We start from the raw sequence: 251,241 nt of genomic DNA on the forward strand, positions 1-251,241 counted from the left end.
ATTACTTGACCTCAGTCCTTGGGTAGGGTTATGATATCTACTAGGTCATAACTCTGTGCTAGAATATGGATCATGGTATCAAATTTTTAAAAATATGTTTTCTTGGATTGATCAATTTGTTGGTCTAGATCTTCGATAGATCTTTACTTTAAATGGGTTTTAACTCATAAGATGTTGGAGCATATCTAATATAGATGTGCATCTGTTAACTCTAGATTACTCATTGATTGATCGAGCTTGTCTACCTTCTTCACTTTGCTAGCTTCCTCTTGGTTGAGGTTATGGTAGATGTAGTAATAGTAATCAATGCATACGGGCATCAAACAAGGTAACCGGAGTAGAGTATAAGCATCAAATGCCAATGCCAAGTGTGGCTGCCCTGTTTCCAACACTGTATAACAGTAAATGACAGTCCCAAATCAGAGAATGTCAGCCCCAAAGCTTCAATGCCAAGCACAAGGCCTAAAGAGGTTTTCAAAGTAGCTCAAATGCCTTCTAGAAACCATTGTTTAAGTGCTCATTTAGGAGCTAAGGCATATAGGCTAAAAACTTGATGAGTAGGTAGGTAGAAATCTAGCGCAAATTCAGCGCAGGCTGTCCTGGGAAGTGGCTGCTCCATGTGGCAATGTTGGTGTGGATGGCAGGCTCAAAGAGGCCCCAAAGAGGGCATACAACAAAGCCATGAATGCCCAAAGCAAAGGGGAAGGGAGATATGGAGCTTTGAAGCTTCAAATGATGGCTGCCCCTCTTCTTCCACTTGTTTAAAACTGAGAACTGAAGTAAAACCCTTCAAACTCTGATGCAATACCTCAAGGGCAAGGCCCTGAAGAAGCCCAACAATGCCGGGAGGGAGCTCGGGAAGCCGGGGAGTGTCGGAAGCTCGGGAGATCGGCTATGGCTACCGGGATGGAGACCCAATGCATGAAGGGAGTCGATGCGAAGGTAGAGATGGGACTCTGAATGAGTCATGGGATGTATTCCGCACTGCCCTATGTGCCTCTAGTGCTACTCTGAAACTAAATGATGTTGAGAGTGCTCTTCTGCAGGAAGAGGTTAATCGCAAAAACTTGGATGCCTCTCGTGTTTCACATGCTTTGACAGTTAGAGGCAGGAATGACAGTAATGATCTTGGTCATGGTTGTGGCCGTGACTCGCAGAAGGGCCGGTCTAAATCTCGTGGAAAGTCGCGTAGTAAGTCGCGTGGGCGCAACGCTAATGTCACTTGTCATCATTGTGGGAAAAATGACCATATCAGACCATAGTGTCATGAGTTGCGCAATGAGAAGCGCAAGGATAAGGGGAAAGAGAAAGTGCAGGAGAAGTCCTCTGATCGCAGCATAGTACCTGCGAAGTCCAGCATCAAGATTGAGGAAATTAATGTCATGCAGACCGAGGATTCCGATGGTGGTGATGAGTTCATATTTGTAGCTAGTTCTTCTGATGCCTCACACTTGACTGAGACACCTAGTATGTATGCACAGTGCTGGTTATTGGATTCAGGTGCGTCTTTCCATGTGACGCCTTACCGTGAGTGGTTTCACTCTTACCGTACTATATCTCGATTAGTCAGACTTGCAGATGACAGGTCTCTTGATATTGTAGGCTGGGGAGATCTTCAGTTGCAGTTTTCCACTGGCAGTTCCTTTTTGCTCAGGGATGTACATCATGTACATGTGCTTACGCGCAGTCTTATGTCTGCAGGACAGTTGGATGATGCAGGGTTTCATGTCTGTTTTGGAGATTCTGCCTAGAAGATTATCAGAGGCAGACTTGTGCTTGCTAGAGGCGCCAAGGCTGGCAGCCTCTATCCTCTTGTTGTATATGGATCTTCTGTAGACCATGTTTTGGCAGTGGGCTCTATCCCACATGTATCACTTTGGCATGCCCGTTTGGGGCATATGTCTTTGAAGGGAATGAAAATGTTATCTGGTTTGCAATATCTTCCGCCTTTGGACTATGCACGTTTTGACTCGTGTGATCATTGTCTTTATGGTAAGCAGAATAGGTCTACGCATAAGAAATCAGGTAGGCCATGCATGAGTGAGCCCTTGGCTTTGGTGCATTCAGATGTTTGTGGGTCTATGCCGTGTATGTCTATGGGTGGCGTGAAGTACTTTGTTACCTTCATTGATGATTTTTCTAGGAAAGTGTGGGCTTATCCCATAAAGCAAAAGTCCGATGTCTTGGCAGTCTTTCAGCGTTGGCTTGCTCTTGTCGAGAACTGGACTGGGTATAGGCTGAAATGCCTTAGGATGGGGGAGAATATGTCTCACATGCTTTTGAGCAGTTTTGTGATGACAGGGGTATTAAGCGTCAGTTGACCGCCCCTTACACCCCACCCCAGAATCGTTTGGCTGAGCGCATGAACAGGTCTATTCAGGAGCGTGTCCACTCTATGCTTAGCCATGCAGGCCTACCACAGAGCTTTTGGGCTGAGGCAGTTAGTACGGCAGTGCATGTCATAAACCGATCGCCTTCAAGTGGATTAAATTTCCAGGTTGCAGAGGAAGTTTGGGCTAGTAAGCCACCCTCTTATGCGCATCTCCGTATCTTTGGATGTGAGGCATTCTGCCACGTGCCCAAGGACAAGAGGAGTAAGTTGGATCCAAAGAGCATTAAATGCATCTTTCTTGGTTATGGTGATTCAGGAGAGATGGGCTATCACCTATGGGATCCGCAGGCACGGAAAATAGTACGCAGCCATGATGTATTCTTCCATGAAGACAAGATGCACAGGCAACCTGAGAAGGTGGTTGAGATCCGCAGAGTGATCTTTCAGGAGGAGCCTAGAGCTCCTGCACAGCCAGTTGGACAGCCTACAGCTGCAGCAGATACTCATGGTCAAGGTGTTGGCCAGGCAACTGGGCAGGCAGCAGAGCCTGCAGTGAGACGATCTGCTAGAGACAGACGTCCACCTGATAGATTTCAGCCCTCTATGCATTATGTTTTGGTTACAGATGCAGGAGAGCCTTTCACTTATGATGAGGCTATGCGCAGGGGTGACAGTCACTTCTGGGAGAGGGCTATGCAGTCTGAGATCGACTCCTTGCATAAGAATGAGACTTGGGATTTGGTTGCCTTGCCTAAGGGCAAGAAGGCTTTGCCATGCAAGTGGGTGTACAAGCTGAAAAGTACCCCTGGACACCCCAAGCCGACATACAAGGCTAGACTGGTAGCAAAGGGTTTTAAGCAGGAGCATGGTGTAGACTTTGATGAAATCTTTTCTCCTGTGGTTAAGATGACCACCCTGTGCTTGCTCTTGGCTTTGGTTGCTCAGCTTGACTTAGATCTATATGAGATGGATGTCAAGACGGCTTTCTTACATGGGGACTTGCATGATGAGATCTATATGGAGCAGCCTAAGGGCTTTGTAGAATCTGGCAGGGAGCACCTAGTGTGCAAGTTGAAGAAAAGTCTTTATGGCTTGAAGCAGGCACCTAGGGAATGGTATCATAAGTTTGATGCCTTTATGCAGTCACAGGGCTACAGCATGAGTGCTATGGATCTGTGTCTTTACACGAAGAAAGCCCGTGATGGTTCATTGCTTATTTTGGTACTCTATGTGGATGATATGTTGATAGCAGGGAAAGCTCATGATGAGCTAGATGCTCTTAAATCTCAGCTGAAGAAGAGCTTTGAGATGAAGGATTTGGGACAGGTCTCTCACATCCTTGGTATGCGCATTAGACGCGACAGGCATCAGGGACTCCTCTACTTGTCACAGAGGGAGTATATTCATAAAGTCCTTGAGCGCTTCCGCATGCAGGACGTAAAGCCTATTGGCTGTCCATTGCCTTCTTATGTGAAGATATCATAGGCCGATTGTCCGCAGATAGATGAGCAGAGGGCCGAGATGGCCCAGATCCCTTATGCTTCAGCCATGGGCAGTTTGATGTATGCTATGATAGCCACTCGTCCAGATATTGCCTTTGCAGTTGGTGTTGTGGCACGCTATATGGCTACACCTGGCAGGAAACATTGGGATGCCGTGAAGGGTATCATAAGGTACCTGAAGGGCACAACAGATATGTGTATTTGCTATGGCAGCCAGGATACACGGGTCGTGGGGTACACTGACTTCGATTATGCAGGACATGCAGATAGTAGGAAGTCCACTTCTGGCTATGTATTCACCTATGCTGGAGGTGATGTCTCTTGGATGTCCCGGGTTCAGAAGTGTACGGCTTTGTCTACCACTGAGGCCGAGTATGTTGCAGCCACTAAGGCTTGCAAGGAAGCCATATGGCTAGGCCGTCTAGTTGCTGACCTTGGGATTGATGCTATACCTACACTGCATTCGGATTCTATGAGTGTCATTCAGTTGGCTAAGAATTCGGTCTTCCATGCGAAGACGAAACACATTGAGGTGAGGTATCACTTCATACGTGATGTCGTGGAGGACGAGTCTGTTGACCTTGTCAAGATCTCCACTGACGAGAATCCTGCACATCTGCTCACGAAAAGCCTCACTACTGAGCGCTTTGCCTTCCTCAGGCGATTGATGGGCGTTGGATGAGATGTTGCCTTTTCTCATCCCTTGTACCTATGTACAGTTGTACTGTCTTTTTTTCTTTCCTTTTCTCTCTCATTGGGGCAGATTCGCCTTTAAGTGGGAGGTTGTTGGGGTAAAGGCGCCTCCGCCATGCCGCCTCGTGTATTACTACACTGACAGTACCTGCCACTGTACACTGCAGGTGGCGGGCACCCGTCACGTCACTTTATTCTTTACATTCATTTTAGTAACTAGTAAATAAAGGAAGGCCCGGTCACACATTGTGACTGTTGGAGTTCCCATTTCTTGTCTCTCTCTTTCTTGCTCTTGCTCTCCCGCCATAGCTCGCATGCAAGCTTTGATCCTTCTCAACTTTCAGCGAGAGAGAGAGAGAGAGAGAGAGAGAGAGAGAGAGAGAGAGAGAGAGAGAGAGAGAGAGAGAGAGAGAGAGAGAGAGAGAGAGAGAGAGAGAGAGAGAGAGAGAGAGAGAGAGAGAGAGAGAGAGAGAGAGAATGTGGGAACTCCAACAGCCACATTGTGTGATTGGCCTTCCCTTTCTTCAAATGTCATTGAAAGGATAAAGAATGAAGCGATAGTGATGGGCAGCTGCCACCTACAATGTACATGCATGTAGCTACTTTCAGTATTATAATATATTGGTGGCTCGATGTAGGTGCCTTTATCCCCAACAACTTGACCAATACATTAATGTGCACATGGAATTCCTTCGTCCAATTAGAGGGTTGTAGTATGCATGCTTTAGTAAGGACATACTTCAAGATGTTGAAAGCTCCTTCACAATCATCCATTCAAATGAACTCTTCCTCTTTTCTCAAGAGCTTCTACCAGGGGGATTGCCTTTGTTATTGCAAAATGTGCAATAAACCTCTTGTAGTAGCATGGCTAAGAAAACCCTCCTAATTGCTTAACATTGGTTGGTGCTATCAGAGTGACTATCTTTTTAATCTTGTTAGATCTATTGTTATCCCCTATGCAGAGATAATGTGGTCCAATAGATCTCTTGAAGAAACCCCAAAGATGCATTTGTTGAAGTTGAGGGAGATTTTATACTCCTGACATCAATCAAAGCACTGCTACAAGTGTCTCATATGTGCAAAGTAGGCTAAAGATACAAAAATCATCTAGGTAAACCTCAACAAAATCATGGATATCATTTTGGAAGGGGGCCATCATCATTCGCTAAAAGGTGGTTGGGGTGTTGCAAAGCCTAAATGACATCACTCTGTAGACATAAGTTTCAAATTTGGTGACAAAGGTCATCTTAGATTGGTCTTCTTCTACAATCTACACTTGATTGTATCCACTAAATCCATCCAGTAGAGAGTACAACTGAATGTCTTGCCATGGTGTCTAAGAAGTAGTGTGTGAAAGGAATAGGAAAATAATCCTTCTTTGTCTTGAAATTTAGCTTTTAGAAGTAAACATATATTTGTAGCTTCCCATTCTTCTTGGGTATGACTATGATAGAGAAAACCCATTAGAAACATGAACTTGACTTTTAAAAGCTCCAATAACTCTCTTTTGACCAAGCCAAAATAGTTAGGATTCATGCACCTCTAATATTGTTATACAATCTTAGCATCCAATGTGGTGCTGACACACTGTCCCCTTCAGATCCTTATGGGACTAAGCAAACACATCCAGGTTCTCTTTTACTAGGTCATGAAGAATCGATAACTCCTCATTTAGGAAGACTACTACTCACTTTGAGATTACATTCAATCCCATATTCATCACTATAAATCAACTACTTTTCACCTTCCGGTCCCATAGACAAGTTCTAGGTATAGATCACACTCCTTTAATGGAGTTGCCTCTCCTTTGGATGCTCCATGGGGACTAGCTTCTTCTTCTTTCAATTGTAACTCCTTTGATGATGGTGGATGTTGAAATAGTATAAGCATTGTTTCTATTATGATTTTGTTTCAGGGATAACCACTTGTTGATTTGAGGTTTCATCTTTTGAGGATACGTTGAAGAATGTCACATAAAAAGGACCATTTGAGTTGCTTTTCTTATGCGGCACTAGTACTTATTAATGTGGCACATCATCATCATCTTTTCGTAAGAAAGGTAGATTAGGATGACAAGAGCCAATGGTGAAGGAAATCTTTGTTTGCTTGATCCATTTCTTATACAACCTCTACATGGTTTGAGGACCATTAATCATCTCTCGAAAGGGACCGTTGTCATTCCATCTAGTAGCAAGGGGTCTCAATCTTTGAACTCTCTATGACTACATTATTATTTGTAGTCTCTCCTCATTGAATCTATTCTTTTTTTTCACTTACATAAGCTTGCTCATCACTTGTATCATCTTCCTCTTTAGACCTTGTTTCTGCTCTTGGAGAGGCTTTATAGAAGAAGAACAAGCTCTCTACTTCTAAGTTCTCTTTTGTTTATGGGTCAAAAGTGGCCATGTAATAGGGAGAGTAGTAGAATGCTTCCATTTTAGTGTCAAAACTAATTTTAGAGGTTACTTATGGCTCAAGTAAGAGTTATTCACCCATTGACAAAGACTTTACTTTCTTAGGGAGTAGACTCACCATACCTACTACTGTGGACTATGCCTATGTCTTCTTTAGAAAGTTTTATTTTATGGCTTCTTCTTCAATGGATGTTCCTTTTGCAACTTTGTTGGAGATGTCGAAATGCCAAATTAGGACAAAATATATCTAGGGGATCCACCGAACCATACTCTTTCATGGGATCTATTGGTTTCTCCAATCGATTAGAAAATGGGGCAACACCCACTTTAATTTTTCCTCTTTCTTCAAGAGGCAGCTACACTCCTACTTTCTCTACCACTGGAAATACACTGTCATTAGGGTGCTTTGCATTACACTATCATTAGGGTGCTTTGCACTACACTGTCATGTACTATACTACACGATGGATCTGTTGGGAGCTTAAATTTTACAATTCTAATAGGGGGATTATTTTCCATTGGAAATGATGGTTCTCTTTTCTTGCCCCATGACATTGCACCAACATCAAATTTCACTAAATTAGATATAGGTTCTCGAGCATTCAACTCAATACTAGTGACATTAGCATTCACATGTGTCAGATTAGGAAAGTCTTCAGAAGTGTGGCCTTTGCCTTTGCCTCTACTACATAGGGGATTGTAATCCATGGACCTTCTAGTGTTTGGATAGTCTGGAAAAATATGACCCTTCTCTCCACCTCTGTAATGTTTCACTTCTAATATTTGACCACCTCGCCACTATCTTTCTCTATAGCTTTGAAATAAAATCTCCTTAAACCAAAATTAGGTCAAAACTCTCTAAGCTTTGGTTGTCATCTTCGAATCCAGTAGATTGAATCTTTATTCCTTCTTTTATGCATCTCCTTCAAGGAGCAAATATCCTCAATGTGATTCTCCCTTAGACAATATGAATAGTGGGTATTCAAGTATATTCAATGGTTGAATATCAGGTGATATTTTTTGCATAAAGTATCAGACTTTATGGTATCTTGGGCCACTCCTATGGGATTAGAGACACTAGAGTATTCACTTTCAAAGTCTATACTTGCTCTGTTATGACGTCCATTAATTCCTATTTGATATTGCTACTGAATTGGACATGTAGACTTTCAAACTTTCTCCTTTAGATACACTTGCAATGGGATTTTGAGGTGTCTCTGTTATCATGGCATAAACTAGCTAGGTCATATAGAGGAGCTTCTATTTTGATTTTGATTCAAAGATCCTAGATGTGGATTATTGATTGTTGATTCTAGCTGGTAGGATTCCACTATTATGCTAATTTGCCATTGGGAAAACTATCGTTGGAGACATTGTTTGCAACAATTATTGGGATGTACCACCATATTGAGGTACTGTAGGCACCTATGGGTAGGGGTACAATATAGTCACAAGAACTAGGTTAGGTTGGTTGACTACTCCTGGCATTGAGAAAGATAGAACCCCTTGTCCTTGATTCATGGTCAATCTTACCACTACTTGATCCTACAATCTAGCACCTTCCACTACTATTTGCAGATTTATTGGCCTTCTCAATTCTATGAACTTTCAAACTTCTGGTTGTGGCCCTCTAATGAAGACTTCCTTCTGTATTCCATTGTTCAAATTATGGTTGAACCATCTCTTCAGTATAGACTCCAGCCTTGAGACATGCTTCAATCTATTCTCTAGGAAACTGAATTAGATTCATGAATTCTTCCCACATCTTCTCTTTGAAGCCTTCACACCTAAACGTGGTGAGGAAAGTCCACTTTAGGTCATTCCATATGCCAAAAGTACCTATTGCTTATCTTTCATTCTACTAAAGTGTCGTGCCCTTGAAAGTGGTAGGATATATCACCATCCAATGCTCTGGGGTCTTGGCATTATTAGCTATACATGCTACCACAAACTCTATTACGAGTTTTCTCCCTTAAAAATTTGTAATGGGACTAGATTTACTAGTCTTTCATCAAGATTCTTCTCCTAGTTGTTGATTCTCTGCTCTTTCCTTCACGTTGTTCTATCTATCCTTTGGATCCTGGTGATCTCCTTTCTTATTCTCTTATGGCGTATCGTTTCCCTTTTTATATTTCCCTTCTTTCCTCAAGTCCTGATACCATTCCGCTTTTATCTTTTACCCCTTCTGGATTTCCTTATATCCCTGTTTTTACTACATGTCCTTTTCTTCCTGATCCTACATCATCACCTACCCCTTCTGAACCTTCACCTTCTGTTCCTCCTATTCCTTCTGTTTTCTCAGTGGATTCCCTTTGTACCTTTTTGTTGAATTCTCCACCTTTGCCATCTTCCTTATCCCTTAATTTGCCTTCCTTTTATGATTTATCTTATCCTCCGTTACAATGTTCTCCTCTTATTCCATTGCCCCCTTCATCTGATTATATCAATCTTCCTCCCGAGTCAGTGTTAGATACTCCAGGATATGATAGTGACATACTCCGTCGAAGACAATGGACGCTACATGATTGTGTGACAGGACCAGTATTTAACTGGCCTTTCATTCCAGGGTCTTGGGATACATCTGCAGCATGTTCGAACTCTTACCTTCATTTTGCCAAAGTGCATGCTACTTCTGAGGATACCACTGCTTGCCTTGCAGCTCATTTTTGTTGGTATCTTGCTTTCATGCATCAGCAGTCAAAGTTGAATACTCGAAAGAGTATCCCTCAGTTGCTCATCAATCCAAATGTAGATGTGACTGTTGCTTAGATGGATATTCTGTACTATTTTGCACAGGCCTTCCCTACCAAGTTCCTCATCTTATTGGAAAGGATGTGTTGCTTACAGTTCCTCCAGAATGTGCCTCAGCATTTTGTTGATGAGAGTAAAGCTTTGGAGCGTTTAAAGCTTAGTATGCAGTTTAAGAAGAAATACCTTCATCCTACTTAGCAATGGAGCTTTTTCCTCATTATATCATTCCTCCTTTATTAATGGAAAATTTCTTTTTGCTCTCCAATTTTTGGGGATCCATGCCATTCAGACTATATTTATATATGGGTATTTTTTGTATTGGGTGATGTTTATTTTTCAATTGTGTGGAGCTGATGAAGATGAAGCTGTGAAGATTGATGTAGTTGGTTATCACATGGTTGCAGTTGTAGATTTGGATGCAGAACTCTTATATCCTTTAATAGTTTGAGTTATTTTGGTTTTTATAATATTGGAATGTTTTTTTTTGTGTTATTGGTTTTCCTTTCATATGTCTTTCAGATCCAGGTTATGAAGCTGATATGTTGGGGTTGTGATCAAAGTGGGTGATTTATGCTGAATTGAAGATTCTTTTTAGCAGATCATAGAGCTTTTATTCTTCCATTTTCTTAGGTCGCGAGGACGCTTCCTTATTAAGTGTGGGGATATGTTGAGTGTGGAAATGATTGGTTTTTGGGCTGATTTTTTGTTGATTTTGATTTGCTGAATGGTTGTTTTTTGTGGTTGATTGTTTTAGTTTGAAGATGTTTTGAAGTGTTTGGAGTGGTTTGAGTATGTTTAAAAGGGTTTATGTTGGTTTTTGATAAAATATGTTGTTCTGAGGAGTTTTGTAATTCTCTCTGTATGGTTCTGTAAGGTCTGATTTTCTTCTGTTTTGTTCTGTTTTTGGTTCTATTTTGGTAGTAAAGATGGTTGAATGGATGTTTTGAGATATGATTGAGGATGTGTGAAAAGGTTTATGAGAGATTAAATTGGTTTTGTTTTGGTTTTTATGATTTTTATGGGTTCTGTTGATCTTCTGTAAAGTTCTGTAGCTTCTGTGCTTCTGTAGCTCTGTAGTCCTGTTGCTCTGTTGTTCTGTGGTCTGTTCTGTTTGTTTCTGTTGAGTGTTATGATGGATGTATGGATGTTTTGGGAAGTGTTTTTGTCTTAGGAAAAGGATGAATGGAAGCTCTATTCAAGCTAATTGAAGTGAAGAAGTAATTGTGCTGAAGATTTACAGAAGATTCATAGAAGGTTACAGAGGACAGTGACAGAAGACAGATCTCACAGGACACTATGAAGTCTCTGGTGACCTTTCATATCTGACATACCTTTTGGGAGGTGTATCCATGACCTAATGAGGATTATTTTGAGTGATTATTGAGTGATTGTAGTGAGGATATGATGTAGTATTGAGAGCATACTATTATGAGAGAGATCATATGGAAGTGATAGTCGATTCTATGTGAAACATTGTATCTTTCTATGAGGGAGAAAACTATGAAGACAATGAAGATGAATACTATGTGATTTATTTCCATCAAAATTTGTGTTCTCTTTGTCTATTAATGAAGAACATGAAGAATATGATCAAGTTTGTAAAAGATAAATCCGTGGGAGATTGTTTCTATGATGATGCGCGAAGATTTCTTGCCTTTGGTGTTCTTTTCTTTGTGATGGTCATATAAAAGAATGAAATAAAAGCTTGTTGATGTTACAAGATAGATTTTCTTGCAAGAGAATTCCCTTTTCCCTTGGTGTTCCTCTTGGGGCTCCATGTTTTTGGTGCGCAGCCGGGGAATCTTGCCATCAACAAGCACCAGAAGAGGCTGAAAATGAAGGAAATGGCATTGCCAAGAAGAGAAGAATTCAATGGATGTTTGTAAAGTTCCTTCTTCCATTGAAGAGTTAGAATTTCTCATAATCAAATCCACTTTCCACAAGAAGGTCATCCCACAATGGCAGAAACATATCACCATCATGATGCATGCTCTATGTGGTGGACAGTTTCCTCTTTCTGTTGAAGCAGCATAAACTTGCATCTTGGTGGCAAACTGTTTGGGAACAAACTGAAGAGCAGAAACAGAGAGAATGACCATCCATGGAAGATTTGTCATTCATTGAGAAGTTTCCAGACATCATCAAGTGGGAGATTGTGAAGAAGCTTCAGGAGTCTTGGTCTGTGGAGATTCACAAAAATAAGAATGAAAAGAGTTGGAATTTGTTCGTGGATGCTCAACAGCAAGATACGTGGGATGCTTGGTGTTCTGACAGTCTTCTGTTTGTTCAATTGGCAACCCACTGGAAGTTGGTAGATAGAGTGTTTTTCACAACATACACTATTAAAACCCTCAAAAGTTGGCATTATTATAATGACGCAAAAATGATCTTAAGAAGAATGAGTTTTGATACTTTTAGAATCGAATACCTTCCTTTGTGCAGTGGCATGAAAGCAGAATTCAGAGACGTTGAAAAGGAGGAAGTAGAAGAAATGTTGGCAAGAGAGTCCTCTAGAGACTGAAGCCTTCTGTTATCCCTCTGTGGAGCACTAACAACATAGTGGAGCCAACCCCCTGATGAATGAGGCAATAAAGAGGCAAGCGTTAGAATGAGTCCAGAGGTACGTGAGAAGAGAGAATGCAAAAATCAAAGTTGAGAACGAGCTTGCAACAGATGTCGCCTTTGACGCCCTTGCGAAACTCTTTACAGAAGTCCCAATGGCACATCAAGCCCTTCCTCCTCCTGCTGGAAAGAGGAGTTACTTCCTCTCCAAAGGTGATATCCTGTGAAGTGAGGTTCTTCAGTAGAGCATGGAACTGGCTTAAGTGAGCAGACATAGTCGCATTACCCTTCATGCGCAGATCCATAAGCTGCTTCAACCAGTACATCTGACTCACCGAACTTTTCTTATCATAAAAATTCTTGATCTTATTCCATAGATCCCATGCACTCTGTGCTCCCTCAAATACATTATAATGTACCTGTTCAATGAGAGACAATACAATCGTGGACTTGCATAGCTCATCAAGTTCAAGCCAGTCGTCATTGTCCATAGTTTCAGGCTGCTCCCCGCTCAACCAAAGTGGCTTTATCTTAGATTTCTGCACCAAGACCTGCCAAATTTGACTCTTCCAATAAGAGTAGTTGGTACCATCCAACTTTGTGTTGTTAAATATGGCATTATCAGTCGAAGAGGACGCCGTAATGCAAGCTGGAAATGCACAGACAATGTAAAACTGCTAGCTGTTTTACTGCAAAAAATGCCAAAAATCCACTGAAATGAGCTCCAAATGGCGAGAAAAGTGTGCCAAAAGATGCTGCCCACTTAGTACTAGGTGCGATACACCAAATCAGGATATTTCAGCATAAAAAATACTGCTCAGTCCACCAATAAATGCTTGCTGTAATAAATTTCAGAATTGCAATAATGAGAGCAAACTGTCCCAAAACTGGATCTAATGTCAACTAAACAATGGTAGGTCCAAAGCCGGCATAGAGAGGACAAAGCAAAGCCAAATGATAGTGAAAATACACGAGCATAACACCGAGAGATGTCAAATAGCATCTGCCAGTAAGAGGCACACCCCAGACAATCTAGGCAAAATGTATCTGCAACTGCCAAAACCTGACACAAATAGGTGTCTGCTCAAAAGAAAGCGGATCCAAAACTGAGACTCAGCTCATAAGCATCCTGTGAACCAAGACATATACTCAATGCAACATCCAATTGTCGGAGTATAATCCCAAAGTCTCAATACATCTATAACTACTCAATGACATAGACTGCTCCAATACATATAACTAGGCATACAAACGAGCTCAAGGGCTCAAGCAACCCAAGACAAAGTACCAGTGACAAGTGACCAAGTCAATGCATCATACGCATCCCAAGAGCATGACATACATGAAGCAACTGATGGAAGCAACCAACGAGCAATACATAATTCCAAAATAAGATCTCTGTCAACTCAATGATATCCGATAGCAACCAAGTAAATGATCAAACTGAGTCGAAAATGCTCAAATACATCCAAGGCAAAGCTCCCAATGTCAGTAAAGCATAGACGAACCAAGCGGCATATATCATAAACCAAAGCATGTAATGTATGAAGACTAACTGTCAAGCATAGACATGAGGCATAAGCGGTCCAAGAGCATGCCAAGTCGGTCCCCAAGTCGGTCCAAATGCCAGTGAATACCAACCAAGACGGAGCTTATGTGTAGCTCAAATACATTCCATAGATTCAAACATGAGCTCAAAGTCGTCCCCAAATGTCAGATACATGATGGCAAATCCCAAAGCATACATCTGGTACCAATAGGAAAGTGACAAAGCATCCAAAGTACCTTCAGCCCACTATTATTACAGCCAAGTTTGACTGCCAAAACTGAGAAATTTCAGCCAATATTTCAGGCCAAAATCATGGCATAATCATGTGCATACATTCCCAAGGCAGTAGGCATCATGTAGGCCGCATACGGGCATCAAACAAGGTAACCGGAGTAGAGTATAAGCATCAAATGCCAATGCCAAGTGTGGCTGCCCTGTTTCCAGCACTGTATAACAGTAAATGACAGTCCCAAATCAGCCAATATTTCAGGCCAAAATCATGGCATAATCATGTGCATACATTCCCAAGGCACTAGGCATCATGTAGGCCATATTGATGACAGGCCAACGAATGTAGTCCCGTTGCCAATTTTTAAGGGAGAGTACAATGAAGACCCTGATCTTCATATAGCAGAGTTTATGGTAGCATGTGTGGCTAACAATGCCAGAACCCCTGAGCATTGGTTAGCAATATTCCCCACCACTTTCAAGGGCGCGGCGTTTTAGTGGTATGAGAGACAAGCAGCAGGAACTTTTGGCACATGGGACGACGTGAAGTTGGCCTTCCTCACTAAATTCAGGCGTGGAGGTTTTGAAGAGCGGATGCGAGAGGAATTTGTGAATTTAAGTCAGTCCTCTGGAGAAAGAGTAGAAGCTTATGTCTCACGAATGGAATCCATCTTGAAGAGATGGACTAACCATAATCTAGATGATGGCATTCAGAAGGGAGTGTTTCTTAGAGGATTACAACCAGAAGTCCGTAAGTTTGTGGAGCTGCAAAGACTAGCCACACTGCAAGCTGCAACAGAAGGTGCAAGACTGTACGATGAAGTGGAAGCTAGATTGGCGATGAATCTAGGAAGAGGAGTCCTATCTCCTCAGATGCCAGGAATGATGTACCCACCAAATGCAATCCCAGGGGCCGTCCCCTACCCCTACCAACAGATGCCCCCAGTATCACAGTACAGTGCACCAAATCCACAGTGGCCACAATCAATGCCTCAAATGATGGTTCAACCACAACAACAATGGTCCCAACTAATTTTCCCAATGCCAAAAGCAACAGTGGAACCCTACCAACTAGAGCCAACAGCCAATAGTTCAAACAGGGGCTCTGAATCAGAATCAGAACAGAGACCCTTCTGCACCATCCCAACTTGTTTATGCAATGATTACAGAGACTCCTCAAAACCCTACTACTAGTGCCTCAGGAGGAGAAAGCTTGAAGGATTATTTATCCAACTCAGTTTCAAATATCAAGAATGAGTTGATGGATGTGATTACAGAGCAGCTACAGACGCTGAAAGTGAATACCGCTAGCATATCCAACGTTGCAGGAGCAGGAAGAGATGTGATGTGGTCAAATACTTGGTGTGGTAAGTGTCATCAAGCAGGCCATTTAGCCACTGAATGTACACGAAAACCAACCATTCCTGGAGCCTTCTGTTCCTACTATTTGCGGAAGAACCATACAGTGGATATTTGCTCTCTGAAGGAGATGCATGATAGGAGAAGGAAGGAAGACGACGCAAGATTCAACTTGCTGGAATCCAAAATGACAACACAGGATATTGGACCCAAGCCTAGAGAGTTTGGTCCTAATTTCGGTCCAAGGAGGTTTCCCTCTCAAAGTTACAGAGGAAGACAGTCTGGCGGTGGTCAGAGATCAGAAGTGGAGTGTTACAGATGCGGAGAAAAGGGACACATTTCACCAAATTGTCCAAATCCCAGAAGGTTAGTGGATTATAAGCCCTTATGCAGTTGATGCAAAGGAGAAGGCCGCACTGCAAAAGACTGTCCAAGCCCAGCCCCAGTGAAAAACAGTGCTACTGATAGTCCGGCCAAGGCCCAAGAGCCTACCTCCAATTTAGTGGAATTGGAAGTTGCTGCCATCACGCGTGCAAAGAAGAAGGAACCACCTATCCAAAAAGAAAATAATCCTCTTGCCAGAAGAGTGAAGTTCAATCTTCCACCAGAACAACAGAACAGAATAGAGCCTGACAGTGCCATACTGAGCACTACAGTGCCACAGAGAGTCACAGAGACAGTACTAGAGACATGACAAGAGGTCCAGGAGATAGAAGAGGAGGAAGTGCCACAAGTGTTAGAAGAAGGCCCCATGATGCCCCTATTGGAAGGAAAAGGGAAAATGAAAATGGGTGTTGCTTTTTTAGATATGTACAAGGTTGAGGTCATAGACCTTTAATATTTTGGTACCAAAGTATATTTTTTCACAAAGATAAATATCATAAATATTTACAATGGTAATTGTTAAAAACTATGTCACATGAAAGAACAAATGAGCTACAAATAATGTCATTTAACAACTAAATGGCTTGATAAGTGTTGATGTAGTCCACTCATTTTGCATTGTTTTTTGCATGGATTGAGAATTATTAGCCACACAATTGACTGATGGTTAGTCGTCATTCTCTCATTGTTGGTTACTTGATTCAAGGGCTTTCTTTCATGTGACCCACATCGTAGTTGGTTTTATATGTGCCATACATTTCAGGTTTTGTACGACTGGGAGATGATCATGTATGTGGTATCATTAGCATTGGTGATGTTCATTTGTAGTTTTCTACATGTAGTTGTTTTATTTTTCATGATGTATGCCATTTTTCAACTTTAATGAAAAGCCTTATCTCTATTGGATAGTTAGATGATGCTAGTTGTCATATCTCTTTTGGTGATTCTGCTTGGAGGATTACTCGTGGCAACCTCATTTTTGCTAGAGGTGTCAACGCTGGTAGTCTTCATCCTTTGCTTGTTTCCAACTCTAATGATCATGTATTGGCCATCATTGATCTTCTTGATGTATCTTTGTAGTATCATCGTTTAGGCACATGTCGCTTAAATGAATGAAAGTTTTGCCTCATATATAGTATCTCCCACCCACCCTTGGACTATTATTGTGTTGATTCTTGTGATCATTGCTTATATGTGAAGTAGACTCATAATGATCATAAGAAGTTTGGCTCTACACATAGAGGTAATCCATTGGCTCATTTATTCAGATGTTTGTGGTCCCATCCCCTATCAATCTTTACATAGTGCTAACTATTTTGTTATGTTCATTGATGATTTATCACATAAATTCTGCGCCTATCCTATCAAACAGAAATCAAATGTTCTAGTTACTTTTTAGCTCTTTGTTGCTTTGGTTTAGGAACTAGTGTGGGCATAGGCTAAAATGCCTAAAATCAGATAATGGAGGAGAGTATGTCTAAATGCTTTGGTTTAGGAACTAGTGTGGGTAGAGGCTAAAATGCCTAAAATCAGATAATTGAGGAGAGTATGTCTCATGTGCTTCTGAGCAGTTTTGTGATGATTGAAGCATTAAGCATCGGTTGAATACTTCTTATACCCCACTGAATGGTGTTACCAAATGCATAAATATGACCATTCAAGAGAGGGTCCATAGTAAGCTAGTCATGCAAACTTAACCTACATGTTTTGGGTTAAGGCTATTACTATTATAGTTCATTTGATAAGTAGATCCCCATGCATTGCTTTTAGTGGTAGAGTTGCAGAGAGGAGGTATGGTCTAGTAAACCTCCTTAATATGCACACTTGAGAATCTTTGGATGTGAGGCATTCTACCATATTGCCAAAGATAAGCATAACAAGTTGGATTTAAAGTCTATCAAATGCAACTTTCTTGGATACATTGATGCAAGTGAGATGGGATATTGTCTTTGGGATCTATAAGCTAGGAAAGCCATCCGCAGGTATGATGTTGTGTTTCATGAGGATAAGATGCATAAGAAATGTAAGCAACTGATTGAGGTATACAGGGTGATTTTTTAAGAGAAACCTCTCATTACTATACAACGAGCCCCCATTAGATAGCCTGCACTTATTATTAATGTTCCAATGGCCTAGGATTCGCTTGTTGTATAGGATCATATTAATGTTAGTTAAAGAGAACATGATATAAAAGGCTCCACAACCATTTTGTGACACCCTACTAGAACCTTGCATCCTCCTGATGTTATGAGCCCTTTATGGATTATATCATGGTGATAGATTTTAGTGAGCCCTTATGACAAGGCTATGCACAAAGGTAATAAATCTTATTGGTACGAGAGAGCTATTCAATTTGAGTTTGAATCATTACAAAAAAATCATATGTGGGATTTGGTTCTTTTGCCTAGTGGAAAACATGCATTGCTATGCAATTGGATGTATAAGCTAAAGAGTACCCTGATCATCCTAAGCTAATATACAAGACATGTTTGGTTACAGAGGATTTTAAATAGGAAAAGGAAGTTGAGTTTGATGAGATCTTCTCTATTGTGGTCCACATGACTATTCTTCACTTAATTCTGGCATTAGTTATAGATATATTTGGACTTGTATTAAATGGATGTTAAGACGGCTTTTCTACATGGAGATCTGCATGAGGACATTTATGTATAGTAGTCTAAGGGCTTTGTAAAAATGGATAGGGAATACCTAGTATGCAAGTTGAGAAAGAGTCCCTATGGGACTTCTAGGGAATGATATCATAAGTTTCATGCCTTTATGCATTCATAATCTTACTCTCATAGTGCTCTAGATTGGTGTCTCTACACTAAGAAGACATGAGATGGTAGCCTTATTATTTTGGTATTATATATTGATGACATATTGATTGCTAAGAGTGCTCATGATGAGCTTGATGCTTTAAATACTTAGCTCAAGAGGAGATTTGAGATGAAAGACATGGTAAAAGGGAAGTGGAACCTAGGAGGAAGAAGCTTGGCGGTGAGAACTATGGCGGATGGAGAGCAAGAGCCAAGAGAGAGAGAGAGTCAAAAAGTGGGAACTCCAATAACCACAATGTATGGCTGGGCCTTCCTTTATTCAAACTATCACTAAAAGAATAAAGAATAAGTGACTATGGCGGGCACCTGCCATCTGCAGTGTGTAGTGGCGGGTACTGTCAGTGTAGTAATACATGGTCGGCTAGGCGGAGGCGCCTTTATCCCCAACAACCTCCCACTTAAAGGCGAATATACTCAGCCTCTGTAGTAGAAAGGGCCATACACTTCTGCGCCTTGGACATCCAAGAGATGGCCCCTCCAACATAAGTGAACACATAGCCAGAAGTAGACTTCCTACTATCTGCATGTCCTGCATAATCAAAATCAGTGTACCCCACGACTTCTGTATCCTGGCTACCATAACAAAGAAACATATCTGCTACGCCCTTCAGGTACCTCATGATACCCTTCACGGCATCCCAATGTTTCTTGCCAAGTGTAGCCATATAACATGCCACAACCCCAACTGCAAAAGCAATATCTAGATGGGTGGCTATCATGGCATACATAAGACTGCCCACAACGTATGCATAGGGAATCTTGGCCATGTCAGCCCTCTGCTCATTTGTCTGCGGACAATCGGTCCTGTAAAACCTTCACATGAGAAGGTAATGGACAGCCAATAAGCTTAATATCTTGCATGCGGAAGCGCTCAAGGACTTTATGAATGTACTCCCTCTGTTGACAGATAGAGTAGTCCCTGAGATTGACTGCGCGTAATGTGCATACCAACTATATGAGAGGCTTGTCCCAGATCTTTTATCTCAAAGCTCTTCTTGAGCTGAGCCTTAAGCATATCTACCTCCTCATAAGCTGTCCTTGCTAAAAGCATGTCATCCACATAAAGTACCAAAATCAATAAAGAACGGGCTTTCTTCGTGCACAAGCACGAATCCATAGCACTGCGGCTCTAGCACTGTGACTGCATGAATGCATCAAACTTATGGTACCATTCCCTAGGTGCCTGCTTCAAGACATATAGACTCTTCTTTAGCTTGCACACTAGGTGTTCCCTACCAGGGTCTGCAAAGCCCTTAGGCTACTCCATGTAAATCTCATCATGCAAGTCCCCATGTAAAAAAGCCATCTTGACATCCATCTAGTACAAGTCCAGGTCAAGTTGTGCAACCAAGGCCAAGACTAAGGGTAGGGTGGTCATCTTGACTACAAGAGAAAAGACTTCATCAAAGTCAACACCATGCTCCTGCTTAAAAACCTTAGCAACAAATCGAGCCTTGTATGCCGGCTTGGGGTGTCCAGGGGTACTTTTTAGCTTGTATACCCACTTGCATGGCAAAGCCTTCTTACCTTGAGGCAAGGAAACCAAATCCCAAGTTTGATTCTTATGCAATGAGTCAAGCTCAGACTGCATAGCCCTCTCCCAAGGGTGACAATCACCCCTACGTATAGTCTCATCATAAGTGAGAGGCTCTCCTGCATCTGTAACTAGTACATAATCCATAGAGGGCACAAAACGGTCAGGAGGTTATCTATCTCTAGTAGAACGTCTCAATCAAGGCTCTGCTACCTGACCGACATCCTATCTAACATCAACATGTCTAGCATCTGGGCCATGAGCATCAGGTGATGCTACGCGCGGTCTAGCTGGCTATGGAGCGGGCTGAACGGAAGCAGGTGGCTTCTCCTAAAAGATAACTCTGTGTACCTCAACCACTTTCTCAGGCTACATATGCATTTTGTCCTCATGAAAGATGACATCATGGCTAGGGATCACTTTCTGCGCATGCGGATCCCATAGATGGTAATCCATCTCTCCTACATCTCCATAGCCAATGAAAATACATTTGATACTTTTAGGATCCAACTTATTGCGTTTGTCCTTGGGCATAGGCAGAATGCTTCACATCCAAAGACACACAAATGATCATAAGAGGGGGGCTTGCCTGCCCATACCTCCTTTGCAACCTGAAAGTCAATGTCACTGCTAGGCGACCTGTTAATGAGATGCACTGCAGTAGTAACTACCTCATCCCAAAAGTGTTGCAGTAAGCCAGCCTGGCTAAGCATGCTATGGACCCTGTCCTGAATGGTCCTATTCATGTGTTCAGTCATACCATTCTAGGGTGGGGTGTAAGGGGTGGTCAATTGACGCTTAATACTCCGCTGATCACAAAACTACTCAAAAGCAAGTGATACATACTCACCCCCATTATCTGACCTTAGGCATTTGAGCCTTTTCCCATATTAGTTCTCTACCAATGCAAGCCAATGCTGAAATGTGTCTAAGACATCGGATTTTCTCTTTATGGGATAAGCCCAAACCTTACATGAGTAATCATCTATGAAAGTAACAAAGTACTTTGCCCCACCAAGTGACTGATAGGGCATGGGCCCACATACATCTGAGTGCACAAGAGCCAAGGGCTCACCTATGCATTTCCTACCAGACTTTTTATGTGTATTTCTGGTCTGCCTACCATAAAAACAATGATCATAAGAATCAAAATGCGAAGAGTCAAAAGGTGGAAGATACTGCAAAGTACGAAGCATTTTCATTCCTTTAAGAGACATATACCCTAAATGAGCATGCTAAAGGAATACATGGGGAATACAATCACAGACAAAACATGATCCAATGTAGCTCGAGATACAAGTAAGGGATAGAGGCTGCCAGACTTGGCACCTCTTGCAAGTACAAGCCTGCAACGAGTAATCTTCCATGCAGAGTCTCCAAAGGACACAAAATACCTTGCATCGTCAAGCTGGCCAGCTGACAAAAGGCTGTGAGTCAACGTAGGTACATGGCGTACATCATGCAAAACAAAAGAACTGCTAGAAGGAAACTGCAGCCTAACATCTCCAATGTCCACAATGTCAAGAGACCTGTCATCACCAAGACGCACAGAACCACACATGGTACGATAGGTATGAAACCAATGTCTACAGGGTGTCATATGAAAGGACATACCTGAATCCAAGAGACAGCACTGCGCATACATAGAATGTATCTTAGAATTCTATAAGGCATCGCATGAAGAAGCTGCAAGTATGTAATCATCATCAAAACCAGTGGCCTGCATGACATTAACCTCTTCTATCTTCACACTGGACTTTGCAAGTACAATACTCCGCTCAAAAGACTTTTCCTGCACTTTTTCTTTTCCCTTTTCCTTGCGCTTATCATCGCGCATTTTATGGCACTGTGGCCTAATATGTCCTGCTTTCCCACAATAATGATAGGTAAGATCAGACTTCCATCCACGAGACTTACTGCGACCACGTGATTTGGACCTGGACTTCTGAGAGTCCCTGCCCTTATGATCATTATCATGCCTACCATTTCTGCCACCTCTAATGGCCAATGCATGTGAAGAGCGGAAAGCATCATTGTTTCTCCTGTTGATTTCCTCAGTCAATAAAGCACTCTCAACATCTTTGATTTTCAGCCCATCAAGCTTGTTCGTGCATATGGCAGTATGGAATACATCCCATGATTCAGGCAAGGTGCCAAGCAGAAACAACGGGTGCAAGTTGTCTTTGAACTCAATACCCTGTGACAACACACTCTTCATGATAGCATGAAACTAACTAAAATGAGATGAAAGGGAGGTCCCCTCCTTCATGCGAAGATCCATTAGCTGCTTTAGCCAATATATCTATGACGCATGATTCTGCTGCCTATAGAGCTCCTAAATCTTCTCCCATAAATCCCATGCACTTTGATTCTCATCTTCAACAATATTATGATGGACCCCTTCTGAGAGTGACAAAATAATGGTAGACTTGCATAGCTCATCAACTTCCATCCAAACATCATCATCCATATCCTCAAGTTTAATACCCTTAAAACGCAAGGGTTTAATCTGCAACTTCTGCACCAAAACCTGCCATATTCGGGACTTCCAATACCCATAGTTGGTACCATCCAACTTGGCAATGTTAAAGAGAGCTGTATCTTTCAAATAACCATCCATATTGTCCCAAATCAAAGCAAAAAAGTAAAATTGCAAGTTATTGTAATTAACAGAAAATGCATTAAAACCACTGCTAAAACTGGCTGAAAGGGTGGATTTCACCAAGAGAAGCACCTGTCCACCAAATATGACCAAGATAACATCAAATAGTAAGCAATACCCTCATAGAAGTGCTCAAAATCTGTAGATTTCAGCTTGTTGTAATAAATAACAGCAGTATGTAAAACTGTCCCAAAATGAAGCAATCACTGATACATATGTCACTGCAACTGCTGCTGGGTAGCAAGATACATCTAACAATGAGTTTCCATGGGCAAGAAGGTACCAAGAACTGTCAAACCAATCACCTATTAGGTAAGAGACATCTCATAGGTCCAGAAGTCATGCATGTAATGGGTCTCGGGGTAAGGGAAGAGACCAAGCACAAGCATAACTGATAGAGCCAGAAGCTCAATACATAACCATCCAAGATGCATACAAAACTAACAAACCTGTGATAGAGATAGGTGCCTACCCCAATAGGCGTATCAAATCAGCCCACTACACAAACAAACTGCAGACATAAAGCTCTCAAGAGAGCAAATGCATGTAACTGTCCCACAAACTCAAGCTCATCTGTAAATAAGACTCTATGTACATCCGAATATACCAAGAGGCTCCCACTGGAAGTGAAGTCAGATGCAAAGAGAGAAAGCAATGCTAGATCAAATACATAGCATCAGACATGCCAAATCCCAGTAGGGTACATTCGAAGCATAAATCCCAATCTATCTCAGACCCGTAAAGCATAAGCTTGAAAGCATCCAAAGAGCATGTAACTGACAACCAAATGTAATACCCAATAGATCCAAAATGCCCAAATATATCTGAAGATGAAGCTCCAAGTAACTGTCAAGCATGGGCAAACCAAGTGGCATCCGTATCTGACTAAAGCATAAATGCAAGAAGCCTAAATGTCAAGCAGTGACAATAGGCATAGACCGGTCTAAAGCATGCCAATTGAATCCAAATGCCAGTGAAGAACAACCAAGTCGGAGCTTAATACAAGCTCAAAACCATTCCAGAACCAAGAAGAAGCATTTGAAAACCTCCAGATACATTGGTATGATCATTCAAACGTCCAAGAAGCACCCCATATCCATGAACCAATGCATACACCAAGTAAATGAGCTTCAACCCACTGTATTACAGCAAGCAATTTAGTGGTATACGAAGCTCAAACGGTGCTCAAATCTGCTCCAAATCAATCCCAAAGTATAGACATAGCATCCCATAACATCCGGGCATCACCGGCATCAATAGGCATCAAACGGGCAATGCCAAGAAGCATTAAACAGTAAATGTCAAGTGCTGCCCTGTTTTGACAGTCCTAGGACTATGTATACAGCAAAGGGCTGAAGGGAAAAGCACTCGAATCGATCACTGGGAGTCAAGTACCAATGCTGGGAAGTTAAGCAATGCTCGAGGAAGTTGCCAAGAGTGCCAGGAGAGCCGAGGAGAAGCAAGGAAATGCCGGGAAGCAGATCAGCCCATCCCCCTAAAAATGTGTCGAAATTTGCATTGGCTATTCCTAGGGGTTGGGGGATCTGCAAAAGCCCTTGAGGCCACTTGGCAAGGTCAAGGGGGCTTCAATGCAGCCCAAGAAGAAGCCGATGAAGGTCCAGAAGCTCGAGGAGGAGGCGAGAGATCAAAACGTACCTGCAAATGAAGGTGCCATGGCTGCCATTGAAGCTCGGGTTGAAGCTCTTCAAATTCGGGCTGAAGAGAATCTCGGGTAAGCTCCAATGCCTTTGCTCTGATACCAATTGAAAGGGAAGTGAAACCCAGGAGGAAGAAGCTTAGCAGTGAGAGCTATGGCAGATGGAGAGCAAGAGCCAAGAGAGAGAGAGAGACTCGAAAAGTGGGAACTCCAACAACCACAATGTGTGGTCGAGCCTTCCTTTATTCAAATTGTCACTAAAAGAATAAAGAATAAGTGACTGTGATGAGCACCCACCACCTACAGTGTGTAGTGGCGGGTACTGTCAGTGTAGTAATACACGGGCAGCTAGGTGGAGGCGCCTTTACCCCCAACACATGGGGGATACTTGGCATATACTTGGTACATGCATTACAAGCAATCACTCTAAGGAACTCCTCTACTTGTCTCACAAAAGGCCCTATATTCATAAGATACTTGAGTAGTTCCATATGTAGGGTTGTAAACCCATTGGTATCCCTGTATCTTCTTATGTGAAAACCAACCAAGTAGATTTTCCCTACTCAAATGATGAGAATGTTGAGAAGGCCAAGATTCCATATGCACTCGTAGTAGGCAGCTTATGTATGCCATGATAGCCACTAGACTTGACATAGTATTTGCAGTGGGGGAGTTATGGGTTGTTACATAACAATACCTAGTTGGTGATATTAGGATGTTGTGAAGGATATTATTATGAGATACCTTAAGGACATTGCCTACTTGTATGTTTGCTATGGCAACTAGGATACTAAAGTTGTGGGTTATGCTAACTCAAATTATGTAGGACATATAGACAATAGGAAGTCCATCTCTAGCTATATCTTCAACTTTGTTGGTGGTGTCATTTCTTGGATGTCTAGGGTGAAAAAATACACTACCTTATCTACTATTGAGGTTAAGTACATTGCAACCATTGAGGCTTGCAAGGAAGTCCTATGGTTAGTCATTTGGATGCAAACCTTGGTATTCCTTCTATGACTCCTACCCTGAATTCGCATTCTACGAGTGCCATCCAATTAGTATGTAATCTAGTCTTTTATGCAAATCCCAAGAACATTGAGATACATTATCACTTTATTAGAGAGACGATTGAGGAGAAGCACATAGAACTTCTCAAGATCTCTATAAACAAGATTTCTACTTATCTAGTCACTAAAAGTTTCCCAATGGAATGATATGCCTTCCTTAGGAAAATGATGGGTGTAGAATGAGATGATGTCTTTCCTCATCCAATTATGCTCAAATATACATATTGTGCTTTTCTCCTTACTCCAAGCACATTTGCCTTTAAGTGGAAGGTTTTTAGGTATTAAAGTTTTCCTATGCCTAGCCATTTATATTTACCTTATACTCAGTGCCCACACATTGTACATTGCAGGTGGCCGCCACCCATCACTGCCATCTTTATTCATTATTCTTTACTATAATAGAATAATAAAGGAAAGACATGTCACACATTGTGACTATCCCATACATCAGTCTTGTTTGCTTGAGTTCAAACCTCCATAGCTCTTACTTTTGCTTCCCCTTGTGCTCTTCTCTTTTACTCTTACTCACCCTTTCAAAGTGCATATCGTATATGGAAAAAGCTTGATGACAAGTATGAAAAAGAAGTATTGCCTCCTAGATTTATGGGCTTAAAATTTTCATTGGTCTCCGCATAGAGGAGGGGACTTCAATGTCTAATATCCTTAATGAGTTTAATACCATTTTTAGCAACAACTGACATCTCAAAAGATTGTCTTTCATGATTCAATGAAGGTAATGTTCTTGTTAGTCACCTTGCCTCAGAGTTGGGATACTTTGACTACTACTACTAACCCCACACCCACATGTGGTTTTACAAGTGCTAATATTGAGGTATGTCTCAAAATTGGATTATGGATTTTTAGAGCATCATTTCATATTACTCCACATAGGAAGTGGTTCTCTACTTATGATTCTAGAAAGAGAGATGTGTCCGATCTTGGTAATAAATATACATGTAGTATTGTTGGCATTCGGAATATACACTTGTTATTGCCAAATGGTTTTTCTTTTGTCTTGTGGAATATATGGCATATTTCAACTTTAACCAAAATTTTGATCAGTATAGGACAACTTAACGATTGTGGTTATAGAGTGATCTTTGATGATCATGTGTAGAAGATTTGGAAGGGATCTCTTATTGTGATTTTGGCCAAAGGGCCAAAATCTAGTACTTTGTATCCTTTTCATGTTTTAGGTGATAAAAACCATTTTTTCTTTATGGCATGACTGTTTGGGGTATATACCAGTGATTGGAATGAAAGCTTTGTGCTATTTGAACTTTCTTTCTTATCTAAGTTTTCCTAATCTTGGTTTTTGTGAGCATTGTCTCTTTTGAAAGCAAACAAAAGTATCACATAAGAGAGACAATGGGAGACGAATATCAAAATATATTGATTTGGTTCATATTGATTTGTGTGGGCCAATCCCCACAATTTCATTAGGCAGAGCATTGTACTTTGTTACTTTTATGGATGATGCCACAAGGAAGGTTTGGGCTTATCCTCTTCAAAAGAAGAGTGATGTGTTGTGGATGAATTTCAAAAGTTATTGGCATTTGCAAAAAATCAATCAGGCAAGAAGCTTAACTGCTTGAAGATTGATAATGATGGAGAGTACACTTTGCATGCCTTTACAAACTTTTGTGTAAGTGGTGGTATTAAGAGAGAATTGATAGCTCTTGAGAATCTTGATCCAAATTGTGTGACTAAGAAGATGACCATGACCATTTAAGAAAGGGTATATTGGTCTCACAAATGTATTTTGGACTGAAGTTGTAAAAACAATAGTGCATTTAATCAACAAGTCTCCTAGCAAGCCATTGGATAGCAAGATACCAAAGATGTTATGGTCAAGAGACCTAGCTATGATCACTTGTGTGTTTTTATTTGTGAGGCATTTATGCATATACATAGGGAGAAATGGAGTAAGCTTGATCCTAATTCCAAAAAGTAGCCCATTAAAACGATTGAGATCTATAGAGTAGTGTTTCAAGACGATGGAAACCAATGCACGAGTAGCTTGTACAACCTATTCCACATGTTGTAGGGCATGGAGCAACTAGCAAATGCTGAGATAGGAGTGCCACAAGATGGTGGATAGCCTCACGTTTTACAAGATTAAAAAATGGAAAAGTTAAAGGCTCATATTGCATCAATTTTATGCAAGTCTACAAGTGTTTCTAGACCACCAAATAGATGTATTTCGTCTCTAGACTATGTTATGGTCACAAATTGTAGTGAGCCTTCTTGTTATGCACATGTTATAACTAGGGATAAAAGACATAACTGGAAGAGGGCCATGCAATTAGATATGGATTCTTTGGAAAAGAATGCTACCTTGGAGTTAGTTCCTTTATATAAGGGCAAACATGCATTGCCATGTAAGTGGGTCTGCAAGTTGAAGGTATATTCATCTAATGCATTGCCTAAATACAATGCAAGATGAGTGGCCAAAATATTTAAGCAATACAAGGTGATTGACTTTGATGAGATATTTTCACCAATAGTCAAGATGACCATCCTCCATATAGTTCTTGCTTTGGTTTCTAGGGAGGATATGAACTCGATTCATATGGATGTAAAGACTACTTTCTTGCATGGGGACTTGCATGAGGATATTTACATGCAATAGCTTGAGGGGTTTATTATGCAAGGTAAGAAACAGTTGGTATGTAAGCTACATAAGAGCTTGTATGGCTTTAAATAGGCTCCCAAGGAATAATATTATGAGTTTCATGCCTTATGTAGTCTCAGGGTACACCATGACTGAGACTGATTACTGCCTATATATGAGGAAGGCTAGGGATAGTGGCCTTATGATCTTGATTCTATATATGGATGACATCGTAATTGTTGGGAAGTCCATTATGGATGTGGATGCTTTAAAGAAAATCTTACATGAAGCCTTTGACATAAAGTACTTGGGGAATGCTAGTTACGTCATTGATATGTGCATTATCCAAGATCAAGACAAAAAGATACTTAGGGAATGCTAGTCGCATTCTTGATATATGCATTATCCGAGATCAAGACAAAAAGATACTTAGGGAATGCTAGTTTCATTCTTGATATGTGTATTATCTGAGATCAAGACAAAAAGATACTCTATTCGTCTCAAAAGGAATACACTGGCAAGGTATTGGTGGAGTGTTTCAATATGGAGAGGGGGAAGGCTATACATATACGATGGTTGCTACACATCCAAACATTGCCTATGTAGTGGGAGTAGTTAGCAAGTATATGGAAAACCCTAGCAGGAAGCATTGGGAGATAGTAAAGAGTATCATGAGATACTTGAATGGCACCAAATTTATATGCATATGCTTCAAGAGGAATGATGCATTTGTTCTTGGATATGTAGATACAAATTTTGTAGGGAGTGTAGACTCTAGGACATTCACTATAGGTTTTTTTTTCACTAGCATATGTGGTACAGTCTCTTGAATCTCTCAATTATAGCCATGTTTAGTGTTACCTACCACAATGCTTACACAAGGAAGCTATATGGTTTACTCATCCATTGAAGGAGAGGTTCTTAAATAGGACTCTAATAGTCAAAGTGCCAATTTTGTTGGCATGGAACATTCTCTTTCATGCAAAGACAAAGGACATTGAGATTAAGTATCACTTCATTAGAAAGGTGCTTGAGGACAAGTGCATTGAGCTTGTCAAGCTCCATATAAATGATAATCATGCAAATCTTCTCACAAAAAGTTTACCTTCTGAGTGCTTTGCATACTGTAGAGTGCTAATGGGAATTGAATCGTATTTTCACTTTCTTCTTATACTCCCAGAAAGGCACATTGGCCTTTAAGTGGGATGCTATTGATATAAAGGCTAATGGCCAATAGCCGAGCAAGCACCCCTTGTATATGTGCACACTATACATTCATATATAAGTAAAGATGACAAAGAATAAGGATACTACTCATTTTGTACCCATATAACTCTATTGTATTCTTCTCTCTCTCACACCCCTCTTGCGGTCCATAGCTTCTACCTTTCATCCCTCCATTGTTTCCCTCTCAAGTATAGCACATGCAAGCTCTTGTCGAGGCTCTTTCCTCCTATCCACCTAGCACCATCATCTCTTGAGCTACTATCCTTAAGTTTCTCATGAGATGCTAGTATTTTTATGCTACTTGCTTGTCAATGAATAAATGAGTGCTAGCTAGACATGTAAGGGTATCTATTAGACATAGCTCAATCTTGACCTACCTAGTTGCACATATTAAACTCTAATGAGCTCTCTCCTCCCATTGCTCATATGCTACACACTAAGTGGATGGTTAAGAAGAGTAGTAGACAAAGTGAAGAAAAAATATGAATTATGAGGGGGGAAAAAGGATGCGCATCCATATTATCACCTTTCTAAATCCATTGCTCTCTCGACTATGCCAACATGTCATTTTTTGTCTAATAAAAGGATGCAATTGTATCATCACAAAACAATCTTCATGGTCTTAAATGATATGATTGCAAGGTTTATGGACAATGAAACAAGTGCATATGCTTGACCATCCCTACCACCCAACCAATGCAACTACTCTAAAGTGGGAGATGATATGATCGCAAGGTTTATGGACAAGAAAATAGGTGCATGTGCTTGAACCACCCAACACAACTACTCTATAGTGGGAGATGGCTATGAATGAATATGTTGTAACATTTGATGAGCTAGAAGAAGAAAGTACTTGCATCATTATTGCACCATGGCATAAAGAACAACTTTTTTTCAATTATGTAATTGCCATCAATGGCTTTGATGTTTGTTTGTAGTCAATGATAATAGTAATGGACACGCATGATGTTGATACTATTGTTAGCATTCACATATTATGTAGAGGATCATAAAATTTGATGTCTTTGAGTGATAGCCTCATCTTGTTGCATCCATTATTGCATTGTGGCAAGCATGATCTAGCCACTTGAAACTTGGAAGCTTGACTTTAGTGCAAGATCCTCCACAAATGCACGTGCTATAAAGGCACATGTAGAGGGAGAGAGTTTCTTCTATAGAGGAGAAATGAGTTAGAGAGAGCTAAGTAACCTATAAATTGACCTTAGAATTGTGGTTCTAAGATAGTAAAAAGCCTTGCTCTTGAAAATTAAGTTTCCATCTAATCAAACATTGAGCTACCAACTTCAAATACAATAGGTCTCCTTCTTATCATCTCCAATGGTTGCCCTTCTTCTTTCAACACAATGATCCATTGCAACTATGGCTCCTTGTCAAAACTTGCTAGCAGGTGGGCCCAAACTTGCCACCCTTTGTCAATACATCTACGTCACTAGTAACAATGTATCATCTTCAATCAACATGATATGCCCATCTCACATTAACATAATGGCTGCTAGCTTCTAGACAGTTAAGCGATAATATGGCAATTGTATAATACTTCATAGTGTCTTACACATCCATTTTGTTTGAAATGCTTTCACATAGTTGGTTGAGATTGACAAAGTGTTGAAAGATTAGAAGGTTGGAAAAGGGAAGAGAGAGAGAGGAGAGGAGAGAGAGAGAGAAAGAAAGGAAGAAACATATATTAACTTCTACAAAAGGCCATAGTGGCCCATGAGATAAAACCAAAGTACATCTCTATCCAATGCCATCTCATCAGAAAAGTGAAAGAAAAATGCATCCTAGGATAATGCTAACATCTAAAGATCTCTATGTCTAAAAAACTAAATGTATAAAGTGTCTTACTATAGTAGCTCCTCTTTAAATCTTAAGATCAACACATGATCCCAACCAGGATGTGATCTAGGGCCGGCCCTACTAATGTATCAAAGGGTGAGTCTCCTGTATCTCATAATGATGGCTCTAATATGACTATAGTATGGAGCCCTCAATCTCATCGATTGCATGGTCGAGGTCGCTGTGCCTCGACAAAGTGCAATGGCCTTATCTAGTGTGACTCTATGGCATGGAGGACAAGTAGTCTAGCAAGATGGATCTATGTTTTTGCTGAGCTAGTAGTGCATGTGATCTATGAAAGAAATATGTCACTACTCTCTACTCGGGTCCTCCGGGCAAGCTAGTCTCTTGTCTTGTAGTAGTGTTATGCGATGTCTTGAAAGCTCCAAGAGGAAAATCCCTAGACATCTTTGCTCCTCATACTCCATGACACAACAAAGAGGTCCAAAAGCCATGAGAAAAAGGAAATGATACCTTCCTCATATGTCATAATACACAGTACATCTGCATATGTAGTACTCCTCCATCTCACACTCTTTGCCAACAAACCTGGCATACCTTATCAATCACTAGAATATATATTCATTTATATGTCTCTATCCTCAACTGATGGGAGGAGATTTGCATCTGTCCAATAACAACCCACATATTGTGGGAGAGGTGTGTGTCCATATATTGTGTGGTTGAACAATAAATCCATACTTAGAGAGATGTAGGAAGTGTCTCTAGTAAAACTCCATCTTCGGTCCTAGAGGGAACGGTGGCTAGATCCAAGTCCGCCCTATCTCACCTGTCAGGACATCATCCCTATAGCTCAAATCACCTAAGAGTTCTCTAAAGGAGATGGCCATCTCTTCTATTGAGTTACAATTGAAAGCTATTGTGGTGTGATGATCGATGTGAGGAAGGAGATAAGCATAATTAGGAGTAAAACCCTCCTACTGCTACTGCTGTTGCCAGAGATTCTCATTCTCTTATCTTTTATTGTCTCTCAATGTTGTAATTCCATGCCTGGGCTTTGAGCTATGCTCTTCTTTCAAGAAGTTTCATGCTCCTGATCAACATCTCAGCATGGAGCATGCTATCTTCATCTTTGAGGAGATGGTGGAGCTTCTATCAGCGTTCAAAGAGTGTTTGCTCTTGTCATGCTCAGATGGCCTCCAATTTCTTAGTGAGGGAGCGATGGTTAGTTCGGGTTTCATTTAACCTCTTAAATTGGGAATAGTGCATGAGGCTCTCATATTTGTGGATGAAATTGATCTTATCTTACATGGAATTCTCATATTGGTGTTGCTTGAAGATGAGGTCTTCATTTGCAGCAACCTTCTTGGGATGATAATACATGGTGACAAAGAACTAAGAATAATTTTCTTCTTCAAAAAAAAAAACGTGCCTCCTCCACCTCCAAAAAACTAAAATCATTTTCTTCTTCTTCCATCAAATCTGCTGAGAAATAGCCAGTTATGGTAGGAGGATGCAAACGTTCCTCCTCTTCTTCTTTTTCTTATTTCCACACAACATTTAATCTCGTGGATTCTATCCAAGATCTAGAATGTGCGTGCAAACCTTCCTTTTGTTTATAATGGAAAAACCCTAGCCATCTTGCCTTGTACATTTGACAAGATATCTCTTGCCCTCTTATGAGTTTCTCTCTCCAACACTCGAACCATCGCCTCCCTTCATAAACAATCTTTGATCTGCAAGGCTTTAGATTGATTCTTGCACTATGATCTATAGAGGGATATTCCTCCTTTTTCGTCTACTTTCTTCTCCACCGACTTCTCATTCCAAGGCTGCATTAGTATTGCTTGTTAATGTATAATCTCAATCAAATAGTTGTTGAGATCAGCTTCTTCCTCGACTGTGCACCAAAATGAAAGCAACCCTCCCATGATAGAAACAACCACAAAATCAAGGACAAAGCACATAAAATCTATCTGTATGGCTCTAATATTGATCTCAAAACTAAAAAGAAACCATAAATCTCTCTCTTAATAATGAACAAATTCGTTATCTTCATCATCTTCATCCATAGCTTCAACCATTATGCACAAAAGAAATAGCAAAAGGAAAAAGAGGAGTTTCTGCACAAAAGACAAAGGAGAGAGGAGAGAGAAAGATTGGCACCATCCAAAAAGGAGAATATGTGAATCTTGGAAGAAAGCAGAGAAAGAGGCACATAATCAACCATGTACTCCACCCCACCTTTTTCCCAAAAGGCACACAACAACAACATTTGCAGTAGTTGTAGGCATCTTTGTGTAATGTAGGCCACCAGTATTAAGCTTTTCTGATTGTTGCTTCTCTTGCAAAGTATCCTCCACAAGGCTCATCATGGGATGCTTTAGCACTATCCCAATCTCATCTCTTGCAATACATCTCTCCAGCATTTCATCTTTGCCTTTCTTATATAAAGCACTTCCTAATAGGGTGTAGGGGGTTGATTCCAACAAAAGCTTCTTCTTCTCATTGCTAGAGATGTGAGGAGGATACTATTGAGTTGCCAAGAGGTTGGCTATGTCTTCATACTAGGGAGTTACAGTTTCAACTAAAAATAAGGAAGCATCACTAGATCATCCTGCACCTCTTCATTGCTCTGAGGGATACATGACATATGATCAGTCACTAAGATATGGGAGTGACCAGGTTTGGTAACCACTTCAAAATCAAACTCCTAGAATAGAAGGAGCCACCTCATCATTTAGCCTTTTACATCTGCCTTATTTATCAAGAAGGACAGTGCCTCATGGTTCACATTAAACTTGAAATGCATCAATAGCAGGTAGTATCAGAATTTCTCCAAGGCAAACACCATTGCTAGGCACTCTAACTCCATCCCACTATGTAGTTTCTTTATCTGTCAGTGATGACTTTTCGGCTTGCATAGTAGATAGGTTGATCTAACTTCGAGGAGCCTTTTTAGCACAAGATTGCACTTAACCCTTCTACAGATGCATCAAGGACTCATCTTCTGAGGAGACCTCAAGGAATGTCACATGACAAGAATCATCTATATTTTGTTTGGGTTACAGGACTGGTGTTTGTTGGCTAGGGAAATCATCATTATTCTTTCTTGAGACTGGGAAATTAGGGCGACAAGAGACACTGCTAAAAGTTGTGACTCATTAACCAATCTAAAGGGTACTAGAGTAATTTTGTCTAACATCATGGAATCTTCAGCTTCAATTGCTTCTAGAACCTCATCCTCATTATTAGTATTCTCCTTTGATTGTATAGCTTCTTCCATGTTGCTTTCATTATCTTCATCCTGACCTTCATCCTTGTCTTCGAAAGACTCTGTCTCGGCCTCTATAGGGGCATTGTATAAGAAAAATAAACTCTCTATTGTATCCTTTACTTTTGCTTTTGCCTTTGGCTCTACTTCTATGTTTGTCTCTATCTCTACTTCTGTCTCTAGCTCTGCTATGGTCATGTAACATGGAGAACAGTACATGTATGCCTCTATCTTGCTCTCAAAGGTAATTTTCGAAGTCATTCCTGGTGTAGGTAGTAGGTATTCATCCCATCGACAAGGACTTTGCTTATTTTTTAAGATGGCTTACAATGCCCACTATCAAGGACTATGCCTCTATTTTTTGTGGGAAATACTTGTTTGACAGCTTCTTCATTTGTTGATGTACCATTTGTTACTTCGTTGGAGGAGTCGATTAAGACTTCAATAGAGGTGGATCCATTACCTTTTTGCAAGACATACAACTTTATTGCCACCTTGTTGGGTCCTTTGCCTAGGGTTAGGATTCCCTTGAACCAATCTATTCATGCTCTTACTTCAAAAAGCCATGGTCTTCCTAGCAATAGAGGATATGAAGTTCCATAGAAATTTGGTTTCACCACCAGATAGGTTAGCCAATAGTCTCATCTTGTGAGAGTTGTCTTCGCATATGGGAGAATGCCCAAAGGCTTAATTCTGTTGTGGTTTGCTAGTCTAATAAGCCATTGTGTAGGCTACATGCCTTGCAGGCCTGGATCCTTCATTGTCACATCCATCATTATGTTCATTGATGAGCCTCCATCAATCAATGCATCCACTATAAAGCATCCTTCAATCCAAATGCCAATCTCTGGGGTATCAAGATCCAGGAAGCTGTTAGCCACATCCACTTCTTTCACAAGCTCTATGGCTTTATTGGACTCAATGGCAATTCTGGAAGCAATTCTTACGCCGCTATTCTTGTCAGTATGCTTTTAGATCTCTTTCGACAACTGGGGGACAGTATCAACAAAATCATTGGAATGCTACATTTGATTTGAAGATGTCTAGGTCTTTAACTAAGTCGTAATCTTTGATCGGATCCATGGGCTTCCCTATTTACCTTGAAGCATTTCCATTTTATCCCTTCTAAGTTCCTCACATAACATTTATAGGGCTTCTAGGTTCCCTACTACACCTAGTATCATGGCATGTTCTTGTGAACCTGAGGTGGACTTTGCCTAACATAGCATGTCAGCTTACAAAGTAGGTGTGGCTTCTTCAGTAGTTTTGATCTTCTCCAAATTGGTGATTTTATTCTGCAAGCCCTATATCTTATATACTAGTGCTAAAGCACTTTTGGGTCAAGGCTTTGCAAGCTCTCAACAACCTTATATTTTTCCTATCTTGGCCTACCTTTCGCCTTCTCTACCAAAATTACTCAAAGTTGTTGAATACATGTGTGGTCGATTTCCTGTCTTTGCTCAGCAAATGGCTATAAAATGGTCATTTGAATATTCTAAGTGTCTTCATCTTTGCCTCTATATAATTTTTATTATTTCTTACTCTTTTCTTGGCAGCATGGGATGTTGCTCATTCCTTGGGGGGTCTTCATCATCAAAGCTCAAGGTAAGTGAACTTTTCTCACTCTCCTCTCTATTCCTCTTTTCCCTATGTTGGTTGCTTTGTTCTTTGCTAAAAGTTTGACTTCTTCGTTCTTACTCTTCTTGCTCTCTTTTCCTATTTTCAACTTGTCCCCCTCTCTCTCTTTCTCTCTCTCTCTCTCTCTCTCTCTCTCTCTCTCTCTCTCTCTCTCTCTCTCTCTCTCTCTCTCTCTCTCTCTCTCTCTCTCTCTCTCTCTCTCTCTCTCTCTCTCTCTCTCTCTCTCTCTCTCTCTCTCTCTCTCTCTCTCTCTCTCTCTCTCTCTCTCTCTCTCTCTCTCTCTCTCTCTCTCTCTCTCTCTCTCTCTCTCTCTGCCTATGACCCTTGCACTGAGCATGCGGACTCAGTTCCCACTGCCCAGCCCACGCCATTGACAGCCCAGGGATACGTCTCAAGATGTCTCTCTCTCTTTCTCTCTCTCTCTCTCTCTCTCTCTCTCTCTCTCTCTCTCTCTCTCTCTCTCTCTCTCTCTCTCTCTCTCTCTCTCTCTCTCTCTCTCTCTCTCTCTCTCTCTCTCTCTCTCTCTCTCTCTCTCTCTCTTTGCCTATGACCCTTGCCCCCCTGCGCCTGCTCTGCTCGCAACCCCCCACAGACCCACTGCCACAGTCCCCCTAATCCCGCAAAATCTCCACGATCCTCGAACCAGGAGGGGGCTTTTTCCCCATGAGGCGACATGCCACTCGAGCTCCATAATGTGGAGCTCCTAATCAGCCAGGCTATCAAGGAGGCGAAGAAAGATTTCAAGAAGGATGCGGATAATGCCTTGAACCAAGAAACCCGCCGGCTCCATGAGAGGATCTGGCGACTGGAGGAGATGGTGAAGACACTCACGGAAGAGAAGAGGGATCTCAAAACCGACCTGGACAAGCTACAAACGGAAGTGTCACATCTACGGGAGGCAAGAGAGGACGCAGATTTCAAAGCGGACCTCCGAGAGGCTATCACGAAGGAATGCCGAGAGGACCTCCAGGTATGCATTAAAACCGAAGTTGAGGCTTCAAGAGAGGGATGGGAGGAAAAAATCAAAGCAAACATGAAGGAAGAATTAGAAGGGAATAAGGAGGGGTGGATTGAGGTAGTGAAGAAGAACATTAAGAAGGAGGTACAGGAAGAAAATAAAAAGGAGAAGGTAGTCCGGGTTCAGGAGACCTTAGAGGAGGAGAGGCTCAGGAATGCACGTAGATTGAACGTGCGTATTACCGGGCTCCCCGAAGGGGCCTCTCCGGAGGAGGATGCACGCGGGCTATGCACCCGACTAGGGTGCACGAGCATGCCCTTTACTCAAGCATGGCGTGCAGGACGAGATACTACCAGGGTCAGAGCTCTGATATTACATATGAGCACACCGGAGGACAGAGCCGCTTTCTTTTGGAAGCGGATTTCGCTCCGAGGGATGACTGGGGCTCCCATCTTCATGGATGAGGACCTGACTCAGATGCAGATTGCACACAGACGAGCATGCATGCCACAGATACTCCAAGCACGTAGAGAAGGCCGTAAGGCCTTCTATCGAGATGGCCGGATTTTTATAGATGGACACCCCACCAAATAGGGGGGCGTGGCCTATGAGACGGGGCAGAGGACTGTACAGGAGACCCCGATACGTGTGGCAGTTTGGAACTGCAACGGCTCCCTATGGTCACGACCGGACAGACTTGAGGAGATTTTACCCGACCATGATGTTATATGCCTCACAGAGACACATGAGAGCCCAGAGAGAGGGCTTCCATGCATTACAGGATTTGAGTGGGTATCTCACATGAGCCCCACAATTAGTGTTGGGAAGACTAAAGCCCTTGTAGCCCAAGATCCCTATTTATAATAGAGTTGAGGAGGTTAAGGGGGGGAAGCTTTTAGATGATGACATAAGCATTGTTGATATAAGGAATGGCATAAGAAATGTTGATATAAGCATTGATGCAAGTACCCTTTTAGAACCTTCAAAAAATTTATCTAGAATGTTCTTGGAATCTTCTCAAATTTCAAGATGATACTAGGTCTCTTGGGTCCATGACATTATCTCCTCCTTTTAACAACAATTTTCGTGATAAGGTTCACAAAATAAAAATTTAAATTGTGCAATAATAGAGAGATGTAGAACATTACATTGTAATAATATGTACATCTCTAAAGATGCAGTCGACTTAACATGCATATAATTTTTCGACTTTAAAGGTGGAGGCTTTTCTACCCAATAAACCAAAGATAACCATTATTTATGAGTACAAATGCTCTTTAATAAAACCTAAGACACCAATTTAATTGTTGGTTATACCAAAAAGTTTTGCATTTTTTCACAACCAATTTGATGTAATGAGAATTGCTATGATAATAACCCACATTTGATAAGAGGAATCATTGAAGCTGCCTTTATCTCCAAATAACGCTTGCTTCCAGTTGTTTCTTTTGTGCAATCCAGCTTTATCCATGAAAATCATAACATAATTCCAACACTTATTCATTGATTAGCAATCCCAAAACAAGTGCTTGATTTTTTCATCTTCTTCACCAAAAAAGGCACAACGGTGCAACTTGCATGAATTGAATAAGATATTTCATCAGAACCCTCCTAGTACTAAGAACTCTCTAGAGCATTAGGTTCAAATTGAAGGACATAATTGATGCTGGTAAGATTTCCATGTCTCCTTATTCTTCTCAATCGGTATTATTGGTCTCAAAGAGATCTATCTCTATGTCTTTTAAATGCACTAGCTCCATTGCTTCATGTGGCACAAAAGTGCTAAAGTATCTCATCACCTTTAGAATGCAATGCAATAGTTCATTCCTCTTTTTTTTTCTTAATAAATATTTTAGTGAGCCATTGCTTCTTCTCATTCACGCCATGCCATTGTGCTAAATTATCAATACTGTATAGTTGGAGCTTTGGCGAGTCCCAAACATCCCTCCACCTTTGAAGACCCTTGTCAAAAATCTTCTTTGACTTAATTAACTCCATCATGATAGGTCAAAAGCCACAATAGAAATTCTTGGCATTGAGCCAAATAAGTTGGTCTAGTGAGGCATTAAAACATCAATTTGGGTCACCACTCCATTTAAGCATGTCAGTGATCACTCTCCAATAGTCCACAAGTTTTGGGGCTACCTAGAATGCTTTAGTGCTTATCTTGTCGTTGCATAGTAGTGTGTCCCAATTGTCAAACCCAATCCCTCTCTCACCTACTAAGACAAAATTCCTGATCCGATGCTTTATTATTGATGTGTACCATGACTGTGGCTCATCAATCCATTTCAATAGTTTGTAAATGAGTTTGGCCACCTTCAACTAAAGCAACACTAGTCCTAATCCACCAACGTTCTTTGGTTGAATCATTTGGTCCCAAGTAATGATATGGAAGCCACCTTTTCCCTTAAAAGGCGAGTTGAACTTTTTGAACATTTTCGAAGCTTTAGTTGGAACCTTTCCATGAGCCAATCAAATTGATCCCTCATTGTAATCCCAATGCCTAAGGGCTCCCACAAGAGGCAAAAATCTATGATCTTTGCTCATGATTTTGAGTACTAGAGAGGCAATCTCTCCTATGTCATCATTCCAATCCAACAAGATGATCTCAATCTTATCCTTGCTAATAATTGGAGATGATAAAGCACTAACTCATTATAAATAGACAATAATTCATGTAAAGAGGCTTGCTCTATTGCAGTGTTATTTGGATTATGATAAGCAAACATCTGAGTGGTGAACATCTTCCCATTGGGTAGGGGAAGACTTTGAATAAGATTGTGTTGAGAACTTTAAAATATAAGTGATCAAGTACATGTTGAGTTGTAAGAGAAAATAAAAGTGGGACTAAAGCTTAGCCCCATCTAATGGACCATTTTAAAGTAAAGGAATGGGTATGATATCCATTGATGCAAATTGCTGCATATGCCTTACTAAACATGGCACTAACCATCTTGTAAAATGCACTACCAAATCCACACCATTTAAGCACGCTTGTTACAAAGTGCCAGCTAACTCTATCGTAGACCTTATCAAGGTAGGAGCCATTAGCTTTCCTAAAGCTCCATAGTGTGATAAATGCAAACCAATAAATTGAGGATATCTTCATGAGTTTTCCATGTGTAGAATACCATATTGAGTTGAATATAACCTTCTGGGTAGAATGTACTTTATTCTCATTGCCATTTCTTTGGAATAGATTTTATATGCCATATTCAACATAGTGAGAGCTCTATAGTGACTTGGAGATTCACGTGTCTCACCTTTAGGGATTAGTTTAATTAAACCCTCTAGTACGCATAACTCCCTTGGCCATGATACTTCTAAGCATATGATATAAATTAGAATTGCAAACATCCCAAAGAGCTTCTATTTCCTCGAAGGCAATCTTGCCCACATCAGGGGGACTTTGATTTTTTTATCCTCCCTTAGACACAATGTAACTCTACTTTACTAAAGGGCCTTCAAATAGCGAGAGAAATCTCCCAAGTCACATAAGCCTTCATGAGGCCCAATAATGTAGTGAGCCTAGCTTCATATCCTTCCATCATCTTTGATTGAATACCAACCATGTGCTCGTTCTTTAGTTGTATACCGTTTTCACCTTCAATAAGAACAATAGTGTCTCTCCTTTTCCTAGCTTTTTGGGCTTGAAAGAAGATTCGGTGCAAGGATTCATCAATCATCATATTTTTAGCTTTCAATTGTATGTTTGCAACTAAAACTCTATACTATAATTTTTAGTGTTTTGCAATAGGCAAAGAAGATAAGTATCCTCAAGACTCAGAAGAAGAGAGTCAACAATACAACTTCTAAATTGTTGAACTGCACCACTACCCATTGCCACCCATGCTTCTTGTTGGGATCTATGATGGCTTAAATGCCAACTTCCCACTTTTTAGGGGGCCCTAGTTGGGGGAAGAAGTTTCTTTATAAACAAAAACAGGCTTTTTGACAAATTTCTTATCTTGCAAAAAGGATGTATGAAACTTAAAATTGTGTGTGTGGTCTCTCTTAGACATACCATCCTAAAGTATATAAAATAGGAACATCATTTGATACTTGATATTCTCCAAGTATTAAGTACTAGAGATAATGTGATATCCACTTTGCATTTGCACGTGTACGCCATGTTCAACATTGTGACTCTCCATGCATCTCCATAGTGTTTATTATGCCATGTAAATTGATGATTATCTTGTCCAATCAAAGTAATTAGATCATTGAGGGCACTCCTAATGGTGAATGTTTGCCCCATACGTTCCTCTTGTCTTCAATCAATCCACTAGACCCATGTGATTTGTCTCTTGGATCAAACATCATATTCTCTAGTCACCACACACAAAATAACCACTAGGTGTTGCAACTTGCTTGTTATCCATTGCCAACATTCCACTTAGCCACTCAAAGAATTCAAGGTATATACAAAAATTACATGCAGCTCCTTACCATGCACTTATCCATATGGCTATTACATTGTTGAATTCTTCTTGGAAGATCAACTTCGACTATAATGCAAGTTTTGCTTAGGTAAGTGTACCCTCTTTCCCTCATGTGTGCACTAACATCCATTGTATGATAATTGGAAGCTAGCACTCATCATGATTTCCTAAAAAGCATTACAAAGTTTTCTACATTTGATTAATTGCTGGGATGCTTGGTGTTTCTCTTTGGAAGAATAACCTCTAATGTTCCAGCTAACTAGCATTAGTCTTCTAGTACTTCTATTAAGCAAGAACTGTATACCATTGAGTCCAAATCTCCTAGCGAGCCGCATAGATTGATAACTTCTTAATTAAAAAAATTTCATGTGGAGGCTTGGGCTTCTTATTTTCTCTATCTCCAAGAGACTAACCATCCTCCCTTTCATGCCCTTCTTGATTTTATAATTTCTTGCCTTCAACTTTAAGACTTGCTTACTTGGCTTTGTTGTCCAATAAATTAGCTTTGCTACTTTCAACATTACCTATTGATTCTTGAAAAACCATTTGGTACTTCCAAATGGAGTCCTCAAGACCATTTTGCTTCTTCTCAAGAACTTCTTAAGAGAAGTTTTTTCCTCTAGATACTTGGGCTTCTTATTTTCTCTATCTCCAAGAGACTAACCATCCTTCCTTTCATGCCCTTCTTGATTTTATAATTTCTTGCATTCAACTATAAGACTTGCTTACTTGGCTTTGTTGTCCAATAAATTTGCTTTGCTACCTTCAGGATTACCTATTGATTCTTGAGAAACCATTTGCTACTTCCAAATGGAGTCTTCAATACTATTTTGCTTCTTCAAGACCTCAATTTCACCATTTATAGATTTTTGAGGGGTGCTTCCCTCATGCTTTTCCTCCTTTGAAACCTTCTTCAAGCAGGCTCTTGTGAAATGGTTTGTTTCATGCCAATGATAGCATGTGTTATGAAATTGTGAGACTTCAACTTCATTGACCACCTCAAATCCCCTAGTGTCTTGTAGCTTCAATGCCTCTAGAGGCTTAATTCATCAATCCCAAAGGACACATGCACATCACTCACCTTTGGGATTAGAAGGCAAAGGAGGAACATAGAGCGCCTTCCCCAAGGTTGAAGCAATACTCTTATCTTTATCTCTAGAATAGGATGCAGGTTTGGAAAGGTGATTCAAACATTTTGATAACAAAATCTCATTAGGTGAAAAGTTGGCTCACCTCTTGTTGAGCGCCCACCAAAAGTTGGTAAAACTGTTCAGCAGTGAGCAATGTGCTTGGTACGTCGAGATGAATCACCGGCTAGACTCTTCATCTGAGGGGACACTCTCCATAAGATAGGGAAAGAAGCCCGTAGATAGATTCCAAAGAAACTGTAATATTTGCCTTACGAACCTTCTTGCCCACAACCGCCATAGCCTGCTTCTTAGCATTGTTGATTTTCTACATATCTGCAAAAAAGACTTTTGCCACAGCCTTGACATCCACTGCTTTCTCTTTTGCCTGCCCCTCATCAGTCTCTTGAGCCTTGGGCTCAGCATCCTGCATCGGCTGCTGCTCTTCACCTACCCTTTGCCCTTGCATGCAGGCATGAACGGGGTCAGCAGGCCAACAAGGGTCAGTGCTTGCCTGATCAGGCAGCACTTGCTTTCCTGCTGAATTCCCTGCATTCGCACCCAGTTCGCTTCGACTTGCTATATTTTGACTAGCAAAGCTTCTTGTTGCTGTAGCCAATTGCAGGCTTTCATGTAGCCATGTTGGATAGTGGCATGCACCATCCTCCTACTTTAACCTTGTCAGATGTCATACATGTGCTCGAGGACAGTGGACAGCAATAGCAAGTCAAGCCCACCATTCAATACAGCTTCTTCACTTCCGCTCGATCACTTCCATCATCACCCCCTCAACGCTGAGCTAGCCCCATCTATATAAGGGGTGAGGTGCTTTCTGGAGGCTACACCAAAAAGGAAGTGATCGCCCAAGAGAACATGGTGATTGGAGTTGATGCTATCACCATAATTGTTCTTGAAGTGATCCTACTGTGTGGGCCACCAATACCTGTAATCCTCCTAGTCAAAGAAAAGTCAATCAGCTGTTTAGAGAAGTAGTGATATGTTGAGAGGACTTTGATGCCTAGGAATGATTTGCTGATGGATTTGGATTCTCTATGCTGATGTTAGACCTCTTGAAAGGGGAACCAACCTACTCAGATAGATCGCTCCTAGCCTTGAACATTTGTACCCAAGAAGGACTCTCATCACTTGATTCGCGCCAGCAATATTCGCATTTATGAAAGACGAGTTTCGGTAAATAAGGCTAGCACAATTTCTTCGTCTTCCATAAGCATGGCTTGCCATCTCTTCAGAGCTTGTTTGCAAAGGCTTACTCGGATTAATTAAAAGATCTCAGAAACCTCGCTTGCAATGTTTGAAGGCATTGACAGTCGCCTTTCTGAATTGAGCCTCATTACGATCTTATGGTCCATTGATGGTGTAGTCATCCATGTGTTTGTGTTTTACGATGTTTGGCGAACCAAGTATGCCATTGCGTAATGCAGGAACAGAAATTTGGCTCATAGAATTGACTTACACTTCTCTCTATCGGTGAAAAGGTTGGTTGGAGCGTTGTCACAACCTCTGGGGAGATAGTCACGCACGGTTTACCACTCACCAATCGACGGAAGACATGCGATGTCACTATTTCTTGATAAGATTAAACGTTGTCTGGATGGTGTGAAAGCCGCACTTTTGGGAGACGGTTCACTCGTTCGTATACTTTTGGGAGGCAGTCCAAGAGCACCGCCCGTCCCCTATTAAAGGATTTGCTACAGTTCGTAACACATCAAGCCTCGAAAGGAGAAAGCATTTTCTGTTTTGAAATACGTGGTTGGATGCAAGAAGAGGGTCGATTCAATGTGCGTTACACTATAGCCACATGATCCTAGCAAGAGGTTTAATCAATGGAATGTTGCACTCATAATAAACTTGTGTACAACAATACCTCAAATCACAAGGGAAGATTGTAAAAGATCCAATGGGTAGAGGATCTATATCATGGCTTTCAGAATCTACTAAATCAATGGTAGTTGTTAAGAAACTCCTAGTATTTGACAATACATCTAGGAATTCCAAGTTCTTTGGGAGAGCTTGCCTTGGGGATGGAGAAAAGGTAAATCTTTTTTAAAAGCAAATCCTCTCGATGCTTTTGAGACTGTTAAAGTCAACTAGGTGAGACTAATGAGAAGCACTCGAAAGCTATTGGTTTCTTTCATGAAGTGTGGTTGGGTTTGAAGCTAAGATAGATGGTTTATCTTCAACATCTTCCAAATCCCATTTATATTTGTTGTACTTGTGGGACCCCAAGCTTGGTTACATTGATGCTAAAACACTTTTCACAAATTTTTTGGGTTCTAGGAAATAAAAGTGCTGACAGAGAGAGTTCTATGGATCAGCAGATGTTTGCAATGATAGAATCAATATTTCTCCTCTCTCTCTCTCTCTCTCTCTCTCTCTCTCTCTCTCTCTATGCTTGCATGCTTGTATTGATCAACACACCCTATAAAAATAATGATTATGATGGTGTCTACCATCTATGTATGGTATTACAACACATAGCAAAAAGCTCTCATTGAATAGATTCCCTCGACAAGAGTAATAAAAACATTGCTACTTGTAGGGTCCAACTATGCTTATTAGTTGGTGGGTAGATTCTCTAGCAACATTGTTATTTATGAAGTTTGCACAAAGATGCATGGATGAACGTTTGTGAAGAGGTGAATATGGCATAAGGTGCCTAAACAAACTTATTATTGGGTTTAGAGGGCATTGCTGTGTATGAAGTTTGCACAAAGATGCATGGATGAACATTTGTGAAGGGGCTAAATGGAATGAAAATAAACAAACTTATTCTTGGGCTTCATAAAACACACCACTCTTATTCCCTTCTTGTGCAAAAGAAATTTACATCTATAGAAGAGATTTGAACTCATGTTTATCCCTCTATTTGGCAATTGGTTCATACACATGATGGAAACTTTTTGTGGTTTGAAATTATAACTAACAGAAGGATTCACTAAGCAGTTCCTTTCAAACACATATTGCTATTTTTGGTCTTTGTTGAGCCACTTTTCATTTTTATTTTAAATGGAACCAGTATATGGTTCGCATATCTTCAAAATCTTCCTTTGAAGGTTTTGTCTTAAGTCCTCTCTCTCTCTCTTTCCCCTTCCCCGCAAGGATAAGGTGTTAGGCTACTTCTACTTTTGGCAGGCCCTTGCAATTACGTTGCCCTTGTATTTTTTCTGGTGGGATATGATAAGCGTAGGTAAATGTCTTATTACATTTTTATCTAAACTTTTGAAGCTGATGGACATGCTTTTGAGGGAGAGTATTACGTGAGCTGCTGCACCATCTTTCTGAGATATAAAAAGGACCTGAAGAGAGAGAGAGAGAGAGAGAGACAGAGAGACAGAGAGAGAGAGAGAGAGAGAGAGTGTGTGTGTGTGTGTGTGTGTTCTCTTGAGATTGCGACAATTTTGACATCTTGAATATCTCAACGTTGCAGTTGGCTCGGCCCATCATTCGCCGTGTGAATATGGTGTACAACTTACTTACAGAAGCGTGAAGGCCCCGTTTAATGGATTTATGTTACAAATGAAGCATTGCTTCCACTTTTAACTAACCAGTCGGTTTATGTCTCTCACAAAAGCCCTCAATTCTATCCCATGCTTCCTCCAGTAAAGGAGAGGGTGCAGCAAAAATGAGGCGCATCCAGTTGGGTGTTCCGAAAGCAGTTCCTGGCACGCGCAAGTGACACACATCCCAATACTCTACCATTTAGATCCAAGCGTGAAACCACCTTCCAGTAAAAAAACAAGCTTTTCCCCTGAATTTGCTTGTAACGTACCTGGAAGCAGAATCACCGATTCTTCCTTTGCGAGTGCTGCTGCAAACTCCACATCATTCCGGAAACTTGGGAACATTGCCATGTTGATCCTCACCTGTTCACGTGATAGTCATATTTCTAGACGTTTTGAATAAACATAATGACAGATGGCCTGATTCAACTGGCAAGAAAGACGACAGAAACGTACCACTACAGACCCATAGAAGCCTAAAACATCTACACATTGGAATCGTCATACATTTTATGCAGGCCTTAAAAAGCTCTATCACTATTAAGCCAGGAGGAGTCCTATAAAACACTCGGCAGTGTCACAGAAATACATTCCACACTCAGCCACTCACTAAGTTTCCCAGACAGCCCAAATTGGCCAGAGGTAAATTTTGGGTGAGTGCTAAGGGTTTTTAGACTTGGTACCTACTGTGACGGAATAGATCAAAAGTCCTGAGCCAGCTTTTCTGAAACTACAATCCTACTACTTAAATCTTGAGTAAGTTGCGAGATATCAACAGACAGTTCCACAGCAGATGCAGCATGTCTTCCCTGCTTGTCACACATCTACAATATGAGGTTGATTGCTCCCTCCTGATGAGGCATCTCTGAAGGGGGAGTCTTAGTTTGAGACAGAGTTGGCTTTTACCTAACGAGAGTAAATGAATCAACAGAAGAGCCCCAAAATCCCACACCGTTTTGACACTTTCGAGTACTCCAAAGCACCCAAAAACTGGCAAATTGTGAAGATCTCCTCAAAGCAAGGGGCAGGATTCTGAAAATCCAGAAGTTTTTGTTGAAACTGTGAAAAGGGAATTGAGCTCTGAAATATGCCCTTCACTCTATCCAAAGGGCTATGAGCTGAAAGGCAAAACTACAGGAACCTTACTTTTCCATATGCTCTTTAGAATATTCCTTCACCACTTTAGGGGCTTTGCTAGATGCAACTGAATATTCTAGCAATGAGCAAATCATGCTATAGGCTCCAATCTGCCAGTTTGAACTTCATATCAAGGGGAGGAACGAGTTCCGTCTCCATGAATTCTTTGATTTTCCTCCAAATGGCCTACAATACATGCCCAATCAATAATGACTAGAGGAAGTATTAAACGAGATTACATAACATTGGCCATCCACCACATCCAGTTTACTAGCAATTTCTTTCTTGCAATCAAATAAGCTCTCCTTGGTTCTGGCGGGGTTTCCAATAACACCCTAATGAATACTTTCAAGGCACATAGGATATGCTTCCCGAGCTTCCATGGGCATCCATTTTAGATCTACTAGGATCTGTTTCAAATTTATAATTAGCTGGAGTGGCAAACGTATAGCCATCTATTTTGCCTTCAAAGCAACCCAAATTTTCCTCCCAATGAGACACGGTCCAAAAGTCAAATATCCAGAGGTCATAGAAGACATATCTGTGCACATTATGCCTGCCTCCATGTCATTTTCAAAAAAAATCTCAATGACCATGGTCATAAAAGCATCTATATCTACTTTCCTCTGTAAGATAAACAAAAGAAAGAACAGGGCATTGGCCAGTTTAGTGAAAGGTCTATTCTAACGTGAAACATGCAACAGCCATGTGCAGTACCCGCCCATTCAGTCATTCGCTTCAGTGGCATGTCCCAACCCAAAGAATAACCCAAACTATGTGATCAAGTGGAGGAATTTCACCAAGCCAAAGCATATACTACTAGTGTTGTTCAGACATTGAAAGCAATTTGAGTTTACAAATTTTGGCTTTCAACTTAGCCACCAATCCAATGTCATGTCATGAGAGTGATCAAGTCTCACTCATCAAATTTGTCCATTAAAAAAGAATGAATTTGCATATGCTTGTGCCAAAAGATGCAAGTCATTCCAAACCGTGGAATTCCCATTAGCTGCACAAATTCCAAGCATGTCAAGATGTCATGGTAGCCACTGGACACAACACACACTGAAAGGTAAGAATCGCATCCTAAAAATAGCAGTCCTTGCTACCAAAACACCTAGTCCCAATAAGCAACTTAAGTCCTATACTCATCCAAGCAACTGTAAAACTTGAAACTCCAATGTGACATCATGAACCCAATGGCAAAAAGATGCCTTTGAACCACAAACTAGAAAGGACCAATTGGAATGAATTTGCATATGCTTGTGCCAAAAGATGCAAGTCATTCCAACCCATGTAATTCCCATTAGCTGCACAAATTCCAAACATGTCAAGATGTCATGGTAGCCACTGCACAACACACTGAAAGGTAAGAATCGCATCCTAAAAATAGCAGTCCTTGCTACCAAAACACCTAGTCCCAATAAGCAACTCAAGTCCTATACTCATCCAAGCAATTGTAAAACTTGAAACTCCAATGTGACATCATGTTACCCAATGGCGAAAAGATGCCTTTGAACCACGAACTAGAAAGGACCAATTGGCAAACCACCCCCCCAACTGGGATTAGGGAATCCCAATTCCCACCCCCAAGAACACCAAATCCTCGTCTCTCCCAAACTAGGGCTAACTACACACTTTACAAGCCATCAACCACTTGTATACCTACAAAAGATAGAAATTCCACATGTATACCTCACAAATATCAAATTGCTTCTGATCCCTACTCACAGATGCGCTATACGAATCTAGAAGTTGCTTGATATGATTTCACCCGAGGTACAGTGGGTTGCCAGTACATCTGCTATTCGAACTTCTATGAAAGGATTCTAGGTGCATTAGTCTTTTGTATTGTTGAATAGGTTCATAGTTGGTATCCCTTCTTGAACTAGATAACAATTGAGATAGTTTTAGCAATTGTTATGTTGTGGGCAGGGCTGCCCACCTCTGACCAATAAGACAGCTCATTAGGTCCTCCCATGAGAGTAGACACCCTTGACCATGGTCATAAAAGCATCTATATCTACTTTCCTCCATAGGATAAACTGTTGCATGGGTCAAAATTACCTCCATCCTCTGGCTCTCTCTCTTCATAATAGATAGTTGTATTAATTGCGAAAAAAATACAAGATTACATGATTGAAAAATGCAAGATGGCTCTAGGCCATCGTGCATAAACTCAATTCTCTTTTACAGGCAGCATATGAAAGGTGTCTAGGTTGATTAAAGAAAGCACCCAATGCCAAGGTACCAAATCCTTTGCAAACAAAGCATCAGCATGCTGAATAAGAACAAACTGCCACCAAAGAAGAATTGATTTAAGCTTGGCCACATAATTCTATATGCCCAAGGCAGCATAAAAAAAGGAATGCATTGCACGTGACCCAAATATGCCAGCTTCCGCAAAATCAAGGAAAGTGAAATAGAATCTTCATGTGAGGTTGCAATGGATCGTGATGCTTAGGCTTACCAAAACCCCAATCAAAAGGACTCATCCTACGCCCACCACAACATGCCAAATGTCAGAAAGAGGAAGCCAAATTTTCTGGGCAAAAGGACGAGATAAATCAGTGACAAGAAGACTCCATAGCAGTAGTACAAAAGAAGCATTTGCCATTGGAAATACCCCAACAGTGAAGGGCCAAAGCAAGGGCAAGGCCACCCACCAACATGCGCCAAATAAGCACCTTGCATTTGAATAGTGTCTTGTTATGCCATCCTTCCATCATTGGAACTGTCCCCCAAAACTTGGATTTGTGTAGTCCCCAAAGCACATTAGCTTTAATGGTCAACCATGAACGATCTTTGATCATGAGATGGTAAATCTGATCAACAGAAGAAGATTGGAGATTCAAGTAGCATGCAAGGTTCAAATCCTGCTAGGGGCAGGCAAAGTGTAGGAGAGGAAAAGGTTGGCCATCCTGTAAAAGTTTGGAGACCTTGCCCCAAAGGACACGGTAACCATGGGGGACTTGAAAAACCCACCTAATTGTGCAAAAAGACATGAGGGCCATGCAATTAAACTTGGGTCTATCCATTGCTTTGTCCTCCAATGAGAGTAGATGAGAAACTACAAGAATTCCCATTTGAAAGGAATTGGCCGCTAGTGTATCCTCAACCAGTTGCCATTGCACCTCGGAAAGCACCAGTTTCCACGAATGTACCAAGTGAGTGAGGAGTATTGGAGCTGATGTAGAGAACTCAACATCCGTATTAAGGACATGCCACCAAGAACCCTGAATCTTCATATTACCATGCCATGCCAAAGACCACAATCTTCAAGAAAATAATAGGCAATAACCTTGGAAAGCACTAGTTTCCACAAATGTACCACAAATGTACCAAGTGCTTATCTCATTGCTCAATGATTGCCTCAAGGATTTACTAAATGATACCTTCTTCTTCTATGGGGAGAGGTTATTCCACATAGTCCACTAAGGTGCCAATGAAGGGCTTTAGCTGGCTGACATGAAACACATTGTGAATCTTGGTGGTAGAGGGAAGCTCTAATCGGTAGGCCATGTCACCAACTCCGATAGGGGCCATAGAAGCGGTGGGCCAGCTTGTTACTACTGCCCTCTTTGAGAGTGGAGTTAAGGGACTTAGGCACTTTCAAGATGACAAATTCCCCTTGTTGAAATTCCAAATGCCTTCTTTTCTCATCAACATAGAGTCTCATGTGAGTTTGTGCCTTTTAAAGATTCACTTTACATTTCAATCTAGCCACCTGCCTGGGGGTGGTATGCAATGGATGGAGCAAGCTTGGTGCCCATAGATGTGAAAACTGTATGACAAAAGTTACTCATAAACTTAGCATCCCGATCATGCACTATAACTTGTGGTAAGCCACACAACTTGAAGACATATTCCATAAACTGAGTGGCCACCTAAGAGGCAATGTATTGTGTCTTAGTGGGGATAAAGTAAGCAGCTTTGGTGAGGCGATCAACTACCACATATATACCATTCCATCCTTTCTTGGTAACAGGGAGGCCCATGAAGAAGTCCATTGTGATATGTGTCCATTTCCCTTCAAGAATAGGGAGGGGCTATAAGAGGCCAACAGGCCTAACTGTGCTGTCCTTGTTCTGTTGGTATGCAATACATTTGGTTACAAAATCCTTAACATCCCTCCATAAGCCTTTCCAATGAAATCTCTTGGTAATCCTATCATATGTTTTGAAAACACCCAAGTGACCAACAGTGGGGCAAGAGTACATCTCTTCCATGATCTTGTGCATGAAAGGAGAAGTGTGTGGGATGACAATCTTACCATGGGACCAAATAAGGCCATGCTTGAGCTGATATTAGGAGTTTTCAGCCATTAACCCATGATGTAATTTCTAGAAGATGTGGCTGAAGTCCTTATCCAACAAATAAGCTTCTTGAAGGTCTTCAATCCAATCACTATGCAATTCTAAAATGGAGGATACTCTGCATGCCCACATTCCAAAAAGCGAATCAACCACTATATTATCTTTACCTCGAGTGTGAGAAATGCCAAAATCATAGTTTTGCAATGTCACCACCCATCTCCTTTGCTTAGGAGTCAAAGTAGACCGAGTCAGGAAGTACTGGAGGACTCCATGGTCACTCTTTACTTGAAAGCGGCTGCTATACAAATAGTGGCATCATTTCTTGATAGCATGGAGGATGGCCGATATCTCCTGGTCATACACATTCATTTACATCTCCTTATCACAAGCTTGTGGCTCTCAAAGGCAATGACACCATGCTCTTGCAGCAAAACCGCACAAATACCCCAGCCACTGGCATCACACTGAATGGTAAACATCTTGAAGAAATCAAGGCATACGAGATTGGGGGACTGAAGTAAGCATTTCCTTCAATTGTTTAAGGCTATGATCAACAGTAGCATCCCAAAAGAAAGATTCCTTTTTTAGTCAATCAATCAAAGGTGTTGCAATGGTGGCATAATGCTTAATGAAGCGTCTATAAAATGAGGCGAGACCAAGGAAACCACGCAATGAAGTAGTGGTGGATGGAGTGGGTCAGTCTTAACCACCCCATCCAAGGGTAAAGGAAGAAGGTAAAATGCCTCTGCCAGGGTGTGCGAAGGATTGAACGGTGGGTAGGGACCTCCTTTGAAATTGGAGGAAAAGGAGTCCCCCTCTGAAGGCGCAGTAGATGTAGATGCCCCCTCGGAGGGTAAAGAAAGATCATCCCCTTCTGAATCCCCCTCTGAGGTAGATAGAGAATCCAAAAACTTATGGCGGACTCCAAAATGTCTGAGGATGAAGGAAGTGCCGTTGATCGTACCGAAAAAGATATCTGGGGTGGTGAAGAACTCCCAGAGGTGGTCTCTCGAACTTGAGTAGGCGAGGGTGAAGAGTGGGGCGCAGATTGAGCAATGAGTAGGCAACAGTCGTTGCTTCTCAATGGAGTGGACCGAGAAGCCGAAGAAGAGAAAGGAGTCGAGCAGCCCGCCTCAAGGGGTGGGAGGGTAGTGGAAGGGCAAAAAGTGAGGATGCTACCAGCAGTAAGAGGTTGCAACCAGTAGAAAAACGCAGGTGAGGAGAGAGAAAGACTAAAAGCGCAGGTGAGAAGAGAAAAAGACTAAAACCGCAGGTTATAAGAGAGAGAAAATAGCAAACGTAAACTACAAGAGAGAAAGGCTAAAAACGCAGGAAAAACCAGTAGTAGCAATCAACATGCTAAAATTAGCTCCGAATAGTGTGTGATAGATTGAAAACAAGCACCAAACTGTTATAAACAAAAATGGCCAGCTTGGACCGCGATGTCCTCTGCATCCGGGGTATGGGTAATAAGCTGAAATACCTAAAATCTACAAAAACGAGATTATTTTCTGAATGGAGAGTGATCAGCAGCAGTCTCTTTGCTATATAAACAGCTGCAAACTGTGGGTGGAAGGCTGGAAACAAGCGCCAAACTATAGATGGCAGCAAGGGACAGCTGAGACTGAATGTCCTCCGTGAAGGGGTGTGAGCAACAAGCTGAAAACACCTGAAACCTACAAAAACGAGATTTTGATGCGACAGAAAAAGAAGAGAAGTGGATGCCGAAGCCACCACTGGTCTTTGCCGTCACTGGAGTGGAGGATCTTTGCCGCTGTTTGAGCAGATCCAGCTCTAATGCCATGTTAAAAGATGACGTACCTGCGAGATGATAGGGTTTGTCAAAAGATGACGTACCAGCGAGACAGTAGGGTTTGCAGGGAGGAACATGGAGTGAACTCAGCAAACATGGAGAAGAGAAGAGAAGACAGAAGAAACTCTGATGAATGAAATGATAAAGATTTGAATTATGAAGTGAATGTGATACAAGGGAACAAGGGTGCCGTAGCACAAGGAAGATAATGAAAACAACCATGAACCATGAACCGCAATGTCCTCCTAGAGGGGTGTGAGGCCAATGGAGAGGCTGGAGAGAAGAGGTAACAAACTGAATGAATGAGAGAGTGGCCTATAAATAGACACAGTCAGTCTAGGATGGTGCCCCTTTTTGGGGCTGCAAACCCTAAACGCAAAACGCAGAAACACAAAAATGCAAACTGCAGATGAAGGGTTTCTTAACACCCCCTCTCAGGCCCAAAAAGGGGAACAAGAGAAGAGTGACGTGGAGATGCAATGCTAGATGCTGAAGAATGCTCATGCAATAGGTGCCACTTGGATAGTGTCCCTCGTGGAGAAATTGTTCACTTGCCCAAGCGCCCTAGTACAAAGATGATGAAAGCATGCAATGCATAGGAGGAATGTCGGACTTTGTGTAGTACTGAGAACCATAAGGATATGCCCATACTCAATCTCGAGACTTGGCTCCATATTGACCAACGGACGAAGAAGATCCACCCTATAATCTAAGAATACCACTTGAAAGGAGACCTTTGAAGATAGTCCGGAGACTGGATGAGCTATAGAACCCGAAACTCAACCTCGTGAGAGAAGCCACTAGCTCCGTGACTCCATGCTGAAAGGAATACGAAGGCCTAGCCACCAAGTTGCTACTAAAGATCCAAGGGCTCCGATCTAGATAGGTCAGATCCTGGGTATGAGTAGAGAAAATGACTGCTCAAAGGAAAGCCACTCCTTGAAAGTGAAAGGTGGTGGTGTGTGAAGAACTTCATGCAACATAGGGTCCCTCTCTGAATCGGAAGGAGTAGAAGTAGGATCCCCCTCCGAAGCCGAAGAACTAGAAGCCCCCTCTGAGGGCGAAGTAAAAAAATCCCCCTCTGAATCCCAATTTGAGAGAGAAAGGGAATCGAACCACTCATGGCTCACGGATTGCGAAGCATCTGATGACGAAGGAAGTGTCATCGATTGTGCCGAAGAAGGTATCTAGGGTGGTGAAGAACGCCCAGAGGTGGCCTCTCGAACCTGAGTAGGCAAGGGTGAAGGGTGGGGCTTAGACTGACGACATAGCCACTGCTTCTCAATGGAGCGGACTGAGAAGCCAAAGAAGAGGAAAGAGTCGAGCAGCCACTATCTCTCGAAGAAGCAGACTAACGAGGAGACGATATCAAACAATCACTGGCTCTCAATGGAGCGGACTGCAGAACTGCAAGCCTAGTAGCCATTATACCTGAAAATAGGTGGGAGAAGACTGACGCTAGCATTGCAACGATCTCCAGGAGGTCGTAGCGCCAATCGATCGTTCATGTGCTCGAAAGGACTTAGTGCGCATCCGATGCGTCTTATTGCCTTGAGCATAGTACTCTGATAGCCAATGTAGAATGATCTTTGTGGCCCAAAAAGAAGAGGTGGCACAAGGAGTGCCTTGTGGAAGACGCATATACTCCGGATGGGTGGGGAGCAATGGTCGAAGTCGACAGTCTTTGGTGGGATGACCGTTCGTGCCACAGTAGAAGCACCCAGTAGAAGGGAAATCTATCGCAGGAGACGCCATGGTATGGATAAGGGAGCGTGGGAGGGAGAAAAAGGATATCTCCCAATGCACAGCAATAAAATGCAATAATAAAATGTTGCAGTAAAACACAGTAGAAGAAGAAGAGAAGTGGATGCCGAACTTGCCACCGGTCTTTGCCTTCACTGGAGTGAAAGATCTTTGCCACTGTTTGAGCAGATCCAACTCTGATACCATGTCAAAAGATGACGTACCAGCAAGACAGTAGGGTTTTCAAGAAGGAACACAGAGTGAACTCGGCAAACATAGAGAAGAGAAGAGGAGAGAAGAAACTCTGATGAATGGAATGATGAAGATTTGAATCATGGAGTGAATGTGATACAAGGGAACAAGGATGTTGTAGCACAAGGAAGATAATGAAAACCACCACGAATCATGAAATGCAATGTCCTCCTGAAGGGATGTAAGGGCAGTGGAGAGGCTGGAGAGAAGAGGTGACGGACTGAATGAATCAACCATGAGGAATGAACGAGAGAGTGGCCTTTAAATAGACACAATCAATCTAGGATGGTGCCCCTTTTTGGGGCTGCAAACCCTATGCAAAACGCAGAAACACAAAAACGCAAACTGCAAGTGAAGGGTGAAGGGTTTCTCAACAGGATTTGCAGGGAGAAACACGGAGTGAACTCGGCAAACATGGAGAAGAGAAGAGAAGAGAGAAGAAACTCTGATGAATGGAATGAATGTGATACAAGGGAACAAGGGTGCCATAGCACAAGGAAGATGATGAAGACAGCCATGAACCACGAACCGCAATGTCCTCTTGAAGGGGTGTGAGGGCAGTGGAGAGGCTGGAAAGAAGAGGTGACAAACTGAATGAATCAGCAGTAAGTAATGAATGAGAGAGTGGTCTATAAATAGGCACAGTCAGTCGAGGATGGCACCCCTTTTTGGGGCTGCAAACCCTAAACGCAAAAACACAAATTGCAGGCGAAGGGTTTCTCAACACTAAACACATTGCACCTTCTTAGGGTCAGCCTCTATGCCCTTTTCGCTAACAATGTGTCCCAAGTACTCCACAAATGTCTGCATGAAAATACATTTACTTTCCTTAGCAAAGAGTCAATGATCTCTCAATGTATAAAGCACCCTTCTTACATGTGTCAAGTGCTCCTCTTGTGACTTGCTGTAAATGCGAATGTCATCAAAGAAAACGAGCACAAACTTGAAAAAGAAGGGATGAAGAATCTTATTCATGAGGCTCTAAAATGTGGCGGGGACGTTAGTCAACCCAAAAGGCATCACTAGAAAATAATAAAACCCACAATCAGTTCTAAAAGCTGTTTTAATTTCATCACCCTCCCTTATATGGATCTTATGCTAACCAAAGCACAGATCGATCTTAGTGAAAAAGCATGCTCCTTTCAACTCATCCAACAAGTCATCAATCCGTGGGATGGGAGAGCGATCCTTCATTGTGATTTTGTTTAAGTCTCTGTAGTCAATGCACATGCGAAAAGAGCCATCTTTCTTTTTGACTAACAAGACAGGGAATGCATAAGGGGAAGAACTCAGTTCAATGAAACCCAAGCAACTCCTTGACTTGCTTTGTAACCTCTTCATGTTCACACTTGGAGAGTCTATAAGGTCGCTTACTGTACTCCTCAAGGCCTACAAGGCTGAATCCTTAGATGCTTTGGAGGGCTTATCCGAATTTTCCTTATTCAATTGCGAGGCAAAGATCTCTGAGCATTTATTAAACTCTTGTTTCAGTTGCTATGTTGTAATGAGCTGAAAATCGGCATTATCTTGAATTCCCTCTAAGCAGATGAGTTGTCCATGCATCATAAACTCCACGTAGAGCTGAGAGAAGTCCATAGCAATTTTCCCCAATTGTTTCAGTCAATCACAACCCAAGTCAACATCAATGGGGCCCATATCTAAGGCAATTAGATAAACCAATGCCACATAATTTTCAGCCAAGCATAGGGGACTGCAAGATATACATGTGTGCTGAATTCTTCCTCTCCATTTGCTACTGGAACTTTCCAGGGGTGTTGTGATTTCGTAGGGGTGCATTTCAACGAGTCAATAGTTGATCTATTAACAAAATTGTTAGTACTACCATTGTCCACAAAGATAAAGGTATGCTTCCCATGAATACTGCCTTGAATGCGCAGGGTGCTGGGGCTTCGAGAACTCGTCCAAGCATCCAAGGAGATGGAGCAAAGGGAGATGGTAGTCAAGTGGGATGTCAAATCAAGTGCCTGGGATGATGGATAACTGCCCAGGTCAAAAGGGAACCCATCCTCCGGGTCATAGAACTACTCGTGATCCACATCCTCAACATGCTCATCATTGTCAACAGGTAAGTCATCCTCATCATTGTGCCAATCTTCCATGACATACATGCTATGAACCTTGACCTTGGATGTCATGTAAGGGCTGGAGGTATGGTCGACAATATACTTATCCCCACATTTAAAACATAGGCCTTTTTCCTTCCGTTCCTTCACAACTTCCGGTGAGATGAAGCATTGGCCACTCGAGCCATTGGAGGGTGATGCAATAGAGTGTCTATTTTCAGCATACTTACTCTCAGTCTTAGAGCCAAATGTTGTCCCAAGAGTACCCTATTTTCCTTCAACATGGAAGAAGGGGTAAGTGGGTATTTTGGGGTTGTTATTTGGCGTGGAATTGCCTCCAAAACCACCTCCATATGGGGCTAATCTCAAAGGAATATGGGGCTATTCATAACCTTGCTGAAAATTTTCATTCTTACGGTACTTCCTTGCATATCTTTCAACTAATTCAATTGCATAAAATAGTGCGGTAGGCTTTTGAGCCATGACATCTGCCGATAGGCTCAGTTTCAACCCATAGATATACTTATGCAATTTGGTATAATTGCTAATGCTCTCCACATACATAGTCAAGTTCATAAAATGATTTGTGTACTCTTGCACAGTGAGATTACGTTGGTCAAGAGTGTACCATCGTCTTGCCAGCTACTCTTTTTCCACGGAGAATACAAATACTTGAACCATATGCATTTTAAAGTCTTCCCAATCAATGAACTGATGATTCTCTTGATTAATATACCGCCACCATGTGTGTGTTGGACCAAGAGGGGGCACAGCAAAGAGAGAGAGAGGGAGGTCGAGCTAGAGTGAGAGTGAGAGTGTGACAGCTAAAGAGAGTGTGAACAGAGTGAAAGTACGAGTCGATTAGAGTGTACCAACAATGTGTTGGTACACAAAGAATAAAATGTATTTATACTTAGGGCACGCAAAAGGTGTGTTCACATATACAATGTGCGTGTAGTATACACGAAGATTACCGGGCCTTTATCCCAACAACCTCCCACTTAAAGGTCTGATATGAACCTCTAGCTATCCAACTCCTACTAGTCGAATGCAATACTTGTGCTGAGCTTTGCTTAGAATTTTAGTGAAAACATCTACAGCGTTATCTTGTGTTTTAATTTTGGTCAATGTAATTTGACCATCTTCCAGAATCTGTTTGATGAAGTGATATCGCACATCTATATGCTTTGTGCATGAATGATACATGGCATTCTTAGCCATATACACAGCACTCTGGCTATCACATCCCAAAACTTCAGTACTCATAGACATGCCGAGATCATCTACAAGTTTGCTCAACCATATAGCTTCCTTAGAAGCTTTAGTAGCTAATATGTATTCAGCTTCAGTGGTACTTAGTGCAACAATGTTCTGCAACCTGGAACACCAAGAAACAGCCCCACCAGCAACTGTAAAGACATACCCGCTAGTGGACCTACAAGTGTCCAAGTCACCTACCATGTCTACATCACAATAACCCTGCAAACTAAGTGCACCCTGCCCATAGCAAATACTTTTTCTTTGTGTACCCTTAAGGTATCGAAGAATACACTTGACAGCCTCCCAATGTGCTTTGCCAAGATTTGACATAAACTTGCTAACAACTCCCACTGCATGAGCAATGTCTGGACAAGTAGCAACCATAGCATACATAAGAGAGCCACAAGCTGATGCATAAGGAACTCCCTTCATAGCATTTGCTTCCACGTCATCTTTCGGGTTGTTGGCTTTGCTAAGCTTGAGATAAGAAGGTAAGGGTATCCCAAAAGGCTTAGCTTCAGCCATGTTAAATCTGTCCAATGTACTTTTCTTGAGATAAAAACAGCAATTTGTGCATTCTATCTCTACGAATCCTTATGTCCAAAATATGCCCTGCATTCCCCAAATCTTTCCTGGAGAAAGCTGATTTCAGCTGATTTTGAGAGCATCCAAGCTAGTCTTTCTTTTCCCAACTAGTAACATATCATCCACATACAAAACAAGTATGATGGGGTTGCCATCTGTATTCATTTTCATGTACAAGCAATGATCTGCATGGCTGCGTGTAAACTCATGAGATAGCATAAAAGTGTCAAACTTTTTGTACCACTGCCGTGGTGCTTGCTTCAGCCCATATAGGCTGCGTTTTAGTTTACACACCATTTGATCTTTTCCAGGAACTACAAAGCCCTTGGGCTGTTTCATGTAGATTTCCTTATCAATGTCACCATGCAAGAAAGCTGTTTTTACATCCATTTGATACAGCTCTAAATCCAAAACAGCAGTAAGAGCAAAAAGCACACGTAAAGTGGTCATCTTCACAACAGGTGAGAAGATCTCTTGGAAGTCTATCCCTTCCTTTTGTGCATACCCTTTGGCAACTAGCCTTGCCTTGTACTTCAGTTTCCCATCAACTGTCTTGACTTTGTACACCCATTTGTTTGGAAGTGGCTTCCTTCCCTTGGGCAATGACACAAGATCCCAAGTATCATTTGCATATAGAGATTTAATCTCTTCCTGCATAGCTAGCTCCCACTTACTGCTGAACTCACATGACTTGGCCTCTTTGTATGTAAGAGGCTCACCCTCATCTGTAAGCATCACATAATGCAAGGAGGGGTCAAACCTATGTGGTTGCCTTCTTACGTGTATAGACCTACATACCCAATGATCAACATTTTCAGGAATCGGGTATACATCTGGAGGTATATTATTTCAGCATTTATTGGCTGTTGTAAACCATTTTCAGCATGCTGTTCAGGCTGTACAGCACCTTCATTTTCATTTCCAGCACCTGCATTTTCATAATCAGCAAGCCTATCTTGTTGTCCATCATCATCTAGCTCAAAAATAACCGGCTGATCATCAATTTCAGCCTGTGGTACAACACCTTGAGGCTCATTTTCTGAAGTAATGGGTGGCTGCAAACTTTGAAATTTCACCTTTTTCAGATCTTCATTAGAGGCTAAAGTGCCTTTCAGCAATTTTGCCTCATTAAACACAACATTACGGCTGTGAATAATTTTCTTGAACTGAGGTAACCACACTCTATAGCCAAATTCACCCTCGTCACCATAGCCCATGAAAATGCCTTTGGTGGATTTTGAGTCAAGTTTGTTCCTCAGCTCATTCCTAACATGTACAAAAGCATCACAGCCAAATATGCGTAAATGGTCATATGAGGCCGATTTGCCAAACCAAACCTCCTCAGGGATGCCATTATTTAAGGACCTGTTTGGTGAGCGGTTGCAAATGTGAACCCCGGTTTTGAGTGCCTCTCCCCAAAATGCATGAGGAATATTAGTAGTAGAGGAAGATTAGTAGTGGACAGCATGCACCGCACTCTTTCACATAAAGTCTTGTTATATCTTTCAGCCACCCCATTTGAAGAAGGGTTGTAAGGGGATGTAAGCTCCCTCTTAATACCATGCAAGTCACAAAAGGACTTGAATTACGTCGATGTGAACTCACCCTCATTATCAATTCTCAAGCATTTCAGCTTTCTACTTGTCTGAGTGGTCACAAATGCATGAAAAGTTTTAAAAACAGCAAACGCTTCGCATTTCTTTTTCAGCTAGTACACCCAAATCTTCTTAGAGCAATCATCCATAAAGGAGATAAAATATGCAGCACCACCCAATGATTTCACAGGCATACTACATACATCAGAATACACTAAGTCCAAGACATTGGACTTATGAGAGACACCAGAGTAAAAGGAAATTTTTATTTGCTTTCCAAAACTGACACTCGTTACAAAAATCAAGTTTAGAGCCTTTTCCATCAACCCTCTTCAGAGAGGTAAGGACATCAAGTCCTTTTTGGCTCATGTGGCCTAATCTCTTATGCCATAACTCCAAGTGGCTACAAATTTCAGCAACTGCAAGAAACTAGCCATTCAAGGCTTTACAGTGCAAACAATACAAAGTGCCCTTCTTGGTTCCTTTTGCAATCAGCATGAAACCCTTTTTCACTTTCCACAAACCACCACCAAACAGTGTGGTGTAGCCATGCAAGTCAAGCTGACCAACAGATAGTAAACTCTTTTTAATGCCAGGCACAGATCTGACATCTTTCAACACAAGCTCTTAACCATTGTCTAAAGACAAGTGTATTGTGCCAATTCCATCAATGCTACAAGCATGGTTATTTCCAAGATACACCTTTCCATAACTGCCTGCATTGAACATAGCAAAACACTCCAAGCAAGGAGGCACATGAAAAGAGGCACCAGAGTCTACAATCCAAGTCTAAGTGACACCATCACCAACTGACAAGAGTGCATCAATCACATCAGCCTTGGTAATCTGCATATCCTATATGTGACATACAAGGGCATCATAATTAACTGCACATAATACATCAGCCTTTGTATCTGAAAGCTCTTCTATGACCATGCTAGAGGCCACATTGGCCTTCTCTTTGCCTTTGGTTGTCTCCGATGCATCTGTCTTTTCTTCCTCCTTTTTATTTCCTACATTATTCTTTCTCTCTTGTTCCTTCTTGTAATACTTGCAATTAGGTTTCTTGTGGCCCTTCCGACCACAGTGATAACAAGTAATGTCACTCTTTTTCTTTCCTTTGCTCTTTCTCCTGTTTCTCTGCCCTATGTTTGAATTTTTCTTTTCAGCCTTGCCTCTTACATTATAAGCTGAGTTACTGCCTTCTCCACTAGACATACGTCTAATTTCTTCATTGAAGATAGAACCCCTCACCCCATCATATGAGAGATTGGGGTTATTGCTGAGTGAAACCACCAAGGTTTCCCAAGAGTTAGGCAGTGTCATGATCAAAAAGCTCGAATTTCTGGTTTAAAAAAAGGGGGAAAGGGGTCTGTTGACCCGTCAAACGGATCGCATGGCAGCGCCTACCTGTTGCATGATGTCGTCGTCCGCCTGTCGCCCGTCGTCGCCCAACACGCTTCAGCTTGCGTTGTCCCTGTCATCGTGCCCACGTGCGTCCTGCAAGTCGTCGCGACTCCTGCCAGGTCCCAGCGTTGCGTATCACCCGCTACCCGCAAAGGTCGCTGCCTATCACCTGCTTGCTGAAGGTTGCTTGCCTATCGCCCGCTTACAAAAAGTCGCCTGTTGGTCCACGACACGAATGCTCAGTCACCTGCTTGCTGATTCACGACACGAATGCTCAGTTGCTCTCCTACTGGTCGTATTCGACTGGTAAGACGTTGAGAAGTATGCACAAAACCTACAGCCCTGATACCAGTTTTGTTGGACCAAGAGGGGGCACAGTAGAGAGAGAGAGAGGGAGGTCGAGCTAGAGTGAACGTGAGAGTGTGATAGTTGAAGAGAGTGTAAACAGAGTGAAAGTACGAGTCGATTAGAGCGTACCAACAATGTGTTGATACACAAAGAATAAAATGTATTTATACTTGGGGCACACGAAAGGTGTGTTCACATGTACAATGTGTGTGTACTATATACGGAGGTTACCGAGCCTTTATCCCAACAATGTGGGCAAATCCTTCCAAGTGGAGAGAAGCAAAGATAATTTTTTGATCATCAGTGCGGGGGTAGATATCGAAGCAGGACCCTAATTTGGATGTCAATTCATCCAAGTCTAATGGTGTTCTGGAGATTGCCCATTGTACTTAGTGAGAAGAATCTTGTCACATAGATCATGAGGGCCTTGCTGCCCATAAAATCCTTGCTATCCATACATACCATGATGGCCATACATACCTTGCTGCCCATACATATCATGTGGTGCATTTATCCCATGCTGCCCATTATAGCCATGCTGCCCATTATTGCCATGTTGCCCATGATTGCCATGCTGGCTATTAATACCATACTGTCCATGATGGGGCTGATTCAAATAAGATCCATTGGTGCTCCGAGAGAGAGTGGGGCAGCTTCTAAAAATGGTGGGAGAGGGCCTCAGTGGGGGGTTGGCTACATGGTTAATGGGGAAGCTCAATAGGGGTCATGAGCACAAGAGGGTTCACCAACCTCATAGGTAGAAGGGGGAATACCCTTAGATCCAAGAATGCCCTACGGACCATGCAGTGGCTCCATTGGTGGAGGGCACCAAGATTCGCGCTTGGATTCATTTGCCTTCTCTTGGGATGAAGTTGTAGCTAGCTAAGCTACAAGAGTAGTGAGTTGCTCCAAGGTTTGCTGAGTCCTAGAGTTCGAGAGGGCCATTTGCTTCATCAAACTTGGACATCATTTGGCAGTGGTTGGTGACCATGTCATTATGCCTCTCCGTGTGACGAAGCTCATGCTGACATAAGGCGTGGTTGAGCAAGTTATAGGGATCCATATCGGACACTTCCTCATGCATATCACCATGGTAATCTTGTGTCAAACTAGGTTCATTATTCATGGAGGTCTTGGGGTCTCTAATCTCCCTCCGGAGTTATTCATAGGCCTTACTTTTGGCTTTCCCGCCAGCCATCTGGAAGCAGTTCACAGGACCCACTGTCAGTAAATGGGGTGTAACTTTTGGTAGGAAACTCTGATTGTTGGGATTTTTTATTCAAATTGGAGGGGAGGAAGCCCTCTTCAAGATAAGCTTATAAGCTTTGTGACAGAAAATTATCAGAATTTTCTGCAATTGGATTTTTGTGTGTCTTGGAGTGATCTGCACCCTGTCCACAGTGACCTCAATGCACAAAGATGGCCATAACTATAGCTCCAATTGGGAAAAAAATTTATTCAAACCGGAGGGGACGAAGCCCTCTTCAAGACGAGCTATAAGGTTACTCCCAATTGTAATACAGAATTTTCTATAATTGAATCTTTATGATTGTCCTAATTGACTGCGACCAAAAACATTGTCTGTCCCTTAATGCAAAGGCACTATATGAATGGCTCATAGACTGAGGGGCTTGAGCAACATTATAAATAACATCATGAGCATATTGATCACCATCCCAAGCACATTTACATGTCCATCTACTCTGTCATCACTACATAAGTGGAGCTTAATGCCATACATCTCTTTTGACTACATACACTTCAAGTGTCATACATAGGTACCATAAGCACTGAAAAGGTGTCCAAGGGGGATCATTTCATTGGGAGAGGCGGTAACCATAGGAGAGTACCTGCACCTGCATACAAGTATCGAGCTCCGGATCACATCGGGAGGTGGGCAAAGTTCCCCCCGGGCCGGGTTGTGCACCCCTTCAGGGTCTTAAGGGGTAAGGAAGGATCACCTCTCTTTTAGCTTACTATCTCGCCTGGCATCGGCCTTTTTCCTCAACCGGAGTATACATGGTAGAAATTTTTATTAAACAATCAGCATGAGATGCATTGGAAAAGAAACATTGGGTCATTTCATGAAATGCAAGGATGAACAAGAGCTTGGATGGGCATTACCTTGGCAATCTAGTGACTCATTGGCTGCTACTTACCTGTTTACAAAGGCTTATTACTCACTAGGGATTTATCCAAGCACACAAGAGCAAGAAGGGGTTAATGTCAACAAATGCAATTAAGCTAGGATTGATTTCAGTAGGCACATGCATACAACGAAGGAGTGAACTAATAAAACATTTGCAACCTTAATCTCTCCAACAAAAGGAATTAAGCTCAAGAAGTTGATTAAGATGAGAGATTAAGATCAGATTGGCATACCTCTTCAATGTTTGGGGAAGATAGTTGGAGCATGATCCACCATGATGCCAATTGCTCCATTAAGTAAGCACGGTTGGTTGGAGCACTCCGATGGATGAAGACTTCAAGCATTCAAATGCTTCCACTGATGATGGGGCTCCCGTGTTTGCTCCCGAGCTTGAATCTCAAAGATGGAAAGCTTCAAATGAAGCTTTCATGGTCGCCCACAAAAATTCTCTGCATGCTGAGCTCCGTGTCTTCAATTCGAATAGAAGAGGTAAAAGGGGCTGAAGAAGCTTCTGGGGGGTGAGCTCTCAAAGGTGGGAGGGCTTGGGCTGAGCTTCAATAGTTGAGATAGCTTCAGGTGAAGAATCCATGGCTGCCCAAACTGTCCAGCTACTATCCATCTTCCAAGGTTTGTTCTAGGGCCAAGAGTGCCAAAAAGGAAAGGGGGAGAGTACTGAAGGAGTGCCCTGGGGTGGCCAAGAGTGCAAGAGAGCAACAGAAGGGTAGCAGAAGAGTTGGGTTAGGCAGGGGCAGCCACTGCAAAATGCGCCGAAAATTGCAAGGGCTACTCTACAGGCCTCTAGGGGCAGCAACCCCCCACTCCACTACTTGATCTCAAGCTGAGGGTGCCAGGGAAGAGGTTCTAGTGCTAGATGGTGGTTTGGGGCAAGCTGGAGCAAGTTCTTGGAGATTTTAGGAGCTGGCAGCTGTGGCAGCTTTTGTAGGACAAGAGAGAGGAGGAGGGCTGAAGCAAAAAGTAACTAAGATTTTTGCCCTCTTCTAACTCTGGAGTCTCTAAACTTGGAGTGGGACTTCTAAAATTTGCATAAAAAGGAGTGACAACCTGCTAAGTAGGCCATTTTACCTCCAAACATTAGTGGCCAATAAATTGGTCTAGGCCCAAATCTAACACTAGGTATCACCTAGTACCTGTCAAGCATAACTTATTACAACTTTTTCCTTTGGCACCAACTAATATCTCAAAGTCCTAGGTCCCACATTGTGAAATAATTAACTTGCACCTCACATATACAAGTCACATTTACACACTTGATTAACTTTTAATCAAATGCTAAGCAAAACAATAAAATTTCACATCCTCGTGATACACAGGGTGATGATCTTACCTATGCGATCAAAGGCAAGACATGTCAGCGGGTCCTTGTGGCTTTCAATAGATACAATAGCACATCCCACTCTACTTGGAGCAAGGGAAGAAATATCAGAAGGAGCATTATTAGAAGAGGATATATCCTTCCTTCGTGCATAAGTGCGCAAGGAGTCAAGGGCATTGAAGTGTTGAACTTAGGATGGTCAGATCTCCACACTTTTGGTCTTTTCTGAGCTGACCTCTATCAAAGCAACTGTGTACTATGTAGCCACCTGTCTCGCCTCCAAAAGGCCCTGTGCAATGGATCCATCTGCTCCTTCTAGAGTGTGTTGGCCTTGTGGTGCAAAAAAAAAATCTATGTTAACCTTGTCACCAAACTGAGTCCAGAATGAAGCTCTCACATGAAATTTGTACTCTGATCTGGCTTCCTTGATAGCATCAATCTCTGCTCTGGCGATATGCATCCTCTCAGCTATCCATCTACACCCTGGCTGTCTCTCCTCTCCCCTCTATAAGGTAGCCAATGATGCTTTGGCAGAGCTCTCCTCTAAAAGGCCCTCTCCCCTCCTTGTGGCCTCCTCTTTGAAGAAGAAACTAATCTCCTGTAAGTTCTCATCCAAGTCACTGGGTGCTCGTCCGACTAAGAAGGGTCTAGATCTCCATATCTATGACATCCATACCTTCTATTTCATATGAGTATGCGTTTGTGGCTTCGCATTCTCAATTCCCACCCTTCCCTCCCAATTATTTCCCTCATCTAGGTTCCTTCCACATTAAGATTCAAAGCCTTGCTTTAGACCCACAGTACAATATCAGTATTGGCACATGTCATTTTAGATCCTCACATAGGCTTTAGGACTTCCTTAGCTCCCATGACCTATCCCCAGGTGTGTATCACCTTGCACTCTGGTGCTTCATTGCTAAGAATGCCACCAATGCACTATGCACTGCCCACTTATTCGCAAGTGCACCACCACATTCTATCCATTGGTATTTTTGTGTGGGGAATCCCACTCCTGCACATTGTACCACCCTCCCTAGTTGATCAAACACAAGGACCCCCCTCTTGTGCTGATGATCTGCCAACCTTATTGGAGAAAAAAGGGAGTGATAAGGAACCATCTAAGCCACGACCTGACTGGCAGCATGTGCCTAAAAAGAATAGGTACTGTACGTTTTGACAAAATCCATCCATCTTGATGACAATTGTCGTTGAGAGGCTATAGGCTACAATAGATTAAAGCAGGCTAAGCCTTCTTTATCCCTTTTCATGCTTCCTTCACTGCACACGCTCTCTCTTAGCTTTAGCTAAATACTAAAAGCATCTCATATGAAGCACTGGTATGCAGGTTCTAATTTCTACTCTATTGATTAGATGCTGGGTTTTATATTTCAGTTAAGGACTAACATTCCAAGAATCTATCGGTATTGATTGGCTAAGCCCTTCTTTAGCCCTTGTCATCCTTTGCTGCACACACACACTCTTAGAATCACTTAGCTTTAGATAAGAACTAAAAGCGTCTCAATATGAAGGATTGGTATGCACGTTTTGATTTCTCTTCTAGTACTTACATGCTTGGTTTTCGTTTCAGTTAATGATTGATATTGCAGGAATCCATCAATCCTAACTGGGCTGAAGGAAAATATTTTCGGTCTTTCCTTGGTGGGCATGTCTTTCACATCCTTGATCAGCATGGAGACGTTTTTTCTCTTCCAAGACCAAGTTTTTTGCATCATCCTATTTACCATGGCAGCTATCTTTCTGCACTACTCTTCCTTCTGAGGCGCTTTCTCCTTCTACTCTAGTCACCTCTCCATTAAGTTCTTCCTATATCAGTGGACTATGTGTGCCTATGACATGTGGCTAGCTCACGATCCCTCTCAAGATCAAGGATAGGCATATCTCAACTACCTGGGTGGTTGATTCCCCTCCCAGCTCTTCTAGTTGAGGGGTATTAGGTTTTGTCCCTTTTTTTCATTAGGCTATTCTAGGACCTTCTTCATTAGGTTCTCAGCATCATGCACTGACATTAGCTCCTCCCCAATCTTCAGGATCGACGTCCATTGTTTGAGATGTGGTTAATTTTCCAACATGGTCCATTCAGGTTTCGGCTTGTCTTCTTTGTCTTCAATATGAACAATTTCCCTACGAAGGCACTGTTCCAGTGGCACCCTGCTGCATGAGCATGCCCCTCTTGCATTAACGCTTTGCATTACACTGTCAGTATATGTTGGGCATTTGGAATGGATGAGAACCCACAAATGAAAACCGATACATTGTATAGCATGATTTACTTTTACATCATCAAGCGAAGCATTATTCAGCACTCTTAGCTCATCCAGGATCCTGAATACATACCACATGTAGCAGTTATTCTCATCCACCCCTTTCCCTCTCCATACCTCTACACTGGCACCCATTGCCACATGACTGTTCTTTATGGGAGATCCTACTAGTAAATTCTTGCCTTAAAAGAAAACAAAAACAATGACACATTCACTTGGGCTACTCAAAAGAAGATATCCACTGCCTCTTCAATCCTTGAAGACCTTGGGCAGTGCATCATGACACCCTTGGTCCAATGCCTTGACCTCTTCGGTGGCAAGACCTTTTGGGTAAAAGAGGGTGGATTTAGACTTCCTCTACCCTTTTGGTGCCCCTTTTTGCGCTTGAGAGAGTGTGCCAAGCCACTAAAATTAAAAATCTACATTAACACAAAATTATCATGCACTTCTTTCTAATTCAACTCCGCAAAAACAGCCCCAACAAGAATTAATCATTAAAAAGGCATTCTATTTTAGGCACTAGGGCAAATGCCCAAAGATCCACTACATGAGGACATGTTTTGGACATCCATCCTTATCCCTTACCCACACTGTGCCAAGCTTTCTATCATCATAATCATCTCCATCATTTTCCATCTCCACCAGCTGCTGCCCTCAACCCAGCAAGCTGCTGCTACCATCTCCAAGCTGCCACCTATCTGCTGGTAGTTCCAACCCTGCTCCCAGTGCTGCCACCCTGCTGCTGTCACCAGCCTCCAGGTGGTTCCACAACCACTAGAGAAGACCGTTCGCCAGGAATTGAGAAAACTTCATTGGAAAGATTTATCATAGTATAAACCCATGGTCTATACAGGTCAATGACGCACCTTGCCAATAAGTTCAAATTGTATTCTGTGAGTGAGGCCCTAAAGTTCATCCATGCCAACAAGGGGAAATCTCCAAAAGTGTCAAGAAACAAGCTAATGCACCTATTGCATGGCTAGTGGTTTGACTAAAATCATGGTTTCTGCACTAAAATCCTTTCCTTTCTCATAGAACTCCAGGCTATAGAGACAATCAGGTAAACAGCCCATGCCCACAGGAGGTGGGGCAGGAGGTGGGGCCTCAAGATGTCTTCTTGTCCAAAATAGAATTTCTCGATTAGTGAAGTTTCCACCAACTTAAGAGTCAAAAATTGGAGGAATTAGAGGCTGGCAGCAGCAATGAGCAGAATATATTTTCTTCACCTTTTCTATACACGCTTGCATTTTAAACAGGTCAATATACAAAAGGGTGCATGTATCAACCTGGATACACATGCCAACTAATTGCCCGCCCTATTTGCTATGCAAATCTAGCAATTTAAAAATTGCAGTTTGCAACTTACAAGCACACTGTAGAGTTAAATCATTGCATCCAACTGACAACAAGGCTGAGATTACAGAGGCCTATGTCAGGCCAAAGTTCACTGAACCAGATAGAAGGGGCCTTTGTCATGCCATGACTCCTGCAGGCTGCCACTTCCAACTCTCTTGTCCATCAGTGATCCCACTACTGTGAGTGCTGATCCACTTCTCCAATCAGTATGAATGACAGCACTGCCAATTGCAACTACCTAGAGGTCTGATCTAACACATTATTCTATGTTGCACTTCCCAATCACTCTTACTGAGGACTTGAGTATATTCTTCACAGTGACATGGGACAGGATTTGGAATGGGGATCCAGACCACAATTGCTGTTCCTTGTCATCACGAGAGGGGGCGCTAACATGGGGATCGGAAGGGGATAGTATGGCTGCAACACAGGACCAGGGTGAGAAGCTAGAAAATGGCTGTCCCATGTGACTACGATATTGTTGTCATCAAAAGCTAGTCAAGCACATTCATACTGTCGAATCAAACAACTTTCAAGCCCCATTTTACATTTCAGTGTTACATAGAATGTTATTCAGGTTTCACAGATTGGCACCATCATCATAAACTCTTTTGTGGCAGATATGATTGACTACAAAGAGAGAGAAATGTTTTATTATTGACATGCAAAGCCAATTACAAAGAATTGACAGCTCCTCTCACCTGACATCCTAAGAGCACAGTTGAGTCCTAAGAAACAATCCACATGGGAGTCACGGTAGGGACATGTTAAGCCTCCTGGATCCAAATTGACTCACCACCAGCCCCAACCAACAGTCTTAATATAAAGCAGAGTTATCCATACACAAAGGTAACAAGCTAAACTGTTAGAGGAATAAAGAAAAAGAAGGGCAAGCGAACAAAAACAAGGGGATCAGTTAACCACTCATCAATCAGTCACATCCAGTATGTGAAGAAGAAAAGAAAGTACATAGCCAAAAGATAGAGAGACAACAGCTCACCATAATGAACATTGCCCCCTGTGGTTTTGATGGGCATTCAAGACCAGCAATTCCTTGGATACGCTTATAGCAAAGATCACGACCACGCTGTAACTGCAGTAGTGTCTTTTCAAAGAACTCGCATGGTGTGTTTTTTAGAATGCTTGGAACTGCTGCCTGTTACACAGTCTAAACAGGATAAGGAGAATGCAGGCATAGGTCCCAATCATATCTGCCAGTTATCCAACACCCTTCTTGGAAGAATTGCTGTGTAAATGTTCTACCAGCTCTTACTTGTACTATTGTTGAAGGATTAACAGTCATTTGCGCAAGCTTAAATAGAGCATCCACAACCTTTCAGCACAGAAGAAAAGCAAATGAGTTGCAACAGCAATAAATTGGAAACTCAAAAAAACATGTGATTTCTGATGCCATCATAACTCTTTAGGAGGTAAAGGAAAGATAGTCTGAAATTATTTGCTACTGTGCCTGCTCTAGAAATTAGTTGACAACTGCAGAAATTGAAACTAACCCTTCCTTTTGCTAAGATACTATAAGGGTCACATATAAGGATCCACCCTAGTCGCCAACCAGGTACCAGCCATCTCTTGGAAAGCCCACCAAGTGTGAGTACAGGAACTCTCTTTGAAAAAGTTGCCATTGGCACAAATGGATGCTTATCAAAAACCATGTATCCATAAACCTCATCTGCGATAATGGGCAATCTCAATCCCTCTGCTATATCAGCCACCTGTTACCACATCAAGGATACACGTCAATAAAATGCAATGATTCTCACAAATGGATACACCTCTCAATGCATTATTCCTTTTGCCATAAGTAACTATTCCAACTGTTTAATAATCTTTCAAGCCTACAGACATGTCTTTTTGTTATAGGTAGCTGTTCTAACAGTTACTTGACTTGCTGGTGTTCAGTTATAGATATGTTATATAAAAGCTCCCATGATATTGATTCTCAGACATTCTTAAAACAAACAACACATTGATGCTAAAAGAGACAAATATTCATATGTTATGCTCATCAACCTAAACCTTAAAACAGGCTGCTTGAATGCTTAGCCATGCAAACCAACACTATTTATAAATTCATTTTATGCATTAAATACTTGACTCTACTGAGTTGCTAGAAAAAACATAATCAAGATCTAGCATGTCATAACATCACACACCAGGCACTGCAACATTTCATCAGGGGTGAGATACTTGGAAAATGAATATTCTGACACACTTTATTTCAAGTGCACACTGTGATGAACAAGGAGAACACACACTTGTCTTTTTTTATTTAAAAATATTGTATTAACAATAAATGTACAAAGTGTCTGAACACTACAGCAGACTGCAACCTACAAAGGCAAACTTCAAAAGCACTCATGATAAAAAGATCCCACTGAGAATGACTAGGCTCTCAGAAAGAGATTAAGTGTATCTATAAAAAACAGTGGTCTACAGGTAGCCAAAGGAAAACAGACACGTGAAGGCACTCTCTTTGGTGAAGATCTGTGAATAAATCGTATCAATATACAACAGGTGTTGTGTTCAGTGAGGACATAATACACATCAAAAAAACTTGGAAAAGAGCACAGAGTGTTGCTATTGCCAGCCTGCCTGCAAGCATCACTCAGTCCCCCCAACTCACTCTCTATAATGGAGATCCCATATCCAATTGCAGTGCTAGGTCACATGGATAGCAGCTGGTCACTACATGAGGCTGCTTGCTGCAGTTCAGGATCCATTCAGAGTACGACACAGTCTCTGGTTCATCTCTGCCCCGGTCCACTCTAAGACATGGAGGTTTGAGGTTTTGTATTCACTCTTCTGTAGTGTGTTTACTGCATTGATTCATTCTTCATTACATCTTAGCTACTATTCACCTTTGAGTTCTATTGTCTCATCTTCTGTGCTGGAGTATTTCTTTACACCTAGGAGGGCACAACCTCCAAGTAGAGGAGATGCATGCATGATCTACCCAAGCTAGCATATAGAACATGAGAATGGAGTTCTCCTTCTAAGCTGCTATACTTTCTACGCTCAAAAAAGAGACACCGGTGTAGAGAGTTTTTCTAGGATCAAATTCGCATCCTTCAGGACCGATAAGGGAGAGTGCAAACCTGCCCAAAGCAACGTCTATCATTTTGCAAGAGAGATCCATTGGTGGGGGCAGCATCTACTATGCTCTATGAGGTGGAGATGTATGGCAATCTTCATCGTAGGGGTTGGTTCTTGTACTATGGTGGGATTGGATACCTTGCCAAGTTGGCATCCAAAGTGTAGCTCCTTATTGGCCTCATATGGTGGCACATTTTGAGGTTCACTGCTAGCTAATCTTCAACAAGAGAGCCCTCAAGTGTATGTCACCTTGGTGGAGCTTTGGTCCTCCATTATTCACTCCCTTCATGGGCATTGGGAGCAGCTTCAATGTGATTCTCGGCATCGACAGGAGCACACTTGGAGATACAATAACCTGTTCTTCACACTATTAGAATGCCAACCCCAATGGTGTTACATCCCCCACCTTGGCTTCTTTCCCCCATTACCCCTAGACTACCTGAGAGACAATGTATTCCTGTGATTTTTTAATAGCTCCAGCTAGGTTATAGAGCACTCATATTGTTTGAGTTTCATCTAAGTAATATAATTGGCCACCATTTATTTTGCAAAATGCAGATTCTCCAAATGCTTTTTTGCTGAGTTGCAATGCCGAACAGCAGAAACCATACATGGGCTGAGCTTTAGACTCAGTGTGCATGACAAATCTTGCATGGATAGACACCCCAAGCTTCCCGTAGTGGTGGCCAACCACTCCATCAACTACTTTAAGGTAGCTCATGCCATTTGCTGCCACATGGTCCAGTTACACTATGATCAATTGTGAAGAAGTGCCTGTACAGAGAGAGACAGAACTCAGAGTGTACAACAAACACAACATGGACAATAGAACTCCAAATGAAGATAATTCAAACGATGAATGAATGAATAAACCAAATTATGTTTTAAGTGTGATATAATGGGCCATAAACCTTCATGTTTCGAGGACCGACGATGAGGTAAGCTCAAGGAGTCAAAGACACTGATGTCAGCTCTGAGAGTGTGTCGTAGTCTAATCGGATCCTCAAACGCAGCAGGAGCAGTTTGAAAGTGTCTGAAGGTGTCTAATGATTCGGCAACAGTGTAGTCAGGTGTCGAGCTGCAAAAACACAGGCCTACTGAGATTATGATGATGTCAGCAGTCAAAAAACACTCTAGATGGTAGGCAGCCAGTATGTAGGCAAAATGCAAGTGCAGATGAAGAAATAGGCCTGCTGCCAGCAACACCAGACCAGCAGCTGATGATATGGATGTTGCATGATAATTTCTAGATGCTGGGCAGTCTGAGAAGGCTGAAAAAGCAGGAGTAGACCTGTCAAAAATGAAGCAGATCAACTGGCAGCCAGGTGAATGAAGAAACACAGCAGTACTGCGTGCTGAATCAGGGCACCAGGATGATGACAAGCTGTAGAAGGCCGGGTGAATTGGTGGTTTGTGCAATTCCCATGAAAATCAAGGAGCAATTGGCCCAAATTGCTTGCTGATTGTATGTACAACATGGGGCTTTTGGATCAGCAAAGGAGATTATGGAATCTCAACTTGTACTCAATCCATTAGCAAGTTAAAGTTAAAGAAATACCGAAAGAGGCGCCACTTTTGGGGCCAACGGGGTGTCTATTGTCCAAGATTATTAAGGTAAATTGTGCATTTCAATCTATGTTTATTTGTTGATTGCTGTAACTCAGGGAATTACCACCCTCTCCAAGAAGGAAGGCTGGTTTCAAGGTTCCATTGTGCACCTGATTGAAGGTCAAAAGCTTTGCTCTAATACTCAATTTGTATTCAATTGAGCATTAAAGCAAGAATGTCTTCAAATAGTGAGATGGGATCAAGCAAGGATGATACCTCTCAATCTGAAAATTCACAAAGTGTTAGGAAAAATGCAATGCTTGATCTTCGACAAGGCACGAAGCATATGTAGCAAGCTGAGAATCAGGGAATTGGACAAGAACTAAGCCCTTCTAGGTCTCTTGAAGCTGATGGCCAACAAGAGGAAGAGGAATTTGATGACCAATGTAAAGATCAGCTAATGACAATGGTTGAAATGTTAATGCAATTGGCAAATAATGCTTAGTGCATGCGTTTTTTGAATCCCTTCAAGGAGGGTAGTAACAGCAAGAAGAGCAGATCGTCTTCAAGAGATTCGTGATAACAAGATGCACTAAAGAAAGAGCCAATACAACAACATGATGTTCCAAACATGGGTAGTGAGCAAAAGAAAATGATACCACTAGGGCAATCGATGCATATACAAGGCCAACTTGGAACTGCCAATCCAATGCTTTTTGGACAATACGACATGCATGCAATGATAGGGCAGCCATTTTCTTGGTGGCACTAGTTTCCATACTATAGTGGGCTTGGGCTTGGGCTTGGGACCACATACGGGAATGTATGGCACAACTCCTTATGGTATGCAACAACCAATGCATGGTGTGCAAGGCCTAGTATATCCAGATATGGCTGGTAATATGCATAACCCCATGTATAGCAATATTGGCATGGTTGGTAATATGCATAATCCCATGTATCCAGGTATAGCTGGTAATATGCATAGCCCCATATATAGCAATATTAGCATGATGCTAGGGCACAAAGTAGCAAGTTTGGCAATGCAGATATGCAACCCACTGTGTTTGGGACTCACGGTATTAATGATGGTCATGCAAATGTTCCCAATAGTGTTGGTCATAAGGAAAAATATCGTTGGTAATGCATGCAATGTATGGGAAAATGTATCCTGATATGGCTAGTAGTATGCAGATTCCCATGCACAGTCACATTGCAATAGTCCAAAGTATGCAAACAACAATGGTTCCTAATGCATCTAGTGCTATTACCATGTCAAGTATACATGAGGGGCTAGTCAATTGGATGCAATGTGAAAGTGGGTTGGGGTCAGAGAACAGCAATTTGTTGTAGAAGGCAGCCATCTTGGGGCCTTGGCAAGCACGGGACAGCAAGGAGTCACCTTCTAGAGACTGGCAATAGCATTGCTAATCAAGTGACAACATTTTGGAGGTGTCTAGTAGAGAGGCCTAAAACCTGCTGGAGGTTTCGAGGCAAGTAAAGTTAGAGGTAAAGTTTCCATATCCTTCTTGATGAAGCTTCAACATTGTTTCACCAATAGATGCAAAGTGGATGGAAGAGGATAACTTGGTAGACCATCCCCAATTGTTGCAGCTTTATCTAGATGCCTTTCAGTTAGAACCGACTTTAGTTCAAGATCAGTCAGGTTCACCAAAGCAAAGATCCAAAGTATTACTTGATGCTCAAGGAGGAGGTAGCACTTCCACTCCGCCAATTGTGAATAGCTCTCGTATATAGTGGATCTCAAATATATTTAGCATGCATCCAAGGTACGGTACTGACAATATGTTTGCCATGAGATCACTACTTAGTCTACTATTCACTATGAGATATATGCAAATGAGTATGAGTTTCACCCACGCACTAGAACTATACTTTTGCATCAGCTTATGATCAGTTTGTCATGAATTTCACCTCAATTTTGAGACAAAAATTCTCATCAATTTTCGCTCAGTTTTTTATTAGTTTGAGAGTCGTTTATAGTCACTTTTGGGATCAATTTTAGCCTTGATTGCTGGTCAATTTTTTCAATGAGTTTGTGATCAGTTTGGGGTCACGTTTGCAACAGTTTGTGATCAGTTCTCAAATCAGCAAGTGATCAGTTCATGCTCAGTTTTCAATTTTTTACAATTTATGCTTCGTTTTCAATGGTTTACAGCAGCTGGTTCCATGGACAACAGCATGTTAGTAAATGCCATTTATAGTTTCAGCCATGATTTATACTGAATTAATGCTTCTCTATGGTTGATAGTCAGAACAATTGAGAAACATGAGCTATAGAAATATCCAATGTGTTTCTAGCAAGAGTTCTAGATTGTTTATGCTGGCTGTAAATTTTCAGCAAGGTTTAGGAGCATGTAGCATGGTTGAACAACAGTGCGCAATGTTGTAACTGTGATGCCTTATGGAAATTCTAATGCAATATGCTTTTCCTTTGGCACAATGTAGTGCAATCGAGGACGATTGCATGGATCTTGAGAGGGAGGTCTGTCAAAGGGACATGAAATTTTAAGATGCTTTAATCTTGCCCATAACATTTGATTAAGTTATTAATCAAATGTGCAAGGTTATTTAGCACATGTGATGCACATGGCAATTATTTCATGGTAACAAGCCAAGGATCCCGGTGATCAACAGGTGTCAATGGCAAAAGTTGTAATAAGTTATGCCTAACAGGTACTAGGTGATACCCGGTGTCAGATTTTGGTCTAGACCAATTTATTGGCCAATAATGTCAGTGATGGCATTAGAGACAAGGCATTAATTAATTAACAAATTGATCTAGCCAATTCAATTATTGACTAGTAAAATTAATTTTTTAAGCATTGGAATAATTATTAAATTTTTAGAATTAATATTCTAAAACTTAATTTAATAAGTTAGATAATGCTGAAAAATGGAATTAGAAAGCTACCACTTCGCAAAACGTACCCATGCAAGTAGCAAAAACGTTTTTAGGGGCTGACAAAAGTCTATTCCAACCATTGTGAGAGAGAAGATACAGTGTTAGAGATTAGAGATCATAGCCTATTTGGAGGGCAGGCTGCTGCACAGTCGGACCAGCAGGCTGCTGCACAGTCGGACTGTGCAGTCGGACTGCCACGTGGCAGTCCGACTGCCTGCAGCCGATTTATTCCAGGCTGCGCCCTATTTCTGGCGCCCCAGTTCGTGGCTGTTTTCGACTATTTATAGTCGACGTTTCCAGCAGTCTGGCCACTCTTCTCTGTCGCAGATTACAGACCGGTGCCGTGCAGATTTCTGTCTCTGTTCACAGATTTCAGACAGCAGACAGTGCAGACTGCAGCAGACTTCGAGGTGGACAGCAGGTCGCATCGTCGAGGTGGAGACACGCAGTCCAGCGCACTGCGCCCGTGTATATCTTTGTATTCAGCATTCTTTATACAGCAGATCTTCATTGTACACTGTCTCTCTCTCTCCCTTCTCTCTCTGCGTTCTCTCTCTCTCAGTCCTACGCTTCCGCACCGCTGCACTCTGACATGGTATCAGAGCAGTGTTTGAGGGCTGACTGAGCGCAGAATCAACCTGAAGAGGAGTTTCCATCGCGACACAAATTTGCGTTTTTTGCGTTTAAGGGCAGACAGGAGTGCTGCGCCTTGGAACAAGGCTGAAACGAGTGTGGGCGCACAGGAAAGGAGTACAGGTGGTGGATTTGCTGCTGTTTACTGCTGTTTGACGCGGAGGAAGTTTGAGTTTTCAACCTAAAAGTGCAGGTTTTGCTTTTTCATCGCCTCCGGCGGGTGAAGAAGCTTCAGGACGCGGAAGAGCCTTAGCAAGCTGAGTTTACCCAGTCAGAGGGGGCTGCTTTTGCGTTTGAGAAGGCATTGCAGGTGAAGATGTCTACAGAGATGGACTTGGAGTTCCAGGCGATTATGGATCGGAAGGTGCCTGTCTTACCGGCTCTTTCTACAGATCAGAAGCTCGACGGCGACAACTACCGCATTTGGCGCGTTATGATGTTGGCCATCCTTGAGTCCTATGATCTGGCGGAGTTGGTACAGGAGGATATTGACCGGCCTTCGGTAAGAGATGAGTCCAAACTCTCTTCCGATGCTCGTGCGGAGTTGGCCAGGGCCCAGTCTCATTGGGACAAACTGAATGCCAGGATTCGATCCTTTCTCTTTCTATCATGCACTACAGCCGTGATCGCTCATATCGAGCACTTGACGGTGGCTCGTGAGATATGGCTGGAGCTTGATCAAATGTACAATCGGATGACCCTGATGAAGAGGGTTTCTTTGGAGGTACAGATGCGGACCTTGTCCGTCAATAAGTCTTCTTCGCTAAGGGAACACATTAACAAGCTAAGGCAGCTACAAATGCAGATTCAGAATGCGGGGAAGCCGATTTCCTCCGAAGACATGGCGATCACACTATTGTCCCAGTTGCCGCCACGATTCGGTACATTTTACTCTGCCCTTATTGCTTCGGGGCGAGAGTCTACTCTTCGGTGGGAAGAGTTGGTTCCTATGGTCTTGGAACAAGAGGAACAGTTGAAGGGACAGAATGCTTCCAAGTCGGAGGCGTTGACAGGTCAAGCCTCTCAGAAGAAGGGGAAGGACCAAAAGAAGAAGAAGGGGGATAACAAGTCTAAGAAGGACAAGGAGAAGGACAAGGACAAAGACTCCACATGTCATATTTGTGGTAAGACTGGCCATTGGAAGAAGGATTGCCCTGACAAAGACTCGAAGGACACCAAGAAGAAGGATACCAAGGATTCTGGAGCGGTGGCTGCACCCTCATCAGCTGCATTTCTACATCTAGTTGTCATTGAGGACGCTTCTCCGAATGCTTCTGATACGGCGATGGCGACTCCCCAAGCTCGAGAGTGGATTGTTGATAGTGGTGCCTCACGGCACATGACTCCTTCATCAGATGGTGTCGCCCAGCTGCGACCTTCGCGTGGGCAGGTTCTCATTGGAGACAGCTCTTCAGTTTCTATTGCAGGTCGGGGTAAGATGCAGCTTATTCCGGATGGACGAGGTGGCACCCATACCTCAGAGGTTTTGCATGTACCAGGATTAGGGTACCATCTCCTTTCAGTTCATAAGATTTGCTCCCTTGGTCTTTTGGTGGAGTTTGATAGTTCTACAGTGCGAGTCCTTCATCGTGAATCGAGGAAGGTTCTATCATGTGGATATGAGGAGAACGGCATTTACAAACTGAAGTCTTCCACTGCCCTCTCTACTCTTCTTCTTACCTCACAGTCGCAGTCAGAGTTATGGCATGCTAGGTTTGGTCACCTGAACTATGACTATCTTCGGCGGGCGTCACGTGGACAGCTTGTTCGCGGGTTGCCGGATATAGTGGTGAGCCAGCAGCCATGTGTCTCCTGCATACGGGGGAAGCAGCATAGAGATGCCATTCCCCACACCACTTCGCGGCGGTCTACTTCACCGATGGAGTTAGTATCTACGGATCTATGTGGCCCTATGAGGAATGAGTCCCTGCGTGGGAGCTCGTACTTCATGCTAATCGTGGATGACTACAGCAGGATGACATGGGCCTACTTTTTGGCACTAAAGTCAGAAGCTTTCTCGCACTTCAAGGATTGGCTTCTCTTCGAGGAGAACCGATCAGGCCGGAAGTTGAAGACCTTGCGATCCGACAAGGGCGGTGAATTTGTGTCTAATGAATTTGCTCGGTTTTGTGCAGATAGAGGAATTCACCAGGAGTTTGCCAATACCAATACTCCTCAAGAAAATGGTATTCTTGAACGGAAGAACCGCAGTGTGATCGAGATGGCGCGCACCATGATGGAGCACCGACAGACCCCTCAGGTTCTGTGGGCCGAGGCTGTGGCTACTGCAGTCCACATCCTTAATCGATCCCCTACTTCGGCCGTGGAAGGAATGACCCCATTTGAGGCTTATTTTGGGACGAAGCCAGATGTTTCTTACTTTCGGGTTTTTGGGTGTGATGCCTATGTTCACATTCCCAAGGCTCACCGTGATAAATTTGAAGCGGCTTCCCGAAAACAGGTATTTGTTGGATACAGCTCCCAGTCCCAAGGCTACCGACTGTATGATCCCGTCAAGCGGGATGTATATACTAGCCGTGATGTGCGGTTTGTGGAGGTTCCGGCTACTTCAACGGGTGAGGAGCATCCCGTTCTTGGAGATCCAGGGGAGAGTTGGGCTCCTTCTACAGTTCCATTGGAGCCCGTGCCTTTTGATTATGATTCTGTTTCTGACACAGAGTCTACTGTTCCACCGGACCCTTCTGAGGAGTTACCACCGGTGGACATTTCAGAGTCTTCTACTGATGGAGAACGACGAGGGGAGGTTCGGCCTCCTCCTCGCTGGGCCCGTGACACACTCCGTGATTCAGGGATCGAGGGGGTTCCTGAGGAGTGGGGACCGCAGGATGGTCCGCGGCGGTCACGGAGGCACCAAGTGCATTCTTCGGAGCTTGTTTGCTCCAATTATTGTTTGATGTCCCATGTTATGCAGGATCGAGAGCCCACCTTCGTGAAGGAGGCTTTACAGTCCGCCCCATGGAAGAAAGCTATGAAAGCTGAGTTGGAGGCTATTGAGAGGAATGGCACTTGGTCACTTGTGCCACGCCCCCCGAAGAAGAAGGTGATTGGAGTCAAGTGGGTCTTCAAGACCAAATATCTCAGTGATGGTACTTTGGATAAGCACAAGGCTCGCCTTGTTGCTAAGGGTTTTGCCCAGCGCCCAGGGATTGACTGTCATGACACCTTTGCCCCTACAGCTCGTATGGCAACCATTAGAGCTGTTCTTGCTTTGGCTGGCCATAGGAGATGGCCTGTTTATCAGTTGGATGTGAAGTCGGCCTTCCTGAATGGTGATTTGAAGGAGGAGATCTACGTTGAGCAGCCTCCTGGCTTTGGTTCTTCAGATGGGAAAGTCTATAGGTTGAAGAAGGCCCTGTATGGCCTCAAGCAGGCCCCGCGAGCTTGGAACGAGAAGATTGATTCGTTCCTTCAGTCTCAGTTGGGATATCGGCGGTCCAAGGCCAATCCGCAGCTGTATGTTCACACTTCCGAGGATGGTTGTGTGCTGTTTGTATTATATGTTGATGATTTGATTGTCACAGGTAATGATGCACAGCAGGTCCAGGAGACAAAGTCAGCTTTACATCGGACGTTCGAGATGACGGATTTGGGGCTACTTCATTTCTTTCTAGGCCATGAGATTTATCAGTCTCAGAGGGGGATCTTTCTCTCCCAACAGAGATATGTCCAGGAGCTCTTGGTGTCTTTTGAGATGGAAGATTGTCGGGCCCTCTCTACTCCTATGGATCCGAACTGGAAGGCCACTTCCCATTCAGCTTCTCCTTTGGCGGATGCGTCCCGCTATCGACAGTTGATAGGGTCCTTGATTTGGCTTCTCAACACGAGGGTTGATCTATGTTTTGCTGTTGGGCTCTTGGCAGGGTTCATGAGTGAACCTAAGACGGTGCATTGGCAGGCTGCTCAGAGGATACTTCGGTATCTGAGGGGGACGTCTGATTTGGGGATTCATTACCCCGCAGGGACAGATGGGTCAGATCTTGTACTTGCAGGTTGGAGCGACTCGGATTGGGCCGGTGACGTGGACCACAGGCGGTCTACAACAGGTTACTGCTTTACTTTGGGTGCGGGTGTTATTTCATGGAGTAGCAAGAAGCAGCCCACGGTAGCCCTTTCGTCTACTGAGGCGGAGTATCGGGCCGCGTCTTCCACCACATGCGAGGTTGTGTGGCTTCGGAGATTGTTGGAGGAGCTTGGGTGCCCCCAGACTCGTCCTACATTGCTGCGATGTGACAATGAGAGTTGCATTGCCTTGGCGAGGAATCCTGTTTTTCATGCCCGAACGAAGCACATTGAGATTCAGTACCACTTCATCCGAGAAAAGCTTCTGGATGAGACCATCACTGTGGAGTATTGCAAGACGGAGGATAATCTTGCGGATTTGTTTACGAAGGCGCTTCCTCAGGCTCTCCTTCGGCAACATTCCAGATCCCTCAGGCTTCTGCCCTGTCCAGGCTGTGAGAGGGGGTGTTAGAGATTAGAGATCATAGCCTGTTTGGAGGGCAGGCTGCTGCACAGTCGGACCAGCAGGCTGCTGCACAGTCGGACTGTGCAGTCGGACTGCCACGTGGCAGTCCGACTGCCTGCAGCCGATTTATTCCAGGCTGCGCCCTATTTCTGGCACCCCAGTTCGTGGCTGTTTTCGACTATTTATAGTCGACGTTTCCAGCAGTCTGGCCACTCTTCTCTGTCGCAGATTACAGACCGGTGCCGTGCAGATTTCTGTCTCTGTTCACAGATTTCAGACAGCAGACAGTGCAGACTGCAGCAAACTTCGAGGTGGACAGCAGGTCGCATCGTCGAGGTGGAGACACGCAGTCCAGCGCACTGCGCCCGTGTATATCTTTGTATTCAGCATTCTTTATACAGCAGATCTTCATTGTACACTGTCTCTTTCTCTCCCTTCTCTCTCTGCGTTCTCTCTCTCTCAGTCCTACGCTTCCACACCGCTGCACTCAGACAACAGGAGGGAGCAGTAGTCTTTTTGATAGTCCTAAGTTGTTTGAGCAGCGCAACAGTAGCTTTTCAGCATTTCTTACGATGAAACTCTGAAATTTCTCTCTCTATAGCACACTCTCTCATCCCCCAGCCATCTCTTAAGTTATCTCAGCATTTCCCACCAGTTTGAGCATCAAAGGAATAGATTTCAATCAATCATTGATGTAGACCCTAATTTATAGTAGAAATTAGGGTTTTGACAACTGCCTTAAGATACATGCTCAGTTTTGATAGTAAGAGACACTTGGATTAGCGGAGGAGATCAAAGGATCTCAGTTGTACTCCATCCATTTGCAATAAAAGATAAAGAAATACCGCAAGAGCCACCAATTTTGAGATCAACATGGTGTCTAATATCCAAGATTAAAGTGATAATGTTTACATTTTCAGTTTATGTGAATTTTATGCTTGTTGTAATTAGTATTAAATCAAGTTATTTACCACCCTATCCGAGAAGAAAGGCTAGTTTCACGGTTCCATTTTGAAAAGCTTTAATCTTACTTATAACATTTGATTAAGTTATTAATCAAATGTGAAAGGTTGTTTAGCATATGTGATACACATGGCAGTTATTTCATGGTAATAGGCCAAAGACCCTAAGGATGCAATGGGTGTCAAAGGCAAAAGCTGTAATAAGTTATGCCAGTTGGGCTTTGAAGATCAGTTGGTGTCAATTTTAACCCTAGGACAATTATTTGGCCAATAAGTGTTGGTGATGATACTAGGGACTAGTATTAATTAATTAATTAATTTCAATATAAGAGTCAACAAAGATTAGGAACCACTCCAAGTTGCAAATGGCCTACCCAATTTAATTATGGATGGGCAAATTTAATTTTGGGCAGGGTCAAAAGGGCTGAAATTAATTTTCAGGATTATTTTATTTTAAAAATTAATTAAATGGCTAGATAATGCTGAAAAATGGGTTTAGAAGGCTGCAACTTGGCAAAAATGCCCAAGCAAACTAAGAATACGTTTTTTGGGGACTGGGTCTCAACTTTCAATTAGTTTATAGCTTGGAGGGAAGAGAGAGAGAGTTGCTGGTCCATTTTGTGATCAAAGAACAGCAATTTGCTAAAGATGACAACCATCTAAGGGCCTCGGCAGGCAAAGGACAACAAGCAGTCACCTTCTCAGGGCTAGAAACAGCATTGCTCATCAAATAACAGCATTTTGGAGGTGTCTAGCAATAGGTGATTGCATTAAATGCAGGCTGGAGCAAGTAGCAAGCAGAATTTAGGGTTTTCCCGCAAAGAAAATCAGATTTCTCTCTCATTTGGGCTTTCTCTCACCTTCTCCAACCCATTCTCAAGAGATCTCACCATTTCTCAATCATTTTGAGCAGATCTTAGCCAAATTTGGTGGACAACAAAGTGGTCTCGCAGCCTTGTCTAGACAGTTATAAAAGCTATCTTTACAGATGAAACACACCGAATATGTTATTACTTGGTTGAAACAGCCCTCAAACTATTGTCACCTACTGCTGTAGTCTCTTCTAGGCATGTTACTAGGAGGGTTCTCCTACTGGCTAGAAATGGCTTGCCAACTATTGTAGCAGCAATGGTGATCTCCTCTCTGTTGAGATATCGAGCTCCACTCGTGATATGCCAGGGTGACCGTTGTGCATTTATGTCACCGACTTGTCAGTTGTAGATGCGGTTGGTACACCGCCCATGAATAATAGCTACATGATAGCTATCCTTATCTACTCTAGTTCGTGGCTCAGTTAGTATGCCACCTTAGTTAGTTGAGTTTGGTTTGAGACCCATATCTAGGGTTCTTCTATTTCTTTGTACTTGAGTTCTTTTGGCTTCCACAACTAAGAAGAGGAAAACTGTTTTCAGCCTCCACCCTCGTGTGTATTCCCCCATTGTGCAAGCAAGAAAGCTACAAGTGAGACTCCTTCCTTCTCTCCCACAATCTTGACACTCTCTCTCTCTCTCTCTCTCTCTCTCTCTCTCTCTCTCTCTCTCTCCCCACATTGGATCACATCCTCACACTCAGAGCGATCATTGAGGAGGGAAGGGCCCATGGCCAACGGACCTACTACTGCTTTACATAGATTGCATGCCATGGGAGTACCGAAAGAACTCAGTTGGGGTATTTTGGCACTGTATGAGAGAGTTGTGGGCAGAGTCCAGACACCTAAGGGCCTTTCGACACCTATTTAGTCCACCATTGGGATGAAGCAAGGATGCCCCCTCTCTCCGACATTATTTGGCATGTACATTGATGGGATTGCTGATTATATTTCACAGGAAGGAGATAGAGGAGCTCCACTAGCTGGCACTTAGATACCTCTCCTATTGTAAGATGACATTGTATTGATAGCTGACTCTCCAAAGGGTCTTCAGAGACACTTGGATGCATTACACTCCTATACTTTGGACAGTGGGCTTTCAATGAACCTTGGTAAAACCAAGGTGATGGTATTTAATACTACACCACAGTGGGTCAAGAGATCAGCGCCTAAATTCACATATGGATCTGAGGAGCTAGAGTATGTGGATTCTTATACATACCTAGGAGTCTTATTCACAGGGCCCACCTTTTCTATGCGAGAGACAGCAGATACTAGACTAACTCGCAAATACACAGCACTAGGTGGTTTGGAGAGGATATGCTCACACATGCAATTCCAAGAACCCGCACCAAACTATGGCTCTTCAATACACTGGTCACATCCACACTACTTTATGGAGTACAGATATGGGGGGGCGCACTTATGACGGATGGAGGTTGATGGAGAAACCCCTAGTGTCCATGATATCCAGGATGATCAAATGTAAGGCCTCAGTACCACATGAGACCATCAGAGTCGAGCTAGCAACTACACCAATTGTGGTAGAGGCCCTCACCGGATCGGTCGCATGCATACACAGCCTATGGGACTTACCCACACACATATGCACGGTTGGCCCTTGAGTCCTCCAAGCAGCTTGCCAGAGAGGATGATGCTTCATGTTGGTATGCACAGATGTCGGCCTGGTTTGAGCTGTATGGCTTTAGCATGGACAAGTTATCCCCCTTCCAATACTCCCTTAATACACCATCTCTTGATCTGAGCACGTTAGAGATTTGCAAGATCATCACGATAGATCTTACCCAGTTGGATATCAGGCGGACATGGTTGATGTCAGGGCAGGAGCTAGGGAAAAAGATGGCTTTCTACCGCGAGCATTTCCTTCATACTACAGATGATGGATTTATTGTTCGCCCGAGATACATGGACACCCACCTTTCCCATGGGATCAGATGTACTATTGGCCGGTTGCGCACCTCCTCACATCAACTAGAGATTGAGGCTAGCAGATATAGATCCATCCCACCAGAGGAGCGCATATGCCAGATATGCCAATTAGAGCTAGAGACAAAGGAGCATTATATCTGCCGCTGCCCAGTGTATTATGAGGTCCGTGGTCGTTTCCACTATCTCTTTAGAGACGAATTTGGACCACTATCCAGAGTCATGGATTTTACCGATCAACGATGCCTTGGCCTCTTTCTTCTTAAGATATGACGACTTTGTGACATGCGCCTCAAGAGTCGAGCTGCTCCAAGACACCGAGGCCCTTCACAGAGGTAGCTCACAGACTTCTTTGCAAAGGAAACTCAGAAAACTTCAATATAGTTACAGCCACAGTCCACACGAGAGCCTCTCTCACCGCCATAGTCCACACACAGACAAGGAGTACTGATTGATCGAGCCGTTCAACTTAGCCGATCCAGACGTCCTAGGCCTCGACACAGACAGCGCCGACACCTTCATATGCCGATACAAGGGATTATTGCTCGGGCTAGAGCTAGGCCCTCCATACCCACATGAGATTGTAGCATTTGGAGCTCATTGTTACTAGATAGAGCTCTATGTTTTATACATAGCCATAGTTAATTTCCTTTCTTATTTTTCTTTGTGCTACATATTTTGCCCAATTAGTTGTACCATCATACACATGATTGTAACTCATGGTCTCATAGGTCATTTTGGCCTTTTGTAGACGTTAATATATAATTTCATCTCTCTCTCTCTCTCTCTCTCTCTCTCTCTCTCTCTCTCTCTCAACTTGCACAAGGCTAAAATGACCCTCAAACTCCAAAACTGTTTTTCTCACTTGCATGGGCAAGTTTTGCCAAATGGCAACCTTCCAAAACAATTTTCAGCATTATTCAGTTTTATTAAATTAATTTTTAGAATATTAATTCTAAAAATTATTTTAATAGTTATTTATGGCTCAAAAGAATACTCTAACTAGCTAGCAATTGAATTGGCTAGGCCAATTTATCACCCAAGTGATCCTGGGCACTCATTAACCTGGAATTCGCATTAATTAATTGATGCATGCCAATTTGCTAGAGTCACCATTGACACTTGGGGCTAATTAAATGGTCTACACCAAGTTCTGACACTAGGTACCACCTAGTACCTATCCAATCTACCTTGTTACAATGTTTGACGGCACTAAATGATATTTTAGAGTCCCAAGTCACACATTAAGAAATAACTAACTGGCATCTCGCATGTAAAAGTCACATTTGCACATTTGATTAACTCTTTAATCAAATGCTAAGCAAAGCATTAAAATTCCACATCCTCATGACAAACGGATAAAAGGTTCACTCCGAGCTGGGGTGCATAATAGATATCGTCCAATTTCCAACGAAGCAAGATCCGAGCCCTCATTAGTATCAAATCTAACGAGCCAATGCCATGGATCATCCAAACGGCCTAATGGTCACAAGGACATACCGGGTGGGCCACGTGAAGGCAACTTGCAAATATGGATCAAGCTCTCAACCTCCTATGCCTCCAAAGAGAAGAGGTCTATCGATGGTCCAACAAACCAATCTAACATCCCATCCGCATCAAAAAGGGTATAGGCTATGATAGGGGCTCCAAAGGTGGTGCTAGAAGATGATGAAACTAGCCTTCCTTCTTGGAAAGAGTAGTGAAAACCTGATTAAGCACTTAATTACAGCAATAAACAAATTCACAAAACTAAAATGCACACTTTAACATAGAATCCTGGATATTGGACACCCTACTGGCCCCAAAATTGGCACCCCTTTCGGTACTTCTTTATCTTATATTGCAATTGGATGCAGTACAACCAAGATTCTTCAATCTCCGCTCATCCAAATGTCCCTTGCTATCATAAATGATTAGAAAGCCTTGTGAACAATTTGCCCCTTGATCTTCACCTAGGACTTGCCCATAATTGATCCTTGACAGGCCAAATGAATCAATTGGGATGGGCTGGCATCTGAAATCTCTGGCAATTCCTCAAATTCCAGCTACTGATTTCAGTCTTCAAGGCCTCTAATTGCTGACGCAAGTCCCAAGGTCGCTGTTAGTGTAAAGCACCAACGAAAGAGATTCATCGGTTGAGAAACCACCCATCCATTTGGAATTGATACAACGATTAATGGTTTGCATCAAATTTTAAGTTTTCTTCGCACTGTCACTACACAGCAAGCCTTGGATTGGGGTGCTAAAACCTAATTTCTACTGTAAATTAGGGTTTGCAGCAAAAATTCCTCTAACTATTGACCACCAAATCTAGCTGAGATCTGCTCCAAATGGCTAAGATTTGTTGAGAATGGCAGAGCACAGGTTGGAGAAGGTGAGAGAATGCTATAGAGAGAAATTTCTGAATTTCTTCGCACAAAAACCCCAAAAATGGCTGCTGCCCTATCAAATCAGCCCAGAAAGTTATCGCCTACTACCTTAGCGAGCAATAAATGCTGTCGCCAGTTGCCAAAGGTGCAATTAATGTTGTTATCTACTCCTCATGGTTCTTTTGCTGCAGTTGCCAGCCCCAAAAGATCCCCCACAATAGGGAAAATGATCAGCAGCCTTCACCCTCAGCCTCCATACACAAAATGAGGCTCCACCAGGCCCAAACATCCTTTTTCCCTCTTGCATGGGAATTTTTGCCAACAAGTGGCAGCCTTCTTTTTCCATTTTCTAGCAATTTTCGTCCGTTTTATTAATTTCTAGAATTAAATAATTCCAAAAATTAATTCAACCCTTTCTTACCCAAAATTAGATGTGCCCATCCACAAATTAATTGGCTAGGCCATTTGCAACCCCCTAGTGGTCCCAAGCCTTAATTGACCCATGGGCAAGCATTAATTAATTAATTAATTAATGCCCAATCCCTAGTGTCACCCACTCGCATTTATAGGCCAATTAGTTATCTGAGGGCCAAATTGTAACTAACATTCACCTAGAACCTAGGTGACATAACTTGTTACAACTTTTGCCTTTGACTCCCATTGTTTCCTTGGGGTTCCTCGGCCTGCTATCGTGAAATACTTGCTTGCACATGACATGTACATCTCAACATTGCACATTTGACTATTAATAAATCTAATGTCTCTAGCATAAGCAAAGCATCCAAAAATTTCACGTCCCCATGACAAACCTTATGGCTAAACTCTCAATGGCATTCATTAAACATGTCGTTGTCCATAAAATCGGCTAAAAGACATTGATAACCAAGCATAAACCATTCATAACCTAGGCCAACAATTGGCACCAAATACCACCAAGTACCCGTGCAGCATAACTTATAGCAACTTTTGCCTTTGATATATCGTGATTTCCACAAGTCGCAAGCTCATAATTTTACTCTAACCCCAGTTATACCTCACATGTGCAACATTTACTTAACCATGTGATTAAAAATTAATCCACATGTTAAGTGAGCTTTCAAAAATACATGTCCTCATGACAGCCCTCCCTTGAAATCCTTGCAATCGTCCTTAATTGCACTACCAAATGCATCAAAAGAAAAAAAGTGGACTAGAATTTCCACAAGGCATCATAGTTACTACAATATTGCGCATTGCTGCTCAACCATTCCATATGCCCAACACATGCTAAAAATTACTAGCCAACATAACATAACATAAGACTTACAAAAAATCTTAAAAACATTGCCAGATTATCATGTGACATGTCTATTTCTCATAAGGTCAACTCATCTAGTAAAACCAAACCATAGCACAGCATAACCAAGTATAAAACATCAATGGCATCATGACATATGATGTTATCCATGGAACCAAATGCAAACCATTGAAAAGTGAGCATAATCTAATCATAAACTGATCACTTGCTAGTCTGAGAACTGATCACGAACTACTGCAAATGTGACCCCAAACTGATCACAAACTCATTGCAAAAACTAACGAGCAATCAATGCAAAAACTGATGCAAAACTTATCCCAAAAGTAACCATAAACGGTTCTGAAGCTGATCAAAAACTGAGCTGAAACTGATCTGAATTTTGGTCTCAAAATTGAGGCAAAATTCATACCAAATTGATCGTAAGTTGATGCAAAAGTATAGTTCCAATGACTGAGTGAAGCTCATCCTCATCTGCATACATCTCATAATGATTAGTACACTAAGTAGTAACCTCGTGGCAAACATACTATCAGCGCAGTACCTTGGATGCATGCTGAATACATCCGAGATCCACTATATACGAGAGTTGTCAATAATTAAAGGAGTGGAAGTGCTACCTCCCCCTTGAGCATCAGGCAATACTTTGGACCCTTGCTCTGCTAAACCTGACGGGAGCCCGAAACTAAAGTTGGCTCTAACTAAAAGGCATCTAGGTAAAGTCTGGCCAATTAAAAAAATGCTCCAATACCTTGATCGTGGCATCAATACCTCTGTATCCTGCATACGAAGGAGCATGACTTTCAGTGATAACTCTAGGCCTTAACTGCTTTGTGGCACACAATCGTCCATGCATCATCAGAAATCCATCTCTTAGCCCCAAGTGTTCATGCCTTTGGCCATTGCAAAGCTAATCATAAACATTAACAAAGTCCGAATCAACAACATATTGCTCTTTCATGGCATCCGACTTAGTGTGATAAACCATGCTAACGGCTAAAATTTGTGGCTTACGTGACAGTGCATCAGCCACAATATTCTTTTACCATCAATATATACAAACTGAAAGCAAAACATAGAGAGAAAGTTTCCCCATCTCATATGCTTCTTTAATAACTTTGTTTGCGTCAGAAAGTACCTCAAAGTTTGATGGTCTATCTGCATTGTAAAATCAATCCCCAACAAATAGTGTTTCCACATAGACAATCATCATGTATAGGAACAACCCCAATGTTGTTAACACATACATCACACTAAACTACAAATGATTTCCTTAGATCGGCAGGCAACACAAGCACAAAATTTGAAGTCATCTTTTCCTTCAACTTTTCAAATGCTGAATTTTCCACTACTATCTATCTAAATGGTACATTATTCTTCTACAAAGCATACAATGGAGATGCAATTTCAGCAAACCTACATACATACTTTCTGTGGTAAGAACATAAACCCAAGAAGCTGCGGATCTCGTGCACATTTCTCAAAGGTGGCCATGATTGTATTGCCTCAACCTTTGCAGGGTCCATGCAAATACCATCAGCCGATACAATATGCCCCAAAAAGTGGATTTCATTCAAAAAAATTTCACTTTTCTTGTCATTGATAACCAACTTATGCTCACGCAATTCATTGAACACAATGGCCAAGTGTCTTCTATGCTCTGTCTCATTCTTTGAATAGACAATTGTGTCATCAAAGAAAGTATCCGCAAATCCTCTATGTGGCCTAAAGGTGCAATCCATCATCCAATTAAAAGTGATAAGAGCATTTGTAAGTCCAAATGGCATAACAAGAAACTCATACAATCCAAAAGATGTTCTGAAAGCTGTCTTAGGTACATCTTCTGATCTAATGCGTGTCTGAAGATACCCACTTTTCAAATCTATACGACTGAATATGGCTGCCCCTTGCAATCTATCCATAACATCATCGATCCGAGGAATCGAAAAGTAATTCTTTATCGTGATCTTGTTCTGAGCACGATAATCAATGCATATACGCCATGAATCATTCTTTTTACTATGCCAAAAGACGGAAAAACAAAAAGAAGATGAGTTTGGCTGAATCAACTCTTTTTCTAGCAGCTCATTCACCTCACTCATAATCTCCTCCTGTTGGGGTGCATTGACTATATATGGTGGCTTATTAGGTGGACTACTTCCAGGAATAAGATCTATGCCATGATCTTCTAGCCTTTCAAGCAATAGCTGCTCTAGAAGTAACTAAGAGAAGCCATCAACATATATTTTTAGAAATGACATGCGATAATTCTCTAACTTAGACATGTTCCCAACATTCTCACTGTGATCTTTATCCTTAGTAAAGACCAAGTACGCTGAAAGAGGACTTTTCATTACTTTAGAAATGGCAGCTCCAGATACAACAGGGATAGATTAACCTTTCAACTTTACATTAAGTGTGAGTACCTTTTCCTTATGCTGAATAGTGATCTTTTTTGCATGAGAATTAATCATTGCATGTATACAGTGATACCATGGCATACCAAGCAATACATCATAACCCTTAAGCGGAGCAATGAAGAACTCTTCGTTGTCCACATATCCCTATATATGCAACCAAAGCTTTCCAATGAGCAGTGTGACGGGCTTTGCATGGCCTTTACACGCCATTTCAACTTCCCCCATGGGTTCTATCTCATCCTCTCTGATGCCTAGTCATGTTGCCATGTCAACAGAGATTAAGTTGGCTCGTGCACCATTATCAAAGAAAATCAATGCATATTGATACCTAATTTTGCCCTGTGCTCTACACAATTACGTAGCATCATCATTGGGTTGATCACTAACAACATCCGACACCAATCCCACTGATGTTTTGGGCTTCTTTCCTTTAGAAACTCCCTGATTTACTGATTTTCCACCTTGTTGCCTATTGGGACAGTCCCTTGCAATGTGACTCTCATGTTCACAAATAAAACATTTATTTGCAGCCATCAATTCCCTACATTACACTAAGTTGGATGCCATGAAGGATTAGTATGCTGCTCATTTGGATTTTGCCAATGTGTATAATTAGCTTTGCAATGTCCAAGGGCATGAGCACTTTGTGCTTAGAGATGGTTTTTTTATGATGCATGGACGACTGTGTATCACAAAGCAACTAAGGCCTAGAGTGATGATTGAGAGCCGTACTCCTTATGCAGGGCATAGGGAGATTAATGCCACAGTCAAGGCAGTGGGGCACTTCTTTTATTGGCCAGCTTTGAGATATGATGTAGAGTAGTTTGTCAGGACATGTATCGTATGTCAAAAAGTCAAACATGGTAGGTAAACAATGCCAGGTTTGTTGCAACCCTTGCCTATTCCAAACAGGTCTTGGCAAAGCATTGCTATGGGCTTTATCTTTGTGCTTCCTAGGACACCTATAAGAAATGATGGGATGTGGACTATCATTTGTAGATTTAGTAAATAAGGCTATTTTATTCCGATAAGAAAGAAGATAAAGACTGATCATATGGCACGCTTATTTCTGCAGCATATATTTAAGTACCATGGTATACTAGAGTCGATTGTAGTGATCGAGATCCTCAAATGACCGATTTATTCTGCAAGGGGTTGTTTCAGAATATGGATACCATACTAAAATTCTCATCATCCTGCCATCCGCAGACAGATGGTTAGCCTCAAGAAGCAAATTCCATAGTGCTAGATCATTTGAGATGTTATATATTAGAACATAAGACACAATGGAAGTAATACTTGCCTTCGGTAGGGTTCGCATACAACAATATGGTCCATAGTTGCACTGGCAAAGCTCCATTTGAGGTTGTCGAGGATGACAAAAAAGTACTACCTATCTTGCACACTAAGGATAAGATCTTCAAGGCTGATTACTATATGAAAAGCTCGGATACAGCTTACACAAAGATAAAGTATTATACTTCAGAGATTCCAAGAAAAGCAAAAGAGAGTAGTTGATTGCCATAGATGCACTTTGCAAAGGGTGATTATGTATTGCTGTGCTTTGAAAAGACAAGGCTGAAAAAGATGAAAGGTAGAGAGGTTGTATTCGAATGTAAGTATGAGATACTATGGGGCTTGGGTCCTTCCAAGTGTTAGAGAAGATCAACGATATTGAGATTATTGGTTGAAATTACCTCCACATTGACAGATGCGCAATGTCTGAAACCAATCTTCCTCCTCGGATAGGATGGTAAATAACCTGATTTAGTACTAATTACAGCAAGCATAAAATTCACATAAACAAAAAATGCACACTTTACCACTTAAATCTTGGACATTAGACACCTTGTTGGCCCCAAATTGACGCCCCTTGTAGTATTTCTTTATCTTATATTGGAAATGAAAGGAGTACAACTGAGATCTTTTGATCTCCTCTGCTAATCCAAGTACCTCTTATTGTCAAAACTAACTAGCAAGCCTCCAAAGCAATTTCACCCTTGATTTGCTTAGAGATTGGCTCTCAGTCTGCTCCTTGAAAGACAAATTCAGCCCCAAATCTCATATTGGTTGGTCGGCCTCTTGAACCTCCTTGAAATTCATCAATTTTAGTTATTGGAATTCAAGTTCTAGGCCCTCAATTCTGTACACGTATCTTGAGGCGCTGTCAAAACCCTAATTTCTATAGTAAATTAGGGTTTATAGCAAAGATTGACTAAAATCTATTCCTCTGATGGCTTAAATTGCATACTCAGATAACTTGAGAAATGGCTGGAGAATGAGAGACAATACTATAGAGAGAGAAATTTCAGAGTTTCATCACGAGAAATACTAAAAAATTGTTGCTGCCTGCTCAAACAACCATGGCGTCAATAACCTCTCCTTGCTCTCTAATAGCCTCCTCCTCTTTCACAATGGTTGAAAACACTCCACTGGCTCCTAAAAACGTTTTTTCCACTTGCATGGACAAGTTTTGCCATGTGGCAGCCTTCTAATCATATTTTCTAGCATTATCTAACTTATTAAATTAATTTTGAATAGGTTACTTTTGAAAATTAATTTAATACCTATTCTAGTACTCAAAAAATTAATTTTACTAGCCAATAACTAAATTGGCTAGGATAATTGTCTTCCAAGTATCCCTGAGCAGTTATTGATCCCTAGACCAACATTAATTAACTAATGAATGCTTAGTCTCTAATGTCACCCACTAACATTAGTGGCTAATAAATTGATTTAGGCCCAAATCTGACACCGGGTATCACCTAGTACATGTTAGACATAACTTATTACAACTTTTCCTTTAGTATCCACTCCATCCTCAAGGTCCTTGGCATGTTACCATCAAATAATTGTCATGTGCATCACATGTACTAAACAACCTTGCATATTTGATTAAAAACTTAATCAAATGCTATCGGCAAGATTAAAGCATCGTAAAATTTCACGTCCCTCTAACAATGCATTTTATGTCAATTTGTAGAGGCCTTTTCATGGTAATGTGGTAGAGGATGTATTTACTGAAATTCAGTCTGAGGTTGAGGAGCTGGATAAGATATTGACACCAAGAAAATTTTGGCTGTCATAAGGACGTGTATTTTTAAAATCTCACTTAACATATGGATTAATTTTTAGTCACATGGTTAAGTAAATGTTGCATATGTGAATTATAACTAGGCTTACGAGTAAATTTACGAGCCTGGGACCTAAGGAAATCACGAGATATCAAAGGTAGAAGTTGCTATAAGTTATGCCACACATGTACTTGGTGATACCTGGTGCCAGTTGTTAGCCTAGGTCATTCATTTGGCCATAAGTGTTAGTTAGTAACAACATAGAAGTAACATTTAATGGTACCTAACACCAATTTGATGGTCAAAGATGACACAAAGATACCGGTAATGGAAGTTGTCTAGCTAATTTAATTATTATCTAATCAAATTATTTTTTTGAAAATCAAAATAATTATTAGATTAATTTTAATATTTAAAGACTGAAACTTAATATTTAATTATGCACAATGTTGAAAAAACAATTTGGGAAGGCTGCCACTTATCAAAAATGCTCATGCAAAACTGAAAAACATCTTTAGAGGCTAGAGAGAGGCATTTTTAGTACATTCAATCTGTAAGAGAGGAAGAAAATGCTATTGGTCTAATTTGCAACTATTGGAGGACCTTCTGAGGCAGCTAGGGGCAAGAGAAGGCCAACCAACAACAGGTGATAGCCTCTATAGGCTGTTGAGATAGGGCAGCAATAGTAAATGATTGGCTTGATTTGCGAGGTATACCACCACCACCGACGCACCTCCACCACCTAACCAAGGATAAGAATAGGGTCCTATGGTATATGCAACTAAGGATTGCGTATCCTCGATGTAGTGAGGTGTGTCAAAGGTGGATGTGCACATCAATGTGCAATGGAAAATGTGTGTGTGTATGTGTGTGTGTGTGTGTAACTAAGGATTGCGTACCCTCGATGTAGTGAGGTGTGTCAAAGGTGGATGCACACATCAATGTGAGATGGAAAATGTGTGTGTGTGTGTGTGTGTGTGTGTAACTAAGGATTGCGTACCCTCGATGTAGTGAGGTGTGTCAAAGGTGGATGCACACATCAATGTGCGATGGAAAATGCGCGCGCGCGTGTGTGTGTGTGTGTGGGATGGACAAAGATTGGTTGTGCTATGATGCACCAAAAGAAACATCTCCTAAATCTGCAAATGAATGTAAGGTTACCAAATGTTTTTCTTGTTGAGCCACCTCTATTTACATTGGCATGTTGGTATGGATCTTGGGGGTGTGTCATAACTACTTTGGTGAGTATGGCTAACATATTCTTCTCTTTTGCATTCCTACTTCTTTTCAATGTCAAGCTTTCCTATCAAGGTTTGATACCTCCATCTGTGTACCTAGCTCTAATACCATGAGAAGAAATGCTTGAACAAAGAGAACTTAGAGTGTACAACAAAAACGGAGTGAATAGTAGAACTAAAGATGAAGATAACTAAGATGATGAATCAATCAATCAATCTGTGTGCTAAATTTAATACAATGGGGCTCAAACCTTCATGTTTCAGGGACCGAGGATGAGGTGAGCTGAAGGAGGAATCGGAGACACCAACTCAGCTCCAAGAGTGTATCCCACTCTAACTGGATCCAACAATGCAGCAATAGCAGTCCGAAAATATTTGAAGATGTCTGAATGATGAGGCAGCAGTGTTGTCAGCTGTGAAACTGCAAAAATGCAGGCCTTTAGAGACTATGGTGATATCAGCAGCCGAAAAACACTCCAGATGGCAGGCGACCAGCACAGGGCAGCCAGTATGTAGGAAAATGCAAATGCTGATGAAGAAACAGGCCTGCTGCCGGCAAATGCAAATGGCACCTGATAATGTGGATGCTGCCTGATGACTTCTGGATGCTGGATGGTCTGAGAAGACTGCAAAAACAGGGGCGGACCTGTCGAGGATAAAGCAGAACTGGACAGTCAGGTGGATGAAGAAATGCCGCAGTCCTGAATGCTGAATCAGGTCACCAGCGTGATGACAGGCTGCAGAAGGCAGGGCAAGATAGTGATGATGATGCTGAGGCTGAGAAGCTCTTCAAATCAAGGCGCCTGACTGAGAAGACCCTGTAGACAGCAGTGGCAGCACTGGGGAAGGCACCACAAACTGAGATGTCCTCCAGGAAGGGGTGTGGACGGCCATGGAAGGTGAGAGTGCTGATGGCTGGCTCGCTGGCTGGAATGAATGGAATGAGGATCCACTCAACATAGACTCATGTTTATAGAGAATTGGGGGTGCATTTGTCCTACTACCAAAAAAAGCTATTTATTTTAATAACACAGCATCATTTGCTTTTTGGGGTTGTTTAAAGGAGACAAAATTAGGGGTTAATGCATGATACCCTTCTGTCATTTACTCTACTACACTACACGTGTGCAGCATAAGCATATGCACTTTTCCTGTCTGGTTGGCGTACATTGAGACTGACTAAGATCTAGAAAACAGAATCTATTTATATTCGTCCCACCTGATCAACATGAAAAATAATGGTAAGTGAGGTTATTCCACTCTTGTTTTAATCGACAGTGGAGTGCTTGATCAGCTTTCAGAGGCTTGAACTTCAAAGAAAAGACACTTCTGTATTATCCTGCTCCTAGTATTACCAAAGTGGTGTATTCTTCTGCTTCTAGTATTACCAGAGTGTCTTATGTGCCCAAAGCCTACAGTGGCATCTAGCAAATGACAACACATAAAAAGGTTCTACTGAGCCTTTTATATTGGACTACCAGAGTTAATACTTGGAAGACCTCCAGAAAAGTTCAAACTATCCTTAATTCATGCAAAGACTCAGGGGATGAAAAATGGAACATGAAAAAGAACAGGAAAAAGAAGAACCGAAAAGAAGTTTGATTAAAATAAATGGTCTTACCCAATGTCCTGCATAGTTCATCCATATCAGCACAGAAAGCAGGACTGCACCCAAGATAATCAACGTAAACAAGAAACAGGCTAACAGTGTAATACTTGCTTTCTTGTGCTCCTGACAACCTGTGATACGTGTTGTGTGCTTTTACGATGAAGCATGTTATGGACTTTAAATTTACTGAACTAACCTTTGACAAATGTTTGTAACTGTAAGATGCACCACAAGGGTTGCTAGGATTGCATATAACCAGTGCTACGGTGTTCCTATCTGCCAGACTGTCAAGCTGTTCAAGTTCTATCTCCCAACTATTTTCTGGTAGTAGATTATAATGTCGAACTTTGATGCCATAATATGAACAGAATGTCTCATAGAGGGGAAATCCTGGTCGTGGCAATAAGATATTTGAACCTGGTGTAGCCAATGCAGCAATAGCATACTGAATCGCTTGTGAACAGCCTACAGTAACGATCACATCATGCTCCGTAAGAGACACAGTTAAGCCTTTGGAATGATACTCAGCCACAGCCCTGTAGCGAACAATGTAGAACGGAAGCAATCAATCAATCTCTCTCTCTCTCTCTCTCTCTCTCTCTCAATGAGTAGCTATATCATATCAAATCACTGAAGGAATACCAAAGTCAAATCACAAAAGGAATACAAAAGTCACAACAAAGAAACAGAAGAGATTGCTGTATGCCAACAAGCCAAGTCCTCTCTAGGGCGAAGATCAGCATGCTGTATGAGATCTAACTGCCAATGTAGAAGACAATGCATTAAGCCTAGCAATATGTCTCAATTCATGACTTAAAGAATAAGATGCGTGAGTAGCTATTACCTAAAACCAACAGCCAAAACAGCCACACAGCCATAGTTGCTCACATGACGTTTTGGACCCCCAATACAGAAACGTTTCAGCAACTCCAAAACCGGTTTCATGATCGCTCTTTCTTTTTTTTTAAGGTTTTTTTCCTTTTTCCTTTTTGGGTAGAGTGTTGTGAGGTTCCTTTTCCTTTCTTTTGGGTGTGAGGGGCAGTGTGGCAGCAGCATTGAACTTACCCACCCACGTTTCCATTTTGTACCAACATGCGATGTGTTTTAGTTTTCAGCTTTTGTTTCCAGCCTTCAAATTCTACTTACATTGCTACAAGAATTTCTTCTTCATCATGGCAGCTTCATATAAAAAGCTCATGTTGTAAGTGGAAGTGGCACACATGGAGGTGGCAGTCCACATCAAGGGCTCACCCCAAAATGACGTCTTCACGCTTGAAGTCTCCCAACTTCCAAGTAGATGTCAAACATCAATAGACATGTGCAGCAAAGGTCAATTGCCTTGAGCACTTGGTGTCCCAGATTTAATGAACAAAGTTTTCAGTGCCTTCGGGACCAGCTCACCCTTGGCAACCAGATTGGCTCCTAGGCATAGTTACACAAAACGCCCTTTCTTGGCCTTTGAAACAACAGCAGGACCTTTTGAGGTAGCCAAGGGCAAGAGAAAACCAATCAACATCAAGTGACAGCATCTACAGGTTGTTGAGACAGGGTAGCAACAGTAAATGACTAATTTTCTTCAATTCTTTGCATCTACAAGCTGTTGAGACAGGGTAGCAAAAGTAAATGACAGATTTTCTTCAATTCTTCACAAAGAAAGTCTAAATTTTCTTTCTCCTCAGCATTCTCTCTCATCTCCCAACCTTTCTATAGCCTTGCTCCGAAGATTACAGCATTGAGATCACCAAAGGCTGAGAAATTTCAGATTTCTCTGCTATAAACCCTAATCTGCAATAGAAATTAGGGTTTAGCAGCAGCCTCACGAAGCGTGCCAAAATTTGGAAGCTCCAAGACTTGGATTCAACAAGGCTGAAGCTGTTTTTAGCTTATTCAAGTGGAGGGACTAGCAAATCATTGAATTTGGGGCATTTTCCATCTCCATCAAAGCAGATGAAGGCCAATTAACTGCCTAAATCAAGGGGCAAATCAGATTGAAGATTTGCTAGTCATTTTGGACAGCAAGGGAACAGGGTGTCCAATGTCCAAGATTATATGGTAAAGTGTGCATTTCAGTTTTGTGAATTTGTTAATTGCTGTAAATAGTGCTTAATCAGGTTATTTACCACCCTAGCCGAGGAGGTTACAATAGATCTTCACCAAAGTATACCGAATGGATCTCTCCACTAATGTCAACTAGCAACAAGCCTTCCAAATGCGCCACCTTGTGAAACTCCCAAGAAGTTGCCACACACTTCAATCGTAACATTGTGGGCTGTAGTTACTATCAACTAGACAACTACACATGAACCAACTTCAATGATGAAGATCATGCCATGAATCTCTACCTCATAAATTGGCGTCTTGGATGATTGGACTCTACTTGATGGAGGATCCTACAGACTCCTCTCCAAAGCAGTTGTGCTACCTCACAAGACCACAAATAATGCTTTGGGGTCTCCAAGCGCTATGATGGGCAACATTGGCAAACATCATCCTATTGCATACGAGTCATCCACCTATCTACTTGCTGGGCCCCATGAGCCACCATCCATAGAAAGTGTGATACCCTTCTAGGCCACCAACTATCTCATAGGCATCTCTAAAAGTATATATGAAGGGGTCCATCACATTGTGTTATGCCTAGTGTGGCATTGACATGAAAACAGATCAAACAGATTCCTTAAAAATAAACTTTATATTAAAATTTCAACTCAGATACAAATCCCGTCCATGGGACAATTCTTGCAATCCGTAAGAATGTGCCTTCTTTTCCTCCTAGTTAGTTTCCGCCCTTGCACTAGTAGCAGGGCCTCGAGATTCCTTCCCGAGTCACGTAGACCATCTAAGTAGGACCTAGAGTCAGGGGATTTATAGCCAAAGCCCCCCTGGCGCCCGAGCATCCTCCTACAAACAAACGTTTCTACGAAGAGACCTCTCGCGACGGGTTCGGTCCACATTCCCGACGTGGCTATCAAAAACCCCCTTGGATAGGGTTGACGGCTAGCTGGGGATACTCAATACGTCTTTCCTAGGTGTTTCAACCTTAATCCAATTTAACAGATTCTCTTCTTATTAATTCCTTTGTTAGATGATTCCTTTTCCAAACAGGTGTTCCTAAGTACAAACACAAGCAGAAATGCACAATATGTACTAAACAATTCTTTGTTCTCTCTGCCGAAGGAAATTCCGATTAGATGCGATAGCATCTAGTCTCGGCTTTATCCCTGTTATCGTCCAAGATTTCTAGAGATAACCTAATTTAATTTCCTCATTCTTTTGAATGAAGGAGTATCCTTGCAATGTTGATTGCAATTTAGGACATTAGCTTCCCTACAACGAAACCCTACGTATTCATTTAAACTAGGGTTTGTCGCGTAATTCATATAGTTACTTAAGGACTTTAAATTCCTTTCAGCTTCAAGCAAGATGGGCCTTGAGAAGAATCCTTTAACTCTTTACGGTTTGAAATTCTTTCAACTTCCTAGGAACCCTACGTATTCTATCATAAGTTCAATCTATGTTTTGTGAGATGTAATAGGATTTCCTATTATTTCAACTAAGCAAATGGATGTGGAGGCATAAAATCTATCTAGCTTAATTGCAGTTTAATGTGTATTCTTGAAACTTTTCATATATATATATGTTAGCATGAAACTTCCATGCAATTTATGTGTAATTTAACGGCTTCTAAGTGCAATTTTAATTGATCACCTAAGATGAATGCGATGAACAAAATTTTTCCTAGTACACTCATTATCTCGAAACATGCTTAATTAAGTTGTAATAATTAATGCAAATGTCCTTTTCTCCCAATTTCTTTTCCCTAATACAACCGGGTGCACTTGATTCATAAGAGATGTGTTTCCCGTAGTTGCGGTCCCTTGGTTCATAGTCCCATTGGTTGTAATGGAAGTTTCAGTGTTTGGAGATATCTTTCGCTTGAGGGCCATCGTCCACAAGTGGATTCGAGAGATAAAGAAGGAGAAATGGATTTGAGATGGGAGAGCGTAAGAGAAGATGGCTTAGTCGAAGACCGAGATAGAGGAAATTGAGCTAACTCTCTCCCTCGCAGCCTCTCGGTGTAACTCCTCTCTCTCTCTCTCTCTCTCTCTCTCTCAAGCTCCTCGCAATCTCTTGGAGGAGTATCCTTCTACCTCCCTCTCTCTACCTCTCTCTCGCAGCCTCTCGGGGTCTCCTTGTGCTTTCCTAACTGCTCTCCATGCCTCATATTTATAGCTAAACAAGAGAATAAGGGTTGTGGCTGAGAAAAAGAGCTCTTTATGAAGGGGATCTTGGAAAACTCAGCAATCTAATGCTCAAATCACAATTCTGATAGTTCTGTTGGCTCCGAAAGGGAGGTAAAACCCCAAGACACTTGATTAGAAATCTTCCAAATCACTCTTTCTTCTTCTCCCTGTTCGAAGTGTTGTTTATTGCCTGTAAACTGCGATCGCGACGAGTGCAATTTCGCCAATACTTTTTTTTTGTATTAAATCTCCAAAACAAGCTGAAAAAACCGCTTGTTTTTTTTACACGACATCTTGTTCTAGAAATCTCCATAGCTTTTTAGGATATTTACAATAAGTAATATCTAAAATATCTAAAATATCTAGTTTTGCCCAAAAATCTAATATTTTTGGGCCATCCATACTACACACATTAACACTAGTGATTAATATGGCTCATAACTCTCGTTCACGTTGTAGCTTCTGTGAAGATTGGCTACAGTCCTTATCAATCCAAGAAAAATGTCGGATTACGACTCTTGGTTTTTTTTAATGTTTTTAATTAAATAAAAATTGTTAGTTATTAATGTTAGTTAGCTTATACTTTAGTTAGTCTTTAGTTAGTAACCTTACTAACTTATTAATTGACTAACTAACTTTTAAACTAACCAACTGGTTTTTAATTGCATGGTAGTATTACAGAAGACACCAAAACATAGCTATAGATGCAGTCGCCAACTACTGCCAGGTGATGAAGAGGTCCAAATGCAGCAACAGAAGGTTGCCTGATAAGGGAGATGGACTGCCAACTGTCACCTACACACTGAAGGTGCAAACAGAGCAGAGGGAATGTGTGGCAGTAGTCGTTGGGACTGGACAACCACGTGTGTGTGGACTAATGGCTGAAATCTACACTCAAGGGTGAGAAACCTGCACAGAGGAGAATGAGGCTGAACGAGGACAGTCTGTCTATCTATAGATGTTGAAGGGTGTCCCAAAGAATTAGGGTTTTTGGGGGACCACTAAAACTCTCTCAGACAGCTCCCCTTTTTAGGGTTTTTCATTAATTAAGCATGTTTTGGAACTGTTTAAGAATGCTAATCAGCTGAAAAGCGTGTTTTAGCTCAACAAGGCTACATCTCTTAACTACGCCACTTAGTTTGGAAATTCTTGTGGTTGCATTCAAACAAGTCCAAGGATTTTCAAGCCAAAGTAGCTTGTTAGACCATTATTAGACACCACTTGGAGGGAGGATTCGGGATTATTGACCTAGGGTACCAAAGTCATAACCTCTTGGGCAAGTTGGTGGATTCAGGACTCACACTAGGTGGGTAGACTTGAAAGCTATTTTTGTAGAGTTTTTAGGAATGTCAGCCACATCTTACACGAGATTGGAAACCCTCTTTGAAGTGGATCTTCACTATGGCACCGACCCACCTCCCTAGATGCTTTGTTTTACATAGCTTGTTACAAGTTTTCAAGCAATCTCTACAAGCCACAATCATCTTTGATGATGCACTTGCATGTTATTGGGGTTCGAATTTCAATTTCCAGGGAGATGTTGGATTGCATATCAATGCACGGTCCCAATATCTCTAGAATGAGAGCCAACACATGGAGGTGGATTGATTCGCAATTGCAAGGCAAGTGCTCCGTCCTATTTGGGGAATGGAATATGATTGCATGTTCTGAAGACCACTCACATGGGCTCGGCAACATGATTGAAGAGGAAAGGATCACATGGAGTGACCTAAGGACTTCTACTGGCATAGTGGATGCCAGAGATCTGATGTTAAGGAAGCATTGCAAATATGCGACCTGGCACAACAGACACCTAGATGAGACATGGAGAGGGGCTCGGCTCAACCGCTTTTATCGGTCCCACAACGCTGAGTGGGCCTCTACAAACCTAAGGTACCAAGTCCTTGCAGAGCAATTGGAGTCAGGTCACACCCCATCATTATGACCCTCAGGATGCTATGCACTAGTACTGTTGCTGCTCTTTGTGATCAAGTCGATGAAAAAGGGTCGTGCTCCGGCTTAGGTAACTTCCCCGCAAAATCCTATCTTGGTGTTTGGGATATTTGTGCAGATGACCTTTGCTAGATGCTGAATCAGTTTAGAGATTCTCGTATCATGTCCAAGACAACTAATGAAGGGATTATTAAACTTATCCCCAAATCAGGGGAAGGATGAGACCAAGCCACTAGAGACCTCTCACAATGCTAAATGTCCCTTACAAACTCATGGCTAAGGCCTTGGCTAACACGAGCATGTTCTTAGCCAACACGTGCATAGCAGGCAATATGGTTTTATCCATGGCAAGCATATTCAACATGCCATTCTCAACATTATTTTTTGTATTGATCATGCATTATCTCTTAAAGATGATTTTCTGCTGCTTAACATGGATTTGGAAAAACATGATGATAGAGTGTTGGGAGTTTGTATAGGCTCTTGTGGAGAAAGCAGGGTTTGGAAGTCAATTCTGTCATCTCATTCACGCCTTGTTCTCAAATGCCTGTACCACAGTGTCTATTAATGGGTATGCCTCAATAATTTTTTTCCTGCAGCGAAGCATCAGGCAAGCATGTACTATTGCTCCCCTCTTATTTGCAAAGATACCTCCCTGGCCCTGAATATTTGGTTAATACCCTTTGTGTTTGATGCTAATTATATCCCTGCACATCAGAATGCTCACGTGTGCTACAGGCTTTAGTGCAAGGAAGTAGGGAGCTGGCATAGCATTTTGGACAAGAGCACTTGCTCTTTTCTTCCTCTGGAACAGATTGTAGCCCAATTTGGGCTGAATAGAAGAGAAACTGGTTGGATGCAAGAGGTGTTGCATAGAATTAAAGAAGACTAGCCTACCTCCCACTAGCATGAATAGCAATGCATTACTCAAGAACTTGATTGCCTCACGTGATAAGCCGCTTCAAGCTGCAAGTGGGAGGGCTGATCTTAGAGTCTAATGCTCAGTGGCTGCTGAGGACTATGGAGTCCGGGAGGAAAGAGGACCCACGTGGAGGGTTCAAGACATGGAAGAAACACCTCAAGAAGGCATGGAGGGCAACCCCCTCTCTCAAAATCAATGCATTCCTATGGTGGATAGCTGCTAAGAAGCCGGCTACTAAGGATAGGACTGTCAAATTCAGGTAAATATCTCCTTTGCGCATCCTTTGTAGAAGGAAGGATGAAACAATCAAGCATCTCTTGTGGGAATGTCAGGAGACCCAGGTGATGTGGAGAAAACTCAAGGCAACAATGAAAGGGATGAATTTGCATCATGTGGTGGGGTGGAAACAGATGCCACTTGGAGACTATGACAACTTGAATGAAGTCTCTGAGAAGGCTTGGAGAGTCCTTAGAGGGATTGCTATGCTGAACATATGGTGTCTCAGGAACAATATTGCCTTTGGCCATCATAAGATGTTTTTGTGTCCCCAGCCAGCCTTTGTAACAGCATTTTTGTGGATGCTGCCCAAATGCTTAAGAAGATGTCTATGTCTGATGATGCCCTTAAACCAGTTGTAAAGCCCTCTAAACGGCTGAAATTTTAGTTGCCCTTCCCATAGTACATATGGTTCCCATAGTACATATGGGAAGATGTAAATACTTTACCAAATAATATATCTCACTTTCGCACTTTTAAAAAAACAACGTCACCAAAAAATATGGCTGAAACTTCCTTTGCAAATATATGCATCTTATAGAGCTAAATCCCCTGAGCTAAAATCCTCAAGCAAACGTCTTCTATTTCTCTAGCTTCACATATTTCTTCAAGAGAGATGAATATAAATGTCAAAATGGTTTCTCACAACGAGCTTGTGAGTGACTTATATTCTCTTTACATCAAATCAAAATGTTAATTATGACTTTATCTTGTAAAAGATTCATAAAATTTCTGTAACCTCAAACCCTCCCTATTTCTCCGTACAGCAAAGTTCAAATTTTGAGAGGGAAGTCCTCAATATGGGTAAAACATACATGACCTGATACAACTTGATGTATATTAGTGTTCTCCCAAGTACTAGTGTTCTCCCAAGTACCTGAGTACTTTCACTGACAAAAGTCCTTGGAATAGCACTTCCAAAATTCATAACTTTCACATCCAGGTTCCAAATATAGCTGTTCAACCACTCAAATTGAAGGGAAAGTGCCTTTGACCATGTTTTTTGGTTGAATCTCTCATAAAACATAACATAGCAAATCAAAAATACAAAATATGTATTTTGGTGGTACATAAGGTGAATTTGAAAGGTAGAATTTCAATCAAAATCACAGAACATGTATTTTGGTATAACATAAGGTGAATCTGAAAGCTAGCATTCATACCTTTTCTTGGTAAAATTATTGAGATCATTCTTTAAAGTGTGTACGGAACATGTATGCTTTCCTTTTAACTTCTAGATTCCTTTGAGAAAATTCCCATGAGAAGTCACATAAATAACCATAACTGCCTCTAAGTATGCCCATGTCTCTATGACATCCTCCTCGTTTATAAAGCTTATGATTCAGTTGTTTACACAAAAACTCAACAACCATTGTGTTCTAAGGGGCTTTTTGGATAAATCAGTTTGGCAAGAGGGGTCAATATTTGTAAATATTAACTACTTTGAGCTTATATTTTGACCCTGAGCTCACTAGCTCATAAATTTTAGCTCGGAAAATGGCAATCCCCTTCCTTCGTAGATCTCTTATAGTAATGGAGACTAGCAAAGAAAATTTTGAGGGTTGAGGATTGTGATGATAGAGTATGTACAAGGGGTGATGATGGTGTTTCAGTTGAGTGTAAAGCTATGAAGCCTCCTTGTGGCTATTTACAAAAGGTAGAGAGTTATTTTTCAACCAAAAAAATGAAGAGACAAGACAAACAGAGTTTCTCGAGTTATATAAAAAGTAAGGTTGAATGAGACTCCAACCACCTGTTAGAAAGTGGGACAAGTGATGGGACACTCGGAAGCTGTGCAGCCGTGTGGAAGCAGATGTACAGGTTGGGATAGAGTGAAATGAGAGAGAGAGAGAGAGAGAGAGAGACTCTGAAGAAGAGATCCCTATTCATATTTTCATTTCTTGCCCGATTTCCAAACAAATTTGGGACTTCATCTCCAGAGTGTGGACCTTGCTGATACGTTAAAGAATGCCTATCTATTTAATTCAGCCTCAAGTATCCACAATCATGTGGGATGTGTGCGAGGCTTGCTTTTGTGGCAGATTTCTTCTATGATTTCAACTGGCCTCGTAATTGGAGAGGTGGTTGTTCCATGCATGGATGCTGTTCACTCCACCCCTTTTGTGTTTCTTCTCATTGATCCCTTCTTCTGTTCCTGCAGACTGCTGCTTGATAGCCTTTCAGAGAGTTTTTGTTCCTGTAAAATGTTGCTTTGCTAGCCTTTTGGCTTCATAATTGTTGTTGCCATTGGGCTTTGTTGGCCTGAAGGCCTGATGTGAATATTTCTATACATTAATTTAAACTTTTCCACAGAAAAAAAGAAACTGTACAGAAGATGAATGCTCAATACTGAAATCTGAAGCAGATTATGTGCAACAGAGTGCTAAGAAGACCTCCCAATCTCTCAAAGACTGAATGAACATGACCACATTGAAGGCAACCTATAAATATGCCGAGATCCCAGCCAGGTTGGCCAGCTGAAATGGGCCGACATGTTGCCTGAAATGCTGCCCAACCTGCTGCGCCTGCTGTCCAACCTACCTGACCTGCTGCCTGATGTGCTGTCTGACCTGCTGGACCTATTGTGCTGTTGTCCGACCTGCCCGACTGCTCCCTGCTGCCCTGGGCTGCCCGAACTGCCTATGCGCCTGCCTGTCTGCCTGCCCGCCAGCCATACAGGGGCCAATCCTCTAACATAAGCTCACGTCACAAGTCTAGGTATATTTGTTTGTCTTCTAGATGTCTCCCTTGTAAGTGTCAAAAGTGGATCCAGTGATGGCAGTGTGTACACAGATGTTTGATACCATGTTAGAAGTGGGTGCAGCAATGGAAGTGTGTAAATCTGCTGGAATAGACTGCACAACACAAGAGAGAAGAGAGAAGAGAGAAGAGAAACGCTGCAAAAGAAAATAAGAACACTGCAAAGAGATCTCAAAAGCATGCTTGGGAAATGGAATCCATACACCAACACAAGAGACTATATAGAAACAACTGAGTCACCGGCTATGTGGGCACTGGCACCCACTCCCTCTCTCCAATGGAACCTGCTGTAGAAATATACAGAGTGATGAATAAGGAGGAGGGAACCATTAGTCCTATAAATAGGACAAGATCATGAACTGGTTGGCCAGATTTGATGGGCCTAGAAAATGCTGATCGGCCATGAAATAATGATTGTAAGCCTCGGAATCAGGCGCCAAAAAATGCACAGACCAAATCTCAGACTCATAAAATAATGCCCAGCCCACTGGAACATGCACAAACTCACACGTGAACTAACATATCTGCTAACAGTAAGGAGTCGACTAACAAGTATAGACAAGGAGAATAAGCAGAAACTATCAAGGATTTAGAAATCATTGAAATAATAATTGGAATTTGGCTCTAAAATTTGGTAGATCCGAGTGTTTCAAAATTATTTTCTACCCAGACTTAGTCAGCTCATGATGCCTTTGTACTGAATAACACAATGGAAGTAAAGTTGCAGACAAACGAAGAGCCATAAGAGGCCACCAACACAATATGCTTTGATCATAGTAAGAGAATTAGCGCAAACTCACAGCGCAAGTTCCTTATGCATACCTTGAATGGAAACCGTCCAAACAGTTTGCTTAGCCGGTGCTAGCGTCCACATCTTCATTTGAACACTACGGCATCCCATACCACCAAATCCGACTAATTTGGTCTAACTGGAAAATCTACCAGTCTAAGCGATGAATTTGACTCATATATCTAAGACATTTGTATCCCATACATCCGCTAGCCTAATAACTTTTGAGGTGAGGGACTGCCCCGTCCGGCGTCTAGACAAACTGTTTAAACTGGCGTACAATTAGCTCATACAAGTGGAACAGAATTCCATGGACCTTGCAAAACTGGTGATTGGCAAAGCGCTTTAGCCACATTTCAAGGTTCACGCCGCACAGATTGGACGTAGGGTGTTATGATAGGTTTGAATGATTAGCGCCGAACACCATCCAAAATTATTAGAAACAGAACCTATTACCTAACTCGTCTGGCAATTCCCAAAGCTTTTGCTTTGCTGTTGATAAGCATTCAATATATCATACACAGTCTTACCTGCGGCAATCCTCGGAACCGGCGGAGTGGGCGTAACCATTGTGCTTGCGGCTCCTGATGGAATCGATAAGGGCGAGCTCAGCGGACTCGGGCGCGTGGAGGAAATGGAAGGAAGCAGGGTCTCCTTGGCCTAGGGAGATGGCGGCCTTACTACTACTATTATTCATCGTGCCATTGCTAGTGTTGCTGTTGCTGCTGCAGCTGGAAGGCAGGGATTCCAGCACGTCTCGTATGGGGTTGTGGGAAAGGAGCAGGGGTGCAGGTGCGGACACCTTCCACGTGGCAGCTGCGAAGCGGGTGTCAGCCATGGCGAATAAGAGGCGGAGAGAGACGGAAACTCAAAGGAGAGAGAAGAAGAGGAAGAAGAAGAAGAAGGAAAAATAATATAAATATGTGGGGGGTGGCAAGCGAAAGCGAGAGCGAGAGAGAAGGGAACTGATTGAGTGTGTGTGTGAGAGTTCCATGCACGACTCTCCCTTCTCTTAATTCTCCGTTTATCCTCCTTGAATTTTTTGAGTACGCTGGGCAGTAGTTCCCTTTTACAAAAACCCCCCAGCCCACCTTTCTCCACTTCCAGTTAACCCCCCCAAACCCCCGAGTTTCCCCCCTTGGCCCCATTTGCCACCCCCAATCAAAAATAAATCAATCAATCAAATCCCCGTCCCCATAAGTCCTCGTTCCCACCCCCCTTGAAACATGATCTTCCCCTTAGAATCCCTTCTAAGCCCCCCTTTCCAACTTTTTTTTAAAAACCTCTAAACCACAAAACCCATAACCCCTTTCATAGGCCCTTGCACCCCCACAAAAAATCAAATTCATCCACCACCATGCTCGTGACTATTGTTCATGAGCCGAATTGTGCTAGAAATTTCATGTGTGTTCCTACATGGCCATTCACACGTTCGTCCTCATGCAATACTTACTGTTCATATCCGATTTTTGTTGTTGCTCATTCTTGTGGTTTATTAGTTGTTGTTCATTCTCGTGGTTTCTTTGTTGTTGTTTGTTCCCATGGTTTCTTAGTTATTGTTCACACACAAGACACAAGTGTGGCCTAACAAGTGCCGCAAAGCGGGTGTTCATGTGCTTTTAGCTCCATAAACACAACTTCCCTGGATAACTTCACATGTTTTTTAAAATAGCTTACATAGACCTTTTTTTAAAAACAGTAACTAAAAAGAAAAACTAGAAAATAGAAGAATCATTTAAAAGAAAAAAGAGGAACTTATACAATTAGCCACATGTCCCATATATATGTAAAAAGAAAACAAAAAAAACCCTTATAGCCTTTCCCAAAAGACAAAGAAGAAGAAAGTTACAATAAAACCCTTATATAATTCCCACTAAAAATCCCACAATGTTCCCTTATGACAACGCATAAAAGAGTATCTACATGCCATAATATGCAAAAAAAAAAAGACAAAGATATGAAGAAAAAAAAGCACTAAACAAAACCCCATTAAAATCATACATTCCATGATGACATTCCCCTTGATCCATCATTTTAACACACACACACAATCCAAACTTCACACCCCAATCACTATATATATATTATCTTTTTCCATGTGTTCGCACTTTTCTTATTGTACATGTGTACATTTTTTTTTTGTTGCATTGTGCTATACTTTGTGGATGTGGTCTCCATCGACTTTCTTTTTATCATGCCATCAAATTTCGGGTGCATTCACACACCCTCCAAGTTTTCATCCTTACCATTTTCCATGCACATGCAACCATACCATTAATTGGTAAAAACAAACCCATTGACCAGTATTTGCACGTGTATCTACACTTAACACTCACCAATTAATTATTAAAAAATTCAACTCACTAATCACAATTACACGTGCATCGTGTGCTAAACACGCCATTTATTTTGTACAAACATAAACCCACCATCACAAATGCACGCACAAACAAAAAGCACTCCACACATTCTTAATTATTAACTAAGGAACTTGCATTTAAAGGCCCTCAGAGTCTATTGCAAAGTACAGGATCATTAATGCACCGCGTGAATATAATAATGGATTAAAGGGTAATAATAGAGAACTGCCATCTTTCTTTCTAAGATTGATCATATAATTAAAATTATCACCCATTGATAATATTTTTTATTAAAATAAACCTTTCATTAAATTCTAATGCATCGACATTGTACCTTTAACATATAATCAATGAACACAATTCGAGGATTTTTGAGTATGTAGTTTGTTAGTGGATCTCCATGAAAGTCTTTTTTGTGCTAGCCATCCAATTGTATGTTTGGTTCTTCTAGTTAGTCGAGTTTTGTGGTGGTTACATCTATGTGGTATGGGATGCGGTGTGTTTGTGATTTTATTTCTTTTATGTGCTTGCTAATGGGGTTTTAGGTGCTTGATTATATACTTATCGCAAAGCAATCAGTTGCACGTGTGTGTAAGTCATGTGGATATTTTTTTTCGTAGGAGATAGATTGCTTGGGGGCTGTCTATTGTGTCGACTACACTCTATCCTTTCTAGTACTCTTATCGGTATTTTGTCTTCTATTTTGCAAGCATTCCTTTGTGTGTCTGGTGGTGATGTGTGTGTGTGTGTGTTTTTGTGGTATGATTTGAATGGCCAAGTTGGCTTATCCCTTGTTCCTGATCTTATTTGTAAGGATTGGCAGTTGAACCTTATCCATAAGTCTGGCTTATATGATTTTGTGACCAAGCCATTATTGCTTATTCTTGAATATCTAGCATTGTGTGATATCTTTTTATCTTCCTGCAGCAAATGTGTGGGCCCTATTCGTGATATCACCATCACAATGATCTCCAAGGGTTTATCCATTCCTTACAAAGGCAATGCTTTCCTATCACCTCATCAATTATTAGCCTCTAATGTCATCCTAAAGATGTTACAAAAACAAACCCATAAGCCCTTGGTTTCTAATTGGGTTTTCAACACATTAGGAGTGTTGGTATCTATGATCTTTGATCTCTTCTAGAAGTAGCTTTACCAGTTCCTCCAATATAGATTTATGCCAACCAAGACACCTTCCAATTATCTATCCAAGGAGTTGTTGAGTGCTTCTTGTACAATGCTTTAGGGTGTTGCCATTAATTAGAGTGATTACCCTTGTGCCAAAATGGGCCAGCACTTCCTCAAAGTGACTAGTGGTAATGCCACTAATGTTACTTATGGCTCATATTTGTATGCTTTCTCAACATATTTTGTGCCTTCAAAAAGGTTATCTCCTCCATCTCTAGATCCCACTACATTCTATTCTTGTTGATTTAGATTTCCCCCACATGTGGTGATCCTGGGCACAAAACACGTGAAGCATGTTGTAGATATAGTACCCGTTCTAGTACTATTCCTGCCACATCAAGAAAGTCCCTTCTTGCATTCTTAAGATGCCCAAACCTATTCTTAGCACACAGTGAGGGTAATATTGATTTCACATCTTCTTCCCTTCACCACGTTGTGGTAGGCGATGCTATCCCATTTCTAACATGCTCAATCCTGTTATTGGCACATAAGAGGGTAATATTGAATTCACACCTTCTTTCCTCCACCACCTTGTGGTGGCAAGCGATGTTATCCCATTCTTAACATGCCCAAACTTGTTCTTGGCACACACAGAGGGTAATATTGAATTCACACCTTCTTCCCTCCACCACCTTGTGGTAGGCGATGCTATCCCATTCTTAACATGCCCGAACTTTTTTTTGGCACACTGAGAGGGTAATGTTGAATTCACACCTTCTTCCCTCCACCACCTTGTGGCAAGCGATGTTATCCCCTTCCTATGTAAGGATATTCAAAGATCTATGAAGTTAGCAGTTACAATCTACATACATCAACTGTATTTATCCTTCCATGAAGAAATACATATAGTCTAAGTTTGAACTCCTTAAAGCCACAACCAAGTTAAGCTCCAGTAAAGGAACCTTGTCTGATGTCTTTACACAAATGGAGTAGTTTGCTAAGTTGTTGGAAGTGCACAAGGATGAAATAGCATCCTTACAAGCGCAACTTACTAAAGAAAAGAATCATTACTAAGAGGGATCATCTAAATCAAGAGGTCCAAGAACTCAAAGCTCTGAGTTATAATCTACCAACTCCACTATTAATGATTAGACTATGTAAATTAAGGAGTTGTAAGGCAAGATGGCACAATCTTGTTCCATTCCCACAATTCCTAATGTTTCAATGGTACCATCTCTTTCTACTATGGATGAACCCTTTAGCATAATGCTTCTCTATGTCCCCTCTTTCAGGCTAGTGCAATCCAAAATGGACCTTCCGTAGAACACTTTTGAGTATCATGTGGAGTCAATATTGCCTAATAAAGCATTTTGGGTCCATTATCACCAACAAAAGTTAGCTATTCCTCTAAGATGAATAGATATTCTGCAGAATCATGGCATTCTTCAATGCACTCTATTGTCCTAAATCAAAGACAATTGTAGGCCCCTGCTTGAGTCCAAAATCATATCCAAGTGAGGCAATATCTTTTGTCCTATATTTCTCAAAACCCTCCATTTGATTCTTTGTTTTTTGAAGCTTATTCCCATAGCTCTACCATAGGTCCAACCATTCTTTCACTCATGTAATATCAATTATTTTCTCATAGATATGAAGGCTACCTTGCCATGATGCAAACTCGGCCTCAACTTATTCCTCATCTTTTATTTCAATCTTCTTCACAACCTAGGATACTTGTTTTTACTCCTTGTCCTAATAATATTGATCGTGCATTTTCTCCTACCTCTCTTCTTCCTATGCCTTCTACCCTTGTCCTTTCTACATTTCTAGCCTTCTCTCTTAACCCATTCCTATTAGAATCCATGCATTTTCCCAATTCCCTTTCATTATCCCATTCTTCATTTTATGATTTTTCTTATCCTCTCCTTCATCCATAAACCTTTCTCCCCCTTCCTCCATCCACTTCCCTTTTTCCGAATCCCCCTTGGATGACTAATGCATGTATTAGATTTGATTCTCAAGTGACTTAAAGGAGACAAATGGAGTTCACAAGACTCTTTGGTAGGTCCATATATTAATTGGCCTATTATTCCAGGAGACTAGGATGTACCAGCAAAAGATTTTCACAATTTTGTCCAGTTTGCCAAGATCTATGTCAGTCTGAAGATCCCTTAGTTCGTATGGTAGCTCATTTAGCTTGGTATCTAGACTTTATGCATAGATATTCCCATAATGATTCAAAGACATTGCCAAAGTTGTACTTAAATCCAAACATTGATATTGATCATTGACAGCTTGATATTCTCTATTTCCATGCTCAACCCTTCCCATCTTGTTACATTGTACTTTTGGAGAGGATGTGTTGTTTGCAATTTTTGCAAAATCCTCCAAAAATCTTTACAGATGAGCATCAATCATTGAAAAGATTTAGAAATCTTCAAGCCTTCCAAAGAGAACACCTTGTGGAGGTTCTTGAATCTATTTCTTTCCATATGTTATTAGACTATCTTTCTTTTTTTCTAGCTCTGGGGATGTCATTTAGATTATCGTCTATGTCTATATATATGTGTGGTTATGTGGTGTGTATGTTCTCTTTGTCAAAGAGGATGCACTAAAGAAGTTCATGCAATTGAAGTTGAATAACCAAGTGGTGATTAAAGTTAAATATCTCTTTGATCATAAGAAATATATGTGCTGACATGAAAGGAACTCTTGTATCCTTTAATAGTTTGAGCTTATTTATTTGATTAATAATGAAACAATTCATCTCTGAAACTTCCTATTTTCCTTCCATATATGTTTTTAGATTGAGGTTATTCATGAATGTATGTTGGGGTCATGGTTATGTTCAAGGATGCTTTTTTTGTTTATTTTTTGGAGCTGAATGGATGTTTTGGCACTTGATTGGATAGGTTTGGTTGGTTTTGAGAGTGTTTTAGTGAATGTTGGTTTAGATTGAGAAAGTTTTGATAGCTTGTATAATATTTGGCGTGGTTTGATGAGTTTTGTCGAATGATAACTAACATGCTATATATTTCAATCTAGGGTATCATTTAGACTTGTATAACAAGCCTTTTACTCTTATCACTATATCATTTACTTATTACAAAAGTAAGCATATATGACTCCATATCAACTAGTACTATGTCTCTAAAACCAACTTATTTATGACTATCACTACACACATCCATCGCTAATCAAGTTAGCTAGGTATTCCTGTATGATTGTACCATTATTATATGTTCATGAACCTTCTGCTACTCTTCTCTTGTGACAACCCAACAAATCTGATCATCTTGTGTAAGTACATTTATACTAGGTCACAAAGCTAGACTTGAAACATTTTGCTTCCCTTTATTTGTGACAGTCTAGCAAAATTGATCATCTTTGCAAGCACAATCATATTAGGCTAGAAAATTAGACTTGTAAGCATTCTTATCCTACCAATAAGCCATGGAAATTGTGTTTAGCCATAATATACCAAAAGCAACCTTATGTGTGTGCCCTATCACTAAAATAATTAATCATACATGTAAATCTAGCATGTATTAACTTGCTATGTACTTATTCCATATCATGTCATTGAAATATCCAAGGCCACTAAGCCTTTTAGCATCCATTTTTATATCATTTTGCTCCTAAAGATTATTTTAAGCCTTAACATTTTCAATAAATATCATTAATATTTTCAATAAAGGTTGGACCAAAACATAAGCCAAGGTCTCCCAGAATTGGTCTAATCTCGATGTTAAATCCCAAGTGTATGATTGGTATTTATTGTATTCACCACCAAATACCAAATGTATAACTAGTATTTACCACCAAAGCCTAAAGGATTGAAAAGAAACACATTATTGAGAGGATATAAGCTTGACATTAGACACTTGAAAGTATTTGGCAGCATTGCATATAGCTCCAACACCCCCACTCAAACAAAGGTCCGTAGCTACGGATGGGAAAACCCTTGGGGAGCACAAGGGAAAACTCATTCCCACACAACACACAAAGAATGCCACATCTACTTTCACAAGTTTTGGGGCTTTATTGGACTTGGAGGCAATTGTAGGAGCAATCCTTAGGCTGCACATTCTTGTCGGTATGCTTTTGAATTTCTTTCGGCAACAACTGGGAGATAGCATTAGCAACTGTCAGAATGTTAGGTTTGGTTTGAAGGTGTCTAGGTTTTTGACAATGTCACATTCTTTGATGGGATCCACAGGCTTCTCCAATCAGCTCTAGGGAATGGGCAACATCCAATTTATCTTTCCTTTTTCCTCTAATAGTGGCAACATGTGCACTTCTTCTGTCACTGGGGATACTTCTACATCCTCTATCTCTTGGACCTCTGGTCCTGTCTCTACATCCTTCTATACTACTGGATTGCTTTGTACAGTACTGATTTGTTCTGGATTGTTTTGTTTCTCTTTCGAAAGATTGAACTTCACCATTTTGACAGAGGATATGTTCTCTTTTGGAATGGTGGATTCTCTTTTCTTGACATGTGTTATTGCGACAACTTTCAATTTCACCAAGTTGGAGGCAGGTTCTTAGGTTTTTTGTTGGTTATTAGTGGTAGCTTCACAAGAGCTGGACTAAGACAGTCTTTTGCAGTGTGGCCTTCTCCTTTGCATTGGCTGCATAAGGGTTTGTAGTCCATGGACCTTCTAGGGTTTGGGTAATTTGGTGAGATATGTCCCTTTTCTCCACATTTGTAACACTCCACTTCTAATCTTTCGCCACTGCAAGATTGTCGTCCTCTGTAACTCTGAGAGGGAAACCTCTTGGGCCAAAATTAGGACCTAACTCTCTAAGCTTTGGTCCAACATCCTAGGTGGTCATCTTGAATTCCAACAAGTTGAATCTTGCTTTTTTGTATTTCCTCCTTCTTTATTGTATCTTCTTTAGAGAGCAAATATCCTTTGTATGGTTCTTCCTCAAATAGTACGAACAGAAGGCCCCAGGAATAGTTGGTTTTTTTCTACTAATTGTACAATAATAACTACAATTTGCAATCTATATGCAAATACCTTTTGTGTCTGTAACCCAATTTACATATTTGAAATTTGTAACCTGTGCACTCGTAAATGGCGAACAGAGCTGAAATTATAGTATACCCAAAAACTCTTGTCAATACCACTTCCAGGTCTAAAAGGGAGGCCAAAATGACCTCACATGCCAAAAATCACAGTATTTTTCCTACTCACCAAGTTTCACTACAATTGGAGATTGGGGCCTTGCCAACCTCGAGAGCCTCTTGCAGCTATAACCCAAGGCAAATCGAACAAGGTGAAAGAGCTTCTTACTCATTGGTTGCTTGCTTTTACGCCTCAATACCTTTATCTTAGCCTTCAATTAAGCTATGTTTAGTCGTGGGATAGCTCTAATTGCGCACAAGGGATACAACCTTCGCACAAGTGTCTTTGTGAGGACTTAATCCACGGGATGTGAGGAACTTGTAATCATCCACAAAGTGTGAGACAGAGGGGAGGCTGAGTGTGATGATTTCCCCTTTTATCAACTAATAGCTGAGGATTGAGGGATGCTTTGACCTTTGGAGACAAGTACGTTCTCGTTTCCCTATGCACACACGAGGCAAGCCTCCTTCGCCATCACTCTTCACTTCATTCTGTTTGGCGCACTATATGATAAGACTCCTTGGCCTTCCTTCTTGCACCTATGCCAAATGGGTTGGGATGCACTAATGCACCATCAATTGTGCACATTGGCATACTCCCTCTGAACCATCCCTCTTGTCGATTTCTAAACCAGATGTGAGCTATGGGTTTCAATCATTATTCTTCAAGTGATGTGCGCCATGGGGTGAGCGACTGACCTATCATTTCAACATGAGTGATTGTTGAGGACTGTCCCGCCATTGACAACCTAACCAATGCTACATCAACAAAGCTACCTCCATGGGTGCTGTTGCATGATCTCTGCCATGCTGGACGAGTGTGATGTGGTGAGCCGTGGTACCTCTTGTGCCGATGATTCCAATTTTTCACGTGCTAGCAATGGTTCACCTTGACCATTTGCAAATCGGGCTAAGTTTTTCCAACCCTACCCCTTCTGATTTCAAGAGTTGATCATGTTTTAAGTGTGGGGATGTACGTGTATGGGTTATGATTTCGTATTAGGCCCCTATTGCATCATCAATCCGATCTATTACGATCTTAAGTGTGGGGACGCATCCCTATGTGATTGGACTTGATGCCAAAGATTACAACCATGAAGAAATGAAATGTCGAAAAAAGTAGCAGTTGAAAATTTGAACGCTAAAATACGGGCTTCTACAAGAACATCTCAAAATTATAGCTATAAAAATATGATAGAAGTGATGAACATCACGACAACATCGTAAGAGAGATTCCCTCATCAATCATTGGTGAGATATTCCCTACAGATTACAACAAAGATGAAACAAGGGTGCACTATCACACGTAAGAGTATTGCCATTTTTTTGCACGGGAGAGAAACACACACACACACAGCACACTTTTTTTTAAATTTGCTAAACTAAACTATTCTTTCTCAAAAAACAAGATATTTAGACATTCCAAGGCTTAGTGAATCACTTAATTGAAGCTAACATGGGTAATTTTGTTGGGATCTACACCACCTTCTCACCGCAACATTGTATAAGCATGTGCCTTAAAAGACAATACTAACAAAGTTGGACAAAGGAGAGAATAGTTGGACAAAGGAGAGAATAGTTGGACAATACTAACAAAGTTGGACAGAGGAGAGAATAGTTGGACAATACTAACAAAGTTGGATAGAGGAGAGAATAGTTGTATTACTCTTGTGACCATATGAAAAGAGGGGTTTTTGAACAAGTTAGTAAGTAATAATTAGTGGTGTGTAAGTAGGGGTGTGTGTAATTATGTGTTTCTTGTGTTATATATCAATTATTATGAATGTCTATTGTGTGTGCATGTGTGTGTGAGAGAGAAAGAAAAGGGGATTCTTTAGTTGGTAACTATTTACAGGGAGAGAGAGAGAGAGAGAGAGAGAGAGAGAGAGAGAGAGAGAGAGAGAGAGAGAGAGAGAGAGAGAGAGAGAGAGAGAGAGAGAGAGAGAGAGAGAGAGAGAGAGAGAGAGAGAGAGAGAGAGAGAGAGAGAGAGAGAGAGACCCTTTTCCCAAGAGTAGGGCCAGAATTTGCAAACTGGGCCCACAAAGTGGCCCTACTTCCCACCATGGAGCAAAGTGATTGATATATTGTATAAAGGTATATACTCATGGGATCATCATTCGACAAATGCATGTTGGCTTTTAAGCACTCACAAATGAAAGGGTTATTTATAGAAGACGAATCATCCATGTGCCTGCAAGATAAATTGAAGGATAAGCAAGTTGAATTTTTTGAAATTAGAAAAAATTTCATGTAAGAAATTAAAAAAAAACATAGATATAGATTACATCAAAGTGGACAACAAGATAACCCACGAGGATACCTTTGAACTATTGCTTAATGATTGTCTCACCCTAACAAATCGGTTTTTAGGGCCTTATTAATTTAATTACATAAAATTATCTAAGTTCATTTGAACATCCTTGGATTTTTAAACAGTTTTCGTGGCATTACTAGATTTTTGAGGACTTCATGATTTAATTGCATAAAATTGTATAAGTTCATTTGAATATCCTTGGATTTTTAAACTATTTTCATGGCATTACTAGATTATTAAAAGTCGGCGTATTAGTCTTGCTAATGATTCCAAAAGATTGTAATAGCCATTGTGTGGAATTGCTTAACAAGATATAATATTAAATGTATAAATGGAATATATTTGGTTGGGTAGGCTGACCAAAAGCTCATATTAATTTTAAATGATCCACTATCAATTGGTTTGCCATTTAGAAAAAGTGGCCAAATCCCTTGTAGGTTTTTTGCATATTCTTGAATGGAAACATGCAAGGCTTGTAGGGTTTTGGCTAGGAAAGAGGTCATAGAGAAAAACACAATTATGAGCATTAATGATCCATCTAAATGAATTTTTATGTATTTTGTAAATACCCATGATGATTGGGATCATCAACATTGAAGGTATTGGAGAATACAATTATTTAAGAAGTAGTATCCATCTAGCGAAGATGTCAACCTTATTTGGTTAGATTTCTAAAAATTGAAGCCTATCTATCTTTTGCAAAGCGGCTAACTTGATTAGCTCTTTGCACATAAATAAGGGTATTTAGGCAACCTTATCTAGTCTAGATAGAAAAATATATTTGGTAAAACTTGAGTTCATCCAATATTCTTCTATACGTAAACCAAGTTTTTTTATTTTGCTCAATAAGCCAATGGAATTTTTGTTTGAATGATTTGAGTACTACATCTTTCATGTAGCTATTATGTTCTTGATGTTTCAACATTTGAAATTTGAGATAAACATTGCTATCTAGTCCATAACTCCTCTACAAGGGTGAATGGATTTAAGGGGACATGTATGTGGCTAATTAGCCCTTTACTAAAGTTTTATTGCAAAAAGGGGCAGTGAAAGATTAAGGTAACTGTAGTAACAACATGTCTCCCAAATCCATCTAATTGTTTACAAATGGCTTAAGTATTTTAGAGGAGGCACAAATACAATTATCCTAAACATCAAAATAACCTTTAAAAACCTCTTTTGGTTTATAAGCAATCTTGTTGATATTATTCGATTACTTCCAATACAAATGTAACTTGATCATTAAGCAAAATATGTTGAATAAAAAAGTTAGTTGATGTTAACTTGAAAAAGATATCATTTGGCCTAATTTAATCATTCATTGTTTGCAAAAAAAACAAGAATGACTTTTTACTTTTGTTTTTTTGCATTTAAAATCAAAGAAGCTTATTATATTTTATAACAAGAGATCTAGCATGTTTCAACTTTTCAGAATAGTCCAGAGTTTTGGTGATCTCTTGCACCTTTGAAGTTCCCTTATAGTGCTTGGGTCTTTTGCTTGATGAAGATCCTCAACTAGAGGATGTTGTAGAAAAATGACTTTAATCAATGTTCTCATCCTTTTGGGGTTTGAGGATAATTTTGATTCCATTAATAGCTAAGAGTGACGACCAACTTTGGTACAAGTGAGGAGGTGGAGAGGAAGCAAAATAGAGACTCATCTCAAGCATGAAGGAATGAAAGAAATAGTAAATTACCACGGGTGTGCAGACCTCTATTAGGATAGTAGATACCCATATGGTGAAAGCAAAGACTTGGGCTAGCTTGAAGAATAGGAAAAGAACTTCGGGAGTTTTTGAAACACAAAGCAAGGTAGGTGGTCAAACTAGATGATCAAGGAAGAACAAGGGTTTTCAAAAGCCACACTAACATTATGAAGTTTCTAAAGGTGTTCCAATAGTTCTTAAGGAATATTTTACATTTTGTTTTTTGTCTGAATTCAAGGCACCTTCTATATGAGTAATAAGGTGTTGGTTGGAACATTTTTTGATCCAATTCAAACAGTCAAAACCAAGTATAAATCAAAGGTAAAATGTGATGAAAGTAGTTATTTGGCTTGTGTGGCAAATGATTTGTATTGATCCATTGCTTCTTATGAAAGGTTGCATATAAGGGCTAAGGATTGAATTAGAAATTGGTTTGTCTCATTTATCACCTTAAAATCCCACACCTTATGCTCAAGTTTAACAGAATATCAAGTTCTAATGGCCTCAATTTGACACCAACAAAGGCAGAAGGGATGATTCTATTGAAGTCTTTTCTTTGGATAACCTTCCAATTAAGAGAAGAAATAGTATTTTCTTCTTTAGAATCTAAGAGATCGGGAGCAATGATAGAGACATCTTGTGTTTCGATGACCTTGGAGGGAAGTGGAGTTAATGGAAGGAAATTAACCTAGCATAAATTATTAACTATGTTTGGCAGGGAGGAAACATAGAAATCTAAATCATAAGCATCCTCACAATTTATATTTGGTATAGAAACAAGCAGACGAGTAAGATGATCACTTATAGAATTAGGTTCCTTGCGAGACTTGGTAAGAAGGGCAATCCAATAATTTAGAGAGGTTACCATAAGAATCGATTAAAGATTGATTTCCTACAGCTTGAAATTCAATGCTAGTATTTGGGCCTTTAAAGCAAGCAAGAATTGATTGGATAGCAATGGGGGAAGGTTCCAATTCTACCAAGACAATCCCATAGCCAAGTTTCATCAGGGAATTTTGTCAACCATACCTAAGGAGTCCACCTTATAGAACATGTAAGATATCATGTGAGTTCAAAGGAAAGGATATTTTATTTAGTAAAATTTATAGTATTATAAAATGGGTTTTTTAATTATAATTTCAATTTTTAAATTATAATTTTAAAAAACTCATAAGTTTATAAAGTAAAAGGGGTCATTTTATCACCTTATAGCATGTAAAAAAAGGGTATTTCTAAATACCCTTTGAACGCACATTATATAGATGATTTTTATAAGTGCACCCCCTGGGCAACCATATTGAATTACCTTTTGTTCTCATAATTCTCACAACTCGTTATTGTCAAATGTGTAGATGGCAACTCCTCCTATAAGAATGATTAACCTTGAATCCCCCACATTAATCAACGACCCTAGGATCAAAGAAAATTTATTGTTAACGTAGATCAATGTGACAAGTACAACTTCTAATCCACCATATGGGTTTGAAGGGATCTTAAATTATGACTTATTAGAAACCTTGAGGAGCTGGTTAATGACAATGACATGGCTAGAAAACTTGTGGAACATTGTGGCCTGCAAACCTATACTAAAGTGTGTAATGAACCAACTCACTTAATCACATGCCTGAGTTTCATTCGTAATTATGACCCTAACTATGAAACAAGAATGTTGCCCTACCAGGCAAGGGATGAATAGTTAATTGATAAAATGGCTATTATGCCTAACCTCATGCAACACGGTGTAGAAGTTAGTGCCATTGCAAAACTTGAGTTGTGCACAACATCTTGGGTTTTCCACCACACTTTTACGACAATAGACCTTATTCTTCCAAAACAAGTATTTCCAACACCTCATGGAATACATATTCACTGAACAACTCATGGCTACAAATCTAAATGGTGTTTGGATAGAATGAGTTCATGAAACAATCATGAAGGTGCAAAAAGCCCTATTCTAGGACCTTGATGTGAGCTCCTCCAAACCTAAAGGGACGATCATAGTATAGGATTTAGAATTGCACTCACTAGGGTCATCAATGTGGAACTAGAACTCTTTGCCAACACACCACCACTAACCCTAGGAATAGTTGCATGTCTGAGAAGAGTCACCACTACTCCAGGGTAGTCATACGCAAGAGGATTTAGGGAACATAGAGAGAGAGAGAGAGAGAGAGAGAGAGAGAGAGAGAGAGAGAGAGAGAGAGAGAGAGAGAGAGAGAGAGAAGAAAGAAAGAAAGAAAGTTATATTAACGTCTTCTAAAGACCAAAACTGGCCTATGAGACAAACTGTGATACAACTGATGAGGTCCAGCTATCCAAAATAAAAGTGTTGAATGAAAAGCTAAAAACTAGAAACTGAAAATACGGTGCTGTGAGTGTGATAAGTGTCGTGTATGTGTATGTGCGTATGTAGCTCTGGTACTCCAGATAATGGCTACAAAAGGGGAACAAATGTCGGCTGTGATAGGGGAACAACTGTTGGTTGTGATAAAGTGGTGCAATGTATATATGTAACAGATGCAGGGAGATATACTATCCTGGGATGTAGTAGCAGTCGTCGAAGTCGCTAATAGCAGGTGATCCCTCCTGGATGCAGGATGTGGTACATCGGCGGTGGAGAAAGAGCAAACTGGAGATCTGAGATCCAATGTGTCGAGTGTCGTCGGATCTCAGTCTGCTGTCGATGTAGATCAAGAATCCTCCGGATCTCCTGTCGGTGTGGCTGTGGGGTCCGAAACCCACGGATCCTCGTGCGGCGTCGAGTACGCTGGTCCTCAGCCTGCTGTAGTGTGAGCCCGGAGGTCTGGCTAGAGGCTGGTACAGTAGCTCTCACTCTGTCTGTCTGAAAGAACTGTGTAATAGTCGTCTGGGTGGGCCCCTCTCTGACTGGGACCCGCTGTGTGCTCTGCTCTCTGATGTGCCATGCCTCTCCCAGAAAACGGCCAAATGATCTCTGATCCATATTAGTCATACATCCCTGAAGTGAGCTGCTCAATGTGTATCTAGATCTCAACTCTGAGTATGCCGGGCATCTGAGAACAAAATGCTCCTCACTCTCCACCTCTGATCTGCAAAGGGGACATATCCTCTCCTCCCGTGGGATGCCACTGGCTCTGCCACTCTCAATCATAAGCTGATGTGATGATACCCTAAGCTATCCAATAAGAACTCTCAATCGATGTGGCATATAGATATGCATATATCTCGGAATCTCTATGAATCCCTGCTCTGATATGCTCAAGAACTGTGTATAATAATGTGCCATCTTTGATGGCAGTGGCTGTGCAGGGCTGACCCATGTCCTCTGTATATAAATATGCCATATCTCCTGTCTGATGACTCTGTTCCTCTCAGAGAGAGAGAGGGTGTAAGTGGGAGCCTGAGTATCATATAGAAGAGGTGGGAGTCTATCAATGTCCAGCCCATGTCTGTCAAACCAAGCTCTAGTCTGTGCATACCATGATGTGGTATCCCCCGCTCGAGCCATCTCCTGAGATACCATATATGCTCTGTATGCAATGCGATCTCTGTCCATATCCTAAAATATGTGTAGGAAGCAGACAGTCTGAAATAATGCCTCGACTAGCATGGGCGGTGTGGCAAGCTCTGCTCGCACAATGTCATGTGGGACTGAGGCCTTGCTGCGAATCAATCTAGATATCATGATCACCTGAGGTCTCTCCATCAATGTCCATACATAATCGGCAAGGCCTGGCCCCCGTATAGCTGCTCCATACATCAGTGCTGGAGTGACTAGAGTATCAAAGAGCCACCCCTTGGTGTGGGGCTCCTGGAAATGTGCCTGATGACACTATCACTCCATAAGAGCCAATGCTGAGTATCCTCTAGTGAGGCGGTCAAGAGCTGTCTATGTCATCGAGAAAGTCCCTAAAGCTACTGTAAAGGTGACTCCCAAATATACATATGATCCAGTGACCTCAATACTCCCTCCTGCTGCCATGAAAATACTCTGTTTGCGTATCTGAGCTAATGTATGGAATATAAGAACCTTGGTTTTACCAAGGTTCACTGTCATGCCTCTCTGTATGCAAAAATCATCCAATGCTAATAAATGCTGCTGTAATCCCTGAGCTGAATCTGAGACCAACACAATGTCATCTGCATATAGTAAGATATGAACTGTGGTTCCACTGAGATCTATACCTCCACCGGCTCGCTGTTGAATAAACTCTGCTATCTCATCAATGTATAGCCCAAATAGAGTCGGTGAGAGTGGGCATCCTTGTTTCACACCAATGGTGCTCACAAGGGGATCTGATATACCTCCCGGACATCTGACTCTGCCAGTAACCCGCTCATATAGTGCATAAATACCCCACATCATGTCATCATCCACCTCCAGATCAACTAGGCGTTTGAAAAGCCTCTCTCGGAACCATGTCAAAGGCTTTGCGGAAATCCACAAAGCAACAATACAATCTCTGTTTCTTCACTCGTGTCTGATCGATCAGACAACGGAGAGTAAAGATGTGGTCTATGGTAGAAAATGCCAGTCTGAAACTTGCCTGTCCGGGTGTGCGCATGCACTCTCTCTCTGCCAGCGTGCTGAGCTCCTCCTCCATCACCGTGCCATAAAGTTTGGCCAAAACTGGCCCAATCATGATGGTCCTATATGTGTTAGGATCCATAGGATCCCCTGACTTGTGGATAGGTACAATGGTGTGCTCTGTCCACGAGTCAGGGAACCCCTCAGACAATGCACGGTTGAAGAGGTGAGCAATGAGTGGAGCCAATGTGTCTCTGTCATATATAATATGCTCTACCTGAAGATCAAACTGGTCTCGAGCGCGGCCATGCTGTAACCGTGAGATAGCATGTTTCACCATACTAGTGGTGTGAAAAAGGATGAAATACCCGGTCTCGGTGTACATGGTGTGGGTATCAGCGGGGCTGTGCGGGTACATGATATAAACTCTGTGCGTATCCATGCCATACTGCAGGGTCATGTATCGGTGTGGGTGAGTGTGGTTCTCTGATCTGCCTCCATGCCTCTACATAATCTCTGCTCATAAGAAGGTGGTATATATCCCAATATCTCTCCTTCTCCCATTCCCGCTTTTTACGGCGGGTCAAGCGGTGCATGCGTCTCTGCGCCTGTCTGTGTGTGATCTCTCCTCTGGCCTCCAAATCGCGTATCTGTCGACGTAGATCTCTGCACTCATCATCATACCACCTGTTCTGTGGCATGGTACCGGTCCGAGGGGGGTGCGTGTATGTGTGATGTGGAAAACTGAGTGTAGCATCAAGGGGTGCGTATGGATCAAGTGACGTGATGTGCTCCTCCAGATGCTGTGAGTAAACATGTGAGAGCTCATGAGTGAAGTGTATGGTAGTATGCATGTGGGGTATGATATCTGAAGGTGGTGATGGTAATGAGGTGAGGAGTGAGAAACTGAGAAAGGTGTGATCGGCACCGAGTGGAAGTCTCCCAAGGCCGAAGGACTTGATAGTATGCATCCCATCGATCGGTCCGAGCAGATAATCTATAGTACTCTCGCCCCCTCCCCCCCCGTGTGGGAAGCATGTAAAACCTCCTGAATATGGCCATCGTGCCATCCCGTTATAAATAACGAGATGATGTCTACTACCAAGCTCAAGTAAATGCCCTCCATAACCTGTGGCGTCTGGCCCAGTATCTGCTGACTCCCGACTGATCCCCAACTCCTCAGGGTCTAATGCTCTCATGATCTCTGGCTGCTCCATATCAAAACTCTCACACTATCGGCTCTGTGTGCGCCTGTTGAAGTCCCCCATAAGGAAGACCTCACCCAAACTAGAATACAGAATAATGTCCTCTGAGAGCTGTGAATAAGGGGAGGGGGAATCTCTGGCCTGAATATCACCCTGCGTAGTAGCATATCTGGACCCTCATGGTGAAAAGTAGCATACTGCCATATAGATCCATCTCTCATCTGATATCTGCACTCTGATCCATATGTAACTGGCCTCCTCATCTCGTCTCACTAACTGGATATGTCTCTGTATCCCCTGACGGAATAGAACTGCCACCCCTCCTAAGCCCCTAGATGTACTCTGCCTAGTAGTAGCCCGGTATAGGCTGGGGATTGGTTGCATCAATCCATCTCGCATGTGGGCATATAGTTTGTAGATACTGTGCAATAATTGAAGAACTTAAGGACACCAAATCTCACTCTAAAAAGCTAAGGTTACATGCATGAGCAGCTCTTATAAGACTAGCTTTATCAAAATCAAAGAGGAAAAAATCCAAGAATGTAAGAAGAAAGCCAAGACCAATGATCCATTCTTGCAAAATTGGTATGCGCTTAGGCCTCCAATAATGCATCAGAAGTCAACTCGTGACTAGTATTAAGAAAATAAGATAAAACATGTTGAATATCCTACATATGTAAATCCTACATATGTAGTACCCACAACTCTTCCAATACTTGCAACAATGCACAAATTTACCGTTTTCCTCTGGAATCGCTAAATCATTGCTTGTAGGAAAGGTCCTCACAGTTGAATAAATGCATATTGCCCACTGCTTGGACCTTAACAGAGGGGCAAGCCCAACCATTGACACATCTCATCATCATACTATTCAAGGAAAAATCCCTCAAGACCCATCTCTTCCACCATAGCCAAGCTTGAGAGAGTAAGAAAGTGTGTGTTTGTGAAGGATTATATGTGAAGCTTCTCCTCTCTATTCTATTGCTTTCTTTATTCTCCTTCTTCCTCTCATGCATGTCTCCATGTGGAGAGCTTGAGGTGGATATAGCCTTGTTTCAATGAGAAAGTGTGAGAAAGAGGGAGGGAGGAAGGGAATGAGGGACAGTAAGAGAAGCTTCCCTTATCAGTTATTATTTCCATTCTTCTCCTTCTCTACTCTACTCAACGTAGCATAATTGAAGAAGATGGAGGGTGGGTCATATTGAAGAGTGGCTTGAAGAATATTAAGAGAGCTACACTTGGATCATGAGGCCATTGGAGCTCCTCTCAATGGATCGAACTACAAGGAGAGGTAAAATATGAGGAGCCTACTAGACCTAATCTTAAATCTTCCTTGACTTTCTTACAATCATGGGCTTAGTGTAAAGCTTGAGTATGAGGTGGCTATCTTATTGGTAGCTTGAGCTAAAGAAAGTGGAATATCTTGAAATGATAAGAGTTTCATTTAGTCCCCCCAATTGCATTGAGATTTCATGTGGCACAACAAAAGCCAATCCATAATGGCACCCAATATATTATATTGACCTTGGTCAAATGCATAATTTAATCAATTGGCCCATGCTACCATAATTGGGACTCCATATAGCATGTCTCTTCTAAACACACATAGGACCATCGATGATTTTTTCTCCTTAAGAGATATTATCCCATGGTTAGTACACATCTTACCCCAAACCATTTTAAGGTTATGTACTTGTCTTTTGTATCTTTCATTTCTTTTATTATCAAATCCTTTCATTGATCCTTCTCCCGAAGCCTCTCCCATCCAAGCACCAAAGTCACCAATTGATGTGCCATTCAAGGTGGACTTAGGTCTCAAGGACATGTGGCCTACTATGTAGACTAGGATATGGCAATCTATTTCATAGAAGCTACATGTTTTGGGCTCTAAAAGTAGTTTTGGGATGTTTATCGCCCCCATAATGACTTATATTTGCTATTATTTAGTCATTTTGCTACATTCTGGTAATTGATTCATATACCATGGTTTACATATAGCTTCTAGCTTCAACCATTACCATTGGTACAATTATATCATATTCTACACTAGGTTTTTCCATTTTGCGATACAAATATAACAACTCTATAAAAAACATTCTTATGTCAAAGCATATATGCAGCGTCTATCATTTGTGATACTTTGTAGTTGTACCTTGAGTAGTTTAATAGCACATTTGACATATCACAATGTCTAGGAGTAATATTCAAGAATTTTACTAGAAAATGTAAAATGCCTTAACTATTGGAGTATGACCAATGGTTAATAGCCAAGTAAGCACCCCTTATATATATACACATTGTGTGTTTTTGTGTGTGTGTGTGTGTGTGTGTGTGTGTGTGTGTGTGTGCGTGCGTGTTCATTTTATACCCACAACTGATGTTTTTCTCTCTCTCAACCATCTTGCACTACATAGCTTCTATCCCACATCCCATCATTGCTTTTATCTCGATTAGTATCAGATTGACGTTTAGTGTTCATGGAAACTCATGCTTGAAGCGAGGAGCACAAAGAGTGAAGCTTTATCATAAAGGTTAAGGATTCAAGCTTCTTCTTAGATATTGATGTGTACTCTCTACACATCGATAGAGAGATTATTTCATCATTGTAGTCTAGATTTAAGTTAAGAAGGTACTGGAGTCATTGTGGCTTGATTTAGAGTTACAGTAGCCCATTTTGCCATTATTTTTTAAGTTAAGAAGGTACTGGAGTCATTGTGGCTTGATTTAGAGTTACAATAGCCCATTTTGCCATTATTTTAGGCAACTATTAGTGGCTAGGATTGAAGCAAAATAGCTTAGTTTTGGATGCCTGAGAAGAGATCTTGATACATGGCTTTGATGTATGCAAACAAGGCTTGCTTAACTAGGAAAGTAGCTTCTCTCTTGGAAGCAAGCGATTTGGTTGTTATAAGTAGAGGGTTTAAGCAAAGGTCTCAAGCTAGGGCCTTAATAAAGGCTTTACTTGTGTTATAGTTTACTTGTGTCTATAAGAGAGAAAAGGAAAGTGAGAGAGACTTGGGATTTGTGAAGATGTAATAAAGCAAATGCCATGTAACTTCCAAGACATTAAAAAATATGAAAAATTTGTGCGAGTAGCTCAATTGATAAGAATACATTAACATGGTACATTCCTAGCGCAAATTTCCAGTTTCGGGTCTTGATCTTTGATGGGGATCTCCCTTAGCAATTTCTGATAGGTTGGGTCATGACATGCCTCTTCTCTAGCTAGCTCAAGAATTGGGTTGTTTGGCATGGATACCTTTGTGCTAGAGATCTTGCTGTTGATGGATCTTGCAAAATCAGACAATTTAGAAATGCCTTGCGATTGAGTGTGTCGGCAACTACATTCTCCTTTCCAGGCCGGTATTTGATTTCAAAATCATATTCTTCCAGTATTTCAATCCATCGATATTGCCTCATATTGAGCTCATTCTGGGTGAAAATCCATTTAAGAATTTTGTGGTCCGTCACTAAGGCAAATTTGTTACCCAACAAGTAGTGTCTCCAAAGTTTGAGAGCATGGATGACAGCCATCCAAAGTAGCAGTACAATCCATAAAAGAAGACAACAAGAGAAAAAGTATATTGACGCACAAACATTGACAAGCCTAAAAGAAACTAGATATTTTGAAAATTTTAAATATTTTTTGAAAAGGGGAATTTTTTTAGAACCTCCCCATCACTATTGGCCTCATGTTGCACATATATTTTGTTGTATATGTCACCCTTAAAGAATTTTTATTTCCATTTTATGCTTAATTTATAGAGATTATGTGATATAAAAGTGATTTTTAAAGGAAGTTTACATAGACCTAATCTCTAATGGTTATTTTATGCTCAAAAGATAGTTGAAATACTTGGGACAACTTGCAAAAAATTCATATGCCTTTGAAAGTGAAAAAATATTAATTTTACATCAATTTTGTATTGATTCAATATTTGAATAACAATTGCTTGGCTTTGTGAGGCATAGTGATCATGTGTAGAAGATTTGCAAGGGATCTCTTGTTATGGCCAAAGGGTTGAAATCTAATACCTTATATCCTTTATATATTTCTGGTATTAAAGACCATGTTACAACCATCTTTGAACCACCATTTATTTGAGACATAAATTAGTCATTGGAATGAAATCTATTACATTTAAGCTATCTTCCTTATCTTAAATTGGAAATCTTTGTTTTTATAAGCATCTATATTTGGAAAGCAAACTAAAATGTCACAAAATAAAGGTAGTGGGAGTAAAAGAGTAGAATGTCTTGATTTGGTTCATAGTGATTTGTGTAAGCCAATATTCATAGTTTCATTAGGCAAAGCATTGTACTTTGTCACTTTTATAGATGATGACACGAGAGGTTTGAGCTTATTCGCAAGAAGAATGATGTACTCCATGCATTTCAAAACTTCTTAGCATTTACAAAGAATCAATAAGATAATAAGCTTAAGTTCTTAAGGATTAATAATGGTGGGGTAAACCTCACATACTTTTATAGACTTTTGTACAAGCCATTGTGCCCAGAGAGTTGATAGCTCTTGAGAATCCTGCTCAAAATGGTGTAGCTAAGATGAGCATGACCATTTATGAAAAAATCTATAGTGTACTCTCTCACTAATAGATTATGGGTTGAAGTCGTAAAGACAACAATGCACTTATCCAATAGATCTCCTAGCAAAGCCTTGGATGGCAATATAGCAAATGAGTATGGTCTGGCAAAAGCGCTAGTTATGATCATTTGCATGTTTTTAGCTGTGAGAGATCTGTGTATGTACCTAAAAACAAATGGAGAACGCTTAATCCTAAGTTCAATGAATGTATTTGTCTTGGCTATAGAAATGAGAATAAGATACATAAAAAGCCAATCAAAACGGTTGAGATTCGTAGATTGATATTTAGGAGAATGGGCAACCAATACATGAGCAAATTGTGCTTCTTGTTCCCCATGAAATAGGGCTTAGACAACTTGCTAATACCAAGGTGGGAGTACCATGAGATGATAGACAATCTCATGTTTTACATGATAAGTGGAATAGCCCAAAGACTCTTATTATAAGAGTCAATTTTACATAAGTCTATAAGGGTTTCTAAATTGCCAAATAGATATTCATCTCTAAACTGTCTCATGGTCACAAATTGTGGTAAGTCTTCTTATTATCCAGAAGTTATGAGTAGGAATGGCAATCGTAAGTAAAAGAAAGCTATGTAATTAGATATGGATTCATTGAAAAAAGAATGCTACTTGAGTCTTGGTTTTTTTGCCTATATGCACTACCATGTAAGTCTACAATATGAGGGTATCTCCATCAAACACACTGCTCAAGTACGATGCAAGATTGGTAGCCAAAGGATTTAAGCAACAAAAGGAAATTAATTCAATGAGATCTTCTCACTAGTAGTTAAGAGGACTACCCTTCATATGGTACTCTCTTTGGTTGTCATAAACAACATCAGATTGATTCAAATAGATATTTCTTGCATGGGAACTTACATGAGGACATTTACATGCAATAACCTTATAGGTTTATTGTGGAAGGCAAAGAGTAGTTGATGTGCAAGCTACATAAGAGCTTCTCTAGTTCCAAAAGACTCCTAAGAAATGGTACCAAGTTCGATGCCTTTATATAATCTCAAGGGTACACGAAAAGTAAAAACGATTATTGCTTATACACTAAAAAGGCTTGGAATGATAACCTTATGATCATAATTTTTTGTGAAAGACATGCTAATTGCTAACAAGTTGGTTTTAAAGAAAAGTTACATGAAACCTTTGACATAGACTTGGAGAATGCTAGTCACATTCCTGGTATGCATATTATGCGAGATTGAGACGAAAAGATACTCTATTTGTCTTAGAAGAAATATATTGAAAAGGTATTTGAAAATCTCAACATGAAGAGGAGAGACTATCAATATTCCATTGCCTCCATCCAAGAGAATAACCCCAAGTCAAATGAATGTAAGGCTAAAATAAGCAAGGTTTCTTATGCATCCACAAATGGTAGCATGATATAAGCCATGATTACTACACATCCAAGCATCACCGTGCAATGGGAGTGATTTGCAAATATATGCAAACCCTAGTAAGAAGCATTGGGAGAGTAAAGAGTACCATGAGATACTTGAATGACATTAGATCTATATGCATATGCTTTGAAAGAAATGATGCATTTGTTCTCAAATATATAGATGTTGATTTAGTGAGGAGTGTAGTGGACTCAAGGTCTATTACAGGTTTTTTCTTCACTTTCAAAGGTGGTGCAATCTCTTAGGTCTCTCAATTACAACCATGTATGGCTTAATCTACCACTAAGGCAAAGCATGTTGTAATCCATGTTATAAAGGGATCCATATTTAAGTAAGGCTTCTATCAATGGTGTGAGCATTCATTGTATTGTCAATCAATGCATCTCCCATTGAAGAGCTTTGTCCATAAGTCGGTTACCTTTTTGTCCCTCCTGCCTTTGGTTTGGCTATAAAACCCCTAGTTACCAAATGTTCCATGAAAAGTCACTATAAGGCACAGCCTTACGTGGAGGAGTATTGGTATTGGCAATAGTCATAATATAACTTAGTTTAAAGGGGTAGTATAAAGGCGATAAAAAAGTGATTGCAGCTATCTTCACCTCTATTTTTTCTAGGTGATCTTTGTCATTAAATATGCAAGGTAGATTTAGAAACTTGATCCTTTGTTAAGACATCTCTTGGGATGAATTGGATCTCCTTGGAAATGGAAAAAAATCCTCCCCTCTGAGATGAGAAAGATTTCGTGTCATGTTTATTGTCTTACCATCTTTGAGGGCCAAAGATTCATGATCTGCACGATCCATATCCATAATTAATAGTTATTATGCTTGAATTGCTACGTAGCTTACCAATTTTACAATTTATTATGTAAAAAATCCAATATAGTCATAGTCATTGCAATTGTTATATAGTAATAACATAAATTGCTATACAAAGATCATTAATAGTTGCTACATATCACATAACATCACATACTGCTTCGTAATACCTATTTAGAATTGCTAGATAAATAAGAAATTTCATAACATTCAAAATCACCACTTTCTTCTAGGTAATATGATAATTACTTCATAGCTTCTAGAAAGGCTAACCTCAAACCACTTCAAGGTCCGGCGGAGCACATATGTTGTGGCAAAACTAGAGGCCTACCTGCTTAAGGGTAGAAGGAGATAAAGAACGTGGCAAAACCAGAGGCCTGTTGAAGTGTAAGGGTAACAGCTAATATGAACCCTAAGATGAGCAAGGGCACTAATTGTGGTAAGTTGTTGATTAGAATAGAAGCACCGGAACTAGCTCGTTCCGCAGCTATGCATGTTAGTCTACTTGCCAAAACCTTCACGCTTCGCATTAGATCAGTTATTCTTATACTGAGACGCTGGAATCGAGACTAATACCGACGGCCCTTGTGGATTTATTAGAAATTGGCTGCCGTCGAAAATAATTGGCGCAACATGCAATGGAGCTCTCACTGCTCTTGAAGGAATGACCTCGATGGCACTAGCCTATGATGAAGCGTGGTGGAACCCAAGGAGCCCTCTCATCGCGCCTGGGTGCTGTAAACAGTTCCATCGGCACAGTGAAATGCAGAGCCATATGGGTCCAAAAACGAACTATCAATTGATAAATGCACCCACAGCCTTATGCTGTACGAACTGATTCGAGGCCTGTTGACGAGTGTTCAGTTTTACACTTCGTGTGAGTTTCCAGTGTCTTGTAGGTGTATGACCATGCCAATGCTATGTACACTACAAGATTTAGAGCACACAAAACCGCGAGGAGCCAATAGTAATAGTCTAGACGGCACATATTCAAGTTATCGACAATCCAGGTTTGGCTCCCCCATCGACTTGTCAGAAAATTAACAATGCTAATAAGACCAGTACTTGCAAAGCTTCCCAGCCCAGCTGCACACAAGTATAAAGACATTCCCAAGCTTCTCATTGTGTCCGGGACCTGGTCGTAAAAGAATTCTTGCTGGCCTACCATAGCAAAAACATCAGATACACCAAAGATTATGTACTGAGGTAGCAACCAGAAAACACTCATTGGGACTGTGCCAGTCGAATCGTCCAGAAGTCCATTATCTCTAGCAATCTGCAGACGCCTCTGCTCAACCAAGGCTGCTGTTGCCATGCAGAGTACAGACAAGAACATGCCCACTCCTACACGTTGAAGTAAAGTCAGACCCTGTTCATACCTCGTAAACCGTTGCACAGTTGGAACAAATAAGCAGTCGTATATGGGCATCAAGACAAGAATAGGTACTGATGAGAATGCTGCTAACGATGCTGAGGGAATGGTGAAACTGGAGCCAACTTTTCGGTTCAGTGTTGCTGCTTGTTCTACAAAAAACGTTGTTACTTGAGCCAATACAAGTCCATACATGATTGTGGTTAGCCAGATAGGTAGAATTCTGACAATAAGTTTGGCCTCTTCAACTTGGGTCACTGTGCAGAGTCTCCATGGATTCTCACAGCCATTATCAGCTTTCTCAGATTGTTCTCGTGGTGCAGAGATGCCACTGCTTATTAAAGATCTGTTGTCTTCTCCATTCATGTGCTGCCACAACCCATCATTTGACAAGTCTCGAGTTGCTGCCTTGTCAAGACACCTGCAAATTAGTTTTTGAAGAAAATCAGTCAAGTTAGCATGGCACAGCTTATTTCACTCAAAAGGAGTGTAAGAAACAGGCATCATTCCACCTCAAATCTTCTATATTGAGGTGCCTTCATACATGGGCAGCCAAGGAAGGATGGACTGCATGATCACTCAAGAAATCCATGCAGGACATTGCACAAACGACTGTAAACATGACACAGACCTAAACGTCTTGAAGAAAGTATGTTCACAGAGAATCTAAATTCAAGGGTACAACAAGCTTAACATATTATAGACCTCTTACCCAATGCAAGTGTAATTTTTAATCTCAAATTCTCAATGCAACCATTGGAACATGCATGAAAAAATAATAATCAATTGCTTGGTTCTCCATCTCTTATCCTTTGGAAACATGCAGACTTTGTAAGAATGCATGGCACATTGGAAGAAAACAACAAACACGAACACGAGAGAGAATAAAAATTTTGTTATACCAAACTATTGATGGCTCATGAGTTTTCCACCCATGTGCTCCTAGGAGCTTTGATAGCTATTGATGGATAATGAGTTTTCTGCCCATGTGCTCCTAGGAGCTTTGATTGCAGTCTAGACAGATGCCTAATGGAGGAGAACAATGAGTGCCACCTTTGGCATTGTGCTCGTTGTCATCCTATCTCTAGATTGCAAAGGAGCATTCATTGTCCTCCATCCAGCATCTCTCTAAATTGAGATCGAAGAGGAGTGCTCAATAGATGTGATATACTAGGTGGCACTGCATGATATTGTATAAGATTGGAGATCAGGATAGTCATAGACACATGCAGGTAGTTCATGTGGTTCTGACCCACTCACTATCTCCCATCTATATTGGCTTATGTATCACATGAATATTAATTATACTATTTAGAAGCAGGCTTTGAAAACAATCTCAAGGGCAGTGAACATAAACTAACTTACACGCATGAAATAAATCAACAAATAAACAAATGATTCACTAAATAGGAGAGCTACAATGCTTTTACTCAATAGACAACACATGATAGATCCCCAAAGTTTGGCACCCCTTATCATATTTTCCTTATTCAAAGCTTGCATGAATCACAAGTGACTTGTTGTCACAAGCCAACACTCTCTCAATGCTACTGATTCCCATGTGTGTTGCTCTTGAATCAGCCTAGACTTGTCTCCAAGACGGTGTTCCCAATTTCTTTTACCAACCTTGACCAAATGTGTAACAAATCTATCCATTGACACTCTTAACAAGTGTAATCCATATAAATACATCCTATCCTCCATCCAACGACCTATAAAAGTGATATTGAATATGTAGACTTGGTTCCACATTGCTACACACTAAAAACAATGTGTAACACAAGAAAATCTTACTTTCAAACTAATCTGATCTGCAGTACGAAGCCTCGTCCCTGTTTATGCATAAATTCCAATGCTTCGCTCTAAACTCTGCATTATGCACACTCAATTCAGTAAATACAGACCTGCATTGCTACAGGATAGCAAACTAGCATTCAATTCACACCCAAAAACAAAGGCAAGGGCTATATGCATTCCAATAGGTCTTGCCTTGAATTTCTCTAAATTTCCACATATTTCCTGCGATAAAGAGCTACAATCTCACTTTCATTGCTCAAGGCTATATTTTAATAATTTCTTATGGTACGACTGCTCCAGAAGTATACAATGACTTTGTCACCTTCAATGTTTGTCTCCAACAAATTTTAGAGGGTTGTAAATGCACATGAACTCTTCAACTTGCTAAACCCTAAAAATGATGGCTAACATTTGGACCCAATTTTCACAAAGATGCACAATGAACTTGTTGGTCTCCAAACTGTTGAGAAACCCTTCGCCCGCAGTTTGCGTTTTTGCGTTTCTGCATTTTACGTTTAGGGTTTGCAGCCTCAAAAAGGGATGCCATCCTAGATTAACTGTGCCTATTTATAGGCCACTCTCTCATTCATTCCTCACCACTGATTCATTCAGTCCGTCACCTCTTCTCTCCAACCTCTCCACTACCCTTACACCCCTTCAAAAGGACATTGCAGTTCGTGGTTCGTGGCTGTCGTCATCATCTTCCTTGTGCTACGACACCCTTGTTCCCTTGTATCACATTCACTCCATGATTCAGAACTTCATCATTCCATTCATCAGAGTGTCTTCTCTCTTCTCTTCTCTTCTCCATATTTGCCGAGTTCACTCCGTGTTCCTTCCCACCAACCCTACTATCTCGCTGGTACGTCATCTTTTGACATGGTATCAGAGCTGGATCTGCTCACCTAGCGGCAAAGATCCTCCACTCCAGTGAAGGCAAAGACCGGTGGCGGATTCGGCATCCACTTCTCTTCTTCTTCCGATGCATCAACATCTCGTTTTTGCAGATTTTAGGTATTTCAGCTTGATGCTCACATCCCGAATGCGGAGGATATCGTGGTCCAAGCTGGCCATTGCTGTCTAGAACAGTGTGGCACCTGTTTCTACCCCTATCACACTGTTAGGAGCTAATTTCAGCATATTGACTGCTGCTGCTGTTTTTTTCCTGCGTTTTTAGTCTTTCTCTCTCCTCACCTGCGTTTTTCTACTGGTTGCAACCTCTTACTGCTGGTCACATCCTCCTCCCACTGGCAGCTCACTTCCAGAATTTCCACTACCCTCCCAAGGGCGGACATTGCAGTTCGTGCTTCACACTGCCCTCACACCCCTTGAGGTAAACATTGCGGTTGATGGTTCATGGTGGCTGACATCTTCCTTCTTCAGCAAGGCACACTGGTATCCATGGCTTCTTTACCAATAGATGACTAGACTACTGGATGCTCCTACTATGGCATAACCAGACACACCACCGATGCTTGCCGACTTCGACCTTTGCTCCCCATCCCTTCGGAGTACATGCGTCTTCCACAAGGCACCCCTTGTGCCATCTCTCCTTTCTGGGCCACAGAGATCGTTCTACATAGACTATCAGAGTACTATGCTCAAGGCAATAAGACGCATCTGATATGCACTAAGTCCTTTCGAGCGCATGGAGAATCAATTAGCACTACGACCTCCTGGAGATCATCGCAATGCCAGCGATAGTCTTCTCCCACTTATTTTCAGGTACAATGGCTTCCACAACCTATGGCTCTATAGTACGCTGCACCAAGAGACAGTGATTGTTTGATACCGTCTCCTCGTCAGTCCGCTTCTTCGAGAGAATGACTGCTCGAATCCTTCCTCTTCTTCAGCTACCCAGTCCGCTCCATTGAGAGACAGTGACTGTTGCCCACCTCTTGCTCATTCCGAGCCCCACCCTTTCCCACCCTCGACCACTCAAGTTCGAGAGGCTACCTCTGGGAGCTCTTCAGCACCCGAGATAGATTCTTCAGCACGACCGGCCGCACTTCCTTTGTCATCAGACACTTCAGAGTCCGTGATCCATGAGTTTTTGGATTCCCTATCTACTTCAGAGGGGGATGTTATTTCTTTGCCCTCAGAGGGGGCATCTACTTCTTCTTTGACTTCAGCGGGGGCCCCTCCACCTCCCACCTCAGAGAGGAAACCTACTCCACATGAAGTTCTTCACCCATCTCTACTTTCTTGCGGTGGCTGTCTTCAACCAGTCATCTCTTCTACTGATACCCACGATCTAGAGGATCTACCTAGATCGGGGCCCTTGGATCTTCAACACGACTTGGTGACTAGGCCTTCGTATTCCTTCTAGCATGGATACACGGAGCTAGTGGCTTCTCTCCTGAGGTTGAGTTTCGGGTTCTACAGCTCATCCTGTCTCCTGATTATCTTCAAAGGTCTCCTTTTAGGTGGTATTCTCAGATTATAGGGTGGATCTTCTTCATCCCTCAATCAGCATGCAGCCACCTCCCGAGATCAAGTACGGGTATATCCTTATGGTTCTCGACACCACACAAAAGCCGACATTCCTCCTATGCATTGCATGATTTCATCATCTATGTACTAGGGCGCTTGGGCAAGTGAACAATTTTCTCATGGCTCAATTTTGAACCTTAGAGGGATGTTGAGCTAAAATTGCATTACCCTAACTTAAACAACCCCAAAACATGCTGAATTAATGAACAAAACCTCTTATTTTAAAAAGGAACACAATCCTAGAGAGTTATTATGTCCTACATGCAAAACCCTAATTTGGATGCCCCAAACTTTCTATAAATAGCCATGCAAACCCATCACTCTCCCTCAATCTCGTTTTTATAGGTTTCAAGAGCTATATCTCTGTTGCCTACATCCCGTTCGTAGAGGATATCGTAGTTAGAGCTTCCCACAACTACCTGCTACCATCCCACGCCCGATTTCAGCCTTCCTCACATGTTTGCAACTATCACCGAGTTCCAAGAGCTGTCGCCTACAATTGGGTACTATCGCCTATAGTTGACAGCTGTCACCATCAATTGGTTGTTCTTGCCATATCATCTTCTCTCTCCTTTGAATGCTGCATTTTGGTTTTTTGATTGCTGCCTTGACATTCTCTCACCATTGTCTAGTGCGTTTGCACCTAACAACTATTGTGTAGATTTTCTCTCCTCAGGTGCCTACGTTTTTAGCCTTTCTCTCTCCTACATTGCCATTTGCATCAGATTCAGCCTTCCTTCACTGCGTTTGCTGGTGTTCAACACTTGAAGGCTGCCTTTGCTACGATTTGGGATCCGTTTGGAGTACGACACACTCTACAGCTCATAACCTCTACCTCGATCCCAAAGATACAAGAGCTCAAGGTTTCATATTCATTGCATAGTGTGTTTGCTGCATGAGTACTTTTTATTCGTTATTCATTCACTTTATTATTCATTGTGTTCACTGTCTTTGAGTTACCCTAACTGTGTTTTGAGTTTATCAATCTATGCTTTGTCATACAATTGGTTTCATGCTTTTTGCATTTGGAGCATTTCTTCACACTCTCAAGCCCTAGAACCCATGAGGTACTACAAGCATAGTTCGCCCCAAAATACCCCGAGGCATCCCATCCCAAAGCAACTAGATCATCAGCCCAAGGGTGTATGATGGATAACCTATTAAAAATACGGGCTATCTCAAAGAGGCAAGGGCATCAAACAAAGGGTACTCTTCAACTGCGCAATGGCCTACCAGAACCTGCAAAGGCAATGAAACTGCTTTGAACTATCCTTTTTGTTGTTAATAGTAACAATGGATTTGTGCCCACGAGAAAAAGAGGGACAGTTGGCTCCAACATCACAAAATAGAAAGGTTGTTCCAAACACCTGCTAGGGTGTCAATGGATAAAGGAAAAACATAGAGGTATGTGCCATATGCTTCCATAGGATGTACTGCCATAGAAACTTCCATATAATGTGTTGCAAATATCATGGATCCTAGTGTAGCTACTCTATGATAAAGAAAAAGAGATAGTATGCACACATGCAAGGAGATTTTCATCCTTGGATAGCCACCTACAAATAAAATACAAGTTTTTCCTCATCCAAAGAGCTTCATTAACAAAAACACAATGCTAATGCATTATTTTATGCAAGGTTACTTGACCAAGCACCCTTTTACAATCATGGTCATCAAGATGCAAATGGATGATGTTACATAGTATAAATATAGTTGATAGAATAGTGACTAAAATCTTGTAGGCACAAAGAGAAGAAGCCGCCCCCTCTCAACATTCATGGCAAGAAAAGCTAGCGAATCCCTCTCTCCCTCATGCTAATGTCAAAGGGAAGGGAGCACCCACACCGATCTATGAAAGAAGGTACTGAAGGATCGAGTGGTTGAATGGTTTGATTAAGATGTCTGCAAAATTATTTGATGATGGTATAAACTCTAAGCGCAAAATGTCGAGCTCCACCTACTCTCTAGTGAAATTGTAGTGCACACCAATGTGCTTCATCTTTAACTGATGATGAAATTACCAACAAGTGCTATTGCACCCTAATTGTTGTAAAAGATCGCAATCGGGATGATGCATAGAAACTGAAGCTCTACCAATAAACTCCTTAAATAGATGGCCTCAATGGTGCCATTATAGAGATTTCAATACTCGACCTCGACAGCCGAGACAACAACTATCTCCTATTTACAACTTGGCTAAACAATAAGGGCCGTGCCCACAAAGAATATGTAGCCACCATGGAAATATTGGATGTTACAATCTCCTACCCAATCAAATCAATGTATCCTTACAAAATCAAACCTTTACCAAAATTTAAGGAATAAGAATAGATACACTCAACATATCTCAATACACGCAAACATGTAATCCAATGTCAAAGTTTCAATGCATTGAAATAATGATTGAGCAATGCTACTAAGTATGCAAGTTCTATCCTAGTATGAATCAACCATAAAAGCTTTCCCACCACAAAACGATAGGTATGCTCATCAAAAAGATATGCATGAGCATCCTTAGAGAGTTTCACAATGGAATCTAATGGTATGGCTATGGGCTATGTTTGATCGGTGCAATACTGATCCACTAATTAAAGGATATATAATTGTTGGGATACAAAGGTTCCATCCCTGTGATAGACAACCGCCATACCCAAGAAATAGGATACCTGACCAAAATCAATCATTTCAAATGTGAAGCACAATTTCGCCCTTATATAATAATCAATAGATAATCAATATTTGTAAGTATACAACCAACCCCCTTTGAAGTGGTTTTGATGTACAAGTTCAGGTCATAAGGGGTAGGATGGTATCATGTAATGTGAGAAATTCATGCGCCCTATGAAATCGAGAATGCAATGCTTGCTTGATCCATAAAGGGCTTTTTAAAAATTAAAAACCTTGTCTTTGTCGTTTGGAAGAGAAAACCTATTAAGCAACTCCACATAGACTTCCTCCTCCAAATTACCATTTAGAGAGGCACTTTTAACATCATCCATCTAATGGATACGCCAACCATGATGGGCGACTAACACAACTAACAGATGAAATGATATCAAACATGTTGTGGATGCAAAGGCTCCTTCGTAATCAATATTATGTTTTTGTCAAAACCCTTGTACCACAAGGCGAGCCTTGTATTTATACAAAGTTCCAACTTCTTTCAATTAGTGCAAAAGATCCATTTTGTCCCAATGGCCTTCTTGTGGCCTCGATGATCTAACAATGTCTACACTCTATTCTAGTCAATGCTCTCAAGCTTCTTTTCCATGGCCTCTAACCATTGGGAATGCTTTAGAGCCTCCTACAAATTATTCATCTTAGTGAAAGGCCTTCAAACATTAACAGTGAGACAACTCATAAAGAGAGTCATACCTACGATGTCCTGAGTGATAATACCAGTGATTTTTCTCATTCATAGGTTTTCTAGCAAAAGCTAGGCCATGAAATTTATGGAATTCCAAGACCTCAATAGTCGGCCAGGATAGAAACTATGATATTAGATAGAGGCCATTACATTGAAAATGAGTCTTATAAATGAAAGCATTCTTTGCTTTGATGGATGAAGAATAAGCACTTTGAGCTATCTAATAAGAGAGGTAGGGTAAAAAGACAAGAATGGAGTGTGAGATACCAACAAGTACTAAAGGAGGAGGCATTGGAATCCTAGAACTTTGCCAAACTATAAGCTAAGGCACTTGAACATAGCCAAAACATCCAGTAGGTAAGAATATATACACAAAACTATGGTACCAAGTGGTCAACACTAGAGGTGGGTGTGCTTAGGTCGGTAACCTTTGCAAAGAGAAGCCCGAAGATGCTTGATGTAGGAGACTAGTCCCATCACTGATGCACCTCCACCACTTAGTTGCACAAAATCAGAGGGTCTAAAAAAGTAAGATATGCCTAAATTTGATGGTTCCCTTGGTGTGGTACATGGTGCTACAAATAAAGAAATGAATGAAGATACAATGGAAGAAAAGGATGGGATGGGTGGGATTTGGAATTGAGGTGTGGATGGAAGTGAAGTGCATGCAATGGGAAGTTTTTGTAAATTAAATGAAAATGTTAAAAAAGTTAAAATATCGATGGTGGATTTTGTGAAGATGAAGATGACGCACCAAAAACAAACTAGCTTATAAAAGGAGAACTTAAAGAAGATATACCTGACTTACTCTTATAATAATCTTTCTTGGTGTGAACAAATTGAAAGCGATCTTTTGCATGACTTAACCCAATATCCTACCTAACAATAGAAGCAATGAAGGACTAGAAATTTCAACTTGTTTACCTTCATTAATGAAGATGGATGTGCACTGAAGAAAGGTTTGGATTCAGTGTTTCCTTCTTTGATTGGGAAAGATCAAGTCCCAATATGGGGATCCAACAGTCCTGCAAGTTCCTTAGATTTATGCACATAATCTGAAGAGATTTTGTCATAGTTACCTTCAAGAATTTGTTAGGCCCGAAGCATGAGAATCAAATTGTATTCAGCCGGAGAGATTCAATATGTCATGTACCATCCATCGAGTCAGTGCTATCACAGACCTTGGGTCTTAGCTATGAATACCCTTCCCATTCAGTCCTTGGTATAGGTTAAGTTGGAGATTGCTTTGGTGATGAAGGTTTGAAGACATCTTCCCTACTGCATCCTTACTTCTCTTCAATGTCAAGCTTTCAAATCAAGGCTTAGATACCTTTGGTGTATACCTAGCTCTAATACCACGTAAGGAAATACTCAAGCTAAGAAGAAAAAACTCGCACAATGAAAAACACTTGAACTTAAATGTAAAGGGTAACTCAAAGTGAATTAGGATGAATGCTGAAAACACACTGTGCTTAGTGAATACAATGACCTCAAACTTCATGTCTTTAAGTGGACCAGAGTAGAGATGAATTGAGGAGTGTGCTATACTACTCTGAATGGATCCCGGATTGTAGCAGATAGCCTCTATGAGTAATCAAGTGCTTCGAACACAAACTATCAAGTCCAGACAAGTAGTGGCAACAGTGCGACCCTGCACAATGCTGAAAACACAAACTAGGACAGCTTCAATGATTCCTGCAGTGAAAATGTAGTATCTCCAAGTCAGGCAGCAGACTGATTGATGATGTTAGTGATGAAGGTGGCTGCTGCAAACTAAAAACACAGCCTCCTGCTTCTCCAAAAACTGCAGGTGGCAGCTACTATGATGATATGAGCTGTCTGACTGACCTGCACAGGGAAACACAGACCAAGTGGGCTGGCAATAGCTGGAGAATGCCAGAAACAGGCTGCAAACAGGGTGCCTACAATTACCTGCAGCAGACACAGCTTGTCTAGGTGTCAACACAGGTCGCTTGGAGCTGGATGGTGGCTGCACCACAAACTGAAGTATCCTCTGGTGGAGGGTGTAGACAATAGTGGATGATGGAGCCAATTGATGGAGAGTGTAGATTTGTGAAACAATAGTGACAAGTGGCTGGGCAACCTCTATTTATAAATGTGGATCCAACCAAAAGTTTAGGTGTTTGCTTATGGGACAAAAAAACTTTGTAGCATTTTGAGCATTGTAGCAATGTACCACTTGAAGAGGAGTGCAGCCAATCACACATAGTAACTAAGAGCTGGGCGACAACTGAGGGAGGTGTATTTGATGCAAGCCAGCCTGCACTATTGCAAAAGAAAGCTGAAAATAGGCAACGCAGTAGATAGGTTGCTAAGCTGATGGAGGCAATAGGCAACAGTTGTAGATAGGTCACCAGCTGATATAGAAAGCATGGCAGCAGTTGGTGAAGAGATGGCTAACTGCCAATGAGGAGAGCTGATGCAAGGATGAACCAAGTGGTTGGGCATTCTCATATTTATAGGTGTGGATCCTCATAAAGTTTGGGTGTTTGCTTATGGACACAAAAACTTTGGCAATTTTTGAGTTTTGGGGTGGTTTTAATGAGCTAATTAAGGTTTAACGAGAAATGCTCCTTCTTTAGCTTAACAACGCCCTCTCACACCAAAAATAGGAACCAAAAAGAGACTACAAGCATAGCTCACCCATGTTCACCCCAAGATATCCCACCCCAAAGCAACTAGGGCATCAGTCAAAAGGTGTACATGCCCAAGAACCTACCAAGCCTACAAAGGCAATCTCAAGAGTCCAAAGGGCCACCCTAGAGAGGCCAAGGCATTAGACAAAGGGTACTCGCTCGCTACTAGGTGGCCTTCTAGGACCTACAAAGGTGATGTTAAACCACTTTGAACTCTTTCTTTTTTTTTAGATGGACTGGTTATGCTCATGGGGGAAAATTAAAGGGATGATCAAATCCACCATCACAAAACAAAAGACTATCTCAACCACCCATTTAGGGTGTCCATGACGAAGTAAAGGTGTGAAGAGGTATGGAGGTATGGTGGTAACAAAACCATCATTAGAGACAACTCAAGATCCACTCAAGGGGTGCGGTGCTCTGCATAATGAGATACGTAGATGAATGATACATGATGAGAATACACATGCAACAAGGTGCCTATTGGAAAATGTCCTAGTAAAGGTAGGAAAATCCTTGCAGCCATGGATGTTGATATTGAAGGAGACTCTTCTTGTTGGGCAAACTGTCTTTGGTGTTGGGCGACGTATTTTCTCAGTCCCAGAGCTGTTTCCCCTTCAGTTTTGCCTTCCCATTAGTCGTTCAAGGCTGGAACTACTTTGCCCAAGCCTAGTTTGTTGTTGCCTACTGTGTTGAACACTCATACATCCTACATCCAATGGCTGGTAACACCTGTGTTTGTGCTGATTTGCACACTGCACTTTTGTGTTTTTCCATTTCATTTGTAGAGAGGGTCTCGTGTGCTGCTGGTTGTGATGCTTCACTACACTCACTTCGCTACTGCTCCATTTTCTGTCTACTCTTGCATCCTTGTGTGTATGAACTGTTGAATTGCTGAACTCTTGTTCAATTGGACTGATTTTGATGACAAAGTGCCCCAAGTATCTCCCACCAACTCCTATCGTTATAAATTTATTCACTTTGATAGCAGCTCCTATTCTTCTACTAATGATAAGCTTCAAGGCATTGACTACTCATCTTGGAGTACTATTTTGGAGGCTTGATTTGTGCACTTAGAAAGGAGGATGCCATTCAAGTTAGCATTCAATGTGTTTGAGCTTTTGCAGCTACAAAGAGGGGTGAAAAGAAGCAGTTAAAGTGCTTCTTTTGTGGCAAGACGGGGTATATCTAAAAGGATTTCAAGAAGCTAGCAGCTTTTTGGAAGAAGGGGAAGAAGGGCAAGGGCAACTTAGGCTCTTCATCATCCTCAAACTCTAGCTTTGCAATGGCTAAGCCTGTCGTGACTCAAGAATCCATCATCTAGACCTAGTTATGTCATCATTCCTCACAAGTTCCAAAGAGGCACTGTGAGAGGGTGCTAATGGGCCTTGACAAACTCACGGATTTCTTGATGCACTAGACCATGAGGAGGCTTGGCACATGCATCAAATTTGTCTCGTAGCTCAAAATCCTAGACTTGGTGTGGTCTAAGCCCATGATGGAAGGTTTGGAAAGCAAGCAGTACTTGCTCCTAGTCTATTCACACATGGGAGACACTTCAGCAGTGTGACTAAAGGAGGGGAATCCATGGTCAAGATATGACTCTACATGGCATTAATGGCATGCATCAAGGTTTGACTATTTCCACAATGATCACGGATCCAATATGATCAACATTGACATCGGTGTCTTTCCAAGGAACATTAGTGGTGGCATGATAACCCACTACTTGGGTATCCATGGTCCTACCTAATTGTCATTGTTTGTATATATTATGATGTTACAGCTTCTAATGGTACATATCATGAGGTTTAGGCGTTGTGCTTAGCCTTTAGGTGAGTGCTGAATAGAGGCACCTGGACGGTTCATTGAGGTTTCTTCCATTGTCTTGCCCCAAGGTTTTTAGGGTTTCTTCACTTGCCTCATGTCCCATCTTGAGGCTTCTATATATGCTCCACCCCACTCTTAGTTGCTGTATTACGTCATCTTACATCCTTGGAAAGAGGGAGACTAGAGGCACTGCTGCTGGTCATTGTTGTGCAGGTGCTGTACTGGTATTGTACTGCACATCTCATGCTTCATCTTGTGGATTTCATTGCCCACTCATTCTGAGTTTCTTGTGTTGATGTGTTCTTTCTTTCTGTCAAGGCTCATGCTTGCTTTTTCATGCTTCTGATCATGTGCACATTCTCACACATTTATAGGCAGACCCTGTGAAGAAAACCGCTAGGGTTTGCCCTGAGGAAACACAGAGTGTATGACCACAACAGAAACACAAAGAGATAAACACAGACACAGAGGGCAAAACTCAAACCCTAAACGCAAAACTCAAAAACTCAAACACAGAAACTCAAAGCCTAAACGCAAAACTCAAAAACTCAAACACAGAAACTCAAACACAAACAGAAGAAGGGAGAGAGAGAACACAACTCTGAAGTGAATGAATATTGTAAATGAATGTAAGAGTGTACAGTGTACTCAAGGGTAAAGCAATATCGAAGTGTGACGTCCATCAGAGACAAATCCCAAGTCTGTGACCACCAGTCGAAGTGTAGGAGTGTTAAATAGTGAATGGCAGTAGGCTAGTCACCAAAACTCAGCAGTCTGGAGGCTGGAAACTAGTAAACGCAGCAGTGTACCACCGATCGGAGGTTGGAAACTGTCACAATCTGCTGTAAACAGTAGGCTGAAACAGTATCTGATGTGGTTGGCGATGACTGGATGATCAGATCGCAGCAGATGATGATGTCGCCAGTAGCTGATGTTAGCATGAATGAAGGCACTAGCAGCAGGAGCAAACACGAATGGAGTGGCAGCAGTCTCGAGGGCTGGACAGCCACGTGGGAGGAGGCTAATGGCTGAAATCTGCACATGGAGTGAGAAACCTACACAGACGGAATGAGGCTGAATGGGGGCAGCCTGTCTATTTATAGATGTGGAAGGATGCCCCAAAAATTAGGGTTTCCAATGAACTCTCTCAAACCGCTCCCTGTTTTAGCGTTTCCATTGAACTCTCTTGAGCCACTTCCCGTTTTAGGATTTTACTCTAAAAGAGCATTTTTTAATGTATTTTGGGGTTGTTTAAGAGGCTAATCAACAAGTAATGCATATTTTAGCTCAACACCCCCTCTCAGGCCCAAAATTGAGCCGAAAAGTTAGGCGAACCACTATGATGATTATTGACCCCCAGGCGTCCCACCCCAAAGCAGCCACGGCATCGGACAAAGAGTGCATGTCGGCTGCCCAGTGGCCTACCAAGACTACAGAGGCGATGGTTATCCTACCAAGGGAATCCAAGTAGTCACCCCAAAAAGGACAGGGCATTGGACAAAGGGTGCACGTCGGCTACCTAGTGGCCTACCAAGCCCTACAAAGGCTACATGGAACTTTTTTTTTTCTTTTTTCTTTTTTCTTTTTGAATAAGTGAGATAAATTTTATGGGATGCGGCCGATTGAGTAATAGTGACCCCAAAAGACGGAAGTAGGGAGGGTACACCCAACGGATCACAAACAATACAAGCTAATCGATCCACTCAAGGTGTTAATGACGAGGAAAAATAGGTGATGAGGTATCTATGTGATGAAGGAGGATGGTGGTGGGGTAACAACAACCGCCAGTGAAAACAGCTTAGGAACCACTAAAGTGGTGCTCTGCACACTGAGATGCAAAGTATGCTACATGTTGAAGAATGCTCATGCAGCAAGTGTCACTTGGACAGTGTCCCTCATGGAAAAATTGTTCACTTGCCAAAATGTCCTAGTACAAAGAGGATGAAATCATGCAATGCAAAGGGTAAGGTACAATAGGGGGGGGGGGGGGGGGAAGCCGATGTCGAAGACCTCACTGCTCCCCGTTTTAGGGTTTTACTCTAAAAGAGATTTTTTAATGTGTTTTGGGGCTGTTTAAGAGGCTAATCAACAAGTAATGCATATTTTAGCTCAACAAACCGGTCGAGGTCATTTTTTGTTAGACCTGCACAGCCTAAGGGGATGCCAAGGCAAAAGGACGGTGCCAGTCAAGGGAAAGGTGGGTAGTGTTGCTAGCACATGCTGAGGGAAGTGGTGAAGGTGGAGGCAATAAAGTAGCGGGTGGTACCAGCATTGCAAATGGGGGCAGCACAAATAGTCCACAAGCAGTGAGTGCTAGGATGCAAATGAATTATTGAACTAGTTATAAAAGCCTAAGATGACCAAACCATGTCCAGAAACAACACCTGATGCAATGGGGATGCCAAACTATCGTTTCCATACTAACTTGCTTAAAACTTTCATGAGGCACAAATATTGTTCTAGATCTTGAACCTACTAAGGTAGGCAGCCCACCTTAATGGTCTAACAGCTAGAGACAAACTAGTGCCTTCACAAAGTTAGCATAGCTCATAAGAAAGCTACCGGCCTAAGGTAACATAACATTCTAGAAACTGATACAAAGATATAGAAGTGTTTGCCATTTGTAAAGCTACGTTGTCCTAAGATTTAAAGGTGTAAACCTTCTATCTTCAGATCTTAAAGTGTTTTATCTTCAAAAATTGGAACGTTTTATGGATAATATCATTAATTTTTAGGTCAAATTATCTTCATATTTGCAAGTTTTAAAGCTTCTACCTTCAAATTTGAAGGGCTTTTATTTCAAGTTGTTGGGTCATTCTCCTGATGTGAACACTAGGGTCACCCGCACCCGCATTTTACAGTATCTAGCTGAAGATTTGCCCCGGACTTTGACTGCCTACAATCAAAGTCACTATACATGAAAAGGTGGAGAGTAACACCCTTAAGATGCCCTGCTATGTGAAAACTTCTAGATTTGTAAGCCAAACTGATATGATAGTGTTAGATAAGGGTGCGCTAACCAGTGTTCATGTTGTGCTCTCTGCATTGCAAATCTCAAATGCTGTCTTCCCCTTTGTATTAAGCCTCCCCACACACAAAATAAAATAGCATGTAGATGATTCCTGCAACCACTCTCTCCCAAATTTCTCTGCAGACTGTGGATGCTACTGACAAATCATCTTCAAAAGAAAGCATGGAAAGAGGAGCTTAAGTAGGCAAACCGTAATCCTGCAGTGTGCACAAGTTTCCTTCTCCTTATTTGTAGGGATTCTGTGTCCTGAATTTCATACAGGAGTTTGTCATCAACAGGTACTGCTATGTCCCACTTCCAAGCAGCTGCAATAAACACCTGAAATATACCAGATAGAGGGCTTGCACCTGGGACCTTGTTCCGATAAAAGGGAGTCCCTGCTAGGAAAAGACAAAATGTCAGAGTAAACAGGACCGCCAGTATACAAAAGCCGAGTGCCCAAGTTGTATTGTCCTCGATGTAAACAATGAGTGTAAATGCCAATAAGGCGCCTGTGCAAAGTCCAAAGTACCACCAGTTGAAAAAAGAGCTTTTATTCTTTCTTTCAACAGGATCTTCTTCATCGAACTGATCTGCACCAAAAGCTTCAAGGCAGGGCTTCACACCTCCCGTACCAATGGCAATCAGATATAAAGAGAGGAAACAGAAGGCTAACTGAACTGAGTTTGCTTCAGGACAGACTGTGTCACTAATGCAAGAGGAGGGTTTGAGACCCCTAACAGATGCTGAAAGAGTTAATAGAATCAATCCCTGAGAAAAACGAGTCAATGAAATAGGCCATAAGCCATCTTTTAGAGAAATTTAATGGTCCTTAACCGGACACTTCAGCAAATCATAAGTTGAGCTGCAAAACACTACAGGTACCTATTCCTCAACTCTTGCGCCAAAATAATGCATAACCTCGCTATTACTTACAGCAACATAGGCTAACGAAAAATAAGTGATTGCCCGATATCGCCCCCAATAGGCATCAGCCAAGAAGGCTCCAAGAATAGGCAAGATGGTGGTTACCCCCACCCAATTGTTGACATTTTTGGCTGCAGCAACGCTACTTAAATGAAGCTCCTCTGTGAAGTATATGACAAGATTTGAATTGATACCATAATATGCAAGCCTTTCAACCAGTTCATAACCTGTCACGTATGATAAGACAATCTGTTCATCATAAATTGGAAACGGCAGCGTGTATGATTGTTTAGCATAACTGTCAAAAACCTAGAACACCACACAGTTTGGCTAGAAGGGATGGTCAAGGGCTTAGATAAACTGTTGCACTTACATTGAGCAGACATCCACATCAATTTCTTATCAGACTGAGCACCATTAAGGGGTTGATCATTGCTCAGGAATTCTTCATGTTGCAACCCACCTACACACAAGGTGACTGCTGTTTTCTGTGGGTATTGGTCTTTCTTGCACTCCATTTGCACACATGTTCTGTTGGATCCATTGCTCCATGTTAATCTGTTTTTCTGCAGGTAATTTAGACTAGATATCGCAGCCTAGGTAAGGGGCTGAAGCCTCATGCACATGAGGCCAATCTCCTCACCACAATGGCAAACAATAACATGGCTACAGAATGTTTTACACCCTCTGATTAACCAAATCTCCTTCATCACACCAGCCTTCATGTGTACAGGGTGTGGTAGGTAATGCACCACAATAACAAGTCAGTTGTACCCTTTGTCTTCATCATATGGTAAGCCATCTATCTGTGCAGTCTATGATAGTGTGTGGTTACCAAGAAGAGTTGCAGCCATGCCATTGTCTCTATAAGTGGATATAATGTAATTTAGCTGGAGATGGTCACCTGCTTCATTGCTGTTGCCCAATCATCTATGCATCCAAGAAAAAAAAAGAGCATACATCCTAATTGATGAGCTCCTTATAATGAATTAATAATTGGCCTTCTCAACCAGGTAAGGTTGAATGCTGAGCACTAAGTTTTCTCCATTTCTGCAGATAGTTGGAATCACAGTGGCACATTTATGTTTAAGAAAGCTGGTTAGAGCCTAGGCTATTGGGGTTATATTGAGGTGTTGTTGGCTTTCTTTTTTAAAGTGCAAAATAAAGAAGATGTATTAATGTTCACATCCCCATAAGGTGTACATGCAATAGCATAATGCTTAAGTCCGAAAACCACATAAGTGCTCATGCTATTTAAGAGCCTCTTGCTCTAGGGATTTGCCACAGTTTCTGAGTCTCCTCATCCATTCTACCTTGATCTCCAATAATAGCAGTTCTGAAGGTGATATTACTATCAAATCCTGCTTTGTCAACCTACTTACTAATTTTCCTCCATAGAGCTCGTGCCTCTCTGCAGTCCCAGAAAAGGTGGGGAGATGGTCTCTTCAGCTCTACCACAAAATGTGCATCGAGTCCAAACTATAGATACTGAGATTTCAGCAGGTAACTCCCAAGTCAAAATCCTCCACATCATCAAATTGAATCTTAGCAGTGGAATAGCTTTCTATACTTTCCTTACTCAACTCCTCCAACTCCTAATTTTTCCATTTCTTTGACCTTAATACATCTAGGATTATCTGTTTTCTTCTGGTCTTTCTTGCCTTTGCACCTGAGCAAAGGCTTTTAGAATGTGCCATCAAATACCTGATTAGACTGTCTCTACAAACAAAGGGGGATGACAGCCAGTCATTTTTCCTGCTGCTCAGAACAGTAAGCATCCACTCCTTTTCCCTGTGGTTTTAAGTTTTAGGCATTAGAAACCCGTCATAAAAAGTCCAGAGCTTGCTGGTCCCACAAACCTACCCACCTCTCGATCCCTTTATGATGAATTGCTTTAGCCATCTTGGAATGATCATTGATCAGCAGGTGCTGCCCCATAAAGGCTTCAGCCATGAACCAAATAGACTTGAATAATGGGGGGTTCTCCCCTACTGTCACTAGTGCTAGTCTAGGTGCAAACCGAAAATCGGGAGCCAAGCTTGCAAAATGGCACTAGCAGCCTCTGAGTGCCTGATTTTCACCAGAATTCCCTTGCTATAGACTACATCTTCCCATGAAAGGCTGTGTCATTGATCTCAGGCAGGCTTGTTTGTGCTTACAAAGTACTGCATCAACATAGCCCAATATTGGTTAGTTTCCATTCTTTTCAGCCATGACAAGCTCATTTTATATGCCTTCTCTCTTAAAAGCCCACGACCAAGGCCTCTACCAGATTTCAGGGTCATTATCAAAGACCATAGAATAAAATGGCTGAGCTACCTATCTTCAAAGGTCCATAAGAAGGCTCTGGAGAGCTTCATTACCTTCTCCCATGAAGACTTGCTGAAGAGGAAAGCCACAGCCACAAACATCAAAGATGCTAAAAAGATTGATTTAACAGCAGCTAGCTTCCCAGAAAGGCTTGAGAAATATTAAAACATCTTAACAGCTTACTAGTGAGCTTGTTTAGGAACCATTCCAATCTTTGGTTGAGAGATATGGTAAGCCTCAAAGGAGAACCTAACTAATTGGAAACTTTTCCCTCTTTGATGTTCTTGAAGTTGTATTCTTAAAGCCAAGAAACATCCTGATCCGCAGTGTATGAGTAAAAGTTCCTTCTTTTGAAGACTCATCATAGATCAAGATAGAAGAGAAAATTGAGAGTAAACCTCCATCAAAGCTCCATAAAGAGTGGAGCCCTTGTCCAAGTGCAAGAGATTAGAATTATCATTTGCGAACATCTGCCTAAAATAGATTTACCCACTAGGAAGAGGCAGACCTTTGAGAGAGCCATCACGAATCCTTCTCTCAAGGTTTCAAAGCAAACTGTCAATGACCAAAGCAAACAGAAAGGGGGCTAAAGGAAAGCCCTGCCTCACTGAGCATTTAAAAGCAAACCCTTTGAAGCTGGAGACATTGATGCAAAATTTGGCAGTTGCATTACTGAGTAAGCCATCAGAGGCATTCAGAAAATTTGGGCCAAGTCCTTAGCACTAAAGTGCATTTCCCTTTCATCTTCTTCCTCTTCTTCTTCATGTTACCCCTCTCTAAAGCAGGGGATACTTGTTCATGGATGTTGCCCAATTAAGATAGCAACCTGCCCTATAACCTGAGCACAAACTCACGCTCCAACAACATGGAGATTGTATGTTGAAAACTGACTGGAGCAGATGCTGTCTAAGCTCATGAGGCATTCACCACACCATTATACTCAAAAGGCAGCCTATGGAGGATTCCCACCAAATGAGCTTCGAGTAGGGCAGACTGCATGTAACAAAGCCAGTCCTGAATCTTAGGTGGCTTGAAGGATGAAGGACCAAATGCTGTTGATAGACTTGAATCAGAGGCTCTAAAGCTGACCATAGAGAGTTACAGCCCACATGGTCAATGAAGCCTCGTACATGAGTTGAAGCTTCTTGCTTACCTTAGAAGGTGTCCTGTTCCACAAGAGGTGAGTTGAAGCTTCTTGCTTACCTCAGAAGGTGTCCCACAAGAGGTGACCGCCAATGGCACTTCCTTTGAGATACATCGAAAAAACGTGGAATATGCTTTGGCATCATCAATATCCCAATTGAGAATTGCTTCCTCAAAAATATGTTCATCCCACCCAAATGGAAGAGGAGATGTTTATGGAGAATGAGGAATCGGTCCTGAAACAAGGTACCACAACCACTTTTGCACTGCTTTTGCATAGACCAAGCTTTCATAACCGCACTTCAAGTAAGATAGTCAAGGCCTTTGAGCTAATCATCACTGTTGGAATACAAAGGAACCATTGAACAATGAAGTAGAGAGAGAAGAGAAGAAAAGGGTATGAGTGAGTACCTAGGTTACTTATGGTCAATATGAAAAAAAGGGTTCAATAGTTCAAGCAAAGAGTTCAAAGTGCATGGGAGAGAAAAGAACAAAGTGAAGACAGTGTGGCGTGAACACAACCACCAACATGTGAGCCCTCTTTTGGACAAAAACAAACCAAGAAACACATCCTATAGCAGATCTGTCACAGCATGAACAGTAGAAACACATGCACCAGGCCAAATTCCTAGTCGTCTGATACCATGTGAGACAGACATACGAATGAATAAGCTAGAGAGACAACTACTAAACATTGAAAGAGATAAACAAGAAAGCAAGAACAGATGAACTCAATGTACGGCATGGACTCTATAAAGCACGAGAAAATGCGTACAAACCACACAGGCTATGGCAATCTCCAGAGTCCCTCTCCCCAACAGATGCAGATATGCAATGAATGAAGGAGAGTGGAGAGGAGACACCTATAAGTGGGCCTAGGCCCAAGACACCTAAGCCTGCCACAAATGGCTGCCCAAGTGCCCAGTCAAGTGCCCTCCTAAATGCCCAAATACAACTCATAAAACCCTTGAAATGCACTAGTGCTAACAAGAACAAGTTAAGGATAGCATTGTGGATCTTTCCTCCAGCCATAAAACTATATTGCCCTGAATCCAAGAGCTTTGGAAGAAGGAATCTGATTCTTTCTCAGATAAGCCTTATCCTGCAAGAAGCTAACATTGAGTTTAAAGGGGCAGGCCACAGGCTTCCAATGCTTCTGTATACAGTAATTCGAAGAAGTATAATCAGAGATACATATCTCTTGCGGTGCATGCAATCTATACCCCCGGTGGTAGCCACCACCCGCCGTGAGCATAGAAAAAGTTAAAACCTGTTGACAAGTTAGGCCACCCTCCGTGTGATTCTTACCACCCAAAGTAGATGAAACCAAATCATCATCATTAGGTACTTTATCAATTTTTGCGGCTAAAGCATATGCAATGTCTCTTCTTCTTCTTCGATCTTGGTAAACGTCCTGGTGGGCTCGAGTTTGACAGAAAGACATATCAAGCAAAAGCTTCCCTCATCAAGCATTCCTCCATCGCTTCGCACAAGTTGGCATGTTCCTTGAGAGGGACTAGATAATTTTACACAACAAATCGTCAGTTAAGTTCGATTTGCTCCCTTCCTTTATTCCTGCTACCTTTGCAGAGGCTATCGTCATTACACATGCGACTGCCCCTTGCAAGAGAGCATTAGAGGGAATGAGTAATCAATTGATGTTGCTCTCCATGCCATCGTCAGCAAATCTCTCTTTCACGCAGCATAATAAACCTGCGAGCGAAAAGTCCCCGTAGCGATTCCTGAGACTACCTAGGCAGAGGAACTTTCTTGCTACCATCAGATCAGAGCTGTTGCTTCTTCTGGTCATTATTGAACTTCAGAGATATTAACGTGGCGCTTTTTCAATGGCTTCCATGTGATCTGGCTGAGGTTTCGAGGACCAGGATAGTCACTTCCCCATTTGCAGCTTCTGGCATTTCCATGCAGGGCGGCGCGGAGCCTCCGCAAGTCCAATCAGGATCCCTTGGTGAGGGAGGGCATTTAGCCCACCCTGCCACTTGCAAGCATGCATGCAGGGGAAGGGCAGGCCACGTGCAGGTAAGAGGATTAACATGCACGTGTGTGCGTGCACACGCGTACACACACATATATACTAGCGTTCCTAGTTTTGAGGCACCGAAAGTGTGAGTGAAGTAGCTATGCTGTCTCAAGGCAACTTCACTTAACAATTCATTTCTCATTTTTCTCTTTTTTTTTTCTCTCTCTCCCTCTTCCAAATTCATTATGTCTAATTCTCTCCCCTCTCTCTCTTTCTCTATCTTCTACTTTAGTTTATTTTTTCTCCTCTCCTAGTTCTCTCTCTCTCTCTCTCTCTCTTTTTTCTCCCCGCTTTTCTTCTCTCTCTCTCTTTTTTTTCTTCCCACTTTTCTTCTCTTTCTCTTTTTATTCTCTCCCCTCTCTCTTCTCTTTTTTTCTCTCTCCTTTTTTTCTTTTTTTTCTCTTTAAATTTTTTTCTTTTCTCTTTTTTTAAAGTTTATATTTCTTCTCTTTATAATTCTCTCTGTGTTCAAATTCTCTCTTTTTATTATTATTTTCTTTCTCTCATTTTCTTCTCTATGTCTCTCTCCCCCCTCTCTCCTCTCTTTTCCTTTTTTCTTTTTCTCTTTCCCTCTCTCTTAAATTTTATATTTCCTCTCTCTATAATTCTCTTTCTCTTTGTTTTCCCTCTCTCTTTCCCTCTTCTCTTCTTTCTGTTTTGCTCTTTGTATATTTCTCTCTCTCTCTCTATTTTAATTAAAAAGAAAGTTTCTCTTTTTTTTCTCTTTAATTTTTTTCTTTTTCTCTTTCTTTTAAATTTTATCTTTCCTCTCTCTATAATTCTCTCTCTATGTTCAAATTCTCTCTTTTTCTTATTATTTTTTCTCTCTCATTTTATTATCTCTATCTCTCTCCTCCCTCTCTCCTCTCTTTTCCTTTTTTCTTTTCCTCTCTTTCTCTCTCTTAAATTTTATGTTTCATCTCTTTATAATTTTCTTTCTTTCTTTTAAATTTTATCTTAACTCTCTCACTGTGTTCAAATTCTCTCTTCTTCTCTCTCTCTCTCTACTTTTCTTTTTTCTTTTCCTATATCTCTCTCTCTCTTAAATTTTATATTTCCTCTCTCTATAATTCTCTTTCTCTCTGTTCCCCCTCTCTCTCCCTCCCTCCCTCTTCTTTTCTTTCTTTTTTGCTCTTTGTATATATATATATATATATATATATATATATATATATATATATATATATATATGATTAAACTTTTAAATGTAAACCTTTTGTTTAATTAAAATAAGGAGAGAGGGAGAGAGAAACTTAGGCCTTACACATGAGAGGGGGGGGGGGGAGGAGGAGGAATTTAATTAAAGAGGGGAGGGGAAAAAGAAAGAGAGAGATTATAAGTGAGAGAGAGGGGAGGGGGGTTTTAATTTAAAAAAGGAAGGGGGGGGGGGGGGGGGGGGGGGGGGGCGCGGGAGGCGTTAATGAAAAAAGGGAGGGGGAAGAGAAAATGAGATATTTCACGTGAGAAAGAGGGGAAGGGAAGGGGAGGGAGGTTTGGAAAAGGGGGTAGGTTTGGGAAGTCCTCTGGAGGTTCGGGGCTTTCCAAACATATAGTTAAAATAATATAGTAGTAAGATATATATTTTAATACATATATAGGCAATAAAACTTATTTTAAAAAATGCTTGAATGTGTAACCGTATAACTGATCCCATGTTGACACACAGCTGTCGCCAGCTACACCAGTCCTCCTCGAGTAAGAGCCAGGTCACTCTTTCCCGGAGGGGTCTTAAAGACCCTTAACAGTTCGAATTATCTATGGCCATAATTGCACTTGGCTCCTATTTTTTGAAAAAACAAACCCAACTCACACTTTTTAATAAAGTAAACCTAGTCGAAAAAGTAAATCCAACTCACCGAAAAGTGATTACCGAAAAATTATTGTTGGAAACTCACCTTTCCAAAGACAATTATTACATAATACTTTAAAACTTGCCAATTTCATCATGTGTAGAATGGATAGTGTAATGGTTGAAGGTCTGCCTCATGTAAGAGAGGTTATATTCCAAATTTTTTATATCATTCAACTTCTCTATTTGCTAATTTTTTGTTTCTCCTTAGAATTTTTGTTACTCCCTAGAAGTTTTTACCTTAGGATTTCTCTATAGAATTTAAATCTCTCCTTGGAGTTATTTTCTTAATCTTTAAACTTCTCTTATTTTTCCCTAGAAGTTATTTCCTTAAATTTTTTTCTTATAATTTTTATCTCTCCCTAGAAGTTATTTCCCTAAGTTTGGCTTCAAAAGCTTGGAAGGGGGATTCAAGACAAAAATGTAAACTTGTAAAAGGTCAAGTTTAAATATTAAAAATTCTAATGAGAAATTTAAAAAACTAAAAAAAGAGAAAATTTCAAGGTTTGAAGGGTTTGAACCTATAACCTCTCAAAAACAATATAAACCTTCAACCATTACACTATCCCTTGTACACACATTGGAATTTACGAGTTTTAAAGTATTATGTTTTAATTACCTTTTGACAAGTCAATTTTTCGCAACAATTTTTTATTATCACTTTTCGGTGGGCTGGTTTTACTTTATCCAAAAGCTCGAGTTGGGTTTACTTTTTCAAAAAGTAGTGGTCACAATCATGCCTGTGTATCAGGTGTAATTATGATTGTAGATCCCAACTCTTTGGGGTCTTTAAGAGCCCGTGGGAGATAGTATGGAGGGGTTACACCTAATTCTAATGGGGGAAGATAAAAGCCTTGCCACACGCAAGTACGTGAACTTGCAAGGAGCTGAGAGGAGATCCATTTCAAGCTTGGAATCCCTATGATGCCAATCATTAACAAACACCTCAACACTACTTGTGCCAGTCAATCAAGCATTCACTATTTTTGAAGCTACTTCATACATTGTGGCAAGTTCCATTTTTGCATGAGTCAAGTCAAGTTAATAGGCCACACCAACTGTTTCATGATTCATATAGACTCACACTAATCAATTGACCTACACGTGGTCTAGCTCTAACAACCCTTCCCCACAAAAACAAAGTTCCTTGCAAAAATAGAGGAGAGGGGAGTGAGGTTTTGATACCCCTCCACACCCCTTCGAAACCCTTGGAAACAGGCGTGGGTTAATGTAATGCAATGGGGTTTCCAATCTAAAATGTCTCCCTTGGTTGGTGAGATGTTAGTGTAGTCATCCACCAATTGTGAGGAATCCAACCCCTTTTTGTAGCTAGCATTATGAATAATTCTTCATTAACCTACTATGGTGTGGCCGTCGGGAATTGGAGCACCATGTTACAATTTTGTTAGCCTTGTAACAACAACTAGTATGACCCAACTCTAACTCATTATTGAGCATGTGTGCATGTGTACAAACAAGTGGCACAAATGGCTAGCACAGAGAGAAGAAATATCTTCCATGTGATTGTTGTGTTTTGAGGTAACCATTCCAATTTGAATATTTGTCACTTGTGCCATTGGAGACAACACTTGTGACAGCAGATGCCAAGGGATGAACTACCAAAAAGATGGTGAAGCAGTTGTACAGTTGCTTGCCAATGAGGCAATTGAGTCAAAGTGGAGAATTGACTCCTGTTGTTTACAAAGAGAATATTTGGGTCTAGTGTTGGCAAGGTAGAGAGAGAGCCAATTAAGTGGTGGTACCTTGGTGCATCAATTAACAAGAAAAATATGTGTGGCATTGGAGACAATCCTTGTGACAGGAAATACCAAGGGATAACAAATACAAAAATAGCATAGCACTTATGCAGTTGCTTGCTAATGAGATGGATGATTTGAAGTGGAGAATTGGCTTATGTTGCTCATGAAGAAATTAACAAAGGCAATAAAAGAAAATGCTTGAATGAGTGTAATGGTCCCCATGTTCACACATAACTATCGCCAACTACGCTATTTCTCCTCCTCAATTAAGAGCCAAGTTGCACCTAGCTCTAGTGGGGGTTCAGTGGAAGAAGATAACACCCCTCCTCCCACAAAAACAAAGTCGTGAGGAAAAGGGGAGTGGGGTTTCAATAGCCCTCCACACCTATTACAAACCCTTGGAAAAAAGTGACATTTAACATAGCATGAGTGGGTTTTCCAATCTAAAATGACTCTCGTTGGTTAGTGAGATGTTGGAGAAATTGTCCACAAATCATGAGGAGTCCAACACTTTTTTAAGCCATTAATATGAATAATTATTGATTAAGCTACTATGGTCCAACTGTCACAGGCAATTATAGCACTATGTTACAATTTTGTTAGCCTTGTAACACCTAGTGTGACCTAGCTCTAACTCATTCTTGAGCATGTGTGTGCATACATGTGATACGATGGATGACATTCAAATCAAGTAAAGCTGGATATTATTAGGGCATTGAGTATTCTTGTTGGCAATGCAAACAAGTGGTCATAGAGACATTGTGCTAATATCATAATTTCTTGCTAAATTCTATATCTCACTTTGGTCTCGTTCATTTGCTATGAAGTTGTATTTGTTTTTTGGTGAAAGCATTGCTCCATTTTACATTTTAATCATATTAAATTTTATACATGGAACTCGTGTTCAAGTGATTGAACACTAGTGCTTTTGCATGAATGCTAGTCTTCACGCAAGTGATAACCTAGTGGTTGAAACTTTGGCTCATGGTCATGAGTTTGTGGGCTTGTAATCATGAAGTTGTGGGTTCAAGTCCTACTAGATGAATAACTTTGTCCACCTATGTTCACATGGTGTGTTCATGAAAGCATAAGCTATGGCTCACTCAAACACTCAGTTTGGTCCTCTTCCTTGGTATAATCATGACCCAATGTGATCAAAACTCCCTTGTTTATGGGGAGCAGTCCCTTAGGGGGCGTTTGGTGTGTGCATCTTACTGCATGGAAATTAAAGCACTTAACATTTTTTATCATACAAAATGTGACAAGTGGTACTGTAGATAAACCACATACTATTGTTACAAATGAAGTGTGTGGGGAGCCTCCAAACGCCCATGAATTGAGGCAAAAATTTTGTAAGGTGTTGAGGTGAAGCTTTTGTGAGGTCATGGTGCCAACATTCCAACATTCTAATGTTGTTTCTACTTCTATTACTATTTGGTAACTTGTCTAATACAAGTGATTCTACTCTATAGTGATTCTACTTCAAAGTCACAAGTTGTTTGAGTGCTACTTTTCCCACTGTAACATGTCTAAGGATGCATTTTGAGGCTTGTTTATATTACTTAAGGTTTCTTAGGTTCTTGCTAAGACTACTTTCATCCTACTATGAAACTTGAGAATTAAGTGTGTGAGAATGAGGCCACAATGATTAGTTAAGTCCATGTGCACAAGTTGGAAGCATGCAATGTAAAGAAAAAAATCATACTAAGCTAGTGTCACTTGAATTGATCATTGAGTTTTAGTTGCTTATCACTTCTAAATAATACATATTGTGTGGCCCAAATCCTAGAAAGTGCTCCCATGTGGAAAAGCTTATGATTTGAGGCTTTCTATCTACATGAAAGCATGTGTAGAAGTTAACAAATACGTTGATTCATTTTTGCATATGTGAGAGGTGTATACTTGAAAACCACCTACACATAAGTCATTAAATCATGTAAAAGAAACAAGAGCTCGTATTTTGTTCTTTCTAGTCTGTAAATTGTACAAATGCATTGTTTTCAAGTTTTTATTTAAAGACCATACTAACAAGTTTTGCTTTTGAAATCTCTATCTTACAAGTATGAGGAAATGTTACCCTTATGTGTGAATGCTAGTTGTTCCAAGTATATTGGTTTTTAGTCTATATAGCTTACTTGAAGAGGATTGCTGCATAAATAATTTACATGTTCTATAAGAATATAGTTGGTGGTATGTAGGATTTATATCCCTTGTTGATTCCTTTTTTGTAGACATTCTTTCTTGCCATGGAGTAACACTTCCTATAAATAACAATGTGGATGCCAACTAAGGAAAGTACTCAAAGCTGCATAAGAATGCTTAAAAATCAACAAATATTCAACATAGGGGGATGGATTGGTATATGAAGGTGATAGGTCGAGTGGTGGGGGTACAGCTAGTGACAACTGAGGTGTGTGTGGTACTTAGAAACCAATGATCTTTTTAGCTTAGATGTAAATTGGCAATCTCATAAATTTTAAGGTGGAGATGCTCTTAGCTAGCACCAAAGCTATGGATCGGCCAAATCAACTTAAATCAGCCAAATCGACTTTGTGTAGTGACAGTCCATGAATCCTTTTGGGAAAAGACGGTTCACGTGCCATGACAATCCCGAAGCTTAAAGTTGTCATTAACGCATGATCTGCAAGTGGTGTTCTTTCCTGTTTCCGAGCTCACTGTGGATTTGCTGATTGGCAATTTCCCACTTGGGCGGGGGTTTCTCCCTTGAGCGGGAGATCTCCTGTAGTCCACAGATCCATCCTGCACCCGCACCGCAACAGCTTCATCCAGCTGCGCTTGTGTCGTCGCCGATGATATTCTTGAGAGCAGAGGATATCGATAGCTGGGAATGATGTGATTTGGACCGCCCATATTCCAAACAGCTCGATCGTCGCGCACGTGGAGAAAAGGTCTGGATCGGGGGTGTGCAGTTGGCGCCCTGTTTCTGCAGTTGGTGTTGCCTCACGCACAAGAACACCTAGTTGAGGTTACAGTAGTCGCAGTCGTGATGTGGGTGGTGAACACACATCCAACGCGTATTGTTTTGTGGTGTGTGATGAACTGGGTGCACGTGAAACATGGGAGGGATCCCAAGCAAGCCACATAAACAATAGAGAGCGTGAGCATTGGGATCATGGACAAGGTAGTGTGATCCCTACATAAATTAATTCCAACAATTTTGTTATTAAACGTACGTTGCAACTTGCAACGAGGAAGTAAATAAGTAACCTGAAATTTACCTCTCAATTTAAATGTACACCACTCATGTCTGGAAGTTAAAATATGCACCGTCAGTGCTGCTTCATGAAATCTATGAATTATAATATAGTATGGAAGTACCCACACATACATGAAATGCATGAATCATAATATATTATAGATGTGTGTGTGCACACACGTATGCACTTCATGTTAGTGTGTATGTGTTTATGTATGTCGTATGTTTTTCAAAAAGCCTAAGAATAGAAATAAATAAATGGCGAAGAATGGGTTTCTCTCTCTCTCTCTCTCTCTCTCTCATACACATTCATTTTTTAAAAGAGAGCTCTTTATCATACATTTCTTTTGTACACTTATACAATCAAATTAAGCATTCAATAGCAATTATGTCACTTCCTATAGCAAGCACCATTTTGAAGCAATGCATAAGGTCCTTTTCATGAAAAAAAGTAGCTAAAGTTGTAACTTGCAAATCATCATCATCATCTCATAGTCAAAGTTGTAACTTGCCAATATTATGATGGTGCTTCGCAACAATGTTCATATGATGCCAATCTCAATATCTCTCTCTCTACACACACACACACACGAGTGCATCCATGTGTTTGTCACCTGGCTTGAAAATGATTACTACGGATGCCACTTGATGCGAGATAGAGTAGGAGGAAGGAGGAACAACAACAACAATGTAAGTGCCTATTCTCTAAACATAATTAATGTTCATTACATATATAATTAATATTAATATATAAGTAATTAGAATATTGTATTATATATATTTAAATTAATATTAATTATAAAATTACATAATTATATTATATTGATATATAAATATATTTAACATATTAATATAATTATATTACATAAAAATAATATATTTAGATTAATTATATATGCATTTAATATCAATATATCTATATATACATACATTAATATTAATGCAATATACATAATGTTAACATATAATGATATATTTTATTACGTACATATCATAATTATTAATTTGATCACTTAAAATGACAACTAAAACAATTATTTCTTTGATTATTTTAATCAATTTTTTAATTCTTTTAATCAATTATAAACACCAATTACAAATTATCAATTATTTTAACCAATTCTTTTGTTCAAACGTGTGCATGTAACTCTATCAATAAGCATTGTTGCTCATCCAAATTATCTTGAAATCTCTTGATAACCTCATGCTGGTTAAGATCCCTCGTGTCACCACCATGTAGGAGGTGCAGTTTGCAAAAGTATCAAGGCTTTGGAGGAAAATGATTTGAACTTTGTGGAGCTCTAAACGATACCTGCATAGATCTTGATAAAGCTAAGCCAACATCATGCAAAGATATGGTCACAACATACATCTTCCTTGTTATGTGTCTTCCAAGGACACAAAAGTTGGTGTTGGGACTATGTGAAGTATTGATGCCTCACGTGTTGATAATGAAAATGCTAAAAAGCTACCCATTAAGTGAACCATCTTGAGGGTAACTTTGCCATCAAGTGAAGTTTCTTTGAGGACAATAGATGATACAAGTGCAATATGATGCCACTATCAAGCAATGCTTAGGAAGCTTTGTTAATCTCAATGGTAATTGCAATAAGGTGAAAATCCTAGGAAGTTACCACGAAGTGAATTGCCTCGAGGGTAAATTTTACGCAAAATTGTAATTTTCTTTAAGGGAGTTGAGGATCCAAATATCATACCAATAAAGTTGATCAAGGAAAGATGGTGCTCTATACTTGGAAGTAGATAACTAAGGTTAGGGTCCCAAGCACAAGCTATGATATGCAACAATTTGGAAATCTTACCCTCAAGGTGGTCCACCTCGAGGGTGATGTGGTTCACCTTGAGGGTGTATTTTGGAAGGAAATGCCATCAAATATAGGAGCTTTAAATACTTGTTGGGAAGTAATATCTCTCTACAAGAAAGACATGGCTTATAACTTGATCTAACGGGGAAATGTGCTTTGTTTGAGGATGATTTTGGTGCTTTTGGATGGGTAGGTTCTATGCACTTCAAGCTTTAGACTACTCTTAAGGGCAATCCTTTTGGTGCACTCATGGAGTTTATCAATTCTACCTCTAAAGGACCTTGATGACCTATCCCTTTTATGCAATCATGGAGTTTAGCACATCTACCTATATCAAGAACGTTGGTGGCATACACTTGAGGTACATCACTTAAAGGGTGGTTTTTGGAAGGAAACTTTAGAATGGATGTACTTGAACAATTTTATTGGAGACTAGCATACCACATGCACAACAAGGCCTTATGTTGTGCCACATGAGCTCAACGTATTGAGATGTTGCACACACCCTTATTCCTTCAAGAGCTTCAACATACGAGAATCAACGACTACCTCTCACATAGTCTCTTGCACATGAATGCAAGCATTCATTTGTACTGAGTGGTATGGCCTTCCTTCAATCCCATGAAGGATGAGATTTACACATTCCATGATCCAAGTGAGTGCTCCTTTGACTCTCAACCCTCTAGAACCTCCACATACGAAAGAGAAGCATGAGCATGGCAAGAGCGAGTGCTTGGAGAGAAGATGAGAAGAGCTTCACCCTCTTGGACCCTTGCCCTCACTCTCTCACTCTCTTGTCTCACTCTCACCTTCACACACACACACACACACACACACACACACACTCTCTCTCTCTCTCTCTCTCTCTCTCTCTCTCTCAATGAAAGTTGGAAAGCAAGTGCATGAATTTTGTGCACACATGAATAGCTTGTTCTATTCATTCTCATCCTTTTTATATGATTTTCAGGGATAGGGTTTTTCTATCGCAAATCATGTGAGAAAATACCCTACAAAATCCCTAGGATTAGTGTGAGATAGGTCAAGCCTTAAAAAGATGTACAAAAGACATAGATACATCCAATCTAAAGCACCAGGAGATCTTTTGGATGTACAATATTTGAGATGAACAAAAAACCACAAATTTTGCTTTTATCATGACTACTCACTCATGACTATTTAGACGTAGAAAGGTTGCCAACTTATGCAGCCAATGCATTAATCATACAATATACAATCAACTATGATATCGATGGTTGAGCAAATACGAGCATAGTGAAAACCTATAAAGATCCCAACTTACCCATACAAGAAGGCAATTTTGAGTTAAATTCTAATCTTGAGTGGATGGAACTCATGGAGGTCTTAGCCCATGATGAGATAGGAATCAACATTGTGTATAAAGTCCCCTCTTTGCTAACATCAAAAGATAAGTTTTTTTAAAGCTTATCAAAACAAAAAATGGATAGTAGTAGTGAAATCAACATTGAAATAACAATATCCAAGGTGTAAAGAAGTCACGAAGGGACTTATTAGCCTACTTAAGATAAGCAAATTATAGAGAGAAAAAGTGAGAGAGAAAGTCAAGTCCAAGTACCGAAAATAAATAATAACATTTCCCAAAATACTATACCAAGTACAAAAACTAGATTGAGTTATTGTGATGCATTTTGAGGATGTCATCAAGGATGTGGAAGTAATCTTGATCAACTTTGCACAATATTATTCAAACTTGAGCAAAATTTCACCAATGTCAAGGAAGTACCCTTGATAGCACTCCTTAAGAAGTTCTACACCTTCCTTGCACGAAATTATTCAAAGATAATTCCAACCAATGTTGTGACCCATACTATCCCAATGGTACCAAAATCAAAGGCAATTGGTTGAGATCGTACCCCATAAACTGAAGGTACATGCAAGGCATTCTAGATGAGCTAGACAAGCTTCTAAAACATAGGTTCATCTACGAAATCAAGCACACAAATTGGATAGCATCGATCATGGTTGTACTTAAGAAAAATTAAAAGATTAAAGTGTATATCAACTACAAGAATGTCAATGCAATGGCAAGGGATAACTACCCCTTATCTTACACTAAAAGCATGCTAGAAAATGTAGTAGGAAAATAAGCATATGACTTCTTTAAATGATTTTCAAGCTACAATTAAGTGCAATTCACCCAAATGACATGCACAAGAAAACCCTTGCTATAGAATGGGGAGAATTGGCATACATAGCCACCCTTTAGCTTGAAAAATGCACTAGTAACTTTCCCATTTCCAAGCTCATAATCTTTAAGGATATGCTAATGGGTTTCCTTGTGGTATTTGTAGATCATTTCTATACCAACTATATTTTGGAAGAGCATCTTGAAAGACTATGAAGAGCATTTATATGATTTCTATACCAACTATATTTTGGAATAGCATCTTGAAAGACTACGAAGGGTATTTGGAGAGATGCAAGAAATATGGACTCTCCCTCATAAGGTATACAAAGGACAACAACATTATATGACAAACCACATGTCACACATGACTATTAGAGGGCCTATGATAGGAGTTGATGATAATATCACGGGCTTCCACTTGTTTTCAATAAAAAAAAGAAGAAGCCAAGTAATTGGAGTCTAAAGTAACACTTCTATGGGAAGATCATGCAAATCTTAAAAATTTGACTGTCAAAAGATGTGTTGAAAGGGCACAACTTCAAAGGCCATTGTTAAAGGCAAGATCCTACCAATTCGATGGAGGATGTGTATAAAGAGGCCAAGATGAGCTCTTAAGAAGATGTGTGTGCTAGCACAAGTATACAAAGTTTTTAACTAGCACAAGTATACAATAGTAGGAGGCCAAGATGAGCTCTTAAGAAGATGTGTGTGCTAGCACAAGTATACAATAGTAGGAGGTCACTTCAACATGGAGATGACTACATGTAAGGTGCCTCGATCCCAATTCTAGTGGCAAACTATATTTAAGGATGTAGCCTACATTGTCACAAGTAGCACTATGATGAATGTCAATGAGTAAATCTTTTAATAAAAAAAGGTATGATGGAGTTGACTCCTATCATAGCCTAACAAGTATTTGAGAAGTGGGACACAGAATTCATTTGGCCTATTAGTAGCTCAATATTTGAGAAGTGGGGCATAGAAATCATTTGGCCTATCAATTCAATAGCTCAATCCACAAAGATATAATACATCAATGCTGCCATTTATTGTCTTGCAAAGTGGGTTTAGGTAACAGCCATAGAGAGAACAATGCTAATACAACATCCACAATTTGGCCACCTATAGAACTCATAAACTGACCAAGAAAAGCACTAGCTAAATGAGGTGATTTACCATTTATTTTCTCTTTTCCTTATCGTTCATTAAGAGTCTTCACCTTACTATCTATAAACAAATGGTTAGGTAGAATCAATGAACAAGACCCTCATTAGTATGATGAAGACAATCTCCTCCACCTAAGGGGTCTAGGACCACAAGCTCATGGTAACACTTTGAGCTTAATTACTTATAAGATAAATACTATGCACACCCCATTTAAAATGATATATGGATTTGATGCAAGGTTTTCCATCCAAACTCTCTATGTCATCATTAGATTACAAGAAAGAAGAATGACATGAACAGACACTCATCATCTCATTGTCTTTTTCTTCTTCTCCATCATCATTCTATGCTAACTATGGGAGAAGGCATACCTCCCTCACTCAATCTTGTTTTAAAGGCATGCTTATCTTTCTCCCTTGTTGGGTCTCCGTTTTTGGGTAGGTGCATGTAGTATGAATAATTCCCATTTAATTAGATACTTTTGTTGTGTTCTCAAGTGTTGTTTTTAAGAGAGAGAGAGAGAGAGAGAGAGAGAGAGAGAGAGAGAGAGAGAGAGAGAGAGAGAGAGAGAGAGAGAGAGAGAGAGAGAGAGAGAGAGAGAGAGAGAGAGAGAGAGAGAGAGAGAGAGAGAGAGAGAGAGAGAGAGAGAGAGAGAGAGAGAGAGAGAGAGAGAGGGGGGGGGGGGAGGGGGAGGGAGAGGGAGAAGGAGTGAATTAGGATAAGATTATGCTGAAATCTATATATTGATTCATAACATTGTTTGATACCTTTTGATACCTTATCATATTCGTTCATACATTGAAATTTCTAATTCTTCTCATTGGCTTTCATGGTAGTAAATTCTTGGTCAATTGGATAGGACATTGCATAGCTAGCCTTCTTGGTCTACACCCTTTTTCTCTCAATGTCTACCCATCACAAAATCCCATAACTAATATCTATTACATGTGTGCCGCAATTGAGCATTTAATGATGTTTGTTTAGTTTTAGTCTTGAATGATGCATGTAATGACAATTCGTATCAAAATATGCATGCAAAAATTTGTTGTTTCAAAATATGATTATATTGATCAATCTTTTCCAACCCTTTGTTTTATGCAAGTATGCCATAAAGAATCATTTCTTATTAGTCTCTTGGCAATATGCATGCAATGTTAAGCATACCAAAATATGCATGCAAATATGAATCCTCTCAAGACATGTGTTGAGTAATTAATCATTTATTTTTTGTTTCCCTATGCAATAGAAGTAACATGGGATCGCCATTATGCAATAGATACCCATGCATAGTCTGATTGCACTAGAGTATACATGTGAAGATTATTTTTTCAAAACATGCATACAATAATCGAACTATTATAACCAATTGTTTAATGCATGCATGCAATGTTATCATTGATTGCTCCTTCACCGATTCATGTTAAGATTTGTCATATGGTTCAACTTTTTGGATATGAATAATCATGCATTTATTGATAGTGAAGATTTGTTATAAGGTTCATTTGTTTGATGAAGTAATAGCGCACCTTAATGTGCTTTATTTTTGCATGGAAAACCTAATTACGGGCCAACTAAATGGCACTCATTGAATTTGATTATGGTGTAGGAGTCATATTCATACCAAGTTCTACAATTAGATAGCCTAACCATAGGGCCTACTTGCAAGACTGAGTGGCTACAATGTACTCAGCCTCAGTAGTAGACAAGGCCATGCCTTTTTGCACCTTGGACATCCAAGAGATAACACCTCTAGCAAAGGTAAAGACATTCCGAGTAGTGGACTTCCTACTGTTTGCATGTCATCTGTCATTATAACCCATAACTCTTGTATCCTAGCTATTATAGCAAATGCACATAACTGTAGTGCCTTTAAGATATCTCATGATATGCTTCATGGTATCCCAATGTCACATGCTAGTGTAGGCATATAATGTGCCACAATTCCCACTACAAATGTCATGTCAGGTTGAGTGGCTATCATAACATATATAAAATTTCCCACTACTGATGCATACAGGACCTTGGCTATCTCAACCCTCACATCATTTGACTAGGAATAATATGCTAATTAACCTTCACATGGGAAGGTAATGGATAACTAATAGGCTTACCATCCTACACATGCTATGTGAACATACTCCTTTTGAAATAAGTAGAGAAATCCCTTTAGAGCAATTGCATGTAATAGGTAAACCAAATATGTATGAGACATACCCCATGTACTTCATCTCAAAGTTCTTCTTGAGCTAAGTTTTTAAAGTATCCAACTCAGCATGATCACTCCCAACAATAAACATATCATCAATATAAAGTACCAAGATAATAATGCTACCATCATGTGCCTTCTTCCTGTATAAATATGATTAGTATCACTATGAGAATATCCTTGTGAATGCATGAAAGCATCAAATTTATGGTACCATTCCCTAAGTGCCTACTTAGGCTCATAAATACATTGCTTCAATTTGCACACGTGTTCCCTTCCTTTTTCCACAAAGCCCTTAGGCTGTTACATATAAATATCCTCATATGGGTCCCTATGTAAAAAGGCTATATTAACATCCATCTAATAAAGATCCAAATTTGAATGAGCAATCAAGGCCAATACCAAGTGTAAGGTAGTCATTTTGACCGCAAGGGAGGATATCTCATTAAATTCAACTCCCTTTTCCTACTTAGAACTCTTAGTAACCGATTTGGCCTTATATGTTGACTTAAGGTGACTAGGAATACTCTTCAACTTATATGTTGCGTGATAGAAAGCATGCATCTTATATGTTGGCTTACAGTGACTAGGGATACTCTTCAACTTATATGCCACTTGATGGTAATGCAAGCTTTCCATTAGGCAAGGAAACTAAATACCGTGTATAATTTTTCTACAATGAATCAAACTCAGATTACATGGCCCTCTCCCAAGAATGAGAATCTCCTTTGCATTACATAGCCTCCTCATAGGATACTCTTCAACTTATATGCCACTTGATGGTAATGCAAGCTTTCCATTAGGCAAGAAAACTAAATCCCGTGTATAATTTTTCTACAATGAATCAAACTCAGACTACATGGCCCTCTCCCAAGAATGAGAATCTCCTTTGCATTACATAGCCTCCTCATAGGCAAGTGGCTCAACTGAGTTTGTCACCATGACATAGTCCACAGACAATTCATAATGGTTAGGAGGACATGAAGCTCTAGTTGTTAACCCCAGTGTAAATAAAGAAAAAAGAAAATTGAAAAAGATGCAAGGCAAAGTGGAAAAAGGCAGCCCGATTGAAAAAATAGAAGGAAAAATGTAAAAAGCACAAGGACAAGCTTAAAAGTTCAAGGTGAGTGCAAAATAGGAAAGGCATATTTCAAATATAAAAGTGCACTTTGAATCCTTGTAAAAGAGTGCAAGGCTCCCTCCCGTGCGATTTGTAAATGTAGATGGCATGGGTGAAGGCACAATGCAAATAGGAAGGGAATAGAAAAAGAGGACTTAGGCTAAAATGGCCGGGCATGTAGAAAAGCGATGGGTGCCCAAAGGGGATTAGGGTTATGTATAAAAAGGCAAAAAGTGAATGAAGAAGCTCATTCTTGTGTGTGGCCAAAACTAGCTGTCCTCTTCTTCTTCTTATTTTTGCTTGCTTGAGCTTGTGCTTAAGAGAGGGAGTGTGAGGGAGTAAGTGCGTGAGGGTGAGGGACCATGGTGGAGAAGCTTTCCATTGACTTCTCTATTCTTCTCTTTTCTTCTCTTGTCTCACATACGGCAATGGAGCATGGAGCTTGGAGCTTGAGGATTGAGCTTGCACCTTGGATCATGGAGCTACCGGAGTGTGTGAGGGAGGAGGCAACTCGATCGAGCATGGAGGTAAGCTCACTACACTCATAGGTGTGAGAGCGTGTATGGCTATGTGTGAGAGGTAGCTATTGCACTTGGCTTGAAACAATAAGCGGTCCGTGGGTCTTGGCGATCGAGCAAGAAGCTTCCACATTTTGGTTCTACTGTCAGGACCAATGGATTTAAGCTTTGAGTGCTTGCATGCTCAAGCATTGAACTAGGGTTTGCCCCGAACCAATGCTTGAGATAGGTAGAAAGCAAGGGAGTTAAAGAGGTATTCAATCTCCTTTGCAAGTAAGGTTTTCTAGTTTTTTGGATTTAGGTAAGTAGAAGGGATTAGAGTAAGTGATTGCTTGTGATTTGAATGCATTTAGGTAAGGATAAATCAGGAAAAATAGAGAAACAAATAGTAGAGTTGTTATTGTTAACAAGGCAAAATAAGAAGAAAAAGGGGCTTCAATGCATTGAGAGAGGAAAGAGAGAAGAAAGGGAATGGAAGATTGAAGAACAAGGGGTTTAAGAGGCAGAGAGAGCAAAGGGGAGCTCATTTCTACATTTAGAATTGAGAGAGAGAGTTGGACAGGTTGTTTGCAGGGTAGTAATCAAGCAAGGAGTGTTTCAATTCATGTGATTAGACGACATATTCATAGGCTACCGGTGAGTTGGTTTGATAGTTAACTTATTGTTCTTTGATCATGGAGCTTGCCAAGTACTAGGAAGAAACATAGTAAGTGTCGCACCACACTTTTGTCAGCCTTGTGCTCATTTTGGTCACCGTGTTTGGACTATCTGATTCCCAAAAATCGGACCATCTGATTGTCTTGAAGTCATCCAATTTTCAAAATAGGACACAATTGGATCGTCTAATCGGACAAACCCTGACCAGCCCCTAGAGTCAGACGGCCCCAAAATTGAACAATTGACCATCTAATTTGGACAAATTAGACTCGACTAAAAGGCCACTTGAACTCTGACATTCCACACTTGAACAATTCACAATTGAACCGAAAAACTTGCAAATCAGATGGAAAAATTGAACATCAAATGCTAAGAAACTCTGACCTCACTAGACCTTGTAGAGAGACCAAGCCCTAGTTGCAAGTCACCCTAGTAGATCCCTAGGTGAGTTAATGGGGCAATAGAGCTGATTGACTCGAGAGTTGAGATCCGACAGTCCAGGAGCGATTACAGTCGTTGGCCATATCCTAATAGAGATTTGGATGGACAACTTGAACCTGCTATCCTTCAGCCACGCTTCAAGCATATAGCAGGGACCTAGAGTGGATCACTACGAGTGGCTGCCACCTACACGGAAGAGCTAGTACTAGCCAAAATTGATTAAAGAGAGTGTGATCTGCATTGATTGTGATTGAATTCACACATTTCATCACATAAACACTTGGTAGTGCACCAGAAAAGTTGAAAGCTTGATTTCTCATAGCGCACATTTAGGAGCACCCCACTAGCATCCGAGTGCACATAATATTGAGAATTGTTTTAAATAACAAGGGATTCACGCAAGATAAGATAAGCTAAACATGAACTCGCTAGTAGGAGGAGACCCCTAGACATTGAATAGTGGCCAAGGATCCCAATCACCAAATACTGAGAGACTTGAATTGTCAAGCTACTTAGGGATCAACATCAACATGCACAATTAGGAGTGTAGCTCTACCCAACTTGATCAATCTAAGTGACACCCTAGTGCCTCAAGAAGTCGGCAACGTGTCAAGAACCAGTGCCAACTTGAAAAATGATGAGCTTGACTTGGAAAAATTCCCAGTCAACATCCAACAACTAGTGGCCTGGTAGTATGACCTGCAAACCAAAATGAAGCATCATGGTAGACCAGTCGAGGACATCATAGCCAATCTACAAGAGGAGAGGAGGTTGGCAAGGAAAGTGTTGCAAAGTGCATGTCCATCTACAACCGAGAGTAATGAGCTTAAAAGCTGAGATAAGACATAGAAATACATGAGGTCCAATGTGTGTTAGCTCTTGCCAATAGAACCAAGACAGGACCAAATGTCGAGAGCGAGAGAGCCTTGGAGGTTGATCTTATGCTAAGCGAGCTTCTCACGAAGTGACTCTTAGACAACACAGCCACAGAGCAGCCCTGGAAACTTCGTTGCTAGTAGGACTAGAAATCACCTCAAATTCTAGGAACCAGACTAAGATACCTATGGTTGCTAAACAACTCGACACAAGTATCAGCCCGACAATGACTTGTATAGCTTTGTGGAGCAGTTTGAGTAAGTACGTGAGGCTAACAACCTCACAGACCTTGCTCAACAACGTGCATAAGCTTTTGAACTTTACTTAGGAGACAAAGGACAGATGTGGTATACTAGTCTAGACAATGTCGAATACAATGACTTCAATACCTCAGGAGTCTCTTCATCAAGAGATTCTCTAAGGCAGAATACTCTGACAACCTCATCGTCAGGTTGATGAAAATCAAACCAAAAGAAAAAGGAGAATATCTGAGATTACGTCACCCATATGCAGAGTCTCTTTAAGAGAATCGTAGCCTGTAGAGCAACCTAGGGAATGAGCGATCTCCACTCTGTTTCATAAGTGGGATCTAAAGCGAAGAGCTTTAGAAGGCCTTGGTGAGCAACTCAACCCTGCAAAGGGATGTGCTAGCTAGGGTGTTTGAAGAAGCCATACAAGTGGATGACCTACTCAAGGAGAGGAGCTCAAGACCCACAACTCGAGACATCACTACCTCTAGAATCTCAAAAAGAGCTAAGACCGTCAGTGAAAGATCCAACCAAAGCATCCAAGATAAGGGAAAGAGTATTGACCAGAGCTAGGAGTTGGTGGATGTGAAGCTAGAGTTGGCTAGGATGTGAGAGATGATGAGAAGACCCACACGACCTCACGTGCAATGTGTGCATTGCAAAGGGAACCACCTTTTGATCAAGTGCATGGATCCTAGATCCAGACCCTATGCAGATTGCGGTAGGTTTGGCCACGATGCAATGTATTACTGATTACTAAGGCGGTTGTCATACCGACACCCATACAATCAACCTTACTAGCTAGGGAATAAACCGCCACATTATGAAAGGAAAGCTCCACTAGCTCTCCTAGCACCCAATGATTCAAAGCCAGTCGTCCTTAGGATGGACATCAAACCCACAGGGATACCTACACCACATGGACCCATTGTGACCCATCCACCAAGCGATGCTCATATATATTACGTAGAGGAGTTGAACGAGGATGAAGTATACATAAGCCCTTATGTCTCATACGACAAAGAGGGAAATCCCAACTTGATGGATTTTAGACCACTACCGGTAATGGCATTGGCCAAGGGAAGGGGTAGAGGTCTAGGAGGACAGAACCAAGAACCCATCGCATAGTGGACTTGTAGTCACTTAGGACATATCTCATCTCGATGCCTTGAAAGGGAGCAAGCCAATTGAGACAAGGTGGACCTGAGATGCCCTAAGTGTGGGATCACACACTTGTACACCAAGGGTCCTAGGCAGAAACCTTACACTAGTTCGGCTATCATCCATACCATTGGATTGTTCGGATTTTAGACACTTGATCATGAAGCCTAGCAACCTCGATGTAGCTTCAATAGGAAAGAGAAGCCAATATTTCATTACCAAGACCTAGCAACCTCAATGTAGCTTCAATAGGAAAGAGAAGCCATAGAAGAAGGAAAAAGTGGGCTGAGACGAAGATTATACTTAAGATAGATAGTGCTACCACATTACCAAAGGGGAAGCAAGTCACGGATGCAGAAGTATAGACATCTACTCCTAAGATAGCAGAAAAGGAAAGTGCCAAGATTGGAGAATATCCTGATCCGAGACACCAATTAGAAGTGGTTGATAAGATCAAGGATTGGGTGAGAGAAGCCCAAGCACACCTAAAGGATGTGGAACCCATTATTGAAGATGAGATCGATGAGCTCTCTACTACACACCGATCTTGACTACTTAGTTCAAATCAAGAGATGCATTTGCACCGCACATAGCACCACTTAGATAGAGCCTAGACACCATAGGTGGGCAGACTGCCCAAGATCATTGGTAAAAGAGTGTAGAGCCTAATGAAAACCAGGTGATTGGCAACTTGCTCATGACATTGATATTGGTCCCTGTGACCCTACCTCTGGGAGAGCTGCTTAGGTAGAACCGACATTACGACAAGGATTGAAGTAGTGGATAGAATGACATGATGAGCTTGGAGTGACCGACTTGCCTGACCACAACGTAGTAATGTACATACCAAGTTTAACCTTAAACACTGTGCTTAAGTTTTTGCATGTAAATGCCTTTTGGAAAGGCATAGAGATGCACACAGTATTGCCTATCATCAACGCATTAGGAGATGCTACAAGGAAGGGAATTGTAAATACAGGAGCAGGAATTAGTGTGCTTAACCATGGAGTCTTGCAAGCTTGGGGTAACCCACTTGTGGAGACTGCAAGGTTTAATGTCATCATGCGGGCTAACAGAATGAAGGTCAGACCATTTGGAGTACTAAAAGACTGGCCCTTGAAGATAACAGGAGTCCAGTTCTCAGTGAACTTCATAGTCATGAAGGGAGTGGACTATGACGTCTTGCTAGGCGATCTTGGATGCAAAACGCACGAGTGATAGAAGATTTGGGGCAATGGTCTCATATTATTAGGCAACAAATCAAAAGCTGTGAGAGTTGAGATGGATACTTGGAAGACCACTCCGATCAACCTAGATGCCATCTCTACTATGTTGAAAGGAGACTCACAAGTTTGCAATTCCTATGGGCCAAGATTGGATGCATGTGCTAGCCAACATCGCTCTGCCGTTCTCAGATGAAGAGTAGGGCAACCAGTGAGTCCCAAAAAGTCACACCATCTTAGCTACTGCCAAAGAGTAGGGTCCCACCATTAGTACCACTCTGCATGATGGCCAGGAGCTATAGCAATTGATCAACACTAGCATACCCACTACATACGAGCCTCCAATGTTGAACCTGCCTATAAACATAAGAGTAGCCACCATCACTGAGATCGAGGAAGAGAATGAGGAAGAAGTGGCACCTGCCTACCTATGCATATTAGTGACTACTAAGAAGACACATGTCTTAGATGCACTTATTGAAGAGGGAGTTAACTTTAATATTCTTACATACAATCATTGGACACTCATTGGTCAACCCCAAGTACAGCCTACTAATGCTAAACTCAACCCATTTGGGGGATAGTCCTACTCACTACTAGGAAAGTACAAAATAACAGTCTCTTAATACCAAGGCCACTAGTAAGGAATTGTTGTTAGGATACGCATTCAAGAAACAAGCACACTGCAATGTCGAATGTGACTCATAGTGCATTCAGCTTGCCATTGGTAATGTTCGGATAGTGACGGCTTTCAGCAAGGGCAGCACGGCTCCATCGCAGTAGCTTGCAGTGCCATTAGTAGAGGAACCAAGTGTAAGGTCTAAGGAGGGGGGTCGTAACTTGTCCCACCCTGCCAAGACAAATTGCATGCAACTTGAAGGAGCCACACCCAAGAACACTTTGCAATAGCTCAAATGGGTGCCCAAATGCCAACCGCAGTCGCCTAAAGCCAAACCGCCTGAACTCATAACCACATAATATCACACTCTAGGCTTAAGAGGCAAACATGGAGCTACAGAAGTAGATGAATGGTCAGGCTGCGATGGGTGCCCAAAGACTTGTTGTGCACCCAAGGATACTATGAAGGCAACAATTGGATTTGGTTGCCCAAAACTATGAACAACATGTGTGTCCTTCAATCCAAGCCCTCCAGTCCATCTCCCCCAAATTGTAAGCCAACGAGGACTAAGAAATCGATTGATCCAAAAGGAACCAAACCCATAGAGCCTCAACGAGTCCATCGACCAAAGTCGCAACCAGCTGGCCCTAGGCCAACTCAACCTAACACTTCAAGTGTCCCAACTGCTTCACTCGCAGAAGGCAGTGCATCATGTGAGCCGCAAGACCTATACATCGCACAACTTACCAACAAACACCCCATGGAACAACCCAGGAGGCAGACATGAGTAGTTAAGCTGTCCAACTCAACCAAAACCCAACCTCTCGCAAGCCTTAGACCCTCCTATAAGCAGAGATCCATCCTTACATTGGTCTTAGACCTAGCTGTGAATACAGGGAATGACCTTGTCACCTGTATCAGATGCATGGACATCACATTCACCATGCCTGGAGCTATGAATGGCTAGGCTTAGGCCTCCTCGATGCATGAGACACTAGTAATGGAAGTGCATTCCTTGCCATGCACTTGGGAGGAATATGAGCTTCTATTCATTAAGATTCTTGAAAAGGCCAAAGCCTTGATTGACAATGAGATCTCTTGAGAGTAAGCTCACACACAATGACTGATCACATCCTATTGCAGGAGAAAAGTCTGTGCAACAAGCTAGGAGCTAGAAGAGTTGACAAAGCTAGCCGACTCTGACTCTTCCTTTCTTTGAAAATGGTATGCTCTACATCTCCAATGGGAACAAAAGGGTTGCCAAATTATGACTAGTGCCGAGCATAGATGCTAATCAAAACCATTCAGTATGAACCTACCTATGTGGCTCCTACCTCGTTTAGAGTCTTGACCATCACATGCAAATGACCTTTAGAGGAATATGTCATGGCCCATCCCTATTTGGGATCGACTCCTTATTGAGGAAGAACTACACATTGCCAGCAGTAAGATGAACTTTGGAGACTTTGTAACCGATGTCATGACCTACATTAAATACATAGGTATTAGGCCTCAGAATATGGACAGTCATGTCCATTTAGAGTATAACCCAAACTTCTACGATCGGCTCATGACAAAGTAAAGCACAACAAGCATGCACTTAATGCTGTTAACCCTCGACCCTCCAATCCTAGGAAGGATTTTCATCATTCCTAGGAAGGATTTTCATCATTCCAGAAGAGGAGGGGGTATGGTGGAAAAGAAAACATGACTTGAACTTTGAAACTTCAACCGAATTTCAAAAGCAAAAAAAGAAGGTTCAAAGGAAAAAAAGGACAAGTAAAGGGAACTTGTACTTGAAGAAAATGTTTTATGGAATTTGTGCTTGGAATATATGGATTGCTTGAAGTATAAAAAGTTTCCATTCTTTATTGAAACCTTGCACCATTCCATAATGTTTGACCTTAAACTTTTTTCCTTTTTTGCAAAAAGTACTCTCAAAGGAGCTAATTGTAAGCTATTGTGCCATAACAGGAACTTGAGATGGTAGACCAACTTTGATTCTCAAAGGAAGAGAACAATAGGTACCGATTGGCCACTGAAACACATCTACAACTAGCTGAAGTATCACAACGTTAGCAATCTAGAAGAGCTGGTAAACAAGGAAGGAGTAGTGAGACAAATACTTGACTTGGTTCAATCTCCATAGATACGTAGAGAAGGTGGGCTAGAAGATTGTTCACGACAGATACACATAATTCCTGAGAATCTTTGACACAAGTAAGAACAATGGTACTGTAACTATTAGGAAGGAAGGCTCCCCTAAAAGGATAGAAGTTGTGCTTAGCTCGGAGATAGTGAAGAAGGCCTTAGGGTTGGCCAAAACACAGGGGAAGAGACCGAAGAGAGACGTTTATAGCATGTTGAAGATGCTCAAGACAAAGATTCATACCAATGATAGGATCAGTCTAGTAGACATCCCTGACCTTGCCATCCAGTTACAAGACAAGATGGTGCACACCCTGTTTTCCAGTCATTAATATAATACCCTCATGGCTCAGATTCCAGTGCCGATGCTTGAAAGTATTGCAACAGGGGCCCTAGACGAAGTAAACTTGAATGCCTATGTCCTCAAGACAATTGAATCATTAGCCAAGGCATTGTCATCAAACCATAGACCTGCATGAGGGGAGTCAACAGCCACCACAACCGAATTAGACCAAAAAATGCATGCATCAAAAGCATCCCTGATAGGGTTCGGATGAGAAGGTAAGAGGAAGCAGGGGATACTCTAGAGAGATTACCCATCCAAGAGCAACACCTCGCCCCAGTCCCACAAAGCCCATCAACATCTCTGAAAGCAAGAAAGGTGGGGAACAAAGAAGTGAGCAAGCCACAGAAAGAGAAGGCAGAGCGAGCCTTAAGAAAGAAGGGAGTTCAATCTCGAGCTCAATAGCAATAGGAGGAGTCTAGTGAAAGGACCATGAATGAGCAAGGCGGGGAGGGTTTGGTTCCATCAAGCTAGGAGGAGTAGAAGAAAATCTTGCTAAAAATTCCAAGCAAGAAGAAGAAGTAGGAAGAAGAGGAGGAATGCTTGTAGAAGGTATAAGAACAGTCTCGAAGGACAAAGAAAGAATGAAGGAAGAAGCGACAAGAGAAGGAGGAAAGGATAAGGAGAGAAGAGGATGAGCAAATGGATCTCGCCATTAGGCTATCAGTTGAGCAACCCTCCCACGCCAAAGAGTTGGCCAAAAGGAGCCTAGATGATGCACATGGAACTAGATCTGCCACAACAACAATAGTAGAAGCAACCAAAGGACATGTGGTGGAAGGAAAAGGAGGGAAGGCTCCATTGGAACCACCCCCACTCATCATGGTCCCCACTGCTACTACATGCAAGAAACCATGGATGCCATAATGGACCAAAGCAACATGATGGCTTGGGTGCAATACCTAGTCAACATGGTGCAGCATCTTGGACCAACACCCAATGAAGGAGCCCCCATATCAAGAATAAAGAGGCATGCCATTGTGGATGTTGAATCCAAGAAGGACCCAAAGAAGGCTAGGATGAAAGCCTTGACCATGTCCACACCCTCGACCATGCTACCAGAATTGGTCGGCCAACTGGAAAGAATAAAAAAGGAGAGGAAGGCAACATTGGCAGAGTTGGAAAAACTAAAAAGGAAACATTCTCAGCCTACCAACTCAAAAAAACGCCCCAAATAACCATCCAACAAAGGCATATAAGTGACTTGAGGGAAGACTTGGAAGCTAAATAGGCAATAAAAGGGAAAACGGAGGGGAAAGTCACAAAGGAGCCCCATGGCAAGAACATGTGATGCTAGAGGAGGACTTTTTGGTTCTCTTGTAGGCAACAGAATAAGCAGATTGAAGAGTACCTCAACCAGCTAAAGAGAATCGGAGATGAGCTCACTGAAGAGCTAGAAAGGGTTAGGACCCAAGCCTACACAGAGTGCAAAAAGGAGAAACAACAAAAGGAAGAGCTGCTCAAGGAATTGCGTGAGACCAAGACATAAAGAGATGAAGTGTCAGCCAAAAAACTAATAGAGATGGAAAACCAACTTCAGATGGCCCTCTTGGAATGAGAACGACTAGTAGAGCAACTGAATTGCCTCAAACAATAGAAAGAGGAAATGCTCGAAATCTAGAAAGAGCAAGAATAGATGGTCATGATGCTATCTCAATATTAGAATCAAGGTGTAGAGAGGATGAGCAAAAAGGCTAGGGTGTGGGAGAAACAAACCGCTGGAAGACTCAGAGATCTTGCCAAACACCTCGCCTTAGTAGAAAGTAAATTAATCATGACAATTGGAAAGGGCAGAAGCAATGGAGGCATGCCTTGAGGTCCAACAACATGACTTTTTGAACACAATCTCACACGTGACTCAAGTCGAGGGTGAAGATACCATGGAAGAGCTATGGAGGAAGTTAGAACTTACAAGACAATCCCTGAGATACGAACTTAATGAAAGAGTACTAAAAGAGAGCACCAACCTAAGCACAGAGCAACAGTGACAGTACCTAAGGCAGGTTGGGCTCTCAATAAAGAAGCTGGAGGAGTTAGGGTTTGGAGAGCCAGAACAACCACCTCAACCACCTACTGTAGCTCCAAAGGAACCACCAAGAGAAGAAGGGTCAGACTTTGAACAAGGCTAAGACAAAGAAGAACAACTGCAAGTGTCGAGACCAACACTGAAGGTGCAAGCACACACGGAAGAGCAGGGTGAGGAAGTTGCCCCCCCTAAGAGGGTTGTGGAAAGAAAGCATAGGTAGAGTTGGCATGAAGAAGACTCCAAGTAAGGTTGCAGCAAGTTCTTGAGGTCTAGGTTCCACAAAGAGAAAAATGCCACCTTGTAAACTGGGCCCAAGAACTGGCTGTTTGGGAGCAATGGGAAAATCAAAGCCGACCCTTTGAATTCTCTTTCCACTATCCTCGTTCTTTAGGTAGAATTCTATCTCTAAGGGTGGTGGACCAAGTGATTAGACTCATGCAATGACTGGGGAATAGCTGGACAGATGAGAGAAGAAGACACTCCACAAGGTGGTAAAGAGAGCTTGTAGATTATTGGCAAGACAAGGTTTGGGAGATTTTGAAGACCGTCAGTGGATACGAAGCCCAACCGCAATGCCAATGACGTGTCTAGGACACCAACCTTGATGCTTGGATGGCCTTTTGTAGTACCATACCAGACAAGCGCAACGACCCTACCTACATGCCATATCTGCGGAGAGAATATGGGTAGATTACTATCTAGAAATGCATGGCATGTACAACTTTCCAAGGATCTACAATAACATGAATACATAAAGCCCAGAGGAGTGCCTAATCTTCATTGAGTAGGACATTTGCCCATCCATCATGCATTTCCTCGATCAGTTCTCATCTTGTCCCAACCTGCCTTTATTACCATATGTAATTATCTTAGGATACTTAGGGTTTTGCTCAAACAAAACCCCACGGTAGAAGAGACCCACCTCTTGCCACTTTTTTTTAAAATCTAAACACTGGTATAGATAGTTGCATGATGGCTTGGATAATGATGAGGGCTGTGCTCCTGCCTTCTTTTTACATAGCCATCTTGGAATATATGAATGATAGTTGCTTCATTGTTGAGTGTTGAAATGACTTGTTTTTTGGCTGATTTTTGTTATTTTTGAGAGCTGAATGGTTGATTTTATGAGATGATTGATTGATTTAGAAGTGGTTTGAGAGTGTTTTAGATGATATTGATTGTGTTTTGGAAGATCATGATGTTTATTGGTGGTTCTGTGATGTTCTGATAGATTCTGATTGGTTCTGTATACCTTCTGTTTTGCTCTATTTTGGTCTGTTTTGTTCTGATTGTCTTCTGTAAGGAGGGAAGGAGTATTGATTGATGAAGAATGAGATATTGTGAAAGTTTATTGAATGGTTTGTGAGAGTTTGGAATGGTTTGAGAATGAGTTATGTGGTTTTGATGATCTTCTGTAACCTTCTGTAGAGCTTCTGTTTCTGTTCTGTTCTGTACTGTAGCTGTTCTGGTACTGTTCTGTAGACTGTTCTGTATGCTTCTGTAAGTGTTCTGTGGAATGTATGTGTGACTTTGGGAAAGTTTTCTAGCCTTGGAAAGAGGTGAATACAAGTGCAAAAGAGCTAAAAGAAGTGGAAGAAGTAGCTGCTAAAGACTCAAGTGAAGACTAGAGTGAAGTGACAGTAGTGAGCTATGAAAGGACACTGTAGTGGCTCTGGTGACTCTTCATATCGGACATGCCTCTTGGGAGGGGTATCCACGACCTAAGAGTGATTATTGAGAGTGATTTTGAGAGATTGTAGTGAGGATATGATGTATTATTGATGGAGAGAGAGAGAGAGAGTCAGAGATAGCCAATTCTACTGAAACAGAGTGATTGTATATGAGAGATTGAGAGAGAAGACTATGAAGACTATGAAGATGAATACTATGTGATGTATTTCCATTCAAAGATGGTGTACTTCTTTGCTTTCTTTGTTCTATTGATGGATTTTGTGAAGATGTTGAAGAATATGGTTGATTCTATTAAAACCGTGGGAGATCTACATGATGCTGCATGAAGATTTGTTGTGCCTGGTGTTATTTTCTTCATTATGATCATATGAAACATGATAAACAAGCTTGTTGATGTTACAAGATAGATTTTCTTGCAAGAGAATTCCCTTTTCCTTGGTGTTCCTCTCGGGGCTCCATGTTTTTGGTGCGCAGCCGGGGAAACTTGCCATCAACAAGCACCAAAAGAGGCTGAAAATGAAGGAAATGGAATTGCCAAGAAGAGAAGAATTCAATGGATGTTTGTAAAGTTCCTTCTTCCACTGAAGAGTTGGAATTCCTCATAATCAAAGCCACTTTCCACAAGAAGTTCATCCCACAATGGCGGAAACACATCACCATCATGATGCATGCTCTATGTGGTGGACAGTTTCCTCTCCTTGTTGAAGCAGCAGAAACTTGCATCTTGGTGGCAAACTGTTTGGGAACAAACTGAAGAGCAGAAATAGAGAGAATGACCATCCATGGAAGATTTGGCATTCATTGAGAAGTTTCCAGACAACATCAAGTGGGAGATTGTGAAGAGGCTTCAGGAGTCTTGGTCTGTAGAGGTTCACAGGGACAAGGAAAAGAGTTGGAATTTGTTCGTGGATGCTCAACAGCAAGATACATGGGATGCTTGGTGTACTGATAATCTTCTGTTTGTTCAATTAGCAACCCATTGGAAGTTGGTAGACAGAGTGTTTTTTACAACCTACACTGTTGAAACCATCAGAAGCTGGCATTACTATGATGATGGCACCACCACAATGCTCAGACGTATGCATTTTGACACCTTCAGAACCGAATACCTTCCTCTGTGTAGTGGCATGAAAGCAGAATTCAGGAACGTTGAAAAGAAAGAAGTAGAAGAAATGTTGGCAAGAGAGTCCTCCTGAGACTGAAGTCTTCTGTTAACCCTCTGTGGAGCACTAACAACATAGTGGAGCCACACCCCTGATGAATGACGCAATAAAGAGGCAAGCGTTAGAACGAGTCCAGAGGTACGTAAGAAGAGAGAAAGCAAGAATCAGAGCCGAGAGCAAGCTCGCAGCAGAAGCCGCCTTTGACGCCCTTGCGGAACTCTTTACAGAAGTCCCAATGGCACATCAAGCCCTTCCTCCTCCTGCTGGAGGTCCACTTCCAAGCCAGATCCGTCCTGGAAATATTGATGACAGGTCAGCGAATGTAGTCCCATTGCCAGTTTTTAAGGGAGAGTACAATGAAGACCCCGATCTTCATGTAGCAGAGTTTATGGTAGCGTGTGTGGCTAACAATGCCAGAACCCCTGAGCATTGGTTAGCAATATTCCCCGCCACTTTCAAGGGCGCGGCGTTTCAGTGGTATGAGAGACAAGCAGCAGGAACTTTTGGCACATGGGACGACCTGAAGTTGGCCTTCCTCACTAAATTAGGCGTGAAGGTTTTGAAGAGCGGATGAGAGAGGAATTTATGAACCTAAGTCAGTCCTCTGGAGAAAGAGTAGAAGCCTATGTCTCACGAATGGAATCCATCCTGAAGAGATGGACTAACCATAATCTAGATGATGGCATTCAGAAGGGGGTGTTTCTCAGAGGATTACAACCAGAAGTCCGTAAGTTTGTGGAGCTACAAAGACCAGCCACCCTGCAAGCTGCAAACAGAAGGAGCAAGACTGTACGATGAAGTGGAAGCTCGATTAGCGATGAATACATGAAGAGGAGTCCTACCTCCTCTGATGCCAAGAATGATGTACCCACCAAATGCAGTCCCAGGGACTGTTCCCTACCCCTACCAACAGATGCCCTCGGTATCACAGTACAGTGCACCAAATCCACAGTGGCCACAATCCATGCCTCAAATGATGGTTCAACCACAACAACAATGGTCCCAACCACTTTCTTCATTATCAAATCAGCAGCAACAGTGGAATCCTACCAACTGGAGCCAACAGCCAACAGTTCAAACAGGAGCTCTAAATCAGAACCAGAACAGAGACCCCTCTGTACTAGCCCAACCCGTTTATGCAGTGATTACAGAGACTCCTCAAAACCCTCCTGCCAGTGCCTCAGGAGGAGAAAGCTTGAAGGATTACTTATCCAACTCAGTTGCAAACATAAAAAAGGAGTTGATGGATGTGATTACAGAGCAGCTACAGACGTTGAAAGTGAATACTGCGAGCATATCCAACGTTGCAGGAGCAGGAAGAGATGTGATGCGGTCAAATACTTGGTGTGGTAAGTGTCATCAAGCAGGCCATTTAGCCACTGAATGTACACGAAAACCAACCATCCCTGGAGCCTTTTGTTCCTACTGTTTGCGGAAGAATCATACAGAGGACATTTTCTCTCTGAAGGAGATGCATGATAGGAGAAGGAAGGAAGAAGACGCAAGATTTAACTTGCTGGAATCCAAAATTACAACACAAGATATTGGACCCAAGCCTAGAGAGTTTGGTCCTAATTTCGGACCCAGAAGATTTCCCTCTCAAAGTTACAGAGGAAGACAGTCTGGCGGTGGTCAGAGATCAGAAGTGGAATGTTACAGATGCGGAGAAAAGGGACACATCTCACCAAATTGTCCAAATCCTCGAAGGTCAGTGGATTACAAGCCCTTATGCAGTCGATGTAAAGGAGAAGGCCACACTGCAAAAGATTGTCCAAGCCCAGCCCTAGTGAAAAACAGTGCTACTGATAGTCCGGTCAAGGCCCAAGAGCCTACCTCCAATTTAGTGGAATTGGAAGTTGCTGCCATCACGCGTGCAAAGCAGAAGGAACCACTTATCCAGAAAGAAAATAACCCTCCTGTCAGAACAGTGAAGTTCAATCTTCCACCAGAAGAACAGAACAGAACAGAGCCTAACAGTGCCGTACAGAGCCCTATAGTGCCACAGAGAGTTACAGAGACAGTTACAGAGACAGGACTAGAGGTCCAGGATACAGAAGAGGAGGAAGCACCGCAAGTAGCAGAAGAAGTTCCCATGATTCCTCTGTTGGAAGAAAGAGGGAAAATGAAAATGGGTGTTGCCCCATTCCCTAATCGATTAGAGAAGCCAGTGGATCCTATTAAGGAATACGATCTGGTCAGAGATCTAGATACCTTTAGACCAAATCTCACATTCCGACAATTATTGATGTTGTCTCCCAGTTGCCGGAAAAGATTCAAAAGTATACTGACAAGAAGACGTGGCTTAAGGATTGCTCCCTCAATAGCAACAAAGTCCAACAAGGCTCCAGAGCCTGTAAAAGAAGTGGATGTAGCTAATGCTTTCCTAGATCCGAGTACTCCAGAGACTGGCGTGTGGATAGAAGGTTGCTTCATTGCAAATGCACTGATTGATGGTGGTTCATCAGTAAACATTATGACGGATGTTACAATGAAGGATCTAGGCCTACAAGGTGTGCAACCCACCCAATGGCTCATCAGACTGGCGGATTAGAGTAGAATCAAGCCTTTGGGCATTCTCCCATATGTGAAGACTACAGTGGCTGGAAAAGATTATTGGCTAACCTATTTGGTGGTGAAGCCAAACTCTTATGGTACATCCTATCCTCTGTTACTGGGCAGACCATGGCTTTTTGAAGCCAGAGCAAGGATGAATTGGTTCAAAGGAACCTTGACCTTGGGTAGAGGACCCAACAAAGTGGTGCTGAAACTGTATGGTTCTCAAAAAGGACATGGATCCACCTCCTTGGAATTATCTTCTGACTCCCCTAATGAGGCTACGGATGGAACATCAGCAGACGAAGATGCTGTCAAACAGATCCTTTCAAAGAAAACAGTGGCACATTCCTTAACAGTGGATACTGTAAGCCGACTTCCAAAAGATGCAAAGCCATTATCAATGGGTGAATACTTCCTGCCTGAACCAGGAATGACTTCTGAAATCACTTCTGACAGTGAGATAGAAGCATGGATGTACTGCTCTCCCTGTTATATGGCCACAGCAGAGACAGAGGCAGGAGAGGAAACAGAGAATCTGTTCTTCTGTTACAGAGCACCTACAAAAGCAGAAGCAGAAGCAGAAGCAGAGGCAGAAGCAGAGAGAGACAGAAGAGGTTGGATATGATATGGACGAAGAAGGCGATGAAAGTGAGCCAGAAGAATCTATCCCACCTGAAGAGGATACATTTGAAGAAGAAGTTCCAGAAGCATCAGAAGCCGATGAGCTCATGCTATGGGACAGAATGGTGATGGTACCATTTGGTTAGGTAAATGGATCTTCTCATATGCAAAACCTTTATAAGAAATGGATTAAGAAGAACCAGCCGTCTTTTAGTAGTGGCTCATGCCGTCCTAACCCATCTTTGCCAAAGAAAGATGATGATGATGCACCGTGCCAACAAGCACTAATCCCACCAACCCAACAGGCATCAGAGGGTCCCTGTTATGTGACGTTCTTGGATGTGTCATCTTCAGAAGAGGAGTCTTCAAGTCAAGAGGTAATTAATCTTGAAACCAAACCCGGAACGGCTTTAATCCCATTCCAACATCTTAAGGAGCAACCTAAGTCTCCATCAAAAGAAGAAATTGGTTCTAGTGGGACATCAGAAGAGGACACCACTCCCTTGAAGGAGTCGGATCTCTACCCAGAAGCAGTCCGCGGGACCTTTATCCGTGAAGTAGAAGGTGAAAAGCAGTTAACCTTTGTGGATGCAGAAGGCACTGAACGCCACTTGAAGGTGGGTAGTAGTCTCCCAAAAGAGGAGTTGTCAACCTTGTACAACTTGTTGAAAGAAAATTTGGACGTGTTTGCATGGTCCTACAAAGACCTAAAGGGGATTGATCCCACAATATGTCAACATCATATTGACTTGGAGCCTGATGCCAAGCCAGTACGGCAACGACAGAGGCGAATGAACCCGAATTATTCCACATTGGTGAAAGCGGAGCTGCTGAAGCTTCTGGAAGCGGAGTTCATCTATCCAGTGGCAAATAGTGAATGGGTTTCACCCATCGTGGTTGTACCCAAGAAGAATGGAAAATTGCGAATATGTGTGGATTTCCGAAAGCTTAATTCCAAGACGAAGAAGGATCATTTTCCTATTCCTTTCACAGACCAACTGTTGGACACAGTGGCAGGACATGAGCTTTATTCCCTTCTGGATGGATTCAGTGGATACAACCAAGTGCAGATTGCGGAAGCAGACCAATCCAAAACAACCTTCACCACAGAATGGGGGACCTACGCTTACCGAGTGATGCCATTTGGGCTCTGCAATGCCCCTGCTACTTTCTAGCGAGTCATGATGGCCGCATTTCAAAATCATCTGCACGACTTTATTGAGGTATATTTGGATGACTTTTGTGTCTATAGTTTGATCAGTGAACACTGGGAACATCTGGAACAATGCTTTGACCGATGCCGGGAGTATGGGATTTCCCTCAACCCCGACAAATGCATCTTTGGGGTCTCTTTTGGTTTTCTGTTGGGCCACATTGTCTCTGCACAAGGAATATCCACAGACCCTGCAAAGATTGAAAAGATCTCAGCTCTGGCAGCACCCACCAACCTCAAACAGTTGAGGGGATTCCTAGGCCATGTGGGTTACTACAGAAGGTTTATAGCCCATTTTGCGACAAAGGCAACCTCCTTGCACAAGCTTCTGAGGAAAGATGCAGAGTTTACTTGGACGGAAGAATGTGACAAAGCCTTTCACATTCTGAAGCAGTGTCTGATAGAGGCACCCATTCTGCAACCTCCTGATTGGACGAAAGAGTTCCATGTACACACTGATGCATCAATTGAAGGTTTAGGTGCTGTCCTCTGCCAGAAGGGCTCCTCAAAGTTGGATCAACCGATCTATTACGCAAGCCGAAAAGTCACTGATAGGGAACGGAACTATACAGTGACAGAGTTGGAGTGCTTGGCAATGGTGTTTGCCCTAGAGAAGTTTCGTCATTACATCCTATCTACCCACTTTAAATTTTATGTGGATCATGAGGCCCTGTCCTTCTTGATGAACAAAGCAGATGTGAAAGGACGAATGATGAGATGGCTCCTTCTATTCCAGGAGTTCGACTTTGAGGTGATTACTAAGCCTGGTCGTTCCCATGTTCTGGCTGATCATCTGTCGCGTATCCCACAAACTGCAGACGAGGAGCAGGATGATCCAGACCTCCCTGATGCTTTCCTATTCTTGGTAGAAACTGTCACTCCCTGGTATGCAGACATTGCCAATCTGCTGGCAACCCAACAGTACCCTCCTGGTATTTCTAGTCGGGAAAGGAAGAAGCTCATGCTAGAATCAGCCCCCTACACCTTGCTAGGCGGTGCACTGTACAAGAAAGGCAAAGATGAAGTGCTCCGAAGATGTGTTGTAGGAGAGGAGATTGGGATTGTTTTGAAGGCTTGCCACGACGAGCCATGTGGAGGTCACTTTGCAGGAGAAGCTACAGCCAGGAAGGCTCTGCTAGTAGGATATTGGTGGCCTACCATTCATAAGGATGCCTATGATTACTGTAAAAGATGTGATGCTTGTCAAAGAATGGAGAAACCCACGAAGACAAGTGCCATGCCATTGCAACCTATCCTTCCGTTGAAGCCATTTGAGAAGTGGGGCATTGACTTCGTAGGTCCGATCGATCCTCCTACCAGAAGGAAACAGAACAGATACATCCTCGTATGTACGGATTATGTTACAAAGTGGTGTGAAGCTAAAGCCCTAAAGCGGGACGATGGTAACAGTGTGGCCCTGTTCATGTACGAGAATATCATCACCCGTTTTGGCAGTCCCTTAGAGCTGGTAAGTGACAGAGGCACTCATTTCCTCAACAAAGTCATGGAAGAGTTGACAGAGTTGTATAAGATCCGCCATCGCAAGTCCACTCCTTATTACCCTAGAGCCAATGGCCAAGTCGAAGTCACCAATCGCATCCTCTGCTCGATTCTGACAAGAACAATCGCCGCACATCGTCGTGATTGGGATGATCGACTTACAGAGGCCCTCTGGGCATACAGAACCTCCCATAAAGCAGCAACATGACAGACACCCTTCCAGCTGGTGTATGGTACAGAAGCAGTTTTTCCTGTTGAACTGGAACTACCCTCTTTGAGAGTGGCTATCAAAGAGCATTTGGGGGAGGATGATTCCCTGCAACGCCGTCTCCTGCACTTGGAATGTCTGGACGAAATTCGCAGGATGGCTCTACAGTGCATGGAAGCCACGCAAGCTCGACGTAAGGCTTACCATGACAGTTTCATCAAGCACAAGGAGTTCAAAGAAGGTGATTTGGTCCTAGCCTATGATTCACGCTTTGGCAAGTTTCCTGGCAAGCTCCAACAGCGGTGGATGGGCCCCTATAAGGTACTTGCAGTCAACCCTAATGGTTATGTCCAAGTGCAGACCGTTGATGCCTCTGATGATCCCTTTCTGATCAATGGATATCGCCTGAAGAAGTACTTCCCTCCTTGGGAATCTTGACAATTACGGACACTTGATCCTTTCCCTCGTTGGCGCAGCACTGTTCTTCTTATGATGCTACTTCTGATAGCCGTTCTTCAATCACTCCTGATGAGGTGGACGCAACCCTCTGTCCCCTCCAAACCCCCTTTCAGCCTTGATCTCTTATCCTCTATTTTCCACCAGCGATAGTGGCGAGGTGGGTTTTGACAAATGGTCTTTCTACCATGCCCTTGCTCAATTTGCAGAAAAACGAAGAAGAAAAAAAACAAAACAAAACATATTGGTCATGGGAGAAAAGGACTTAGGTCCCTGTCATGCCGACCTATTCTTCGAGAAAAGGTGGAAACACCCTCGGGAATAGGGGAAAACAAGAAAAAGAAAAAAAAGAAAAAGAAGAAGAAAAAAAACAAATAAATAAATCTGTTATGAGAGAAAAGGAAGCAATTCCCTGTCATAGCAGGCCTCGTTCCAAGAAAAGGTGATAAACACCCTTGGGCAAGAAGCTGGCTATGGAAAAGGTGGTAACACCCAGCAGTCTAGAAAGTGGATTCATCAATTGATATTCCCAGGATCCAATTCCGAAGCTGCCTCCCTTGGTACGCTGTGTCCTGGGTCTCTTTGCAAAGTGACTACCTGTCCTCCAGCAGATGACATGTTCCTGTCCAATACAACTTTCGATTTGATGGCTACCTCCCTGGGTACGCCTCTTTAACAATTGATGACGCGATCTTCATCGACAACCCCTTGAGTGATGTGAGCTTTCATCCTAACCGGATGGGGAAGTGAGTATGGGTTGCCCTCTGTATCTATCAACAACGAGTGAGACAGAGGGTGGGGCGAGTGACCAATCTTTTCCCTTCAAATCAAATGAGAGGTGAGAAGTGTGAATGAAGTGTTGCACGCACGGGATGGGCCTCTCAATGCACAAAGCACAATTTGTTCTGTGCACTGCACTATAAGGCTCCCTTGCTTTCCTTCTCGCACCATATGCCGGCACAGGGAGGGATGCACAGTTGCACCATCAAATGCGCACAAGGCATACAACCTTTGCACAAGTGACTGTGAGGATGACATCAACGGGTCTCAGGAAAAGGCTGCCCTCCTGTAACTATCAACAGAGAGCGAGACAGAGGGTGGGTTGAGTGTGACTGGAGTTTCTTCAATCAATTACCGAGAGGTGAGATTGAGGGACGTTACGACACTTGGAGTCAGGTATGTTCCAATTTCCCTGTGCACCCATGGGATGGGTCTTTGCCGTCATCACAAGACACATCACCCTATTTTGTACACTGCACTGTAAGGCTCCCTTGCCTTCCTTCTTGCACCTATGCCAGACGGGTTGGACGCACTACTGCACCATCAACTGTGCACCCTGGCATACTCCTTCTGCACCATTCCCCCTTGTCGATTCCTCAACCGGGTATGAGATATGGGTTTTACTCATTCTTCCTCGAGTGATATTAGTCATGGGACGAGTGACTGTTCTTTCATTGCAATTGAGTGATTGTGAGTTGAGTGTAATATCCCTCATCATCGATAAATTTCCTGCGATTCCTTCCATCAGCTACCTCCCTGGGTGCTGCTGCGTGGTCCCTGCCATGAAGGACGTGTGCTGAAAAGATGCCTTGGTCCCTCCAGCACCGACAACCACCCTGGACGTGCCGTCGACACTCAACCTTGATTCTTGACGAAACGGGCCAAGTTTTTCTAACCCTACAACTTCTGTTTCTTAGTGATGTTCATGTTTTAAGTGTGGGGAAGTTAGTGGATGGTCTGTGGCGTGGTCCTAGGTCCCTGTTGCTCGGTTAACCCTATCCATTGAGGTCTTAAGTGTGGGGACGCGTCCCTGCGCGTCTACATTGCATATCTTCTGCATATGCCTTACCCTGCTCATGCATGTATGCCATGACTTGCTTTTACCCTCATGGGATCCATTTCCACCCACCCGGTTATGTTCCATCCACCCTTGGGGGTGTTCCCTTGCTAGTTCCTTCATTCCCTGATTTTGAGGTCCTTCCATGTGAATGCATCCTACGTTCACCAAAGTCCAAATCCAACCTTATAGCCCTGTTCCCCCTATTGAACTGACCATTTTTTCTTTTTACCTACCTTTGTTCCGGTGCACGGTTTTCAAGTTATTAATTTTTGAAGCATTTTGCGCAATTTAGCCGGTTTTCCATGTGAACGCGCTTTTTTTGCTTCGGAACCATGCTCTGATGTCATAGCCCTGACAACCACTTTTCCCCTGACATGTTTCCTTTTTATTCCACATCATTCCGATACACGGTTTGTCCATTATTAATTTTCCAGTTTTTTAAGACTTTTTCCTGCGTCTTTTTGCTATTTTTCCATGTGAACCTGCCCTGTTTGCATCGGAATTCCAATTTGATTTGACAGCCGTGTCCCCTGTGCCTTCCCCCACCTTTTTCCTTTTTCCTCCACCCTTTTTTGACTTCCGGATTTTTACTTATTAAATTTTAAATGAGTTTTCGGGCGTCTTTTTGGGAGTTTTTCGCATGTGAACCCTTCCTACTTCCACCGGAACTGCGCTTTAACGTGATAACCCGGTGCCACTCCTTTTTGCAGACATTTTTCCTTCTTACTACATGTCGTTCCGGTGAACGGTTTGTCCGATTTTAATTTCCGATTCTATTTTTGGGTTTTTTTTTGGGTTTTTCCCATGTGAACGCGTCTTATCTCAGTCGGGATTCTGTTTTGATGTGATAGGATTGTCGGGCACATCTTTCTGCACAGTTTTCCTTTTAACTGCACCTCGTTCCGATGCACGGATTTTTCGATATTAATTTTTAATTGCGTTTTTTGGTTCGTTTTTTGTGTTTTTTGCACGTGACCGCCCTTTCCCCCCCGGAACCTTCGTCCCGTATTTTCCTTGTTTTCCCCCTGTCGTTCTGTCCACTTTTTGTTTTTACACTATGTCGTTTTGACGTCCGGATTGGGAGTTATTAATTTTTCTTTATTTTTACGTTTTTTCGCCCGCCCGTCTTGCGCGTGAACGCGCCCTTTTTCGATTTTACGCATCCCCATGCACCCCGGTCGTGTCCATATGACCCGCCCCGTCATCCCAGCACCATTTCAATCCCATCACGGCAAAATTTTTTTACCCCGCCCCGCGGATGTGCGCGGGACGGGGGTACGCACCCTTGTCCCTTACCCCCCTATTTCCCTTGTCCCTACCCACCCCTTACCCTCTTGCCCCCTACCCAACCCATGGCTCCCCCATGGGCCCCCTACCCTACCCACCTGCCCACCCCTTCCCCCCAACCGCCCACCCCTTTTCTCTCTCCTTCTCTCTCTCTCTCTCTCTCTCTCTCTCTCTCTCTCTCTCTCTCTCTCTCTCTCCGACGTCTCTCTCCTTCCCGTCCTTCCTCCACCTCCATCGCCTTGGCCCTGCGACCTCCATCGCCTCAGTCTCCACCTTCCTCCCCTCTCCCTCTCCCCCGCAGCCTTCTTCTCCTCGCCCACCTCTTCATCATCTCTTCCCTCTCCTCCGCCTCTCGCCCACCTCTCGCCCATCTGCCCCGCCCTTTCCTCCATCTCCCCCACTGATCGTCTGCGCGGCCGTCCCTCCTCCCTTTCCCTGCCGTCCTTCGTCTCCCTCCTCCCTTTCCTTGCCGTCCGCCGCCTGCCTCCTCGCCGTCTCCCTCCTCCCTTTCCCTGCCGTCCGCCGCCTGCCTCCTCGCCGCCTCCCTCCTCCCTTTCCCTGCCCGTCCGCCGCCCCTCCTCTTCCCCTCCATCCCCTGCCCGTGCCGCCCCGCCTGGACATCAGTCGCCACCGATCGCTCCCGCCCCAGGAGCCGCCAACGCCACCTCCTCCTCCTCTAACTGCCGCCCTCCTCCTCCACCTCCACCTCCCCACCAGGTTGCCACTAACTTCCCTAAGTTAATTACTAACCTAAGTTAAATTAACACTATCCTAGGTTAGGTTAACAATTTAACTTCACATTAGTTAACCTCTAACCCTCACCCTAGTAAACTAACCTAACCCACCCCCTAACCAACTAACCTTAGTTAGTTCCCACTAACCCTAGTTAGGTTAAACTAACCCCCCTTCGGTTAGTTCCCACTGACCTAACTTAGTCTACTAACCTCACTTAGCCTACCCCAGACTAACCTGACTTGCCTTGCCTTAGTCTCTCTACCTGACTTTGACTAACCTAGACTAACCTAAGCAACCCTGACTAACCTTACTTGACTTGGGCAGACTAACATGACTTACCCCCACTAACCAGACTTAACTGACTTATGCCTAACTGACTTATTTGATTAATGTGATTTATGTGATTTAATTAATCACTACATTAATTTTTCCATAAACAAAATTCAGAAAAATTTCTAAAAATTCCTTTTGCCTTTTGCCAATTTTTGGGAGTTTGTCCGCTAGAAATTACCCACCCTAAAATTTTTGCAAATTCAATATTTCTTGATTAATTCCCCAAATTGCCAATAAATGTCGAACATTCATTTAAAAATAGTAAAAAATCCTAAAACAATTCTAAAAAATTCTAAAACACTTCTTAAAAATTCCCCTCACTTTTCTTTCTCATTTTCCACTAAATAAATAAATAAAAACAAACAATAAGATCAAAATAACAAACAAAACAAACAAATAAAACTAAAAAACCAACACAAACCTAATCCACACATCCGCTAAGGTGTTGTCATTGTTGTTTCATCAGTGATCTTTACTTTTCCTTTCCTGGATTCACTTCTTTTGGTGGACTCTTCCGTGCGCATTTCTGCATTACATACACACCCCTTCCAGGTATTTATTTTATGTGCTTTATTTATTTTCATTTTTTCCTTAATCACAAATTAATTGTTAAAATGAACTCTTTAATTCACCCACAGTTTCCACGCGCATTCGCGCTAAACACACATTCTTTTTAATTAAAATAAACTAGCCGTTCACTTAGCACGCGCTATGTGCGCTAAAGAGGCACTTTAATTTTTTATTAAAAAGATCCAGCCGTCACATGAGCACGCGCTGGCAAAAAAGCGCTCCACATCACCTTAATTTGTAATCAATGAATTGCATTTAGAGACCCAGTCGGGAATCGAAGTCCGAGAATCGAATAACTGCACCGTTTTAACTTAATAATTGGTAATTAAATTTATAATAAGGAACCGCCGTTTTCTTGCTAAGGTTTATCACCTAATACAAATTCACCCATTTTTAATAATTTATTAAAATCAACCCTTTATTAAATTAATTCCCCCCTCACTGCACTTAATTCCCTTTTTAATGAATCGGTTTCGTGGGATGGGTATGCGCATTCATTAGTGTTATTTTCCATGGTCCAGTCTTGGTTTATCACATATATAGTTTTGATATGTGTCGGATGTGGTATTATTTTGGTTTCTTGTCTTAGTTACGGTTACGGGTACGGTATGCAGTTTTTTTTCTTTTGTTGCCTGATACGGGGTTCTGGGTATTTGTCTGATGCATCGCATGAAGCTTTCGGTCGCATTTGTCTCAAGGTCATGTCAAATTTTTTCTAGGATGTGGTTTGCTTGGGGTTAGTTGGTCGTGTCACGTTTTATTGGTTGTTCTCTTATCCTTGGTTTTTGTCTATTGCTTTGCAGGCATTCTCCTTGATTGTCTGTGTTTGTGGTGTGTGTGTCACCATTTGAATGGCGCCTTCTCATGCTCCTCCCCCTATCCAGTACGTCCCATTAGTTAGTAGGGATTACTCTTCCCTACTTACTTTTGAGCCTCTTACGAAGGCGGGACTTGCTGCTTTTGTGGCCACTCCTTTTCCATTACTTCCAGAGGATCCGTCGTTATGTGATGAGTTCCTGGCCTCTTACAGCAAGAAGATAGGCGTAGTCCAAGGAATGTCTATGACTTTGACATCTCGAGGCTTAGGGAAGGCTCTGTCTTTTCCCTTTAAAGGAGAACCTTTTGTGACCACTCGTCAGCTCTTCTCTAATGAAGAGATTCTAAAGCTGTTGCAGAAGCAGACAAGGGAAATCCTCGATGTTAAGAAGGTGATAAACTCTTCCGGAGTTTCCTTTTCTATGATCACTAATCCCGTATGGAAGACGATGTGTCAGTTTCTTCAGGACAGGTTTATGCCTGCCAAAACGCCATCACACTATTTGTCCAAAGAATTTTTCACAGCTTCCAGGATGGTGTTGAAAGGAGTTGCTATTGATTGGAGCACATACCTCCTCACTAAAATGGATCAGCATTTTGTTAAAGTCACCAGAGGTAATATTACCAATGTTACATATGGATCATATTTGTCTGCCTTCTTGACCTATTCAGGTTTACAGAAGACTGTGCCTCCACCTCCTCCATCAGATCCAGTACCTCCTCCTCCACCTTCAGAAGAGTCAGAACCCATTGACATAGAGGATGATGATTCTCTGCCTCCCTTGGTCATACAGCGCAAACGCTTGAAGCGGGTAGCGGATAAAGCCCCTGCTATACTTCCCTCAGTGCCTATCCCTGCTACTTCTGGCAGTGAACTCCCTGGGTATATCACTTGTAATAACCTGTTCAGAGCACATCGAGAAGGCTCCTTGGACATCTCAGTTCCTTCCCTGAACAGTCTCGTCTCAGGAGATGCCATTCCTTTCCTCTGCAAGGATATTCAAAGTTCCATTGAGTTGTCAGTGACGGCCTGTGTTCAACAGCAGTATGCATCTTTCTATGAAGAACTCATGCAGTCCAAAGACCAGTTGCATAAGGCAACATCTGAGTTAGCTTCTGCTAAGGATACCCTAGCAGATTTATTTAAGCAAATGGAACAACAAACCCAACTGGTTGCCACCCAACGCGATAAGATTTCTTCTTTGAAGTCCCAGTTACTAGAGGCTCAATCCCAAGTTACTAACCTTTCAACAGAGAAGGAGAGGATGTCCAGGGAAGCGAAGGAATTCCATGCTATCTTAGATGACAAGCTTTCAGCTTTACAGATTGCTAATGACACAGTGGCCAACCAAGCCTCCCAAATCCAGCAGTTGCAAGATCAGCTAGCAAAGTCCCGCTCTGTTCCTCCAAGACCTCCTGTTCCATTGATTCCTTCTCTTTCACAGCAGGACTTGGCTGCTCTTCAGAGACAGGCTACTTTGTGCCCTCTATTCCAAGATAAAGTGGAAAGATTGCAGTCCAGAATGGACTTGTTATGGTCTACTTTTGAGCAGTTTCAGGAATATGTCTTACCAGACCATTCTTTCTTTGTCCACTACTACTTACAGAAGTTGGTCTTCTATATGAAGCTTTCCACGATGGATTTACCTTTTCCAGAGGATGGTTGGAGTGGGGCTTGGTCTGCTGAGTTGTTGACAGAGGTAGTCAGAATGGTCTTTGAAGATTCTGTCACGCCAGACACCATGTTGATGTCATACATGTATCTACGAGGAGACTTGTTAATTCCAGATGAGGTGGATATGGCATGGTATGTGGGGGATGTGGTCTTACAGGCTGTTTTGTATGTCAATCATTTGGAGTTGCGCATAGCTGATATGTTCCAGAGTTATTCCTCCAAAGTAGCTGATTGTCATGATAATTCGTGGCATCCCATGATTGATTCGGTGGTCCTAAATCAAAGACAAAACACAGCTCCTACCTTTGCCCAGAGTACTAACCAACTGAGGATGGATCTTTTAACCTATCTTTCAAAACATAATCCATTTGATGCTTCCTTCTTTGATGCCTATCATAGACGATCTCTTTTAGGACCTTCTGTTCCTACCCTCCTCTATTACCAACAAATGGCTCACCGATATGCTATATATCTTTCCCTTTGTCAATCTAATTCCACAATTATTTTACCACTTCTTTTCCAACCTTCATCTTTTCCTCAAATTCCCATTTTCACTTACTGTTCCTTTATTGAGGATAGGGTATTTTCCCCTTCTCCACCCTGTCCTTCACCCCTCATTAATGTACCCTCTACATTTCCTATTTATCAGTTAACACCGTTCCTTAGTGATTCCTTACAAATTTCTGCCACTCCTTCTTTAACCTTTTCTTCTTTTTATGATTTTTCCTATCCTTCCCTTCATCCACTTTCCCTTATTCCACTACCCTCTCCTAACACTTCCATATCTCAACCACCTCAGTTGGTTAGTGACTGTGACGGGTTTGATACTCAGATTTCCAGAAGAAGGGGATGGAGTTCGGATGATTGCCTTACAGGACCGCAGATTAATTGGCCAGTAATTCCAGGAGAATGGACAGCTTCTAGTCAAGCTTATCAAAACTATGTTCATTTTGCCCAACAATATTCACAGTCTGCAGATCCCTCAGTGAGATTAACTGCTCACTTTGCTTGGTACCTGGCGTATATGCATAGGCACTCTCATACTGATTCAAAGCCTATTCCAAAGTTGTGCATGAATGTCAATGTTAGCATTGATTCCCAACAGCTGGAGATATTGTATTTTCATGCCCTCTGTTTGCCTAGCAGATACCTGGTCCTGTTGGAAAGGATGTGCTGTCTCCAATTTTTTCAAAATCCTCCTAAAAACTTTGTAGATGAATCCTTATCTATGGATCGTTTCCGACAACATCAATCTTTTAAGAGGGATCATATTCATTGATACCTTTCCAATGTATGGTGAAAGCTTTTTAATGAACAACTCTCTTTTTGACGGAGTCATTCAGATGGTTGTGTTGTGTATTAGTGTTTGTGTTGTGAGTTCATTTATGTCAAATGAACGTGGAGGTTTCCTATTGGATTTCGTGTACGAGCTATGTTTTGGAGAATTGTAGAGATGGGGTCGTGGTTGGAGAGTTGAAGATGATGCTGATGCAGAAGAAGCAAACTCTTATATCCTTTACAAATTTGTTGTGATTTTTAGTTTGATAAGAGGTGTTAATGTATAAAGGGTTTTCCTTTCTTTGTAATTTTATATCAGAAACAGGTTATAAGTTGGGGTCGTGGTAGATGGATTCTTTTTGAGAAGATATGGAAGATCAAAGTTGAGCTTTTCCCTGAACTTGTATTCCCTTTTTCCTGGGTCGCGAGGACGCTTCCTTATTAAGTGTGGGGATATGTTGAGTGTTGAAATGACTTGTTTTTTGGCTGATTTTTATTGTTTTTGAGAGCTGAATGGTTGATTTTATGAGATGGTTGATTGATTTAGAAGTGGTTTGAGAGTGTTTTAGATGATATTGATTGTGTTTTGGAAGATCATGATGTTTATTGGTGGTTCTGTGATGTTCTGATAGATTCTGATTGGTTCTGTATACCTTCTGTTTTGCTCTGTTTTGGTCTGTTTTGTTCTGATTGTCTTCTATAAGGAGGGAAGGAGTATTGATTGATGAAGAATGAGATATTGTGAAAGTTTATTGAATGGTTTGTGAGAGTTTGGAATGGTTTGAGAATGAGTTATGTGGTTTTGATGATCTTCTGTAACCTTCTGTAGAGCTTCTGTTTCTGTTCTGTTCTGTACTGTAGCTGTTCTGGTACTGTTCTGTAGACTGTTCTGTATGCTTCTGTAAGTGTTCTGTGGAATGTATGTGTGACTTTGGGAAAGTTTTCTAGCCTTGGAAAGAGGTGAATACAAGTGCAAAAGAGCTAAAAGAAGTGGAAGAAGTAGCTGCTAAAGACTCAAGTGAAGACTAGAGTGAAGTGACAGTAGTGAGCTATGAAAGGACACTGTAGTGGCTCTGGTGACTCTTCATATCGGACATGCCTCTTGGGAGGGGTATCCACGACCTAAGAGTGATTATTGAGAGTGATTTTGAGAGATTGTAGTGAGGATATGATGTATTATTGATGGAGAGAGAGAGAGAGAGTCAGAGATAGCCAATTCTACTGAAACAGAGTGATTGTATATGAGAGATTGAGAGAGAAGACTATGAAGACTATGAAGATGAATACTATGTGATGTATTTCCATTCAAAGATGGTGTACTTCTTTGCTTTCTTTGTTCTATTGATGGATTTTGTGAAGATGTTGAAGAATATGGTTGATTCTATTAAAACCGTGGGAGATCTACATGATGCTGCATGAAGATTTGTTGTGCCTGGTGTTCTTTTCTTCATTATGATCATATGAAACATGATAAACAAGCTTGTTGATGTTACAAGATAGATTTTCTTGCAAGAGAATTCCCTTTTCCTTGGTGTTCCTCTCGGGGCTCCATTCACTAGGTGTAGTCACCCCTTCCTATCAATGACACCTTTAAATGTATGTGTTAATGTAAAAGGCTACTTGCAGAGTATATCCTTCCTTACAAAGCCCCTTAGGCCCCCCTTGTAGCATAACCCTTGAAGAGCATCGGGATGACGCCTAGTGTACTTTCTCACTAGGTATTAAGTGCAAAAAAAAAAGAGAACTAAAAGAAAAGAGAAAAAGAAAGGAGAAAATTACAAGAAAAGAAAGAGAAGAAGCACAAGAAAAGGACAAAATTGAATTCTCATGTAATATCAGAGTGCCACAACAATTGCACCTAGGGGTTCTCAAGTTAGAAACGTTCGGTGGCTTCGGTGGTCGGCTAACCCCCTAGCCCCTCCCTGTCCCCCCACTTCACACTTAGGGAATATCAATGGCAGGATACACCTAGGGAGTTTGTGCTTGTCGCCTATGGTGAGACCTGTCTCCTTAAGTCACACCCACAACACCTCCTCTTGTACACAAGCTAGGTCCTCAAGTGTGGGACAACACCATAGGCTTCCTTGTGGTTCAACCCAACTCTTAGTCTCACTGGCATGGACACCATGCACTACACAGTGAGGTAGATACACCCCTAGGTAGTGCACTTTCTTTTTCTTTTTTAGATACACTCAACAACTGCGATCAACAACCCATATCGGAGACCCCTGTTAACTAATCATCGACCTCCTCAATCTCTCATTCAATTTTGTGATGCTTCTTCTCCCCATCCAATCTCCACAAAGCTCCATTACTGACTCGCATGGCAACCCTTCAACCACTCGAGCCCTTCTCAATAAGTGCTCGCATCAAGTGCCATGGGATTGGTACTTGGCTAGAAAGGGATGAGGTTAACCCCAGTACAAAGAAAGCAAAAAGAAAATTAAAAAAGATGAAAGGCAAGGCAGAAAAAGGTGGCTCAACTGAAGAAATAGGAGGAAAGAAGACCAAAAGTGCAAGGACAACCTTAATAGTTCAGGGTGAGTATAAAAGAGAAAAGGGAAAATTTAGATATAAAATCACACTCTAAATCCTTGTAAAAGAGTGCCGGGTTCCCTCTTATGCAATTTGTAAATGTAGACAGGCATGGGTGAAGGCACAATGCAAATAGGAAGGGAATATGAAAAGAGGACCTAGGCTAAAATGGGCCGGGCATGTAGAAAAGGGATGGGTTCCCAAAGGGGATTAGGGTTATGTATAAAAAGGCAAAAAGTGAATGAAGAAGCTCATTCTTGTGTGTGGCCAAAACTAGCTCTTCTCTTCTCTTCTTCTTCTTGTTCTTGCTTGCTTGGGAGAGGAAGCGAGTGTGTGAGTGTGTGAGGGTGAGTAACCATGGTGGAGAAGCTTTCCATCTTCTCCTCTGTTCTTCTTCTTCTCTTCTCTTCTCTTGTCTCATGCGCATGGCAATGGAGTATGGAGCTTGGAGCTTGAGGATTGAGCTTGCACCTTGGATCCTGGAGCTACTAGAGTGCTTGGGGGAGGAGGCAACTTGATTGAGCATAGAGGTAAGCTCACTACACTCAGGTGTGAGAGCACGTACGACTATGTGAGAGGTAGCTATTGCACTTGCTTGAAACACTTGAAACAAAAAGTGGTGTGTGGGTCTTGGCGGTCGAGGAGTGATAGGCTCCCACACTGGTGGAGCATTGCAAGATTGGTTGTGTGGCCTTACAACTTGTCCTCTCTATCCAACTAATAATGGTTAATAGGACGTGAAGCTCTAGTGGAGCATCACAAGACAGACAGTGGGACCTTATAGATTATCCTCTTTGTCCAACATCATGATCTTGCACAGTAGGCCACTACATCATTAACAGTTATAGTAGGTTGTTTAAATGGGCTTGGCTGTACTGTAACAAGAGGCTCCTCTTAGAAGATCACCCTATGTACCTCAAGAAGAGAGCAATCTTTGATTCTTTGTAACATAGTAGGCTTTGTCCACTCAAAGTAATAGGTAATAAGTTGATTTAGTCAAGGTATTTTATGAAAGCATTTGATAATAGTTTTTGACAAAAGGACTCTAGTTTTCAAGGTATTGAGGATAATCAATAAGTAATATATTGGATCATTTTTGTTGATTTATTAAGAGGATTTGAGGGTTAAGATATTGTATGAGCCTGAATAAGTTATTTCTTTGTTAATCATGGTTATGACTCAAGTTGGTCTAGTTGTGATAATGACAATCAAGGTGATCCGACCAAGGTAAATTGTAATGATTTCTCAAGGTTTTCCAATCGTGATAACAATCATTCAATGTGATACTAATCATGGTAATAATCACTCAAGGTGATCTAGCTATTGTAATGGGTGTTGATAGTTGATTTTGAAGCCAAACAAGCAAGATACACAAGACAAGGTAGTCTACATGGCATAATGTCATTTAGGATGAGATCCAATTCATGGTAGTTGATAGTTAATTTCGAAGCCAAACAAGGTAGTCTACATGGTATAATGTCGTTTGTGTTGATAGTTGATTTCGAAGCCAAACAAGCAAGATACACAAGACAAGGTAGTCTACATGGCATAATGTCATTTAGGATGAGATCCAATTCATGGTAATTGTTGAGGGTTAATATGACTGTATTTTTGACTATTTTTTGTTGGATTTTTGGGTGATTTTTGTATGATTTTAATGATAATTAGTTGTTTTGGAAGTGTTTGGGAGTATTTTGGATAAGGTTGAATAGTTTGAGAAGCTCATGATAGTTTTTAAAGGAGATATGATGTTCTGACATGTTTTGTTGATGTCCTGATAGTGTTTGATTGGAAAGAGATGAATACAAGTTCAAAATAGCTCAAAGAAGTAGAAGAAGTAGCTGGTAAAGACTTAAGTAAAGACATAAGTGATAGTGACACTGTTGAGATACGAAAGGACACTATAGTGGGTCTGGTGACCTTTCATATAAGACATACTTTTTGGGAGGGGTATCCATGACCAAAGAGGGGTTATGAATAATTATTCTTCATTATTTAAATATATTATTGAGAGAGAGCATGTGTGTGAGAGATAGAGAGTGAGAGATTGCCAAATTTTCATGCAAAATAATGTATCTATGAGTGAGAGATTATCAGAGAGGCTATGAAGCTATTGGAGATGAATACTATGTGATGATTTCCATTCAAACTGGAGCATTCCTTTGTGTTATCTTATTCTTTTGATGAAGAATATGAATAACGTGTTAAAGTTTTGTTGTGATAAATCTGTGGGAGGATTGTTATATGATGTTGTGTGAAGATTTGAGAAGATTGGTGTTGTTTTTTCTATTGTGGTTGATTAAAATATGAAGAACATGCTTGTTGATGATACGAGATAGATTTTCTTGTAGTAGATTCCCTGTTTTTCTTGGTGTTCCTCTTGGGGATCCAGTAATGGTTATAATAATGTGAACCAATTGTGGTGATTATCACTCAAGGTAATGTCAACCATAGTAATGATCACTCAAGGTGACCTAGTTGTGGCAATGGATATTGGAGTTGATTTGGAAACCAAAAAAAGCAAGCCATGCAAGGCATATGTCAAAATAGTGTGGTCTAGAATGCAAAACATCAAGCTATTCAATGGAGAAGTCTCAAAAGTAGTTGAGCACCAAGAAGAGGAGTGTTGTGACTTCAAAATTGTGTTGAGCTAAAGGCCAATGGCCTATGGTGAAGTGGGTAACCCATGTACACATACACACTATACCATTCATACATATGTGGAGACAAAAAAAAAAGTGTATCCACTATCCACAACATCTCTCTCTCTCTCTCTCTCTCTCTCTCTCTCTCTCTCTCTCTCTCTCTCTCTCTCTCTCTCTTTGATCCTTTGCTATCAATTGGTATCAAAGCTTGTTCTCATTGATTCAATTATTAAAAAGGAGAAGCAGGTGTTTCTATCTATGGGGCTATCTTTAGAGTTCATTTGAGTAATGCCTTTTCAACTACCATTTTTAAAAGAGAAGCAAGTGTTGCTATCTCTACAATTGCCATTAGAGTAGCTAAGCAGTATAATAGCATTATATAGTGAGTTGAATCCACATCAAATAGTGGAGTGCTTTGAGTTGGAAGGGAGTGATTGTTTCTAGGCCTATCAAAACCAAAAGAAAACCTCAAGGATAATAAAAATGGGGCTAAAGTAGCAAGTGCAATAGAAGCACCTTAGAACGTGATCTTGTGTACCTCTAAAAGTGCTATAAAAGCTCTTATAGGTGAAGGCTTTGGAAATCGATTGCAAGACAACAAGCTCATTTTTGGCCATATGGTTTGATATGAAGGCCGTGTTTAGGTGAGATTTGATATGTTATAAATCTAGAAATGAGATCTAGGACTTTATAGAAGAAATCATGACCTAATTTAGTGTGCAAGTGGGTCAAATATTTATGTTAATAGAATAGGTTTTGGTGGCAAGTCAACTTGAAATCACTCTATTTGCTTCCACAATTGAAGGAGATCATTTTAAGGATGTCCATATTGATTTGGGTGCATTTTACATCAAGAGCAAAAGTTTTATGATGAGCATTAGTAGAGAAGTTGTTATACTCGTGGGTACAATACTATTTGGCAAGTAAATGTGCTCGATGATACCATTCGTGCAATTTGATGCATGTATGTGCATGTTGATGTGTTGGATATGTATATTGAGTGCAATGATTAACATGTATGCAAAAATGTGGCATATTCATGTGATCTTGTGTGAGTTCTATCTTTGGATGTGAGATGTGAGTATGTCTACAGATTTTCTATAAGCATCTATGCTCAAATAAGCTCAATTTATGCCTTGAGCATTCTAGCATTGGCTTATACCTATGGTTGATGCATTTGGTGCATTGTTTGTGTGCTCATATCCATTCATTATTCACTTATCTTCATTTTGCATATTTATATTATTATATTTTGTGTTTTTTGTATTAGTGTTTGAGTTCAATGTGTTTTAGTCATTTTTGTACACTTTGTGCTTTCTTTTAAACCCTATGTGTCTCCACAACCCCAAACCTTGATCACTGTCATCAGCTCTTGAATCTACTCACCTCAATATCATCCCCATAAGCATGGAATCTTGAGGCTCCTCCATTTTATCAACATTGTATATGATTCATTATTTCATTCACTTTTTATGTTTTTAAGTTTTGTGTCTCAATTTTTGCATAAACAATCTTTCTCCTCACAAACCGTAAAGAAAAGGTGGCTACAAAAAATGCGGGGTCCGTAGTCTTAGAAATTAAGTGGGTCAAAAAGAGTCTCCTTTTAGTTGGTTTACTAATAGAACATGGAGTGGCAAGTTGCATGCAAATAACACTCCTACATGTGCAAAGAATGTATCACAAAAGGGAAAAAAAAGTGGTTGAGCCATTTGGTATGCCAGAAGTTTTTATAGGCTATTTAGATATAGATGGTGATCAGATGGCTCAAATCAGAGCATGGATGAGGAGTTTGGGACTCTAGCTATCTATATACCTTATCTAAGGTGTTTTGCAATGCGTAGGTCAACGAGAGTAAGGTATCCATCTTGTGCATACATTGACATGTGATGGTTATGTTGCTTGCCATTATGTGCATATGTCAAATGCTATAAAATCAATTGAGGCCACTTGTTTTGAGGAAGATATTTTGTTCATGTGCATTGGGAGAAAGACATGGATGAAGAAATGAGTACATTTGATGTAAATCAAACTTAGGATTTGGTGCCATTGCTTGAGGAAAAGAAAGGTATAGGTCGCAAGTGGATTTACAAAGTAAAGCATATTGTAGATGGAAGTGTGAGTAGTTCTAAAGCAAGACTAGTTGCCAAAGCTTATAGAAGACTTATGGAATCAATTATGAGGAGACATTTGCTCTAATGGCAAAGATGGAAACTATCAAAGCTATCATTGTAGTGGTTGTAGCAAAAGGGTGGTCTTGCATCACATGATGTAACGAATGCATTCATGCATGGTGACTTGTAAGAAGAAGTGTGTATAGAGAAGCCATGGAGTTATGAGAGTAGGGTTCACTTTGATTATATGTGTAAGCTATGTAAAGCCTTGTATGGGCTGAAACAAGCACTAAGAGCATGGCATGACATTATAGCACCTATTGGATTTCATTTTGGAAATGCAAATCACTCACTTTATGATCATAGTGATAAGGACATTGCTATGATTGCCTTGTATGTGGTTGATTTGATTGTTGGCAGTGACAATGTGCAATAGGTGGAGTATATGAAGAGTCTTTTCAAGAAAAAAATTGATATGAAAGATTTGGGAGAGTTGACATACTTTCTTAGCATTAATGCGATTAGGACATCTAAGGGAATATGGCTCTCACAAAGGTAGTTTACCTTGGATATGTTGACAAAGTATGATATAGCTGATTGTAAGCCAATCTCAATATGTCATTGGATCAAAATGTGAAGCTAAGTATGGATGTGGATGAAATATTGGAGGATTCCATAATGTATAAGAAAATAGTAGTCTGATCTTCATTACTATCGCTAGGCTTAGTTTAGAGAGTTAGTTTATGTAGGTTCCTCATAAGCCTTATTTGGATAGTGTGAGACATACATTATGATACCTTAAGGCCAAATTGGATTATGATATAGATTATAATATCTTTTATGAGACTAATTAAATAGTGCAATTATTTGGTTATACTAATGTATATTGGGCAACCAATGTGTTTGATAGGAAGTCCACTAGTGGCTATATTTTCCTTTAGGATTGGGGTTGTGACTTAGAGCAGTCTGAAACAACCCACTATTACATTACTGAGTATAGAGACAAAGTGTAGGGGTGCTTAGTAATGGTAGCATGTGAGATAGCTTGGATGCGAAGCTACATGATGCATACACAAAACACGTTGAGTCTCGTTACTATTTCATCAAAGAGTGAGTCTTGGTAGGTGACATCGATCTCACATATGTGAGCATAGAGGAGCAGGTTGTAGATATTTTTACCAAGGCTTTAGAGTAAAAGAACTTTGATCATTTCAAAGCTTACTTAGAGTACAATTCATGGACTTGAGCTTGAGGGGGAGTGTTAAGATGCCTACCTCAACATGATTTGACACTACATACCTTGATAAATATTTTGGCATTCATATCACTAGTGTCATTGATACATGCATCAACATATGCTTTCAATGATACTTTACAATTGGACATAAGTTAGTCCACCTTCTTGTGCTATGGAATATCTATCTAGTCATCTTTCTAGTTAGCATGTTCACACTAATGACCACTCGCATAATATGTATATTGTGCTTTCTAGTTAGCATGTTCACACTAAGGACCACTTGTATAATATGTATATTGTGCTTTCTCTTTATTCTTTGTAGATTATCATGGTGGAAAAGAAGAAGAATAAGAAAGCTTGGGGTTTTTAGCTTCCTATTTGTGTGTTTTGCAAAAGCTCAAGCTCCCTCTTTGTCACCCTATCTTTTCATTGCTAGTTGTTGAGAAATAAAATGATGTATACACAAAAAGAGACTAGCCCATAAGTGGCTTTGTATGGAAGATATGAGAAAAGATGTATGCTCTAGAAACTCTAGGAAGAGATGTCCAAAATCCCATAACCACAGAGAACAAAAGTGGTACTATTCAAAAAGCTATAAAGGTATGCACTCGACACTCATTTCAATATAATGGTACCTTTTTAGTTTGAGTCACTCAAGATTGTGTTTATGAGTCCAAGCTAATCTATCTTGGAACTTAATTCACTTGAGTTACAATTCCTTATTTTGATAATGTATTGTGTGTTTGATTTGCATCCACCGTAACCGATCTAGTTCTAGGTCTGTGTTTTTTAACATGGAATCAGAGCCATGCTCGAACTAGTTGGCTAGTGTGTGCACATTCTCAATCTTCCTCTCTTTCATTCTCTCATTCTCTCCATCTCTCAAAATCATCCAATTAATTTGTGTGTGTGTTTGAGTGTGTGTGCGACTGCAGTTTTTGAAGACCAGGTTTTTTTTTCCTTGCTTCTCCAATAGATCTTGGAAGAAGTGACGAGAAAGCGAACTTGAGAAGAAGCAACCATGCCCAAAGGCACTCTCAAAGTGGAGCTCATCAAAGCTCATGATCTCAATGATGTTGAACTCTTTGGCAAATCTGATCCTTATGCTCTTCTGACTTGTGGGAATGTCAAGCATCATAGTAGCCGCATAGTGCACGATGGAGGGAGCACTCTTGCATGGAATCAAATCTTTTTGTTTGAGATTCTTGATGGCATTCTTGAGTTCTCAATTGCTTTGTGTGATGAAGAGAGACATGGGAAAGACGAAGCGATGGAAACTATCATAATACCCTTAGCTAGTGTGTATGCGCAACGTCAGATTGCTCCATCCAAATACAAAGTTCAATTGCTAAATGGACATTTTCACACCAAGCTTGAACTGCAATTGAAGTTCTTCCCAAAGGTACATCATGGAGTTTTAGAGGTTCACGTAGTGCAAGGACACATGCTTCTCTCAGTAGACATCTTTGATCAAATCTGATCCTATGGAGGCAACGTTCCAACTATGGAATTCTTGGTTGAGATTTATTGTTTTACCTTTCATAATCCACGATATGGGGGTATAGAGAATTTTCTGGCTGGTGTAAACAACATTATGCCACAGTATTGCTGCTCTTCTAATGAACAGTGCTGTAAGATTTCCTAAGATCCTAATTTGCAAACTGCTTTCTAAACACACATGCCATCTTAATGCATGAATCACAGGATGTTGTGATCTTGAGGTAGTTATCTCCAAACTTTACTTTTCTAGCTACTATTCTTTGGCAAAACAACTGTCGAGCTGCAACCAAGAAAGATGATTCTACATCAAAACTCATGAGACTATAAGTCACAATGGGTGTTACAGAGACATGCTTGTTACCCTGTTCTTTATTATGTTTTGTTAGTTTAGCATTGCACACAGCTCTTGGAGTGACTGATCTCTTCTATATAGTTGGGCTTGATTGCAAAGCATGGCTGTGATAATGCATTGTGCTTATGTGAATGAATGGTAGTCTATGCCAAAGAAGACTAGAGCACAAGATAATGAAGAACAAGTCAAAGATGAAGAGCATAAGACCAAGACCGACAAAGAATGATGAAGATTGGAATAGAAGACCAAGAAGATCGAGGACATCACTAAAAGAATCAAAAGGAGCATGAAGAAAATACTTTCCACTGCTACAACCAAACAAAATGTTTTTTTTTCCATAGTGGATATTGTCTTTCCTTAGTGGATCTTTATTCCCATAGTGGATGTAAAAACCCGTACCAAGATGTAAAGTTTCATGCCTTAACTTGACTAGGCTACCAAAGAGCTAGTCTCCTGGTCCATGTTTACATGCAGGGGGGGCAAAAGCTAGCAAGGGTAGAGACTCATCATTTGAGGGGGGGGTGTTGAGAAATCAAATGATGTATGCCCAAAATAGGATGGCCCATAAGTGGCTTTGTATGGAAGATATGAGAAAAGATGTATGCTCTAGAAACTCTAGGGAGAGATGTCCAAAATCCTATAAGCATAGAGAACAAAGGTACTATCCAAAAAGCTATAAAGGCATGTACTTGACACTCATTTCAATATAATGGTGCCTTTTTAGTTTGAGTCACTCAAGATTGTGTTTATGAGTCCAAGCTTATCTATCTTGGAACCTAATTCACTTGAGTTACAATTCCTTATTTTGATAATGTATCGTGTGTTTGATTTGCGTCCACCATAGCCGATCTAGTTCTAGGTCTGTGTTTTTTAATACTAGTAGCTAGACCCCCAAGAGTGCAATGGAGGATATCATGATAGGAAGCTGGAGCCCCAAGAGGAACACCAAGGAAAAGGGAATTCTCTTGCAAGAAAATCTATCTTGTAACATCAACAAGCTTTTATTTCATTCTTTTGATAATCAAAACAAAGAAAACAACAATTCTTCACGTAGCATCATAGTAGATTTCTCCCACGGATTTGATAGAATCAACCATATTCTTCAACATCTTCATAGAATCCATCAATAGAATAAATAACACAAAGGAATACACCATCTTTGAATGGAAATCAATCACACATTATTCATCTTCAATATCTTCATAGTTCTCTCTCTCAATCTCTCATATACAGTTACACCGTTTTGATAGAATTAGCTATCTCTGGCTCTCTCTCTCTCTCTATCAATAGTACATAATCTCCTCACTACAATGCTCTCATAATAACTATCAATAATCCTTCTTAGGTCGTGGATGCACCTCCCAAGAGGTATGCCTGATATGAAGAGTCACCAAAGCCACTACAGTGTCTTTTCACAGCTCACTACTGTCACTGTCACTTAGTCTTCAATGGTTGCTTCTTCCATTTGTTTTAGCTCTTTTGAACTTAGATTCATCCTTTCCAAAAGTTAGAAAACTTTTCCAAAGTCACACATACATTCTACAGAACACTTACAGAAGGTGTATAGAACAGTTACAGTACATCACCAGAACAACTACAGTACAGTTACAGTACAGAGACATAGCAAAGACAGAGCAGAGACAGAAGGCCATCAGAACCTCATAACTCATACTCAAATCATTCCATACTATTAAAAAATATTTAATAAGCTTTCAAAAGATCTCAATCTTCATTAATATCAATCCATGCTTCATACAGAAGACAATCAGAATAAAACAGAAGCTATACAGAAGATATATAGAACCAATTAGAACCTATCAGAACATCATAGAGCTTCATATCTCCACTGAGAATCATTATGAACTTCCAAAACATAATCAATATAATCCAAAACACTCTCAAATACTTCCTTTAACAACCATACGTCACTCTAAATGCATCAAAAATCAATCATTCAGTCCTCAAAAACAATAAAAATCAGTTAAAAATTTAGTCTTTTTCTACTCTCAACATATCCCCACACTTAGAAAGGAAGCATCCTCGCGACCCAAGGAAAAGATGAATATAAGTTCACTAAAGAGCTCAATTTTATCTTCCATAGGATCTTCAATAATCTCTCCAAACCACAACCCCAACTTATCACCTGTATCTGATAGAAAAAACTACTAAAGGAAAACTTCCCTTATTTATGAACTCATATGATTAATAATTTAAAAGCCATAACAAATTTGTAAAGGATATAAGAGGTTCTCTTCAACTTTCTACCATAGGCATTCCATCCACCATCAATCAGTTGAAAAAGAGCTCTCGAACAGATTATTTTAAGTAGCACGAACGTATCACATACAATTATTACAACACACACACAAACACAAACACAACCATCTGAATTACACCTCCAAAAAGAGATATATATCATTAAGAATCATCCAAAATACATTGCAAAGGCATCAATGAAGATGATCCCTTTTAAAGGCTTGGTGGTTTTGAAAACGATCCATGGAGAAGGATTCATCTACAAATGTCTTTGGAGGATTTTGAAAGAACTGCAAACAACACATCCTTTCTAGTAAAACAAGGTATCTGCTAGGGAGACATAGGGCATGAAAATACAGGACATCCAAGTGGTGGGAGTCAATGTTTACATTGACATTCATACAAAGTTTTGGAATGGCCTTTTGATCATTATGGGAATGCCTATGCATGTATGCTAGATACCAAGCAAAATGAGCTGTTAAGCTCACCGAAGGATCTAGAGATTGTGAATATTGATGAGCAAAATGAAGGTAGTTCTGGTATGCTTGACTGGCAGTTGTCCAATATCCTGGAATTATTGGCCAGTTTATTTGGGGTCCTGTAAGAGAATCAGTCGAGCTCCATCCTCTTCTTCTAGGAATCTCCTGATCAAACCCTTCATATTTACTAACCAACTAAGGGGGTTAAGAGATAGAAGTGGCAGGAGATGGAAGTGGAATAAGTAAAAGTGGATGAAGAGAGGGATATGCAAAATCATAAAAGAAGAAATAAGTTAAAGAAGGAGTAGCTGAAAATTTTAGGGAATCAGTTAGGAAGGGTGTCAATTGATAAATAGGAAAGGTAGAAGGTACATGGATGGATGGTGAAGGGCATGGTGGAGAAGGGGAAAAAACTCTATCTTTGATAAAAGAGCAATAGGTAAATATTGGAATTTGAGGAAAAGATTGAGGTTGGAAAAGAAGGGGTAAAATTGCTGTTGAATTGGTGTGATAAAGGGAAAGATAGGTATCATAACAGTGAGTCATTTGTTGGTAGTACAGTAGGCTATGAACAGAGGGACCTAAGATAGATCTTCTCTGATAGGCATAAAAAAAGGTTGAATCAAATGAATTGTTTTTGGAAAGGTGAGCTAAGAGATCCACCCTCAGTTGGTTAGTGCTCTGCACATAGGTAGAAGCTGTGTTCTGACATTGATTCAAGACCACATAATCAATCATTGAGTGCTAGGAATTATCAGGGCAAGTAGCCACTTTTGAGGAGTAACTCTGGAACATGACATCTATTTGCAACTCCAAATAGTTGACATATAAAACAACTTGTAAAACCATGTCTCCCACATACCAGGCCATATCTACTTCATCTGGAATCAACAGATCTCCCCGTAGATACATATAGGATAGCAACATGGTATCCGTCGTGACAGAATCTTCAAACACCATACGGACCACTTATGTCAGTAACTCAGGAGACCAAGCCCCGCTCCAACCATCCTCTGGAAGAGGAAGATTCATCGTTGAAAGCTTCATGTAAAAGGCCAATTTCTGCAATTGATAGTGGACAAAGAAAGAATGGTCCGGAGAAACATATTCCTGGAAATGCTCAAATGTAGACCATAGCAGATCCATCCTGGATTGCAATCTTTCCACTTTATCTTGGAATAAAGGGCATAAGGTAGCATGTCTCTGGAGAACTGCCAAGTCCTGATGTGAGAGAGAAGGGATCAGGGGAACATTAGGGCTTGGAGGAACAGACCGGGACTGTGCCAGTTGGTCTTGCAATTGCTTGATTTGGAAAGCTTGTGATTCCACTGTGTCATGAGCAGTTTGTAAGGCTGAGAGTTTTGCATCGAAAAGAGTCTGAAACTCTTGCGATTCTTTGGACATCCTCTCTTTCTCCTCTGAGATTCTAGTGATATTTAATTGAGCTTCTATTAACTGAATCTTCAAAGAAGATATATCTTCTCTTTGGGTCTCAATCATGCGGGTTTGTTGCTCCATCTGCTTAAACAGATCTGCTAGTGTGTCTTTGGCAGAGGCTAACTCTGATGTTTCCTTATGCAATTGGTCTTTGGACTGCATCAGTTCTTCATAAAAGGAATTATACAGCTGTTGAACACAGGTCCCTGAAAGTTCAATCAAAATCTGGATGTCTTTATAGAGGAATAGAATGGCATCTCCCGACACTAAATTGTTCAGTGAAGGGACTGATATGTCCAAGGAACCCTCTCTATGTGCCTTGAACAGATTGTTACATGTGAGATAAGCAGGGAAGTCACTGCCAGATGTAGCAGGAATTGTAACTGAAGGAAGAACTGAAGGAGATTTATCTGCCACACGCTTCAAGCCTTTTCGCTGAATGACCAAGGGAGGAGGAGAATCCAGATCCTCTATATCAATAGGGTCTGACTCTTCTGAAGGTGGTGGAGGAGATACTGGATCAGATGGAGGAGGTGGAAGCACACCCTTCTTTAGGCCTGAGTATGTCAAGAAAGCATACAGATAGGATCCATAGGTAACATTTGTGACATTTCCTCTGGGTATTTTGACGAAATGTTGATCCATCTTTGTGAGTAGGTAAGTGCTCCAATCAATAGCTACTCCTTTTAATACCATCTTGGAAGCTATAAAGAGCTCTTTAGACAAGTAATGGGATAGTGTTTTGGCAGGCATAAACCTGTCTTGGAGGAACTGGCAAACCAACTTCCACACAGGATCAGTGATAATGGAAAAGGAAACTCCTGAAGTGTTGATCACTTTCTTGACATCCAGAATTTCCTTGGTCTGTTTCTGTAACAGCTTCAAAATCTCATCGTTAGAGAATAGTTGTCGAGCTGTAACAAAGGACTCTCCTTTGTAGAGAAGAGACAAAGCCTTCCCTAACCCTCGGGGTGTCAATGTCATGGAAGCACCATGGACCAGTCCCGACTTCTTGCTGTATGAGGCAACGAACTCATCACACATGGATGGATCTTCTGGATCAAGGGGAAGGAAGCAGCCATGAAAGTCGCGAGGCCTGCTTTCGTGATAGGCTCAAAAGTGAGTAGGGAAGAGTAATCCCTACTAACTAGTGGGACATACTGGATAGGGGAAGGAGCGTGAGGCGCCATTCAGATGGAAAACACACACACCACAACACAGACAATCACAAAGAATGCCTGCAAAACAATCAAAGGGCTATAAAAAAGAAATCAATAAAAAAGGACACATATAAATACATAGACGGAACTAACCCAGTTACCACCCCAGACAATACACATCCTAGAAAAAAATTCGGCATGACCTCTACACTTATGCGACCGAAAACTTCATGTGATGCAACAAACATGCACCCAAATCCCCGTATCAGGCAAGAAATAAAGAACTACACACCGTGCGCGTAATCGTAACACATAGACAAATCAGACTACCAGAAAAATATACATCAAGACTAGACCATAACCTTGACTATCAGTGTCAACTAAAAGACTTTGATGCATCCATCCCACGAAGCGTGTTTATTAAAAAGGGGAAAAAAAGTGCAGTGAGGGGGAATTATTTGAATGAAGGGTTCATTTTAAGAAATTATTAACAATGGGTGACATTTTATCAGGTTATAAACCTTCATAAGAAAACGACGGTTCCTTCTTAAAATTTTAATTACAATTTATTATGGTGAAATTGTGCTTTAGCGCAATCCGAACTACGATTCCCAGATTGGGTCTCTAAATGCAAATTCCTTAATTAAAATTTAATAGTAATGTGGAGCGCTTTTTCGCCAGCGCGTGCTTCTTCGTGACGGCTGGTTCATTTTTATTACAAATTAAGGTGCCTCTTAAGCGCACGTAGCGCGTGCAAAGTGAACAATTTGTTGATTTTAAAAGTATTAAATGGTGTGTTTAGCGCAAATGCGCGTAGAAAAGGTGGGTGAATAAATAGTTCATTTGAACAATTAATTGTGGTTAAGTGGGTAATGAAAATTAAGAAAGCTCACAAAATAAATACCTGGTAGGGGTGTGTATATAATGGCCTGAAGGCGCATGGAGGAGTCTCCCAAAAGCAATGAATCCAGTCAAACAAAATCAAAGACCACTAACTGAACAAAAAAGAAAACACCTTAGCGTGTTTGTTGATTTGTAATGTATTTTTAATTTGTTATTGTGTATTGTGTTTGTTGTATATTTTAGGGGTGTTTGTTTTGGTTTTATAGTGTGGTTTGGTTTATTTGTTATTTGTTTTTTATTTTTAAATTTATTATTATTTATCGTTTATTTTTGTTTTTGTTTTTTTTAAATAATAATAATGAAATCAAGATATATAGCACATGAATTTGTGATGAAGAAAAAAAAAATTAGCCATTGAGGAAATGTCCACAATTGCGGTTAATTCAACTAGATTTTTCAAATGATTGGTAGCATTTAAAATGATTTTTTTAGAATGGGTAGTATGAAAAGTAGGATTTTTGTTTTTGTTTCAAATAATGTGGTTGTCTTTTATGGAAATATTTTAAGTGATAAATTAGTGGAAAAAGGGTATGGGGGGTGGGTGGAAATTTTTGAAATTTTTTGAATTTTTTTTGAATTAATTTTTGGATTTTTACTAAATTTGAAATGAATTTTATCAAATTTTAATGTATTTTTGAATGAATTTTTAAAATTTTAATTTTTTGTAATTTTGTTGGTTTAAATTTTCACCTTACAAATATTTCAAAAAATTGCAAAAATAGGGGGGATTTTTAGAAATTTTTTTTGAATTTAAATGATTTTTTTGAAATTAACTAAATCAATTAAATTATGTAAATTAGGTGAGTTTGGTAAGTAAGGTCAAGTTAGGTCAACTAAGGCAGGTTAGTCTAGGTAAGTCAGTTAAGTCAGGGTAAGTCAAGTCTGGGCTACTTAGGTTAGTCAAGGTTGATTAGGTTAGTCGGAGTTAGTCTAGGCTAGGTAGGTCAATTAAGTTAATGTAGGTTGGTTAGTCAATTAAGTTAGTTAGTCAAGTCCTAACTAACCAGGGTTCAGAGTAAAGGTGGAAACTAACTAGGGGTTAAGTTAGTGGGGGTAACTAATTGGGGTGAGGTTAACCAACTAGGTTAGTGGAGGGTGGAACTAACCTGAGTTAGGTTAGTTGGGACCTAACTCTAGTTAGGTTAGTTGGGACTAAACCGAGTTAGGTTAGTTGGGACCTAACCCTAGTTAGGTTAGTTGGGACTAACCCGAGTTAGGTTAGTTTAACTGAAGTTAAGTTAGTTTAACTGAGGAGGAGGAGGAGGAGGAGGAGGAGGAGAAGGAGGAGGAGGAGGAGGAGGAGGAGGAGGGGGAGGATGCTGGTGGCGGCGATGGAGGCGCAGGCGACGGCAACTGGCGAGGCGTCCGGCGGCTGACAATGGCGGCAGTGGGCGAGGTCGTCCGGCGGCAGAGCTGACTGCAGGCGGCAAGGGTGGTCTTTGGCGGCCAACAGTAGAGGGTAGGCGGCTTGACGGGAGAGGCAAGGCGCCTAGTGGGAGAGGCGGCCTTACGGAAGAGGCAAGCCCTAGCGGGAGAGGGAAGGCGCCTGGTGGAAAGGCCGACCAGGGGGAGAGGGAAGGCTGCCGAAGAGAGGCCAGCCTGCGGGAGGAGAGGACCGAGGGGAGAAGGGCCTGGCGCTGCCGAGAAGAGGAGTTGGGGAGGAGTGAGAGGAGGAAGAAGAGAAGAAAGGGGAGAAGAAGGGGAGGGAAAAGGAAGGAGGAAGGGAGGAAAGAAGAGGAAGGAGAAGAAGAGGAGGAAGGAGGAGAGAGAAAGGGGAGTTGGTGGCTATGGAGGAAGAAGAAGCAAGAAGGAGACGCACGCAACGGACAGGTAATGAATTTTTCTTTTTTTCTTTAAAAAAAATAAAAAATAAAAAATGCATTTTTTCTTCTTTTTATTTTATTTTTTCCTTTTTGTTTTTCTCTTTGGTTTTTCTTTCTTTTTGTTTCTTTTTCTTTTTTTTTCTTAGTTTTTTTTAATGCTTGGTTTTCTTTATGTTCGTTTGGTTTGTTTTTTTTCTTTTTTTGTTGTTGTTTTTTAAAAATTGTGTGTATATTATTTTATTTTTATTTTAAATAATGAAAAAAAAGAAAAATAAAAGAAATAATAAAATAGAAGAATACATCCCCGGCTCGTGCGCATGCGCGGGCAGGGGTAAAAAAATTTGCAGTGACGGGGTCAAATGGGCAGGGACGGGGACGCGAGAGCCACGGACGCCACGGGGCGTCCCAAGGCATGTAAAACCAAAACAAGCGCGTTCACGCGCGAGGCGAGAAACGTGGTTAACGGGAAAAATGAAGAAAAATCAATAAAATCCAAACCGTGTGTCAGATCAAAATCCCGTAAAAAGGAAAAATGGACCGGGAGACGAGGAAAAATGTTGGAAACATGCGACACGAGTTCCGGGACAAAATCAGGGTGTTCACATGGGAAAAACGCAAAAAAAAAACCGAAAACACTTACGGGCATTAATATCGGAAAATTCGAGTATCAGAACGAAGTGCGAAAAGAAGGAAAAGTGTACAGAACAATGTGTCCGACAACCTTATCATGACAAAACACAGTGTTGAGCGAGATAGGGAGCATTCATATGGGAAAAACCCCCAAAAATAGGCTTGAAAAAGGACTCGAAAATTAATACAGGAAAAATCGTGCGTCAGAATAGCAGGCAGTAAAAAGGAAAATTGTAAAAAAAAAAAGGAATTCATCGGATTGGTGTATCAAAACTTAGTTTAGGAGAAAATTAGGAAGGGTTCACGTGGAAAAAATACGAAAAATACACCCAAAAACACTTGGAAAAATTAATAACTAAAAATCCTGCAGTCAAAAGAGGGGGGAGAAAAAAGGAAAAAGTGGGGGAAAGGCTGGTAGGACACTGTTGTCAAATCAACCTGGAATTTCGGTAAAAATAAGGCAGGTTCACATGGAAAAATGTGAAAAATAGGCACAAAAAAGGCCCCAAAAATTTAATAACGGAGCAACTGTGCATCAAAAGGACACGGAGTAAAAAGGAAAAATATCAAGGAAAAGGGGTAGGACAGGGCTGGCACATTAGATTAGGGTTCCGAAGCAATAAAGACACGTTCACATTGAAGAACTATCCAATTTACAAGAATTACTTCAAAAATTAATAACTTAAGAATCGTATGTCGAAATAGGGGTTGGTAAAAAGGAAAAATAGGCGGTTCAAAGGGACAAACAGGGCTGTAAGGGTGGATTGAGTTTTTGGTGAACGTAAGGTCCGTTCATATGAAAGAAGCGCAAAACCCAGAATAAGGGTAAACGGTGAAGGAACAACCCCTAGGACATAGTGAAATAGAACGTAAGGGTGGGGAAGGGACCCCATCAGGGTAAAATAAAGTCATGGCATAGATGCATGATTAGAACAGGGTGTATGCATGGGGGTATGCAGCATGGACACGCAGGGACGCGTCCCCACAATTAAGACCTTAGCAAGAAGGTTAAACCAAACTTCACGGACTTGGTACCTCACATCAGACCAACCACGACGTCCCCACGCTTAAGACATAACCGTCACTAAAAAAACAGAAGGTGTAGGGTTAGAAAAACTTGGCCCATATTGCCGAGAAGGAATGTCAACTATCGAGGTTGCATCTGGAGGCGTCGTCGGCTGCAGGAGGTAACAAAGTATCTTCATAGCACACATTCTTCATCCTTCGTGGTAGGGACCAAGCGGTAGCACCCATGGAGGTATCTGGTTGAAGGAATCACAGGAAATTCATCGATAGTAGCGAGGGATATTGCACTCAACTCACAATCACTCAAATGGATTGAAAGAGCAGGCACTCGCCCCATGACTAATATCACTCGTGGAAATCAAGATGAAACCCATAGCTCACACCCGGTTTAGAAACGATAAGGGAATGATACAAAGGGAGTATGCCAGGGTGCACAATTGATGGTACATCAGTACGTCCAACCCGTTTGGCATAAGTGCAAGGAGGAAGGCCAGGGAGCCTTGCAGTGCAGTGTATAGAGCAGAGTGATGTGTCATGTGTTGATGGCAGAAACCCAGCCCGTGGATGCATAGGAAAATGGGAACGTACCTGAGGCCAAAGGTCGTAATGTCCCTCAATCCTCACCTCTCGATAATTGATTGAAGAAACTCCAGTCACACTCAGCCCTTGTCTCATGCTCGGTTGAAAGATACAGAGGACAGCCCTTTCCTAAAACCCATTGATGTAATCCTTACGATCACTTGTACAGAGGTTGTATGCCTTGTGCGCATTTGATGGTGCAACTGTGCATCCTGCCCTATGCCGGCATACAGTGCAAGAAGAAAGGCCAGTGAGCCTTATGGTGCAGTGCACAGAAACAGATCGTGCTTTGTGCATTGAGAGGCTCATCACATGCGTGCAACACTCCGTTCACACATCTCACCCCTCATTTGATTTAAAGGGAAAGACTGGTCACTCACCCCACCCTTTGTCTCACTCTCGGATAGATACAGAGGACAGCCCTTACTCACGTCCCCATTATGTTAGGATGAAAGCTCACTTCACTCAAGGGGTTGGTGACGAAGATCATGACGACTGTTGTTGTCGTCAGGATCTTGAGGATGAGGCGTACCTAGGGAGGCAGCCTATAAATCTCATACTTCAATGATTTGTAAGAAGAGTCATCTGTTAAGAAGGGCAGACAGACTAATATTGCAGAGACATTGCACCAAGGGAGGTGGCTTCAAATTACTTGCTGAAGAGGTTTTGCTGGTGAGTCAGCCATCCTGAACTGTGGGGTGTTACCACCTTTTCCACAGTCAGCTTCTCGCCCAAGGGTGTTTCTACCTTTTCTTGAAACGAGGCCTGTTATGACATGGAATTTCTTCCTTTTCTCCCATAACAGTTTTGTTGTTTTTTTTCTTTTTCTTTTCTCTTTTTTTTTTCTTTTGCTTTTTTTTTCTTGTGTTTTTTTTTCTTCTTAAAAAATAGAATGGTAGAAATACCATATATTAGGACCAACCTCGCCACCGTTGTTGGATCAGAGGAGACGAGAAGAATGTCGGGTTGAGACGGTTCTGCGAGGGGATAGTAGAATGAGACCGCCTCATGAGGAGAATCATAATGGCTATCAGAAGCATGACAAGAAAAACAGTGCAATGCCCAAAAGGAAAGGGGTAGGTCGATTGTGATTGTCAAGATCCCCAAGGAGGGAAGTACTTCTTCAGGCGCGACAGCCATTGATGAGAAAAGGATCAACGGAGGCATCAATGGTCTGCACCTGAACAGAGCCGTTAGGATTGACGACTAGTATCTTGTACGGGCCCATCCATCGTTGTTGAAGCTTGCTAGGAAACTTGCCAAATCTCGAATCATAGGCTAGAACAAGATCACCTTCTTTGAACTCCTTGTGCTTGATGAAACTGTCATGATAGGCCTTGCGTTGTGCTTGAGTGGTTTCCGTGCACTCTAAGGCCAGCCGTCGTATCTCATCCAAGCATTCCAAGTACAGGAGATAGCGTTGCAGTGACTTACTATCTCCCAAGTGTTCTTTAACTGCCACCCGCAAAGAGGGCAATTCCAGCTCAACAAGGAAGACAGCTTCTATACCATACACTAGCTGGAAAGGGGTCTATCCTGTAGCTGCCTTATGGGAGGTTCTGTAGGCCCATAAGGCCTCTGTAAGTTTATCGTCCCAATCGCGACGATGTGCGGCAATCGTTCTTGTCAGGATTGAGCAAAGGATGTGATTGGTGACTTTAACTTGGCCGTTGGCTCTAGGGTAGTAAGGAGTAGACTTACGATGGTGGATCTTATACAGCTCAGTCAGCTCCTCCATGATTTTGTTAAGGAAATGAGTACCTCTGTCACTTACTAGCTCGAGGGGACTGCCAAAACGGGTGATAATATTCTCATACATGAATAGGGCTACACTGTTACCATCATCCCGCTTCAAGGCTTTAGCTTCACACCGCTTTGTGACAAAATCCATACATACTAAGATGTATCTGTTCTACTTCCGTCTGGTCGGTGGATCAATGGGACCCACAAAATCAATCCCCCACTTCTCGAATGGCTTTAGGGGAAGAATGGGTTGCAATGGCATGGCACTTGTTTTAGTGGGTTTCCCCATTCGCTAACAAGCATCACATCTCTTGCAGTAATCATATGCATCCTTGTGGAGGGTTGGCCACCAGTATCCTACTAACAGAGCCTTCCTAGCTATCGCTTCTCCTGCGAAGTGTCCACCACAGTGTTTATCATGGCATGCTTTCAATACTTTGTCGATTTCATCTCCTGCAACACATCTCCGCATCACTTCATCTTTGCCTTTCTTGTACAATGTACCACCTAACAAAGTGTAGGGGGATGATTCTAACATAAGCTTCTTCTTCTCACGGCTTGAGATGCCATGAGGATAGTGTTGAGTTGCCAAGAGGTTGGCTATGTGTGCATACTAGGGAGTAACTGTTTCGACTAGAAACAAGGAAGCGTCAGGAAGGTCTGGATCATCCTGTTCCTCTTCTTCTGTTTGAGAGATCCATGATAGATGATCGGCTAGGACATGGGAACGGCCAGGCTTAGTGATCACTTCAAAATCGAACTCCTAGAATAGGAGCAACCATCTCATCAGTCGTCCTTTAACATCTGCTTTGTTAATCAGGAATGATAGGGCTTCATGATCTATGTAGAACTTGAAATGTGTTGACAATAGATAGTGTCGAAACTTCTCCAATGCAAATACCATTGCCAAGCACTCAAGCTCTGTCATTGTATAGTTCCGTTCCCTATTAGTGACCTTTTGGCTTGCATAATATATCGGTTGATCTAATTTAGAGGGGCCCTTTTGACATAGAACAGCACTTAGCCCTTCAACTGATGCATCGGTGTGCACATGGAACTCCTTCATCCAATCAAGAGGCTGTAAAATAGGTGCTTGGATCATGCACTGTTTTAGGGTATTAAAGGCTTCTTCATAGTCATCAATCCAAAGAAAATCAGCTTCTCTCCTTAGGAGCTTGTGTAGAGGGGCTGCCTGAGTTGCAAAATGTGCAATAAATCTTATGTAATAGCCCACATGTCCAAGAAATCCTCTCAATTGCTTGAGGTTTGTTGGTGCTATTAAGGTAGAAATCTTTTCAATCTTTGCCGGGTCTATTGCAATCCCTTGTGCCAAGACAATATGGCCCAAAAGAACTCCCGATGAGACGCCAAAGACACATTTGTCAAGGTTGAGAGAGATCCCATACTCTCGGCATCTGTCAAAACATTGCTCTAGGTGTCCCCAGTGCTCACGGATCAAACTATAGACCCAAAAGTCATCAAGATACACCTCAATGAAATCATGCAGATGATTCTGGAAGGCAGACATCATTACTTGCTAGAAGGTGGCAGGAGCATTATAGAGCCCAAATGGCATCACTCTGTAGGCATAGGTCCCCCATTCTGTGGTGAAGGTTGTTTTGGATTGGTCCTCTTCTGCAATTTGGACTTGGTTATATCCGCTGAATCCATCCAAGAGGGAATGCAACTCATGGCCTGCCACTGTGTCCAACAGTTGTTCTGTAAAAGGGATAGGAAAATGATCCTTCTTCGTCTTCGAATTGAGCTTCTGAAAGTCGACACATATTTGGAGTTTCCCGTTCTTCTTGGGTACTACCACAATGGGCGAAACCCATTCACTATTAGCCCCACGGGATAGATGAACTCTGCTTTAAGAAGTTTCAATAATTCGACCTTCACCAGAGCAGAATAATTAGGATTCATCCGTCTTTGTCTTTGCCTTACAGGTTTGGCATCAGGCTCTAGGTCAATGTGATGTTGGCATATTGTGGGATCAATCCCCTTTAGGTCTTTATATGACCAAGTAAACACATCTAAGTTCTCTTTGAGTAGGTCTCGCACGACCACTAGTTCTTCTTCTAGAAGATTAAGACCCACTTTTAGGTGACGTTCAGTACCATCAACATCTAAGAATGTTACTTATCTTTTACCTTCCACTTCATGGATAAATGTCCCACAGATTGCTTCTCGATAGAGGTTGACTCTTTCAAGAGAGTAGCATCCTCGTCTGATGTTCCACTAGAACCAGTGTCCTCCTTCTGAATAGATGACTCATTTGTCTATTGAGGTTGCTGGAAGGATATCAAAGCTTTGTTTGCTTCGGTGTGAGTGGTAATTTCTTATGGACTTAGGGATTCATCTTCAGAAGATGCATCCAGGAATGTCACATAGCACGGACCTTCTAGAGGCCGTGACTCTGAGGGCTTTGGCTTCTGTTAACAAGGGGCATCATCATCATCTTTTATTTGGATGGAATGGTCAGGGTGACAAGAGCCACTGGTGAACTTAATTTTTATGCTTTTAATCCATTGCTTATACAAATTCTGCATACTTTGTGGTCCATTGATCAACCCAAACGGCACCATGGTCATTCCATCCAGTACCCTGAGATATTCGGCCTCTAAGGTCTCTGTAGGGACGTCAATCAGATCATCCTCTATTAGAGGGAATTCTTCATCTGCACTTTCATAACCTGCTTCATTTTCTTCCTCGTCATTTCCATTCTCTTTCTCTAGAGGCTATGTCTCTGCTACTATAGAGACTCTGTAGGAGAAGAGCAGATCTTATGCCTCTGCATCTGCTTCTGCTTCTGTCACCAGTTTTGACTCTGCTTCTGGCTCTGGCTCTGGCTCTGGCTCTGTATCTGTTACTGTCTCTGTGACTGTCTCTGTACTTGCTCTGTCTCTGTTCTGTAGCCGCTCTGTACTGTCTCTGCTCCATCTCTGCAATTGTCATGTAACAGGGAGAATAGTACATCCATGCTTCTATTTCACTGTCAGAGGTGATTTTAAAAGTTAATTCTAGTTGAGGCAGGAGGTATTCACCCATGGACAAGGATTTTACTTCCCTTGGCAGTTGGCTTACAGTGCCCACCGTTAGGGACTGTGCCTCTGTTATCTTAGGAAAGATTTGCTTATTAACAGCCTCTTCATCTCCTGATGTACCATCTGTTACCTCGTCAGAGGAGTCAGTTATGACTTCAATGGATGTGGATCCATTGCCTTTTTGCGATCCATACAACTTTAACACGGCTTTGTTGGGTCCTCTGACTAGGGTTAGGATTCCTTTGAACCAGTTTGTCCTGGCTCTTGCTTCAAAAAGCCAAGGTCTTCCCAATAGTAGAGGGTATGAGGTCCCATAAGAATTTGGTTTAACCACCAGATATGTCAGCCAATAATCTCTTCCAGCAAGGGTTGTTTTTATGTATGGGAGGATGCCCAACGGTTTGACTCTGCTTTGATCTGCCAATATGATAAGCCACTGTGTAGGTTGAATTCCTTGCAATCCTAAGTCCTTCATTGTGACATCAGTCATTATGTTTATGGATGAGCCTCCATCAATCAATGTATATGAAATAAAGTATCCTTCTATCCATACACTAATCTCTGGGGTTCCAGGATCTAGGAAAGCATTAGCCACATCTACTTCCTTTACAGGCTCTGGGGCCTTATTGGTCTTGGTCGCTATTGAAGCAGCGATCCTTAGTCCACGTCTTCTTGTCAAGATGATTTTGAATCTCTTTCGGCAGCTAGGAGACATCATTAGCAATTGTCGGAATATTAAGTTTGGTTTAAAAGTATCTAGGTCTTTGACCAAGTCATAATCTTTGATAGGATCCATAGGCTTTTCCAGCCGGCTAGGAAATGGGGCTACACCCATTTTCATTTTTCCTTTTTCTACTAACAATTGCTGCATCAGCACTTCTTCTATTTCTGGAACTGCTTCTGTATCTTCTATCTCTTGGGCCTCTGGTCCTGTCTCTGTAGCTCTCTATGGCACTGCAGTGCTCTGTACTGCACTGTTCTGTTCTTTACTACTCTATCCCTCTATTGGCAGGTTGAACTTCACAGTCTTAGCAGGAGAATCATTTTCGTGTTGAACAACTGGTTCCTTCTTCTTGGTGCACGTAATAATAGCAACTTCTAACTCTACCAATTTGGAGGCAGGATCTTGTACCTTTTGTTGGCTATTAGTGGCATTGGCCTTTACATGGGCTGGACTAGGACAGTCCTTTGCAGTGTGGCCTTCTCCTTTGAATCGGTTGCATAAGGGCTTGTAATCCACAGATCGTCTAGGTTTAGACAATTCGAGGAGATATGTCCCTTTTCTCCACACCTGTAACATTTCACCTCTGATCTCTGACCAACCACTGCCAGACTGTCGTCCTCTGTAACTTTGAGAGGGAAACCTCCTTGGACTAAAATTAGGACCAAATTCCCTAGGCTTTGGTCCAATATCCTGTGTTGTCATTTTGGATTCTAGCAAGTTGAATCTTGCATTTTTATCCTTCTGTCTTCGCTCATGCATCTCTTTCAGAGAGCAAATATCCTCTGTATGGTTCTTCCGCAAACAGTAGGAACAGAAGGCTCCAGGAATGGTTGGTTTTTCGGTTCATTCAGTGGCTAAATCTCTCGCTTGATGACACTTTTCGCACCATGTATTAGAGTGCATCACATCTCTTCCAGCTCCCGCAAGAGTGGATATATTAGCAATATTCACCTTCAGTGGCTGTAGTTGCTCTGTAATCACATCCAGAAGCTCTTTCTTGATACTTACAACTGAGTTGGATAAGTAGTCCTTCAGATTTTCACTTCCTGAAGTACTTGTAGTAGGGTTTTGGGAAGCGTCTGTAATTACTGCATATACTAGTTGGGTCGATCCAAAGGGTCCTCTGTTCTGGTTCTGATTCAGAGCTCCTGTTGAGACTTGGGGTTATTGATTCCAGTTGGTAGGGTTCCACTGTTGTTGAGTTGCCATTGGAGGAACTGTTTGAGGCCATTGTTGTTGTGGTTGAACCATCATTTGAGGCACTGTCATCTGCGGCAGCCACACTAGATTAGGTGCATTATACTGCGGCACTATTTGCATCTGGGCATAGGGGTAGGGAATTGTCCCTGGGATTGCATTTGGTGGGTATACCATTCCAGGCATGGGAGGAGGTAAGACTCCTCTTCCTGGAGTCATTGACAGCCTTGCTTCAACTTCATCATACAATCTTGCACCTTCCACTACAGATTGACTGGTCTTCTCAATTCCACGAACTTACAAACTTCTGGTTGTAGGTCCCTGAGAAACACTCCTTCTGGATGCCTTCATCCAAATGATGGTTAGTCCATCTCTTCAGGATGGATTCCATTTGCGAGACATAAGCTTCTACTCTTTCTCCAGAGGACTGACTTAGGTTCATGAACTCCTCTCGCATCTGCTCTTCAAAACCTTCACGCTTGAATTTAATGAGGAAGGCCAATTTCAGGTCATCCCATGTGCCAAAAGTTCATGCTGCTTGTCTCTCATACCATTGAAACGCCGCACCCTTGAAAGTGGCGGGGAATATTGCTAACCAATGCTCAGGAGTTCTGGCATTGTTAGCCACACATGCTACCATAAACTCTGCTACATGAAGATCAGGGTCTTCATTGTACTCTTCCTTAAAAACTGGCAATGGGACTACATTTGCTGGCGTGTCATCAATATTTCCAGGACGAATCTGACTAGGAAGGGGACCTTGAGTTGCCATGGGGACTTCTGTAAAGAGTGCTTTTAGGGCATCAAAGGAGGCTTCTGCTGCGAGCTCATTCTCAACCTTGATTTTTGCCTTCTCTCTTCTCACGTACCTCTGGACTCGTTCTAACGCTTGCCTCTTTATTGCGTCATTCATCAGGGGGTTGGCTCCAACTAGTTGGGATGTTCTCAACAGGATAGTATCAGGGACGGCTTTAATCTCTAATGGATTCTTTGGCCAACATCTCCTCTACTTCCTTCTTCTTAACATCTCTGAATTTGGCTTTCAAACCACTACAGAGGGGGAGATATTCCATTCTAAAAGTATCAAAACTCATTTTTCTTAGGATCGTTGTTGAGTCATTATAATAATGCCAACTTCTGAGGGTTTCAACAGTGTATGTTGTGAAAAACACTCTGTCTACCAACTTCCAGTGGGTTGCTAATTGGACAAACAGAAGATTATCAGTGCACCAAGTATCCCACGTATCTTGCTATTGAGCATCCACGAACAAATTCAAACTCTTTTCCTTCTTGTCTTTGTGAACCTCCACAGACCACGACTCCTAAAGCTTCTTCAGGATCTCCCACTTGATGATGTCTGGAAACTTATCAATGAATGCCAAATCTTTCATGGATGGTCATTCTCTCTGTTTCTACTCTTCAGTTTGTTCCCAAACAGTTTGCCATGAAGATGCAAGTTTCTGCTGTTTCAACAGGAAGAGGAAACAGTCCACCACATGGAGCATGCATCATGATGGTGATATGTTTCTGCCATTGTGGGATGAAATTCTTGTGGAAAGTGGCTTTGATAATGAGAATCTCCAACTCTTCAGTGGAAGAAGGAACTTTACAAACATCCATTGAATTCTCCTCTTCTTGGCAATGCCATTTCCTTCATTTTCAGCCTCTTCTGGTGCTTGTTGATGGCAAGTTTCCCCGGTTGCGCACCAAAAACATGGAGCCCCAAGAGGAACACCAAGGAAAAGGGAATTCTCTTGCAAGAAAATCTATCTTGTAACATCAACAAGCTTTTATTTTATTCTTTTGATCATCAAAACAAAGAAAATAACAATTCTTCACGCAGCATCATAGTAGATTTCTCCCACGGATTTGATAGAATTAACCATATCCTTCAACATCTTCATAGAATCCATCAATAGAACAAAGAAAAAAAAGGAATACACCATCTTTGAATGTAAATAAATCACATATTATTCATATTCAATATCTTCATAGTTCTCTCTCTCAATCTCTCATATATAATTACACCGTTTTGATAGAATTGGCTATCTCTGGCTCTCTCTCTCTCTCTATCAATAGTACATCTCACTACAATGCTCTCATAATAACTCTCAATAATCCTTCTTAGGTCGTGGATGCACCTCCCAAGAGGTATGTTTGATATGAAGAGTCACCAGAGCCACTACAGTGTCTTTTCACAACTCACTACTGTCACTGTCACTTAGTCTTCAGCAGTTGCTTCTTCCATTTGTTTTAGCTCTTTTGAACTTAGATTCATCCTTTCCAAAAGTTAGAAAACTTTTCCAAAGTCACATGTACATTCTACAAAACACTTATAGAAGGTGTACAGAACAGTTATAGTACAGCACCAGAACAACTACAGTACAGTTACAATACAGAGACATAGCAGAGACAAAGCAGAGACAGAGGCTCTATAGAAGGTCATCAGAACCTCATAAATCATACTCAAATCATTCCATACTATCAAAAACTATTTAATAAGCTTTCAAAAGATCTCAATCTTCATTAATCATCAATCCATGCTTCATACAGAAGACAATCAGAATAAAACAGAAGCTATACAGAACCAACCAGAACCTATTAGAACATCATAGAGCTTCATATCTCCACTGAGAATCATCATGAACTTCCAAAAAATAATCAATATCATCCAAAACACTCCAAATAATTCCTTTAACAACCATACATCACTCTAAATGCATAAAAAATCAATCATTTAGTCCTCAAAAACAACAAAAATCAGTCAAAAATTCAATCTTTTTCCACTCTCAATAGAAGCATAACTCAACAAAATTCAAATGAAGTGTGGCTCAAAGATGTCATGGAGTCCATCACACAAGGGCTTAAAGCATACCACTGGAGAGACCACTCTATGTGCATATCAACCTTAGCTTGGAAAAGGATATTGCATCCATATCAAATCAGACTAGGGGGTATGACTACTTATTATGACCTTGAACCATAAATCCTCTGGCATTATGATTAGAGATTGTGAGATGATGATTAGATCTTGTGGTGGCATTTCTTGTTACCTTAAACCATGAATCATTTGGCATCATGATGATTGGAACTATGAAGAGGCCACCTTGGTTTGTAAGGTTGAAGAATGTGCCCAATGTTATTGATCCTAGAAGCATATATACATTTCTAGCTCGTAATTTTGTCCTAGTGCTATCTCCTAGAAGTTAATCTACTTTTGGCCAAAGTGATCAGTTATGTAAAATGTCAAAGCCCATAGCATATTATTAGGCAAGAAATTTGTTCAATTTGGTTGAATGAACGCCATCAAATTCTACTTGATTTGGGATCTTATGTTTGAAAAAAACATGGAAAACATGCCACAAAATCTTGAAAATGATGCCACATATCTTATAGGCCCGAAGTGTTCTTAAAGATGGAGAGATTGGATACCTTATAAGACTCTAAGAACTTTAAGACCTTGGAGATGCTTGAGACTTTGGAGACCTTAAGAAGCCATGAGACAAAAGTGAAGAGAAAACTTTAAACATGACTTGGCATTTTTTTCTTTAACCTCCACATGTATGGCAGTAGGATGAAAGACATAATCCTACTACCACATGGCATTCATGCATTGGATGTGAAGATTGAGGTGATACTATAAATTAGGTGACCATTTTCATGTGGCATGCATGCAATTAAAGTTGAGCTACCATTGGGACATGTGACATAATTGAGATTATCCTCAAACAATTATTAGGTTACATGGCAATGTAGTAAATCACAAATGCAATCTCACACACACACACACACACACACACACACACACACACACACACACACACACACACACACACACACACACACACACACACACACACACACACACACACACACACACACACACACACACACACACACACACACACACACACACACACACACACACACACACACACACACACACACACACACACACACACACACACACACACACACACACACACACAGTGCGCGCATGCGCACGCATCCGCATAAACATAGCACACACACATACATACATAAATGTGGGTGGTAAAATAAATCCCCTCAAAAAATGAATCATATAAGGTTGTTGAAAACTTAATAAATTATTCCAAATCCAATAACTAATTCAAATGGTAAGTGGTTGGTCCATCCCTGACCAATGGTCAATAAAATGGTGTGATGATAAATATATTTAATGATAATTATAGCTCTCCAAAGTTCTCAAAAGCTTCAAGATCTATGGACCTTTCTTGGTTTGTGCCGCGAATTCATGTTTTTATGCATATGTTCAAAGCTATTAATTCACATCGATATCTTTCTATGTTTTTTCTTGCAAAGATATAGGTGAAGAAATCTTCGCATCTCTTATTAGAGAAGGTTGGGATAAGGTGGAAGACATGCATAGAGGTGATGCATACTCATGTAACTAACAGTAGCATTGCATTTCTTTACTTGATTACATATCATGTGCTTCTGTTATCAATGGTGGATGAAGAAGGGAGGCAACTAGATCCCCTTTAAATCCAATGAAGATGGGATTCGACTTTGATCTTGAAATTCATATCCCAAATGGGTTGAGAGAGAAATTCTTGGCTAACAATTATTAGAGCTTACCTAATATGATAAACATCCAAACTTATTGGGAATGTGGGCACTAATCATTATGGCTTTCAAGTTGGACATAGAAAGATATGTTCTTCTGTGATTTTATATGAGTTGCTATGTTTGATGCTTACTTTTAATTTGCGTATTTTTCAAAGTGAAAAGAAGAATAAAAAATACCCTTACAATAACTATGGCTTTGCATGGAGTTAACAATTCAATGATAAAATTATGATCAATAAATAATCTATCTTGGTTCTTTGACACTAGTTTTTGAGTGTTTTGCAGACATTTTACATTTAATTTCTCACTATCTCAAACCATGTATACAAGTACTTTACCTCTAATTCTCACATTTCACTTCTTGGTTCCCTCTCATCTCTTTCACAACACTTTTAACTTGGAACACTTTCATACCTCACTTGATAGCATGGAGAATTCTACCTTGGCTAGATTCTTTTTTTGGGAGAACCAAATTTTGTGATAAAGAAGATCTTGTCTAGATTATGAATCTTGAGATTTCATATGATCATATGATATTGTGGCTTGTGTATAGCCTTAAAGATTCTAAATGAATACATGAATCACCACCTCTTACAATAGATAGTAGCATGTGAGGGATCCAAGGACTTGATCCCATGTAATTTCCTCATGTACATAAATAAGGGAACATTCTTTTAGAATTATTTACAACCTATCATGTATCGCACTTGGAAATGCCAAGGTTGGTAAACAATACCTTTTCTAGAATATCATTTTTAGTTCTTGTGAACAAGCTTAAGGATCCCCCAACCGTCCATGTCAAAACATATGAATATGTTAGTAGATATCTCAAAGATATCCTTGACCTTGAGTTGTGAAAGCACAACATAACATAGGAAGAGGCACATGCAAAGAGAGAACACGTTTAGTTGGTTTGGCCATGGTCCTTGGTCTTGAAGAGGACTATTTTAGGGTAGGTAGTTTTGGTGAGGGAGCTTTTGAGAGGGCTTCCCTAGACATTGTGTTGATAGTTGAATCTACTAGTGGGAAAGACATAGGCAAGAGCATGGATGTAGGCTTCATAGCTCCAACCTTGTCGAAATTTTTGTGGGCATTGCAAAATTTTTATATCTCCATGATGTTGAGAACAAGGTACTTTCCATGCTTGCAATAGCATATGAGTTCTCATATGAGTCCCTATTAGATACCATGCTAACCTCACCACAATTGCCTTTATCTCCCATACGTTTGAAGAGCTAGAGGGCAAATCAACTGTTTGGTGGATGCAATCAATAGTTTGAAGTAGGCTACAATGGGGCCTAGTGAATTCAAGTCCACCCATGCTATGGTAGATTCCATGAGGATCCCAATTAGGCCACTTGAGGCACCTCCTAAGCACAATTGGTGAGTTGCTCTAGTGTGTACTTGACAAAATAGGTAGAGATTGAGGTTGGTGGAGCCCAAGAGGTAAATTTTATATGCCATATATGTTTTTTTAGACCAAGATGTAATTTCTATAGATTGCCTATGTTTTTTTTATTAATATATTTAAAAAATACTAATTAACTACATTGACTCGAGGCCATACTAGATGTAGATGATTTATTAATTGGCAAGGGTTGAGGGGATTTTTGGAGAAAACTTCCTTAGCTCAAACATTGGAAGAGTCCCTCTTCATAGTATTGTTGTAGACCATGCTGAATACACACCTAATGCTCTTGCCACCATGCTTAAAGCACTCTTCTTAAACTTATTTTGGATCAAAGCAAAAGAACAATAGAAGCATAAACAATTGAGAAATAAATTTTGTAGATACAAGTGCAAGAATTTCATCCAAAGCAAAATTTTGTGATTTTTAAAAAGACATTGTATTCTATTTTGTAAAATTGAGAGCTAGGTTCACTCCCATGCAAATTTTCATAATTTTAGTTCAAAGTACAATTCTCTAAATGCAAGTATGCATCATAAGGAGTGGTCATGAGGCCACAAAAGTGGACTGGATGCCCAAGAGGGGTAGAAACCCTAAAAGCCAATAATAAAAGGGATGAAAAGAAATAGAGCAAGCTATTTGTATGTGTACTAACTCAAGCTTACATTCTCTTGCTATTCTATGGCCTATTGAGTGAGAGTGAAGGAGATGGAGTGTGTGAATGTGTGAGAGAGCGAGGGACACTTAGTGAAGCTCTTCATTACTCTCTATCCTCTCCTTGATCCCTTGGTGAGTTGTGTGAGGATGAGAGTGTTAGAGACACATGGTGAGAAGATTTCTTATTCTCTTCTTCTACTCTAACTTGCCTAGAACGACTCCTCTCATGGAGTAGGCAAAAATGAAAGCAAGTATGTTAGCAAGGAGTAACACACATGGATCATGCTGCATTGCTTGATGAGATGTATGACTATAATGTGGAAATTTTGCTAAGTGTTCTCACTACAACCACTTCAAATAAATCTATTGTTCAATGAGTGGTAGGCTAGTTTGTTGTGTTTTATGCACATAAGTAGGCTATGTGAGAGATAGTCATTGACTAAGTGTGTCATGCCCTTGAAATGATAAGGGTTGTGTCCAATGATACCAACATTGACTTTGTGGATTTGGTTTTGTTCTTGAGACCAAGGATATTATGGCCATTAAGTTGCTTACATGCCTCACACTCTGGATTAGGAGGGGTACATGTGTGCCAACTCCAAAACATTCATAAATAGCTATTTTTTTCCCCCTGTTGAAGTGCTTAGACTTTGTTTTTTAATTAAGTAAAATGAAATTTTTGTTTGCAACTTGGTTTTTAAAAATCATGTTGTAGAAAGAAATAGAATAAACATTTTCAAATGGGAAAAAGAAAGGAATTTTGAGAATATTGTTACACATGGAATTGGAAAGAGAAAATTTATAGCCTTGCAATTCCTTCTTTACATTGAGACAAAGATAGTATTATGCATGCAAATGAGAGATGTTTCACTATTTACAATAAAAAAGGAAATGGAGGTGAGATATGCCTTGGTTGTGTGAAAGAGGGATTGGAAGAGGAAAGGAGAAGAGGATATACATTTAATACCATATTGGAGAATTTGCGAAACTCCTAAGTTTCACTTTCAAATAAGGAGTAAATATTTGAGAGTGGGACTTGGGGGGATTGCTTATATAGTGCTAATCTAGGGAAAATTTCACCTTCAAGGGGATAAGATTTGACCATGTGTCCAAATATTAATCACATTAGGAATTCCACAACTTTATGAAAATTCCCAAATTCTTGAATATGTGGTTATTTGCAATGAGACATGCACTGTAGCTCTTTTTACCACTGGTTAATGGTAATAATAGTTTTATTATTTTTATTTAAAAATCTTAAAAAAAGTAAAATTGTTTTTAATTAATAGGGGGAAAACCTTGGAAGATCCCCCTACCTTTTCTTGTCTCATCATCATCATGCTTGCCACCTGCCTTATCGAAGCATCGCATCATGTCCATTGTCATAACTACACCATGCCTACAATTGTCCTGTCCACCTATGTTACCCATACCTTCTACTTGTAGCCACCACATCTAGCCATCAACAACTACTTTTATTCCATCTTGGAGCCATTAGCATGTTGCATCACAAGGTAGGCCATGCCATCACCACCTTATTCATCACCCACACACTTTCTCTCACTTCCTACCAGTGTCACATCTATCTTTACTCTTTTCCATCTCCACATACATTCTCTACTCTTCTCGCCACCATTGTACCTTGTTTGCTGTGTATCCTCACCATATACCCACCATACCCTGACACTTCATTTAAGGAGTTGCCCTTGTTTTACTTTTTCTCTCCACTCTTCTACCCTTCCTTCCAACCCAGACACTTCATTTAAGGAGCTGCCACATGTGATGATAGGACAAAGAAGAAGGAGATAGAGTTGCAAAAGATTGAATCAACCAACTCAATGTATGCTCCACTAATTTGTTCCATATTTATTTTTTGTGCATAGTGTGATCGTTAAGAATAAGGGGTGGGGAAGAAGGGCTATGTCAATGAGAGTTGAGAGGAGTGGGTGTGGGTCATCTATGCATTATTGGAGCTCTCTCAGCATTAAAGCCCGACCACATTCTTTGTACTCAACTCATCATCTTATGCATTAAATGGTTGATTCTTCAACACATACATGAATTCATCAACATAGGGTAGGCACTCAAGTATTCATCACATGAACTTTTCAATCACATCAACTCTTTGTCATACGAGCCCCTCATCACATGAAACTTTTCAATCACATCAACTCTTTGTCATACGAGCCCCTCTGTCATACTTACATAAACCCATCAATATATAAACTCATCAACACATGAACCCTTTGGCACATAAATTCATCAACAAATGAAACTCATCAATATATAAACTCATCAACACATGAATCCTTTGGCACATAAATTCATCCACAAATGAAACTTGTCGGTACACAAATCCTTCATATATTAATCCTTCATTACAAGAATGTGTTGTCACATGAAACCCTCATCACATAACCTCGTCATCACATGAAACCTTGTCCACATAAACATGTTAGCACATCAACTTGCCATCACAGAAACTCTCTTGGAACATAAAATTTCTCAATACATCAGCTTGTTGTCACACATAAATATATCAACACATGAACTTTTCAACACCTATTGGCACATGAACTTCTCAACACATCAACTCGTCATCACATAAACCTATTGGCATATGAAATTCTTGGTATATCAACTCTTCGTCACATAAACTCGAAGACACGTGAGCTTCTTGACAAATGAACTCTTCAATCACATAAATTTGTTGGCACATGAACTTCTTGATTGACACATCAACTCTTCGTCATCTAAACTTGTCAACACATAAACCCTTTGTCACACGAACTCCTCATCACATAAGCCATTTGATACATCAACTCTTCAAGACATCAACTTCTTGATGTATCAAATCTTCAGTACATCAACCTTGAAGTACATGAAATTCTCGACACATCAACTCTTAATTACATCAATGTTTCATATCACATAAACCCTTCCTTATATCAATTCTTTGACACATGAACCTTAACTTGTCATCACATGCTTTAATTCTCAATGTTTTGTAAGATAAACTCTTTAACTCTTTGTCACATGCACTCTTTGTCATATAGATAGTTTGGCACATTGATCGTTCAACACATAGAAACTATACAACACAAGAATTGTCACATGAGACCATAAGTCTAGGAACTATTCAATACATGAATTGTCACATGAGACCACAAGTCTAGTACATAGTCACCCAATCAACAACCATCGCATACACACTTAGATGACACACTTGAATCCCTAAGCTACTCTAAGCAAACCATTGACCAACAAAACACATTACTTTTGCAAGAGTCTCAGAAAGTTGCTCAAGGAACCTGCATCACAACTCTAGTGGCACTTAAAGCACCTAAGTCTACTCTTCTTCAATCTTGCATGCAATTGAGTGTGACTTGAGCACTCTCAAGAATTGATGCTTTCCATAAACTTATTTGATCTTGGTAAGGCCACAAAGTTGATTGGACAATGATATGCAATAGTAAGTCTCTTCTAACACTAAAATTGAATAGAGATCTTAATTGTGTAATTGTGTATCCAAGGTTCACAATGCAAGGCCATAAACCTAGAGCATCAAAGGTGAGTAGTTCAAGCTATAGTGAGTTACAAGGACCAACTTGTATATCCAATTGACAAAACCATATTTTCCCACTTGTAATAGTCTAAGTGTACAAGAGCATTGGCCCTTAGAGCACATGCTCAATTAAGTTTTTTTTCTTTCTAAAGTAAATAGTGATATATAATAATCATGCAAGAAATTTCTATTTCTTAGTTCTCTTTTTAATTCTCACAAGATAATGATCATATACAATAATTCTCTCTCCAACTTCACACCTCTATGATGTATGTCATGATAGCAAGAGTTGATGGTGTAAGTCTTAAGTGCAATGTGCCCTAGCATATGACTGCCTGTGCAATTCTATTTCATAAATCCTCCTATAAGTGTCTATGAATTGTGTCCTAGAGGCAATCATGCACCTATTGTATGCTACATCTATGCCTAAGGTGTCCTATGTGATGGTCATGTTGCATGCATGTTCAAGCTATTGCAATATGTGTCAAGAGTATGTCTGAAATAAGTGAACTATTGTAGCTTAGTGAGGTGCCCTATGTGGCTACTAGGTGAGGGAACTACTTGGCCTTAGTTATCACTAGGACAAATTTTAAAGTATTGATTGAAACTAAGAAAATCTCTTGATAGTAAAATGAACCCACTACATGGAAGGCTAAAACAAAAACCACTAAGAACAAAACTTAGAAACTTCTAAAGCAACAACATGTTGGGGTAAATGCCAATGGCCAATAGCTAGTTGAGCACCCCTTGTATAAGTACACACTGTAAATTCATACATAAGTGAAGATAACAAAAAATAAGGGTACCATTTATTTTATACTCACATAAATCTCGTGTTCTTCTTATCTCCCTCAACAGTCTTGTAGTCCATAGCTTCTACCTTACATCCCACCATTCCTTGCTCTCAATGGGTATATGAGTAGCATTTGACATTGCTAGGAGCTCATGTTTGGAGTGAGAAGCATGAGGAATGAAGCTTTGCTGTGAAGGTTGAGGATTTCAACTTCTTCATCAACATTGATGCTTGCTACCCATATCCTGTTGTCATTGGAGAGATCTAGGTTTGAATCAAGCAAGTGCTTGAGTCATTGAGGCTTGATTTGGGGTTGCAATAACTTATTGTGGCATTGATTTGGGTAACCATTTGAAGCAAATTAGATTGTCCTTGGATGCTCGAGAAGATATACTAGTATGTGGTTTTGTTGTATGCAAGCACAAGGTTTGCTTAAGTAAGGGGGAAGCTTGTCTATTAGAAGAAGAGGGCCTACTTGTTAGAAGCATAGGGATTAAGAAAGGTGTTTAGGTCTACTTGTGAAACCCAAGCAAACCCAAGCAAAGGGTCTTCTTGTCTCTATTAGAAATTGAGAAGAGAAGAGTTTGATTTTTATGTGTTGTGTAGCTTGATCTATGAAGCTTGTAGAGTCCCAAAATATAGTCACCCTTCTATTTGATGCCTCTATGGAGCAAAAATGACTTATTTGAAGATTGTCACTTTTTTCAACGCCTATTGGTTGCTAGTAGTTCAAAAGCAACCGCCTTCTCTTGTAAATCTTTTTATAAGGTTTAAAACTTAAGTGGTTATAATCTATTCATAGTTTGAGGCTCTTAAATTACTCTCAGCTCGAATCGCAAATAAATTTTGATGAATTTGTCAACTCTTAGTATTTTTCATGTTGGTTTATTCTTGTCTTGTAGTGATTATGCATGCTGAAGTTGATTTATGAAGGTAATTTTACATGTACTTGGTCTTCAGTGGCTATTTTATGCTTAGAAAGATAGCTAGAATACTTGCAACCACTTGCATAAAAATTATATGCCTTTAGGAGTGTGAAAAATATCATTTCTTCATCAATTGTATGATGGGTTGATATTTAGATAGCATTGCTTGGCTTTGTGAGGCACTCTGTTTATAGTCTTTTGGACTTTTTTAGCTTATGATTCGGTATATCTTGTTATTTTTGGTGTGCAAACACACCTTCATCATTAAACCTGCTTCATCGGGTTTAGATAATGCATTTTTTAATATCCAAAAGCTTGACAAAACAATTGTTCATATTGGAAAGAACCAAATCTACAATGTACTGGCCCAAAACAAGCAAGTAAAGCATATCAAATGTAGCGATATTATACTTGAGGATATCGATACAAATGTATGGGAGGAATTGGATGAGTTGGCATGCTCCACTATTATGTTGACACTCTCAAAGTCCCTGTATTTTAATGTGAAAGATGTAGAAAGTACATATGGTATACAAGAAAGAAAGTGTAGCTTTACATGCATACTAGTTGAAGAAACTCATTGGTCTCCACACATGGAAGAGGATACTTCCATGCCCAACCACCTAAATGAGTTCATATACTATTTTCAACTAGTTGACATCCTAGAATATCATATCCCATGAATTAGTTGATGCTATTTTTACACTCTTCACCTTGCTTGAGAGTTGGCACTTTCATGATGACTGCCATTAGAAACTTCACACCTGTAGGTAGTCCTATGAGTACTAATGTTGAAAGCTGTTTGCTCACTAATGAGGTGAAGACAAAAAACAATGCAAGGTCAAAGAGATCCAATATAGTTATGGTGAGAGAGAGGTCAAATGCCAGGGCTAGGGGAAACTCTTGTGAGAGAGGCAAGTTAAGGAGCAAGTCATGCAGCAAAAGGGATGTAGAATGCTTCTTTTCTAATAAGAATGGACACATAAAAAGGACTACTACAAGTGAAAGAACAAGCAAAAGGGAAAAATGAAAATATGCATGACAAAAAAAAGAAAGAGAAAAGCAATGCAAAGATAGAGGAGATAAATACATGTGATAGTTCAATGATGGTGATGTTTTTTTTATATATTCTCCTTAAGTGATGAATTCTTGGTTGCCATGGATAATGGCATGTCTCAAAACTAGATTTTGGATTCTAGAGCATCATCTCTATCACTTTGCATAGTGCGAGGATGCATTGGTCTTGCAAATAACTACACATGTACCATTGTTCATTGAAGATATATACTTGTCATTGCCAAACGGTATTGTCTTTGTCTTGCAAAACATGTGTCATGTTTCAAACTTGATAAAAAGTTGGATCAATATAGGACAACTTGATGATTGTGGTTATAGAATGATCCTTAGTGATCATGTACAAAATATTTACAAGGGATCTCTTGTTATGGCCGAAGGACCAAAATTTAATACTCTGTATCCTTTACATGCTGATGATGATAAAGACCATGTTGTTATGGCATCACAATTTGGGGTATAGATCAATCAGTAGAATGAAAGCTGCTTGTTGTTTGAACTACCTTTCCTATTCGGATTTTTTTGATCTTAGCTTTTGTGAACATTCTCTTTGAGTAGTAAACTAAAGCACATAAGAGAGGTAGTGGGAGTAGAAGATCAGAATGTCTTGATTTGGTTCGTAGTAGTGATTTATATGGTCTAATACCCAATATTTCATTAGGCGGAGTATCATACTTTGTTACTTTTATAGATGATGCCACAAGGAAGTTTTGGGCTTATGCTCATCGCAAGAGCAATGATGTGTTCAATGCATCGTAAAAGTTATTGGCATTTGTAGAGAATGGCTCATCTAAGAAGCTTACATGCTTGAGGGCTAATAATGGTGTAGCTCACACCTTTCATGCATCTACAAAATTTTATGCAAGCATTGTAATATTAAGAGAGAGTTGATAGCTCCTAAGAATCATGCTCAAAATATTGTGGTTGAGAAGATAAACATGAACATTTAGGAAAGGGTTTTGTAGTATGCTCTCTAATGCTAGTGTCATTATTGGATTTTGGGATGAATGTAAAGGAAACATTGCATTTGATTAATTAAGTCTCCTAGTAAGCCATTGGATAGTAAGATACAAAGGAGTTATAGTTTAGGAAGAGATCCAGGTACGATCACTTGCATGTTTTTAGATATGAGGCATTTATGTATATACCTAGGTATAAGTGGACTAAGCTTGATTCTAAGTCCAAAAAATACATTTTTCTTATCTATGGAGAGTCAGATGAAATGGGCTATAACTTGTGGGATCTTGATTTTAGAAGGGTAGTATATAGCCATGATGTCATCTTTACTAAGAATAAGATACATAAGCAACCTATCAAAATGATTGACATTTGTAGAGTAATATTCCAAGAGAATTGCCAGTGAGCATATGAGCAGACTAATCACTTGTTCCACATGATGCAGGGCTTGGAAAACCTATTAAAGCTGAGATGGGAGTGCCATAGGATGGTGGATAACATCTTACATTACAAGATAGACATGTGGGACAACCAAAGACTTGTGTTGAGCCAGTTTTACACAAGTCTACAAGGATTTCTAGACCACTAGATTGGTATACTCTGTCTCTACAACTATGTCATGGTCATGGATTATGGTGAATCTTCTTGTTATGTAAATGCTATGACTAGGGATGAGAATCATACGTGGTAGAGGGATATGCTATTGAAGATGGATCCACGTGATGCAGGGCTTGGAAAACCCACTAATGCTGAGGTGGGAGTGCCATAGGAGGATGGTGGATAGCCTCTTGTGTTACAAGATATACATGTGGGACAACCAAAAAATCATGTTGAGCCAGTTTTATGCAAGTTTACAAGGATTTCTAGACCATGAGTTTGGTATACTCCATCTCTAAACTATGTCATAGTCATGGATTATGGTGAACCTTCTTGTTATGTAAATGCTATGAGTAGGGATGACAACATACATGGTAGAGGGATATGCAGTTGAAGATGGATTCTTTGGAAAAGAATGCCACCTAGGAGTTAGTTTCTTTGCTTAAATGCAAACATGCACTACCATATAAGTTGGTCTATTACCTAAGTACAAGGCATGATTGGTGGCCAAAGGATTTAAGAAGGGAAAATTTAAGTTTGATGATATCTTCTCACCAGCAATTAAGATGACCACCCTTCATATGGTCCTTGATTTAGTTGTTATTGGAGAGGATATGGAGTTGGTTTAGATGGATGTAAAGACCACTTTCTTGCATGGGGACTTATGTGAGGGCATTTACATGCATCAATCTAAGGGATTTGTTATGGAAGACAAGGAGCAATTGGTGGTCCAAGTTACATAAGAGCTTATATGGCTTGAAACAAGCTCTAGGGAATGGTACCATAAGTTTGATGCCTTCATGCAATCTCAAGGGTAGCTTTGTACTTCTCTTGTGGAAGTATGCCTTATGCAATGTTTCACTCTTGAGTTTATGCCATTAGGTTGTCATGTCTTCTTGATTTTATATCCATTAAGATTTAGGGTCCATATCCATGAAGGTTTTATATTCCGTTTAGGGTTTATAATATCAAGTATGCAATGTTTCACTCTTGAGTTTATCCCATTAAGGTGTTATACCTTGTTGACTTTATATCTATTAAAATTTAGGGTCTACCCATTAAGATTTTGTATTCCATTTAGGGTTTAGTAATGTCTATAGAAACATGTATGGAATGTTTCATTCTTGAGTTTATGTTGTTAAAGGTGTTATGCCTTGTCGAGTTTACATCCATTAAGGTTTAAGGTTTATATCCACTTAAGATTTTGTATTCCATTTAGGGTTTCGGATATTTAAGTATGCCTTCTTAAGCTTATATCCACTAAGGTGTTATGCTATGATTATTACTAGTTTGCAATTGGATTCCACAAATTTAAGTTCTTGTGGTAGGATGATTAACTTTTTTCATGTTCTTACTTTTAGTTAATGATATACACCCTCTTGATGTATTGTGTGTTGTGATGACCTTTAGTATTCATTCAACAAAGGATAATATGTTGTGATGTTCATTCAACAAAGGACACAAGAAATTTAATAGAGATATATGATTGGTCACAAAAACCCAATAAAATTTTAAGTAATTTTCCTTAGTCAAACTAGGCACATAAAATGTTTGGGTTAGCATCTACAATATTCCCATGGAAGCCTTTACAATTTCATTGAGATATTCTTTGCTTGTTACAAAGGTTTGTATTTTTGCCTTGGAATTGGCCTTGTTAACCCTCGAACGAACAAAGGTGAAAAATCCGGAAAAGCTAAAGCAGAAGACAAAGGCCAAGGCAAAGTGAAACGGAAGACAAAGAAGCACAAGGAGAAAAGTCCTAAATAAGGGAGAAAGGCGCACAAGGAAAAGCGCAAGTCAATACTTTTGTAAAAGAGTGCAAGTGCATCAAGGAGCGCCGGGCTCTCACTCGTGCAATTTGTGGGCGGTGGAAAGGAAGCTAGGAAGATAGAAGGACAATGGAAAAAAGGGCCTAGGCCACGGCTGGCCATGTAAAAAAGGGGATAAGGGGATGACCGCCAAAAAGGGATTTAGGGTTTTGTATATAAAGTTGAAAAGTGAATGAGAAGCTCATTCTTGTGTGTGGCCAAAAGTGGCTCTCCTCCTCTTCTTCTTCTTCTTGTTCTTGCTTGCTTGAGCTTGTACTTGAGAGAGGGAGTGTGAGAGTGTGAGGGAGTGAGTATGTGAGGGTGAGGGACCGGGGAGGAAAAGCTCTCCATCTTCTCCTCTCTTATTCTCTTCTCTTCTCTTCTCTTCTCTTGCTTGCGGCAATGGAGCTTGGAGCGTGGAGCTTGAGGATGGAGCTTGCTTGAAGCTTGCACTTGGATCGTGGAGCTACCAGAGTTCACGGGAGAGGAGGTAACTCGATCGACATGGAGGTAAGCTCACTACGCCCATAGATATGGATAGCACGTCAGCTATGTGAGAGGTAGCCATTAGTGCTCGGCTTGGAACGCTTGAAACAATAAGCTGTCCGTGGGTCTTGGCGGTTGATTGAAAGCTCCCACATTTTGGTTCCGTTGCCGGGACCAACGGATTCAAGCCTTGAGTACTTGTGCACTTCGAATTGAGCATCGAAGTAGGGTTTTCCCCTAACCGGTGCTTGAGGTAGATAGATAGGAAGTGAGGGAGTTTGAAGAGGTATTCGATCTCCTTAGAAAGTAGGTTTTTGTTGTTTTGGACTTAGGAAAGTATGGTGGAGTAGTGTAGGTATTTTCCTTAAGGTTTTTACTTGCATTTAGGAAGGATAGGAGCAAAACATTGGGGTTTTCTGTTGCTGTATAACAGGCTGAAACAGAGAAAATAAGGGCTAAAAATGAAAATTTGGGTTAAATGTTAGTAGGGGAGGCAAGACTAAGGTGAGTACATGCTTAGGCAGGGTCATAAGGGGCCAAGAGTGGCAAGAAAGGCCACATTGTGCATTGCAGGGTTTCTTCAAGAGAGAGCCCATTGGACTAGCCACTACTACTTCCAATCAGGGATCAGAACAGTCACAGCCCTCGGCTGTGACTACGGCCCTGGCGGAGTGTGTCCTTAGTAGTTCACCTGTGGAGGAGGTGTCACAACCAACTTCCTTGACAACTCTAGCACTTCTAAAGCACCTAAAGCCTAGGCTAGAGGAGTTAAACAAAAGGGAATTGGGTGAAGAGCTAGACTCTCCAAAAAGGAAGGCAGCTATACCCTCACAACCTAGAAAGGCTATTCAGCAGGCCACGGCTATGTCCCATGAGGACACACTAGAGAAAGAGAATGCTGAGGCCCCCAACCAAGCATGTCAACGGTGACCTAGTCCAAGGTCTTGAGTCGTTGAGAGATGCACCTTCATTGACCAAGAAAAAGAGGAGAAAACAACGAAAACAACAACAGTTATAGGTGGTTGTGGACCCCAAGAACATTGAGACCAAGAGCACTAGAGAGCTGAGGAATAAAGCATGGAGTCCATCCACCAATGTACCCATTGATGTCTCTCCTAATAGCGGTGAAATCTCAGACATATTCGTGTGCTCTGAAAAATCAAAGCAGCCATTGCCATCAACGGTTGCTTGCAACACTCAATCCACCAACAACAGAACTCACATCGACCAATCGAGTGGATACAATGCTGTCACAACAGGGTGAAAAATCTACACCGGTCACATCCGAGGAGAACCATGACAAAATAGTAGCAAAACCTTAAGAAAAATGCACAAACTTCGAGAGCGTAAGTGATTCTAGTGTTGACCAATCTTGCTCATCTAGGCCTGAGCTCCCAGCTATGCTAAAGCCTAGGCAAACTCCTAGAACCTTGCATGAGATAGCAACCGAGTAAGCCCTCGTTAAACATAGAAATGTTGCAGAATGCTTAACTAAGTTGGATGCTAAGCTCAAGGTGTTCGCACGTGTCTACATCCTTGCAGATATGGGTGCATTCCCTAAGGAGCAGCTTGGAGAATACTTGCCATTTTTCCTATCCTGGGAAGAGCAAGAACATCTTAACGAGCACTATGACAGGCTCCTGCATGAATGCATGCGACTCATCTTTGACGAGGAAGTCGACAAATTATACTTAACGGTAACATTCAATGAGGTGCTCTGCCAACCAAATCTTTAGTGATAGAGCAGCTAAAGCGACAATTGGAGGGGCGAAGTCAATTTGGTTTGAAAGCCGTGTTGCAATGGGTGAACTAGGAGCCTAGTCTCAGAGGACGATTGGCCAGATGGCGGTCTCAAAGAGACCCAACCTATGTGGCACCAACTTCCTTTCGAGTGCTGACTGCCATTCGGGGTACGGACTTAGCTGGAACTAGCCAAGAGAACTCTTTGGCTGATAAGGTTCTCACTAAGGAGGAGCTACATGTTGCAAGCAAACTCAGACAAGGTACCATGATACTTGACGTTGCAAAATACCTGATGTTATTAAGAAGGCTACCATGAGTACTAGATGCATGTGCCACACTCCAGTACAATCCCGAGTTCTACAATTGGTTTTTATCCTCGTGAAGTGACGTGGATTCGTAAATATATATATAAATAAACAATGACTTTTGTGACCCTGTATAGATAAGATCAACACACACAAGCAATGATAGTCAAGCACAGGGAGAAGAGTTGGGTTTGACAGGCTGAGCTCCTCTTCAGGTTCTCCTCTCACTACACATTGAGAAGTCGTGTGACCATTCCCGCCTCCAGGAGGAGGACATGCAACCCTCATTATCGCTATATGAAGCTCTGACCAACATCTCTTATGGTGTAGATGGGGCATCGTCCCTTTCTATGCACCTTTCCCCTTTTTCGGTCTATCCTTCCGAGGATGAGCCCTACCCCACTCCATGACAACTAGTCCACACAACTTAGCATGAGCCAAGATCTGCTAATGGCTGGAGGAAAATGAACACGCATCACCTCTCCCCTCCTCGTCATATGTGCTTGATAACCCACTGTATAATCCCTTCCATGAGAATAGTTTTATCCTGTCTCAAGGCCTAATCCTTGGTTCGCATTTTGTAGGTCCCCCTACGTAGCAAACATGGAGCCCCCAGTGCAGCTGGCTTGCAAAGATACTCTCTGCCGTCGAAGGGAGCATGCATCACAAGCTCCTCCGCCGGAACGCTACGTACCTAGCCTCAAAAGGTATGCAAAGAAACGAGGCCCCAAGCGACACCGCCCCGAACGTAGGCCGAAAAATCCCTAGGCCAGGGGAATAGAAGCTCAAGGGTGCACACAAGCCGTGGCAACACTGGTTGTGCAGGCCCCCAATAAACGCTCGGGCACCAGGTGCTCGAAAGTGGAAGGGCAGCTCAAGACAAGGAAGAATTTGACTCATTGTTCAAAAGCATTTTGGAAACGGTTGCGGCCGGGACTACACCATTTAGGTCCCGGCCGACATCTACACCATTCAGATTGCGGCCCGGGACTACACCATTCAGGTTGCGGCCCGGGACTACACCATTCAGGTCCCGACCGACATCTACCCTGCCCAACCTCACAGGAGCCCCTCAGCATCAGAGCCTCAGTCACCTGACCATCCGGACTCACCCCGCCTCGTGCAAATCGAGTAGCCCCTTAATATACAAGTAACTTAACAAAGGCCATCTTGCTATAACTTTTTGTCTTTAATGGTTACAGGGGTAGGTTCCCCACTTGTACACACTTCCCTTACCTATCGCTAATATATGCCACGTCTTTAACAAGGACCAGAATAGGCATCGCAATCAGCATCATAGGATTTTGAAAAAGTAATATCTTGACATGATTGCATTTGTTTGTTGTACTTGACGCATGCGACTTGTATATACTCTCGTGAAGTGACAAGTGGATGCAGGATGACACAGGTCTTCGTACGAACATGTTCAATGCCCAAGTCACCGCAAGACCACCAACCTCACAAAGAACCACAACAAAGCCATGCTGTCGAACACGAAAAATCACCCCTGCAAGTGCCCATATCATATGACCCAAAGCATAGTCATGGGCTATGCTCCCTTTTTGGGTTAAGCTCTACAGTTGGCTCATGACAGTTGTTACCTTAATTGTACCTACATCGCGTGTCGCAAAGAGGTTTGCAATATCTCAAGTGTATCTCCCCATCTCAACAACTGCTTCTCTAGCAACGAGGCTAGAACACAATCATCACTGTAATATCCATTTCCTGAGCCTTCGAAGCTTGACATTTTCCAAACCATTGAAAGGCTGATAGTCTCAACATATTGCAATGGTTGTACACAGGCAAGTAAAAAAAAAAAGCATAAGATAAAGAAATAAAAAAGCAAACAGCAAAGGAAAAAAGAAAAGAAAAGAATGAAAAGATAGGAAGCACCCACGATCACAGCACAGCACTTAGGGGTCCTCAAATTAGGTGCGTCCAGTGACCTTGGTCGACTAGCTCCATCCCTAGTCCCCTAGCCCCTTAGCATCACCCACAATTGTTCAGGGCACATCAAGGGCAGGACATACCTAGGGAGCTTGTCTCGCCTATGGTTAGACTTGTCACCTTGACCATTCACACGATCCCCTCTTGCACTCTGCCTTAATACCATTGCAATCACTTGTGGTAAGCACCGCGTGAATGGCCATGAAAAGTATAATGTCCTCATCACGCAGGTCCAATAAGCTACTAGCTACCAATAGTGCACCGTCCGTGTGCTCAATTCAGCTATGTCGTGCAGTCATAACGCAAAGGATGTCTCATATCCCTTCACATGTACTTATTCTCAACATGGATACCTTTGCTTCATCTACACATTGTTATGAGAAACCAGCCCGCTGTCTTCTAACTACGTAATATCTACGTATGCACGAGCACTCACATAATATCTGCACCGAAATATATACACAGTTTGGGTCCTCAAGTGCAAGACAATACTCTCAGCTTGCTTAAAGTTCGACCTGTCTCCCAAACTATTGAACTATGTCTTGTGTATGATAGAGAAGACTAGCACTACCCCTAGGGAGAGACCACCTATGAGAGGTTTTCAATTGCAAGTATTGAAGACCCCAACAATAGTGTCATTCGCTCTTCTTCGACACCCAAATCTGAATTCTTATCCTTTATCGTCTTGCAAGCCCGCCAAGAATCCGGATCCCCAGCAAATCAATACTTGTGCTGGCCATCCGTGCAATCCCCAACAAAGAACAACCCTACCACCAACTCCAACCACCCTACCACCAGCTGCCTTGGCCACCAACGTGCTCCAAACGACCTTCTTCCACATCACCACCAACACTCCTGCACGATAATCAATGTCCCTGCCACCCACGTCTGCAATGTATGCCCCAAAGCCTACTACCTACGACGGTGAGTGCCATGGGACTGGCACTCGTCTAGGAGGGGGGTAATGTTAACCCTCAAATGAACGAAGGTGGAAAATCCGAAAAAGCTAAAGCAAAAGACAAAGGCCAAGGCAAAGTGAAACGGAAGACAAAGACACACAATGAGAAAAATCCTAAACAAGAGAGAAAGGCGCACAAGGAAAAGAGCAAGTCAATACTTTTGTAAAAGAGCGCAAGTGCATCATAGTTTAATTCAAGGAGCGCCGGGCTCTTACTCGTGCAATTTGTAAATGTAGACGGGTGGTGGAAAGGAAGCTAGGAAGATAGAAGGACAATGGAAAAAAGGGCCTAGGCCACGGCTGGCCATGTAAAAAAGGGGATAAGGGGATGACCGCCAAAAAGGGATTTAGAGTTTTGTATATAAAGTTGAAAAGTGAATGAGAAGCTCATTCTTGTGTGTGGCCAAAAGTGGCTCTCCTCCTCTTCTTCTTGTTCTTGTTCTTGCTTGCTTGAGCTTGTACTTGAGAGAGGGAGTGTGAGAGTGTGAGGGAGTGAGTATGTGAGGGTGAGGGACTGGGGAGGAAAAGCTCTCCATCTTCTCCTCTCTTATTCTCTTCTCTTCTCTTCTCTTGTCTTGCTTGCGGCAATGGAGCTTGGAGCGTGGAGCTTGAGGATGGAGCTTGCTTGAAGCTTGCACTTGGATCGTGGAGCTACCAGAGTTCACGGGAGAGGAGGTAACTCGATCGACATGGAGGTAAGCTCACTACGCCCATCGATATGGATAGCACGTCAACTATGTGAGAGGTAGCCATTAGTGCTCGGCTTGGAACGCTTGAAACAATAAGCGGTCCGTGGGTCTTGGCGGTTGATTGAAAGCTCCCACAAGCCTTCTTTAGCATCCACCTTGACAAAATCTGACAAGAAGAATAAAAATGCATGGTAGTATCAACAAATTAGGGAGACAGACCCTTAATTAATGGAAATGTTTCATCTCATCCATATGAAACTAAAACTTGAAGAGAGAAACTTTAGGGAAATGTTCTCATTATTTAATCAAGGAAATGTTAGTAGGATGATCTAGAACATATGCAGGATACTTCAATAAGTGAACCTACCATATTCATAACTTTCTTGCATATATATGTGTACTCTTAGCTATTGTAATACAAGTGTGTGATTCATT

At 41.2% G+C, this 251,241-nt stretch overlaps 4 protein-coding genes across 6 annotated transcripts; 2 read left to right on the top strand and 2 right to left on the bottom strand.

Annotated features, from left to right (window-relative positions):
- Window positions 1–36,781: 36,781 nt before the first annotated feature.
- LOC148020536 (uncharacterized) lies at window positions 36,782–37,660 on the top strand. Its single transcript, XM_087699383.1, has 2 exons — window positions 36,782–37,078; window positions 37,148–37,660. The coding sequence occupies exons 1-2, from the start codon at window positions 36,782–36,784 to the stop codon at window positions 37,658–37,660; spliced, it is 810 nt and encodes a 269-aa protein (XP_087555509.1).
- Window positions 37,661–45,660: 8,000 nt separating this feature from the next.
- On the bottom strand, window positions 45,661–110,209 carry LOC148020537 (putative aminotransferase TAT2). Of its 3 annotated transcripts, none has more exons than XR_015694556.1 (8): window positions 109,780–110,209; window positions 98,501–98,840; window positions 71,331–71,549; window positions 71,093–71,152; window positions 70,820–70,975; window positions 70,521–70,635; window positions 46,429–46,522; window positions 46,274–46,318 (listed from the first exon to the last, which is right to left on the bottom strand). XR_015694556.1 is itself a non-coding variant. In XM_087698307.1 (7 exons), the coding sequence occupies exons 1-7, from the start codon at window positions 110,085–110,087 to the stop codon at window positions 46,200–46,202; spliced, it is 1,296 nt and encodes a 431-aa protein (XP_087554433.1). In that variant the 5' UTR covers window positions 110,088–110,202; the 3' UTR covers window positions 45,661–46,199. The 3 variants fall into 3 exon arrangements, 1 of the variants encoding a protein (XP_087554433.1); XR_015694557.1 differs by having other exon boundaries at window positions 70,521–70,595; window positions 109,780–110,208; XM_087698307.1 differs by lacking the exon at window positions 70,521–70,635 and having other exon boundaries at window positions 45,661–46,318; window positions 109,780–110,202.
- A 24,639-nt stretch (window positions 110,210–134,848) lies between these two features.
- LOC148020538 (protein NRT1/ PTR FAMILY 8.1-like) lies at window positions 134,849–157,431 on the bottom strand. The gene is made up of 4 exons (XM_087698308.1): window positions 152,269–157,431; window positions 151,905–152,122; window positions 151,180–151,739; window positions 134,849–136,235 (listed from the first exon to the last, which is right to left on the bottom strand). The coding sequence occupies exons 1-4, from the start codon at window positions 152,411–152,413 to the stop codon at window positions 135,263–135,265; spliced, it is 1,896 nt and encodes a 631-aa protein (XP_087554434.1). The 5' UTR covers window positions 152,414–157,431; the 3' UTR covers window positions 134,849–135,262.
- A 53,019-nt stretch (window positions 157,432–210,450) lies between these two features.
- LOC148020539 (16 kDa phloem protein 2-like) lies at window positions 210,451–210,909 on the top strand. Its single transcript, XM_087699384.1, has one exon. The coding sequence runs from the start codon at window positions 210,451–210,453 to the stop codon at window positions 210,907–210,909; it is 459 nt and encodes a 152-aa protein (XP_087555510.1).
- The last annotated feature ends 40,332 nt before the right edge of the window (window positions 210,910–251,241 follow it).

Source organism: Lygodium microphyllum, chromosome 18 (genome assembly GCF_053477565.2).
Source record: "Lygodium microphyllum isolate KBCC chromosome 18, Lygodium_microphyllum_v1.1.10, whole genome shotgun sequence".
Taxonomy (NCBI): Eukaryota; Viridiplantae; Streptophyta; class Polypodiopsida; order Schizaeales; family Lygodiaceae; genus Lygodium; species Lygodium microphyllum.

What these genes read in the sequence shown, in the direction of transcription:
- LOC148020536 (XM_087699383.1), top strand. Translation starts at nt 36,782, where the DNA reads ATGCCACTCGAGCTCCATAATGTGGAGCTCCTAATCAGCCAGGCTATC. An exon ending in AATGCCGAGAGGACCTCCAG is followed by an intron (nt 37,079 to 37,147) that starts GTATGCATTAAA and finishes GCAAACATGAAG; the next exon opens with GAAGAATTAGAAGGGAATAA.
- LOC148020537 (XM_087698307.1), bottom strand. Translation starts at nt 110,087, where the DNA reads ATGGCTGACACCCGCTTCGCAGCTGCCACGTGGAAGGTGTCCGCACCT. An exon ending in ATCCTTCAACAATAGTACAA is followed by an intron (nt 70,976 to 71,092) that starts GTAAGAGCTGGT and finishes ACTGTGTAACAG; the next exon opens with GCAGCAGTTCCAAGCATTCT. An exon ending in ATCGGTGATTCTGCTTCCAG is followed by an intron (nt 46,319 to 46,428) that starts GTACGTTACAAG and finishes TGCGCGTGCCAG; the next exon opens with GAACTGCTTTCGGAACACCC.
- LOC148020538 (XM_087698308.1), bottom strand. Translation starts at nt 152,413, where the DNA reads ATGGAGTGCAAGAAAGACCAATACCCACAGAAAACAGCAGTCACCTTG. An exon ending in TTTCGTTAGCCTATGTTGCT is followed by an intron (nt 151,740 to 151,904) that starts GTAAGTAATAGC and finishes CGTTTTTCTCAG; the next exon opens with GGATTGATTCTATTAACTCT. An exon ending in GTGCACACTGCAGGATTACG is followed by an intron (nt 136,236 to 151,179) that starts GTTTGCCTACTT and finishes ACTAATTTGCAG; the next exon opens with GTGTCTTGACAAGGCAGCAA.
- LOC148020539 (XM_087699384.1), top strand. Translation starts at nt 210,451, where the DNA reads ATGCCCAAAGGCACTCTCAAAGTGGAGCTCATCAAAGCTCATGATCTC.